Source organism: Mixophyes fleayi, chromosome 2, assembly GCF_038048845.1.
Source record: "Mixophyes fleayi isolate aMixFle1 chromosome 2, aMixFle1.hap1, whole genome shotgun sequence".
Classification (NCBI taxonomy): Eukaryota; Metazoa; Chordata; class Amphibia; order Anura; family Limnodynastidae; genus Mixophyes; species Mixophyes fleayi.
Window position 1 is genome coordinate 28271543 of NC_134403.1, and position 288358 is coordinate 28559900.

The 288358-nt window shown below is 41.7% G+C and overlaps 1 protein-coding gene across 1 annotated transcript; it reads left to right on the forward strand.

The window, feature by feature from the left end:
* The first annotated feature begins 36899 nt into the window (after window positions 1–36899).
* MTNR1B (melatonin receptor 1B) lies at window positions 36900–227678 on the forward strand. Its single transcript, XM_075198723.1, has 2 exons — window positions 36900–37366; window positions 225890–227678. The coding sequence occupies exons 1-2, from the start codon at window positions 37141–37143 to the stop codon at window positions 226756–226758; spliced, it is 1095 nt and encodes a 364-aa protein (XP_075054824.1). The 5' UTR covers window positions 36900–37140; the 3' UTR covers window positions 226759–227678.
* The last annotated feature ends 60680 nt before the right edge of the window (window positions 227679–288358 follow it).

The window sequence follows — 288358 nt, forward strand, 5'->3', positions numbered from 1 at the left end:
ATATGTTGTAAAGGTTCTTGGTCAATTATAGGATGTGGATGTTCTCAAATCCTTTGATCAGTTGTCTAGGGAATTCTCCGTACCCAGAACAATGTTCTTCTCTTACCTCCAACTGCGGCATGCTATAACAACACAACTTAAGGGGAAACCACTGGTAATTGTTATAGCTCCACTGAAAAAAGCAACTATAGACCTTTGGCCACAAGGGTTTGATTTCACATATGTATTCACACCTCCTTTATGAATCTACGTTGCGTGACTTAGATGGTCTGAGAAACCAGTGGGAAATAGATACAGGTAAGCACTGGGGGAAGGCTCTAGATAGCAGCAGAGTGGCTTAGTGGTTAACACTCCTGCCTTACAGCACTGGGGTCATGAGTTCGATTCCCGACCAAGGCTTTATATGTGTGGAGTATGTATGGTTTGCCTGGGTTTCCTCCGGGTTCTCTGGTTTCCTCCCACACTCCAAAAACATACTGGTAGGTTAACTGGCTGCTATCAAATTGACCCTAGTCTCTCTCTGTGTGTGTATGTTAGGGAATTTAGATTGTAAGCTCCTATGGGGCAGGGACTGATGTCAGTGAGTTCTCTGTACAGCACTGCGGAATTAGTAGCGCTATATAAATAGCCGATGATGACAGATAGTTCTGTGGATACGCAGCATCCTTAAAGATCCAACAAATACAAGTTTTTATTTTACATAGGGCTTATCTGACCACTATTAGATTGGCAAAATTTCGCCCTGATAATACTCTTAATTGCCCGAAATGCAACTCAGAAATTGGTAGTTTTAGGCATCTGCTTTGGGAGTGTCCCCATATACAAACTTTTTGGCGTAGGGTCACTCACTGTATCCAAAAAGCAGGAATTGAGGTTCCTCTTCGGCCACCGGCCACATGTATATTTAAATTGCGCTTGAAGGGAAAGGTAACAAGCTGACATAGCTTTATATTTCTCAATTGTATATGTTAGCTAAAGACAGCATAGTGAGACTCTGACTAGCTCCAGAGAACCCCACGTTACAAAATTAGAAAGCACTGGTCAACAGTACAATAGGGCATGAGAGGTTTGTGTATACCAGCAGGCAGGCCCTAAACATTTTTTATGCCATATGATATAAGTGGCTTGATTCTCCATACGCACTTGTTTCCCCAAGTCAGAGGGTTCAGAGTGCATAAGTCTACAGATCCCCAGGTCAAATGTCAAATGTTAAATTTCAAATGTCACACATTCTCTGTCTTGCTTGCAATATCTAGTTGTGCCACTATGACTCATGGGTAAATTATGCAGGCATTTGCATGGATATTTATTGATTCGTACTCCTCAGCGAGTTTAGCACATATGTGCAATGTACTTATATGGAAAATCTTCCTGGCTTTGATTGAGTCATACTTGCGATTGTTTGTCTGTGGATGTTTTCTTTTGTTTTATTCTTCTGTTCTGGGCCTTCTACTGGATGGATTTGTTTTTTTTTGTCTGTCTGGTTATGCATTCGGACTACCCTGCACTGATTAGGATTAAACCAACACGAGGTGGTCCAGTTGGATCCTAGGCAGGTTTTAGGGGGTTTATGGTACTGGTCGGACCTCCCATTGGTGTACATTGAGCAGAACTTTGACCCAGGGAGCCTGTTCTGAGCCTTCCACTGCATGGATTTGGATGACAACTTCACAGACTGGTAATATTGGATCCAATAAGACATATTAAGGGGTTGAAGTCCTGGTCGGACCTCCCATTGGTGTATTCGGGCCATAACTTTGACCTGGGGGGCCTGTTCTGGACCTTCCACTGGATGGATTTAGTTTGTTTGTCTGTTCGGTTATACATTCGGACACCCCTGCACCAATTGGGATGAAATCAATGCAAGGTGGTCCAGTTGGATCCTAAGCAGGTTTTAGTGGATTTAGTGTGCCGGTCGGATCTCCTGTTTGTGTATGTTGGGCAGAACTTTGACCCGAGGAGCCTGTTCTGAGCCTTCCACTTGATGGATTTGGACGAAAACTTCACAGACTGGTAACATTAGTTCCCAAAAGTCTTACTAGGGGGTTGAGGTCCTGGTCAGACCTCCCTTTGGTGCATGCTGGTCAGAACTTTGACCTGGGAGCCTGTTGTGGGTCTGCCACTGAACGGATTTGGATAACATTCAGTATAAAAACCAAAATGACACTGGGCAGCCACCTAATGGGTGTGTTGGAAGAGCTTCTAAGTTACTAATTATTTTTAAAATGTTGACAGCTACATCCAACTCATTGTTAACTTAATAACTTGAAGATTTAAACACAGGCAACGCCGAATTCTTCATAAAGTTATTTTATATAATTTGATATCCAAGAAAGATTCTTTAAGACATTTTATTCAGTAGTCTCCTATGAGGTTCCTTCCTGCATCTTGTTTAGGGAATTAAATTGAAAACCACAAAATGCTCCAAAACTGATGAATGATATATGCACTTCACTTAGAGTGCCTCTTATTTATTGGGAGTAAAATGCCTTGCACAAATATCTTGTTTTAGCTATATCACTACTTATCAATGTACAGATGTAATGAGTTCTATACATATTGCAGCAGGTTGGAATTCATGCATAATAACATGTTTCCTATCCTTTCAAACAATTCTGGAAAGAAAATGCATTTTGCAAATCACTTCTATGCACATGAGAATCGTATAGGTACACACAAATGCAAATATATTTTTTATATCATCTTAAATGGCACAACACGCTTTACTACATTATTGTCTGAACAATTTAAAAAAAATAGATTTAATAGCAATTGAGTTCTAATGCTCTCAGAAAAGTTACATTTAACTGACCTGTGTATTCGTTCTGAATTTTCCATATACAAATTGCAGATAGAGCAGTGGTTATACCAAATTTATTTTTTGAACTCTCTCTCATTCTCTCCTGTCCACTAGACCCCCTTCATTGTGAGGTCACTAAAAGAAAGTCTGTGTGTATCCTGATTATTTTTTGACCTTTGTTCAAAACACATTTCTATTCGGGACATTTATAAATATATTTTCTCTGGCATAGCCTATAAATATACACCCAATCAAAAGAGCAGGCTTGTCCACACAGGCACATATGAAACATCATTATGAAATTTAAATTCCCTAGGAAGATATGCAATTCTTCTATGTTCTCCCTTCGGGTGCTAGCTATGGTTGACATATTTTATGAGGTTCGGTTCCTGGATTATAAATATATAGGGTAGTCCTCTAAGATACATATTATAAAATGATCTGCTTTGATGTTCCTTACCTGCAAGAAATATTATAAAAACCTGGGAATGATCACATTGTCCTCTATAGGCATAACATCTGGAGGGTGCTAATCTTACCTGAAGTTCCTGTGGCTGGGGTCCTAGGTCTATATGTAATATACACAACTTTAGTTGATACCAAGCTGCTCCAAATATAAACATTCCACAGACTTTAAAGTAGATTCAGTATAGCTAATCCATTGACTGGAAGCTACCTCTTCCTAAAACCCAGAAACAAGTGTTTAATTTTTATTCTACAAACAGACAATTCTGATGTTATACTTATGGTAATTGTACAATATTAGGTGTATTCTAATGGATAGTACACAAATCACATGCTGGTTTTGTGACTAGTATATAAAGCAGACCTCCAATTTGGTGGCCAGCATACAAAGCAGTACCAATATTGATGCAATAGCCTTCCCTGCTGGCTACTGTCGATAGTAATGTACAAAACAACCCCTATTCTGCAGGCAAGTGAACAAAGAAGACCCTGAATTTGTGATTAGAATATAAGTAACACCTCCAATTTGCTGGCCAGTAAACAAAGTATACTGGAGTACTGGAGGCCATTTATGAAGCGAACTCAAAGCACACTGCAAAATACTTTGGTTTTGCTCCCATTTGCGTTGATGATCCACCCGGGTCACATCAATGTGCATACCTCTTTGCACTAGAGATCAGCTTCAGCAATCTAAAAGTATCTCTGATGTGTCACTTGTGCATGTGTGTATGTGTTTATGAAGCTCGTTTTATTAAATTGCTTGAAATCCACCTATGCACCTAGAAATGTACATCTTCTCTGGAGACTGATAGAGATTGTGTGATTGTATTACAATGAAAGCAGTAGGAGAAGTGGCGGTGTGGCATACCGCCGTATACACCCTCACTTCAACCACTGGTTTTGTCTTATAATTTTAATACCACTCACCAAATGCAATGCAATGCAATTCACACAAAATTGCTACCTGTAATAAAGTGGTTTGCATGCACAGTGCACTATTCAAAATAAACATAAATGTAATAAATATTAAAAAACTTTTATATGCCCAAATCCTCAACTAGCACTAGTACTAGTCAGCCTGGGCTGGTTAATCACTCTAACAGGAGACCACATTCATGGGATCCCTCAGCCACACTGAAAGCCAGCCCCAGATTGGTCAGCAAAGGACTGGTGCTCCTATGGGGAGGGGCTATATAAACAGGATCCCACCCCTGAGTCTACCAGCATTAAAAAGCTCTGTAGCTCTTTCTGATCCCACCCAGCCTTTATGGAGGTGATGCAATTAATAAGATTGTGACCAGCACTATCCGTTGAAAGAACCTTTCATGACAAATGGGGACTTGGGGCATGGCTGAGGCCTTTGTCATTGTAACAACATTGTGATCCTTATGTAGATTTCCAATGTGTCTGAGTTTCCCAGGACAGTCCTGAGTTTTCTCAGGGAAACTCTACAACATTGGAATTTAAACCAGCACCTGTTTAACATATGTAGTGGAAGTTTTTTTATGGAACCCAAAAGGAAATCATTAGCTTTAGTATAAATAGCCTGCATCCATGTTACCGGAGAAACAAAATTTCTCTGCACAACCCACACGTGTCCAGTTAATTGCACTCATACCCAAAATTAAACGGCAATGACCAAATGCCAAAGTGATGTATGATTTGAAAAGTGAATAAAACATGTATTGCACGCAAATTAAAAATTAAGCCGATCTTAGTTGTATCAATTATCATCATCATCATCATCACCATTCATTTATATAGTGCCACTAATTCCGCAGCGCTGTACAGTGAACTCACTTACATCAGTCCCTGTCCCATTGGAGCTTACAGTCTAAATTCCCTAATACATACACACACAGACTAGGGTCAATTTGACAGCAGCCAATTAACCTATCAAAGAAAAAAATGCCCGCGCTCGGTATATCCCACATTATATATGGTACCAGCTGCTTGGCAATAAGCCCGCGCTCGGTATATCCCATATTGCATGTGGTACCAGCTGCGTGACAATATAAATGCCCATATATATACAAAACAAAAACACAGTTGTCAGCGCTTATCCTGTAAACTGCATATCTGTGTGTGTCTAGCAAAATGAAAACATGAGATATTAGTCCATATTTTGATCAAAAGACTTAAGCCTGCATCCCAACGTCAAGGGTACCTCATTATATGCAGGTCCTACACTGACCTATATGCTTTAAACACTATTAAAATGCAGTTAAAATCAGATGCACTCACTTCCCAGGTATAGGGGTTTACATCTAGCAAGGGCTGGCTTGTCAGCCACACCCAAATGTGCCTTAAATAGGCTTGATGGACAGCTGCTATGACAAAAAGGCAATATTTTAAAACAAAACCAGAGAAAAATAAGCCCGCGCTCGGTATATCCCACATTATATATGGTACCAGCTGCTTGGCAATAAGCCCGCGCTCCGCTCGGTATATCCCATATTGTATGTGGTACCAGCTGCGTGGCAATATAAATGCCCATATATGTATACAAAACAAAAAGACAGTTGTCAGCACTTATCCTTCACACTGCATATCTGTGTGTGTCTAGCAAAATGAAAACATGAGGTATTAACCTATCAGTATGTTTTTTTGGAATATGGGAGGAAACCGGAGCACCTGGAGGAAACCCACGCAAACATGGGGAGAACATACAAACTCCACACAGATAAGGCCATGGTCAGGAATTGAACTCATGACCCCAGTGCTGTGAGGCAGAAGTGCTAACCACCTAGCCACCGTGCTGTATCAATCTAACTTATTAGAAGCAAGCATAATGACACATTATAATTCAGACAACAGTTAACATAGTAAAAATAATATATTTTCTAGGTTACCTAAACATTGATAGGTCCCTTCTAATTTGAACACCCGATGATGTTATTCTAAGTAACGTAGGCCCAACACATTTCTTGTTACCTTGTGGCTGGGGCTCTACTAGGTGAGTTTTAAAACTTCAATATGTATCCAGGTCTGCAGGTTCCTGGGACCAAACTGTTATCCTCTAGAGACCTAAGATTGTGATCCACCCAATCTAATTTTGCACTGCCCATAGCCCTTACTTTATTACTGTATATTGTATCCTATGTATTTTCTTTAATGGTGAGAATGAATTTACTCTATATAACATCATTCAGGAGCATGTGGAACTGCAAGCGCCAACCAGGTCTGCTGGAACATATAGTTCCACAAATGTTCCTAATGGTAAAAAAACACCTATTGTTGTATTATTAAATTTAAATAAAGGTTCTCCCAGATGCCTATTTTAACATTTTAATATTCTCCTAAATCCATATGGAATCCTCTCTGAGGTAATCCAGTAGGATAAAAATAAAAAATCATGACAGAACAATGAGTTCTAGCGATGTGATTGAATTAAACTGGGCCATGCGGGAACAGCTGCAGCTTGCATATGATTGGCTGGAGTGGGAGAAAGCCACTGCAATTGGCTATTTACTTATTGACACCTCGGGCCTGATACATTAAGGAAATTAAAGCATAAACAATGAGTAACTTTGCACCTTGGCAAAACCATGTTACATTGGAGGGGAAGCTAAATTTAAAATGTGGCGACAGATTTATAGTTGGGGTAGGGCATGTCCTATATTAACTTTAAATTTCAGTGTACAAATAAGCTATCAAGTATTTGTGTGCTACATGAAAAAACAGTCAGTATTTAACTTATTTGCAAAACAGAAAACTAGTTTGCACCCCTTGCATTGTAACATTGTTTTGTCCAGGAGGCTGAAATAAGAAGTTTCTCAAGTTAAGATCCTTAATGAATCAGGCCCATAATTCTTACAGAAACATGGCTGAGCTTTAAAATTTTGATGCAACTATTGACATGCAAAGCTATCCTGAGGAGGAGGAGTAGTAGTAGGAGTCTTATTTTATGTAGATTATTCCATGAATTTTGGAATGAGTAGCTCATGTGGCCTGTCTACATTTGATTCCTTAATTGGAAAAACGTGCTTTCCCTTCGCCGATCTGATCATTATTGCTGGTATCTATTGACCCCCCCAGAAGTTCTTTACAGTCCATAGACTTTATTATGACCTTTCTTGCCAGTGTTATTTCTCCATATTCAAAAAGTGAGTTGTTGGATTTTGAGTACTTTTTGCTGTGTAGGCTGGACCACAAAACAGCAAATACTGTGAGAAGTTCTAATTGGCTAATTTCCCAACCAACAAGAACCAGTCTCAGTTCCTCCAGTCATTCATTCACTACTGGATCCTTTCATCCCGTCCTAGCTTAATCCACTACTCTGGTATTCTGCTTGAAATTTTACTGTTCATGTAATCATGTGTTGTGTAAGTAAAAAGAAACATCTAAAATCAAATCCTAAAGTCCTATGTACAATAGAAAATCCTAAAAGTTGTACATTTCATGGATGACTGTCCCTGGTTTATAATCAATTGATGCCAGGCATTGATTCTACATTTCAGTATTTTCAAAGTCCCTAATGCAATACCCCATCCACCATTCCCCAGAGTCTGAGAAAACTGACACAATATTGACTGAAAACAAAGTTATTCAATAAACCCTTTTTGGGGACATTACTTCTTCTTTATTGGCAATGCATAACCGTTACCAAAATACAGATGTCCTGTTTGAGCACACTCATACCTACTTCAACAAAATCTCATTCCAAATTCACATATACTCCAGTGTCAGAAGAGGCGGTTGAGTGCATCCCATATATCAATCAAACTAAGCAACCAATTTGGACTGGTCTAGGAGAATAAACACCACAGTGCCCAGATTATTATTAAACCTACTTACTCATCTGGTCAAATTTATAAATATATACTTCTTATGTGACAGAACAAAATACAATATATCCAAGAATGTACAAATATTCTCTTATATTCTCTCTATGTCTAAAATTCAACATTACATTACCTTACATTACATTACATTACCCTCCCTTAGGATGTAAGCTCCCTCCTGTCTCAATACCTGTTCTTCCGCTCTGTCTCTACTGTATCTGCCTGCCTGGAGTTTCTGAAATTCTGGTACTTTGTGTTTATTGTTCTGTACTGTCTCACCCTGTATAGTCTACTGTTTGTACCATGTACGGCGCTGCGGAAACCTTGTGGCGCCTTACAAATAAACGATAATAATAATAATAATAATAAATACATTGGGGTTGCAAACATTCATTTATGTATATCTCATTAGTACCTTGGAATGACAAAGATCCCTTATTTCTTTCTTAACTTGCAAAATCTTACAGTCTTGCTGCATTTATGTTAACTATAAATATAATCTCGCTTTAATCACAAATTAAGTTATTAATTAAATCAACTCGTTCATCAGTCAGGAACTATTTTGAACTCAAGCAGGATTAGACCCCGGTTGCTGGTAACCTCGACCTCTGGCACCAAGTAGTACAATACCAAGAGGTCACAGGTTTAAAATGATAAAAGCTCATTCTTTCAATGGCAGGTCACCTCCGATACTCCTTTGAGAATAAAAACAGGACTGCAGCTAGGCCTGAAGTATAGTTGAATCACAATGCTTAGATAATAACTTGACACTTTCCAAGAAGTAGAAAAGTAGAGTTCATATTCTTGATAGGCAGCATATAATTAATAGTAAGCTTCAGTATTTTGATTTTATGTACCTAGTAGCACATAAGAAAGACAAGTTCATCCTGGTCAACACATAAGTTGATGTTAGTACTGAGTCAAACACAATGCACTCGCAGTCCCTGAATGGTAATCATAAATCCCAATGTAGATGTAACCTGAAATGCTGCTGGAGGGTGCAGCACCATTACTAACAATAGAATCTATCCATCATTGGAATAAGAAATCACTGGCTATGAAATGTACAAGATGCACCTCAGCGCCATGGCTCCCGATCGGATCAGTAATTATCGGCAACAGTGGTAGTAGTGGGGGTGTAAACGGTGATATGCCACCCTGTCACTTCTCCTACTGACTCCTCTGTAAAATTATCAAATTCCATTCACTTACATTTTTCATACTGACACTTTTAAGTTTCTACACCGCCCCTTCTAAATTACCACTTCAACCACTGACCGGCAATGAAGTGGACAAGCTGAAGGCAGTTCAGCATTGACAGCCATTATGAGCTAGACTGAAGGAACCAGAATGGCAAGAACAATCCAAGCAGCTGTAATTCAATACAGCAGGGACACTGTAGATGGGGGCACAGCGACAACCACGGAGTGAAGACAGGTAAGGCACTCACGTCTCCTTAATAACATTGATCCCCAAAGTTCAGCAGATGTAGACACAGCAGATACAGGAACGGAGTACACTTAGAAGTACAACGTTAGATAGTAGAAGTGGAAGTGGACACCACCATTGCAGGAACGGACCTTGGCAGTAGTACAGTGCTTTAAAGCATTAGGTGGAACTGGACACCACAATGAAGGAACGGAGCATGGTAAGAGCTCAGTGCTTCATCGCAGCAGGTGGAACTGGACACCAAAATGCAGGAACGGAACATGACTACAGTTCAGTGCTACATAGTAGCAGCTGGATACAGATACAGCCAGTGCAGAAACAGAAGACATTAATAGCTCAGTGCTTGATAGCAGCATTTGGAACTGTTCATCACCGACGCAGAAATGGAGCACAGATCAATAAATATAGGCTTCAGCCTTAGGTGTTATATAGAGGCACTACTGGCACAGCTGTGTGTAGTATCAAGATGTCCAATTGCACACAGACTTAAAATCATAGTCTAACAAAGCATGGTCAGAACAGCAGCTAGCAGCAGTAGTAGTCGGTACAGAGTAGTATCAGGATACAGGTAACAGGGTCACTGAACAATGGTCAGAGAGACTCAATAATCTGGCAAGGGATCCATGCACTGACTGGCTCTTATAAGCACAGGTATTCCCTCCAGCATCTGCACAGCATCAGTGTTCATCAAGACATCTGTCACGGTTCAGAAGGATTGGATCTTAGATCTGACTAATTTAGCTCTACTTCCAGCAAGGCGCAGGGGCGGGAGGTAATCATCATGGACTTCCGCAAGGTGGTTTGGCCTCAGCTGCGTCCGCACCGCAGGTCGCGGCCCTTACTGGAAGTGTCAGGCGAGACCTATAGGGGAATGTAGAGAGGAGAAACTCTGCAGATGAAAAGTTACAAAAGGAGTGATGAAGTGTCAGCTCTGCGGACCACAGGTTTACCACTGGGATAGTGGCGAAGTACACAATGAAGTGGCAGTTCTGCGGACAACAGGTTATAGCAGGAGAAATGAAGTGTCAGTTCTGCAGACAACAGGTTACAGTAGGAGAGATGAAGTGTCAGCTCTGCGGACAACTGGTTATCACTGGGATAGTGGCAAAGTACACAATGGAGCGTCAGCTCGGCAGACAACAGGTTTACACCAGAAGATATGAAGTGTCAACTCTGCGGACAACTGGTTACCACAGGGATAGTGGGGAAGTACACGATGGAGCGTGAGCTCTGCAAACAACAGGTTTACAGCAGGATATATGAAGTGTCAGCTCTGCAGACAACTGGTTACCACAGGGATAGTGGCGAATTACACAATGGAGCGTGAGCTTTGCAGACAACTGGTTTACAGCAGGAGAGATAGAGTCACGTCTAGTACGTCTATTACCTAGCAGGTAACTTGGTAAACAGGCACTGAGCTGCAGGGGGAAGTGCCTTTTAAACTTTGGAGCCAAAGCTGAGTAGCCAGTAGGAGAGAGGCAGAAGACATAAGAGGATTGAAGGATTGAGTCTGCGCATGCGCAGACCCGAGAAGAAGATGCTGTGTGGCCAGACGGAGCGCGGCGGTCAGCGAGGAGCAGGTAAGTGTGCCTTGCCTAAACAGGATCAGCAAGTAACCCTTGCTCTGTTTTTATAGGCCCAAACCCAGCTGCCAAACGAGAAAACGTCTGTGAGGTCTAGTTCCTGGCAAGTCTCTTGTATCGCACTTTATATATATCAAACACTACTACAGGACTTTTATAATCAGAGGACAGCAAGGCTGAAACCATACTTTAAAATAAATGAATAAACCTCACAAATTGAGGACTCACAAGTCTAGAATTTATATATAACATTAATTCCATGGCGCAAAGCAAGACCATGGGGCATACCGCAAGCCACAAGTAGGAATCATACAAGCGTCTATAGCCTTTGAAAGTTTAAAAGACCGTCCACGTGTAATAGATCTCCAGGCAAACTAATAGCTGGGACAAGGATCTATATTATCGGTTACAGCCTCTGAACTTCCAAGTGAGATTGTTGCAATTTAAATAAACTATCAGAGTCTTAGGGGGGAATTCAATTGGCAATTGTAATTACATTTTCCATACTGCCACTTCTAAATTTCCTTTCTAAAGTGAAAAGTAGGGGGGGGGGATTCAATTGGCCGTGTTACTCGTGAAAGTAATGAGGCCCGCTCATTATTACCGTTAGTATGGTCATTTCAACGCAGATTTTTGCTCGCAGTTCTGAGAAAATGTATATGGAAAATGTAATTGAATGGGATTTGAATTTTACAATGAAGACAGTAAGAGAAGTGGCGGTATGACGTACCCCTGTATACCAGCCCACTTCCCCCACTGTTTCCATCTCAATCACCCCTGACACTCAATGTCATAACAATATGAATCTAATCAGCATGCCCCTTAAATACTATCTTGTTGCTGACTGTACAAATGGTTATTTTTTTTTGTAAAACTTTATTACAAATTAACAAAATATTAATTAACAAAACATATAGGGTAATAATGATATATTTCTAAAGGCAGCAAGAAATAAATTGCATACAAGTCGACTTTCTTCCTATAAATCATTCTATTTATTTTCTCGTGTATTTGAAGTTTTGAGAGTTGTCTACTAGCCGGTTACTGGAAGTCTTTCATTCTCTGTATTAATTAACCTAATTTACTTTTTACATATATTCCCTGTGGTTACTAAAACAAGATTTTAATCTCTTCTAATTTAAACAATCTAACTGCCCTATTTTTTTCCTTATTTCAGTTCGAAAAATCCTTCCATCTGGTCAGGTGGATTTAGTTTTAGTCAAACTACTTACCATTAAGCCGCGTCTGTGCTCTGTCCAGGAGGCTACAGTGTCGTCACTGTGCCCCTGTCACGTTAATGACAGATGCCACTGACTGGCGCAGAGTCTAATGCACCCCCCCCGGTATTCACCAGGGACCCCCGCAAGGAGGTATGGACTTGGCTGAGTGAAGAGCGAAGGACGCGGTTCTCCAAGTTAGTCACCAGTGCAGTGGATAGTACGGGAATGGTTGTGCGGTCCGGGCCAGATACCAAACGATGGCGTGGTACACAGGGAGGATCCAGAAGAATGGTCAGAGACAAGCCAGAGGTCAGAGTCCAGACAAGCGAGCAGTACCAAAACGCAGGACAAGAGAATAGTCAGGAACAAGCCAGGAGTCAGGACCAACACAACAATAGCGGGAACAGGAGACAAGAACGCTGAAGCTGGTGAACCAATACTCTGGCCCCAGAATGGAATTAGGAAGAGCCTAAAATAGCGGAGGGCAGCCCCTGATTGGAGGCAGGAAATTTTGTCTGTCAGATGTACCTGATGAATGAAGAGGAGAGCGCTCCGTTGCCTGGCAACGGGAGGCGACTTCACTGCACAGGCGCGCGCAGCTTAGGGCCCAATTTCGAAAGTGCGTTCCATAGTCAGGCAACGGGGCACAGCCCATAATGGAGGACAGGCGTTCGTCCCCGGCACCTATGTACAGTGCGGGGACAGCGCCTGACAGCCCCTTTGCCTGGGGGCCTGGTGACTCACTGTGTTCCCCTTATTGTAGTCATGACTTCTTGCTTCCTTACATACCTCTTTCCCATAGTGTAGATAGAAATGTAATCCCTATATGGCTCATTTAATAACATGGGTTAATACCCTCAGTCCATCGAGTTTAATAAGAACGAATTTACAGTATTTCTGGAATGATTTGATGCATTTTTTAGTACTTTGATATATTTGAACTCCGGTATAGGTTTGTAATTGCTATTTTTTTGTGTGGTTATTATAGTTTGAGACACGGTTAGTGACGTAAGCTTGCGAACATTGATTTATACCATGACGTATATAATTTTAATGGAGTTTCGTTAGTCCTAGCTCGTTCTGCCATGTATGTATTGTATATGAAACAGCTGTAGGCAAAACCCTTCCATACCCTTTGTTGTTTTATTGGATATGGACAAACGAATAAATCAAGTCGTTCTACAAGCCACTGAGCACCCTCTTCTTTTTAATTGAACTTATTTTACAGCTGTCAGCTATGTCCTTGGAGAATGCATTCCTACTGGATGTATTTTTGGTGCTTTTGATGATAGAAAAGAATAAACTTCTGCAGTGAGAATTGTAGGTGAGGTTGAACACAGTATTTCAACTCCATTATTCATATACATTATAATAAAATTGCAACTCTAACTTAAAATCAGTCATTTAAAGACAGGAACCCTGAGCGTTTTGTCTGTAAGTATAGTTATATTACACTAACTACAATTCTCACCTTTAGCCAACAAAGTTGAATTCTTATATCACAAGTATCGATGTATTTTACAAGAGCTCCTCTCTTTCAAATGCCTTTCAGACAGAGGAAGATCAATCTTTATATGTGGAAAAACTAATACTTTGAGTCCCTTTTGGTTATAAATCGTCCATATTAGAAGTTGGCTGCCCTGTTTCAATTACTGTACAGATAAAACAGTCATGAAGGCAAATAGATCATAATGGACTGTTTTGTCTGTTGGTATTAGCCATTTTAAGCATCTACTTTAATTTAATGAGAATTTATCACAAAGCTCTATGTTGGCTTTTTACTTCTTTATTACATAATGCCCTGTGCACTATGCATTTAACTAAAAAAGAAAAGGGTTACTCTGTACCCTCATTCCTATAGGATTGAGCACATAATTGCAGTCTCAACCCCAAAATCAAGCTGTTAGTCTGTGCTATGCTCCCACCCATATCGAATTCCTCCTCACAGCTCTTCATCATCATTTATTTATATAGCACAACTAATTCCACAGCGCTGTACAGAGAACTCACTCACATCGATCCCTGCTCCATTGGGCTTACAGTCTAAATTCCCTAACATACACACACACACACAGACTAAGGTCAATTTGTTAGCAGCCAATTAACCTACTAGTATATTTTTGGAGTGTTGGAGGAAACCGGAGCACCTGGAGGAAACCCACACAAACGCGGAGAGAACATACATACAAACTCCACACAGATAAGGCCATGATTGGAAATTGAACTCATGACCCCAGTGCTGTGAGGCAGAGGTGCTAACCACATAGCCACCGTGCTGCTCTTGCGGATGAGTGACGGGCATCTTACCCTGTTGTCTCCTGTGCTCTGCCAAATGCTGTATATTTGGACTTACAGGTTCAGCTTGCACACCTGCCAGGATGCCTCATAAAGCGGACCTCCGCACATTTGACACTGAGATGCAGTGGCTGCATTCACATTAGCAATGTGTCAGGTCGCAGCGAGGGTGACGGAGGAGAAAGCCTCATGTAAAATATTAGTTACAAGTTAACCCGTGCATGATACTCATGCATTCTAGTCAAATCAAGCTACTTAAGGTGTTAAAAAGGTTCTTGTCATGCATTTGGGCCTAGCCCAGGCCTCCTCAGGGGAAGAGCGTTACTTCCCGACGCAAGCTCCCTTTTTTAACGTGGTTTTGTCCACATGTCACCACCTCATCATTTTTCTCCATCACCTCATCCTTCATCTTCATCGCCACATCCTTCATCAAGCTACTTAATGTGTTAAAAACTCCCCACTGTCACCCCCGGCAACCACCAACCACTCCCAACTGTCACTTCTCCTTCAAGAAAAATATAGGTCAGTGTATAACTCTGCCCAGCAGGTGGCGCTGCAGGTTGTTTTTTTTTTTTTTTCACACACGCCACTAGGCATTTATATAGTAGATATGGGGATTGAGACATTAAGAGCAGGAGTTGTCCAAAAAAATGGTCAATCCCTTGTGATAGAGGGCAATGTTATAGAGGTTGGTAACAATAATCTTAAAATGTACACACAGTGAGCCAGATTCATTAAGGGAAGAATACTGAACGTAATGTGTGTTTTTTAAACAACGTATGTAAATCGGGTGCGCATATGTCCGAATTCTACAAGGAGCGGATCTGAAGATACGTGTGGTGATGAATACGGGTCTAGGTGCGCTCTGCTCCACTACATGAGACTCTGCAGGATATGTCCAATATCTATGTGGAATATAAACTCACAAAAGAACACACAGAAAAAACCCAAAACAAAGCTATTCAATTAGTGCTACATGTTAATAATATAGAAATTAATGATTATTAATTAAAAAATATAAAAAAAATTTGTTTTTTGTTTACATTTTTTTTCCCCATGAAATACAATTATTGGGATGTTATTATAGATAGGCGGGCTCGGTTTCCTTGAAACCGAACCTGTCCGAACTTCAGGGATCCAAGTACCAAGAGTATTCTCTCCCGCTTATTCCCACCTACTCTCCCGCCTATTCGGATTCCAAAATGAGGCAAAACGTCATTGTGACATCGTCGGATCTCGGATCTCGTGATTTTTAGAATGAATAAATTCCCGCCTCCACAGCGATCCAGTGACATTTGAGAGAGGGAGAGAGAAGGGTTAGGTCACAGGAATAGAGCAGGAAGAGAGGAGTATAGAGGAGGCATTTTTCCTAATTTACACTACAAAGTGTCATATTCCCTCCTTCTAAAGAAACTATTTTCTGCCTGCTGAAATTTATAATATACCAGCACTATATATTTCTGAATTTGCACTACAAGTGTTTGGGGTGTAACATATTCTCCCCTTCTAAAAAAGCTATTTTCTGGTGCTGAAATTATAATATACCAGCACTATATATTTCTGAATTTGTACTACAAGTGTTTGGGGTGTGACATATTCCCCCCTTCTAAAAAAACTATTTTCTCCCTGCTGACATTCTAATATACCAGCACTATATATTTCTGAATTTGCACTACGAGTGTTCGGGGTCTCACAGCAGTCCACATATGAGCAGGAGCAGCAAGCAGCTGCTGCCACCAGTCCTGATGGTAGTCTTCCCTGTACGTCATATGGTAAAGCCTATGTAAAAGTACAAAGTCTTTTTAAGTCTGGGAAAAAACCACACAAAAAAAAACCTTTTACCGTGTTTATGAGAAAAAGAGGTGTAATAAAGAAAAAGTTAACTGCCGATAAAAAAAAAATTGCCAACATGTCATTATACACACGCAGTTGCAAAGAAAGAATGAGGCCTTCACCTATTTCTATTAGTGCGAGATCTAAAAATGTTACTGAGGCTTCTTCTTGTAAGGTCACTCGGGACCAAGCAAGACCAAGTAATTCGGAGTCCAAAAGTGGTGCACAACTACTGTTACGTGTGAAAGCCGAGCTGCAAGAAAACAGTAAGACATTAGAGGAAAATGTATGCTTAGAATCAGAAATGACACCAATCCCTGAGGAGAGTGCATCCACGAGTGGTATGTGTAATCGTGACCACTCTGATTGTTAGAAATGGGTGGGTCCGGTTCCCCGAAAACCGAACCCACCCGAACTTTGCCTATCCGAGTAGCGAGCTGAGTAGCTCAGTACTCTCCCGCCCGCTCCGAATCCAAATCGAGGCAGAATGTCATCGTGACGTCGTCGGATCTCGGGGCTCGGTTCTCACGATACTTCAAGATTATAGATACACGCCTCCACAGCAATCCATCGCCATTTGACAGAGGGAGAGAGCAGGGTGTAGTCACAGGCTGATTAGAGCAGGGACAGAGAATCCAATATTCTTCTTGCAATTGCTCTAACAAAAATAGCTAAAGAAGAGAGGAGAATAGAGGTTAATTTTTTTTTTAAAATATTTGGCACTCCCCAGTGCTTTTGGGGTGTCCCCCATAATTGTGCATAAATATTTCTGGCTGTCAAAAGTCATATCTGTCAGCAGTATCTACCAAATAATTTTTAGCACTCCTCAGTGCTTTTGGGGTGTCCCCCATAATTGTGCATAAATATTTCTGGCTGTCAAAAGTCATATCTGTCAGCAGTATATACCAACTAATTTTTAGCACTTCTCAGTGCTTTTGGGGTGTCCCCCATAATTGTGCATAAATATTTCTGACTGTCAAAAGTCATATCTGTCAGCAGTATCTACCAAATAATTTTTAGCACTCCTCAGTGCTTTTGGGGTGTCCCCCATAATTGTGCATAAATATTTCTGTCTGTCAAAAGTCATATCTGTCAGCAGTATCTACCAACTAATTTTTAGCACTCCCCAGTGCTTTTTGGGGTGTCCCCTAATTGTGCATAAATATTTCTGGTTGTCAAAAGTCATATCTGTCAGCAGTATCTACCAACTAATTTTTAGCACTCCCCAGTGCTTTTAGGGTGTCCTCCCCAATTGTGCATAAATATTTCTGGCTGTGAAAAGTCATATCTGTCAGCAGTATCTACCAACTAATTTTTAGCACTCCCCGGTGCTTTTGGGGTGTCCCTCCTAATTGTGCATAAATATTTCTGGCTGTCAAAAGTCATATCTGTCAGCAGCATCTTACCAAATAATTTTTACCATTACAAGTGCTTTGCGCTCAGAATGGATTGAAAGCAGTACACATATGATCAGAATGAGCAACCAGGTTCTGTCACCAGTCCTGATGTTAGTGTTCCCAGTACGTCATCTGGCCAAGGCGATGTCAAACAACAGAGTGTTTCCAAATCAGTGCAAAAAACAAAAACCCAAAAAATGTTTACTGTGTTGAAGCGAAAAAGAAGTGTTACTGAGCAAAAGTTAAGTGCCAATAAAAAAAAATTGCAAACATGCCATTCTACACACGCAGTGGCAAAGAGAGAATGAGGCCTTCACCTTTGGCTATTAGTGGCAGATCCCAAAAAGTTACCCAGCCTACAATTGGTGCACAACTACTGTTACGCGTCAAAGCCGAACTGCAAGATAACAGTAAGGCATTAGAGGAGAATGTTTGCTCTGATTCACAAATGACAACAATCCCTGTGGAGAGTCCATCCAACAGTGGGATGTCTAATCGTGAGCATTCTGTTTGTGTACCCATAAAGAAGGGCCCTTTCAGCAGTTCTGCTGATGTGTGCCTTAATAGCCCGAGTGTAGCCGGTGATACCCAAATTGAGGATGCCACTTTGGAATTAGAAGAGAATGAGGGGGAGATTTGTGCAGGCGACGAGGGCGCTAATGAGGATGTTGATAAGGATGAGGTTATTTGTGTAAGTCCTGCACCAGTGGCTGCAGTTCTGGCACGTGACAAGAAGACGGCCATTGTCATGCCTGGGCAGAGTTATTTCTACCCAAATCCTGACAACAATTGTATAGCCATTTGTAGTGTATGTCAAGCCATAGTCAGTCGAGGGAGGGACCTTAACCATCTTGGAACCTCATCCATGTTACACCATTTGACGAGAGTTCATGGCAAGGTGTTGATGACTCCTGCACTATAATTGATTCCTCTGAAGAATGTTTGAGCATTAGTCCCACTGCTGCTGCTGTTGATGCTGCTGGAGGTGAATCTTCCTCCCATAAGAAGCCGATGAAGAAGAGCACTAGTACTTTACAACAATTAACTGTGAATTAATCTTTTGCTAGAGGAATCAAATATCACAGCAGCCATCCAGTCGCAATGCGGATCACAGAGGCCATGGCGACTATGCTAGTGTTAGATCTGCGTCCAATATCCACTATAAATGCAGCAGGTTTTTCACAGTTAATTGATGTTTTGTGTCCCCGTTACAAAATTCCATCAACACAATTTTTCATGAAAAGCTGTTTTGCAACTGTACCAAAATGTACTAATTGGGCTCAAAAATGCCATTCTACCCACTGTACACTTAACCACAGATATGTGGACAAATGGATGTGGCCAAACCAAAGACTATATGACTGTGACAGCCCACTGGGTTGGTCATTCACATTCACCAGCAGGAACAGCAGCAGCATGTACACCACTACGTAACCTTTATCACAGGCAGGCCACTCTTTGTATCACCGGCTTCACTAACAAGCATACAGCTCATAATTTGTTACGAAAATTAAGGGATGTCATTGATTCATGGCTTATACCACTTGGCCTCTCCCCAGGATATGTTATTTCTGATAACGCCAACAATATTGTGCGAGCATTACAGCTGGGTGAATTCCATCACATTCTCTGTTTTTCTCACACAATAAACTTGGTGGTGCAGAGCTTCCTGAGAAATAACCGCAAGGTGCAGGAGATGCTTTCAGTGGCCCGTAAAAATTCGGGGCATTTCCGGCATTTAGCATGTAGGAGATTGCAGCAGCTCCAAGAACAATTTAATTTGCCCTGCCACCAGCTTAAGCAAGAGGTGTTAACAAGGTGGAATTCCACCCTGAACATGCTTCAGAGGATGGAGGAACAGCACAAAGCCATCCAAGTGTATTGCACAAGCCATGACACTGAGAAAGGAGGGGGGATTGTATTCATGTCTTGCACAATGGGGAATCCTTTCTGTGCTGTGCAAGGTGCTGAAACCATTTGAAGTTGTGACATGTGAAGTGAGTTCAGACTCTGCATGCTTGAGCCAAGTCATTCCCTTAATTCAAATTTTGGAAAAGCAGCTTGACAAACTAAAGGAGGAGATGAAAGAAAGCAATTCCGCAAAGTATATTGGCCTTGTAGATCAAGTACTTAATTAGCTTTGCAATGATCCAAGAGTTATTAAAATCTTGAAGTCGAATCACTATGTTTTGGCAACTGTGCTTGATCCGAGGTTTAAGACCTACATCGATTCTATGCTTCCAAATGACCGAGATCTGAACAGTTGCAAGGAGCTATTGGTCAGCAAGTTGTCTGCTGAAATGGGCCTTGGTTTGACGATGTCTCCTCCTTTAGTTTCTTAGGCAGCTGCTGCTGGAAAAAATTGTACTTTCCAAAGACAAGCAGGGAAGATGCAGGGGGCGGACCACAACAGTTTGACATCTGGGCTGGTTTGAAAGATTTTACCCAAAAAAGAGTGACCTCTGCCATAACTCCATCCAATCCTACTATTAACATGCAAAGGATTGTGGAGGATTATTTTCAAGAGTTAATTGAGATTGAAATGAATGACAGTCCCTTTTCATACTGGGAGGAAAAAAAAGCCGTTTGGAAATTGCTGTACAAACTTACTTTGCAATACCAAAGTTGCCCACCCTCCAGTGTGTATTTAGAATGAGTATTCAACCCAGCCGGGAACCTTGTCAGTGATTGACATAGGAGGTTACTTCCTAAAAATGTGGAAAAGATGATGTTCATCAAAATGAACTACATCTTCCACGAGGAAGGCCTTTACCGGAAAATACATCCAAGTACTGACACTTCTCTAATGGCGGATTCCAGCGGAGATAAATTAATAGTCTGTGATGATGATGTACACACTGATGAAGGTGAGGATGATGCTGAAGATGATGACGACAACATCTTTTTGAAACTTTCACTATAAGTGTAGGGTGTAATCTACCCCCAAACAGAAAAGGGGCTTGGGGCATTTCTATTTATCGTACATTCTTTGCAGGCTGCTTTTTTTCTATTTCACTATTAGTGTATGGAAATAATATACACCCAAACACAAAAGCTGCTTTGGGCATTTCTATTTATCGTACAGTCTTTGCAGGCTGCTTTTTTTTTTCAATTTCACTATTAGTGTATGGGAATAATATACACCCAAACACAAAAGCTGCTTTGGGCATTTCTATTTACTGTACAGTCTTTGCAGGCATTAAAGGTCCCGTCACCTTTAATGCACAGCATTAAAGGTCCCGTCAACTTACCCCACCTTAAATTAATAGATCCCACGATTAAGTTAAAAAGTCCCTTCAATAAATTAAATTGCCCCACCATCACACCACAAATAAAATAGCACCCATTAAATAATTAGCCCCCACCTAAATTCCACCATTAAATTAATAGCCTACCTCCCGCCCACGTACTAAGACACCCCCCTCCCTACCCTCATATCACACATTTTATTAATACCCTCCTCCTCCCATCACACCTAATATCAGCATATAACATACACCAACCCCACCCTCCTCCCCTTTCACATAACAGCATATTCCCCCCTCACACCCAGCAGTATGCAACACACACCCAACCCTCCCCCCTCCTCCATCATAGCAGCATGCAGCATACACCACCCCCTCCTCCCCTCACACATGGCAGCATATAACATACACCCCCCCCATCATAGCAGCACACATCCCCCCTACCTTCTATCTTCTATCTTCTGTTTCTAACTGTCCAGCCCTCGCTGAGCGCACCCAGCTCTTCTCTGCTGCTCTGCTCCCTAGCAGCGTCATGACATCAGAAGCTGCAGGGACAGAGGGCAGAGTTAGATCGTAGGAGGAGCCGGGTGCCAGGCACCATCTTGGATACACCGGGCAGCCGGCAGTCTGAATCTGAGATCGGTCCCTTGTAGTCACAGAGGCAGATAGCGGGCGGCTGCTGCACCCCCCTTGGGCTTGTGCCCTGGGCGATGGCACCGCATTCACCTGCTGAGCTACAGCTCTGTGTGTAGATTAATTCATTTGGAGCCTATAGAGAAACAAATCTATTTCAACTTGCCAAACCGTTCTCCTCCCTGAGGCAACAGACGACGTGGCCCCTTGACACCAGGCACATAAACACTATCAGACACACTAGTATTCATGTGGTGTACACTATTAAAAGAAAAATATTGTTACACCATGCTAGAGCTAGCAAAGAAGTAAGCACTAATTTATACTTTAACAGCATAATAATTTGCATTTATTATGAATTCCCTAGACAGCTGCCTTGGTCTGCCTCATTATAAGTACATCTCTGCTTTTACACACTGCCTAATTTAATTTATCTTATATATTCAGAGGAGACAGACGGCCCCGGACACGGTTATAGATTTTATTCCTGTGTCGAAAGCTCCTGGTTTGAGATGCTCATGCACTAATAATAACATTTATCAAGGGGATATTGGAAGAGTCTGTACAATAATATTCAGTCAATTGACTCGTTCATTTGTGATAAGCAATAGTCACGTAATAGATCACTTCTACCTATGGAGTAGAATATATTGCGGTGTAGCAATGCTCTGCTCTTTGTAAAACCCTAAGATATTCACAGCTCAATGAATCATTAATCTGCAACAAAATTAACTTTTACAAAAATAGATTTGAGCATTTTTCCCTATGTGGAACAAAGAATTTCTCATTTCATTAAAATGTAATATAAAGTACTTGGTCATTTTGTTCTCCACCCATGTCAATATATTTAAATATCTGTAGAGTTATATCTCATATTTTGCAAGTTTTTGGGCCTATTTTAGGAAACAGGCCCAGTGTCCTGTAATAGATTTTTGTGATGTCAAAAGAGCACTCTCGGACACTAAACTTCGCTAAATAAATGGTGCTTTATTTATAGAAATAAAGTATAATCCACAATTATGTTTAAAGATAACCTTTGGCTGACAATTAAGTTTATAACTGTGAGTAATTATGGAAAGGCGTCCTTAATCTCAAGATAATTGCTCGGGATTAAGTCCGTTTTCTGATTGCAGAACAGTAGCAATCACAAAATGAGTTTAAATTGAGCCGAGAGACCAAGAGCAAATCTGTAAAGCACAATAAAACAAATGTGACTGATGGATAGGACAATAGAATTGATAGGAATCTATAATCTAACCAGGGAAATATGTTTCTCTGCTTTTTTTAGCTATTGACTGAGATTCCATTATCCAACAATGCCTCCGATACATCATGTGAAGTACAATTCAACCTTCTGTCAATCCGTCCAGCACAATTTAGGCACTTTCAAACCTGTAACAATATAGGAAATGTTTCCTACTGGATGTTTGGGTAATGGCCGTAAAAATCTATGTCAATAGTTTAGCACTTAGTAGGCGATGTCCATTAGTTTTTATATTTGCAGATATGTGTCAACGCGTTTCAGGGCATGACATTGATTTTATTTATATGTATAATGATAGCAGATGAGATGTTGCAAGATGTTGGGACATAAATGTTCATTTTTCAGGCAGTATTAAAAGATTGAGGCGTTTGTCAATACCTACAAATATATGCATGTGCTAACCAGCTGCACAGGGGCCCGTGATGGACAGGGGGCCAACTAGCTGCAAACATGAATGCATAATGCCACATCAGGCTATGTAATTGTATGGGGACATAATTGAGGATTCGTGTGATGCGATGCAAATTCATGGAAAATTAGAGGTCTTGGGTAGTGTTCAGCAGACTCGGGGGTAATTTAGGATGGTATCAGTTGTGATAGGGAGGGTTGGAACTTATTATATAAAATTGTTCTTCTAACATACAAGGCCATCAACAAAATTACACCGACATACATCTCCTCACTTATCTCAAAATATCTCCCTACTCGACACCTCCGTTCTGCACAAGATCTACGTCTCTCCTCCACTCTCATCACATCCTTCCATTCTCGGTTACAGGATTTTTTCCGGGCTGCACCCAATTTGTGGAATTCCCTCCCACGCACAATAAGACTTTCCTCTAGTCTTCAAACCTTCAAGCGTTCACTGAAAACCCACCTCTTCGGACAAGGTTATGATATTCCTCAACCACAATCTTAATCTCCCTAGATTACCCTATTACCACCCTCTACACAGCTAACACAAGACAACAACCTTCTGACCAACATTGCAACACACACAGCCCACTCAATACTTTTACCTTTGCGTTCTAGCTGGTCCATTGTGCAATATGATGTAGCACATGCCATTGTGTTTCTAACTCCCATTGTCCAATAGATTGTAAGCTTGAGAGCAGTGTTCTCTTACCTCTCTGTCTGTATGTATTACCCAGTATTGTCTTATCAGTGTTTGTTCCCAATTGTAAAGCGCTTTGGAATTTGCTGGCGCTATATAAATAAATGTTGATGATGATGATGATGATTATATTGTTCAGATATATCTATCTATGCTGTTTTTTTAGCCAATCAGATTACCACAATGCTAACAGCAGCACAGTGTAGCTGGAAGCGATTTGGCTACTCCACTTTGGGGGTGCAGCTGTACATAACTGTAATACTGTTGTCCTGATTGCCATCTGCTATTGTAAGGGTAGCGCTGCACTTCTAGGCCTTTTGGCTATTTCAAGTGCAGTTGTGGCCAAGCTGTACTTGGTCCTCTGGCCAGAGGCCGTGTATGTTGCGTTGAAAGCCCGAGACTAATGTGCCTCCGGAGTGGCGACCCAGGGAGTGTTCACCTTAAACACGTGCTTTTGTTGGCCCTTAGCACATTATACCACTTTCATTTTAGGTATACACCTTCCTTTTGCCCCGGCCTTATGGCTGGGCAGGAAATATTTTATAATAGCCCAGCCATGAGGTTGGGGCCGTAACCACTTGGCACTTTTTTTATTTTTCTATTTATTACAGTTTTTGTTCGTCACTTTCACATGTTTTTGGGCTCTACTCCTTGAAGATCTAGGGGAGGCTGTGTTGTCTTTAGGTTCTGGCCCCCCTGAACCCCATTGTGGGCCAGTTGTCGAACCCTGGATGAAGCTAAAGTGGATCCCAGGAGCTAAAGGGGCCCACCTAGCCTTGTGACGAAGGGGGTCCTTTTTAAAGGAGGACCATGTACCGCACCCTTGTGCACGTTTTTAAGTTTTCACTTCTTTTTTTGAGCACTAGGGCATGAAAGCTCTGTTCCCAGGCTTTCAATAAAAAAAAAAATGGGTAGCGCTGGATTTTATGCTTTATGTTTAAAAAAGGTTATAATATTCTCATTTATGTTGTGACAAAAGGGGACATCGTTTAATACAGATTAAGCCTGCCAGGTACCCCTTTTGTTATACTTGGAACATACCATATGCATCTTAATACCCATATGGGAAATAACATTTGTGCCTGACAGTATTGGGCCTTAGCTTCTATTCTGACCAGGGCACTATTTGTGTGGGGCTTATATGTTCTCCTGTGTGTGTTGTTTTCTGCTTACAGTCCAAAACCATACTTGTAAGGTAATGGGCATCTGATGAAAATGGTCCTAGTCTGGGTGGGCTTGCGTGGTAATCAGTGGTGGAAGTGGGCCGGTATATCGGTATGACTCAATGCAGCCAGTGCCAGCGGCTTGCTAGAAAGCCCTGTCAATTTCTTCCAGGCCCCGGGGAGGGTAACACCCATAGCCAGAGGGCCCAAATGTGAGAAAACAGAGGAAATAAGAGTTCCACGGAAGAGGTAAAGGGTTGTTGGATTGGTTTTCTGGCTACAGCTTATGACACCACTTGCTCCAAGAGCACCCTGCAGATATCAGCAACACAGACAACTTCTTGTTGCAAATCAAAATGGTGGTTTATTGTTATATCACAATAAAACATCAAACATCAGGACGACACCATGCAACTTACGTCTGGCTATACGGCAGCTCCCTAACTACCAACCAGCCACTAACTGGCATCGGTTGCAAATCACACATGCTCAGTTCAGGTTTTTATACATGAGACTCCTCCCACAGGCTTGGTTTGACAGACAGGCAACACTGCCCTTTGCCTTTAAAAGAAGTTCCCAGTTGATGTTCTGTAACCTATCCTGATTGGATTGCAGACTCCTTGTCAGACTTCTGCTGTTGCTGTGGAAGACAACTCAAAGCATGTAAGTTAAATTATATTTTACACTTCAGCTTTTAGCATATGTCTCAGACCTGTATGTAACTGAACATATACCATTTATTTAGCATTTGTAGTGGTGTATTACATCATCAGCCATTTATATACCGTCACTAATTCCGCATCGCTGTACAGAAAACTCCCTCACATATGTCCCTACACTGATGGAGCTTACAGTCTACACTACCTAACACACAAACACTAGGGTCAATTTAATAGCAGCCAATTAACCTACTAGTTAGTAGTGTCCCAACGCTTCCTTAAACTCAATACTTCCAAGATCGAGCTTATAGTCTTCCCCCCTTCCAGGACTCTCCCACCTCCCCCCTCTCTATTTCTGTTAATAACATACGAAAACCCTTGTTCACTCGCTTGTTATCTCTCGCCTTGACAACTGTAACCTCCTTCTGAGAAAACAAATATATCGCACCAGGAAAATCCTACATTTTCTAGGAAATGGGATAAATTGAACGCATTTATAGTATTTAAATTATAGATCCATTAACCTAGAAATGGTGCACCCACACAAAGTACTAGATATAAAGATTTACAAAGAACAGACATGAGCTTATGGGGCACTCGAGGAATAGTAGAGTGATATAAAATATACTTGAAAGTTTATTGGTATACATTAAAAATAATGACACATAATATAATCATGTTTTAGAGTAGTGAAATATTAAAAAATGTAAATGAAATGAACAACCAAAATTGACAATAACTGATAAAAACAGCAGAAATACTGCCAGAACGCGCCATCCCTCCTATGATTAAACATATGTTTCTCTATAGGTGCTTAGTTTATACTAAATACAATTTTATCATATGTTTATTGTATACAGAAAGGGTTAATACCCTAAGTTAATAATACTAAATCAATTAGTCAATAAAATTGGTAAAGCGTGGGGACTAAGACAGCTAGAGGAAGCTGAGGTAGCCGACGCGCGTTTCACCAGTTTTGCCTTGAAAAAGCTTAGTCTAGTGAAACGCGCGTCGCCTTCACATGCGCCGTCTCTCTACCTACTATAAGGATTTTCTAAACTATAGCTGCTTAAGGGACTAAACAGAATAAGGGAAAGTTTTCTCTAACAGTTTGCACTTAGGGTAATTGTAGCTCCGAATTTGCATTCTATTTAGAGATAGAGGAAAATACTATATACAAGAGACCCACTGAAGCTATATAGCACCTCTATAAGTGAGGGAATACAGCAGACTCATTTATTCACAACAGTTGTATCCACTTATTATAGCTGATACTCATAACATTCCGCTCTGCTGCTTTGATATAGCAGTTAGCTACTTAGGGAGCTCCTCATCTTTAGCTATATTGTTAGCAATATTTTTGTCAATCCTTATAATACCTCAGCTTCCTCTAGCTATCATAGTCCCCACGATTTACCAATTTTATTGACTAATTGATTTAGTATTATTAACTTAGGGTATTAACCCTTTCTGTATACAATAAACATATGATAAAATTGTATTTAGTATAAACTCAGCACCTATAGAGAAACATATGTTTGATTATAGGAGGGACGGCGCGTTCTGGCAGCATTTCTGTTGGTTTTATCAGTTATTGTCCATTTTGGATGTTCATTTCATTTACATTTTTTAATATTTCGCTACTCTAAAACATGATTATATTATGTGTCATTATTTGTAATGTATACCAATAAACTTTCAAGTATATTTTATATCACTCTACTATTCCTCGAGTGCCCCATAAGCACATGTTTTTTTCTTTGTAAATCTTTGTAACCTCCTTCTCTCTGGCCTACCTGATTCTCGCCTTGACCCTCTTAATTCTATCCTCAATTCTGCTGCCCGCCTCATTTTTCTCTCCCGCCGCTCTATCTCTGCTGTCTCCCTCCAACAGTCACTACAATGGCTCCCCATGCCATACAGAATTAAATTTAAACTCCTCACCCTCACCTTTAAAGCTCTTAGTCAATCTTCCCCTCCCTACATCTCCAATCTCATCTCTTCCTACACTCCTACCCGCCCACTCCGCTCCGCCTGTGACCGCTGCCTCACTACTTCACTGATAACCTCCTCTCACTCTCGTGTTCAGGACTTTTCCCGGGCTGCTCCCCTGCTGTGGAACGATCTTCCACATTCCATCAGGTTAGCATCTACTCTCAAATGCTTCAAGCGTGCCCTTAAGACTCATTTCTTTATTCAAGTCTATCAGTCCTTCTCCTAACTTCCTTGTCCCGGGTCTCTCCCCCAGTTAGTACCACCCTTTTTTTGTCTCCCCCTTCCCTTTAGGTAGTTAGCTCTCATGAGCAGGGCCCTCTTTTCTTGTGTGCTCCTACTACTGTTCCTTCACCCTCTGTACCTCTTGGCCTGCTTCGCTAGCCCTGTTTTCCCTGTTTTTTAAGCTTCAGCCTTCTTATCGCTGATTTCTACCATCCCTTTCACTGTCCCAAATATAATCTGATTTGCTTTACTCTGTCACCTGGGCTTGTATGAATTTTGTTCTTTCTGTATCGTGTTGTGTCTTGGTTCTCTGTTTTCTGTATATGTAATGTATGGCGCTGCGGACCCTTTGTGGCGCCTTATAAGTCAAAGATAATAATAATAGTCTGTTTTTGGAGTGTGGGAGGAAACCAGAGCACCCGGAGGAAACCCACGCAAACACAGGGAGAGCACACAAACTCCACATAGATAAGGGCATGGCTCGGAATTGAACTCATGACCCCAGTGCAGTGAGGCAGAAGTGCTAACCACTAAGCCACCGCGCTGCCCGAATTGTATTAAATAATAAACAGGTGGTTCATATTTCACAGTTTTAAATGCCGAAGCCAAGGACACAGCTACCATATTCCTACACTAGGGTCCATGGTCTGAGTAGTCCTCAGTAATCACTGAGATCACTTATACCGAATGATTTATGAAACAGGAAGTATATTGCGAGAAAAATGCTAAAAGTTAAATGAATGATGGGTGTGCCCAAATGTAATAAGCATCAGAGTTTATTGGTGATTCTTTTTCTTTGGCAATACATGACTCATTGAGCGCCACCATCTAAACCTCAATGATGGCAGACACAAGATGGTACATGAATCTGCTGAATGTTGGCAAGCACTGGTGTATACATGAATCCATCATCATCATCAGCAACATTTATTTATATAGCGCCAGCAAATTCTGTAGCGCTTTACAATTGGGAACAAACATTAATAAGACAATACTGGGTAATACATACAGACAGAGAGGTAAGAGAACCCTGCTCGAAAGCTTACAATCTATGGGACAATGGGAGTTAGAAACACAAGGGCATGTGCTACATCATATTGCACAATGGACCAGATAGAATGCAAAGGTAAAAGTATTGACTGGGCTGTGTGTGTGGCAATGTTGGTGAGAGGGTTGTTGTCTTGCGTTAGCTGTGTAGAGGGTGGTAATAGGGTAATCTAGGGAGATTAAGATTGTGGTTGAGGAATATCATAAGTTTGTCTGAAGAGGTGGGTTTTCAGAGAATGCTTGAAGGTTTGAAGACTAGAGGAAAGTCTTACTGTGCGAGGGAGGGAATTCCACAAAGTGGGTGCAGCCCGGAAAAAGTCCTGTAACCGAGAATGGGAGGATGTGATGAGAGTGGAAGAGAGACGTAGATCTTGTGCAGAGCGGAGGTGTCAAGTAGGGAGATATTTTGAGACAAGTGAGGAAATGTATGTCGGTGCAATTTTCTTGATGGCCGTGTATGTTAGTAGAAGAATTTTATATTGGATTCGTTGAAATACAGGCAGCCAATGTAGAGACTGACAGAGTGGCTCAGCAGAGGAATAACGGTTTACAAGGGAAATCAATCTAGCCGCTGCGTGCAAAATAGATTGTAGGGGTTCGAGTCTGACTTTGGGAAGACCAGTAAGAAGGGAATTGCAATAGTCAATGCGGGAGATGATGAGTGCATGAATTACAGTTTTTGCGGTGTCTTGTGTGAGATATGTGCGTATTCTGGAAATGTTCTTTAGGTGTATGTAACATGATCCATATACATATGCACAACTGCACACTGTCATGTAAGTCGTGTTCTTTAAAAATGGTGCCCAAGAAATTTAGGATTAGCCAGGGTGCTTAGCTTTTGTCTCTAAGTTATGACTGATTCCACATAGCCACCCGTGGGCATGTGTACACTTACATATGCATCCGTGTTACATGTCCCTTCATCATTGTGCCCCACTGGTTCAGAGATTCATTCAACTGACAGGATCTGAATGGAAAACATAGTGAATTTTTAGACCTATAGCACATAGCTTTTTCTTACGCATGCCAGATGCAAATTCACTCATGTCTGGTTCCATTGATAATATAACATACCCCGACTTTTACTGCGTGTGCCGTCTATTACCTGACACATTGTAGTAACTGTGATACAGCAAATTTAACAACGTTCAGATTCAAGCTTGATATAAATATATTAGTCCATTGAACATCAGTTGTGTGCGACATTCCAGAGAATAGGAAAGAACGATACCTGTAAATTATATCAAAATGAATGTTGTTACCCTACGGCTAACTCTTAATGCATTTCTCTTGGTCAGTATGCAATATTTAAAGATGATGTAAGAGTGGTCATTAATCAATCATGACTGCATCACAACATAGCAATTTCTATACACCTGCAGCAAAGGGAGTTGACAGTAAAACACTCTGGTAATGAAGGCAGTAAAAATGATTTAAAGGTCCTGTCATATGACTGGATGAGGTGCCGTAGTGTCCTCATAGTGTATGAAACATTCTCTTTCACTTTGCTGTTAAAGGATTTACCGGTAATTCATTCTTGTTTCCAATCTGTATTAACCTTCTACTATAACTGTGCCACACCACAAAAGTAATACTTTCAGCGTGTAATTATAAAACACAAACTGTGAAGAAACCCAACATTCAATTCCATCCTCTTTATGACTGCCAACCGGAGCAAACTTCAGATTATTATTGTTTTATGTAACCATTAGATAGATAGATAGATAGATAGATAGATAGATTATTACAAATAGATAGATTTCAGATTACAAAGAGATATATAGATAGATAGATAGATAGATAGATAGGTAGATAGATACGAGATTACAAATATGTATAAAATAGATAGAAAGATAGATAGATAGATAGATCGATATGAGATAGAGCGATATGAGATAGATAGATAGATAAGAGATTACAAATAGATATGAGATAGATAGATAGATACGAGATTACAAATAGATATGAAATAGATAGATAGATAGATAGATTGATATGAGATAGATCGATATGAGATAGATAGATAGATAGATAGATAGATAGATAGATAGATAGATAGATAGATAGATAGATAGATAGATAGATAAGATATTACACATAGATATGAGATATACAGATAGATAGATAAATAGATAGATAGATAGATAAGAGATTACAAATAGATATGAGATAGATATATAGATATATAGATAGATAGATAGATAGATAGATAGATAGATAGATAGATAGATAGATAGATAGATAAGAGATTACAAATAGATAGATAGATAGATAAGAGATTACAAATAGATAGATAGATAGATAGATAGATAGATAGATAGATAAATGATTACAACTAGATAGATAGATATATTTGAGATTACAGATAGATAGATAGATAGATAGATAGATAGATAGATAGATAGATAGAAGATTACAAATAGATAGATAGATGGATAGATAGATAGATAGATAGATAGATAGATAGATAGATAGATAGATAGATAGATAGATAGATGTATAGATAGATAGATGTATAGATAGATAGATAGATAAGAGATTACAAATAGATATAATATAGATAGATATATAGATAGATAAGAGATTACAAATAGATAGATAGATAAGAGATTGCAAATAGATAGATAGATAGATGATTACAAATAGATATATAGATTTGAGATTACAAATAGATAGATAGATAGATAGAAAGATAGATAGATAGAAGATTACAAATAGATAGATAGACAGATAGCTAGATAAATAGGAGATTACAGATAGATAGATGATTACAAAAAAATAGATAGATAGATAGATACGAGATTACAAATAGATATGAAATAAATAGATAGATAGATAGATAGATATGAGATTACACATAGATATGAGATAGATAGATAGATAGATAGATAGATAGATAGATAGATAGAAGATTACAAATAGATAGATAGATAGACAGTTAGACAGATAGATAGATAGATAGATAGATAGATAGATAGATAGATAGATAGATAGATAGATAAGAGATTACAAATAGATATGAGATAGATAGATATATAGATAGATAGATAAGAGATTACACATAGATATGAGATATACAGATAGATAGATAGATAGATAAATAGATAGATAGATAAGAGTTTACAAATAGATATATAGATATATAGATAGATAGATAGATAGATAAGAGATTACAAATAGATAGATAGATAGATAGATAGATAAGAGATTACAAATAGATAGATAGATAGATAGATAAATGATTACAACTAGATAGATAGATAGATTTGAGATTACAGATAGATAGATAGATAGATAGATAGATAGATAGATAGATAGATAGATAGATAGAAGATTACAAATAGATAGATAGATGGATAGATAGATAGATAGATAGATAGATAGATAGATAGATAGATAGATAGATAGATAGATGTATAGATAGATAGATAGATAGATAAGAGATTACAAATAGATATAAGATAGATAGATATATATATATAGATAGATAGATAAGAGATTACAAATAGATAGATAGATAGATAAGAGATTGCAAATAAATAGATAGATAGATAGATAGATGATTACAAATAGATATATAGATTTGAGATTACAGATAGATAGATAGATAGATAGATAGATAGAAGATTACAAATAGATAGATAGATAGATAGCTAGATAAATAGGAGATTACAAATAGATAGATAGATGATTACAAAAAGATAGATAGATAGATACGAGATTACAAATAGATATGAAATAAATAGATAGATAGATAGATAGATAGATATGAGATAGATCGATATGAGATAGATAGATAGATAGATAGATAGATAGATTGATTGATATGAGATAGATAGATAGATAAGAGATTGCAATCAGATATGAGATAGATAGATAGATAGATAGATAGATAGATAGATAGAAGATTACAAATAGATAGATAGATAGATAGATAGATAGATAGATAGATAGATAAATAGACAGTTAGACAGATAGATAGATAGATAAGATTACATAAAAATATGAGATATACAGACAGACAGACAGACGGATAGACAGACAGACAGACAGACAGACAGACGGTTAGACAGACTGACAGATTGTTAACTAAATATTATTAAGATTAAATTATTACATTATCATTAAAATCAGGATTGTATAGTGGGATGTAGACGTGAACGAGCGCTACCTAGGGTGACTGCATGAAGGTGGAGAGTGAGGGGCTGTCGCACCTGTCACCGCCACTGTCTCTCAAGCGCCCGCCCAATGATGACTCATTGTCTTCAGGCTTTACCATGGGAATATGTCAAGATTAAAACATTACTGTATTTTTCTTTCATGTTTTCCTTTTACTTCGGAGAACAACTATTCTATTAAAATTAATTTCTGTTATCTGTCACAATTTTGCACCCTTAAAAATATTGCATCCTCACAAAAGCCTCATGCCCTAGATTGCAGCCTAGTTAGCCTATTGGACAAATCTGGCCCTAGGTAGATAGCTATATAGATTAGATATATGGATGGATGGATGGAGAGATAGATGGATGGATGGAGAGATAGATGGTAACTAGGCCATGTACAGCAGAACACTAAGGCTGTAGCTCCAGGAATATTCACTTAATTAAGAGAAGAATAAAATACATTTTTAAATAAACTTTATTTTTTTACTTTATCTCTGGTATTGGTATTTGATCCATTTCTTTGACGTACACTGTTATTGGTAATGTTTTTAAATGTTTTCAGTTTCTATTACTGTCGATATGGTTACCATAGTGATATCTTGTTTGTAAATTATTGTATCATTAAGTGTACTACGCTGTTCACCCCCCTTCTAGATCAATGCGTACCACTGGTATAGCAGCAATTATAGTTGCACTGAAATACCTCAATTAGCAAAACCGGGTCATTTCCGCCATCTTTAGAATTGCTCTTATGCTCTTATGTATCTTGGCTGATTGTGTTATGATATTGAGCATTGTTTTCACCCAGTGTCAGAGTGGATACGAAGGACCGGATGTAGAGTGGAAAATTGGGCAAAAGTTATTTAAAAAAAAAAAAAGCTGGATGTTAAAAAAACGCATTTATGCCCATAAGCGGAAATCTACGCACCACAAGCTATGTGCAGGTCACACCGGTTTATGCCAGGCACACGCCAATGAAACTTACGTTCCACTTGCGCCCATGTTTTTATCATTTTGCTTTATGTGCAACAAACGCATTCACTATTTGACATCTCTAACACAGCAGAAACAACTCCCCAAACAGCCAATCAGAAGCGGTTCACTAGTGCTCTAGAATGTCATCATCATCCTCTATCTTCACCTGCCCAGACCACCCTCAAATATTACGGCTTCCTCAGGCATATTTACTTCCATTCGCAACCACTCTAACTCAACCTTATTGTACTTGGAATATGTTAGCGCACCTCCATCCCACCTCTCCGGGCACAGGCTGGAGTAACTGGCAAAATCAACCAAATCTGCATGGGCACATATTCACGTGACCGCTTCCTGGGCAGGCGCAGTGCGATTTCACACAAGATACATTATGCACACTGGTGTAGCACTCACTCTGCAGACAGTGACATTCCATCATGTACCACATCTTGACATTCAGGGCCTGATGTTGAGTTGGACCATGTTGGGCGTAATGACTCCCAAATATGACGCCTGTAAAAATTACGCATTTACACCCATTTGTTGGGCCCAATCTTTTTTTAAAATACGCCCACAAAATCCTGTAATATATGCACAATCAATGAATGTGTAGCAAAATAATAAAAAAAATGTTTACTGCATCATCATCATCATCACCATTTATTTATATAGCTCCACTGATTCTGCAGCGCTGTACAGAGAACTCATTCACATCTGTCCCTGCCCCATTGGAGCTTACAGTCTAAATTCCCTAATATAGACACTCACACACACAGACAGACAGAGAGGGAGACAGGTAGACACTAGGGTCAATTTTGATAGCAGCCAATTAACCTACTAGTATGTTTTTGTACTGCAGTACTGTGTCAGCCAGAAAAGTCTATGTGATGTTGAATACTTTTGTGTCAAAAAAGACAAAAGTATTATAGAAGTGATACCTTTATTGGCTAACCAAAAGAAAGTTTTATATTTTCTAGCTTTCAGAGCACAGAGCCCCTTCATCAGGGAAGTTTACAAATGAATGACTGAGAAAAGGGCACAACATTTAAGAGATGTTACATCAAGCAATTTGTACAGGGGATGGAGAGGAATACATCATTAAGATAAGCTAAGTAATAAAACAGAGGTTTTCATTATGGATGGAAGAGTGAAAGTCCTATGAGTTCAGAGATCTGCAGTCACTCTGCTGTGGGGTGTGAAGTGTGTCCAAGTAGTGGGTCATAAATCCAAGTGTTAGGTTGAATCCTTGAGTCAATAGCTGGAATGTTCTTATCAGCTTGAATTCCCAGACTTGTCTCTCCCTGTCATTTTTATAAAACTTTTCAGACTTTTAAATCTGTCATACTGTGTCCTGGTCCAGAGAAGTGTTTACCAACGGGGGTGTCTAGAGTCTTCTTTATTGTGTACCTGTGTAGATTCATCCTGGGTTGCAGTTTCTGCTTGGTCTCCCCAAAGTAGATTCCCTCAGAGCACCTTAAGAAAGCCCCTATCTGCTCCATAGGCGAATTCACAATCAGCCAATCAGAAGCTACTCCCTAGATGCGACAATCTTCATCATCATTGTGTATTTGCACCAACCCGCAGGCACCAGCAATTGATGAGGCTCTGATGAGCATAATGTGTCTCTGTGCGGGTCCTTGTCTGTTTATAACTACATGAACACGCGCTTGCTGATCTCTGCCTATGCTGGACAGCCACCACCTCCCCCTTCCCTCTTCTCGCTGAGCAGGTGTGACTATCATACCCTTACATATCTCCATCCACTTTATATATATATATATATATATATATATATATATATATATACATATACACACACACTAAGAGGTGAATGAAGATGTGTTATAGTATGATGGAGAGAGAGAGAGAGAGGCTAGAGGGAAGATGTTGGTACGAGTTGGTCAGCCTAACATGTATTGTTCCCTGTTTAAATACAACGAGCCACATAGAGAGGGATATCTATCTATCTATCTATCTATCTATCTATCTATCTATCTATCTATCTATCTATATACAGCCCATGATATTTGCTTGCACTCAACAAATAAAACTCCTTTTCCAAGCACATTCCTACCTCTCAGTCAAAAGCTCTTTTAAATCAATCCACCAATTCCAGTTTAGAGCTGTGCTCCATGACACCCCTGTCCTCCTAAATGCTCTCTCTTGGCTTAGGAAACTCCTGTGCTGACTGTTAGTATAGAATGTAGGTGTCTGGCACACAGCTTAGGCAGGGAGCCTGTACCCTGCCCTCCTCTCATCTCACTCAGTTGCCGGTGGCTCTAGGAGATGGCCAGTGGTTTGTGTGGCAGAACAAACTTATTTCTTGCATTTTATCATTCAGATCAGAATTTCTCCAAAACCTGACAGTACTTTAAGAGACAGCAGTTGCTCTGTTGTCCAATGTCTTCGCCTTGTAAGCACAGTGCCAGTAATGCTGCTTAAATTCACTTCTGTTTAACCTGTGACTGTCCTCTTACACAGAGGCTGCTGCATCACATTCTCTATGTCACGTTTATATCTCCCTGGAGTCTGCGTTCCTGTCCTCCCTTCCCTGGCTGGCAGATGACTTTTGATGACTGTAGTTTTTACTCCTTATCCACCCAGTGCATTTACACTCTGACGCCCCGAATACTAAGCAAGAAGTCCCCCCCCCCCCCACCCCTAGTTCCCCTCCCCTTAACTTGTCATGTGGAGTCTGTTGATCATTTAAACATTTGCCACCCTACCTCTATCCCCGTTTACCTTCCACTGAGCACCAAGATATCAGTACCTGCTCCACACTTTGCAAGGTGAGAGGGACTTCACCTCCCAGCGCTAAATGTTAGGGACGTGAGATGCGAGGAAAGACCAGGACTGCGTTAGACATGTTACAGAATGCGTCTATACCCAGGAACTGCTGCGTTTTGGAGAGGGGAGAGTTGTTTGATTCTGCCGCCCCCAGGGCTGCGTGGCTGGTGACTGCGCTGTCCAGCGTCCTGATTTTCACCACGGTAGTGGATATTCTGGGCAGTCTGTTGGTTATCATCTCTGTCCTGAAGAACAGAAAGCTAAGAAATTCAGGTAAGGTTATTTTATCCATGGTCTCTGCAATACTGTTCTGCAATATTCTCACGGGCAGACAGCTAGTCAGGGTGCATCACTAAAGCCAACCATGGTATTCAGCAATGTACACATTAGTTAATGCATTTTAATCAGTGACTGACAGTTGGGTTGTGATGGTTGCAGTTATCTAGGATACATCGAAGAAATGTAATAGTTGTATTACAGGTAAGCAGGTGTGATGCCTCACTTTAGAAGTATATTAGTATTATTTTACAATACACAGTGTTTGATAGACAATTAGGATGTCTAAAACGTAGACACCCCCTTTCCATGCTGGTTTTTAAAATCTGAAGGTGTAATAGTCTTTTTTTATTATTAAAAGTCATCAGGTATTTCTCATAATTCACAGTCGTTTATTATTTAAATCTAAATTTGTCAGAATGCTGATAAGGCTCCAAATGTGCCTGCATGGCTTAGCTGAATTAAGCATGCAATATTTCACATAGAACAGGCATAGGCTACCTGTGGTTGTCCAGTTTTTGTAGAACTAAAAGTTCCAGCACAACCTACCACCCAGAAATGGAGCAGCAAAAAATCTTGCAGTCCCACAACAGATGGAGAGCCATATGCTGCCTACCTCTGATCTAAGCTAGGTAAACAAAAAAAACAAATATTATTCATTTAATGACAAAAAAGCTTGTATAAGCTTGTACTGACTATTTCCTCAGTAGCGCCTCTACTGTATGTTTGCTTACAGTTTGCATGGTCCTACTTTAGGCATGCAGTGCGGCTATTGGAACATGAGAGATTTAAGCTGTGATACTTTTTTTTGTATACATCTGTCCAATGAGAGCTTGGTGAGGTCATACAAATGCAGCAGTGTAAATAGTCACAGCCTCACATGGCTGTTAGCTAACAGGTTTCAATGCAGCGGTGTAACTTTTCTAAACATTGCTGCTGGTTAGAGGGTGTAACTAATGCTGATGTCTGTTGGAGTCTACTACCAATCCATGCATTAAGCTGAAATGTGGATATAGTGATGGGTATTTTTGACAAAAAGAAATGCAGAGAGATAACAATATACAATATATGTATAACTATATATGTATTACATTCTAGATCACTTTACTGTATATATATATATATATATATATATATATATATATATATATATATATATGTGTGTAAATATGATTATATGCAGTTATCTGTATGGAATTAAACATGAATGGCTATTGTGATTTAGTTGAACAGTTATGACAACACTTTTACATGATATGCTGTTTTTTATGTTGCATTTAGTCAGTGACTAACAAACAGCTCTATAGACAGCATGTGCAACAGGGACATCTGCAGGATATGAGAAGCAACTGCAGATGTAATATATTGTGTAAAGTTCATTGCTGTCTACTTAATGATTTTAATGGTTCATTGGCTATCAATGTGAGTAACAATATGTTAGCAGTAAGAGTAACACAAACTATAGTGGTTATTTCCTTTGAGAATATTATTATTGATATAGCTCCAAAATATTATATAGCGCTCTACTGAGTATATTTAATTATTCACAGCAGACTCTGCCCCATTGGGGCTTACAGTCTGAAGTCTCTACCATACTATGGTCCATCTACCGGTATGTTTTGAGACTGTTGGAGGAAACCCACGCAAACACGGGGAGAACATACAAACTTCGCACCGATGATGCTATGGTTGGAATTGAAACCATGACCCCCACGCTGTGAGGCAGTAATGCTTACCACTGTGCTACCCAAGAACATTAGATATAGTAATAATAATGTAATATCAGCTACTTACCATATGTCATTTTTACCAAGACCTCTAAAAATACATTTTCCATTTTCACATTTATAAACTTCCTTAAAGTTTTCATCCATACTATGGGGCTCTGTGTTGTATGATAAATATGGAATGCATAATACAAGTGGTGCATTTTTACTGTCTTCCATAGTTGCCTTCTCTTTTGAGTTGGTACGTTGACCCCTAAATTTTGTTTTAGCTGTCAGTGAGGGCTGGATAAATAGCAGATCTCACAGTGGCTGTATACTAATGACAGCATTATGCTAACAAAATTGTCAGAAGGCAGATTGAACTCATGATTACAGAGTCTATCAGCACGTGTGTGTGTGCGTGTGTGTGTGATTTATATATATAAATATATTTTGGTATATTTGTTATGGCTAACCACTTGTGGCATTTAGCAAACTTGCATGTACTCTATTTATAGAAAGTCAAGTGCCGTATCAGTGATCTTACAGTAATAGTGCTGATTAACTAAACAACCAGCCCTCAGTCCCACTTTGGAATTGGATGTAGCGGGAGAGAACATGAGTCATTGTACAAGCATTAATCTTACATTAAATTCAGCATATCTTAACATACTTACATATTCATTGGAAGGCAAGACAACAATGTAATAACACTATATCTATTGCCTGGTGACAAGGAACGATGGGATGTAACAGTCTGCTGGAAGATTTCTAATTTATCATCCACAAGTCAATGTCATTTTTCATTACTGAAATTGCATATTGTAGTATAAGAATCGCCCTTAAGTGGTGCAGATGCAAATGCTTTCATATATGTGTGCTCCTCACTTAATCCCAATTTACTATGTCATTTTCTACTACTGCAGTGTTTTAGTTATAATATATACCGCAGTGGAATAGTGATTATTTCTGCTCACTGCTACGACTTTTTTATTGAATTGCACTAAATTATGGAAAATCATCCCCCTCTCGGTATGTTTAACAAACCACGTGATTACTCACAAATAATCAATGTGCCATGCAAAGCCACACAAGAATTACTTTGGCACACTAGGACTTGGGGGTAAGTTTATCAAGCTGCGAGTTTCTGGAGGGTTTGAAAAGTGGAGATGTTGCCTATAGCAACCAATCAGATTCTAGGGGCTAGATTTACTAAGCTGCGGGTTTGAAAAAGTGGGGATGTTGCCTATAGCAACCAATCAGATTCTAGCTTTCATTTATTTAGTACCTTCTACAAAATGACAGCTAGAACCTGATTGGTTGCTATAGGCAACATCCCCACTTTTTCAAACCCGCAGCTTAGTAAATCTAGCCCCAGCTGTCATTTTGTAGAGTGCACTAAATAAATAATAACTAGAATCTGATTGGTTGCTATAGGCAACATCTCCACTTTCAAAACCCTCCGGAATGTCGCAGCTTGATAATTTACCGCTTGGTGTGCTGATTGGTTGCTGAGGTTCGGTGGAAGTTTTGCACATGTTGGTAAATACAATAAGTCAATGAACAAATACAAATTTGCGCACAGGCAGTGCAAAAATGTTTGTCCAAAATGCTGTCATTATTGTTCCCTACTAATAGGGGTATACATATGCACAGTATTTGTGGCTAGTCTGAAGTGGTATTATGACTCCTTGTGAGCTTAACACGTGTTTGTTTGTGCACGTGTCTGTATAATTCATTCAGTGCAAAGTTACTTTGTGTCTAATTTCCCCCTACCTGTGTCTCTTTGGACCGCTCTCCCCCTTAACCCATCATTATATCGGAACTGATGATTCACTGCTCATTTGCCCCTAACTTTCCTATTTAAATGCAGCTGTTGCCTAAGCATAGTGGATTTACAAAGCACACCCAATGAGCACCGCAAAACGCTTTGGTTTTGCACCAGTGCACGGGGTGATCCGAGCAGCGCACATTGAGGTGCCGTCTACTCTCTGACCTCAGGTTGAACAATCTTTAGGGGTTTTCTGTAAAAGTGGAAATGGCAAAGTCCAACCTTATGGCTACTATCACCCCTTTATATTAACTAAAGGATTTCTGTTCTTTTGCTAAAATACTTATCAGATTAGTCTCATTCATGGCTTAAATAGAACATAAGAATGAGGAGGCATTGGGACTGTACATGTATCACTTGTGTGTGTGAAGCTTTTTACAATGTTGCTCGTAGTACTGTGGGATACAAAGAAACATAGAATTTGACAGCAGATAAGAACCACTTTGATATATCCAGTCTGCTTATTTTTTTAATCTATGATAACCTCAAACCCTATTTGATCCTTAGTTCTTTGTAAGGATATCCTTAGGTCTATCCCAAACATGTTTAAAGTGCACTAATGTATTAGCCTCTACCACCTCTAATGGGAGGCTATACCACTTATGCACTACCCTTTCTGTGAAGTAGTTTTTCCTCACATTTCCTCTGAACCTACTTCCCCCCAGTGTCAGTGCATGTCCTCGTGTTCTAATACTTCTCCTTCTTTGTAGTATGTTTCCCTCCTGTACCTTGTTAAAACCCACAATATATTTGAAAGTTTCTATCATGTCCCCCGTTCCCTTCTCTGCTCCAAACTATACCTATTAAGATCTTTTAGTCTTAGATTAGGATATGAGCCTCTCTGCTGAAGGCTGGTGGAGATTTGGTTCTTGTCCTATTCTTTTGATGGGACCAGTTTTGCTTTCGTGTCTGTGAAGCTTTCTATTGCAGAAATATTTTTGTCTGCTAAAGTGCAGCGTGGAGGCACAAAGTGAGTCTTTAGCAGGTTCCTGACCCCTGCACTATCCTGATATCAGAGGGCTGGTACTATTTAAAGTGGAAATAATAAAAATATAATTGTTTTCTTTTTCTCTTGTTCTGATGTGTTCTGTCTTTTTTAAAGAAGTGGTGGACAAGGGTTTGGAGAGTATATTTTATCACTTGACGTTTATTTCAAAACTGTTTTTTATACTAAAAAAAAAGCTAATTTGGAATCATGGACCCCCACCCATTATGGTGGAACCACAGAAATTGCAAAGCTACCACTCCAGAGATCACGTTCTTGCTTATTACCCCGGCCCCCACAGTGGGGGTTGGGAATTGTCCAGCTCTTTTCAGCACAGGTCTGATAGTCTTTGGGAAGGTGGGCTCACACTGCTTTTTCTGCTCCATCCATAATGGCATCAGCCTCTTTGGAATTTAGACTGTAAGCTCCAATGGGGAAGAGACTGATGTGAGTGAGTTTTCTGTACAGCGCTGCAGAATTAGTGGCACTATATAAATAGTTGATGATGATGATGACAGTCACTTGACAACAATATAAGGTTGCAAATTATTAAGATACAACATACTTGCCAACTCTCCCTGAATGTCAGGGAGACTCCCTGAAATAGGGGTGATCTCCCTCACACCCTGAAGAGTCTGGCATTCTCCCTGATGCTGAGCCAGTACAAGACGTGGTAGACTTCGCATGTGTGGCATGATGACACAGTTCAGAAATTGTGTCCTATGTCCATGTATTGATGACTATGGAGGTGGCCATTTTCATGGAGACCAAGATTTAATCAAAGACTGACAGGTAAGACAACATGACTTCAGTAATGGAGACAGAAATGTAAAAGACGCTTCAGTCTCTAGAGATTCATTAGCTGCTTTTCTTTAACGCATAGTTGCCTACTCTCCTGGAATGTCCGGGAGACTCCCGCATTTCTGGGAGACCTCCCGGGAGAGCAGGGCAACCTCCTGGCTCCCACCCCCGTAGATAAGTTGGGGGGGCTTAATGACTCAAATATTGTGTCTTCGTAGCCCTGCTCCTGCTGTAAATGGCCAAAATTGTTTATGGGGAGGGGCAAAATGGTGCGATTCATCAAGCCCCGCCCCCATACGCCCACCTGCCCCCAGAATCTCCTGGAAGCCAACGAGGAAAAGTTGGAAAGTATGAGATATATCCAGCTAAGTCACCCACAATGTTATAGAGGAAGAGTAGACTGAAGGGAAGACCGCGGGGTGAGTTAGTGCTAATGCCTTTTGTTTAGTTCTCTTACAGTTTAACATATCTTAAAATTGTAATGATTTCAATTTTTACATTTTAATAAACAGATTTTTTTAAACTACCAGCTACATCCTATATTTATATAAAAAGGAATTTTGACAGCTACTCGATGGAGGTGAACATGCAAAGTAGAGGTAAACAAACGTGTCTGTCCCATAAAATCTACTCCCCCACTTTCCACTCACTTATGATAACAGCTGGTTTCTTATTTATGAAGATCTCCTGTCGGGTCATGCAAGGTTAACATAAATCTGTAGCATAAATTCTATTAACTTCCATGAATATAAAGCGAGCTTCTAGTACGCCAAATCCCATAAGTCCACTTGTGTATGTGCACAATTCTCAGTTAATGACATAGTTATTATAGATTATAATGATCAACATTTTACACTTGTATATTATTCCCAACAAGATGCAATATTTCTTCGAATAAGACCATAATTAAGAGGACAGTATATCCAGCATACATAATAAGAGAAATAGCACGTACATGCATTACAATAAGAATATATTTTAATATACAACAACTGTCTTATAAACCCTTAATTAGCATGACAAATGTACCAGGTCATTGTGAGGTACAGTGGATTAGTTGGGGCCATAGGACAGAACCCTAAAAAATGGAAATTGTCTCAGGAAAATGGGTACAACCTGTAACCTTATAGGCAGAACCAAAGTCAAGTGGCATAAAGGGCATCTACACCAAAATTACCAGTTCAAGGGTCCTGGAACTGTGGCCAATAAGTTGTGGTGCTCTGGAGCCCTCTGTGTGTAGTATTTATCCTCACAAGACTACTGTCCCTATACTCTACTAGGCCAGTGGTAGTATCACTTTGCAATGCAGCAAATAGACTGTTATTTTATTGAAGCGATTCCCCTGATATCCCCCTGCTCTTCCCGGCTCCCCTGTATCATGAGCTCCACCAATCAGAACACAGCACATTCTCCTCCTCTGGTGGTCAGGAGAGTCCAAACTCGCAAGTCGATCATTTATAATAAAATGCAGGGGGTGTGGATTGGGGGAGATATTTAGTGGCGCAGAAAAATGTCATGCAAACTGTCGCACCGCAGCTGTTGGGCTGGAGACAATTTTGATATCAGCCTCAAGTTTATATTAAATAAGTAAATAAGCAAAGAAATAATATTGTTTTTTTATTTATTTTACATATATTTGAGGTCTACCATCTATTAATAAAAACAATATATTGTACTGAATACACCCCATAAAAGGTTATAATAATTTACGGTGAAATCTGCGTTATCCAGGGTCTCTATGATTAACCCTTGCACTGCTAAATTAGCTTCTCTCGAGTCCACAATATTTCACACTACGTCTGTTTTTGCTGGGGTTTCTCTTTAAATGATTTTTTACTCTTCCCGGGGGCATTTTACTCCTAGGCTTCTATGCCACCCCAGTGGTTGGCATTGTAACAGGGTCTGTTTTACTTAACTGTTTGTGGGAAGGGGTAGTGGATTGCAGGAAGTCAGATTGTACACATTAGGTTCTTTAGGCAGATTATTCACTATATGATATTTAAAATTACTAAATTAATACACATGGTTCTAGATATCTAATAATGTTTGAATGTCCTGTAGATTGCAAGAGAACGTTGGGAGTTAATGGGACAATTGGAAAGACGGTCTATGAATCACACTCTACAGCGAGAACATTTTCGCTATGTTATGACTGAACTTTGAAGATGACTTTGCATTTCTATAATGCGTATTCTTTTGTTTTACCTGCATAGTAGAAAAACATCCACAACGCTTTTAAAATTGATTAGAATACATTGGATGTCAGAGGTTACAGTACAAATATTTATGTAGCTGAGCATTGTAGGTTAAACTAATTCTTCTAAAGGTCGCTACAACAGATAAGATTTCCCTTTGTCTGATAAAACTATTACTACTGAATTTTATATTTGTTTTGTAAGCTACAATAGCTAGAGCTCTGAAGTACATTGTTCTGTTACAGCTACTTATTGTTATATTGAGACCCTACCGTAAATTCTGGTTCTCACCAGTAAAGCATCTGAAGTTCTGCGCCTGCCTATCCCTCTTGCCTTATCTCCATACACTTCTTTAAATGCTCTTTGATACACCAGGTGCTTAAACCTTTATCATTCCTCTACACCACCCACCTTTACAGTCTGCAAACTTCTCCCGTGCTGCACCGATCCTCTGGAATGCTCTCCCTACTTCAGGCTGTCCACTAACCTTCAAAGTTATCCCTCTATCAGCGACAAGTGACCCCACTCGGCATAAAACCAATCTTAATGCATATCTTTTCACATGTCACCATCCCAACCTTACCTAACTGAAATCCCTAAACGTGGAAATTACATTAAAGTAAATAGCTAATGCTATTAAAATGCTCAAGCGATGCTCTGCCCCCTGGGCCTGACAGATTCCCCACCCTTTAGTACAAGAAATTCATGGGGTCCCTGGTCCCCATGCTTCTAGGCCTGTTTAATGCCATGCTTGCCAATGAGAAATTCAACCGAGCTACCACCAGACTGGGGATAGGAGTGATCCCTGAACCAGATCGGGACCCCACAGACCCTGGCAGTTATAGAGCGACCTCGCTCCTAAACACAGATTTAAAACTTTTCATGAAAATACTTGCCACTAGGCCCTCGTTGGTCCATCCGGACAAGGTGTGGTTTGTGCCCAATAGACAGGCCTCAGATAATATCAGAAGGCTTATTAACTTAATACATTTTGGTTCCCGTTCGGCTCTCCCTGCTCTGTTTTTGGCGCAGACGGAGAAAAGGCATTTGACAGAGTGGCCTGGCCATTCATGTAGCGCACCTTAGTGAACATGGGGATACAGGGAGCCTACTGCAGAGGTATTGTGGCCTGTACCACAATCCTGCAGCTGCTGTACTAGCAAACGGTTTCACCTCAGCCCCATTCACTATTTTAACACCTGCCAGGGTTGCCCACTATCACCCCTATTCTTTTCCTTAATTATGGAGGCTTTAGCAGCCCAGATATCACGGGACTAAACACAGACTTCCGTGACCATAAAATTGCACTATACACAGATGATGTCATCCGAACTGTCACGAATCCCCATATTGTCTTGCCAAACCTTTTCCAAGAAAGTGGTCCCTCAAGAGTATTACATTCTGAAAAGCTTATCACATTCTCTAGCTACTGTACCCTAGATATCTGCCCCGTCCCCCACATGGTGTATACACTACACTCTGATCTAGCATATTCTCTGGTGCCGTTCCCAATCATTTTGGGCTTGATGCAGAGTTGGCCCCAATTGTGCCGCAAATCACAGAGGCCCAAAGCAGAGGGTGAATTGTATACATACATGTGGAGCAGGACGTGTCAGGAATGACTGAGATTGTCATTGTGAGATTGACTGAGATTGACTGAGATTGTGAGATCCTTTTGGTACGTGTGGTCACACTCACCTGGGCTCCACATGCCCCACTACCCCACCCCTCACCCACCCCAAGAGGCCACAATTATACCAGCTCTCGGCAGCCCTGCTGGCAAAACAAACCTGTACTTTTTTGCTGTTACAAAGAGCATGGGCAAATAATCCCTTTAAAGTGAGGGATCTGGAAATGAAAAGGTTAAAAGCTTAATCTAAGTTTACGCAGCGATAGCTACATTGTGAATCTGTGATTGACAGCAGTCCTGTGCCGTGAATCATTCCTCGTGCATTGAACATTAGCATTATAATTTCCATTTACAGTGCACCTCTTAGTGTGAACAGTGGATTGCTTCATATAGACAGACGTATATGACCTTGTGTTCTTGTGAATATCACTAGATGTATTTCTATGATCATGCATTAATTGTTGTTGTTAATGTATAGACTAAAACAGTGACATTACACCAGATACAAATCTGACTCTTCCTACACAGCATCCCCTGGTGTAAAATGTCCAAATCCCTGTCCTGTGTCAACATGTGTAATCACTATGCAAATTTAGTGGTGGCTGTAATGAGCCGGAGATGTCTTGCCAAGATTTTTGAAATCCAATTAGTATTTTCACAATAAGAAAGAGGCATTTCCTGCACATAAATCTGAAATTAGTTGCTTATTGGAGCTGGACTGATAGAAAAACACCAGCGTAAGCAAATTCTAGCAAAAATGGAAGATGTAGGATTAGGAATACAGAATACATTCTGTTACAGATGGTTTCATATATGTATAGATATAGGATTTTATTAACACATGGTATACTGAGTTAGCTTGGCCTCTGTGTTTCCATATTAATACGGCCATTCCTTTCTCAGGTTATTCTAAGCAGGTAAATTATGTACTTAGAGAAGTGGGGGCAAAGCAGACCGGTATGCGATGGTATGCCATACCGCCACTTCTCCTACCGCTTTGATTGTAACACTATCAAATTCCCTTCACTTACATTTTACATAGCGCCACTTCTAAATTTTCCATTTCGACAGAAAGTTTAGAACTAAGCTGCTGTCCAATTAGGGGGTAAATGTATCAAGCTGAGAGTTTTTCAACGGGTTTGAAAAACCAATCAGATTCTAGCTATCATTTATTTATTACATTCTACAAAATGATAGCTAGAATCTGATTGGTTGCTATAGGCAACATCTCCACTTTTCAAACCCGCTAGAAAACTCTCAGCTTGATACATTTATCCCCAGGTGTCCTTAACTTCTAGAATGTGCTCTATAATGGATATGAAAATAATAAAGGTCCAACAGTAATCAAAGGCATCAAGATGATAACACTGGTCCCATGAACAACGCACCACCATCATAGAATCATATTCTGCAGGTTTCTTTTACCCAACACAGACTCCTCTATGCATTATTGGATTAGTGAAAAAGATTACCTAGCCCACCAACCTCTCCAGGGTATCCACGTTAACAAAAAGACACTAAGGGGGGTATTCAATTGTTGCTCCGGACCGCAAAAAAATGAGCGCGTTAAAACTATTACCGTTTATACGGTAAACTTGCGCGTAAAAGCCGTTAATACGGTAGTTTACTCGCTGAATTTCATCTCGCAGCATGAAATTCAGCGAGTAATTACCGTATAAACGGTAATAGTTTTAACGCGCTCGTTCTTCCGGCGGCCGGAGCAACAATTGAATACGCCCCTAAGGGGTAAATGTATCAAGCTGCGAGTTTCTGGCGGTTTGAATGTTGCCTATAGCAACCAATCAGATTCTAGTTATTTATTTAGTTCATTCAACAAAATGATAGCTATAATCTTATTGGTTGCTATAGGCAACATCTCCACTTTTTAAACCAGCCAGAATCTCGCAGCTTGATACATTTACCCCCAAGAGTTGCTACCACTACCCTCCTTAGTTTTCGTCTTTAGGTCCCCTCATTATTTTATCCCACCCCATGTAGCGAATAGAGGGGACTGTAACACAAAAACACCACTCCTCCCCCCTCACTGGAGGTCTTATAAAGTGTACCTCCACCTAAATGCCTTCCTCGCAATAATAGAAATCTGCTTAATAAACGGCATATCTATGCCTATACTTACCTATTGCGATTCTCCGATGCTGGCCGCAATGTCACCCAGCACAGGGCAAGATGCCAACTTTAATCTGGATCTGCCAACAAACATCTCCATTGTGTAAGAAAAAAAATGTCTTTATCAAAATTTCATTGGCCCACTTTTGGTTCTGATGTATAGAACTGAGTGGCATTTATAATACACTATGGGCTCTTGTATATTGAATATATGACATGTTTTAGTGCTTTGTGGTGTGTACAGTATATGTACTATAGATGTGTCCTTCTATGTCCAGGGGATTTCGTTAATCGACCACTTTCTGCCGCATCACGTCAATTATGTTTCCCAAAGTATAATACTGAAATGACCTTCAATATATTTATCTGCTACCAGATGAGAGAATATACTATGCATGTCAGATTAATGAAAAGTATGGAGCACAAGCATACTGTGTTTTGTGAATCAAATTACTATTTCTCCTCCCAGTTTAAATGAATGAATCAGCAGCATCTGTGTTTGGAGCAGAGGTAACTGTCAGTCAGCAAACAAACATGAATAGTGGAGAACTACAAGTGATTGACAGTTACCTCTGCTAACACCACATATATCAGGGACAAACACAGGATTTTTAGAGGTGGTTTCTGAATGCTTAATTTCAGAACAAATCAAAACGATGGGGAAAAAAATGCCACAATAACAGTAGAATTGGAAAAGTAAAATATATATAAATGTAATAATATATGTTAAAGAAATTAAGAATGAGGCATAAAATAATTGTACATTAATTTTAAAACCCTCCATTAATATTAACTTCCTTTACATAAATCCATATAGGATAACATAGAGTAAAAGGAAGCTTGTCACACAGTGTGGTAAAGACGAAGCTGGTGGCTGTAATTTGCAGATCAATAATGCAATAATTCACCTTGAATCATTGAAGACTACTGAAAGGGATAAAACACAATCTCTTCCCCATTGTATTCCTCAGAGATGTTTCTGAAGATATACATTTTACATCTGCTATACTTTGAGCTATAATCTTCCCATTTCTATTGCATATAACCCTGTTCTATACGGATGCAAATATATGGAAAAAATACAGTCCTTTCATCTCTTCTTTGTATAATGACCTTTCTTTTCTCCAGTCACATTTCCCTGCTGTGTTCTGTGCACAGTGGTTTTTTTGCAGTTTGAAGGACAGGTGAAGGTCATTTTCAAAGTCAATAATAAAGAAATAAGTAGTTTGTGTTTCTATAAACCAGGCTTAGACAACCTCTGGCTCTCCTGCAGGCACTGACAGTCACAGGTAGATCCTCTGTAGCTCTACAGGTTTAAACTACAAGTCCCAGCATGCACTGCCAACCAGAGTTATATAACCTGTGGTTCTCTATTTCTTGTGCTACCGTCTGGTTAGGCTTACTGGAACTTGTAGTTCCACAAGTCCCACAGCTGCCAGAGAGCCACGGGTTTCTTACCTCTGCTATAAGGTATCTTCCATTTATTAACAATTACAGTCTGCATGACAGAAGTATAACCGTATAGTGATGTTTAAAAAAAGCATTTTTGTATATACCATTTTTATTATGCATCTACATTTTTATTAGAGATGCTCACTGACCCCTGTGAAGTGGTTTTGATTTTGGTTTTGGATTAGTTTTGTGTTTTGGTTTTGGCAAAACCACCCTTGTGTGTTTTGGTTTTGGTTTTGGTTTTGTATATTTTTTTTAGAAAATTGCTAAAATATGCTAAAATCACATAATTTTGCTCTGTTTTTGATCCTACATTATTATTAACCTCAATAACACTAATTTCAAGTCATTTGCAGTCAATTTTGACCACCTCACAGGTCACAATATTATTTTCATACACTTTCAGACAAATACTGCAGCGACCTGGCTGGATGGTAAGCGACAGAGCAATGACACAAACACACGGCAGTTCCTAGCACATCTAGGACACATTGGCACACAGCAGTGGCAGAAAAGAAAAGTCAGAAGAAAAGCCTGCAATGCCTAGTATTTGTATTTCAGCAATTACAATTAGCAATGGAGCAATGGAGCTCTCCTCTTTAGGTGTATATAACACCATACACTTTCTTTGTGCAAATTTAGAAGAAAAGCCTGCAAGGACTAGTAGTTGTATTTTTTTAATGAGAATTACCAATGGAGCTCTCCTTTTTGTGTGTTACCTATATAACACTGTAGAATTGGACTGCAGAATTACATCAACCCTGTAAGCACTATAATTTGTATAAATCTCATTTCTGCAATGAGATTTAACACTGGAGCTATGGAGCTCTCCTGAATGTCACTGATTACTTTCTTTAACACTGCTACCCCCTCCTCTTTCAATTCTATATCTTTGCCTGCCCAACTACTCTACACTCTATGCTACCCCTTCTGTGTCCCTCTCTCAAATGGCGCTTGATCGCCGTGGAGGACGGTATTTATAGATTCCAAAATGTGCGAGATCCGACGACGTCACAATGAAGTTTTGCCTTGTTTTCGATTCCGAAAAAGTGGGATAGATCCCCTAAGTTCGGGTGTGTTTGGTTTCGGAGGAACCGAGCCTGAGAATCTCTAATTTTTATGCATATTGTTAGCCTAATACAAATGTTTATTCAAAATATAATATTTTTTTTAATTATATATATTTTCCATAGTATCAGGTTGTTGTTTTTTATTACTGTTCAGTCTACAAGGCTGTGAAGATTATCTGACGTTAATTATATTGTAATATGCCTTGTAATACATTGTGGCAGAATTTACTAAAGAGCAATGTGTCACAGATTGAAAAACTCATCCAATTAGCAGCTTATATTGCAAAGGCTGCATTTTACCGCTTACATACAATGATTCTGTGTATTATTATTATTATTATTATTATCTTTTATTTGTTAGGCGCCACAAGGTTTCCGCAGCGCCGTACATGGTACAAACAGTAGACTATACAGGGTATAACAGTACAGAACAATAAACAAAAAGTACCAATACTTCAGAAACTCCAGGCAGGCAGATGCAATAGACACGGAGCAGAAGAACGGGTAAGGAGACAGGAGGGAAGAGGGCCCTGCTCATACGAGCTTCCATCCTAAGGGAGGGTTAAACAGACCAGGCACAAGAGGAGCCAGTTGAGGGAATGGGAGAGAGGGGAGAATGAGTGGAGGAGATGGGGGTTAAGTAGATGGTTGGTAGGCTTTGAGAAAGAGGTGAGTTTTGAGTGCACGTTTGAAGGAGCACAGAGTAGGAGAGAGGCGGATGGAGCGAGGGAGGTCATTCCAGTGAAGGGGGGCTGCACGGGAAAAGTCCTGGATTCTGGAATGGGAAGAGGTGATCAGAGTGGAGGAGAGGCGGCGGTCATTGGCCGAGCGCAGGGAGCGGGCGGGAGTGTGAATGGAGAGGAGGTTAGAGATATAAGGGGCAGTAGAGTTGGAGAGAGCCTTGTAAGTGGTGGTGAGGAGTTTGAAAAAAATTCTGTAGGGAAAGGGGAGCCAGTGTAGGGCAAGGCAGAGAGGGGAGGAAGAGGAGGAGCGGCGTGAGAGGTAGATGAGTCTTGCGGCCGCGTTGAGTATAGAGCGGAGGGGGAACAAACAATGCCGGGACGTTCAATCTCCTGGCGTATTTACAAATTGCTGTTTTCTTTAAATTGGTACAATGTACATTTTTCACAGCAATATTTTTAAGTTGAGATATCTTTATTTTTACATTTTAAGTAAAATGTCCTCTCACTGTTTTGAATTCATGTTGGCCATTTGATGATGCTATGATTTGGTCATCATTCTGGTAATTATGCATCCATATGGTTAAGAATAGTTAACAAAATACAATGTTAAACATATCGGGTCATTAAGGCACACATACTGAGCGCATTGTGCGTTTGTTATAAACCACACGTATATAGTCTCTCCGTACTCCCGAAGTTAACAAGGGACGGATCTAAACTCCAAAAACATACTGGTAGGTTAATTGGCTGCTATCAAATTGACCCTAGTCTCCATCTGTCTGTGTGTGTGTTAGGAAATTTAGACATACTTGCCAACATTTAATTTTTTTTTCCAGGAGCTGCTAGTAGGAGGTAGGCGTGTAGGGGGAGGGGGCCCCGAAAATCGCGTCATTTTAGCCCCGCCCCATTACATAATGACGCTAATCGTGTCATTTTACAGTGGGGGCGGGGCCAAACGCTGCGATTCCCGGTGAATCGCGGCGTTTGAACCGTATTCTGCCCACTTCTGGGCAGATCAGGGAGATTGCCACACTCTCTCGGGAGTCCGGGAGACTCACGCAAAATGCGGGAGTCTCCCGGACGTTCCGGGAGAGTTGGCAAGTATGAATTTAGATTGTAAGCGCCAATGGGGCAGGGACAGATGTGAATGAGTTCTCTGTACAGCGCTGCGGAATTAGTGGCGCTATATAAATAAATGGTGATGATGATGATGATGATCTAACGATACATGTGGTGATGACTACGGGTGTAGGTTCACTCTGCTGTACTAGACCAGATACTGCAGGATATGTACAATACCTATGTGGAACATAAAATCTCAAAAGAATGCACAGAAAAATGTATTGAGCAATTTTGTTAACTTTCAATAATATAGTAATTTATGATTATTAATGGAAATTTTAGAAAAATTATTTTTTTTTTTAGATTTTTTTAAACTGCAAAAACATTTATTAGGCTGTACTTAATATCTACTGTACATAACAGACATTTTTACACTTGCTCCTGACTGCAGATGCATGTTATAGCATGCATACGATACTGACATCACTGGGACTCAGGACTTAGACTAGTCCTGTAGCTGGTGCAAAAGATACGACAGACAAGCAAGAGATGGTCAGCGCTCGATACGGACATGGCTGCATCTGCAATTGTAAAGCGCTACGGAATATGTTGGCGCTATATAAATAAATGATGATGATGATGTTGATCTGCTCGAGCTTGGCGCGCCCTCACTGTAAATTGACTACTGCCAAATGCCCCTTATCCGCATACCAAGCTGACTTTGCTTCGTTGACGGACGTATGTCCTAGTTCTGCACGAGTGAACGATACGCCCATAATCAGAAAGTACGTTCATTAATGACTCAGGCCCATCAACTCTTCGGCAGAAAGGGCAAACTGTTTTCCAGAGGGTAACACTATAATTTGAGCAGAGTAGAAATACTTCCTGTAATTTTTGAAATGATTAAGTGAAATGTGTTTTCTTTTTTTTTCTTGCGGTAAAATGGTACATAATATGCTCCACATGATTACAAGGTGCAAAATAGTGGGCTTGTCTTTATTGGTCATCACTAGGACTCGGGAGTCCGGGAGAGCTCCCAAAAATTCAGGAGTCTACTGGAGAGTAGGCAGCTATGATCTTACCTTGCAAAGACAAGCATGTTATGTCCAAAGATGAAATAACTAGCAATGAACAACACAGCATATCCCGAAATGACTGGTACCCAACAAATACAATTACGAGTGTATCATATTCACACCAATTTTCCCATCATTGTTTTTAATGGTAAAGAATAAGTTATACGCTGTTAGTAGGATAAAATTGATCTATTTCTAATTGACCGGTATTCCACAAATATCTCTGGGATGATTTTTAAAGTGTGTCTTTTTTTTAAGTTAATATTCGTCTCTACATGTTCCCAGTTTTGAGAGATAGAAGATATTGAATTGTTATTATTACCATTTATTGATAAAGCTGCAGTGCTGCGCAAGAAATCTATAGTAGTATTCAATGTACAGACAGCAATGATTGATAATACATTACAGAACAAAATACATGATGAAACTAATCAATGGAAGGTGAAGACACAGATAGGGGGGTGCTGAGTGGGCCAGTAGAGGTGTTAGCAGATTGAATCCAATCGCATCATTAGCTTGTTCACAGCAGCACAGAGAGTGGAAACCAATGATCTGTTCACGTTTGTGAGTGTGTAGGTGATGGACAGTGCTGCATATAACAGGGGTGGCGGCTGGCTTACCGCAGATTAGTGGGCTGAACAGTGCTCATGGCTAGCTGCCACGTGATGCTGTATCATCATCATCACCATTTACTTCTATAGCGCCACTGATTCCGCAGTGCTGTACAGAGAACTCATTCACATCAGTCCCTGCTTCATTGGAGCTTACAGTCTAAATTCAGAGAGAGAGAGACTAGGGTCAATTTAATAGCAGCCAATTAACCTACTAGTATGTTTTTGGAGTGTGGGAGGAAACCAGAGCAACCGGAGGAAAACCACGCAAACACGGAGAGAACATAAAAACTCCACACAGATAAGGGCATGGCTGGGAATCGAACTCATGACCCCAGTGCTGTGAGGCAGAAGTGCTAACCACTAAGCCGCCATGCTGCCCGTATTGTATTAAATAATAAACAGATGGTTCATATTTCACAGTTTTAACTGCGGAAGCCAAGGACACAGCTACAATATCTCTACACTAGGGTCCATGGTCTGAGTAGTCCTCAGTAATCACTGAGATCACTTATACCGAATGATTTATGAAACAGTAAGTATATTGGGAGGAAAATGCTAAAAGTTAAATGAATGATGATGGTGCCCAAATGTAATAAGCATCAGAGTTTATTGGTGATTATTTTGGTCGGGAATTGAACTCATGACCCCAGCGCTGTGAGGTAGAAGTGCTAACCACTGAGCCACTGTATTTTAATTAATAAGCCTAAGGGCTGTAAAAGAGATAACTCAGCCGACACAGGTTGGAAGAATTCTCCAGCACACTTTATAAATGTGAAAAAGAAAATTGTACGATATACTCTATATTCATAAAAAAAGCTGTAGAAATATGGTTAACAATTTGCAAGCGACTTTATTATTAATTGAACTATATAAATTCCCTTTTAAGCTTTATTTTTAAAGAAGGATTACGAATACTCTACTTACGTTACTCTCCCAAGTAATAGAAGTATTCATTCCCCATGCACTGTCTGCATAATTTTGCAGAAGATGGATTAGTTTATCAATTTCAGTGTGTTTGTCTAGTAGAGTGAAGACATGGAATACATTTCATTCCTGTGTTTTGCATTACAAATGGGAGATAGGAAGCCAACCTCACAGTGGAAGGCACAAGGCGCTGTAGAGATGTAAAGAAATTTGAAAACCCCTCAAGTGCTTATATCCCATATATAGAGTGCTAAATCTACAAAGTGCCACCACTCTCTAAAATTCAATACAAGCTTAAAAATTTAGGACTATGGCACTTAGAAATGCGTACACCAATATTGGGGAAAAAAAATAAAATAATATAAACAACTGTAACCAGTGGTAAACAAAGTCGATGATGTATCAGAAGAAAGGCAAATGCAAAAATATTGTTAAGGGGGCATTCAATTGTCAGCAAGTTTTTTATTATCTCCCACGGGTTTTTAACTGCTATAGCGACCATTTTTAGTTAGCACAGCGCGAAACTCATACAATGCAATTGAAAAAGAGGGAGCGCTGCCCCCGTGCGTTAAAAATTGTGTTTGCGAGTTTTTAGGGGAGTGAAGGGGAGTTTTAACGCGGTCATGTATAACACAAAAAAGAGGTTTTGCTTTACATTTCCATACATTAGATTGCATTACACATTGATAATATCTACATTACAGTACTTTCTTTAGCATATTTTTCAATTGAACTAATTTTTACCATAGAATCATCTACAACATGTCAAAATACATTACTACATTCATATTTGCATACGAAAAACATACATAAATATAATTAATTAGTGATTTTCTTTTTTTTTTATGTTTATTTTATTTTAGTATTTTTTCACAAGAAAATCAACTGTTATGTGTTAGGCATTAGTGATAAACATAAGTTTAACTTTTTTTCAACATTTTTACATGATTTCAAATACTTTTCAGATGTTTTTAATTTTTAACACACCCCAAAGAGGTGCGAGATAAAACAGTATATTTGCCTGTTTAACGCGCCGCGTTAAAAAAACAATTGAATAGCTTTTAACGTGGCTGCCTCTCGCACATCCTATACTTTCAATAGACCTTCTACTGGAGCGCGAGAGGATCGTTTCATGGAAAAAAACTGAGCGTTAAAAATGGAATTGAATCGCGGGTAAAGTTAACCTGCTGGAAAATGATAAAAAACAGCGTTAAAATGACTTAAGGTGGTCAAAAAAAAAAACTCGCTGACAATTGAATACCCTCTTAGAGTTACTTTAGTGTTCATAATCTTAAAATGGATAACACATTATAATCCCGTCATACAATTCAACATTTTATTATGGCTCGTGAGAATTGTCAGTGACAGTTTTTCTAATACAACTATACCTGGGAGGCCAAATAGATGTATAATCCAATAGTTTTCATTGGAAACTTTTCATATGAAAGTGATCTGATTTGAAGTGTGTGCATTGTAATTGTATGAATAAAGTGGAATAATCCTACAATCGGGGTGGAACACTGCACCTCTGTGCCCCATAGCAAAATTTGGGGGAAAACCCGGCAATGCAACTCCAGTTTCTATCAGATCTATTAAAATGATGATTATTATTATTATTATTATTATTATTATTATTATTATTATTAATTATAATTATTATAAAAATTGAAATGCGCAAGAAATAAATATTTAATTTCACTTACTTAATGAAAATTATTAAATTGGAAGCATAATAACTGTTTTGTGTGTGCTTTAATTGTAAATAAATCATACTTGCCTACTTTTGAAGGCAGCTGTCTGGGATGGGGGTCCGTCGAGGGGGCGTGGCCATACATGTTGCGCTGTTAGGCCCCGCCCCCTGTTATTCTTAGACAATTTTGGCCAATCGCAGCAGGCGGGGCCACGATGATGCGTTTAGCAAATGAAATGTTTGCCTGCTCTCTCGGGAGTTCGAAAATTCAGGAGTCTCCCGGACATTCCGGGAGAGTAGGCAACTATGAAATACATTTGATTGTAGAGAAATGAAATAATTTGTTCATAAATAAGTACTTAGTAAAGGTCATATACTATAGTGTTAACCGTGCAGATTTTTCTGTTCGTGCAAGTACAGCTAATTGTCCAATTTAGTGCAAGCCTGGTCAGCCTGTGGCTCTCCAGTTGTTGTGAAACTACAATTCCCAGCATGCCCTGACAGCTATCGACTGGCTATCTGCTTGCAGAGCATGATGGGTCTTGTAGTCTCACAGAAGCTGGAGAGTCACAGGGCCAGGCCTGATCCAGGACATACAAAGCTGCAGCCCAAATGCTAGATTTTGGAACCACCCCTTGAAAATGAATCTGTCCTCACTTTTCTGATCTGACAACCTTAGTGAAAGACATATTGACCTATCAAGATTTAATCTGGAACTTTTCCAGTAATTGCTCTATAACATCCACAACCAGACTATACCACATACTACACATGGATTTTTTCAACTCTTGAAATTGTTTAGACAGAATACACGTCGCTTTTTAGACGTTATTCAAATCAGGCCTAAAATGTCAATATAATGTATAAGTCAAGAATACATGTTTTATACATCCGGGGATAGTAAAAAGCTTTTCCATTCCTCTTTCCTTTTCTCCAGAAACACTTTTCAAAGACTTCAGTCAACAGAGGAGTAATTGTTATGACAGAGCTCCCATTATAACTATATTGTTGTTGTCTTTGTTAGTTACACAACAAATCCTAAACCTACCTGGCTGGTGACTATTATTCCATAACACCGAACATTGCATACTTACTGTATTTCAGAATATATTCATAATTAGGTGACGGGTCTGCTCCAATATAGAATGCATTACAACTGAGTAAGAATGTCTGGTAGGTATATATAGCGCACAACATCCACAAGAAACACCATAGTGCTCTACCCAATCAGCACAAAAACAGTGCATTACAACTGAGTAAGACTGTCTGGCAGGCATATACAGCGCTTGTACATCCACAAGAAAAACCATAGTACTCTACTCACACAGCACAAAAACAGTCCATTAATACTGAGTAAGACTGTCTAGCAGGCATATACAGCGCTTGTACATCCACAAGAAAAACAATAGTACTCTACTCACACAGCGCAAAAACAGTCCATTAATACTGAGTAAGACTGTCTGGCAGGCATATACAGTGCTTGTACATCCACAAGAAACACCATAGTACTCTACTCACACAGCACAAAAACAGTGCTTTACAAGTGAGTAAGACTGGCAGGCATATACAGCGCTTGTACAAACACAAGAAACACCATAGTACTTTACCCACACAGCACAAAAACCTTGGTTTATTCTGCATTACCGCACAGGTATGTGATTAACTGATGCATTAATAAAGGAATAATCACAATTTAATTACATGTTATATGAGTATAATGAAAATGTCAGTTGTAATAAACATAAAGAAGGGGAAGGGTAAAAGGCCGCACAGAGTGTGAGCATGGGATTTAGATCGGACAATGTGCTATCTGTGATAATATGTATATAAGGCATGCACTGTACTGCCTGACTGGGGAAGTGATAGCTGTCTCTACATTACTTCTGTTGATATCTATGTGGCGTTTGTATACTCCCTCCACATTCATGTTCTTTCCACTAGGTGCCTTCCTTCGATCCCATGGATCAAAAATATGCTAGTAGGTTAACTGGCTTCTGAAGCATAATATTAGACAAGTGCTACAAAATGTACCCAAATAACTGAATACGAACAGCAAGACTTACCCTTTATAAGGCATATGGTACGCAGCCGGAGGTGGGAGCCTCTGGAGTCTCAAATAAAACGAATACCTTAAAAATGAACAACCCACCAGCCCTGACCATATACTGCTGCCTCTTGCTTGCTGCACACAAGGTATGAGGTGGGAGTAGCAGGGGGCTAGGTGCTCAGGGGGTTTCCGCCAGTCCTCAAGGAAATTTAGATTCTAAACTAAACTGCGGTGAATAAAAAAACATTCTGTGTAATAAGTTGGCCCTATGTAAATAAAGTACAATAATAACAAAATTATACAAATCGTAACGCTGTACCAGCGTAGATTCACATTCTCCTGCTCTAGTCTTCTATAGCATCTTATTCACACCAACCTCAGACATTCAGACTCAACTGCAAATATTCCCCTTATAAAGGTATTTAATCTTGGAGACACAGTTCATAAGTGAGGCTTATCCTCTATGTAATTTAATGTTTCTCAACATCACTACACTATCTTTATATTATAACCCCCATGGGCCATTGTTGTACACCACAGCTAATATAGAAAATGAAAACATAAGTTTATTCAGATCAGTATTTGTGTTGTCTATATACACTCAGGTGCCACTTTATTAAGTACACCTCGTTAATGCAACTATCTAATCTGCCAATGTGGCTGCAAGTTACTGCATAAATGTGTGCAGACATGGCCAAGAGGTTCAGATCAAACACCAGGGGGTAAATGTATGAACATGCGGGTTCTTCAACACCCGCGTGTTCAGCGTGTTCGGCGATTAAATTCCAAGCGGCGCTGTATTGTAAAGGGAAACTTTCCTTTACAATGCAGCGCCGCTTGAAATTTAATCGCCGAACACGCTGAACACGCGGGTGTTGAAGAACCCGCATGTTCATACATTTACCCCCAGAAAGGGGAAGAAATGTGATCTAGGGGACTTTGACTGTGGAATGTTTGTTAGTGCCAGATGAAGTTGTTTGAGTCTCACAAAAACTGCTGAACTTTTCATGCACGACCGTCTCTAGAGTTTACAGAGAATCAGGGGCAAACGCAGGATTTGTAGAGGGGGGTTTCCACACCACGCCACCAGTGGGCGTGACCAGCATGCATGGGGGCGTGACTATAATTTTAGACAGTGCTTGGCTGCTCTCTCCAACTCTTCCTATCCCCATAATATACATATGTAGTGCTGCGTGCACTACTGTTAGGTGCACACAGCTCTCCCTTTTCAAGCAGAGCCATGTGAAGCGGGGGCAGGGTCCAGCCACCTCAATTATACAGTGCGCCAGGCTTGGAGGGGGTTTCCAGGCACTAGGAACCCCCCCCCCCCCCCTTCCCCCTCGGTTTGCCTATGAGAATGGTGCACAAAATAAAAAACATCAAGTGAGCGGCAGTTCTTTGAGCGCATAGCTTGTCAAATCTTTAAGTGATTAGGCTTCAGCAGCAGAAGACTACACTGGATTGATGAAAGTAAAGATAAAGAATGTTTGGCATCCCCTCTTGCCAATGCTAATTACCAGAGTTATGCAAATATACATATTGCTTTATATGTTTTAATGTTACACATTTGTTAAAGGGGTGGGTTCTCTAAGTACTGTTAGACTCTGTAATATGTCCCCCAAAAAAACTAATGTCACTTAAAGTCACCAGGGTACCAAGCCAAACAGAGTCACACAGACTCTTGTCTGGTAAAGTGGGTACCCATTATGGAATAATAGAGGGTTTCACTCAGCTGATAGGGGTCTTCTGGTTTTGACAGTTCTGACTACTGCTCCTGTTGGACTAGTCATGGATTGGTGGATAGATGATTTGAATGTGTAAACTGCCGTGTGATTATGTCACTTGTCGGCCTTTGGTCATTGGCGTGAACATAGAGAGCTTACAGTTATTTATAAGGGATAAAATCATAACTGCAGTGTAAATATGTTATATCAAATAAATCCATTGATAAGTTTAGTAAAAGTGTAAAATGTGAAGACAGAGAGTCTGATGGAAATATATTTGATGGCTTTGCACATCCCAGTGTGAGAAGATAGAAGTGTCACCTGGGGCAGCTTCACAGAGCTCCCGGCGGAGATATAGCCTGGTTGTGACATCTGAATAGACGTTTAGGTACCGCTCAGCATGTGGTCTGGCTCAAAGAGGCCATGTGCTGACATAGGCTATATGTAATATAGACAAAAAGAATTCAGTTTAAAATATGCCACTTAAAATCAATAAAAGTAGTGATCAACCACATATCCCGCAATAGCATGATGAAGGGCAGCTCATATGTTGAATTAAGAATTCTGCCCGACAGAGAAATGAAGGAAATGAGTGTAAGCTCTGCGAATACACTGTATTTAGGTGTGTTTGATATCAAAAGATGGACATAGGGGATTTATTAAGGATAAAATTGGATCGATGTGACGCTCTGCAAAAAGGTTATATCACATAGTAGAATTGATTAGTAAATCAGGCAACATGTAAATGGTCATTGAAAACGTGACACGGGCCACAAACTCCTATTAGCATTAAACACTGCCCCTGTGAAGACCATCCCATTTCATTTTGCTTAAAAACCTGTGTATTGAAGGGACAACCTATCAGCTTGGGGATCAATCTAATTGAAGGACTGTCCATCTTTTCTGCCTGCCCCAGGTATACATATTATTATATGTAAGTGATGCTCTGTACTTCCATCCCATTTGGTTTCATAACTGTTTGCAATTTTTTACTTGTATGTCAAATCTTTATCTAACTGTTTTTTTATTCTCTGTAAGCGTTGTACTTTTTGTATATTAAATCTAAAATTTAATAGTTCTGTCCTTATTGCTCTAAGCCAATTCATTGCCTGTTTAGAAGAGACAGATTGCTTGGCTGGATTACCTCTTTAAAAACCAGTGTGTGAAGGGTTAACTGTTTAGCTACCAGGGCACAGAGTGTGCACAATTGGATGATTAAGTCATAGATTTGCTACGAGCCTTATACGTAGCTGGTAGCAGTTGCGGAGAGGTGTTAAGCCTGCATCTGTGCTGGAAAAAGGAAACAGCGAAATCTGTAGCCTTAGAGGAAGAGGTGAGTGTGAGATTTGGGTTGGAATCTTGTGTGTTCCCTTACAGTAAGCTTCCAAGTCACAAGTACGCAGAGGGTGGTTTGTGACAGATAAAGGGGCTCAGGAGCGGTTTCCTGACAAAATAGAGGTGATATATTGTATGACTGTTGTAATATATGATAAGATATCTAATCAGGGAGTAGCTAGAGGTGCTTACCCCTGACAGTCATCTACACCCACTGTGTCACTCACCGGACCGTGAGTGCCTCTTCCCGGACATTTAGGAACCGTGGCCGTCCACCATCCTGAGGGTCTGCGCATGCGCAGCCCTTTTCTATACTTCGGTGTATACCCCTTTAACTTAATTGGCAGATCAGGCAACCTCCCTATATTAAGCACCTGTGGTCACTACCACGTTGCCTGATCTTGGAGTCTCATTCCTCATGAGTCTCTGAAGGTGTTCCTGTATTACTTGTGTATTCAGTGCTGCTGATTCCTGTGGTTTCCAAACCACTTCTACTACTGTGGTTCCATACCACTTCTACCATCAACTTTATCATCATGACTGTTTGCTGATTCCTATCCGCTGCCTCCGTGCACTACAGTCTTCTACACCACTTCAACGTTATTTTATATCAATGTGACTGTTTGCTCATTGCTATCCGCTGCCTCCGTGCACTCCAGCTTTTACCTCACTCACCTGCTTCTCATCAAGTCTGTTTGCTGATTTCTATCCGCTGCCTCTGTGCACTACAGTCTCCTGCTTGCAACTCGCCTGTGTTCAACATCGTGACTGCCAGCTGATTACTATCCGCTGCCTCCGTGCACTACGCGCTCATCTCATCTTTGCTGTGACTTCCTCGAGACTGCCGCTTTTCATTACCATCTGCTACACTTCGTGATCTACAGCTCCTGCCCTGCGCTGCACTCCTGTTTCCCATCGCTGTTGGTTCCTGTGGTTGCTACTGGTTACCTCCGTGTGCCGCTGAGTCCTGCCGCTGTGGTCAGCGCTATCGTCCATCTCCTGCTGATCCACTCTCCACGCCTTCTCGTGTTCCACTGGCCTCTACCCTCCTGTCAGCATTGGATTTGTATCTCTTCTACTACCCTCTGCTGGATCATCTCCATTCTCCTGGGTTTCCTATGAGTCCAGTTCCACGTGTTGCTGACTCCTGTGGATTCGTGTCCCTGTCGGTCTACTCACCTGTGCGCTGCACCTGCTAGACCGCTGCTTCTCCTATCCAGGGACTTCCTATCCAGTCGGCCTCCAGCCGCTCAGGTACCGCTGCAATCCCATCTGACTGCTACTGCTGAACCACGGTATGCATACTTCTCATTGACTGTGCTGTGTATTGCATATCTTGCTGGACTGTGTTTGGTTCTCTCTGGAGTCTGCTATCCGCTGAGTCTATTGCCATCATTGACTGTGTTATCATTGTGCTGGACTTCTTCAAGAGACTTTCTAGATTGCAGACCTGATCAGTCATTTACATATATATATACCTATATTGTGCATATTACTGTGGATCGTGTATAAGGTGCCTGTGTATATCCTGTGTTGCAGTCTTCCCCCGTGCACCTCCTCACATATATATGCAGTGGTACAACTTGCTGATGTCAGACCACTGATCCCTGTTTCTGGTATCACCTGTTCCATTATCCTCTCACATAGCAGTGGTACAACTTGCTACCGCAGACCACTGACTACCTGGATACCTCCACTTGGATTCCATTCCTTCACTCAGACAGCGGTACAACTTGCTACCCGCAGACCGCTGACTCTCATCACCTCCTTGTTTCTGTTGGACATTCCTCCTCACTATAGCAGTGGTACAACTTGCTATCGCAGACCACTGACTACCTTCACGTGTCCTTGTCCATACAGTTCCTTGTGTATCATTACCTCATTATTACCAGTGTTGCTAGTCATAGACTTTCCTGAGCATCTCATCGGCCATCATTTCATGTTCCGTGATCACCCAGCTACCAGAGTACCCTATTACCATCTACATTGCTCTGGTAAGCCTACCATCTGGTGATCCCTGGGTAAAGACTCCTAGTGCCCGTGACACACTGACTACAACCAATGTTCAATTTGGCGAGCCAGGATTTAATTTGCTGCCTGTTATTTCTGGTCAAAACTGAATAACATGAAGGGGCATCAGGGATTTAAAAGTGTGAAAGTTAATAGTGATGTTGATGACAATAATGATGACGTTGAAGAACTCTAGAATGACCCAGTGACCTGTGAACGATGTACATTGTCCCTTGTCGTTGTCATTCAACCACATAGCCGTTGTGGCATGAATCAGTGAACAAAGAGATATAGAGAGTCGCCTCCTTATGAAGTAACAATATTAGTTTATAAAGCTTTAGATGAAAAATAGTAAATACTCGTCAATCTCGTTTCTGCAGAAGTCCTTGATTCCTGAAATGATGTAGAATCAACAAACTTGAAATGTTTTTCTCTAAAGCTGTCATTTAGGCATTTAAGTGAGCATTTAGGGAACGTGCTCTTAGGTGCATCCTGTTCTACTTTTTTCCTCTGTCTAATACTTATTGGTAATAACTATGACTGTGACATGAAAAAACTGACAGCATTTAACTTATGTGCAAAATGGAAAACTAGTTTGCACCCCTTTTTTTCACTTAACTTTTCTTAATGAATCAGGCCCTGAGTCATTAAGGAGAGCAAAGCATAAAAAAGGAGTAACTTTGCACCTGGGCAAAACCATGTTGCACTGGAGGGAGAGGTAAATTTAAAATGTGGGGACAGATTTATAGTTGGGGTAGGACATGTCCTAGACCAACTTTACATTTCAGTGTAAAAATAAAGCTATCAAGTATTTGTGTGCTAGATGAAAAAACAGGCAATATTTAACTTATGTGCAAAATAATAAACTCATTTGCACCCCTTGCATTGTAACATGGTTTGTCCCGGAGAACATTTACTCCTTTTTTTGCCTTACTAACCTTAATTACTCAGGCCCTTAGAGTTTGTAGTGTAGACTTGTCATTGGGTGCAACTTCCGCCCCGTAACAATCAACCTGTACATCCTAACTCTCATCACCATTAGCCATGACCGCAATGCTAGATGTACAATTGACATATTTGAACTGCCATCTAGAAGTCTTGAATTTTTCTTCTATAGTAGACCATGATTCCTTTCTATACCGAGCTTTGTTCTCTGTTGACCTCAACTGACCCTTTATGCACATACTATGTATGTAGCAATTGCAATATTATCCATATCACTTTTACAAAAATTCCAAACTGATCATTTTTAATGACTGGCCTTGCAGGGCCATCTTAACAACATTATGGGCCCCCGGGCAAAGCAGTGCACCGGGGCCCTTACATATATATATATATATATATATATATATATATATAAATATATATATATATATATATATAGATATAGATATAGATATAGATATAGATATAGATAGATATAGAAGTATAGAGATACAGATATAGATATAGATATATAGAGATAGAGATAGATAGATGTACTTGCTCAGTGACCCTTGAAAGTTGTTTTTTTGCAGGTTTTTTTTTTTTTTTGCCAGGATTATTTATTCTAATTAAGAGCCCTGCCTATGGGGCCCCCTTGTCCGTGGGGCCCCCGGGCACCTGCCCATTGTGCCCAATGGAAAAGGTGGCCCTGTGGCCTTGTAGATGATGTATGGCTTATATTACTTTAATTGGAAGCTTTCGTAATTGAATGATGTACTTGCTGAATGATCCAACAGTATTCCCAGAACAAAAATCAGAGTTTGTGTGTCAAGATCTTCCTACTATGTGCAGGAAAACAGCATATAAATGCAGAATTATGAAGGCAGTTCAAGCATCTGTATGACATTAGCCTACTCACAAGTCTGCACTTTGGCTCACAGCTCAAAACATGCCTACGGTGTCTTTTTTTTTTATTTTACCCCTCTAGGCTGACTAGTGATTAGTACAGTAAAAACTTTGCTTTGCACCAGTCAGTTAGTTGTAAAAAACACATTGGTTGTTGTCACAATTGTCTGATTGGACAAGTACATATGTAATGGAGCTAATGACATGTACCGAACCAAACAAAATATTTAGCTCTAATGAGTTTGTTATCACAATAAATTGCCTGTGTATTTCTACACCTAAATCCTCATCCCCCTGGATCCTAAATCCTCAGCTAACAAGAGTTTCCAATTTGCCCTAATCTAATTTTATTGAGTTAAATCTGTATGAATATACCTAAGTCCCTTGTAACTAGAGATGGTCACTGACCCCCGTGTTTTGGTTTTGGATCCGGTTTTGGATCTGGATTACCGTCGTGTTTTGGTTTTGGTTTTGCAAAACCGCCATTGGGTGTTTTGGTTTTGGTTTTGGTTTTGTTTGGTTTTGTTATCCTATTTTGTTGGAAAATCAATGTTTTTGGGCCTAAAATAACCCAATTTAGTGCTCCAACTGTTTTAGAGATAAGTAATCTAATTGTAGAGGTAATAAATCATCCAAAAAACAGTTTAATTCTTCGTTGGTAGGCCTTCATTTATTCTACACACAAAACAGATTGTCTTCCTCTCCATCTATGCATATTGGCAATGCAGCCATCGTCTTTGGATGTATATTACACCCTACACTTATAGTTAAATATGTAAAGAAAGGGAAAAAGGCAGTTTGCTTTCTGTCTCTATAGGCCCCCCTCCACTTTTTAAAAAAAACAAAATTTTAGCCGTTATAGACTGTACAATATTAATTGAAATGGACAAAGCCAGTTTGGTTTCTGGCTCTCTAGGCCCCCCTCCACTTGTCGAAAATACAAAAAATTTCAGCCGTTATAGACGGTACAATATTAATTTAAATGGAGAAAGCCAGTTTGGTTTCTGTCTCTATAGGCCCCCCTCCACTTGTTTAAAAAACCAAAAAATTCAGCCATTATAGACTGTACAATATTAATTGAAATGGACAAAGCCAGTTTGGTTTCTGGCTCTCTAGGCCCCCCTCCACTTGTCGAAAATACAAAAAATTTCAGCCGTTATAGACGGTACAATATTAATTTAAATGGAGAAAGCCAGTTTGGTTTCTGTCTCTATAGGCCCCCCTCCACTTGTTTAAAAAACCAAAAAATTCAGCCATTATAGACTGTACAATATTAATTGAAATGGACAAAGCCAGTTTGGTTTCTGGCTCTATAGGACCCCCTCCACTTGTCCAAAATACAAAAAAATTCAGCCGTTTTAGACTGTACAATATAAATTTAAATGGAGAAAGCCAGATTGGTTTCTGTCTCTCTAGGCTCCCCTCCACTTGTATAAAATACAAAAAAATTCAGCCGTTATAGACTGTACAATATTAATTGACATGGAGAAAGCCAGTTTGATTTCTGTCTCTCTAGGCCCCCTTCCACTTGTATAAAATACCAAAAAATTCAGCCATTATAGACTGTACAATATTAATTGAAATGGACAAAGCCAGTTTGGTGTCTGGTTCTATAGGACCCCCTCCACTTGTCGAAAATACAAAAAAATTCAGCCGTTTTAGACTGTACAATATAAATTTAAATGGAGAAAGCCAGTTTGATTTCTGTCTCTCTAGGCCCCCCTCCACTTGTATAAAATACCAAAAAATTCAGCCGTTATAGACTGTACAATATTAAGAGAAATGGACAAAGGCAGTTTGGGGTCACTCTGTCTATGACACCCTACCCTTAAGGAGAAATTGCCCAAACAGCAGCCTTTCAAGACGGTACGTGATATGGAAATGCCACAAGTCCCTTTCCTCTTTGGGGGTAGATTGCACCCTACACTTACATAGAAAGTTTTAAAAAGATGTTATCGTCATCATCTTCAGCTTCATCCTCACCCTCATCAGTGTGTACGTCATCAATTCATTGCCGCTTGAATCCGCCATTAGAGAACAGTCAGTGCTTTGATGTCTTGGATGGTGAAGGCCTTCCTCGTCGAAGATGTAGTTCATTTTTATAAACATCATTTTCTCCACATTTTTGGGAAGTAACCTTCTGCGGTGATCACTGACTAAGTTCCCTGCTGTGCTGAACACTCGTTCAGAGTACACACTGGAGGGTGGGCAGCTTATATATTGCAAAGCAAGTTTGTACATGGGTTTCCAAATGGCCTGCTTTTCTTCCTAGTAAGGAAAGGGACTGCAGCGTCGGACTGGCCTGCCGGCGAGCCGGACAATCCACCGGTAGGCCCCGACGCTGGTTAGCCACGCCCCCCGCTGGTCCCTTTAAGCCACGCCCCCGCTGGTCCCGTTAAGCCACGCCCCCGCTGGTTCCAAATAGGTGACAGCCTGGTGATTGAAGTGCAAAGAGCCCAGACGTGACTGTGGCTCTCTGCACATGAGCTGTACAGCAGTCGTTGGTAGATGAGTCATGTCACATGACTCATCTGGAAAGAAGAAGTTTTTTTTATAGGTATATGCAACTCTGGACACACACGATCTCCTTGCCATGGTTTTATTATTTATCAATTATTTTATACATCTCTCGGCTGAAGACTACATCACTTTCCTTAGGAGTGTTTTTGGACTTTATATACTATTTTTTACAGTGATTGATATCTGTACTGGAACAGAGATATCAGTGTGTTTCTATATGGTCGATTGTGTATGTTTCCATTTTATATGGTGATTTTAATTTCATTTCTCATGTCAATGTTGTTTTATTGTAATAAGACTTAGATATGTAGTGTTTTACTCATTGTGTTTATTATTGTAATAAACCTCTAGATCCTTTTTATTTATCCCATGTCAATCAATATATTCTTACAACTAGAGTTTATTTGCATTATTAATTTTAGCAGATCAAAACAGAAGTCAATGAGCGCCCAGCATTTTTTCTTTTGGAAAGAAGAACCGCCCACAGTTGGAGAGGTCCCCGCCCAGAGGAGCTACATGAACAATGCAGGAGCAGCAGAAGCCATTCCTGATAAGGTCAGTAAAGTGCGCAGCCTGTCATTTTGGGGAAGAGGGGAGAGAAACAAAGTGGCAATAAAGATGAGGGGCAATAAGGGCATGTGAACTGCCATGGCAGCATGACAGAGTGTGAAGGGGGGAGGGGGGGGGGCAGAGCACATCATGGCAGAGTGTGAATGAGGGGGACAGAGCAGCATGGCAGAGTGTGAAGGGGGGGCAGAGCAGCATGGCAGAGTGTGAAGGGGGCAGAGCACAGCATGGCAGAGTGTGAAGGGGGACAGAGCACAGCATGTCAGAGTGTGAAGGGGGGGCCAAAGCAGCATGACACAGGGTGATGATGGGGGGCCAGGAGAAGGGGGGAGCAAAAGCAGCATGGAGGGTGCAGTTTGATCATAAGGAGGCACAGCATGGTGATTAAGGGGCACAGTAATGTGTGTATGATGGCACAGCGGGCTTGTGGCAATGTAATGTGTGTGTGGTAGCTGGTGCCTAACTAATGGGTGCTATTTTGTTTGTGAAGTGATGCGGCAATTTAATTTTATAGTGGGGACTATTGATTTAAGATGGTGTGGTTTGGGGACTATTAATTGAATGTGGGGCTGAGTTTGAGGAGCATGAGGTCTATTTATTAAATGTCAATATGAATTATTTAATGGCAGTGACGGTTGCGGGAAATAGGTATTTTTATTTATACATAAATGCTATTAATTTATTGCTGGGGTTATCTGAAGGGAGGGAAATAGGTTAATTTATTAAATGGGAATGCTATTACTTTAATGTTGGGGCTTTAGGAAGGCTTAAGTATTAATTGTGGGTCCTATTGATTTAAGATCGGGACTGGTTGGAATTTTCTAAATGTACTCATTTTTTTCCAGATAGGGCCCCCAAAATTCCAGGATCCAGACAAGCCGAACTAAAGAAACCAGCAGCCACAGGTGGTGACAAGAACAGGTAGGACAGTCTGTCAAATGTTCTGAGTCTAGTGGGAAAATCCTGATTTTTTTTTTCTTTTTTTGGTGACTGTTCTGCCCAATCTATGGAGCAGGTCAAGACTGTGTACTCTTTATGTACACACTGCATTCTTTTTATACTATACTAGGGTGCTAGCTGTCCTTTGTGGGCTGATCACTCCCCCTCTAGTTTCTGGTCCCGCCTCTTTGATGGCTGGCCACACCCCTTCTGGTAGACCCATGGTGTTGCAGCCCCCGGTGGGCCCTTCATGCCCCAGTCCAACACTGAGGGACTGTCTGACATTTCCATATCAACTACCTCTTGAAAGTAATCCTCCACCATCCTTTGCATGTTTATACTCGTATTGGATGGAGTTATGGGCAAAGTGACAATTTTTTTTGAAAAATCCTTCAAACCAGCCCAGATGTTAAATTGTTCTGGTCTGCCCCCTGCGTCTTTCCTGCTTCTTTTTTGGGAAATTTTATTTTTTACGAGCAGCAGCAGCTTGAGAAAGTGAAGGAGGACACGTTGTCAAGCCGAGGCCCAGTTCAGCGGCCAACTTGCTGAGCAATAGCTCCTTGCAAAAGTTCACATCTCGCTCATTTACAAGTAAAGACTCAAAGTAGGTTTTAAACCTTGGATCAAGCACAGTGGCCAAAACGTACTGATCCGAGTTCAAGATCTTAATAACTCGAGGATCATTGTGAAGCGAATTAAGTACTTGATCGACAAGGCCAACATACTTTGCTGAATTGCTTGCTTTCAGCTCCTCCTTCATTTTCTCAAGCTGCTTTTCCAATAGTCTAATGAAAGGAATGACTTGGCTCAAACTAGCAGAGTCTGCACTCACCTCACACGTCACAACTTCAAATGGTTTCAGCACCTTGCACAGGACTGAAAGGATTCCCCACTGTGCAAGAGTGAAATACACCCCCCCTCCTTTTCCAATGTCATGGCTTGTGCAATATGCTTGGATGGCTTTGCGCTGTTCCTCCATCCTCTGAAGCATGTTCAGGGTGGAATTCCACCTAGTTACCACCTCTTGCTTAAGTTGGTGGCCGGGCAAGTTAAACTGCTCTTGGAGCTGCTGTAATCTCCTACATGCCGTGGCTGAATGCCTGAAATGGCCTGAAATTTTACGGGCCACCAAAAGCATCTCCTGCACCTCACGGTTATTTCGTAGGAAGCTCTGCACCACCAAGTTGATGGTGTGAACAAAACAAGGAATATGTTGGAAATCACCCAGCTGTAATGCTCGCACTATATTGTTGGCGTTTTCAGAAATGACATACCCTAGGGAGAGTCCGAGTTGTATAAGCCATGCATCAATCACATCTCTCAGTTTGCAACAAATTGTCAGCCGTATGCCTGTTAGTGAAGCCAGTGATACAAAGAGTGGCCTGCCTGTGACAAATGTTACGTAGTGGTGTACATGCTGCTGCTGTTCCTGCTGGTGAAGGTTAATGACCAACCTATTGGGCTGTCACAGTCATATAGTCTTTGGTTTGGCCACTTCCACTTGTCCACATATCTGTGGTTAAGTGGACAGTGGGCAGAATGGCATTTTTCAGCGCAATCTCTACATTTTTACTTTTTGGTATAGTTGTGGAATTGCTTTACGGGAGAAATGGTGTCGCGATGGAATTCTGTAACGTGGACACAAAACCTCAATTAACTGTGAAAAACCAGCTGCGTTTATTGTGGAGATTGGACGCAGATGTAACACTAACATTGCAGCCATGGCGTCTGTGATTCGCTTGGCGACTGGGTGACTGCTGTCATATTTGCTTCTACTCGCAAATGATTGTTTCACAGTTAATTGCTGAAATGTAGGACTGATCATTTTCTTGACCTGCCTCTGGGATGACGATTCACCCCCAGCAGCAGCAACAGCAGCAGCAATGGGACTAACGCTTTCTTCAGAGGAATCAATAATAGTGCCGGAGTCATCCAGCCTTAAGTGGGATGCCAGGCTAACTCCGAGCGCTACTGAGGATATTGATGAGGATGGTGTGGTGGGTGTATTTTGTAGCCGTCTGTATGTCGGTGAGCGGAGGGTCTTAGCTGATGATGGAGTGCTTGTATTTTTTTGGGAAGCAATTTCAGCTTTTCCCAACACTTTGCCATGAACTCTCGTTAAATGGCGTAACATAGACGAGGTTCCAAGATGGTTAAGGTCCCTCCCTCGACTGACTGTGGCTTGACATACACTACAAATGGCTATACAATTGTTGTCTGGATTTGGGTAGAAATAATTCCACACATAAGAAGTGGATTTTTTTGTTTTATGCCCAGGCATGACAATGGCCTTTTTCTTGTCACGTGCCAGAACTGCTGCCACTGGTGCAGGACTTACACAAACAACCTAATCCTCATCAACATCCTCATCAGGGCCGCCTTCAGAAAAAATCGGGCCCAGTGCGGGCCCCCCGTGCTACCTGGGCCCCCCCCATGAGCGCCTCCCCCCCCCCTCCATGAGCAACACATACTTACCTGGGGCCCGCCGCTGGTCTCCGCTATTCTGTCTTCAGCCTGGCTGTCACCGTGACAGCCAGGCACCAGGATCCGATCGCAGGGGTGGAGGAATCATTGCCCCTGCGATCATGTGATCTGTCACAGGCAGAGCACATGATCGCAGGGGGAATGATTCCTCCACCCCTGCGATCGGATCCTGGTGCCTGGCTGTCACGGTGACAGCCAGGCTGAAGACAGAATAGCGGAGACCAGCGGCGGGCCCCAGGTAAGTCTGTGCTGAGCTTTTGTACCGGGCCCCCTGGTGAGCTCGGGCCCGGTACAAAAGTACCCCCCATACCCCCCTGATGGGGGCCCTGATCCTCATTAGTGCCCTCGTCGCCTACACAAATCTCCCCCTCATCCTCTTCTAATTCCAAAGTGGCATCCTCAATTTGGGTATCACCGGCTACACTCGGGCTATTAAGGCACACATCAGCAGAATGCTCACGATTAGACATCCCACTGTTGGATGGACTCTCCACAGGGATTATTGTCATTTGTGAATCAGAGCAAATATTCTCCTCTAATGCCTTACTGTTATCTTGCAGCTCGGCTTTGACGCGTAACAGTAGTTGTGCACCAATTGTAAGCTGGGTAATTTTTTGGGATCTGCCACTAATAGCCAAAGGTGAAGGCCTCATTCTCTCTTTGCCACTGCGTGTGTAGAATGGCATGCTTGCAAAATATTTTTTATCGGCACTTAACTTTTGCTCAGTAACACTTATTTTTCGCTTCAACACAGTAAATTTTTTGGGGCTTTTTGTTTTTTGCACTGATTTGGAAACACTCTGTTGTTTGACATCGCCTTGGCCAGATGACGTACTGGGAACACTAACATCAGGACTGGTGACAGAACCTGGTTGCTTATTATGATCATATGTGGACTGCTTTCAATCCATTCTGAGCGCAAAGCACTTGTAGTGGTAAAAATTATTTGGTAAGATGCTGCTGACAGATATGACTTTTGACAGCGAGAAATATCAATGCACAATTAGGGAGGACACCCCAAAAGCACTGGGGAGTGCTAAAAATTAGTTGGTAGATACTGCTGACAGATATGACTTTTGACAGCCAGAAATATTTATGCACAATTATGGGGGACACCCCAAAAGCACTGGGGAGTGCTAAAAATTAGTTGGTAGATACTGCTGACAGATATGACTTTTGACAGCCAGAAATATTTATGCACAATTAGGGAGGACACCCCAAAAGCACTGGGGAGTGCTAAAAATTAGTTGGTAGATACTGCTGACAGATATGACTTTTGACAGCCAGAAATTTTTATGCACAGTTATGGGGGACACCCCAAAAGCACTGAGGAGTGCTAACAATTAGTTGGTAGATACTGCTGACAGATATGACTTTTGACAGCCAGAAATATTTATGCACAATTAGGGAGGACACCCCAAAAGCACTGGGGAGTGCTAAAAATTAGTTGGTAGATACTGTTGACAGATATGACTTTTGACAGCCAGAAATATTTATGCACAATTAGGGAGGACACCCCAAAAGCACTGGGGAGTGCTAAAAATTAGTTGGTAGATACTGCTGACAGATATGACTTTTGACAGCCAGAAATATTTATGCACAATTATGGGGGACACCCCAAAAGCACTGGAGAGTGCTAAAAATTAGTTGGTAGATACTGCTGACAGATATGACTTTTGACAGCCAGAAATATTTATGCACAATTATGGGGACACCCCAAAAGCACTGGGGAGTGCTAAAAATTAGTTGGTAGATACTGCTGACAGATATGACTTTTGACAGCCAGAAATATTTATGCACAATTAGGGAGGACACCCCAAAAGCACTGGGGAGTGCTAAAAAATTAGTTGGTAGATACTGCTGACAGATATGACTTTTGACAGCCAGAAATATTTATGCACAATTAGGGAGGACACCCCAAAAGCACTGGGGAGTGCTAAAAATTAGTTGGTAGATACTGTTGACAGATATGACTTTTGACAGCCAGAATTATTTATGCACAATTAGGGAGGACACCCCAAAAGCACTGGGGAGTGCTAAAAATTAGTTGGTAGATACTGCTGACAGATATGACTTTTGACAGCCAGAAATTTTTATGCACAGTTATGGGGGACACCCCAAAAGCACTGAGGAGTGCTAACAATTAGTTGGTAGATACTGCTGACAGATATGACTTTTGACAGCCAGAAATATTTATGCACAATTAGGGAGGACACCCCAAAAGCACTGGGGAGTGCTAAAAATTAGTTGGTAGATACTGTTGACAGATATGACTTTTGACAGCCAGAAATATTTATGCACAATTAGGGAGGACACCCCAAAAAGCACTGGGGAGTGCTAAAAATTAGTTGGTAGATACTGCTGACAGATATGACTTTTGACAGCCAGAAATATTTATGCACAATTATGGGGGACACCCCAAAAGCACTGGAGAGTGCTAAAAATTAGTTGGCAGATACTGCTGACAGATATGACTTTTGACAGCCAGAAATATTTATGCACAATTATGGGGGACACCCCAAAAGCACTGGGGAGTGCTAAAAATTAGTTGGTAGATACTGCTGACAGATATGACTTTTGACAGCCAGAAATATTTATGCACAATTAGGGAGGACACCCCAAAAGCACTGGGGAGTGCTAAAAATTAGTTGGTAGATACTGCTGACAGATATGACTTTTGACAGCCAGAAATATTATGCACAATTAGGGAGGTCACCCCAAAAGCACTGGGGAGTGCTAAAAATTAGTTGGTAGATACTGTTGACAGATATGACTTTTGACAGCCAGAATTATTTATGCACAATTAGGGAGGACACCCCAAAAGCACTGGGGAGTGCTAAAAATTAGTTGGTAGATACTGCTGACAGATATGACTTTTGACAGCCAGAAATTTTTATGCACAGTTATGGGGGGACACCCCAAAAGCACTGAGGAGTGCTAACAATTAGTTGGTAGATACTGCTGACAGATATGACTTTTGACAGCCAGAAATATTTATGCACAATTAGGGAGGACACCCCAAAAGCACTGGGGAGTGCTAAAAAATTAGTTGGTAGATACTGTTGACAGATATGACTTTTGACAGCCAGAATATTTATGCACAATTAGGGAGGACACCCCAAAAGCACTGGGAGTGCTAAAAATTAGTAGGTAGATACTGTTGACAGATATGACTTTTGACAGCCAGAATTATTTATGCACAATTAGGGAGGACACCCCAAAAGCACTGGGGAGTGCTAAAAATTAGTTGGTAGATACTGCTGACAGATATGACTTTTGACAGCCAGAAATTTTTATGCACAGTTATGGGGGACACCCCAAAAGCACTGAGGAGTGCTAACAATTAGTTGGTAGATACTGCTGACAGATATGACTTTTGACAGCCAGAAATATTTATGCACAATTAGGGAGGACACCCCAAAAGCACTGGGGAGTGCTAAAAATTAGTTGGTAGATACTGTTGACAGATATGACTTTTGACAGCCAGAAATATTTATGCACAATTAGGGAGGGACACCCCAAAAGCACTGGGGAGTGCTAAAAATTAGTTGGTAGATACTGCTGACAGATATGACTTTTGACAGCCAGAAATATTTATGCACAATTATGGGGGACACCCCAAAAGCACTGGGGAGTGCTAAAAATTAGTTGGTAGATACTGCTGACAGATATGACTTTTGACAGCCAGAAATATTTATGCACAATTAGGGAGGACACCCCAAAAGCACTGGGGAGTGCTAAAAATTAGTTGGTAGATACTGCTGACAGATATGACTTTTGACAGCCAGAAATATTTATGCACAATTAGGGAGGACACCCCAAAAGCACTGGGGAGTGCTAAAAATTAGTTTGTAGATACTGTTGACAGATATGACTTTTGACAGACAGAAATATTTATGCACAATTAGGGAGGACACCCCAAAAGCACTGGGGAGTGCTAAAAATTAGTTGGTAGATACTGCTGACAGATATGACTTTTGACAGCCAGAAATATTTTTGCACAATTATGGGGGACACCCCAAAAGCACTGGAGAGTGCTAAAAATTAGTTGGTAGATACTGCTGACAGATATGACTTTTGACAGCCAGAAATATTTATGCACAATTAGGGAGGACACCCCAAAAGCACTGGGGAGTGCTAAAAATTAGTTGGTAGATACTGCTGACAGATATGACTTTTGACAGCCAGAAATATTTATGCACAATTAATGGGGACACCCCAAAAGCACTGGGGAGTGCTAAAAATTAGTTGGTAGATACTGCTGACAGATATGACTTTTGACAGCCAGAAATATTTATGCACATTTAGGGAGGACACCCCAAAAGCACTGGGGAGGGCCAAATATTAAAAAAAAATAATAAACTACTATTTTTCTCTCTTCTCTAGCGATTTTTGTTAGAGCAATTGCAAGAAGAATATTGGATTCTCTGTCCCTGCTCTAATCAGCCTGTGACTACACCCTGCTCTCTCCCTCTGTCAAATGGCGATGGATTGCTGTGGAGGCGGGTATTTATAAAGTTGAAGTATCGCGAGAACCAAGCCCCGAGATCCGACGACGTCACGATGACGTTCGGCCTCGATTTGGATTCGGAGCGGGCGGGAGAGTACCGAGCTGCTCAGCTCGGTACTCGGATAGGCAAAGTTCGGGTGGGTTCGGTTCTCGGGGAACCGGACCCGCCCATCTCTACTTGTAACTATGCATTGGGTTTATGTGAGAGGTAAAACAGAGTAGCAGCGCTGAATTAATTTATTGCGAATATGTATCTTTAAATACTTTAAATACTCTTGGAGGAATACCATCTAGACTAGGATGCTTGATATCAATCTTGACAAAAATTTCTCCTGCCTCTACTTGTAGGACTAAAAGTATAATGTAGAAATATAATCTATTCAGGTAAACCAAGGACTTTTGGAATGAGATAAAATTCCTCTCTACTAGAGATCCTACAGTTGTTCTAGTGAATCTTGAAAATGAAGTGAAACTCTTCTTAAGTTTTTTTGACTGGCTAAATATTCCATCATATTCCATCAGAGTTCCCAATACTTGTTGCGGTTGAAAATCACCAAATTTTCCCTCCTGTGTAACTATCTTTCTGTAGTTTCAGGATTGGTGTTTTCAATGGTGATTCCTGTTGGGGCAATAGTTTCAGACATTTTTGCTGTAATAGCTCAACTGTTTCCAATTGGTGTAAATCAGTGTTTCCCTATTTGATACTTTTAGAGGGTGGCATGTGTGTTCCTCTAATCTACAAAATGGCCACTGTAACTGGATCACTTATAAATAGCTTATGGTATAAATTAATTTAAAGGAAATAGCGCAGGTTGCTTATTTATATAATTGCCCATGCACTTATTTTTGATATTGTGTATATTTTGATATAGGAAATCTTTATTTCTGAGACCAGGGGAGAAAGTTTATTTTTTCTGTTTTAACCTTCCCAGAGGAAATGCATTATTTCTGATGTATATATCTGATACAATAAGTCTTTGTTTAGAAAGTCTTTTGTATATCTTGGTGTAAGAAAATGCCTTGTTTGGGGTTTGCAACTTTTTTTGGGGAATTCTTTTCTTTGCAGAAAATGTGTATTCTGCAACTGTTGGAAGAAAGCACCCATGCTAATCTCGTGTTGATTAAACCTTTTGATGTGAGTGTCCAATACCCCTTAAGGGAAAGGAAGTGGTAATTAGACTTGCTGTCAGGTGTCCACTGTGTCCAAATTAAAATCCAGGAAATCACAGCAAGGTTTTAGGATATCACAGATAAGCGTAAATATTGTTAGCTTTGCATTGCATTACATGTAAATCCATGTTTGGGTAAACAAAATGCATCCTGATTCTAAAAATAGCATGTGAGGCTGTGTTTAAAACTGTATAAAAAGAGAGCCCTTATAAACTGAAATGTATAATTCTGATGTTTCATCTGACCTCACCACTGTTACCTTTAATCAGTGGAACTGTCCTTGTCAGGACACTTGAGCGAAATAAACATCACTCTTTGCTTCAAGACCCTGCTTGACAACTTCTTCAATATTGCTATAATCCTGTGACCTACAGATTAGACCCTAAATCTAATCTGTCCTCCGGCTGTTTCTGAGGTTTGGACCCAGTTCTCCAGTACCACCACTCTGCCGCTACCCAGCAGCTCTGGCCAGTGTGATAGGCCAGGGGGGATCCATCCACAGCACCCTGATCCATAGTAAGCGGTCAGGGTTACCGGCCCAAGTGTACCAGCACGGGAGTAAACTAGCAGCAACAGTTAACCAGAAGGAACGTGGTTCTGGATGCCATAAAGGAGTCGAATGGTGGCAGGAGGCTCCTCCTACTGTGGCAGGAGAGGCATATTTGGAATAACGAATAACGTAAGCCCAGCAACAACAGACAGGGTGGCATATATGGTCCATCCTGTCACAGCCACCAACTACTATTAATCTCAGTAATAAGGTAAAACTATACATTTAATCAAGGAGAGAATACTACAAACCTTGCACTCACTCTAAAACATCCCTCAAAACTCAATGCCGACTTGCCCTCAACACCTCACAGACTTTCCCTAAAAAACCCTCAGTGTTCCCATCCATTTATGTAATAAGAGCTGGGCCCGCTGGGGAAGTTCAGTGTGGCAATCAGAGAATAATGGCTGGGAATCACGGGTCATAAAGCAGGTGGGACCTGTGGGCAGCATTTGAAGGATCAACAATCCCTACATGGCCCTTGGGCCACCTGTTGCTCACCGCTGATGTAAAGCTTTTTATTCATCCACTGTTTGAATGGCTTCTGTGAGGCATTTAGCTTTAGCAAGAGGTAACATAAATCCCCCTGTGTCGCATTTTCTTTAGCCAAAGTAATTTGTTCTGGGAGGTCAGGCAATAGGAAGGTCTTTGCAGCAAAGCTTCTGAGATAATACCCAAATGCCACCAAGGTCTCCCGAGCCACTATTCTTCTGCTATTGAATTGCAAGCAGTGCAGCTCATCGCATATTTTGTTCAATGCTTGCTTGACGGCTGTCTTAAGTGACTGGCACTTCTTCTTAATCTCATCATTCAAAACTCTGGACACATCTTTGGCCTTCCTTTGTAACACCAGCGATACCACTTTTAACTGTGCTGCTTCACTTCAGCCATTCATATCAGAAGCATGCTCAAATTGTTAAAGCCACTAAGTCCAGGGGGTATATTTATTAAACTGCGGGTTTGAAAAAGTGGAGATGTTGCCTATAGCAACCAATCAGATTCTAGATGTCATTTTGTAGATTGCAATAAATAAATGTTAACTAGAATCTGATTGGTTGCTATAGGCAACACCTCCACTTTTTCAAATCTGCAGTTTAGCAAATAGACCCCCAGGATTGGTTTTTACAATCAAAGAATCAGGCTCAAAAATAGAACTTTGAATCTCCTCTGTTGCTGACCGGATTGCCAGAACCTCATCACTGCTGGATGTGTTTCAGCAACTCATGGTAATGCGTGCAGATCATTGTCCTGTCTTTCTGCTGCTGACCTATCAGCTCCCATCGTATACATTCTGCTTTGTGATCACACAACAATAACGGGCCCCTGAGTTCTCTTAAAGATTCCCCAAAGATGACATCAAATTGTAACAAATTCTGCTTGATTAATGGATAAGTGCAATGTGATATAAAACAAACTAGTGGCTCAAAAAGAGAGGACACAATACAGGCAGTAATTATGCATTTTATTATGCAATTATAACTACTAATGGTAAAAGGTGTAGATGCAAAATATCTGCCAGATGTTAAACAGCAAAAATTCAGTTAAACATTTCTTTTTAATATCAGTTTGCCTGTATATACTTTCTTTTTTTTTGTTGTTGTTAAGTAGTGACAGTTATTTAAAAATTGTGTAAACCCTGTGTTTGTAAAGCAGCTCTTCAGTTAGAAATCCTTGGAGCTTTTGTTGCAGTCTCAGAAATCCTTGCAGCGGCAGAAGCTCTCCATACTCTTGTATCTGATCTGTTCTCCCAGCTACTTCCTTTCTGAAAGTATAGCCTTTGTCTTTGTTGGGTTACTGAATAAAAAACATCTATGGTATAAGTTCCAAAACAGGTCCATTAGAGTGTTATTAAAATACTTACTTGCTATCAGGCATGTATGACCAATGCATAAGGAAAACGTTTTTATTTAAAAAAAAAAGGTATTCAAATACAACATACTTGCCAACTGTCCTGGAATGTCTGGGAAGCTAGCGAATTTCAGGGGAGCAGGTACTCCCCTACTTCCGGCCCTGTTGCGCAATGCCGCAAATCTCAACATATATTATATCATTGCCATGACAACTTTTCTTTTATTTATTTCTGTGATTGGACACAATTGAGTAAAACTCAACCTTTTTGGTGAACTGAAACAAGATGATTAAAAGCGAAATATTAAAATAATAATGTTGTGTTGTGTATTATTTAAAATAATACTCAGGACTTCTGAGTTGATCCATACATATGATATCGTTTTGAAATTGAATTCATGCTTCCTGGGGTCTGTCGGGGTTTCCAAAACATATATGGCATTTTGAGAGTTAATTGAAACCCACTATAAATTTGGTATATTGTTGCTTTTATAGTCAAATAGGTGGGACATTTGAGAATAGATAGTCCAAGATGATTAATTGAACAGTCTATTTTTGTATGATTTGTTATGATCTCTGTTAATTCAAGCTGTTTGCTCACTGTATAACTATGTTTTCTGTAATTAAGTACTTATTGTTTCATTTTGCAACTGTGCATCTGTCCATCCCTTAATGTATGGCACCACAGACTCTTTCAGGCACCTGATAAATAAAAGATAATATTAATAAAATATTAAAAATATAACATTTATCCACGAGTGGTACATAGCCCATCTGTTGTTTCATATAAATATATATATATATATATATATATATATATATATATATATATATATATATATATATATATATATATATATATACATAGGGCCTGAGTCATTAAGGAAAGTAAGGCAGGAAAAAGGAGTAAATGTTCTCCGGGACAAACCATGTTACAATGGAAGGGATGCAAATTACTTTATTATTTTGCACATAAGATAAATACTGGCTGTTTTTTCATGTAGCACACAAATACTTGATAGATTTATTTTTACACTGAAAATTAAAGTTGATCTAGTACATTCCCTACCCCAAATATAAATCTGTCCCCACATTTTAAATTTACCTCCCCCTCCAATGCAAAATGGTTTTGCCCAGATTCAAAGTTACTCCTTTTTTATGCTTTGCTCTCCTTAATGACTCAGGCCCATAGAGTATATATATTAAGACGTTGGGGCACAAATCGCTTGCCTCTTGCTGACTACATATCCGTCTGTCTTATGTGCAGTTTTCTTGTTCAGCTCTATATTTCTATAGAAGTAGATGATAACTTAAAGTGATTCTTATTTGAACTCCCACACAAGTATCCCTAACAAGAGTAGTTGGCTATTGTGAACTCATAGAGGCCTATTCATAAGCCTTAACATCTGTGAAAACAGCACTTTTTGCAGTAGAAAGTCCATTGTAAGTTCCAGACAATTTATCAAGATCTTGGATATCTCCAACATTGACTATCGTCCCCTTAGATCTCTATGGGGACAGGTATTTACCAAGCTGACTTTCGGACGACCATGCTCAGTAGATACTTGCCCGGCTAAGCAAAGAAGTGAAGTTTTTCACCTCTGTGCCTAAAGCCATCGCTGGGGGAAAAGTACTTTGCCTTTGACAGTTTGTTTTTTTAAATACTGTCCCAGCAGGCAAACCATAGTTAGTATCTCAGAGCGATCAGCTGCGGAAATTATTGTAAAATGTCGGGATTTACAGTCAGTTCACTTTGCACCCAGTGCTAGGGTTTTTGTGTGCATGTTAGTATATTACTGATTAAATATCGTGGATATTGATAGCTCCTCAATCCCAGAGGTGGGATTTTTACAGTATAATGTTTATAAATAATGCATTACCACACTGTAGTATACACTCATAGAAACTGAGTCATTGAATACAGCTAATATCATACTTCCAGTGGAACATACAATTTTTATTTGCTGAATGTATAACTGTTTTCTCAGTAAGTGTAACATTTTATGTGCCCTGGTTAACACAATACGAAATCTAAAGCATCAATTGTAATTGATGCTGTTCTATTGATTAAACCCATAGCACAATCATTAAATATACTTTAGAAGACACTAATGGAGAGGCTGATTTGTGTAGAATGTACATCTGCTATGACTCACATTATCTGTCTCTTATACACTAAATACATCTGACGTGTATTTTCCTCAGAGTCCGTATATTTATTTCTATGTTGGTAAATTTAGTACCGTTTTGTTAGATTATATTTTTAAATTTACCATATAAAACTCTCTCTGAAGGACCCCTGGCAGGAACACACGGCAGTGGTGAGCTAATTATCTGCTTATTACAAATTTAATTGTTAGCAGTGTGCTCTGTATTCAGAGCTATATATTTACCTGTCTGTTCATATATTGATTGATGTGATGAATGGCTATTATTAGTCCCCCTAATCACAGACTCAGGATTCATGTACAATATTGTCTTGTATGATACGTTCTCATTATTAGGTGGCAATTATGGTTGATGTAAGATTGTCGCTTCTTAAGTTAACTTGACGCCATACAGTTATAGCTGTTACGTGGCATTGCTCGCTATTCACTAGGTATTATGTTTTGCTGCTAACCTAAATTAGGTCAGCGTAAAAACTGCTGCCAGGTGGGATTGCTAACTATCTGCTAAGACTTTCAATAGTGACGGGCGTATCGCAAAGAGCTTGGTCACAGGTAAATCTGATGTGTGAACAGTGATCCTATTTAAAAAATCCTTGTCCAATCAGATTCATTTCTATTTGATGGCCACTCTGGTTTATTAAAGACCAATTTGAAGTTAGGACTGTATCGTACATTCATTATAGTTTCAAAGTAATTAGTCTGTTGGTTATATGAACATCTTATAGGATGCCCATGATTGTGTGGACATAATAATACCTAGTCTGTGTGTCTATGTCCGTCTGTGTGTGTGTGTTAGGGAATTTAGATTGTAAGCCCCAATGGGGCAGGGATTGATGTGAGTGAGTTCTTTGTACAGCGCTGCGGAATTAGTGGCGCTATATAAATAAATGATGATGATGATGATGATGATAATAGAATATTAAATTAGATAATTTAGGAACAGAGGGAAAGATAGTGAATCACATTATAGAGTTATTTTTTTATCTACTTTTTAAAAAATGTAAATTAAAAAAAAAAACAACCCTGTCAGGCCTTAGATTCTGTTTGAGGCTCCCCCTTCTATTAAGGGTTGGTCTCCCGGACTCTCAGTGCTCAACAGTCCCTATTTACTCTTGTGCCTCTGGCGGTGTCCTCTCTTTGCGCCTCCCTGTTATACTTGCCTTTTGGGCCACATGGTCAATTGGCATCCTTTCTATTTTATTCCGGATGCCCCTGGGGAGGTGTGATAGGAGAGCGCCAGAGGCTACAATGTTGTTTAGTTCATTACGAGTTAATGTAATATAAGTCCATTCTGTATAGCTTAAATAACTGGTTGTATTACTGTGTTATGCTACATACATTCCTTTGTTCCTCACCATCTCTCCCCCTCTTATCTCCCATTACTCCCCCTTTCTCCTGCCCCCCTACCATAAGCCCCCCCCCTTCTATCTTCCCTCTCCATACTACCCGGCTGCTCCGCACATCACTTCATTATTCTATCATTTCCAGCGCCCCATCTCAAAACCCTAGGAGGGTGCACACCTCGCCCCCACTATTTGGACCCTCCTGATGCATCCTTCGGATGTTCTGCCACTCCCCCCGGGAGCTTTAGGCTCCCTTGCTGACCTATGTGCCTTATTGGCTCATAGCCTCCCTTCCCAATGTCGGCACCACAGGTCCCGGGCCTATTCCGCCGTGTGACCACCTCCCTCCACCCTCCCTCTGTCCCCTTCTCCCCGCCCCCTTCCTTACTCAAATAGACCACAATAAGCTAAGGATCTTTTTAGCTCCATTCTCCACTATATGTGCCCCAAGAACCACTCAGATACCATGTCAGGTTTACTCAGATCTCCCACCTCACCCTTTCATCTCTTGCTCTCATTTTATCTTCCTCTCTCTCATCGCACATGTGTCTTAGGGTCCTTTCCCTTAATGTAAAAAGGTTAAATAGTCCCCAGAAACTAAGTAAACTTCACGTGACCCTTAAATATCATAGGGGAGACCTAATTTTCATACAGGAGACTCACTTTCTACATGACTCTCACCCCGAACTCCGCTCTAAATTATATCCCGACTCATACCATACCTGTGATCACTCAGCTAATAAACGAGGGGTCTCGATCTTACTGGCACGTCACCTCACGTTTGAGCTTAACAATTCTCTCGCTGACAAAGACGGACGTTATCTCATTCTGATAGGTAAGCTAAACAACAAGCTCTGTACACTAGTAAACGTTTATGCCCCTAACCAACACCAACACCGCTTCTTCACCAAACTAGATTCCCTACTGACTCGTTTTAGACAGGGGGATCTTATTGTAGCAGGCAACTTTAACACTGTTCTGAACACCACCATCGACCGTTCTGCCCCGGTCATCGCTGTTCTGCTCTCAGCAGACCCACAATCCACTAAATCCCTTCTCGGCCTCATGAAATCCCAGCTTCTATATGACTTCTGGAGAGTGAAGGAGCCGACTACACGCGATTACACATTTTATTCTTTACCCCATGGCTCATACTCCCGTATAGATATGACCCTGCTCAGCCATGATTTGGCCCTAAACCTCCAGGCGGTCCAGATCCACCCATTGACATGGTCTGACCATGCCCCTTTTGCAATTGACATCTCTGACCTCCTACCCCGACCTCCCCCAATGACCTGGCGTCTTAATGACTCCCTTCTTCACAATAAGATTATAGTATCTCAGATTAGGACTAGACTGGAGGACTACTTTGAGCTAAATGATATTCCAGAAGTCTCCAAAGCCACCTTATGGACTGCGCACAAAGCGGTCTTGAGGGGACACTTGATCAGCATGGCCTCCAGACACAAAAAAGAATACTTCACCCGAACCAATGAGCTCCCCATCCAACTTCAAACCCTAGAAGCCCAGCACAAAGCAACCCCTGTTCCCGCAAACCTGACAGCCCTCCGGGAAACCAAAGCCAAACTAAACCTCCTTCTCTCTAAACAAGCGGCCACACGCCTTAAATGAGTCCGCCAGACTTTTTGTGAAAAAAGAGACAAAGCTGACAAAATTCTTGCATCACGGCTGCGTACAGCTAGAACACATAGAAATATTATTGCTATCCGTGATTCACATAACCAGTTATCTCACGATCCAGCAGATATCAGGTCAGCATTTCAACACTTTTACACTGCTCTTTATAACCTCCCAGCTCCCGCTTCCTCCCTAACACTTAAAACCCCCTCCGCCCTGATCACTGACTTTCTTGCCAAAGCCAGGCTACCTAAATTATCCCACCAAGCCCTTTCACTTCTCAATGAAGAGATCTCGACAGACGAGATCCATCAAGCCATCAAGGGACAAAAAACTGGTAAATCCCCAGGCCCTGACGGCTTTACGGCCGCATACTACAAGACATTTTCTGATTTGTTGGCCCCTCATCTCAAATCCCTTTATAACAACACTCTCCAAGGTGACCCTCTCCCATCAGAGATGCTGGAGGCCAAAATTGTAGTTATCCCTAAAGACGGTAAAGACCCGCTCCACTGTGCTAGCTACAGGCCAATCTCTCTCCTCAATCTCGATTTGAAAATTTATGCCAAAATCCTAGCAAACCGTCTGAATGCCTTCCTCCCTTCTCTGATCTAGTATGACCAAGTAGGGTTTATCCCGGGACGCCAGGCGAGGGACAATACCAGACGTGCCATTGACATCATCCATATTACAAATTCCAGGAGATCCCCAACTATTATGCTCTCTTTGGATGCTGAAAAAGCATTTGACAGGATCTCTTGGGACTTTATGAAAGCGGCTCTTGAGTCGTTCGGCTTCGCTGGCGACTTCCTCACTGGCGTCCTAGCATTATACACCACCCCTACTGCTAAAGTCCTGATTAAAAGCACTCCCTCAGGATAATTCTCCATTCGAAATGGAACACAACAGGGTTGCCCCCTTTCCCCTCTGATATTTGCTCTGATAATTGAACCTCTGGCTTCCCAAAATAGGTCTAATCCTAGCATACAGGGGGTCAAGGTGGGTAATACGAACTCCAAGATCTCACTCTTCGCAGACGATATCCCCCTATCGCTTACCCAACCGGGGATCTCCTTGCCCAACCTATATGCCATCCTTCAGAACTACAGCGATGTTTCGGGCTATAAGATAAACTACACCAAGTCAGAGGCCATGCTGCTTCACGTTTCCCCTCGGGATACCGAGCTCCTCCGGGCTAACTTTAATTTCAAATGGCAGAACAGGAAGATCAAATACCTGGGGGTTTTCCTCACTTCTCTCTATGACCTCCTCTTTTGTGAGAATTTCCTACCCCTTTTCTCCAAGACGCAACCAGACCTGACCTCCTGGAACTGCCTTATTATTTCGTGGCTGGGCAGGATCATAGCTGTCCAAATGAACATACTCCCCAAATGGCTGTACCTCTTCCAAACCCTTAAGGTAGCTGTCCCTGCCTCTTTCCTTGCCAACATCCAGAAGGCACTCACCCGCTTTATTTGGAACCATAGACCTCCTAGAGTCTCATCCAATATCTTAAAACGACCAATCCCTGGAGGAGGAAGAGGCCTTCCCGACATCAAATTATACTATTTGGCATCCCACCTTTCGCAAATTGTTGCCTCCTACGCTCCCTCTGGCTCCACTGCATGGTTTGATATAGAATCGGCCCATCTAACCCTGCCCGATCTCTCTCCTCTCTCTGGGGCGTATCACCCGCTCGTCGCCCCCCTGCTGTTAGAGCACTGCCTTCTATCAAATTTGATGCTATGCTCTGGGACTCCAATTCCTTCAAACTAAAACTTTCAACTGCAATATCTTTTTTAACCCCCATCTGGCATAACCCGGTGTTCCCTCCCGGATCTGCCTGTTCGATCCACCGTAACTGGTCTCGTGCAGGGCTTAAATTTCCAGTAGATTTTTCCAAACAGGGCCGCTGGCTTTCGCTAGCGGATCTCCAAACCCAATCCCCGTCCCAAATCCTCAGCCCCTTTGAATTCTTCCAAATTAATCATTTCTTGCGATCCCTGCCACCAACCTATGTTCTTAGGGACCTTACTCCATTTGAATCTCTTTGTAGAAAACATCCCTTGGACAAGGGCATGATTTCTCAAATATATAGCATTCTTCTCAGTTCTGCCCTTTCCTTTTCAAACCCTCATGAAGACGAGTGGGAAAAGGACCTTGGTCCTCCCCCGGATGAAGAGGCTTGGAAGGACATAAGACTGGGGATAGCTAAATGCTCTATATCAACTAAACTCAAGGAAACCTCTTACAAAATTTATTACCATTGGTATTACACTCCCACAAGACTCCATACAATGTTTCCCTCTTCCTCGCCCTGCTGTTGGCGGGACTGTGGCCAAAGGGGTACAATGTTTCATATTTGGTGGTCTTGCCCGATTATCACCACCTTCTGGGATTCAGTCCATAGTTTCCTAAATACCCTTTTTGAAGCCCCCATCCCGAAAGATCCCTGGATATTTCTTTTATGTTACCCTCCCCAAGACCTGGATAAATTCTCCAAGAAATTAACTGCCCACATCCTGACAGCAGCCAAATCACTCATAGCCCTTAATTGGAAAAAGACCTCACCTCCATCCCTTTTGGCTCTCAAGAGGCAGATTTGGCACGTGGCCGCTATGGATGAGATTACGTACTACCTCCACGATAGAGGCCACGTCTTCAGCCAAGTCTGGGCTCCATGGCTAGCCGTGGAACACACCTTCCCCCCTTTAACGCTCCGCGTCCTCCAAACTGACCCATATGCGATGACCCTAACTCTTTCCGTCACATATCTCCCCCTCTGCTATAGGCTCAACACACCCTAGTTATCCTCTAAATACTTACAGTGCTTATCTTTGTGGTCCTACCCCCCTCACCCCTCCCCCGCAATCCCTTTTGTTCCTACACCCATTTTATATTACTCTTTAAAAATGTAAAAACCGGTCATTTTTGTCTAAAGGTTTCCTAATATGCGATACACCACAATAACTGTTGTGATTTTACTGTGCATGCTACACAGTGTTATCGTTTGTCTGTATTTTCTTGATTGACCACTGAAAATAAAAAATTATAAAAAAAAATAAAAAAAATTATTATTTTTCTTTTTGGAATCTGGAACTGGTAGCTCTCAACCCCCCTCCACTGACCTGGTCAGTGGCATTGGTGAAATTTTTTTAGATAGATTTCCTAATAATAGATTTTCTATGCTGCGACCCTTTATTTGTGCTGCAAATTTGGAGAAACAGCAAACTAGTGACAGTCGAGAAATAATATGTATATTTCAAGACAAAGGCACTTTAGGCATTTAGTAAGTGTAGGTGCCTGCGTGAGAAGGTTTCACTTCTAGGAACACAAAGACAGCATCTCGTGATTTCTTCTTGACCTAAATAGTTGACCCTTTAGGGATTTGAGACGGATTCTAGGCTAACGTGCATTGTCAAAAAAATGAGGGGAAAGTAGGAGAGAAATAGATAAAAAAAAGAGGGTCCCTATGTGAATACAGCAAAGGGAACACTATGCTTGTCTGAGCAATATTTCTACAGACATTGCAAAGTTGTTTATTTTTTATGACAACGGCTGCAAAAACTTTCTCCTATCTCCTTATCAGTCTTCGTAGAAGTAACAGTCTAATGAACTCTACCACACTAAGTACAACGTCCGAAGATGTGTCACAAGACGTTGGTGGAAGATCAGTTTCGGTTTAATATAAACATGTATAAAGGTTATCTAAGGAACCTTTGATATGATTACAGTGATGACAGAGACGTACTGAGGAATCAAATTGCACCAAGTGGTGTGGAGCGGGTGATAACCTTTCCTGTATAGGCTACCATATTCATAATGCCATGGCTAACGTCTGTGTAGATTTGCAAGCTATTAAATTGCTGTTGCAGATTTTAAGAACAGTGGACTAAAACAGCTGAGATAAAACTAAGTTAAAGAGCAAGTGAGCACATGGATCTTTGTTTAGAATATCTATTACTTTATTTTAACTGATTTGTTTTTTGTTTATTTTTCATTTTACATGTAGGTGTTACATGTATATTATTTACCAACAAAATGTAAATGTGCCTAGCAGCCCACAGCAACCAATAAGACGTTTGCTTTCATTTTATGACTTGTGCTAGAGCTATCAAAGCTAATGTCTGATTGGTTGCCATGAACTACTGGATATTTTTTGCTAAGTAACCCTCAATATTTTATTAGGATTTCTTTATAAAGAGTTAGACTCATTATGTAGTGCTGTAATGTATTTACAGATTTTATTTGGATTATAATTTAGAAGGGTAGGAAGGCAACTAGGACAGATAAAACGGGTAAATTGAGACAAAATTGGTCCCAATCCAGAGGTGTGAAATAAACTAAGAGGAAAGTCTAAGACAACAAAAGGGCTTTAATATGTGTTTGTTACAGTGAGCCTGTAACATACCCCTCCCACAAATAATCCAGATTGTTATGGTATAGTCCCTATTTTCAGCAGAAAAGGGGTGCATTCTTGTGGGACTGACACACGTAGCTCAGCACATGGGGCCTGATTCAAATTAGTATTCTGTTTTGCCCATAAGTTAAATACTGCCTGTTTTTTCATGTATCACTAGGCAACATTATATTATGAATAGTCATCTTATAAATCACAGAAGTCATTGGCCGGGGTTTGTCGTCATTGTTAATTCATATTATTCTACCCTCTCTAAGTCCGAACGCAACTTGTGATTGAGAATAAGAGTATTATTATTATTATTATTATCATTCATTTGTTAGGCGCCACAAGATTTCTGCAGCGCCTCACACAGTACAAACAGTAGACTATACAGGGTGAAACAGTACAGAACAATAAACAAAAAGTACCAATACTTCAGAAACTCCAGGCAGGCTAATGCAATAATGACGGAGCAGAAGAACAGGTAAGGACAGGAGGGAAGAGGGCCCTACTCAAGTGAGCTTACATCCTAAGGGACGGTAAACAGAACAGGCACAAGGGGAGCCAGATGAGGCAAGGGGGGGAGAAGGGAGAACAAGCGGAGGAGATGAGCGGGTTAAGTTGATGGTTGGTAGGCTTTGAGGAAGAGGTGAGTTTTGAGTGCACGTTTGAAGGAGCACAGAGTAGGAGAGAGACGGATGGAACGAGGGAGGTCATTCCAGTGAAGGGGGGCTGCACGGGAAAAGTTTTGGATTCTGGAGTGGGAAGAGGTGATCAGAGTGAAGAAAAGGCATTGGCTGAGTGCAGGGAGCAGCAGGAGTGTGAATGGAGAGGAGGTTAGAGATATAAGGGGCAGTAGACTGGGAGAGAGCCTTGTAAGTGATGGTCAGGAGTTTGAAAAGAATTCTGTAGGGTAAGGAGAGCCAGTGTAAGGCAAAGCAGAGAGAGGAGGCAGAAGAGGAGCGGCGTGAGAGGAAGATGAGTCTTGCGGCCGCATTGAGTATAGAGCGGAGGGGGGAGAGACGGGAGTGGGGGAGGCCAGTGAGGAGGAGGTTACAATAGTCAAGGCAGGAGATGATGAGTGCGTGGATGATAGTTTTGGTGGCATCCTGAAAGAGAAAGGGGCGGATGCGGGCGATGTTGCGTATTTGGACTCTGAACACAATTCTGCCCAAATCTGAGCAGTTTCGATATGATGCAGGGTGTCTTACTTGCATACATATGTTCTTTGCTATCTAATGGCACACATACGTGTAGATTTTAATGCAAAGATGATGCCGTGACAGTCATCGCTATCAGTCGATACTTACACCTGCCCTATAGCTGGTGCAAATGATACAGCTAAAACAAGCGTAATTACGAGAAAACCAGGACTTGAGTCTGCCACATCTGCATGGGCGCACCCTCAGCATGCCCTTACTGTACATTACCTGCATTCTTCCTCCCCTTCCCACCCCTCAAGTTTTAGGCAGTTGTACGTGTGACTTGCGTTCGAATATACATTACATGCAATTGTATTCATTGGCGCAAGGTCCGCTTCGGAGCATGCACAGAGCGACTTCATGCAAGATACAGCACGCAATGGGACTTATGTCTCTGAACATGAAATAGGTCCAAATTCTTTAAATATAATACAAAAAGAGTGCTTCATTACCTGTATTGTAGGCACAAATTGTTAGGAGTCACTTTGAACAGGTACAGTCTTTTTAGTAATTCAATTCATGTCTAAATAGTCTTTTGTCTAAAATTCTCTTTTATCTGAGCTTCATTACAGTACGTAGTGAAGTATTTTACCCTCTGACCCCAGTTTATTATATTGTTTGTAATTACCCATCATCTCCTACATTTCACCCTTTGTCCGTTTTTCTCCCAGTCTACACCTGGATGTACATTGTAGTTCTGTCTCAGGGCATTGCCTGGTGAACATCGTGATAACCTCATGTTCTGGGAGCTTCACGCGTTTTTCTGTTCTTTGTTAGCACTCAATAACTTTATTTAAATGTATTCAGTCATCTAGTCTTTTGTATCAGACTTTTTAGAAGTGTGGAGGACAAAATCCTCAATGGTGTTTACCAAGGAGACAGCTTCTCCTAAATGTTGTAAATAGCACTTGGATATTGCTTTATTTCAGTACCAATCTTATCTGGTTTATTCACTCAACCAATGAGTTTATCCATAAGGTTTCTATCATGTTTGGAACTTGGAAATCCTTTTGACCTAGGTAGGCATCATCTCCTTCCATTCATATATGTTACATTGGTCATTGGAATCTCTAAAAATTGGGGGCTTTTTAATTATAGATCTAGACATAAAATTCAGTCCTAAACTTGCGCTTCACTCTTGGATGTACCTTCATAATTAGTATGCCTGGTGTTTTTGAGCTGACTAGCCTGTAATACTTGAGTGACTACTCTGCTGATTAACCTAATAAGATCAGTTCTGTGCAGTGGGTTTTTAAATCTATCTTGTGTATGGCACTTTTTGCGACAGTATGATATATCGCAATTTCCAGGACAGTTGTCTGCTGCCTTCACATTTCAGACACACTTTAACCTGTTTTATATTGTTAAAGTAGATTTTGGAAGTGCTTTTCAATCAAAAAACATGGCACAACATTCACATATAGAAAAAAAAATTCTCCAACACAGTTGGAACCCCATGGAGAGAGGAAAGCAAATATTGTGTGTACTGCTAATTGTCAGTTCTCTCACAAGGCCTGAGTCATTAAGGCATGCATACTGAGTGCAGTGTGCGCTGGCTTTAAACTGCACGTAACTGGGCTCTGCATACTCCCGAAGTCAACAAGGAGCGGATCTAAAGATACGTGTGGTGTTGGCTATGGGTGTACATTTACTCTGCTCTACTAGACTGGACACTGCAGGACACCTACAATATGTGGAATATAACATCTCAAAAGAACACGCAGAAAAAAAAATATATATTCAATTAATGGTGCATGTCAATATTTTAGTTATTTATGATTATACGTGGACATTTTTTTTAAAAAATTGTTTTTTTTTCTGGACAAACATTTATTAGGGTGTTCTTAATGTCTACTGTACATAATAGACATTTTTACAGTGCTGCTGATTGCAAACACATGTTTTAGCATGTATACTCATAACTAGTATTCGGGGCTTAGACTAGACCTCTGGCTGAAGCAAGAGCTACATCAGAAAATCAGCGTACTGCTGTGTGCGTCTGAGTTCGACTTGGACGTGGTTGCATGGGAACGCCCTTACTGTATATTGCCTACATAACGCAGTCCATGTCCCACTCCCCCGGAAGCTGTAGTAAGTGTCGTCATTCCTTAAAGGATCCTGTTCAATATATTTGGCACACAAACCTGCCTGTTGGTTGCTATACAAGATGTGATATTAAATTTGCAAATATGTTTATTTTAGTGTTCAGGTGGCAGTGGCCACATTACTATGACTGCGGGAAGTCTTCACCAAAGTGTTACAATTTTTTAAGTATTCAGCTTCATATAAATAGTAGACTGATACAGTACTCTTCAGCATTGATGACCATTAACATCACAATGGAAAGGGCTATTACTGAAACAGCTACTAGTCCCACAACTGGGGGTTCTGCATTCCATGTCAAAAGCTCATAAGTATATGTGTTTAAATAACGGGGCACCCTGCAGCCGGTGGAAATCGTTTTCACGATTACAACCAATCCAACATCGACAAGCCCTGCAATTAAAATCCGAATTTCTGAAAATCCGATTGGAAAATAAACAGACTTACCTTGAACCCGACGCTGGAGATCTCCGATTGGATCACCATGCTGACAGCAAGTTATTCCTATTTGACAAATGTTCGGCACTGCAGCTTCATGTCATCGCGACGTCTGTCAGTAGAAATTTAAAGCGGCAATGTCACTTCACCTTAGGGGTCCCCACATTGCCGCTTTAAATTTCTATTGACAGATGCCGCGATAACGTCAGCCTGCAGTGCCAAACACTTGTCCAATCGGAATAACTTGCTGTCAGCATGGTGATTCAATCGGAGATCTCCAGCGTCGGGTTCAAGGTAAGTCTGTTTATTTTCCAATCGGTTTTGCAGAAATTCGGATTTTATTTGTAGGGCTTGTCGATGTCGGATTTTTCCTCATCGGTCAAGCGTACCCAACCTTTCCCCCGCAGCCTGCCTTTGCTGACTTTTTTCTTTTGGCATGGGTGACATGCCACCTTAAGCCCAAGTCCCTGCTCTGCAGAGAACAGAACAAGAGGGTATCAGGGAGTGGCCTGTGCATAGAGAAGCCACTTCTACGCATGTGTTGTAGAGTGCCAAAGAGACAACACCGGGCAGGGGAGTACAGGAGATCCCAGCACCGGCTCTGATGGGAAGCCCTTGTCAAGTTACACCCCTATTAAATGTCAAACTATACCCCTGCTGAGGGCATCTTGCAAACACATATTACTTAATACTCAGGCCAATAGTCAAAATCTATGAATAACAAATTCTATAGTACCTGCTACTTCATATTTTTACTCACTTTATACTGTCTTTTATTCTTTAATTTAAATAGATTGGCAGCTGTTAGTTCCTGCATGTGGGTGGTTTTCATTCTTATATAACTCACTTGTAATTCACCTGTGTGACATGTGTTCTACTTGCAATTCAATAATGCAATAATTTCAGATTTCAACTTGAAGACAATAATTACCTTCCCCGAAAGATAGATTTTATATTGCTACTGAATGATTCATTATAGAAAGTATGCCAGGGTCAGCTTGCTTACAGTGTTTCCAGAAAAAGATGGATATTATATAGATAAATATTATATTATTAAAGTAATTTTATCATTTTCCAATAAGCATTGTCTGGGCGATTTGTGTTTCCAAAGCACAAAGTAATTTATTTTAGCAGATGCAAAATTTAGCAGTTCTATACATAATTATAATACAGTACAGCCGATATCACAAGATACATACATACCGCGCCCGAATGCGCTTTCTAAGCTGCGCTCCACTGGTACCATCTTACAGTACTTCACTCCAGAATACTGTGGTCAGAGAAGACTGAAGCCAGTGCCAGCACAGCTATATTACATACACTTAGTGTTATAGAGAAGACAATGCAGATGACATGGCTTGCTTCTATAGGTCCAGGCTTCAGGAGGGTCCAGTGTAAACAGGTCATAGGCTAGTTCAAACAACCCCCTCCAAGGGTGAGGGTCAACATTCCAGATGATTCTCCCGCCCAGAAACCAGTTTATTCTAGTCTATTAAAAATTCACAGTCAGTAACAGTTTAAACATTTATTCCCTAACATCGCTAACTAGAGTATGCAATATGCAATCTCTTCGGCGAATGAACTGGACAGCTGCAGATGAATAGGGGATTAAAATGATACTAAACATGACATAGCAACCTGAACTTCAAATATCACTAAAGTGTACATATAATCATAATATATAAACTAAATAATAAACTAAATACTATCTGCTCATAAATCACAGTAGAATGGAACCAATATAAATATGAAATATATATAAATAACTAAATATGAGAGTGCGAGTGTGTGCGTGTGTATTTCACCACGTGATATGCTGCATACTGATCGCAATCACACGGAAAAACAATATAACACTAAAACGTAATTGATCTGATGTGGCGCTCCACTCAGTGTGCAGCCTAATGTATGTAAAGGAGTGTCCACTATTCTCCACAAGTTGAGTACAAACATAAAATACAGTTAACATACACTAAGCGCGCACCTTCTCACATACCCCAGGAAAAAGGGGATTTCTGTATTCCCTTCACTGGATAGATGCCCCTTATTTCTCTCCTCAAATGGAGTTCCTATAGTCTGAGAATCAGACTCATGGGAATAAAAAACAAATGGAGAAATAATAGTGCAGATTGTCTAAAATATAAATATATAAAGTCCACAAAGTTCCCGGTCAGAAAATGTGTTCTTCAACCTCGTGATGAAAACGAAGAAATACCACCGCAATTCATGTGACTTTCTACACCATCTCCCCCAAAGATGTATGCTTACAAGATGTTAGCTTTAATAGGCCTTGAAAAAGACTCTAACTTAGAGTCGAAACGCGTTGGAAGGATAAGTGTAAGTGGGATTTCGTTACATTGGTGAACTGACATCATGGAGGAGTTTTTATTGTGAATATCCTGAATTCATCTGGTATGAGTTTACACATTACCATTTTTGGATAACCTTGATGTCATGTTTCATGTGTATAGATCTCTATGTTTTATGGAGATAATATATTTTTATTAAATGGTGTTTTATGATATTGCACCAGATGGTTCTTATTTTTTCTTTCTGACATATCATGTTCATACTTTATGGAGGAATTTGTAAGCGATATACAGGAAGGATTACTAGAGATGCCCTATTAAAGCTAACATCTTGTAAGAATACATCTTTGGGGGAGATGGTGTAGAAAGTCACATGAATTGCGGTGGTATTTCTTCGTTTTCATCACGAGGTTGAAGAACACATTTTCTGACCGGGAACTTTGTGGACTTTATATATTTATATTTTAGACAATCTGCACTATTATTTCTCCATTTGTTTTTTATTCCCATGAGTCTGATTCTCAGACTATAGGAACTCCATTTGAGGAGAGAAATAAGGGGCATCTATCCAGTGAAGGGAATACAGAAATCCCCTTTTTCCTGGGGTATGTGAGAAGGTGCGCGCTTAGTGTATGTTAACTGTATTTTATGTTTGTACACGGAAAAACAATATTAACCAATATACTTTCGTTCAACCAATTATACGACTTCGACAATATAAATACAGTGGTCGAAGTGGGCCAGTATTGTCACTATATTCCTCTTGTCCCTCTGTCTGTCATGTCACTGCTGTCCTCCCCTCCTTTCCATCCTAGCACTGTTCCTATTGGAGGAGCCAAAAGACACAGTAAATATAACAAGGATTAAACACAGGTTGGATATAGCACAGCTGACGTTAACCATCCTGGTGCTCGGACTGCTGGTCACAGGTAAAGCCGCTAAGCAGGTCGCTACCTGTGGTGACATGTCGGCTCAGCTGGGCGCGGAGAACACAACACATGGACTTCTACTGGGTGTCGACTTCTCCCCGTCCCGCGTCTGCAGACATTCAACCTGTTGTTGATGGTGACCCACACTTCTGCTTTGTCTTCTTGCACCTGCATTCTCCTGGGCTGAAGTTTGTGAAGTTTCCTAAACCCAAAGTTTTGCTTGGTGGGGACAAGGAAGATGTTAGCAATGAGGTTCTGGATGGTGATGGACTTTCAGATGTTGGCTGTACTGAGCTGCGCTGATCAGGTTTGCAGAGTGTTACTTTGACAGAATAGATTGAGAAAAGTAAAGCATCATCAGATTTATGATTGTATGACATGTTAAAGTTTAATCTAAGAGTAACATGGCAAATCAGAATTCATAACAGAGGCAAATGTATGAAGAGAGATCCCTATTGGTAGACATTGAAACTACTGGGTTCAAGCAAGCAAATTATAAAGCTTGTATAGTTTGTAGCAACATTTTAACCTTGGTCAAATAACTTTCAATTGCTACTAATAGTAGCCAGCGTAAATCTGGCACCTGGTTTGGTTTTTTGATGACCAGGGACAGTGGTTTCTCTGTACTTTTTGGTTTTACGTGTTGTGGTTTTTGGCCTTGTGTATTTTATTTATTTAATTATGAATACAGGATCTATATTAATTAACTGGAGCTGTAGCTAATTTTTTTTTGGCAAACAAAGTGGAGACTGAAATGACATTTCAAGATGTAAATTGCATTTGTAGTACTAATAGTAAAAACAAAATCACTGGCGGGGGTATAATCTGTTACATAGTGGAAAAAATGTGAAGTTCAAATTTATTTTATCAATCTAGACTAAAATCTCTTAAACATACATTTGTCCTTAGTAATAAGATTATTCTGTTTACTATTTTGTCTGAGTATATAGGTTCTATAACTTATGTAATACAAAAATGACACTTAGGGGCATATTCGATTGTCCGTGTTACTTGCAAAAGTAACACGGTGTGAAAACTAATACCGTTATTATGGTAATTCTATGCCGAATTTCAGCTCACAGCTCCCTGAGCTGCGAGCTGAAAGCTGGCGTTAAAGGTACCGTAATAGCGGTAATTACGCGCAATATTACAGCGCACAAGCTGCGTTACTTTTGCGAGCAACGCGGACAATTGAATATGCCCCTTAATCTTAACAGAATAACATCTAAACAGTCATGTAACTTAGATCTGCTTTCAGTAATCACACGTATTTACTGACTGGGTGGGCAAACTTATTTTCCATACCACAATTTCTAAATTTCCACTTGGACCAATACATGTATATATATATATATATATATATATATATATATATATATATATATATATATATATATATATATACATATATATATAGTGAGATACTCAGACCGGGATTACAGTCCCCTTCGTTAGATGGCTGCACAGACAGACCAGTCAAGGATATCACTCCAGTTACTTGTTTTGGTTTGGCTAGTTTTATTTTCCAGTCATAAAAATAGACAGGCAAAACCAAAATCCTTGCCTGTCTGGCACTAACTAAACACACAAGAACACCCTCAATCAGGTGAGGGACCTTGTGTCCCACACACATACAAAGTGCAAGACTTACTAAGCACCGTTTGCAGTGTCTCTCAGGAGGCATCCAACCTCCTCCTCAGACTGTGAGAGACAGAGGAAACTGCCTAGCAGATTTTTGTCAGCACCTTGCAGGTGCAACTCCTGATTAATCTTCTGTGAGATTGGGCGATCAGAAGACCCGAATTGGGCCTTATGTATTGAACCCACCCGTCTCTCTCCATACATAACCCCAGGGACCCTTACTAGCTTTTCCAACAGCTGACAAACAAACTTTGGGAAGACTTACCCACACACATAAACAATCTCACTGGGGTTTAATGTACACAAGGCAGAAAACCTGGGACATATTGTGCTTCTGTAACAATACACATATATATGTACACACAAAAGGATATTTTTTACAATATTACAACAAATATCAAATACATTACTTTTCATCCTCTTTCAAAATACATAAAAACGTAAAGTAAAGCTGCAATTTGTCAATGTGACCCTGTTATGGGACAGGTCATAACATATCCAAATACAATTTTTAATAAAGTTGTGTTGATTTATACCTAAATTGATCATTGGTCTTTGACTACATTATATCACTGCTTTGATGGATTCTATTAAACCTAGGGATGATAAAAGCACCAGAGGACATTAATTAAACCCCTCTGCACATGTCAGCTACTCTTAACCATAGTATTTCACTTCTTGGTCTCTGTTACAAATTCTTCTCCTCTGGACATGCTATTCCTATTTTATACATAGGACATATACATTTGCAGTTTGAATAGTATATGTGGTTCTCAATGTTTGCTTCAATAGCTTGTTATATGCATTTAGTTTTACACCGTGCATTAGGTACTATGCGTGGGCTTATGCGTTCTTTTGTGTGTTATTATACTAGAATAACTGTACATTTGTTATAATATTTATCTTTATTGAAGTTTTTAAGGCAGTTTCAACAGAGATTCACGAGAACAGATAAGTGGGTAACAAAACCACATCATTAATACAAAATGCCATAATAACACATTCAAATAAATGTTATAATAGAAGAAGAAGGAAAAGAGAAAAAGGAAAAGGCAGAGACGGGGATAAAGGAAGGGAAGGGAAGGGGGGGGCAATGTTTCCTAGTACAGATTGTGTAAATAAACAATTCAAGTCCTAGCAAGGAGAGTAGGTGAGAAAACTGGTTTGTTTAAATGATTACATTTATCGGAGTCCTGGAATTCGAGCCATGGGCTCCAAATGGAGTAATATTCAGTAAATTTAACAGCAGATGAGAGTAAAAGCTCATCCATAACTCTATAAAACTCCAATCTCTGGAATTACTCCCGGTTGGGGGGTTAGAAGATCTCCAATGGGTTGGAATAACTATACATTTAGCATAGTCACCGACACCCTGGCACACTTGGGGTGAGACGCCTTTATATAAAGTATGTCTTTAGGCTACTGCTAAATCCATAATTTATGGTTTGGTCATGAATTTGAACCCTAATTTGAATATTTACGAGGGGTCTAAATGACAAATCTTCTGTTTATATTTAGCACAGTAAATAGATAACTCTGTTTTGGAGAAATAAAATCGCAGTCCTAAGGATTTGTCCAAACGAATACCAAAGCAAATCCTAGAATCAGCACATTTCGACACTAGTCACAAGACATGCACCGTACCAGAAATCCAGCCCTTTACCTACTGTAAACATGGTTTATGAACCTCCTCTCCTTCATTAGATACTTATATGATAGAGAATCTTTTCTGTCTGTCATCCTGAACTCTACCATATTTCTTATAGAATGGGTTATAATGGGTTGCTCCAGTCACTGAAGCATCATGAATGTAAACTTTAGTCTTGGGTGGAGATCACAAATTTAAGATGCAATGCTGAGTATTACTTACATGAGGCGTGACACAATCCCAATCGGACAGGCTCCCAAAAATGACCAATGGTCCATGCTCCATGCTTGTGGAGTGGCAATGTGCAAGTTTAAAACAGACCAGGGGGTAAATGTATCAAGCTGAGAGTTTTCTGGCGGGTTTGAAAAGTGGAGATGTTGCCTATAGCAACCAATCCGATTCTAGCTGTCATTTTGTAGAATGTTCTAAATAAATGATAGCTAGAATCTGATTGGCTTTTCAAACTCGCCGGAAAACTCCCAGCTTGATACATTTACCCCCCAGAGGTAAGGAGCAAAGCAATGCCAGACTGTTGATTGCTTTAGGGAACTTATCGCATTGGGGAAACAGTGTTTCTCACATTATAATTTAGCATTTCAGCTTTGTGGGATCCACCTCATACTACATTGTAAGCTTTGGGTACAGTTACTCTTTAACTTCAGCTAGACTGACTTACGTACTGAGTAATGTCCAGAACAAATCAATATTTGTCAGAGCCAGGCGGAACGACTACCCTTTAACCAAGATTAATTATGCATGTTTGGTTGTATTATAACTTATTTAGCTTATTTACCATAAATGAAATAACATACATTGTAATATTTTCCTACAATTGTCCTGAGAACATTTTATTCATTTTGGGCTTCGGTGAAAAGTTGTCTGGTCAGTATTGATAATATATGTTATATGTCATATGCATTTATGGCTTTGGCCGCAGCATATATACTGAACGCATCTTACCGCTAACAGTAACTGACACTGAGCTTCTCTCTCTCTGCTGCTACTCGGCTCACATGCTGTGTTTGCTGTGTAATCGGCTACCACTCTGTTCTATGTCATCACAGAGCAGAGTCTCTGCCGGTTAAACAGAAGACACTAAACGCCCTGAGATGCAGTCACTTCCTATCCCAAACAAAGCTCAACCAGCAATCAGACCCCGCATGGATCTAATGGAGAGAGGAAGAAGAACCCTGTCTATTCTATTTCAGGTGGTGGAACCAAGACTATTTCCTCTGTCACAAATAGGTAACAAGCTGGACTTGAACCGAGATCAATAATATACTCTGGAATGTTAAAAGAAGAGCAGAGATTGATTGGCACTTAAGTTTTGTGAAGGAGCTATAGTTAATAGTGTGATGCATTGTTTAGGGATGAGCTATGAACTTCACTTCTGATTAGAGGATGGGGAATAATCTACATCACCACCTATCTAATTTTCATGTTTCTGAGACCTGAAAATGTATCTGTTATGTAATTGCCTGTTATGAACTTGCCCTTAGAATTGCCCTCATTCAAGATGGCCGGGATTGTCTCATGAAGATGCCATCTTGGATCTCTGTTATGAACTTGCCCTTACAATAGCCCTTATCCAAGATGGCCGGGACTGTCTCATGAAGATTCCACCTTGGATCTCATTTCATTTCCTGTTTTCTGTTTTCCTAGAAAAGGCACTTCCTGTTTTGAAGCCTTTGCTTGAGTATTGTGTTTGTATCTGAACTAGATGCTTCCACAGAACCTTGTTCCCTCTTGTAATTTGGAATACAAATGCTTGATATTTCTACAGACTTTATCTGTCTTGAGACTTTGGATTTCACTTGTTGGATACTTGAGATTTATATATATATATATATATATATATATATATATATATAAAAATAAATCCTGTTTACTACAGAACTACCTGGCTATTGGGTTCCGTTTGAGATACCAGAAGTGTGACTGTATCCTTTAGTTTCAAAGACTGTGAACCAAACAGGAAGCCAGTCGGTGCACCATCCAACTTAACTCCACTGTACAGATAATTGATTATATGCATCTCATTGATTTACTTGGTCCTTGATGTATACATCTAGACCATTAGCTATCCCAAGATAGACCAAATAATTTTGTACATTCGGAGATGTCTTAATTTAATTTAAACTTGGATTATAGTTTAAGATATGGTTCAGGAGACAACTTGACTGACTGAGAAATCAGTTTGGGATAACTAGCACTCTGTATGATTGTTTGATTTTGGGATGCCTTTCAATAATGCTGTACCTGTACTTCTGTTTGAGGAGAGGTGAAAAGATAATGTAGTAAAAGATCTTCACCCCATGCATGAAAGCAAATATATCTTTTAGTACCTCTTCAGGTGATATTCACAAAAAAAGTACATTGCTAAAATTCTTGGATCTACAAGAATATCAAATTGTGGTAAAGAGATTAATAATAACATGAAACAATGTGACTAATGTTAAATGATATATACCCCTAGAGTGTTTAACATTGAATTTGTTTTCTGAAAAAAAAAATGAAATTAACAGGAAGAATGTAGAGCAAATATGTTATGGTCGCAATTAAATAAAGATAATACCAAACTTGTACGCAGGATGTAGTGAGATTTGCACATGTTCTTGATGTTTTCCCTGAAATTGGGACAGTCTTCTCTTTCACAGTCCTGACCAGAACTCATCTATCTGTTTTTTTCAGTGAGCTGCCATAGTATTTAGAAATGAGTGACCTTGAGATGTGTTTTGCATAAATCTAATTTCACGCTGGAACAGTCCATATTGCAGGGGTACAAAGTTCCAGCCATACAATCTTTGAGTTCTGTTTTGTTTTGCCCCTCCACACTGTATTGGCAAATTCTGCTTCTAGCAGAATTTATCATCTAGAAAATGAGCTTGGTCGATGCAGTGGCGGATCCAGGGGGGGGGGGGGCAATCGCCCCCCCTAGCAGGGGCTTGCTGCTGGCGGCTGCACACTGTGCAGGTCCGTTCGGCAGTGACAGTGTGCTGCCCGGCTGCTCTGATTGTGTTTTAAACACAATCAGAGCAGTGGGACAGCACATCATCACTGCCGAACGGACCTGCACATAGTGTGCAGCCGCCGGCAGCCTTAGAAGTTAGAAAGGGGGCGGGGCCTAAATCCCCCCCCCCCCCACCCCCTATATCGCCCGGGGTAGAAAAAATTTCTAGGTCCGCCCCTGGGTCGATGATGGCTACTCAGTCGTGTGGTTGGGGTATAAAATGTGAGAAGTCCAGGTGCAACAAAAATGATAGGGGACTTCATCATCATCATCATCATCATCATCATTTATTTATATAGTGCCACTGATTCCTCAGCGCTGTACAGAGAACTCACTCACATCAGTCCCTGCCTCATTGGAGCTTACAGTCTAAATTTCCTAATATACACACACAGACAGACAGAGAAGGAGAGAGAGAGACAAGGGTCAATTTTGATAGCAGCCAATTAACCTACTAGTATGTTTTTGGAGTGTGGGAGGAAACCGGAGCACCCGGAGGAAACCCACGCAAACACGGGGAGAACATACAAAGTCCTCACAGATAAGGCCATGGTCGGTAATTGAAAAATACGTTGTAAATCTATGTACAGTGCCTTGTTAGGAGTTTTAAACATTATCTAAAATACTGTCTCTACCATCAAAAAACAAGTTGGTCCTGATCGTGTCCAGGGCTGTACCCATAGCCGGATTAAGGGGGGGCACAGGGGGCACGTGCCCCGGGCCCCCCTCTCTCCAAGGGCCCCCCGCCGCTGCATGAACTTTCCTGCTGTCAGTTTCTAACTGACAGCAACCGCTCCGGGCCCCCCCTCTCTCCGCGGCTTCCCCCCCCCCCGTCGCCCATATGACCTAACCTGCTCCTGCTGTCAGTTGCTGTCTGACAGCTCTGCCCATAATTTTTTTTGTGACTTTCGCGGCGGCGGCGGGGGGGGGGGGGGTGTTTGCTGGCGGTTCTGGGCTATTCCTCTTTGTTGGTGGGGGAGCAAAAAAAAAAAAATAGAGATCTACTCACCTGATCGCGGCCGCGCAGGCGTCCCTCCTCCATCCTCTCTACTCTGTTAATGCTGAATGACAGGCGTGACGTCATCAAGTCACGCCTGTCATTCAGTGAGGAGCAGCGCGGAGAGGAAGCAAGAAGACAGAAGACAGAAGAGAGGAGAAGAGAAGAAAAGCTAATAGAAAGGTAAGTGAAAAAAGGGAATTAAGCAGAAAGGCAAACTATGAGGAAAAAGGAGATGAGAAAGGTAGAGTAAGGAATAAGGGGAGAGAGGCAGAGTAAGGAATAAGGGGAGAGAGGCAGAGTAAGGAATAAGGGGAGAGAGGCACAGTAAGGAATAAGGGGAGAGAGGCACAGTAACGAATAAGGGGAGGAGAGAGGCACAGTAAGGAATAAGGGGAGGAGAGAGGCACAGTAAGGAATAAGGGGAGAGAGGCACAGTAAGGAATAAGGGGAGAGAGGCACAGTAAGGAATAAGGGGAGGAGAGAGGCAGAGTAAGGAATAAGGGGAGAGAGGCACAGTAAGGAATAAGGGGAGAGAGGCACAGTAAGGAATAAGGGGAGAGAGGCACAGTAAGGAATAAGGGAAGAGAGGCACAGTAAGGAATAGGGGGAGAGAGGCACAGTAAGGAATAAGGGGAGGGATGCACAGTAAGGAATAAGGGGAGAGAGGCACAGTAAGGAATAATTGGAGAGAGGCACAGTAAGGAATAAGGGGAGGAGAGAGGCACAGTAAGGAATAAGGGGAGGAGAGAGGCACAGTAAGGAATAAGGGGAGGAGAGAGGCACAGTAAGGAATAAGGGGAGGGAGAGAGGCACAGTAAGGAATAAGGGGAGGAGAGAGGCACAGTAAGGAATAAGGGGAGGAGAGAGGCACAGTAAGGAATAAGGGGAGGAGAGAGGCACAGTAAGGAATAAGGGGAGGAGAGAGGCACAGTAAGGAAAAAGGGGAGAGAGGCACAGTAAGGAAAAAGGGGAGAGAGACACAGTAAGGAAAAAGGGGGGGCACAGCATGAGAAAAAAGGGGAGAGATGCACAGATTGAGGAAAAATGGGGAGACAGGCACAGTATGAGGAAAAAGTGCGGGAGAGAGGCACAATAGTGGGGACTATTAATTTAAGATGGGGTGGTTTGGGGGTGAGTTTGAGGAGAATGAGGTCTCTATTAAATGTGCCTATGAATTATTTAATGGCAGTGACAGGTTCGGGAAATACGTATATTTCTGAAATGCAAATACTATTAATTTATTGCTGGACCTGTTTGTAGGGAGGGAAATATGTTTATTTATTAAATATGAATACTATTATTTTAATGTTGGGGCTGGAGGAAGGCCTAATTATTATTCGTGGATGGTACAGATTTAACACCGGGGCTGGCTATAATTTTCTAAATGTATCCATTTTTTTTCCAAATAGGTCCTCCAACATTCCAGGATCCAGGCAAGCCGCAACTAAAGAAACCTGCAGCACAGGTGGTGAAAGTGAGAAAAACAGGTAGGAGAGAGCAGCAGAGTCTGTGAAATGTTGTGATTCTAGTGGGACAATCCTAATTTTTGGTGTCCGTTCAACAATGCAGGTGCATCAACACACCCATTAGCAATTTTGAATAAATATTGAATAAAATTGTAGTACTATATATATATATATATATATATATATATATTATATATATATATTATATATATATATATGTGTGTGTCAAAATTGGTGTTATGTTATCAATGTTTATTTTTTTTTGTTAATTTTAGTGTGCTGTATCATTGCTAGTTTTAGTGTGTGGTATAGTTGTATTTTTAATGTGTGGTGTCAATGCCCATTTTAATGTTGGGGTTTTGATGATTGTTTTAATGTGAATTATTTTAGTTTGTGGAAGTAATGACTTTTCTTGTGCAGACAAGCTAGGCGAGCCCTCTGGGAGAGCTGTAAATGTCGTACTGCGGGCTATAGGTGTCGTAATGCAGGATGTGTCAATGCTTACAGCCTTATACCCAATGAAGACACTATGCTCTTAATTTTAGATTTTAGGGGCCCCCCTGTCTTAAGTGCCCCGGGCCCCCCAAAGCCTTAATCCAGCTCTGGCTGTACCGTAAACATGCAGATTTCTATGTACTCTCAACCAGTGCCGTAACTAGACATTTTAGTGCCCTGGGCGAGACAGGGCACCGGCGCCCCCCATCTAAGTGGGAGTGGCATTTGCCACGTGGGTGTGGCCAACTTAAAGTGGGGGGTGTGGCTAGCACTTTACTGAAATAATTCTGTTACACATATTTGCAAATGCATGATGTGTGTGTATATATATATATATATATATATATATATATATATATATATACACACACACACACACACATACATACAGTGGTGAGATTCAAATAACTTAACAACCGTTTGTCTTCCTTGCCCCTCAAAACACTGAGATATGTAAAAAGGTGCTTTGGGCAATAGAGAACAATAAAATCTAATTTAAATAACTAGCATTTAATAAATATTCCTAAAGAAGGTGTTTGTTCCATTAAGTGTCATTAATTTACGAGAGAGAGAGAAACACCTCCCCTCAGACTATAACTATCATTTATTTAGTACGTGTTAGAAAATAGCTATAATCTTGTTGCTATGGGTAACGCATCCACTTTTTTTTTTTATGTGTTCACTCTTTGTAATGCCCGGCATTTATGTAGTACAACAAAAGTACTTTGTAACTGTTGTTGCCTGAGTGACTTAATAGACAGTTTCTTTTAGGGGTTGCAGCATGTGGCATTTAAAGTACCTTAAAGAAAAAAGAGAGAGAGAGAGAGAGAGAGATAAAGAGAGAGAGAGAAAGAGAGAGATCTTTCATTCACTTACCCGCAGTGGAACGCATGTGCGTTTCACCAACAGGAAGTTCGGCATTTGGAACGCAAGTTTGCGTTCCAAATGCCGAACTTCCTGTCAGTGGAAGATACATTCCACTGCGGGTAAGTAAAAGCCTGTAGAAGGGGTGGGGAAGGGGTGTAAAACTCAAGTGCACCCATCCACGTCTAAATCAAGCTCTGTGCATCTCAAAATTACTTGTTTTTCTGCCGTATCTCTTGCTCCAACTACAGGCAGTGGTTATGACAGTCTCGTATGTATTTGCAATCAGGCATTATTAAAGAAAATTAAGTATATGTGCTGTAATCCATATAAATCAGATTATATAACTGTCTAGGAAAGTTCACAAAGTGAAAGGAAAACACTGGTTGCTATGGGTTATAGAATATTTGGACACATATATAGAGGTCTGGAGAAGTTGTATACAAGGTTTGACAACTCTTGCGTTCAACCTTACATGTGTATATTTGTCAGTACTTGTTATTGCTATTCTCACCTTGGTACTGGAAATTTGCTAATGTGTGTGATAGAGGAATTAACCCCCAAGTTAGAGGCATGTATTCATACATGTAAAAACACTGATTGTGCAGAAATGTATAAGATAATGGAAATGCTAGCCTGGACTATTTGTAAAAGACAAACTAAAATATAAACAAAAGTAAGGCAATAAGGCAAACATAATACATTTTACTGGCAGTTTAAACTGCTATTCTGAGATACAAAGAATGCAAGACAATACAATTGGCAATTATTCTAACAAATCAATATTATATTTTAGACTTTGTTCCACTTCAAAACTATAATGTGTCAAATGATATAATGCATTAAAAAGAGACTAGGACGCAATGCAGAAAGATACCAGCGTCTGGACATGGGAAGTAAGCTCTGAGGTGAAAGGTTCCTACCTTTAGGAGGTCAGACACTCCGCTGCCTTCCTCGTTACGTGCTCCCGAGCTCCCCCTTGCTCTCAGCTACTGTCTGATAGATAAGAGCTGTGCCGGAGGAATCTGAGGTATGCAGCACTCGGCACAGATAACTTATAAGTAGGGATGTGCACCGGCGACTTTTGAGGTCTCGTGTTTTGTGTTTTGGATCCGGATTTTCGTTATTTTTGAGGTTCGGATTTGTCTCGCAAAACACTTGACGAAAGGTCTCGGTTCGGATTTAAGGTATTGGATTCGGATTTTTTTTGAAAAAAACATAAAAAGTTTAAAAATCAAGTTTTTGGGCTTATTTTCACTCCTAGGCTATTATTAACCTCAATAACATTCAATAACAAGCATTTCCACTAATTTACAGTGTATTGTGAACACCTCACAATATAGTTATTAGTCCAAAACGTTGCAACAAGGTATCTTTCTGGACTGCGTAGAGGAGTGGGTCACCACAATATATATTAAAAACCCTGAACTTTTATGATTCGCACCAATAATTGTACCTGGACGGCGTAGAGGAGTGGGTCACCACAATATATTAAAAACCCTGAACTTTTATGAATCGCACCAATAAATGTACCTGGACTGCGTAGAGGAGTGGGTCACCACAATATATTAAAAACCCTGAACTTTTATGAATCGCACCAATAAATGTACCTGGACTGCGTAGAGGAGTGGGTCACCACAATATATTAAAAACCCTGAACTTTTATGAATCGCACCAATAAATGTACCTGGACTGCGTAGAGGAGTGGGTCACCACAATATATATAATAAGAAAACCATCAACTTGTTTGATTCGCACCAATAAATGTACCTGGACTGCGTAGAGGAGTGGGCACTGGGCACCACAATAAAATATATAAAAAACCTTCAACAGGTCTGCATTACACTACACATACGGCTGCTCCTCCATCCTCTCCATCATATACATGTTGGAGTTTTAGCGTGTGACAACCTCTTGTTTTTGATAATGTCAGTGCATTTTGAATATTTTTCAATTTGCCCCACACCACTGAATGTACTTTATCTATGATACGCATCTATCTATCTTGACTGCGTAGTGGGGTGGCCCCGGTACCCAACTTGATACCGGGGCCACAATAAAATAAATACACCCTCCACGTGTCAGAATTCCACCAAACAAGTATCTGGACTGCGTAGTGGGGTGGCCCCGGTACCCAACTTGATACCGGGGCCACAATAAAATAAATACACCCTCCACGTGTCAGAATTCCACCAAACAAGTATCTGGACTGCGTAGTGGGGTGGCCCCGGTACCCAACTTGATACCGGGGCCACAATAAAATAAATACACCCTCCACGTGTCAGAATTCCACCAAACAAGTATCTGGACTGCGTAGTGGGGTGGCCCCGGTACCCAACTTGATACCGGGGCCACAATAAAATAAATACACCCTCCACGTGTCAGAATTCCACCAAACAAGTATCTGGACTGCGTAGTGGGGTGGCCCCGGTACCCAACTTGATACCGGGGCCACAATAAAATAAATACACCCTCCACGTGTCAGAATTCCACCAAACAAGTATCTGGACTGCGTAGTGGGGTGGCCCCGGTACCCAACTTGATACCGGGGCCACAATAAAATAAATACACCCTCCACGTGTCAGAATTCCACCAAACAAGTATCTGGACTGCGTAGTGGGGTGGCCCCGGTACCCAACTTGATACCGGGGCCACAATAAAATAAATACACCCTCCACGTGTCAGAATTCCACCAAACAAGTATCTGGACTGCGTAGTGGGGTGGCCCCGGTACCCAACTTGATACCGGGGCCACAATAAAATAAATACACCCTCCACGTGTCAGAATTCCACCAAACAAGTATCTGGACTGCGTAGTGGGGTGGCCCCGGTACCCAACTTGATACCGGGGCCACAATACCTCCTCCAAACATGCTACAGACAATTCGTCATTGAGATCCCATTAAGTATGTTAAAGACAGACAGGGTCCAAGTGTTATTAGTTGACTTTGTAAAGAAAAAAACTGTCCCTGTTGCACATAGTCGTGCAATGAAGACTTACTTTTTCATTTAAAGGCACGATCTTTCAAGTGTAGTGTTTGTAAGTCTAAGTCATATTATACTTTTGGTAAAATTGGTTTTTTTTGTTCCTCTTTATGTTAATTAATTAGTAATAGAATTAAAGTAGGAAATAGAATTAAATAGAATTAAAGTAGGAAATAGAGTGGTATAGAGTTGTAGTGTGGTATAGATAGAGTGGTCCACACAATATAATAATAAAACCCTCAACTGGTCTGAATTCCACCAAACAAGTATCTTGACTGCGTAGTGTGGTGGCCCCGGTACACAATTTGGTACCGAGGCCACAATATAATTTAAAAACCCTCCACGTGTCGGAATTCCACCAAACAAGTATCTGGACTGCATAGTGGGGTGGCCCCGGTACCCAATTTGATACCGGGGCCACAATACCTCCTCAAAACATGCTCCAGACAATTCGTCATTGACAGACCCCAGACAGACAGGGTCGTAGTGTTATTGTTTGACTTTGTAAACCCAAAAAAATGTCCCTGTTGCACTTGCACATAGTCGTGCAATGAAGACTGACTTTTTCATTTAAAGGCACGATCTTTCAAGTGTAGTGTTTGTAAGTCTAAGTCATATTATACTTTTGGTAAAATTGGTTTTTTTTGTTCCTCTTTATGGTAATTAATTAGTAATAGAATTAAAGTAGGAAATAGAATTAAATAGAATTAAAGTAGGAAATAGAGTGGTATAGAGTTGTAGTGTGGTATAGATAGAGTGGTCCACACAATATAATAATAAAACCCTCAACTGGTCTGAATTCCACCAAACAAGTATCTTGACTGCGTAGTGTGGTGGCCCCGGTACACAATTTGGTACCGAGGCCACAATATAATTTAAAAACCCTCCACGTGTCGGAATTCCACCAAACAAGTATCTGGACTGCATAGTGGGGTGGCCCCGGTACCCAATTTGATACCGGGGCCACATTACCTCCTCCAATTTCCAAGTGTAGTGTTTATAACATCTTAACACTACACTAATTCTAGCACGTCAAAACCTCTTGTTTTAAATAATGACAGGGCATTTAACTTTTGATTTAATTTATTGAATTTGTTGGCATTTTCTTTTACTTTTTGAACATGGCAAACGACTGTTGAATGGTCACATAATGCCAAAAAAAAAGGTGCAAGATGGAATTGTCCTTGGGCCCTCCCACCCACCCTTATGTTGTTGAAATAGGACATGCACACTTTAACAAACCAATCATTTCAGCGACAGGGCCTACCAAACAACTGTGGCTGAAATGATTGGTTTGTTTGGGCCCCCACACCAATAAAACAATTCATCTCTCCCTGTACAAACTAAACAGGCTCTACTGAGGAAAGATGTCGTCCTTATCCTCAACCTCTGATTCCTCTCCCCCTACAGTGTGTACTTCCTCCTCCTCACACATTATCAATTCGTCCCCGCTGGACTCCACAACCACAGTCCCTCTGTACTGTCTGGAGGGCAGTGCTGTACTTCATTGAGGAATTGATTATTCATTTTTATAAACATCATTTTTTCAACGTTGTGAGGAAGCAACCTCCTTCGCCGCTCACTGACCAGGTTCCCCGCTGCACTAAAAACTCTTTCCGAGTACACACTGGAGGGGGGACAACTCAGTTAAAAAATAGAGCCAGTTTGTACAGGGGCTTCCAAACTGCCTTTTGGAGTTCTACCACGTCACTACCTCTAGTTAATTTAGATTGCAAGGCTTGTAAATATAAATACTTTGAAGATAAAAAAAAGCAGGCTGCACAGACTGTGGAGCTAGAAAGTGAAATTAAATGGACCACGTTACTTTGGTGGCTATCTATGCCCCCCCCCCCGCCCTACACTTGTAGTTGAATATAAATAAAGCAGCCTGCATAGACTGTAGAACTAGCAATTCAAATATACAAAGAAATGGACAAAGGCAGTTTGGTATCTGTCTGCATCAGATCCCCTCTCCACTAGGAGTAAAACAGAAAACTTTTCAGCCGTTATATAATCTAGAATATAAATAGAAATTGAGAAATGCAATTTGGTATCTGTCTGCATCATAATCATCAACATCCTCCTCAGCGCCAGCTACATCAATATCCTCCTCCCAGTGCACAACATTCACACCTTCATTAGCCAAATCTGTAACTGGACTGTGGGTGATCCTTCCAGCATATGCAGAGGGCGTGCTGCAAATGCTGGATGGAGTCACCTCTTCCCGTACAGTGATGGGAAGGTCAGGGTTCACAACCAACAACACCCTTGGACTCGCCTTGGGGATTTGTGATGTCATCTGTTTAGAAGGCAGAGTTCTTTGCTGTTTTGTTGTTGTTGCTGACAGCATAACTCTCTTAAATTTTTTGTAGGGGGGGGGAGGAGGGCTTTGATCCTTGGGTGAAGTTGGACCACTAGTCATGAACACGGGACAGGGCCTAAGCCGTTCCTTGCCACTACTTGTCGTAATTGGCATATTGCCAACTTTACGTTTCTCCTCAGATGATTTTAAGTTTCTTTTTTTGCTGTTTTTTGAGAACTTGGGCTTTTTGGATTTTACATGCCCTGTACTAGGAGATTGGGCATCGTGCTTGCCAGACGACGTTGATGGCATTTCATCGTCTATGTCATGACTAGTGGCAGCAGCTTCAGCATTAGGAGGAAGTGGGTCTTGATCTTTCCCTACTTTATCCTCCAAATTTTTGCTCTCCATTATATGTAGCACAAGATACTGCAGAATGTGTGAACTTGGTAATATTGCAGTACCAATGGACTTATAATGCTGGATTGGTTTTGCAAATTTGGTTATAATTATTATATATATTTTTTTTTTTTTAATTTTTTTTTTTTTTTTACTTTTTTTTTATTTTTTACAAACTTGGGAATAATGGGGAAATAACTATGCCCTTAGAAGCACAGAGCACAGGACACAGCACCACTGGACTGAACAGGACACGGCACAGGACCCAGCAGCACTACGGAACTCAGCAGGACAGAGCACAGGACACAGCACCACTGGACTGATACTGCAGAATGTGTAAACTTTGTAATATTGCAGTACCACTGGACTTTTACTGCTGAATGTGTGAACTTGGTAATATTGCAGTACCAATGGACTTATAATGCTGGATTGGTTTTGCAAATTTGGTTATAATTATTATATTTTTTTTTTTTTTTTTAATTTTTTATTTTTTTTTACTTTTTTTTTATTTTTTACAAACTTGGGAATAATGGGGAAATAACTATGCCCTTAGAAGCACAGAGCACAGGACACAGCACCACTGGACTGAACAGGACACGGCACAGGACCCAGCAGCACTACGGAACTCAGCAGGACAGAGCACAGGACACAGCACCACTGGACTGATACTGCAGAATGTGTAAACTTTGTAATATTGCAGTACCACTGGACTTTTACTGCTGAATGTGTGAACTTGGTAATATTGCAGTACCAATGGGCTTATACTGCAGGATTGGTTGTGAAAATTTTGTGGTAATTAAAAAATATTAAAGTAGTTTTTGGTATTTTATAAAAAAAAATTTTTTTTATTTTTTTAAACACAGGGGAATATTGGGGAAATAACTATGCCCTTAGAAGCACAGAGCACAGGACACAGCACCACTGGACTGAACAGGACACAGCACAGGACCCAGCAGCACCACTGACCTCAGAAGGACAGAGCACAGCACACAGCACCACTGGACTGATACTGCAGAACACAGCACAGCACAGCACAGCACAGCACAGCACAGCACAGCACAGAACTAAACAGCACAGAACTAAACAGCACAGAGGACCACCTAACACACCCTCCCTCTACCCTGATCAATGCCCGAGTGAAGATGGCGGCGACTAGCGGGGAATTTATAGGATCCGAGTATCGCGAGATCCGACAACGGGATTATGAGTCAGAGCCTCAGTTTCACTTTTGAATTTGGGGCCAATACCCGGATCTGTCTCGGATCCGACTCGGATCCGCAACGTTCGGGTGGGCTCGGATTTCAGAAATCCGAGCGCGCTCATCCCTACTTATAAGTCCTGTTGTGAGGAGGAATTAAATCAGCTGTTCTGATGCCACACCAATATTTTATTATCATTTCTTCTGACAAAGTACTGTGTCAGATGATGGCCGTTAAGGCAGACGGGTGACTGTTAATAGTGTATGTGTCTGCCAAGTCATGCCACTGGGTAAGGGACATCATGGGGATTACAGATTTTAAAGTACTAAAGAAAGGGAGCCGCCGCGAGATCAGGTGACCCTTTTTTTTTTCTTTTTTTTTTTTTTTCTTTATTAACACTGCCGCAAATTTTTTTTTTTTACTATGCCGGCGGGGAGGGGAAGGTAGCGGGCGGCTGCTGCGCCCTCTTGGGCTTGCGCCCGGGGCGACGGCACTGCCCGCACCACCCTAGTTACGGCTCTGCTCTCAACCTTCATGATATTAGCCATCCCTTTTCCTTATTGAAGCTGAAAATGAAAAGAGACGAATGTTAGTGCTGGAAAGCAGACATCTGGCTTATCGTACTGTACCAGCGCAGCAGAGGTTTTAGTTACCTTTCAACTCTCGACACTCAGGATAAACAGAAAAAATGTGCAAAGCAAATCGAGAACAGAGTGATTTCTATATGCACGGGAATGTTCCGAAGAATTTGAAAGGGCACGTTGCCAAAAAACATTTTGAATGTAATTTAAACAATTTGTATTTTCCAAACGTTCCAAGTAGACTGTAAAATTCAGAGCACAAACCTGCTTCCTAAACAATATACTCTAATTGGATGAGCATATTTTATTTTTTAAAACTCCTAAACGTAATTTATTTTTATTTATCATTTCATTCATTACAGCATTATGGTTTATGTTCCATATTTCAAGCCTTATTTAGAGTTTAACGCCTTTTGCGCACTTAACGAATGCCTAACAATTCTGTCGCAAAAAATGCCCACTTGTGTATGTTGAGTTGCATGTATCTCAAGACACGTCCAGCTCAAAACACAAATTAAGGGCTAGATTTACTAAACTGCGGGTTTGGAAAAGTGGAGATGTTGTCCATAGCAACCAATAGGATTCTAATTATCATTTATTTAGTACATTCTACAAATGACAGCTAGAATCCGATTGGTTGCTATAGGTAACATCTCCACTTTTTCAAAACCGCAGTTTAGTAAATATACCCCTAAGTGTGAATTCTTGCACACACATCCATGGAAATGTGACTAGATAGTGTTAGTTACAAAGTCACAATAGCCTATTAGCTCAAAATATAATGTAATGATGTGTGATATACATAATAGACAATAGTGTTTTCACAGTGTTAGTTCCAGAGCCGTAACTAGAAATGTTGGAGCCTGGGGCAAGAGGGAAATGTGACGCCCCCTAAACCCTCAATTTTTACCAAATTATTGTAAAATATTAATTCCCTGCGCCCCCTTCATGGGTGCGCCCTGGGCGGCCAGCCCCTCTCACACGGCCTTAGTTCCAAATGAAAATTGCATCTTCCATATATAGTTAAATAAAAACACCCCCACATTAATAGTTTACCATTTATTTTATCTAATTGATACCTTCTTTCCTGCGGTAGTCCAACTGGCCAATAAGAAAGGGGTTTAATGTGCAAACAGCGAATCAGATAATTATCATGATCATGTATCTTAGCACCAAGCCACTGTTACCCACGAAAGATACTAAAAAGTGTATCTGGGGAATGCATCTAAGTCTCATTAGGTCACTTACATGTACAAACACTTACTGTACTCAACTAACGCTTGCCATCTCCCATTCCGCTTATGAAGGCGTAAGGAGCCACAAGTTTAAGATACGCTCAAATCTATATAACAGATGCATTTTGGTGTGCATGCCTAATACTGAGAAGCGTACATTGACACTACAAAAATGGATGTACGTTCAACTCCTCACCAAGAGGACTAAGATGTCTTACTAGACCCCCTGTACACCAATTTACATTTTTCTGTTTTTATACCAATATACTGAGCGTTAGATCCTCATTTATGTTTCATGTAACTCCTGACATTAAGTGGACATTGTGGCAGCCTTTAGCTCAAATGATGACTATTTTAAAAAAAAAATTCAATATATTGGTTTACAAGCACAAATATTTCTGCATTGTGTTATTTGACTGAATAACTTAATTAACAATTATTAAAATTAATGTTCTCGTCCTCCACTGATGTAGCGTAAGTTTCATTTCATTTTCCACGTCTTAAAATTGCCTTGTAAAATCAGGAATGTCTTTATACATGTAGTCCTGCTCAAAATTTAGTTGATTCATATTTTGCTATATTTATACATATGAAGTTACATAGACACAGGAACAAAGTCTGCAAACAGACTTTCACAGTGCTCCTGCTACACTTGAGGGATGCTTGCTCTGTGGCTATGGTGCGTAAATGTTCGTATTGTTTACCGGATAGCCTATCTACCTGTAAACAACGTTGGTGGTCAACTTTGTACAAGCAGCCTGGATTAAAGTTAATTAGATAGGAACATTTCCTTCATGCAGTGGAACTACTTCACTATATTTTCATATTACTTTGGACTCACAAAGTTTTTTCCAAGCACAGTTGCACAGATATATCCTTTGGATTTCTAAAGGAAGTCTAAGTGGATATCTATTGATTCTATAACTAGCAGTGAGCTAGAATATTTGACAGTTAGTCTGTTCTCTTACAATTTTATGCACCCCTGAATATTGTATAAGGATATGTAGTTTTCTGATATATTGCATTGTTTGATGTAGTGGTTTACCAGCCAATTGAAGTTTTTTCATTATATTATATATGCTGTGTTTTTAATGAATCTATACAATAAATTGGTTTGAATTATCCGCAGTCTTTATCTGTTGGCGGTTACAAATTCACTGTTGCAAATTTCTTTTACGTATCTGTATCTGTCAGTGTTGATCAATTTAAGAGGAGTCTTGAATGGTTGACAACCCAGAAACAAGTAACCAAAATGATTAAAAGAGCATTAGTAAAATCCGATTTTATAGGTGATTATTAAGAATAAGTTCCAACTCTTTTAAGGGAAATTTACCTCTTTCTAAAAGCCTCTTGTAGGCTATTGTAGAATCTCTAAAACCATTAGAGTAAGACATCACAAGATACACTGTATTCCCTTTGGGATAACAATTGCTCCATCTGTAAGCTCTTGGAGAGCCAGCCAAGGGAAAGTGCTTACAAGTCCTGCTGCTTTGTTGCATTGACGCTAAACTTCCTTGTTTCTTTCCTTGGAAGAGTTTGGTGCATCCATAGATGAATATAGTTGACCATCATTTTCTACTGTAAATTATGAAATCATAAATAAAGGGCTGGCGTTGTACTAAGATATCTGAGGATATATTATTTTTAAACATTTTTGTAAATAAGAAGAAGTAATTTATATTGGCTGCACAGTCTAATTGAATTAAAATGTAACCTTTTTTTTTTTTTTTAAGAACTATTATCATTGTCACCAAAGTTGCTAATAACAGATTTTAAGCGAAATCTAAAATCAATCTAAGTAGATAGAAAAAAAATCAGATCATAGCTGATAGGAAAAGTTTATAATTGTGTTTTAAAATATGCCTTGGCTGATGTGATGTGTGGGTTTCATTGTATCTGATATATAACAGCAATGAAAGGATTAGTGTGATTCCTTACTTCATTATTCTTCATTTTCAGCATATGAAACTCATTAGCTAATTTATAATGTCTATTACTCAAATCTGTATAATCTGTCCCTCCTGTATAAAATTAATAAGTTTGCCTCAGTAAGTTCCAATAGTCATTAAAGCAATTCAAAAGGAAAATATCTTTTAGTTTTTGAATTTATATTCACCTTAGCTATGTTCTGTTATTTGAACCTTATATACATAGAAAGAAGCAAACTTTTAATGATGGAACATGGCTGAAACGTTGTCTAATTCTTAACGTTATAGTAGATATTAGAGATGCTCGGACTCGGTTTTCTAAAAACCGAGCCCACCCGAACCTAGGGGATCCAGGTAGGCTTGTGAACCGGCCTGGTACTTTCACGCGTCCTCCGATCTGAATCAAGGAAAAACGCCATAGTTGAGTTGTCGGGTCTTGCGGGTTTTGGATTCCATATGTACCTCCCTCCCCAGGAGATCCGGCACCATTGCTCACGCAGAAACAGAGGTAGCAATGTTCTTGTCACTCTCCAGTCTCCAGTGACATTGCTCAGTGCCATTACTCACACAGAAACAGGGGTAGCAGTGTTCTTGTCAGTCTCCAGTTTCCAGTGCCTTTGATCAGTGCCATTGCTCTTACAGAAACAGAAGGGGTAGTAGTGTTCTTGTCACTCCCCAGTCTCCAGTGCCATTGGTCAATGCCATTGCTCACACAGAAACAGGGGTAGCAGTGTTCTTTTGTTACTCTCCAGTCTCCAGTGACATTGCTCAGTGCCATTGCTCACACAGAAACAGGGGTAGCAGTGTTCTTGTCACTCTCCAGTCTCCAGTGCCATTGTTCACACAGAAACAGTTGGGGTAGCAGTGTTTTTGTCACTTGAAAACAATTGACTGGAAATTAATGTTATTGAGGTTAATAATAATGTAGGAACAAAAATAGAGCCAAATTATGTGATTTTGGCAAAAAAAAAGGGATTTTAGAAAAAAATAGGAAACCAAAACACGCGAGGGCGATTTTGCCAAAACCAAAACACGAATTTAATCCAGATCCAAAACCAAAACACGGGGGTCAGTAAACATCTCTAGTAGATATTATAAGAGGAGTAAACACGAGTAGAAGAAAATCAGACGAGGAGGGAAGACATTTATGGAAAAGAGACAAAAAGTATTGGGTAGAACCATTCCAATCCTACAGTAAGAATCACAAATGTGGGAAGATATAGATTGCAAATCTGAGAATCATCAATCTATCAACCAAAATACTGACTGACGTCCATATCAGAGTATTGAGCTAAGGCTTATCATTTTCACTTTCAGTAAACTTTGATAGGTTCGAATTAGAAAACGATATATTTATTACTTGCAGGAAAAATATTATTGAAGAAGTTCTATAAAAGGCAAAATACACAGATGCAAGATAACATATCATTCAAACAAATTTTAATGCAATAGAGCAATTAACCTTAGAAGCATTAGAAGAACTGCATGTGGCACAATCATTTAATGAAACAACAAGACCTTTCTAAATAACAAAATCTTCCTTCTTTCCAGACTTCTCAATTTGTCCACAAGTACACGTTTCTATAGATTTGGTATCTAGAGATTGTGAAGATCTAAGAAAAAATCAATACAAACTGGTAATACACAATTTAAATACAAATGAGGAAAAAGCGGTGAAGTAGATCCTAATTTGGGATAATGTTGAAATAAAACCATCTGACAAATGAGAGAACGTGATAATTTGGCCTAAGCAACAATATGTTAATGAAGTATATAAGCAGCTAAATGACGAATCATGCTATAAAGGATTGACCTTTAATCCAACCTCAAATTTTCAGAAGCAGTATGAAAAACTGATATCTAAAGCCAAAGAGGAAAGGGATATTATGGGCACAGGGTGTCAATATCTAAAGGTGGCTAATCCCAGAATAGCCACTTTTTAAATGCTCCCCAAAATATGTAAAAATAATAAATAGCCATCAGGAAGACTTATAGTCTCTGGAATTGGCAAGCAATTATGTTAGTCAAAACTTTCAGTACTCACTAAATTACAAGACATCATTGTGGGTCCAGATGTTTGGTCAGTTACAAAACACTGTGTCACGGGCACTAGGAGTCTTTGCCCAGGAAATCACCAGATGGTAACTTACCAGAGTAATATAGGTGGTAATAGATACTCTGGTAGCAGGGTGACAACGGAACCGGAGGAACAGCAGATGGTGAGAGAATGCTCAGGAAAAGTCTATGACTAGCAGCATTGGTAATGAGTATAACTGTACACGAGGAACTAGATGGACAAGGAAACGTGAGGGTAGTCAGTGGTCTGCGAGTAGCAAGTTGTACCACTGCTATAGTGAGGAGGAATGTCCAGAGGTAACGAGGAGGCAGTGAAAGTCAGTGGTCTGCGTATAGCAAGTTGTACCGCTGTCTAGGTGAAGGAATGGAATCCAGGTGGAGGTAGATAACGGGGTAGTCAGTGGTCTGCGGATAGCAAGTTGTACCACTGCTATGTGAAAGGATACTGGAAACTGGTGACACAGGGAACAGGAATCAGTGGCCTGCATATAGCAAGTTGTACCACTGAAATATATATGTGAGGAGAGCACAAGGAGATGAATGCTATGCAGAGTATACACGGGCACACAGGACTTGATCCCACGATGATATCACAATACAATGATGACAGAGCAGCACTGCTAAAGTATACAAAGTCACAATAACAATCCAGGCAAATAGGAAACACAGTCAATGGTAGCGACAGTCTCAGTGGATAAAGGACTCCGGAGGAGAACACAACTCAGTCCAGCAAGATATGCAATACAGGAGCAAAGTCAATGAGAAGTATGCATACCGCGGTTCAGGAGAGCAGGCTGTCAGCGAGATGTGCAGGGAAACCTAAACGGCTGAAGGCCGGCAGGAGGAGAGACCACTGGAAGGTGGAAGCGGTAATCAAGTTGGTGCAGCGCACGGCAGGTAAATCAGCATGAACGAGGCAATACTCTGGAAGCAGTAGTAAAGGAGCTGGAACATGAAGAACACGGGAGAGTTGAGGCGGTCTGAACTCCAGTAGCAGAGATGGTAGCAGCGGAGCGCTGACCCGATGAACACAGGAGAGTTGAGATGAGCTGGAACTCTGTAGAAGCAATGGAGGCAGCGGATAGGAATCAGCTGGCTGCAGACACGATGAACACCGGGAGTAGAGGTGAGCAGGAACTCTGTAGACACCACGGAGGCAGCGGATAGGAATCAGCTGTTGCAGACACGATGAACACAGGAGAGTTGAAGTGAGTAGGAACTCTGTAGAAACAACGGAGGCAGCGGATAGGAATCAGCTGTTGTAGACACGATGAACACAGGAGAGTTGAAGTGAGTAGGAACTCTGTAGAAACAACGGAGGCAGCAGATAGGAATCAGCTGTTGTAGACACGATGAACACGGGAGAGTTAAAGTGAGTAGGAACTCTGTAGAAACAACGGAGGCAGCGGATAGGAACCAGCTGTTGTAGACACGATGAACACAGGAGAGTTGAAGTGGTCTGGAAACCACAATGAAATAACAGGAATCAGCAGGAGCTGAATACACGAGGAAACACAGGAACACCTTCAGAGGCTCATGGGAATGAGACTCCAAGATCAGGCAACGAGGTATTGACCTCAGGTGCTTTAAATAGGGAGTGTTGCCTGATCAGCCAATTAATGAAAAGCAACAGATACTGAAGGTTTGAAAGGGCTGCACATGCGCAGACCCTCAGGATGGCGGACGGCCACGGTTCCTAAACACACGAGGAGTAGCACTCACAGTCCGGTGAGTGACAGTACCCCCCCTTTTAAAGGTGGGCACAGAACACCTGGAACCGGGTTTGTCCGGAAACTTGGAATATAACTTCTTAAGAAGAGTTGGAGCGTTGAGATCTTCTGCTTTGATCCATGAATGCTCCTCAGGACCAAAGCCCTTCCAATGAACGAGGAAACGAAGAACTCCTAGCGAAATTTTTGCATTCAATACATGAGTAATCTCAAAGTCCTCCTCTTGATGAATCTGAACTGGCCGAGGTGCTCAAGGAGGGACCGAGAAACGGTTGATGATAAGAGGTTTGAGCAAAGACACATGGAAGGCATTGGAAATACGAAGGTTCTTAGGAAGTAGAAGTTTGAAACACACTGGATTTATCACTTGAATGATCCTATATGGACCAATAAAACGAGGAGCGAACTTCATAGATGGGACCTTCAAACGAATATTCTTGGTTGATAACCAAACACGATCTCCGATTTTCAGTGGTGGAATAGCCCGCCTCTTTTTATCTGCAAAAGACTTATATCTGGCAGAAGTCTTCTTTAAACAGGTTTTGACCTGCGACCAAATATTTTTGAAGGTTTGGCAAATAGTCTCTACAGCAGGAACTTGGGTGGGAGGGAGGGCAGGAAATTCTGGAAAAGACGGATGGTGACCGTAAACCACAAAGAATGGAGTTTTAGAAGATGACTCATGGTACATGTTGTTATGAGCGAATTCAGCCCATGGAAGCAATTCTACCCAGTTGTCTTGGTTGGCTGAAGAGAACATCCTTATAAAAGTCTCAAGATCTTGATTGACTCTTTCAGTGTGACCGTTTGATTGAGGATGGTAGGAGGATGAGAGTGATAATCGTATGCCCAAGGTCTTACAGAGGGCCCGCCAGAATCTGGAAACAAATTGTACACCTCTATCTGAAACAATCTCGGACGGACATCCATGAATACGGAAGATTTCTCTGATGAAATACTCAGCCAGAGTAGAAGAAGAAGGCAAACCAGTCAAGGGAACGAAATGCGCCATCTTCGAAAATCTGTCCACCGCTACCCAAATAGTATTGCAGTTTTTACTAGGAGGAAGATCAGTAACAAAGTCCATACTAATATGGGTCCACGGCTTGGACGGAATCGGTAGTGGTTGAAGCAAACCCGCTGGAGTTTTGCGGGGAGTCTTGAACTGGGAACACAATTCACATGCAGCTACAAAATCTTTGACATCTCTCCTCATAGAAGGCCACCAATAACTTCGGGAAAGAATTTCAAAGGTCTTGCGTTCACCAGAGTGTCCAGAAAAACGAGAAGAGTGAAACCACGAAAGGATTTTCTTCCTAAGAGCAGGAGGCACGAGGGTTTTCCCAAATGGTAGCACTTTAGTAGAAGAAGCAGCCAGAGAAACACATTTGGGGTCTAATATAGAGTGGTTGGGACCATCTTCAACGTCTGAGGACGTCACAAAAGCTCAAGATAGAGCATCTGCTTTTTTATTCTTTGCAGCAGGTTTGAAGGTTATGATTAATTCAAAACAAGAAAAGAAAAGAGACCATCTTGCTTGACGAGGATTCAAACATTGAGCAGACTGTAAATATGACAAATACTTATGATCAGTAAAAATTGTCACAGGATGACGAGCTCCCTCTAACAAGTATCTCCATTCCTCTAATGCTACTTTAATAGCCAGCAACTCCTTGTACCCAATGGTGTAATTCTTCTCCGCAGGTAGAAGACCCCGAGAGTAAAAGGCACAAGGATGGAATTTTTGTTGCTCCGATCTTTGGGAGAGAATGGCTCCTAAACCAACATTAGAGGCATCTACCTCTAGGAAGAAAGGAAGCGTCACATCAGGCTGTCGAAGAATAGGAGCAGAGGAGAAGGACTCTTTAAGGAACTGGAAAGCTTGAAGGGCCTCAGAGGACCATTGCTTAGTATTGGCCCCTTTACGAGTTAGGGCCACAATAGGAGATGCAATCGAGGAGAAATCTTGAATGAAGCGTCTATAGTAATTGGCAAAACCTAAAAAACGCTGAATTGCACGAAGAGTAGTTGGCTGAGGCCAATGTAACACAGCATTCACCTTTTCTGGATCCATTTGTAGGCCAACTCCGGAGACAGTATATCCCAGAAATGGAATCTGGGGCAACTCGAATGAACACTTTTCTAATTTGCAGAATAGTGAATTTTTCCGGAGTCTGGAAAGGACCTCTGCCACATGTTGATAATGAGAAGGCAGGTCCTGCGAAAAGATCAATATGTCGTCCAGATAGACGACGACACAAACATATAACAAGTCCCGAAAGATCTCATTAACGAAACCCTGGAAAACAGCGGGGGCATTACATAAGCCGAAGGGCATTACTAAATATTCATAATGCCCATCTCTGGTGTTAAAAGCTATTTTCCATTCGTCACCGGACCTGATTCTAATTAAATTGTAGGCACCACGAAGATCCAACTTGGTAAAGATCCGAGCTCCCTTAATACGATCAAATAACTCAGTAATAAGTGGAATGGGATACCGATTTTTGATAGTTATGGCATTAAGTCCACGGAAATCAATGCAAGGGCGTAATGATCCATCCTTCTTTTTTACAAAGAAAAACCCGGCTCCAGCGGGAGAGGTAGAAGATCGAATAAATCCTCGCTGGAGATTCTCTTGAATGTATTCAGATGTAGCTTGAGTTTCAGGTAAAGAAAGTGGATACACACGACCCCTGGGAGGAGTCTTGCCAGGTTGAAGGTCAATCGGACAGTCCCACGAACGATGAGGAGGAAGACGTTTAGACTGAGTTTTATCAAATACATCGGAAAATGAAGCATACTGAGGAGGAAGTCCCGGTGAGGAAGGTGAAATGGAGGATTGCTGTATTTTAAGAGGAACGACTTGAGAGAGACAACGATGATGACATTCAACTCCCCAAGACGTAACTTGAGGAGTGTGCCAGTCAATCTGGGGAGAGTGACGTTGAAGCCATGGAAGGCCTAATACAATCGGACTTGTAGTAACAGGAAAAATTAAAAATGAAATCTCTTCTTTATGTAATACACCAATTTGAAGGGTTACTGGAGACGTACTCTGAGTGATGAGACCATTAATAATGCGTGATCCATCAATAGCAGTCACAGTAATAGTTGTCTTCAAGGTAATCACTGGTAGAGACCATTGATTCACGAGGGATTCAGAAATAAAGTTTCCCGCAGCTCCAGAGTCGATAAGTGCTTGGGACTTAAAGGATTTGGTAGCAAAGGAAACTATAACATCAAAAGCACAAACTTTTAATTTCGTGGAACATGGAGAGGACTCCAGGGACCCTAACTTCACCTCTCCAGAACTAGTTAGGGCCTGGCATTTCCCGATTTTTTAGGGCATGAATTGAGCAGATGTGTGGAGTCAGCACAATAGATACAAAGTCTATTTTTTACTCTTCGGTCCCTCTCCTCTGAAGTTAATTTGGAGCAACCTATCTTCATAGGTATCACCGGAGATGAAGCTGAGCGAAGTTGAGGACTAGAGCGAAGAGGTGCTTTAACTGAAGTTGTTTTTTCAGACTCTCTTTCACGAAATCTCATGTCTACACGATGGCAAAGAGAAATCAAATCTTCTAAGGAAGTAGGTAATTCTTGAGTAGTCAGTGCATCTTTAATTTTATCAGAAAGCCCCTGCCAGAAGGCGGCAATTAACGCTTCAGTGTTCCACTGAAGTTCAGAGGCTAATATCCTAAATTGAATGACGTACTGGCCTACTGTACGAGAACCCTGACGTAGACGGAGGATGCTGGATGCAGCGGAAATAACACGACCTGGTTCATCAAAAACACTTCGGAACGTTGAAATAAATTTGGCACTATCCTGTAATAATGGATCATTTCTTTCCCACAGAGGGGAAGCCCATGCGAGAGCTTGTCCAGAAAACAAGGAAATGAGATAGGCCACTCTGGAACGATGAGTAGAGAAATTTTGAGGTTGAAGCTCAAAATGAACTGAGCATTGATTTAGAAACCCCCTGCATGTTTTGGGGTCTCCATCATATTTTGACGGAGTAGGCAGGTGAAGCATGGAAGCCGTAGACACCTGGGATGGCACTGGGGAAACGGAGGAAAGCACAGGAGCATCAATAGTAGCTGTGATATTCTGCACAGACATTCCTTGGGAGGCTAATGCCTGGCAACATTGCAGCAACAGTTGTTGGCGAGCATCCTGTTGTTCCACTCGGGTAACCAGATGCTGCAGCATCTCTTTAGCTGTAGGTTCCGCATCTGGGTCTGTCATGGCCTGATCTTACTGTTACGGGCACTAGGAGTCTTTGCCCAGGAAATCACCAGATGGTAACTTACCAGAGTAATATAGGTGGTAATAGATACTCTGGTAGGGTGACAACGGAACCGGAGGAACAGCAGATGGTGAGAGAATGCTCAGGAAAAGTCTATGACTAGCAGCATTGGTAATGAGTATAACTGTACATGAGGAACTAGATGGACAAGGAAACGTGAGGGTAGTCAGTGGTCTGCGAGTAGCAAGTTGTACCACTGCTATAGTGAGGAGGAATGTCCAGAGGTAACGAGGAGGCAGTGAAAGTCAGCGGTCTGCGTATAGCAAGTTGTACCGCTGTCTAGGTGAAGGAATGGAATCCAGGTGGAGGTAGATAACGGGGTAGTCAGTGGTCTGCGGATAGCAAGTTGTACCATTGCTATGTGAGAGGATACTGTAAACTGGTGTCACAGGGAACAGGAATCAATGGTCTGCATCTAGCAAGTTGTACCACTGAAATATATATGTGAGGAGAGCACGAGGAGATGAATGCTATGCAGAGTATACACGGGCACACAGGACTTGATCCCACGATGATATCACAATACAATGATAACAGAGCAGCACTGCTAAAGTATGCAAAGTCACAATAACAATCCAGGCAAATAGGAAACACAGTCAATGGTAGCGACAATCTCAGTGGATAAAGGAGTCCGTAGGAGAACACAACTCAGTCCAGCAAGATATGCAATACAGGAGCAAAGTCAATGAGAAGTATGCATACCGCGGTTCAGGAGAGCAGGCTGTCAGCGAGATGTGCAGGGATACCTGAATGGCTGAAGGCCGGCAGGAGGAGAGACCACTGGAAGGTGGAAGCAGTAATCAAGTTGGTGCAGTGCACGGCAGGTAAATCATCATGAACGAGGCAATACTCTGGAAGCAGTAGTAAAGGAGCTGGAACATGAAGAACACGGGAGAGTTGAGGCGGTCTGAACTCCAGTAGCAGAGATGGTAGCAGCGGAGCGCTGACCCGATGAACACAGGAGAGTTGAGATGAGCTGGAACTCTGTAGAAGCAGTGGAGGCAGCGGATAGGAATCAGCTGGCTGCAGACACGATGAACACAGGAGAGTTGAAGTGAGTAGGAACTCTGTAGAAACAACGGAGGCAGCGGATAGGAATCAGCTGTTGTAGACACGATGAACACAGGAGAGTTGAAGTGAGTAGGAACTCTGTAGAAACAACGGAGGCAGTGGATAGGAATCAGCTGTTGTAGACACGATGAACACAGGAGAGTTGAAGTGAGTAGGAACTCTGTAGAAACAACGGAGGCAGCGGATAGGAATCAGCTGTTGTAGACACGATGAACACGGGAGAGTTGAAGTGAGTAGGAACTCTGTAGAAACAACGGAGGCAGCGGATAGGAATCAGCTGTTGTAGACACGATGAACACCGGAGAGTTGAAGTGAGTAGGAACTCTGTAGAAACAACGGAGGCAGCGGATAGGAATCAGCTGTTGTAGACACGATGAACACAGGAGAGTTGAAGTGAGTAGGAACTCTGTAGAAACAACGGAGGCAGCGGATAGGAATCAGCTGTTGTAGACACGATGAACACAGGAGAGTTGAAGTGAGTAGGAACTCTGTAGAAACAACGGAGGCAGCGGATAGGAATCAGCTGTTGTAGACACGATGAACACAGGAGAGTTGAAGTGGTCTGGAAACCACAATGAAATAACAGGAATCAGCAGGAGCTGAATACACGAGGAAACACAGGAACACCTTCAGAGGCTCATGGGAATGAGACTCCAAGATCAGGCAACGAGGTATTGACCTCAGGTGCTTTAAATAGGGAGTGTTGCCTGATCAGCCAATTAATGAAAAGCAACAGATACTGAAGGCTTGAAAGGGCTGCACATGCGCAGACCCTCAGGATGGCGGACGGCCAAGGTTCCTAAACACACGAGGAGTAGCACTCACAGTCCGGTGAGTGACACACTGGAATGATCCATGGGAGAAACCAGCAAGAGAGTTAGGTCAGACCAGCCATGGTCAGAAGTCAGGAGATTCACAAACAATACCAAGGAGTATACAGGAGCAAAGTGAAACAAAGCCAGTGTCTAGTTTATAAACAAAGGTGCAAAATGGTGGAACAGGCAGAAGTCAGAAAATCAGGAGAACAACAGGCACAATTCACAGGAGTCCTGACAGGGACCAGAAGCAGCAAAAAATTGATGAACTGCAAGGAGCAATGCTTGGGGCGAGTATATTATGCAGTGGAACAGGTGCAGGTGATGATCAGGGAAGATGTTAACTCTTGAAGATGAGGTGGAAATGTCTGATGACAAAACAGCAGCACCTCTTAGAGGTACTGCAGGCCAGATGCAAATTAGAATCAGAGTCCTAACACCTATAGGAAGAAAGAACAACCAATTCATTTCATAAGTACATTCTTCAACAAATAGAAAGAAATCTACAACTTACTACAAAATCATTGGCACATCTTAAAAACAGATAAAGACCTGGTCGAAACCATAGGAACCTGAGTAAGCGTAACGTGGAAAAGGTAAAAAAATGTCAAAGACACACTATAAGGACAAATGTATTTGGCCACACCTGTTAATTAATGAATTGAGGTGTTTCAATCAGACCCGTTGCCAGAGGTGTAAGAAATAAAGCACATAGCCACGCAGTCCCCATTTGCAAACATTTGTGATACAAAATGGGTCGTTCTGAAGAGCTCAGTGACTTCAAGCGTGGTACTGTACCTTTGCAAAAAGATGGTTCGTGCAGTTTCATCCCTGCTGGATATTCCATGATATTCCATTCCACTGTAAGTGATATTATTAGAAAGTGGAAGCATTTAGGAACAACAGCAACTCAGCCACAAAGCGGTAGACCACTTAAAATGACAGAGTGGGGTCAACCACTGCTAAGGTGCATGATGCGTAAAAGTCGCTAATGCTCTGCTGATTCCATAGCTGAAGAGTTCCAAACTTTCATTGGCATTAATGTAAGCACAAAAACTGTGCAGCAGGAGCTTAATGGAATTGTAAGCTTGCGAGCAGGGCCTTCTCACCTCTTTGTCTGTTTTACCCAGTTTGTTTATTAGTTTATTACGTTTGTCCCCAATTGTAAAGCGCTACGGAATATGTTGGCGCTATATAAATAAATGATGATGATGATGATGATGATTGGTTTCCATGGCCGAGCAACTGCATGCAAGCCTTGCATCACAAGACCAATGCCAAGCGTCGGATGGAGTGGTGTAAAGCACACCAACACTGGACTGTTGAGCAATGGAAACATATTATGTAGAGTGATGAATCACGCTTCTCTGTTTGGCAGTCAGATGCATGAGTGGGTTTGGCGAATGCCGGGAAAACATTACCTGTCTGACTGCATTATGCCAACTGTGAAGTTTGGTGTGAAGGGATAATGGTATGAGGATGTTTTTCAGGGTTTGGGCTAGACCCTTTATCTCCAGTGAAGGGCAATCTTAATGCTTCAGCTTACCAAGTCATTTTTGATAATGCTATGCTTCCAACTTTGTGGCAACAGTTTGGAAAACGCCCATTTCTATTTCAACATGACTGTGTCCCAGTGCACAAAGCAAGGACTACAAAGACATGGTTTGATGAGTCCGGTGTGGAAGAACTTGACTGGCCCACATAAAGCCCTGACCTAAACCCCATCAAACACATTTAGGATGAACTGAAATGGAAATTCCAAGCCAGGCCTTCTTTTCCAACATCAGTGCCTAACCTCATAAATGCTCTGCACAATGAATTGGCACAAAGTGCCACAGAAACACTCCAACATCCTGTGGAAAGCCTTCCAAGAAGAGTGGAAGCTATAATCACTGCAAAAGGGGGACCAACTCCATATTAAAGTATATGTATTTGATTACAATGTCATTACAGTCTCTGTTGGTGTAATGGTCAAGTGTCCGATTACTTTAGTCCATATAGTGTCATACATAGCCTTTTTACAAGAAAAAATTAAAACTCAGGAATCCTAAAAGTTTCTGTTAATGCGATCATTGCATTGTTTACCAATATATTGTTGCTGAAAAAGAATTTGAAAATAGATACAAGAAATGGAAAATAAGAGATTACATCAATTGTCAAGCCCAAGAACTTATCTATTGTCTACAGTGTACCTACAATAAACTTTATATTGTTAAAACAAGCAAATAAAATACAAAGAATACGCCAGCATGCAGGCAATATACGAAATGTAATAAAGGATGGAGCTAGACTTAAATCTTTAACCAGTGTAGCACAACATTCTTTTTAGAAGGACAATGGAAATATAAATCATCTAAAAGCCTTTGGTTTGGAGAAAGTACATTTTGGAATCAGAGGAGGGGATATTAACAAAGAACTTTTAAAACGTGAAACATGGATGATTTTCTTCATGAACAGCATGAAACCATCTGGTTTGAATGAAAAAAAAAAAATGATTAAACGCCATTCATTTAAGAAATTGTTGTTTGCAAAAGGAGAAACAATATATCATCTGAGAGAAGTAATCAATGCCCAACCTTCTGACCACAATACATATCCTATAATTAAAATCATGCCAACTGGGTAAATAAGTTAGAGATTATCATAAGTTAATATCTATAATATAAATGTCTAGTGGCGTGTGTTAGTCTGTGTGTCTGTGTAAAAATAAAACCAAGCTGCAGCGCCACCTGCTGGGCGGAATTATACACTGACCTACTAAATTCTTATTGTGTGTGGAAAAAAAAAGTTCAGAAAGGGCTGAAATTTGGTATACTAAGATGTTTTTAATTTGTTAATTTAATTTGTTAATTGTTAAAAGTGTTTATAAAGATTTAAAAAATATATATATATATATTTCTTGAAGGAGAAGTGACAGTTGGGAGTGGTTGGTGGTTGCCGGGGGTGACAGTGGGGAGTGGTTGGTGGTTGCCGGGGGTGACAGAGTGAGAGGAGTGTGATACTCAGGACCGCTGAGAGAGATCCCTGTGTCTGGATAGACATTTGGATAGATGTGGCGATGAAAATGAAGGATGAGGTGATGGAGAAGAATGATGAGGTGGTGACATGTGGACAAAACCACGTTAAAAAAGGTCGCGTACGTCAGGAAGTAACGCTCTTCCCCTGAGGAGGCCTGGGCTATGGCCCAAATGCATGACAAGAACCTTTTTAACACCTTAAGTAGCTTGATTTGACTAGAATGCATGAGTATCATGCACAGGTTAACTTGTATATATATATATATATATACTTTTTATTGATCAACTACCACCACTAAACCACTAAAACCCTTCAATATATATTATGGAAGACATCACAGCTACACATGAAGGATAATATACTTTAAGTGGTAGATTAGTATCTAGCTGATATGAGAAATTGCACTATATAAGATCATATTACATAAGAGATATGAATTTTAACACCATTCAAAATCACATTTCAGTACAGTGCATATCATAATTATAGTTAAGTCATTATCGCACTACACTAATATATCTTATTTTAGAAAACTATCTGATCGCTCTAATTTTATAATTCACATTTGTTTGATCCCAATCACTAATTATAACGTTACATTTTGAAGTGATTCACTTGTAGATTGTTAAATCACATTCACAACGCATGTAGAACCTGCAGTATAAATAGATTAGATCAATAAACAGCCACAAGAATATAATGATTACCTGACACTAATGATTCACATATTGATTAACTTTTATAATACAAAATTGTAAAAATGAAGAATGTATTATTTAATTTTAATTTATGTACTGAAATAATTTATATAAGAACTTTCACATTACATGGATTATATTGAGTATGTAGAATATATTAATACAAGCCACTAACACTGTACAATCACCTTCCATTGACGTGTCATATATTATTCTGATACCATAAGTAGACTACTTTATTCACAATGAAACTTGAGTAACTACAATAAAGAATAATAGCTTTGGTGGTTTAGTGGTTAGCGCTTCTTCCTCACAGCACCGGGGTCATGAATTCCTGACCATGGCCTTATCTGTGTGGAGCTTGTATGCTCTCCCCGTGTTTGCGTGGGATTCCTCTGGGTACTCCGGTTTCCTCCCACACTCAAAAAACATACTGGTAGGTTAATTGGCTGCTATTAAATTGACCCTAGTCTCTGTGTGTGTGTGTGTGTGTGTGTGTGTGTGTGTGTGTGTGTGTGTGTGTGTTTGTGTGTGTATGTTAGGGAATTTGGACTGTAAGCTCCAATGGGGCAGGGACTGATGTGAGTGAGTTCTCTGTACAGCGCTGCAGAATTAGTGGCACTATATAAATAGCTGATAATGATGATAATGTTGATATGGTCATTCTCTCTGTCTTTAGTTTTATTAATTTCAGATGATGGATGTTGAAGACGCGTCCAATCATGGGGTGGTCAAACTACATATTCATCGGTCACATTGTCCTTTTTTTGTTTCAAGTGTAATAAACACTTTTACAAGTATCTTTATAAATAAATGTGCCCATTATGCCAATACTTATCACATTTGAGCCGGGGGATGATTGCTGGAACGCTCCTAGGGTTAGATTTACTAAGCTGCGGGTTTGAAAAAGTGGGGATGTTGCCTATAGCAACCAATCGGATTCTAGCTTTCATTTATTTGGTACCTTCTACAAAATGATAGGTAGAATCTGATTGGTTGCTATAGGCAACATCCCCACTTTTTCAAACCCGCAGCTTAGTAAATCTAGCCCCTAGTCTAGGATAACAACAATAACAATTTAATATTAGCATTGAAAATATAAATACGTTATGAAGGTAAACACTGAAATTAATACATTATTTAACAGCCACAGTACAATGTCATAAGAATATGAATCATTAATTTTCTAGCAATTGAAAATACAAACATTTACGAAGTCATATTTTTATATGAGTAATGAGTACTAACAATACATGATTAGCTAGTAATACGAATTGAATATTTAAAAAATACCATCCATAGCACATGATGTTGAATAAAAGATCAAACTAATAATGTCAATGTTTCTGATATCCCAGTATAATGTATCATCTCACTGCAACTGTAACAAACAGGACTAAGGAAAAATAATTATCTCTATCATTGGTCATTGTTACCCCAGGGGATAGATGTTGGAGTTGCGTCTGGTACACGGAGTGGTCAAAATGTACCATCATTAGCCATACTCTTCTTAAATATAATAGATAAGTTCTTAATCACATTTTTCAATAAAAATACATACTACCCACGTTATAATAATACTTACCACGGAATGTTGCCGCATTCCCAACCTACAATAAGAACAACAAGAATCGGACACCAGTATTGAGAATATATTGATATCATTCAATAACCTATCATAATACATTTTCAGTAGATGTTACCGATAGATATTGGCAACAATAAATATGATTATTATAATAGAGGAATAATAAAAAGTGGTGCTATGGATCGTGTGCTGGAAGGATGGTCACATAACGATAGAACCTCCTCAAATGGACTCTAATAAACTAATAACCCCTTATTAAATTGAATAGTCAAATGTTAGATGTCTAACAAATATTAATAATCTAAAAATAACATAATAATGACAACATGATATTAATGAACATGATATTCGGCTTTACATATACAAACTAATAAATAAAATCAATCTGTATGTTTTAAAGGAGAGACAATAAACATGTAGTATACAATAAACACTATTAAATATATAAGTCTAAAAATGATCTAATAATTTATTTACACATGTGTCCTCATTCACCTTGCCAAACACGTCACTAGAGACCCGGACTTGTCACACCACAGAGCTGATACACTCTCGCGCCATGCTGCAATTCACAGCACAACCACTGGGTGGCCACTGTGCTACTTTGGATGGGCCACTGTAGAGACTTGCTTTCAATATAATGACAGTGAGATGGAAAAACAGGCTAGATTACAGATCATTACCGTGGCAGAACTACCATTGGTGTTGCAGGTGCAGTGCATTGGGGCCCATGGAGATAATTGGGCCCGCTGCATGGTACATGCAGAGGGTTGGGGGCCCTTGTTCCCTCCTCCACCTCTGGATCTCTACAATACAAGAACTAACAGAATATTATACTTAAATCTATATTGGGACAGTTTATCATGTAGTATGTCTACTGGAATCTCTCTAAGATCGCTAAATCATCTAACTGTTACAATACATGTTTATCATGTAACAGTTCTGTCCTATTCTGTTTGCACTGTGTGGGATTTTCGTGAGCTGGAAGCAGTGAGGATCTTAAACAGTGGCAAGGACAATGACAAGACAACAGGAAAAAATTAAGGATAAGGAAATTCTAATTAAAAATACGTTTCTCTGGGAGAAGATAAGCCCCACCCACTTTTTTGCAAAACTCCTTCTCCTTGCACAGAAGTTCCGATTTTTTTAAGATTCAAAAGGGACTGTCCTTTATGTCTGTGACAGCTTGCCCCCCCCCCCATCCACAGTGAGTGTGGCATCCTCTGTCTTTCTCCTCCCCTCTGTGTGTAACAGTCTTTCCATTTCTCACCCTCCCCCCATGAGTACTCTCCCTCCTTCCCATTTTGATTGACAAAAGATTCTAATTAAAAATATGTTTCTATGGGGATAAGATAAGCCCCAACCATTTTCAGGTAATCCAATGTGCCTGACAGCTTTTACTTCGTCCTTTTGTAACTGCTGACAGGAGACTAGTACAGAAGATTCTAATGTTGAGTCAGCTTGCTTAATTAAAAATGAACTACATAGAGAAAGCAACTGTCAAGGGAATCAGTAATATCAATGGGTACATGTTTGCACAGTTTAAGAACAGCACCACCTGCTGCCTGCAAACTTATATTGCACTTAATTCTGTCCTGACAGCTTAACGAGAGACGGTTTTCTTCATCTCTTGCCACGCACCTCGCCATATGGCGGAATTTTTGGCAACGTAAGTGAGGACCCATCAGGATCTCACAAACATATAAAAAATAATGCAAAGTCACAAACAGTTCATTAATATTAGTTTGATTGTGAAATTGGCAGGACTATGAAAGCATAGCAGTCAAGCAGGCACAAATGTTTCAGATTGCATCCAAACCTAACAGTGACGTTGAATATTTGAGTTTGATGTAATGGACTTAAATAGAATGAGGCCCACGCTTTTCAAACTTTTGCCTTGAAAAAGCTTAACAGCGAAACGCGTGTCGCCACTACCGTGGTCGTGTCAATGTCTGAAGTAATTATGTGTATCAAGCAAGGGACAAATCTATTTACATGTTGTGTTATAGGGGCATTGTGGATTTATTGAGATAATAAACTAACTAGCCCTGCTTGATGCAAAAGATGTTGTGCAAATGATTGACATGGAACCAGCATCCGCTTCATAGTCCAACACTAAACGGACTTGTGAAAGCACGGTGAATACGGTACCTGGAAACTGAGACACATACAACATTATTATTATTATTATTATTATTAATATTTATTTATAAGGCGCCACAAGGCATCCGCAGCGCCGTACAGAGACAAACAAAATCACAATACAATGGGAGACAGCACAGTACAGTAAACACAGCAACTCAGTACGCTCAATGCACAGCTAGAGAGGGCGGGGAAGGGGGAGGGAAGATCCGCAAACGATGGGGCCCAAGAAGGAGGGCGCGGAAGACAGGGAGACCCCCAGGGGGGAGGAGGGAGCGAGAGTAACATCAACAATGATGTTAATAATCAGACAACATTTTAGCCATGTTCCATCTTTAAAAGTTTACATATATTATTATATAAATAATGTTCAAATAAAAGAACATAACTATAAGATGTTTTGCTTTTGAATTGCTTTAATGATTATTAGAATCTTATTCCTTTTATACAGGAGGTACAGATGAACTAATGAATTTCATGTGCTGAAAACGCATCTAAGAGCAGAATAACAATGAAGGATTGAATCACACTAATCCTTTCATTGCCGTTATATATCAGACACAGTGAAACCCACACATCACATCAACAACATCATATTTTAAAACACTTTTCCTACCACTTATAATTTTATTTTTTTCCATTCTATCTAGAATGATTTTATATTTCGCTGCAAAATTAGTTTTTATCAATTTTGGTAACAATGATAATAGTATTTTAAAAAAAATGTAAATAAAGGTTAGATTTTAATTTAATTAGACTGCACATCCATTATAAATGACTTCTTCGTCGTTACAAAAATGTTTCATTTAAACAAGTCATGTGGATAACACTTTCCCAATAATATTTATAATACAAAATTCAATATACATAACATGGGAGGCAAGATCTAAAAACATAACACAGGTAGTGTTAATATATGTATAAACTCCTGTGAATAAAATCTTTATAAACAGTTAAAATGTCATTGATTATAATGGGTGAGCTCTGATGTCAGCATTTTCCTGTTCATTAGAAAAATCTCTATTATAAGGAATAAATTCTCCCCCTACTATACATTACTACAGATATTAGAGGTCATCTTGGATTTCTGTGACCTATATAAATGGTAACCTAACTCCTCATTAACACATATATCAATGAAATATTAAAAATGTAAGGCATCCAAATATAAGAAACATTTATATGCAGTAAACTTGGCAAACAATAGCATTCTGCAAATAATTATTATTTCATAATAGTAAAAATTTGTTTAATAGTTGTTTTATTAATATCCCAGAAATTGGCATTAAAGATATTTGCAAATCATTGTATGTAATTTGTCTCCTGTCTGCAAGTGTGTTTGAAAGATATCGGTCTAGCACTTCAGTGCTCAGGAGCTGTGACATAAGTCAATGATCAGGAGCTGTGACATAAGGCAGTGCTCGAGAGCTGGGATATAAGGCAGCGCTCAGGAGCTGAGATATAAGGCAGCACTCAGGAGCTGGGATATAAGGCAGCGCTCGGTGGCTGGGATATAAGGCAGCGCTCGGTAGCTGGGATATAAGGCAGCGCTCGGTAGCTGGGATATAGGGCAGCGCTCGGTAGCTGGGATAGAAGTCAGCACTCGGGAGTTGGGATATAAGGCAGCGCTCGGTAGCTGGGATATAAGTCAGTGCTCAGGATCTGGGGATACAAGACAGCACTCAGGAGCTGAGAGATATAAGGCAGCGCGGAGAAGCTGGTATATAAGGCAGCACTCAGAAGCTGAGATATAAGGTGGCGCTCGGAAGCTGGGGTATAAGGCAGCGCTCGGTAGCTGGGATATAAGGCAGTGCTCGGGAGCTGGGATATAAGACAGCGCTCAGGAGCTGGGATATAAGTTAGCACTCGGTAGCTAGGATTTAAGGCAGGGCTCGGTAGCTAGGATATAAGGCAGCGCTCAGGAGCTGGGATATAAGGCAGCGCTCAGGAGCTGGGATATAAGGCAGCGCTCAGGAGCTGGGATATAAGGCAGCGCTCAGAAGCTGGGATGTAAGGCAGTGCTCGGAAGCTGGGATGTAAGGCAGCGCTCAGGAGCTGGGATATAAGGCAGCGCTCAGGAGCTGGGATATAAGGCAGCGCTCGGAAGCTGGGATATAAGGCAGCGCCCAGCAGCAGGGATATAAGGCAGCACTCGGTAGCTAGTATTTAAGGCAGGGCTTGATACTTAGGATATAAGGCAGCGCTCAGTAGCTGGGACATAAGACAGCGTTCGGAAGCTGGGATTTAAGGCAGGGCTCGGTACCTAGGATAAAAGGCAGCGCCCGGAAGCTGGGATATAAGGCAGCGCTCAGGAGCTGGGATATAAGGCAACGCTCGGGAGCTGGGATATAAGGCAGCGCTCAGGAGCTGGGGTATATGGCAGCGCTCAGGAGCTGGGATATAAGGCAGCGCTCAGGAGTTGGGATATAAGGCAGCGCTCAGGAGCTGGGATATAAGGCAGCGCTCAGGAGCTGGGATATAAGGCAGCGCTCGGAAGCTGGGATGTAAGGCAGCGCTCGGAAGCTGGGATATAAGGCAACGATTGGAAGCTCGTTTATAAGCAGTGCTCGGGAGCTGGGATATAAGGCAGGGGTCAGGAGCTGGATATAAGGCAGCACTCGGGAGCTGAGATATAAGGTAGCGCTCGGAAGCTGGGATATAAGGCAGCACTCGGGAGCTGTGACGTAAAGCAGTGCAGAATGAGGGATGACTCTCGAGCATTGTCCTTACATTTGAATACAGGATGCACTTTTTGCTGTGCACTCTCCCCAGTAGAACAGGACAGGCTCTCTTTAAATATTCATTTTAAAGCATGATTTAATTTTTTTTGCCCATTAAAGAAAAATATTGTTCTTTGCAAACCCTAAAATTTGATAAACTCTTCCAGTTCTTTTATCGCATCTAAACAAGTACCAAAGTGATTATTTGCAAGATGAATATGTACCACTCAAATGCATGTCACTCTGCGAGGTATAATTGTATGCTTCAATCAGATTCAGAACATTGGCCTACCTAGCAAGCTGCCTGTGTTTAAAGCGGATACTACAGCGCTAGCAGCTAGTTCAGTAAATTACATTTCTGTACCCAAGGCTATCATTTCAATATAGGTGAAATAACCTCTTACAGATAGGCAGCATATTCATTACTTTGCAAAATAGTAAAACATTTCTTCTTTTACTATAAAAAAGATCTTTTGATAACACTTTTCCACCCCTCTCATTTTACACTGACACGTATGGTATTTACAGTCATTTTGCAAACCATAAAATGAAATTGCTGCTTATTCAATCAGAATCCTATTATAATGAGATATGAAATGACTGTGATGTCATCACTTCCTTGCTCCTTAGAAGAATCTCTGTGTTATAAGGAATATTAAGAGGTCACCTTGGATTTCTATGACCTGTATAAATGGTCCCCTAACTTCTCATTACCACATATATCGATGAAATATTTAAAGTTTAAGGCATGAAAATATAAGAAACTTTTATATACAGTAAACTCTTCAAACAATAGCAATTTGCCAATAATTATTATAATCTTAATGGTAAAAATCCATTTACAAGTTGTTATTGTTAATGTCCTGGAATTGACAATAAAGGGATTTGCAAATCATTGTATATAATTTGTCTGCTGCCTGCAAGTGTGTTTGAAAGACATTGGTTCGAGATTTTCAAATCCATCTCTCAATTCACTAATTACAGTGGACCTTGAACGGTGGTCTCGGGATGGGGTTTAACACATAAAGGCTGATAAACAAAAAAATTATCACTGCAAGAAAATATTTTCCAAGGAGGATTTTAAAATGAATAACACATAATCAACTCATATATTTTATGTCTTATTTTTTACTTATAAGGATTTGTTTGTTTTTTTACAGAAAAGCCTTTATTCTTTTTAATTTAGTTTACATAGTGGAACTGAAAGCTCAAACTTAGTTCAAGGCCGCGAGCTGATCTTACCGCGAGTGTCCAGTTCCATTATTTAGCCTAAACTAGTAAATCTCAGCAATAAGCAGGGGCGGATTGGTCATAGGCCTTACTGGGAAATTTCCCGGTAGGCCGGTGACCTAATGAGGTCGCCTGATCTTGTTTTTTTGGGTTTTTTCATTGAATTTTTTTTTCTCAGCGAGAAAGGTGGCTGGTTCCCTTCGCCGGGACCAGCCAACTTCCTGCAAGTGGCTGCGGATCTGCGGTCTCTCCTCCATATGTGTGGCCTATCGCAGAAAGATTAGATATCACATGGGACGCGCACTATGTGACAGGTGCCGTCCCATGTGAGCAGAGAAGCGACGCTGAAAGCTGCTGAAAGGTAAGTGTAGGCTATGTGTGTTTGTGTGCGTGTTCACAGCGGTGGGGACCTGTTGTCTATGTGTGTGTGTGTGTGAGTGAGAGAGAGCAGCTGGGGGGCCTGTTGGCTATGTGTGTGTGTGTGTGAGCAGCCGGGGGGGCTGTTGGCTATGTATGTGTGTGTGTGTGTGTGTGTGTGTAAGCAGCTGGGGGGGTAGCTGTTTGCTATGTGTGTGTGTGTGTGTGAGCAGCTGGGGGGGTTGTTTGCTAAGTGTGTGTGTGAGAGAAGCTGGGGGGGCCTGTTGGCTATGTGTGTGTGTGTGTGTGAGAGTGTGTGAGCAGCTGGGGGGGGCTGTTGGTTGTGTGTGTGAGAGAGCAGCTGGGGGGGCCTGTTAGCTATGTGTGTGTGTGTGTGTGTGTGAGTGTGTGAGCAGCTGGGGGAGGCTGTTGGTTGTGTGTGTGAGAGAGCAGCTGGGGGGGGCCTGTTAGCTATGTGTGTGTGTGTGTGTGTGTGTGTGTGAGTGTGTGAGCAGCTGGGGGGGCCTGTTGGCTGTGTGTGTGAGAGAAGCTGGGGGGGCCTGTTGGCTGTGTGTGGGAGAGCAGCTGGGGGGGTCTGTTGGGTATGTGAGTGTGTGAGGGCAGTGTGAAGGGGGAGGCTGATGACAATGTTGTGTGTGTGAGGGCAGCAGGGGGGGAGTGATGGCAATGTTGTATGTGTGAGGGCAGCAGGGAGGAGGGACTAATGGCAATGTTGTGTGTGTGAGGGCAGCAGGGGGGGGACTGATGGCAATGTTGTGTGTGTGAGGGCAGCAGGGGGGGACTGATGGCAATGTTGTGTTTGTGAGGGCAGCAGGGGGGACTGATGGCAATGTTGTGTTTGTGAGGGCAGCAGGGGGGGACTGATGGCAATGTTGTGTGTGTGAATGCAGCAGGGGGGGACTAATGGCAATGTTGTGTGTGTGAATGCAGCAGGGGGGGGACTGATGGCAATGTTGTGTTTGTGAGGGCAAAGGGGGCTTGGGGCAATGTAATGTGTGTGATGGCAAAGGGGGCTCTTGGCAATGTAATATGGGTGTGAGGTAGGTGTTTAATAGCGGGGCCTATTACTTTAAGATGGGGTGGTTTGGGGCTATTAATTGAATGTGGGGCTGGCTGAGTTTGAGAAACAAGGCTATTTATTAAATGTGAATATGAATTATTTAATGCCGGCATGGTTGTGAGAAATGGCTATATTTTTTAAACGTAAATGCTATTTATTTATTGCTGGGGCTCATTAGAGTGAGGGAAATTGTTTTTTTTTTATTAAATGTGGGTGCTATTGATTTAACACTGGAGCTCGTTGGAGTTTTCTAAATTTCATGTACAAATTTTTTTTCAAAATAGTGCCCCCAGCATTCCAGGATCCAGACAAGCAGCAACCGATCAAGAGACACCAGCAGCCACAGGTAGGGAAAGTACAGGTAGGAGAGAGCAGGACAGTCTGCCAAATGTATTTTTCTATATTGGCAGTTCCTCTGCACCATGTTATTAAGTAAACACGAATATGTATATTGTGATGGCGTTTTCTGTTACTGGGTTGCTACTGCTGCATTTATTTGCTCATTTTGTCCTACTTTCTATGTATTAATGTACCCATCACTTGTACACAGAGGAGGCAGCCATTATATGGGTAAACCAATAATCATACGTTCCAATTTCAGCGGGACAGTCCTGATTTAGAGCTCTGTCCCATGAGAGGGAATGTTGGGGGAAGGGTGGTATGTAATGGGCAGTCTAGCACTTTACAGCCCTCTGGTGGCATAGTCAACTAATCCCGCCTACTTTTGTGTTTGCCCTGCCTACAGTTGATCTGGTCCCACCCATATGAGGCCACTTCCAGATTTTTTTCCAGGGCCACTTTATGTTCCCAATCCGCCCCTGGCAATAAGCCATGTTTTATCACCATGATAGACAACAATAAAAAAACTATACTTGTCACCATGAAAGGTATTATGATGATAGAGCCCCTAGTATGGAATGTGATTGTCATCGCTCACAAGGGTTCTATTTCTTATGTCTCATGTCTGCACCTTCTGCGTCAACCTCGGCATGTCCCTATTCTGTTTGTAAGATTTGTTGTTTTCCTGACTGTCCGGCAGATCCACAGATAATACAGATATTCAGAGGGAATCCCATTCTTCGTAATACATCAGCTGCTATGCCTCACTCCTCAGGAGGATTGCAGTGGATTGTGGGGGATGTAGTCCAGCAGTACTTTGCCTACAAAATCTGGTGACATCAGCTGCTGGACTTACCCCATAATAGGCAGCAGATTAAAATGATAATAGGAGTCAAGAAAAGCTGTGATATAAGGCAGCGCTCGGGAGCAGTGATATATGTCAGTGAGCGGGAGCTGTGACATACAGTAGTGCTCAGGATCTGTGACATAAGGCAGCGCTCGGGAGCTGTGACATACAGCAGTGCTTGGGAGCTGTGACATATAGCAGTGCTCGGGAGCTATGACATAAGGCAGCGCTTGGGAGCTGTGACATAAGTCAGTGATCGGGAGCTCTGACCTAAGGCAGCTTTCAGAAGCTGTGACATATGACTGCGCTCGGGAGCTGTGACATATGACTGCGCTCGGGAGCTGTGACATAAGGCAGCGCTCAGGAGCTGTGACATAAGGCAGCGCTCAGGAGCAGTGACATAAGTCAGTGATCGGGAGATCTGACCTAAGGCAGCTCTCAGAAGCTGTGACATATGACTGCGCTCAGGAGCTGTGACATAAGTCAGTGATTGGGAGCTCTGACCTAAGGCAGCTCTCAGGAGCTGTGACATAAGGCAGAGCTCAGGAGATGTCACATACGGCAGTGCTTGGTAGCTGTGAGCAGGGCCGGATTTACCACTATGCAACCTAGGCAGTGAGACCACCCAGGGCCGGCAGTGAGACCACCCTTTAAAAATGGGCCACTACTTATGGGCTAGTTCTATATGCTTGCCCCCCCCCCGAGCTAAAGTCTGCCAGCCAGCCTCTGAATAGGGATTATGTTATGCTAAAAAACTATAGTGCTATGGATTTTTTCAGGGAGGGGGCCCCAAACCAGTATCTTGCCTAGGGCCCCATGAGGTCTAAATTCGGCTCTGGCTGTGAGATAAGACAGCGCTCGGGAGCTGTGACATAAGGTAGTGATTGGGAGCTCTGACCTAAGGCAGCTCTCAGGAGCTGTGACATTAGGCAGCGCTCGGGAACTGTGATATTAGGCAGCAATCAGTAGCCGTGACTTTAGGCAGCAATCGAGAGTTGTGAAATAAGGCAGCACTCGGGGGCTGGGACATAAGGCAGCGCTCGGGAACTGTGACATAAGGCAGCGCTCGGGAACTGTGACATAAGGCAGCGCTCGGGAACTGTGACATAAGGCAGCACTCCGAAGCTGTGACATAAGGCAGCACTCGGGAACTGTGACATAAGGCAGCGCTCGGGAGCTGTGACATAAGGCAGCACTCGGGAGCTGTGACGTAAGGCAGTGCTCGAGAACTGTGACATAAGGCAGCGATCGGGAGATGTGATGTAAGGCAGCGCTCAAGAACTGTGGCATTAGGCAGCAATCAGGAACTGTGACATTAGGCAGTGATCGGGAATTCAGACTTAAGACAGCGCTCGGGAGCTGTGGCATAAGCCAGAGCTCAGGAGCTGTTACATAAGGCAGTGCTCGCTAGCTTGGATATAAGGCAGTGCTCGGAAGCTGTGAGATAAGGCAGCGATCAGGAGCTGTTAACGTATGGCAGTGCTCGGGAGCTGAGACGTAAGGCAACGCTCAGGAGCTATGTTGTAAGGCAGTGCACGGGAGAGTATAGAGCAGAATGAGGGATGACTCTGGAGCATTGTCCTTACATTTGCATACAGGATGCATTTTTTTCTGTGCACTCTCCCAAGTAGAACAGGACAGGCTCTCTTCAAATATTCATTTTAAGGCTTGATTTGATTTTTTTTGCCCATTAAAGAAATATATTGTTGCTTGTAAACCCTCTAATTTCATAAACTCTTCCAGTTCTTTTGTCGCATCTAAACAAGTGCCAAAGTGATTATTTGCAAAATGAACATCTGCCACTCAAATACATGCCAATCTACGAGGTATAATTGTATGCTTCAATCAGATTCACAATATTGGTCTTTCTAACACGCTGCCTGTGTTTAAAGAGGATATTGCAGTGTTAGCAGCTAGTTCAGTAAATTACATTCCTAACCCAAGGCTATCATTTCAATATACGTGAAATCACCACTTACAGAGAGGCAGCATATTCATTACTTTACAAAAGAGTAAAACATTTTTTGCTTTTACTATCAAAAAGATCTTTTGATAATACTTTTTCACCACTCTTACTTTACACTGACGCATATGGTATTTACAGTCATTTAGTTTTACAAACCATAAAATAAAATTGCTGTTTATTTAATCAGAATCCGATTATACTGAGATTTCAAATGACTTTTACTAGTGAGTGGCATGTAATAATAAGAGCTTTTTGTAGCCCGCCCAGGGCAATAAGGTGTTGGGGGGAGGGGGGGGGGCAAGATTTACCTGCTTAAACTTGGTTCTGAAAGTATAATATTGAAAAAAGATAAAGTGAGCTTGAGGTTAGGGATTACTGTATTCCAATTAACTCGCAAATGCTTAGGTTGTGTAGTTTGCAGAATATATTAATTAGTGATCCAGAGAGCATTAAAAAATTAAAAAGTGTTTCAGGCACATAAAAAAGCATATGGAATAATGAGCTTCGGCTGGTTGTTGTTATAATTCTCCACTGACTCTTCTCAATTATCTACTAAATTAACTACCGTATATACTCAAGTATAAGCTGACCCGAATATAAGCCCAGGCACCTAATTTTACCACAAAAAACTGGGAAAACTTATTGACTCGAGTATAAGCCTAGGGTGGGAAATGTAGCAGCTACTGGTAAATTTTTTAGATTTATTCATTATTATGTTTTTTATTTACATCTGTATATGCATTTTTAATTTACACATTTTTATATCATGTGTGTTTTTGATTGATTAGCTACTAAATGATTCATGTATTTTTAATCTGACTGGTTCTTTGGACATATGCACCTTTCTTTATTAAAAATGAATTAGTGTTATATTGCTATCTGCACAGATATACTGTTTGGCTTAAGTCTCATCTGCGCAGTTCAGTGTTTGATTGATTTTTATGTGTTGTACTTATATTGGAGGATTGATGATGTGATGATATGATGAGAGAGAGAGAGACAGAGAGAGAGAGAAAGAGATTTCAGCCTTTTACTTACCTCCGCAGTGGAACTCATGTGCGTTCCACTGACAGGAAGTTAAGAGCTGAGGGACCGGAGAACAGGTAAGTTCACTCGTGTATAAGCCGAGGGTGGCTTTTTCAGCATAAAAAATGTGCTGAAAAAGTCAGCTTATACACGAGTATATACGGTGCTTGCTATTCTTTTAGACAAGCTGTACATTTGGTTGTCTGTTAACAGAGTTCCCTGATTGTGCCTAGCGGTTTTGTACTTTTATTAATGAAATGAATGGGTAGATTTATCAAACCTTCTAAAAATGAAAAGTGGAGGTGTTGCTCATAGTGACCAATCAGATTCTAGCTATCATTTTCTAGGACGTACTAGATAAATGATAGTGTGAAGCTGATTGGTTGCTATGGTCAAGACCTCCACTTTTTCTTTTCGGAAGGATTGATAAATCTACCCTTAAGAGTTATTTAAAAATATGCAAAACTACTGACAAGCTGGGAGGACCAGGGGCATGGGGTTTGGCAGAAAGCAATATTACAATGAAATTCAAGGGTATATTCATGAGGAAATTTTTTGTTTCATAGACAGCTGCAGGGTCATTTTTGTTGCAAAAAGGACTTATTTTTTTACATGTCCCCATAGGTTGTGGAAACCAGACATTGGCCTATACTCTAAACAGGGTGTCTTTCTCACATTAAAGGTGTACCTTATATGGGGAACATAAATGTAGGAGTATGATATATTTAATAGACAGCCCCCATGTCTATGCCTAACAGTATATTAGAAGAAATGTGGAAAAGTTCAAGTAAATGTAGGGAGATCCTGAACTCATAGAAGGCTGGATTTTGAGGTGACATTTTGACTCTTAGGGGATATATTTACTAAACTACAGGAGTGGAGATGTTGCCTATAGCAACCAATCAGATTCTAGCTGTCATTTTGTAGAATGTACTAAATAAATATGCCCACTTTTTCAAACCGGCAGTTTAGTTTTCTATACCCCTTAGGCTTTTCCAGTCAGACCCACAAATTTGCAAAAGGTCACACAGAATGTTCTTCTGTGGGCAGTTCAATAAACCATTATGCGGGTGTATGTTTTCTTGTGTAACACTGAAAGGCACATTTACAAAAAATGGAATGTTCTACGGACCTCATTCTCATATTAACTGCCCGGGAATGAAGTATTTGAGGATACAGGCTGGGGCACAGAATACTTCCTAGTAGCTAATCTCTCCCTAGGAACCAGCCACCTTAGAGCCTGCAGCTGTGGATTGCCTTTTTTCCGTTCCTCAACTCTCCACCGTAGTGTGTGCCCATCCTTCTATCCCCCCTTTCCAGCATTTCACATGTGTGCAGGCAGCAAGAAAATATATGGCTATGTGCCCCTTGGTACAGCATAGAACAACCCTAAAAATGCATCCTATCCATTCCATTATTTCATTCAAATTATCTCTACTCTGCAAAATAAAGTGTACTAGCGCGCCTACTCCATTCTTCTCTAGGAATAGCTTCCATCCACCAACGCCTCCCCCTTGCTTATGGTCTCAATGTTAAGTCTAACCTGTCCAGACGGGAGCTGGCTTAGAATTTGAGGAAGGGATCACACTGCCCATTTTATAACTATTTATTTTATTAATTTTAAACCGTGCACTGCACATCCAGACAGTATTTATAGGTGGCAATTTTGTGCATGATGTGATATTACGTTCCTTGGAGTACACCTGCAAATGTTCTCCTCTGCCGAATGAGTCCCATCAAGAATATAGGACAGGACTCGATATCTGCCAGCCTTTGATGGAGAAGAGCATGTCAATGAGCTCTTCAAATAATGTAATAAAAATCTTCACACATACACACAAAAGAGACGCGTAGTAAAACCAGTCCCGATGTCCTCTCACTCTCATGATGTATTTAAGCCATAAATGAGGCTCAACTGAGAAGAATTATAGCAGGAAAACTGAAAAGATTATTTAATTGACAGGGGTGGCGCTAAAGGGTAGGAGGTTGGACTTTAATGTGACATTTATATTTTTGCAAAGGGTACCTCCAAAAATTTTTCCCTGCTCTGCACACATTGAGGCGCACTGATACTGTGCAAAGTTTGCTCCTCCGATGAAGGATGCGTGTAACGGACTATTGAGGCACAATAGTGATCTCCATATTGGCTTACGCATATGTCCGTATGTACATTTTTTTTGTGATGTTGACTTGTGTCTCTTTACACCCAGAGAGGCAGAATGTGAGCTGGCAGGGGTGGTGAAACTGATAACAATTAGCGTTGTGGTTATATCAGTGGTTGAAGTGGGGGAATTTACGGTGGTACGCCATACCGCCACTTCTCCTACGGCCTTCATTGTAAAACTATCAAATTCCACTCACTCACATTCCCATTACATTTTTCACAACTTCACTAAATTTTCATACCACCACTTCTAAATGTCCACTTAGACCACTGGGTTATATTATATGAAACTGCGACTGTCGATTTGTAATACTTGACAATTCCATTTGTAATAATGCGGGAAAGAAGACTCCCATCAGATTCTTAAAGGGGAAACAACGGATGTTTGTATTTCATTTAATTTTATTTCCTATGTATTTTGTATTTGTGTTTATATTAAATTACATTTTGTTTGGAACATGAAACTTTGACATTTAAGAGTAACTGTCAATACAATTTTCTCTCTTGTGTAAACGATACTTCATTACATTACTATATTGTACACAAAAAATATAATGCAACTTTCATAGCATTTAATGCTAACACTTTCAAACCACGTCTATATACTATCATGGGGCGCAAGAATAAACACTTGTCTGGCAAAAATGCTATTGTTTTTGAGCTAACTCCATCATAAGATGCGTCTGGCTCAACGTATACATTGAAGTCCGTCATTACTGGAATGCATCTTTTCCTCCATAGTTCGGGACATTATGCGTCTAACTCTAAACCATTCATGTCTCCAGGATGTAATATAATAGTTCTCCAATTAGTTCATTGACTCAACCAAAAAGATATTGTGTGAAAATCAAAAATTTTTTTGCAAGTTTAAAATATTCGACTACCATGCTTTGCGAAATAAATCCCCCAGTCTTAATCCTAAATTTTACAAATAAATCCAGATTCTATGTTTTCTAAGAACAATCCCAGTACTTGAGTCTCTTATCGCCATGTCTCAGTTTGAAGCTCTCTGTCTGTGCTCCTCCTTACAGAGTGGCATGACCTCTTTTCTCTATGGTATCCTACTAGACACAACCTTAAAATCCCAATCCAGGAATGAACTTGAATGGAAGCAATATTTTGTCCCGGCCCTGGAAGAGAACTATTGGGAAACAATAAGGGAAAACATTTCTTCTGGGTCCATCTAAACCCTTATTAAGAAGATTGCCTACAAGAATTACTTTAGATGGTACTATACTCCCGACAAACTAGCTCTAATATATAGCTCCACAAGCCCTGCGACCTGGAGGGAATGGGGTCAGATTGGAACCTTTTTCCATATGTGGTGGACATGCCCCAAGATGTAACCCTTTTGACAGGTCCTTTAAAAACCCTCATCAGTCTTCTTATGCTATCCTTTTGATGAAGATGACAAACACTCACCTAAACTAAATGCCATATCTTTGCCACAGCAAAATGCAATAGCTAAATATTGGAGGTGCTAAGATCTGTCCCATGCATCTTTTTTTATTTCTTATGTTTGGTTCATGAAGCCCACTGAGAAAATCACCTATCTTCTCCAGGGCATGGACAACACCATTACTCAGGTTTGGGTCCCTTGTTTTTTTTTATCAAAGCCAACGTACACAGCTACCTGTTCTACCTTAACTTATAATATCCTCTTGGAGACCTCTCCTCTTAACCGGATATCCATTTATTTTTAATCCAAAAACTCAGTCCGATCTGATTTGGTACCCCCTTACTCTTAGTTCCTACCTTTATACATTTTAAAGCTTATGTAGCCTAGTTGTTTCATGAAAATCTTAGGCCCCTTCCGCTCCTACCCCTTCCAGAACCTTCCTATTTACCTATATTTAATTTAATTTATGTGGTTAGCACTTCTGCCTTACAGCACTGGGGTCATGAGTTCAATTCCCGACCATGGTCTTATCTGTGAGGAGTTTGTATGTTCTCCCCGTGTTTGTGTGGGTTTCCTCCGGGTGCTCTGGTTTCCTCCCACACTCCAAAAACATACTAATAGGTTAATTGGCCGCTATCAAAATTGACCCTAGGCTCTATCTCTCTCGCTCTCAGTCTTCTGTGTGTATATGTTAGGGAATTTAGACTGTAAGCTCCAATGGGGCAGGGAATGATGTAGATGAGTTATCTGTACAGCGCTGCGGAATCAGTGGCGCTATATAAATAAATGGTGATGATGATGATATATTCTATCGGTTGTACATACTTTAGCTATTTCTATCAGTTTTTTTGTATAGATATACAACTTCAGAATCACAATTTTATTTTTATACCTGTCTCTTACCGATGATATATGACTAATGTTAAATAAAAGAAAATTAAAATTTGATGACTATTTCTCAAACGTCAAGCATGTCGCTCGAGTGGATTTGCAATGTAAGCGTATTTGCCGTACATCTAGCAATTCAATCAAATACATTGGACTTCTGCCATTTTAAATTTAAGTCAATCAAAGAATAAACCGCTCTGGAATCACGAGCAAACCATAAACAAGTTTGAATCTGTCAGACTGGCCCAAATTGATCAAATTTCATACCTGCTCAAAGAATTCAGGCAACTCTACTGCAGAGAGCTTATCAGCTATATTACATGCTGATTCACTTATCTAGCTGTTATTAAATATTTGCTTTAATTATGGAAGAAAATGGCAAATGCATAATTTATATTCCCTTACTGTATACTTTATCCGTGTAACTCCCCATTTGGTGTTGTTATTCACGAGTCCTGGTGACTGAATGTGTGGAAGGAGAGCGACAGCCGGAGAACCAAAACATTGGCAGATGTGCCCGCTGCCATGAGGGTCAAAGTCCATTATGACATAGAGAATTTGAGAGAAATGTTCTGAGGTGAAAATAATAAAGCATAAAATAAAGAATAAGAGGTGTGAGAAACAGGTAAATGGGAGAGAGAGAGGCAAAGTTCTGATAAAGAGGTAACAGATTTAAAAGTACAATAATACAGGAGTGACGGAGAACAAGGGAAAGCTGTCAGGGAGATGGAATGGACAGTGGGCATCAGTTAGAGACTGATAGAGGAGAGAAATGAGAGAAATTACACTCAGAATATAATTGTATGATAGGAAGGTGAGGTCAGTCCGGGGAAAATATACTGAATTACCTCAGAATATAACTGTGTGATAGAGAGGAGAGATTAGTCATGGGGAAATAGACTGAATTACCTCAGAATATAACTGTGTGATAGAGAAGTGAACTCAGTCAGGGGGAAAATACTGAATTACCTCAGAATATCACTGTGTGATAGAGAAGTGAGCTCAGTCAGGGGGGAAATACTGAATTACCTCAGAATATCACTGTGTGATAGAGAGGAGAGACCAGTCAGGGGGTAATATACTGATTGAGAATGTGACTGGGAGAAGTGAAGAACGGTAATTGTGATGAGGGTAATAAGAGAAATGAGAGGAAGAAAATAAAGTGATTTATACGTTTTTAAGGAGTCCCCCTTTACAGAATGAGGGAAGTGCTGACAGGGGCAGCGTGAAGCACCAGAACCTGTGGGGAGAGTCCTTAATACAGTAAACCAGGGGAAGAGCCTCAATCCAAGCAGCCTATATAAAGAGAGTGGTGACTGCTGCTGGGAGCAGAGAGGCAGCATTGTGTATATTAATAGGACTGAGAGCTCCACTGAAGGAAGTGTCAGAGCCTGAGTAAATGGAGGAAAGTCCCGCAGGGGAGGGGTCAGTTGTCGCTGAGTGTGCACCAGAGATAGTGCCAGAGCCAATTAAATGGGGTATTACCTCTGCAGGGGAGGGGTCAGTTGTGGCTTAGTGTGGACCAGAGATAGTGCCAGAGCCAAATAAATGGGGATAGTACCCCAGCAGAGGAGGAATAAGTTGCCTCAGAGAGAACCTGCTGTAGGGGGCATAGAAAGGTTTGTTTGTAACCATATATGGAACCACTAAGACCAGCTAGAAGCTGTGAGCCATCTGGGATGCTCAGTGAGTTCACCATGATTGTAATGTGAACTTTTTTGATCTCTATCTGCAATTTAAAGTCATGATGCAGGAGGAGATAATGATATTTACATATTTGTTTTACTGTTTCCAATCCAAGTATTGTGCTGTAGTGGAGAAGTAGTGTAAATTAAGAGTTTCTAATTTATAGATATTGTCTGGCACTAAACTCACTTTTACTTCTATTAGACTGTATGACCACCCTACAAAACCTGTGTCTACACTTAAAAGGGCACGTGCCGGCAAATACAGGAGAGAGCAACATACAGGGATTCCACCCGCAGGGAACTGCTTGGTGTAAGTGGTAAGAGGTTGGAGGAAGATAATGCTCATTCAGAGAGGGCTCCATTAAGTTTTTCCCTAGAGGATGAAGACTGAGGATGGGAAGGACCTGGCCCTATAACCTTAAAGCGCTTTGCACTCTTGTGATCTAATTTGTTTTGTGAGTGCATCCAGTGTATTCTTCTTATTAAATTTTTATATAAATCGTTATTATACTACATTGCCTTTATGTATGATATTTCAGGTAATCCCAAGTTACATAAAGCTAAGAGAAGTGCCTGCAACTTTAAATTTACTTTGTAACAAATTAGGGTTTTTTATAAAGTTGCTAATTTTTGAATGTTTTTGTTATTATTGGTATATTGGTAGATTTAGGCTTTGATACTTTGACTAGTTCTAAAATGCTGTTGTACTTTGTTTGTTTATTACATTTAAGCTCATCCGATTCTGCTGGAATGTCTGCTGACTTTTAATCCTGATTGCATAACATTGGTACACAGGGGTGTTCTTCTTTACCACTGTGGGAAGCTGGCATGCCCACAGCATGATGTGAACATGGCCCCTTTGTGTATGGCCTCGTCATTGCCTCAGAACCCCATAACATAGATTGTGCAGAAGTAATCAGCCCTATTTCACACATTGCACGCATCTCCTCATGATGTGTGCTCTGGTTGTGCTCAAGTTGCTGTTTCTGCACACAGAAACACATAGTACAATAACCGTTAATCAGGCTCAACACTCCCTGAACTTTATCAAAATTAAGTATTGTGTTACAGGAAAAGGTCTATGCATTTATTTGCTGTGATGTAGGTTTTCCTATGGGATAGGTACAACGCTCAGGGGTCTATTTGCCAAGGGGTCTATTTTCCAACAGTTTTCGGGGGTTTACCGTGAAATCACTATGTACCATTGAAGCATCGCAGCAGATATCTCAGATATCTGCTGCTTTGCATTTCCTATCGGTTTTCTGAGCACTCCCCATAACAGTGTATGGGAAGTGCTCAGAACCGCTATGTATGAAAGTTCAACTAGAGAAACTTTTCTCTTTTTTTACATGTTAATGTGCGCCATCTGAAGCTGGCGCCATCTGAAGCTGGCGTACATTAACATATCTGAAAACTTTTGCGCTGTCCAGCTCTGCTCTGAAGAGACAGCGCATGTGTGGAGGGATCATGTGATCCCTCCCTGTCAATCATCCTGCAGTTTGCCGGCCAGGATGTTACTGCGCATGCACCAACTATTCGGTCGGTGCATACGCACTAAAAAAAAGAGAAAAAAAAAAAGAGAAGATCACCGCAGCCTTGAAAAATGAGAAAAGTCTGCGATGATCAGGTGAGTCACTTCTCAGGGACAGCAGGTTATCGGCACTGCTGTCCCTGAGAAGTTTTTTTAATACATAGCCGTTACTTTTCAATCCTTATCAAGGAGATAAGGATTGAAAAGTATCAAGTCAAAAAAACAAATGGTCATAAATAGACCCCTCAGTGAGGTCCAAGTGCACTCAGCTTATATATACGTATGCCAGAGAGAGTCAGTTACACAATACATATATAATTTTCCACTTTGTTTGATATACAAATCTGGTTGAAGTAGTAAGTGAGAAAAGCAGGTAATTGTTAATACTATAAATAAATATGTTCCACAAATAAAAACATTTTTATGTGTTTATGAGGCTGGCTCAGTGGACAGCAATCAGCCACCTTAATGTCTGTGGCATAAACACGAAACAGCCTAATCATTTATATTGAAGTAGTGGGCACTATAAAATGAACAATGTTATCACTTTAATCATAATGAAATCATCATTATTAGATCTACCAACATGGTAGTTACCAGTAATAACCTTTACTGAAAGAACAGTTTAATTATAAGTGTGAATGTGTGCACTAGAAAACAATGAATGAATTAATGAATGAGTGAATGAATAGAAAGATTCAAATGTGCTAAAAGGGCATTTGGGGCTAAAAGCCTCAGCATAGACAAAAGATTGGAAGTATGTTTGTTTAGCAGTGTCCAGAGAATTTCGATAGGAGTGGTAGATAGCAGTATATGCGCTGAAATTATTAGAGGTACAAGGTTTAGGCCAGTGATGATCTGCTTTACGAGAAAGTTTTTGTAGAGTTCATGTTACTTTAGTGTGCCACGGTTGACAACGAAGTGTATGCAGCGTATGAAGAGCCACTTGATCAAGGGCAGTTGCTAGGTTATTGTGACAATGAGGAACTGCGGGAGGGGAGGAGAATGTAGAAATTGGGGAGAGAAGGTGTTGGAGAGAGGTGGAAAACTGTTGAAAATCAGTAGAGTTAATATTCGAGTGGGTATGAGGAGGCTTGGTAGAGTTTGACAGCAGGGAGGTCAAAGAGCTGGGAGTGAGAGTGAGTGAGTAGCTAATCAGGTGATGATCCAAGAGGGGGAAAGGAGTGTTAAGGAAATTAGATACTGAGCATAGTCTAGAGAAAACAAGATCAAGACAGTGGCCATCCTGATGAGTAGCGGATTCAATCCACTGGGAGAGGTCAAGTGAGGAGGTTAGAGAGAGTAGTTTTGAAGCAGCATTGGAACGTGGATTAGCAATAGGGATGTTTATATGAATGAATGCAGAAATCAATGATACACAGATTCTTTGTCCATTTACTTTCCTGAGTTGTTCAATAGTAACGAGAACCATCCAAACAGTTAAGTTATATTGTACTTTGGTAAAGTTGATTAAAAGGAAGATGAAAGGGAAACATTTTACAAAAATAGCACACTTGAAGATACTTACCGGAGGTCCTTAAGCCAGCTGGCGAACAGCATAAAATTCTCTTTGGTGCTGTGTGCTTTGATTTCTTCCAAAGCACATCGGTTTGCGTAGCAAGCTGGCAGCATTAGAAGGTGAGAAGAAGTTGGCATTGACCAATGAGAGGAATTGGGTGGAGCCAGGGTTCTCTTTGCTAAGCTTGTGGTTGGTGGAGATCGGGTCTCATTCTATACATTATATAGAACGCATTTAGCACTTACCAGTTGCAATTCAGTGGGCAAATACTTTCTAACTACACTTTGCCCATGTATAAAAAACTTCACACACACAAAATAGCACGAATTCAAATTTTTATATTAAGCCATAAAACGTGCTACACCAAGCAGTAATTTAGGGGAAAAATGTAAGTCTGACTTAATGAAAGATGTGATTCTAAAGTTTTTTGGGAACTGTTTAGTCTGTATCAAAGTTTTCTTAATGACCAAGACACAATGGTTCTTGTATGCCTGTTTACTATAGAACTGCAGGAAAACACATTACACAGAAGATAGATTCATACATCAACTATATACAGCACAACATGAGATTCAGTGTAACCTTCCAACGAATACATACACAGCAAAAGGAACTATATACACCACATTCCTCCAAAAATAGATAAATACAGACATAAGAAAATGCTATCACAATACAATGTATATGTTACCCCAGAAGGCTCAGCCGGAATGAGTCTAGGAGGTTCAGGAGATTCAGGATCAGATGTTGCCACTAAGGGAGCCTCAGGCTCTGTAATAGACTCGGGAACAGTCTCTGCAGTAAACTCAAATTTGTATACAGTCTCCATAATGTTCTCAAGAGGCTGTTCAGAAACCACCACATCAGTTACTTGGCTATGTCCAGATGCCAAATTACAGTCCGTTTGGGCCCTAGCCTCTATTATTTGGTCAATGTGGCATCACCACAACTCTCCTCTCACTTTAAGCACTTACATCAGAGGACCAATTTTGGAAGAGATTATTTCCTGTTGCCATTTGTCTCCTCTGTAATCATGTACAAGCATTTCATGACCAATGTAGAAGTTCCGAGTAGGCGTCTGATCAACAGTTTGAAGTTGTTTAATATGTAGCTTTCGACTCATATCTGGTTTCATGAAGTCCCATTTAGACTACAAATTAAGTTAAATAAAGAACACAGCAAGTGGCTGACCGGTACTGGAGTGCTCAGTTCTACGGTATATAAACGGATAGTTGTCAATGGCACATGTACAAGGTGCATATACTTTATAGCTTTTTTGCAAGTTTGTACGAATCTCTCAGCCAAACCCTTGGTGGCTGGATGGTGCCATTTTCCTCCATGAACTTTTGGAATTCTGCAGACATGAATTGTGGCCCATTCTCACTACACACTTGCTCAGACAGACCATTTTTGCAAAGATGGTTCTCAGAACAGCAATTGTTTTCTCCGATGTAGTGGATTTCATCTTTATTACCCCTGGCCATTTTGAATGAGCTTCTACTGCAATAAGAAACATACAATTTATGAATGGACCAGCAAAGTCAATATGCATGCGTTGCCATAGGAATGATGGCCAATCCCAGGGGTGTAACAGGACTATTGGCGGTGAATTTTGAATTCTCTGACATCCTTCGCGTTCTTTTGTCAATGTTCAATTTGGCGCTTCTAGCAAGACTCTTCATTTTCATTGTGACCAAGTGACCCTTGTGCAAATTTTCCAGAACTCTGCTCTGCAGTTTGGTGGAATTACCACTCTGGACCCACACATTAAAAGTCTTTGACAGACTGATATTTGATCTCTCTTGGCCGAGAATCCATGATATTGAGCATTTCCATGTTTAGGCCAACCTTTGCAAGTCAAATCCATTAATTTAGACAGTACAGAGTCCTTCCTCATTTCATGATTAATCATGTCATTGGTAATAGGTAGCTGTTCTACCAACATGTTGTGATACACTTCCAGAGCATCTTTAACATTGTCCTCTTCACATTGGGGAACGGGGGAACATGATAGACAATTAGAATTGCTATGCAGTTTTATTCCTTTAAACTCAATGCCATATATGTGTGTACCCAGTAACAATGGCCAACATTGAAGACAAGCAGTCATTTCTGGAACTCCCTTTTCATGGTTGAAAATTGATACCAATGCTTGATGATCAGTTACTAATGTAAACTTTTGTCCATCAAAATATTGATGAAATTTCATTACTTTCCATACTAGACTTAAGGTCTCTCGATCAATTTGAGCATAATTTCTCTCTGATACTGTCAAGGACCTTGAAGCAAATGGTTTCTCGCTTATTTGATGTGACAACACTGCTCCAGCGCCTTATGGTCAGGCATGACATGCCAGTCTGATGGGCAGTTTGGTATCAAAATGGGTTAAATACTCTTATCAGATATAATAAATCTTTTTGTTTCTGAAAAGTCTTTTTCACAGTCTTTTGTCCATTTCCATTGTGCGCTTTTCTGTATTAGGACATTTAGTGGGATTTGTACTAAATGTCCGGCAACAATTTGTGGTAATAATTCACTAGGCCCAAATAAGATCTCAGCTGTGACACAGCCTGGGCAGGGGTGCTTGAAGTACTGCCTCAATTTTATCAGTCGACTTGTGCAGGCCCTCTCTATCGAATACATGCTCACAAAAGGAAATTCTTTCTTTTCTTTATTAACCTTGAGTCCGTATTCCTGTAGTCGCACTAATACTCTTTCCAAATTGTTTAGATTATTATTATTAATTATTAATTTTTATTTATAGGGCGCCACTAGGTGTCCGTGGCGCCGTACAGGGACAAACAAAATTACAATACGAGGTGAGACAGCACAGTACAGTAAACAATAATCACAATAACTCAGTGAGCTCAGGGCACAGCTAGAGGGGGGAAGAGGAGAGGGGATGGTCTGCCAACAACGGCACCTAGGAGGGAGGGCACGGATGAGAGGGAGACCCCCGGGGGGAAGAGGAGGGAGCGAGAGGGGGCGGGGGAAGAGGGTCCTCGAGTAGGAAGTAGGGAAGCTGGCGAGCAGAGTTGAAAGTGGAGAAGACAGGAGGAGAGAAGACCCTGCTCAAAGGAGCGTACAATCTAAGGGATGTCCTCATCATCTTTGTTTGTCTCTATTATGTCACACAGGTAGCACTGTGTTCATGGTATCCTTGTAGGACTCAACCCATTGCCATATCGCTGGGGCGGAAGCTATTCCAAACACAAGGCGGTTGTACTGGAGTAATCCTTTGTGTGTATTCATAGTCAGGTATTTATTGGATGCTTCCTCTATTTCCATCTGTAAATATGCTTGAGCTATGTTAATTTTGGGGATAGAGCAAAAATATCCTGTATTTTAGGCAAAGGATGCTGTACTGTGTGTGGCACTGGATTTATTGTCATTTTGAAATCTTGGCAGATGAGGATACTTCCAGCTTTGTCCTTCTTTACCATGGGGACTACAGGCGTAGCTCATTTCCACCATTCTACCGGGGAGAGTATACAAAAGTCTTCCAGTTTCAGTACTTCCTCCTCCACCCCTGGACAGATAGCATATGGTATCGTGTGGGATTCATGAGATTTTGGAACGGCATTTGGATCCAACTCTATACTAGCTTTAATGCCCTTTGATGTGCCTATCCCTATTTCGAAAATGGTTTGTGTGGCAGCTAGCAATTTCGAATGTCCTTTAGTAGTGTCACGCCTTTCACTAGGAATATCACTGACTGGTATTAGCGCAACTAAACTGAGAGGCGCGGAGTCTAACGCACCACCGGTGTTCACCAGGGACCCCCGCAAGGAGGTTTGGGCTTTGCTGCGTGTGATGCGCAGGTCGCGGTTCTCCCAGATAGTTACCAGCGCAGTGAATGGAGAGTAGTCAAACAGGCCGAGTCGAAGTAAGAGGAGCGCAGTACAACGGAGAGAAGGCAAATCGTAGTCAGGAACAGTCCAAGGGTCAAAACCAGTGCGGGCAGTGAAGAACAAGGGATGATCCGGAAGAGAAGTCAAACTATAGCCAAGGAGTCAATACACAGGCGTAACACAGGAACAACAATGCTGGAGCTGGAAGAACCAATACTCTGGCACTAGACATGTGTCAGAGGCTGCCTTATATACCCTAAGGTGCCTCCTGATTGGATTAGGGAGATTTAAGTGGTTTAGACATGCTGACTGCAGACAGGTGAGCAGAGATAGAGTTCTGCTGCTAGGCAACAGGACGTGGATTACAGAGAGAAGGTGTCCGTCTACGGCGCCTGTGGAGAGCGCGGAGACGGCACCTGACAAGTAGCTGCATCATTATTGGACACAATAAATCAAGCTGAATTTTCCTTATCAATTTACAGCCCAATAGTGCTAGTCCACCATGTGGAGCTATGTATAAATACAGTTTATGTGTATTGCCTTTGTATTTCACCAGAACTTTTATTTTTCCCTGCAGGGACACCGGTTCACCAATATATATGTGGAGGGTTACCGATGTTTTCTTTTATGGAATCTTTGCAAACAGGCATTTGTAATCACTTGCTCGACTCCATTTGCAATTTAATTCCTGCCACTTCCATACTGACCCAGGTCACTTGGCGCTCTTTTGCCGTTATGGCGTGCACCTCTAGGCAGCTTAGACCGTTCTTTTTCCCATTACAATCAGTAAAGCCTGACTCATTGTCGGCTACCTGATGCACCTGGGGTGTTGTGTATTTTCTCCCATGGTATTTTGACACTTGTGGACAGTCGGGTGTTTCCTCCGATCAGCACACCCTTGCAATATGCCTTCTTTTGTGACATTTTCTACAAACTTTGGGCCTGATTCATTAAGGATCTTAACTTGAGAAACTTCTTATTTCAGTCTCCTGGACAAAACCATGTTACAATGTAAGGGGTGCAAATTAGCATTCTGTTTTGCACATAAGTTAAATACTGACTGTTTTTTCATGTAGCACACAAATACTTGATAGCTTATTTGTAGACTGAAATTTAAAGTTCATATTTGGTGTGCTACATGAAAAACAGTCAGTATTTAACTTATGTGCAAAACAGAATGCTAATTTGCACCCCTTGCATTGTAACATGGTTTTGTCCAGGAGACTGAAATAAGAAGTTTAATGAATCAGGCCCTTTATTCTTTCTCTGAGAAAGGGAGGGAAAAGGACATACAGGCAAAATGTCAGGATACATCGGCACAATAGCTGCTTTTGATAGTGCCATAGAGGACTGGGTCACATATATTGAAAGTGTGGAACTATACTGTGATGCTAATGATGTACAGGGAGGCAAGAAAATAACGGTTTTACTCAGGAAATGAGTGCTAATTTAGTGAGAAGTGTATTAGCACATGAAAAGCCACCCAGCAAATCATTTAAGACATAGGGCCTGATTCATTAAGTCAAGCAAAAATTTTAGAAAGTCTTCTTACTCAAATTTTCTGGACAAAACCATTTTGTAATGTAAGGGGTGCAAATGAGCTTATTATTTTGCACATAAGGAAAATACTGGTTGTTTTTCATGTAGCACATAAATAAATACTTGATAGCTTATTTGTACATTGAAATTTAAAGTTGATCTAGGACATGCCCTACCCCAACTATAAATCTGCCATTACATTTTAAATTTACCTCCCCCTCCAATGCAACATGGTTTTGCCTTACTTGCTCACTTTTGCTATGCTTTCCTTAATGAATCAGGCCCAAAAAAACTCACGTGCCCCTTTATTCAGCCTGGGTGATTCTGGCAGTCTGCATGTGTTACTCCTTTGCACTCCACGATCGCGCTGTGTCAGTAAGTCTGTGACTTACAATTCAATAAAAGCTTTTATTTTTAACCAAGACACAGTGGTCATCGCATGATTCTTTACTATAGAACCGCAGGAAACACATTACACCGAAGATAGATTCATACACCAACTATATGCAGCACAAAATAAGATCTGGTGTAACCTTCCACCGAATACACACACAGCAAGAGGAACTACTTACACAACATGAACAATCACACAGTGCACCTCTGGAGGTTTTTCTCCCACCTCCGCCCCTCATTTTCAAAAACCTAGATGTACTTCTAGTTTGTCGAGCTGTCTCCCTAAAGCGGAGAATAGGTAATGAGCTTGGCAGACCATGTGGGCACACAAGCGCAAATTTAAGGTGTTTTTCAGTGCATATTTGCACTTTGTAAATTAGGTCCACTTACTTTGTCCTGTGGATCATACTTCTTGCATTAGGGAATTAAATGATCCTGATTAGTATCACTTTGCTCCATTGTAAAACTTAATTTTATGAATAAAGGCCTACTCCTGGATTGCACTGGTGACTTAAGTGGACAGTGTGCGTCTAAAGGAGGAAATAGTAGCCAATCCCTAGATTTCTCTGTGTTTCCTTGAACAGTATACTACAGATTAGCACTCAGTGTTATGTGGGCACAAAGGGTCTGATACTGTCGCCTGACCAAAGACTCAAGAAACATGGCCATTCTTTATATAGCCAAATTGGGTGAGATCCAGCCGCTCATCTCTCAAGATATATAGCTGTATAATTTCCAGCTTTATAACGGCAGTATGTTTGGCCAGCTAAAGAGAGGCTCCTGAGTAGCCCCCTTGGGTTGAAGCAGCTCCGTAGCTTCTTCTTCACTATAAACACCTAGGGGCTAATTTAGAGTTGGATGCATTTGCACACCCAATATACATAGAAAAAGACACACGCAAAATAAGAATACTTTCATATGTTGATTTGGTGCATCTCAAGATGCATCCAGGTCCAAAAGAGTCGTATTTACAACAGACATACGTCATGCAGACAAATGAGTAAACTTACCCCCCCCCCCTCCCTTCAGCCCCCTCACCCCTGGAAGTGCAGAGATGCGGTTTGACAGTGTTAATAATAAATGCTAATGTCACATTACTCTTATTGTAAACAATAATGCAAAAATGTAATGAGGTGTCATATATACAAGATAGAATATGTTCTTGTCTGTTAATAATAAATGAAAGTAGCATATAAATTGCAATTAAATACAAACACCTTCATAGCTGTTGTTTAGCTCTTTAGCTCTCTTCTTGCCTTCAGTAATCCAAATGGAAATGTCACTTAAGTAATAAGACTGCTGCAATATAATATACTAATGGTAATGAATTAAGTACTATCAGCTAGTAGGATCAATATGCAATCAGCCAATCAGAAGTGGCTAGTTAGCGCTGCTAATAGTCTTCATCACTGTGTATCACTGCATCAGCCCTCCAGGACCCGCCTCCTAAAAGGCGTATCTGTGCACACGTCTAAATGTGTTGTCATTGCGTGAACCTGCCCTTTCTGTACCCAGCCTATGCTTGCCGACTCCTCCAGGCATCAGGGCATGCAAGCCAACCATATGGAAAGAGCTAGATACAGGCGTATTCATTTGCATATTTTGCGTGCATGCGCAGTACAGAAGCCCATATCTTACGCAAAAAAAAGCTGTATGTCCAACGACAGACACAGTACGGAGCTGTACAGAGGAAAAGACAGAGAACCATCAGGAGAATGTTTCTCTCTAATGCAAGAGATATGAGTGACGAGGCACATTCAGTCACCCTTCCAAGCCCATTCATTCATATATGTTCTTTTACTTTTTGTCTTAAGTCTTCCTTTAAGAATGACTATAGGCAAGGTTGCCATCCAATGAAAATATTCTTCTCTAATGATTTTATTTACTGCCAGCATTCTTTTTTACTGAAACAATATTTATGTGATTCTAAAATATATCAAGAAGTGTAAACACTAGGATCTAGAAAACTGGCAAGAAGCGGCCTTCCGAGCCTCCACCTGTGGCCCGGCTACTTCCTGCTTTATTCCCAGATTTGTTTCTTGTAACAATTGTTTAAAATACCTGCTGATGTATTATTACAGATAGGTTTCTCTTTGATTAAATATCTTGGTTTAACTTATTACTGAGATTAGGATTCAAGATTAGAGGGCCATTCACGTGGTCCCTGACATAGGCAAACCGAGGGGGGGGGGTTCCATGGTGCCTGGAAATCCCCCTCCAAGCCTGGGGCACTGTATAATTGAGGTGGCTGGACACTGCCCCCGCTTCACATGGCACTGTTCGAAAAGAGTAGTGCATGCAGCATTGCCCATGTATATTATAGGGATAGGGAGAGCAGCCAAGTACTCTCTAAAATTATAGCCACACCCCCATGCATCGCTGATTACACCCAGTGGCGGTGTGGTGTAGAAACCCCCCTATGCAAATCCTGCATTTGCCCCTGTCTGAAATGTATTGGGTTGCCTATCATTGATCTAGTTGGAAAGGGGTCCCATAGACTCAAAACAGGGAGCTGATATTCAGACCCCCTCATAGTTGGGGTGGTGATTACTGTGAAAATGAATCAACTTTACTAATATCTGTCAATCACGGGTGTGAGCCATAAGAACACAAGCGAGCAGTGAGTAAACATAATTAGCACTTGGCAGATAGAGCACACAGGCTGTGCACAGGTACGGCTGATTAGTCAAAATCTCAGGCAGTTGCAGTTAACTTTAAGTACTTTGTAGGAAATTCTTGTCCATCGTAAGTGATTCCATATGTGTCACTAGCTAAATTACAAGGAAAGACTGTGGCATAGGGCAGATATTAGCAAGTATTGGAATATATAAAAATGCAGACTACAGAGTGCTGTAGGGGGAAAAAAGAATAATGTAAGCTATTTTACATCAGCCTTGAGAAAAGATTAAAGAAAAATAATTGCCAGGGCTTGACGGCAAACGTGCCGAATCAAGACGGCATAAGGTCACACACTGAGATAAAGTATATCAAAAGAGAGCTTCAGCATTGCTAGCCTGGTAGAATAACCTAATACATTTGGATTATTAAGCTGACAAAACAGAAACTCATAGTCACAGATTCTTTCCCATAATATATTCAGAATTTTCCTGTTCTAACTTTCAGAATCTTTGCAGGCAAGAAAAAAAAAATCAGCTTAGTGAAATGTAAGATTTGTCTCAAATAAAATATTCCTTGTAGAAATTTACATACTGAATTTTATTAATATTAAATAAAAATTATATAGTAAATTGTGGCTGATAAGGTTTGTCCACAGATGTGTTAAAAGCCTGCTAACCGCCCTTTAGGTTAATTGCCCAAACACTAATGTACGAGAATGGACATTTGCATCAACGTCAATGTTGCATGCTGCGTTCATGAGCGTTAATGCACTGGTAATGTAATAAACATGCCTTGGCACTTTTGAAATGATGTGCTCCACACACTGTTCACAGACAACAACTATATGAATTTTATCATTATTTTATTATGAATATGTTGGTGGCCCAATTAAGATATGTGGCCAGAACATCCATCTCAGGTGTGTTTCATTGGGGGCTATACTCTAAAATACAGTTATAAATGCAATCCAAAACTATATCCTTTCTGCAAACTGGACTTCAGCTAATCCTCCTTCCACTCCCCTGAGCAAGAAAGTGTTTTTAACTGGGACAAAAATATTTGCAAAAATTGGTTTATTTTCTAATTTAGCAGTAACAAGAAAATAGACTTTATTCTTCAATCTTCCAGTAAGCCTAATGGTACGTTTCTCAGCAGGGTCCCATAGCAGAAGGGTAGAGTGGGGAATTTGGGTGCTAATTAACCAGCATCTCCAGGTCCTGCTATACAACACCGGCACTGTTTCTTAGTATTTTACTGATTTAACAACATTTTATTTTATGTCTACCTTGTACTTTTTTGTATTAGTACTGTGACTATGTTATCTTAAAATCACACTTCTTCACTTTAGAATTTCAGGAATTCTGTGTCACACTTGGGGGAGTGGCAATGCTCTTTGGGGGTGTGCCTAGTACTTCTGGAGCAATAGACACCCTTCAACATCCTACCCTGCTATTGGCGCAAAAAATAGGATTTTTTGATCGCTGCATATGGCAAGAGTAAGCTTACAGATTCACCAGCCCAGTTTCCGTACTTCAACAGCTCACACATGCGAGTTTAGTAAAACAAAGGGCCTGATTCATTAAGGAAAGTTAAGCAAAAATAATTGAGTAAGTAGTCTCCTGGACAAAACTATGTTACAATGCAAGGGGTGCAAATTGGTTTTCTATTTTGCACATAAGTTAAATACTGACTGTTTTTTCATGTAGCACACAAATACTTGATAGCTTATTTGTACACTGAAATTTAGGGGGGTATTCAATTGATGGCGGGATCGCCGAAAACCCTGCGCTCGAAAAATATTACAGTTAATACGGTAATCCTGCGCGTAAATACCGTTAATGCGGTAATTTACTCGCTGGATTTCAGCTCACAGCTCACGTGCATTTTGGAGGCCCGCCCCCATCACGCCCACCTCCCCTGCAGGCTCCCGGATACCAACATTTCAAAGTTGGTAAGTATGTGATACGCACTTGAATGTAAGTTTTGCGCTACGTTTCCGCGCCTCAGGCGCACCGACGTGGAACAAGAAGCTTTCAACAAACCACACATGGTGCAAGGCAAAGTAAATGCACATGTACACACAAATATGTGCTCTGTGTACAGTGATTTTATTATTACGCATCCCTGTGGGTGCATGCTAACTGCATCATTTTATTTCCAGGAGGTACATGGCCTCAGTCTTCCAAAAAGTATTATACACTGCACAGTAATCCGCTAGAAAATCAGCTGTAAAATAAATGTCGGGCTCTTTAATATGAATAAATAAAGGAGGTGGGGAACTTTCAGGACTTATTGTCAGACTGAGGCAGGAGATTTCTCTTACATTAATTGTAACTGGCTTCTCCTCTTTTCCAGCCCTGCTGGGGGTATTTTAGTAAGACAAACAAAGCCTATATCCTCCACCCGACTTGAGTTGCAAGCTCAGCAACTCGCTCATTTCACCAGACGGACTTGGTGACCCTGAACAGTGAGAAACTCCAGAAAATGAAAAAGATGGATTAGAGGAGAGGGAACAAGACTTCACCACACAATTGTCGTGTTTATGAGGAATGGGTGCCTGGAGGACTCAAAAAAAAATCAAAAAAAAATCAGTGTGTAAAACTTTACCCTGTATCGAAACAAAGAGAAGAAACATCTCCACTTGGTGCATTGAGCCCAGTTGTATTTATAGCCTGGGGATTTTTTTTTTTTTACTGCATCATAAAAACAGATAAACAAGTTACATTAAGCAATAGTCAATTATTACAAGGGAAAGAACTGAGTTGCTTTCACAACTAATAACAATTAAGTTCTGCATGACCGACTCCCCTTAATCATGTTAACCAGCATACCAGCCAGTCACCTGATGTTTCTTATTATAAATATGAGTATCCCAAAAACAGTGAGGGTCCCCTGCTAAACATAGTTAAAAAGTGCTAGAGAGTTTGAAAGCTTTTCCAGGTCATTAGGGAAAAATAGTCACACTTGGTTTGCTTACCCCATTTATCCTGAACACCAGTATCTATTCCATGGGAATGTTCCTAGAGCAGAGTGATTAGATTTGGGCATCCTGCATTTTATAGTGACCTGCAGAACAGGGTTGGTATTGAATTATTAGTTACTAGTATACATTGTGTTTTGTGTAGTGGTCTCGAGAATGCTCTCTATTGTGTAGAGTTCACTATAATACTCGGATCACCGGGGGGGAGGGGCGGCTCGGATCACGGGGGGGGGCCCTCAGGGGGAATGGAGGCCCCCTTAGCCCAGGGGCCTCCATTCCCTTAATCCGGCCCTGACTTTGATACAAATGTGACACCAATCTCCCTCCATTTCTATCATCTGCACCTGGTGTTTCTCAGGCACTTATATATACTTTTACTGCTATTATAGACAGCTTCTGTGTTCCTGTCCTCTACGGCATTGGTAGAATCACTGTTTCCTCCATTCACAATCAGTTGGAAATATAATACAATTGAAGCAAATTGATCAGTGTTTGTACTGGCCTGCCTGACAGGTAGCCTCATTCCCTCCGTTCTGAACAATAATTTTACCTTGGTTTATTTGTATTTCCAACATTCCAGAGAGGCTGACTTGAAACAATGAAACTGAAACACAAGGTTCTGTTAATGTTTAGCAACGGATTCCACTGCAGAGACAGAATGGGATACATTACTTTCCAATATCGGAACAATAATATAGATCTTCGATATATTAGGTATAAGTTATCAGTATATACTTTTCCCTCCACATACCCATTCAAGTGCAGTAAATAAAGAAATTAATTTTGATGTAAATGACTACTTACTGTAAAGTGCTGCGTAATATGATTTGTACAGTAAATAATAATTCAGATACATCAGAATTCTTATTTTTTAGAACACTCCAAATGATAACATTCTAAACTGACGATGCAGTGTTCCACAGGTGATCTCAGTTATCCCAGGACATACCTCAGTTGGACTCAGTAATGCTATTATTACGTCCTGGGCTCATATATCTTATCTTATCAGAGCAGAGCAAGGGCCTCGGAAGGGGCGTCAAACCGCCTGCACCCCCTATTGTTGGTCCTCTAACTGAGACATGGAAGCCATACTGATAAAAAGTATGAAATAGCCTTAGTGGGTTAAATAGATGAAGCAGAATATCTCAATTTAATATGTAAACTATTTTAGCAAATAAGCATCAAAATATTAATATTATTTAAGGCAGCACTACCACATAGTAAATTAGTTTACTAACATACTCCCCATCCCCTGGCTCCTCCACCATAGCCTTGTTTCTAATGGTAAGAGGAACTAAGGAGGTTCAGGGAAAACTGTTACATATTCTGTGATGGGGGATGATACATTATTGTATAACCTATCCCTGTCTGCATGCATTGACCTAGGAATGACTAGGTGTGCTCTCTGACTGCTTTATTAGCCCCAGATTTGAGCTACTAATGTATTTTCTGTAGATTAAGTTGCATTAAGTTGCATCTGTGATATGCTATAAATCAGTCTATAACATACTTGCCTACTTTCCTGGAATGTCAAGGAGTCTTCCAAATTTTGAGGAGTCCTGCTAGACTCCAGGAAGAGCAAGCACTCTCCCAGATCTCGGGCCCCACCCTTGTCAGCTGGCCCCACCTCCTGGAGATCCGAAAGGAATAGTTGTCAAGTGTGGTCTATAGTGCAATCCTTATATAACCCATCAAGAATTTTTTTTTACTCAAGAACATTAATGATTTCAGTATATTTTAGACAGAATCAAATGCCCTGTGTCTTACCTTAATCCTGCTGAAAAGACTTGAAACAGTGTGATTTACATTATACTTCGTCTTGCTGAAATTTATGTGACTGGTGCCTATTGTAAGATACTACTCACAGGACTGGTGAAGTATAAACAGTTTCTGCATATTAATTAGACTGAATTTATATCCGAGTTGAGATAAGAATATTTAATACACTTCTGGGTGCTGACCGCAATCTGATACAGTTTTTCATTTCAGTTACATCTGACCCCACAGGAAGTTGTTTATGTGTTGCTCCAACCAATGGTAGAGTTTATGAGATCTAGTGAATACTATCTAGGTTATGGAATATCATTTTACAGATGTGTATATTTTATGGTTTATTGTTAAATTTAGTCATTTTACTGCATTTATCTGCATTGGTGATCATTTGATTTTTAGACTGCTTTTAGCACATTTTTCTTTGTTTTTTTTTGCTTTTCTAATTAGGGTGGTGACTCCCCCCTTGAGCAGCTGACAAATTGGAATATTTGTTTTACTATACTGGTTTTTATGAAATATTATTTTTTTCGCAGTTTTCGCAGTCTCAATTTTGAAGATCAAAATTGAAAGATTTTGTTTGGGCATATAGAGCGCCATCAGGGAGGTGTGTGTGTTTTGTATATTTGTTTTTGTAATAAATTCTATTGCAGCTGACAATGATACTGTTATGGAGTTGATGTAGAGTCTGACATATGTTATTGAGTTGATGTAGAGTCTGACGTATGTTGTGGAGTCGACGTAGAGGCTGACATATGTTATGGAGTTGATGTAGAGTCTGACATATGTTATTGAGTTGATGTAGAGTCTGACATATGTTATTGAGTTGATGTAGAGTCTGACGTATGTTGTGGAGTCGACGTAGAGGCTGAGATATGTTATGGAGTTGATGTAGAGTCTAAGATATGTTATGGAGTTGATGTAGAGGCTGAGATATGTTATGGAGTTGATGTAGAGGCTGAGATATGTTATGAAGTTAATTTAGAGACTGACATATGTTATGGAGATGATGTAGAAGCAGACATATGTTAAGGGCTTGATGTAGAGGCTGAGATATGTTATGAAGTTAATTTAGAGGCTGAGATATGTTATGGAGTTGATGTAGAGGCTGAGATATGTTATGGAGTTGATGTAGAGGCTGAGATATGTTATAGAGTTGATGTAGAGGCTGAGATATGTTATGAAGTTAATTTAGAGGCTGGCATATGTTATAGAGTTGATGTAGAGGCAGACATATGTTATGGAGTTGATGTAGAGGCTGAGATATGTTATGGAGTTGATGTAGAGGCTGAGATATGTTATGGAGTTGATGTAGAGGCTGAGATATGTTATGGAGTTGATGTAGAGGCAGACATATGTTATGGAGTTGATGTAGAGGCTGAGATATGTTATGGAGTTGATGTAGAGGCTGAGATATGTTATGGAGTTAATTTAGAGGCTGAGATATGTTCTGGAGAGAATATAGAGGCGGAGATATGTTATGGAATTAATATAGAGGCTGAGATATGTTATGGAGTTAACATAGAGTCTGAGATATGTTATGGAGTTGATGTAGAGGCTGAGATATGTTATGGAGTTAATATAGAGGCTGAGATATGTTATGGAGTTAATATAGAGTCTGAGATATGTTATGGAGTTGATGTAGAGGCTGAGATATGTTATGGAGTTAATATAGAGGCTGAGATATATTATGGAGTTGATGTAGAGGCTGAGATATGTTATTGAGTTAATATAGAGGCTGAGATATGTTATGGAGTTAATATAGAGTCTGAGATATGTTATGGAGTTGATGTAGAGGCTGAGATATGTTATGGAGTTAATATAGAGGCTGAGATATGTTATGGAGTTAATTTAGAGGCTGACATATGTTACGGAGTTGATGTAGAGGCTGACATAGGTTATGGAATTGATGGTTGTTAATATGATGATGTTAATGTTCAGCTTGGTCCTGGATCATCGTGATCATTAGACTTATACAAGAGGTTTGATGCAGTGTGCATACATAGGATTATTATTTATAGAAAAGTATTAATGTATAGAGGAAAACACTATTCTGCTCAATTAATATGGATGACTACAGAATGAAAGACCATGGATTAGGCAAATACCAGACCCCAGATCTCTGGTGGCTTTATAATGCAAACCCACACTCAGTCAGAGGGACTGGGGAGCATCCTCTGCCTGTCTCTCATCTTCCAGACGCAGACAGAGCCTTAAGTGTGCAAATTATACTGCATGGAGGGCAGGTGCCTCCCTGAATCCTGGCCCAGTCTGCCTGAAAAATATGACCTAAAGCAGGCAGAGATGACATAATATGCATAGCATAAACATGTCCCATGCTAAGTACAACCAAGGTAATAAAAGATTACTGTGATCGATGCAAAACTGAACTCCCTCCCACCCCACCCCGCTATTCTTTTTCATTCCACTGTAACGGAAGAATATCTGCTCTCAGTTCTCTTGGTTTCATCTCCTATAATGCTTAAAACATGTAAATATGGATTCCAATTTTGTGTAATCTTACAAAAGTTGTATCTCCATAAATTATTCACTTTGCATCATATCTCTTGACTGTTATTATACTGTTACCCGTCCCGTCCCTCTCCAGGCTTTTCCTTGGGCGTGCAAACTTTTTATTCCCCTTCTACCCCTTTTTCATAACCTTGTTTTTTATGCTCAAACACATCAAATAAAAGTTAGTTTTAATAATTAAGGACATAAAACAACAACCATGTACAGAAGTGGAAAACCATCTGCAGATCTATTTCTTTACTCTTTGATTCTCATGACAAATGTCATGGTATAAGATTACCACTGTAAATTAACACAGTCATTTATTCCTTTATCTTTATGTCCGCTGCCTGACATGTAACTTGTCAAACACAGACACAGTTTTATATCATAGGTCAGTGCTGAGAAGAACTAAAAGTGTCTAAAATTGCCTTCTGTACATATTAGTATTTAAATAAAAATGATTTCTTGATCATTTTGAACACTTACGAATCCCTTGCATCGTCTCCTATCTCCTATGCAGGGCTGTTTGATTTGTAAACCCCCTTGACCCCTTGCATTAGATATTCACAATAATATACCAGTATTACACCAGCGGCAGATATGGATAGTAATATGAATGCCGTTGATATATCCAGTAATAATTCAGGAGTACATATATTCTGTTATATGTACACAGCCACGGGTGGAACTCTGCAACATTGGACACCATAGCAAAGTTTGGGCAGAGTACCGGCAATGCAGCTGTTAAGTCCGTGGCTCCCACGGTCTGCTCTGAAAAGAGGGTCCTACTCTAAACATGCATGCTCCATTCACAAGAGGACTCTTCTCTGCTTTTTTCAGAGCAGAGCCATAACCTCAAGGGGTGATATGGGGTCTCCGGGGTTGTGCGGGGTCTCCTGCTGGGTCTCTGCCAGGTGACCCTTACCTCTGGGCCCTATAGTGGCCACACACCCACTGTAGTTCCATCACTAACAGCAGCATATTTGGCAGTATCACACAAATAGCTATGCCAGCAGTATATATCTGTACGGAATTTCAGAGATGGCCACTAACCGGTATTAGCACAACTGAATTCACCAGGGTATTACACAACGGTATTCACCAGGGACCCCCGCAAGGGAGTTTGGGCTTAGCTGCAGAGAGTACACAGGTCGCAGTTCTCCAAGACGGTTACCGGTGTAGCGACAGTAGTAGACAGGCGTAGTCAGGCAGTCCAGGTCAGAGCCAAACGAGCGGTGCGGTACACTGGGATTTTTCAGAGAGAAGTCAGGTCAAGCCAAAAAGTCAAACCGGCCGGGCAGCGAGGTACGAAACACAGAAGAATAGTAGCAGGAAGCCGTGTCAGAACCGAAGATCATTGGAACAGAAGTTCAGGAAGCGCTGGAGCAAGAGTGAACCAATACTCTGGCACCCAACATGTGTCAGAGGGCACTCTGTATACCATAAGGTGCATCCTGATTGGGCTAGGGAGATTTGGCGGTCAGACCCGTTGACCTCTGACAGGTGAGCAGAGATAGCATCCCGCTACTAGGCAACAGGACGCGGCTGACAAGAAGGTGCAGGCGTCCGTCTCTTGCACCAAGTGTCAGTGTGGAGACGGCGCCTGACAATATCCCACTAATATACAGTACTATGCCAACAGCGGACATTTCCAATAACATGCTAGCAGTAGATGTTCACATGGCAGCTTTCCATCCCTACCCCAGCAGCATTCAGTGACAAGAATCTGATGACGTGCTGTGCGCATTCCCTTCTACTTAGCTGCTGACATGTGGCCAGTTAGAAGCTAACTCTGTAAAACCTGTCATATAGTTAGCTGACGAGTAGAGAAATGAATGACGTTAGATATTAGATTCTGAAAACCCTTCAATGTTGAGCCTCATTATCTGGGAGCTTTCTGAGTGTGCACCTGGCAGCCCCTTCATTGTCATCATCAACTTCCTCAGCACCAATCATCTTACGTGGCATACATGAATATAATAAGCATGGCGACAGATACATGAATACAATTAAGCCTAATAACACATATATGGCTTGTTATGAGCTAGCAATTGCAGTTAGCATGGATTCAAATTCTAAGCATGCGAGAGAGCAAACATCACAAGATTCAACTTAAGACATGACATTAGGGGCATAAAAGATGGTCCCTGCCCTTAGGAACGTAGAACTGTCCGGACCATTCCCTCACACCCCACACTTCATAATCCAGGCAGGATTCAAATGGGAACTGGTCCAACTAAGCTACTGACATCTTAAACTGAGCAGACACTTATGCGTTCATGCTTCAGATGCAATGTCTGTAACAGTTAACCAACGAGTGAAAATCCCATTCAGCCGATTCATGCGTACACACCTGCATAATTTACCTTCAGATCTGTGATCGTCATCTGTCATAACCATCTGCTGATTGTGACCCTGTACACTCTACAGATATCTGCCTACACTGCTGGTCGTGAGTGTGTACACATTTCCACATTTTCCTGACATCATTCCATCGTTGATAGTGATTTTTAGGAAGTTTAGGAAATCAAATCAACAGATGCGATGTGTTTTGGTACGATAAAACATAATCGTGAGCATACACATTGCAATATCTGAACGTGATATTATATAACGTAGTCGTTAATCATGTGATCTGCATGATAATTGCATAGGTGTGTGCTTTTGATTAAACACAAATTAAATCTTAAAGTAGGATTACGTTTATTAGGTTTTGGCAAGAATCCACTAAAGAAATAGACTTTATAATTAGTCTCTTTCAAACGAGAGATGATACCTGGGGCCGAAAGAGAAACTCTTTTATTCTGTAGCCAAACAGGCTTCATTCATAGTAAGTGTAATATTCATTCCCCTGTCCCGATGACCCCTGGGCACTTCTATAGTAAATTTAAGACATGACATTAGATTAGTATGAAATTTTCGCGCCTATAGTGTTAATGACAATATGGAAAAACAGCAGCAGGCCAGGTGGCTGTACTGTCAGAGCAGCAGGAGCCGTCATTCCTATAATAATAATAATAGTATAGAGCATGATTTAACTTACAGATTTTGAAGTAGTTTAGAGGCATCTTTTTCCACAGCTAAAAGCAGCTGACAGGGTGACGTGTCTGCAGGGAGAGTACTCAAGCAGAGCATCTGCAGAGAAATCCAGGTGGAAGTGTCACCTGTCCATCAATTTATAGCTTTGAGAAGAGTGTAAAGTATTAACGCCTGATTTGTTCATTATTCAGTGTGACCGATGCCGAACAAGTTGGCTGGTATCTAGGGAGCTGGTCTCTGTCAGCTTAGCATTAGTCTGACAAGAAAGTGTATGAAACTTTATGTTATGTATTACTTTGCATCCTCACAACCAAAGCAAAGTACAAAGCAAGAAATTGTGTGTGCATCACCAGAAGGGTCCCCCTGTCACAGTATTACTATTTAATAGAGCAAGTTGCACTCCAGCATTGTAAGACCTCTTCATCATCATCATCACTTATTTATATAGCGCCACTAATTCCGCAGCGCTGTACAGAGAACTCACTCATATCAGTCCCTGCCCCATTGGAGCTTACAGTCTAAATTTCCTAACACCCACAAACACACATAGACAGACTTGGGTCAATTTTGAGAGCAACCAATTAACCTACTTGTATGTTTTTTGGATTGTGGGAGGAAACCGGAGCACCCGGAGGAAACCCACGCAAACACAGGGAGAACATACAAACTTCACACAGATAAGGCCATGGTCAGGAGTCGAACTCATGACCCCAGTGCTGGAGGTAGAAGTGCTAACCACTTAGCCACCGTGCTGCCCTCATCATCATCATCATCATTTAATAACGCAATTACACAGGAAAACAACACACACACTTACATTTACACTTACATTTGTAAATAGTACACATTTAATAAAGTTCCAACTCATATTCGTATCTTAGTAAAACTTAAAGGTCATTTATGCAAAGATAAATTTACATTACAGGTATTTACGGTTCAGGTCCTAAGAAATGTAAGGTGGTCTTATATGGTTCCTCATTTCTCCAGTTGAAATTCGGTATCAACAGAGTAGCGATCGCACCTAGTGATCGCTAGTTACGAATAAAATAAAATTGATACTCTGTAATACTGTAGGCAGCACATGTTTATAGATTGGTTTAAACTGGATTTAGTTGGTTCCCTCAGGCACAACATGTGCTCGGCTGTTGGAGTGAGCTGCCCCCACCTTTGGAGAGGAATCCTTTGAACTGACCTATGATCTGCATTGCACTAATGTATTCGGTTATACTTTCCTGTATAAAGTTGTACTTTCTTATGAATCATCCTTGGTTGCTGTTATCCTGCTATCTTTTGCTATTAAATCTTTTTGTGCGTTGGAACCACATTAATGGCATTGGACAATATTTATTGGTAGCGACAATACGGACAAAACAATAGCGCCAGCAAATTCCGTAGCACTTTACAACTGGGTACAAGTACAGTAATAAACAAACTGGGTAAAACAGACAAAGAGGGGAGAAGGCCTTGCTCACAAGCTTTACAGAAGTGGAAGTTGCTCAATCAATTATATAGGTTCATAGCAGGTGCTTGAAAGGATGGGGTTATCCAAATAGGAACTTTTATAGAGAAAAATCTCCGAGGACACTGCTATAACCAGCAGAGCAGCTGGTATTTCTACTTGCACATAAAAATGCAGAAATCTCAGTTGCACACATTTGCAAATGTATGGAATGTCACCCGCCACTTCACGGCGCTTCTGCTAATAGGGTGGTCATAGCCCTAAACAATGAGAGCTCCTATTTCTGGGCCATACATATATGTGTTGCAATCTATGGGTTTCAATAAAAAAAATAGTTAATAGTAATGCTTACAACCCCACTACACTTCAGGATTTTTGTATGAAAAATTAAATATAATATTACAATTTATTTAAGTAAGTTGCCTCCCAACACTGCATGGCTGCAATAAGGACAGCTATGTTTAATAATAATAATATTTATTTAAGTAAGCTGCCCCCACTCCAGTATTGTAGGACTGCTGTAAGTGAAATTATATTTCGCATTAAGAATTATTTGATATTTCAAATGTTTAATACAAAATAGTGAGGGAGCATTACAAGTAATTAGAGATTGACAAAGATCGGTGGCAACTAAAAGCCCCTAGTATGCTGAGGTTTGTATTTGCACAGCAACTGCCGGGAGATTGTATGTTCTCCCTGTGTTTGCATGAGTTTCCTCCGGGTGCTCCAGTTTTCTCCCACACTCCAAAAAACATACTGGTAGGTTAATTGGCTGCTATTAAATTGCCCTTAGTCTCTCTTGGTCTGTGTGTGTGTGTGTTAGGGGATTTAGATTGTAAGCTCCAGTTGGACAGGGACTGATGTGAGTGAGTTCTCTGTACAGCGCTGCGGAATTCGTGGCGCTATATAAATAAACAGATGATGCTGATGATGATGATGATGACAACAGTTTACATATTATGGGTATATGCAAAGTGATATATAGGTATATGGGTGTGCTTAAGCTTTAGATCTGAGGGTTTGTTTGTAAATGGTACCTTTTAATTTTGATAATTGGCTAGATAATACCCTGGGGCGCACTATGTACAAAGTTGGGAAACTAGGCAACAGCGGGCCACACATCCCTGGCCAGAGAGGACGCCCCAGGGTAGGCTGTAAGCTTAATATTTTTGCAAAAAACACTGGCCAAATTGACTGTTTTACTCATCTATATAATATCGTCAATTTGGGCATTATTATTATTGCAATATTATCTGAGATATACAAGTTAATAAGAAAGGAAAAGTTAGTTCTTGGGGCAATGTATAGTGTAAGTAAATAGTGATATAGTTGGATCGGAGGAGGGCCCCAAACTGATATCTTGCTTAGGGCCCCGTGGGTTCTTAATCCTGCTCTGGTCGTTTCCCAAGGAACTGTGAGAAAAACAACTCTAATGATAGAAACAAATGAAGTTTGAAGATGAAGACATTTATTAAAAGTCGCAGAAGAATATGTAGAAGCAATATATCATCATTTGAAAGTGAAAACCTCTATAAATGGAAGTGTTGGCCGGGGCACGGCAGGCCAAATCTAATCTATTGTGTGAAATTGTCTGTTATTTCAGTTCCTGCAGATATACGATGTCGTTTAAACCTTTCAAGCTGCTGGGTGTCACAAATATTTGCAGCTTAATCACAAAGTGTCTTTGTGTCTGTTGCTTTCATCCGCTCAGAAATATGTTTCTGTCAGTATTGACCTCTTAGAAAGTGAAAATTGTACAACAACAATGAAGTCTATTCAGAAGTATTCAGATTGCACGGGTTTCAAACACATGCAAACTGGATGGATACAAAACACTAATACTTTTGTACATATAAATGCCATTTGTACATAGTACATTGCTTTTCTATCAACCGCGGTATGTTCTTTGTGCAACTACATTTTTTCATTAATTTATATATTGTTGGCAGTTTTATTGCTTTTGATAAAATTCTATGCTGCAAAGTTGCAAGAAGGAATAGAATCTGTATGTAATGGTAATATCTGACTCTGCACACAATTCTCAAATGCAAATTATATTAGAATTCCATTTCCATTACATATAGTAGAAGCCATCATGTTCATTAGCTCTCACCACACCTGTGTATTGTTCTTGAGAGTGATACGATTAGTCTCTGTATCTAACGCTAGCTTATCCTTTCCAATCCCACTTAAAGGATATTGAATCCTAAAATACAAGTTGCATTATTAAATAGAGCAACTAGCTGCTCTGTGAGAAAGACTGGATTCAGGCACTTCAGAGCCTTCGGGACGCCACCTCCTGCATCCGATTCCAACAGATTCACTTATCTGTATTTCACAGGGTATAATTTACACCAGTTTCTCTGTTTAAAATGGGCTGTAGACAAGACACTATGGGCTAGATTTACAAAACTGCGGATTTGAAAAAGTGGAGATGTTTCCTATAGCAACCAATCAGATTCTAGCTGTCATTTTGTAGAATGTACTAAACAAATGACAGCTAGAATCTGATCGGTTGCTATAGGCAACATCTCCACCTTTTCAAACCCGCAGTTTAGTAAATATACCCCTAACTGTCCGAAATGTGGTTCCCATGATGGTGACTTCTGGCACCTGTTGTGGGACTGTCCGTCAGTTCAGCAGTTTGGGGCGGATGTGTGTAGATGTATTTGTGACAGTGTACCAGGTGCTTCCCTCTTAACCCTCTGATCTGTCTGTTTGGTGTCTCATTAGAAGATATCCCAAATAAAACGATTTACATATATATTTTTATTCTCCTAACACTAGCAAAAGTCAAAATAGCCCATACAGGGCAGCATGGTGGCTTAGTGGTTAGCGCTTCTGCCTCACATCACTGGGGTCATGAGTTCAATTCCCGACCATGAGAGACTGTAGTGGAGTTAGTGTGGAGTTTGTATGTTCTCCCTATGTTTGCGTGGGTTTCCTTCAGGTGCTCCGATTTTCTCCCACACACCAAAAACATGCTAGTAGGTTGATTCACTGCTATCAAATTGACCCTAGTCTGTCTGTGTGTGTTAGGGAATTCAGACTGTAAGCTCTATTGGGGCAGGGACTGATGTGAGTGCGTTCTCTGTACAGTGCTGCGGAATTAGTGGCGCTATATAAATAGATGACGATGATGGCTTGCTGCTGATTCTTCTGACTTCCAAAAATGGCAAGCTCTCATAAATGATGTTATGGGCCATGAATGCAACATGTAAAAGGTTAGAAATTCCAGTTATAAGTAGGGATGTGCACCGGCGACTTTTGAGGTCTCGTGTTTTGTGTTTTGGATCCGGATTTTCGTTATTTTTGGGGTTCGGATTTGTCTCGCAAAACACTTGACGAAAGGTCTCGGTTCGGATTTAAGGTATTGGATTCGGATTTTTTTTGAAAAAAACATAAAAAGTTTAAAAATCAAGTTTTTGGGCTTATTTTCACTCCTAGGCTATTATTAACCTCAATAACATTCAATAACAAGCATTTCCACTAATTTACAGTGTATTCTGAACACCTCACAATATAGTTATTAGTCCAAAACGTTGCAACAAGGTATCTTTCTGGACTGCGTAGAGGAGTGGGTCACCACAATATATATTAAAAACCCTGAACTTTTATGATTCGCACCAATAAATGTACCTGGACTGCGTAGAGGAGTGGGTCACCACAATATATATTAAAAACCCTGAACTTTTATGAATCGCACCAATAAATGTACCTGGACTGCGTAGAGGAGTGGGTCACCACAATATATATTAAAAACCCTGAACTTTTATGAATCGCACCAATAAATGTACCTGGACTGCGTAGAGGAGTGGGTCACCACAATATATATAATAAGAAAACCATCAACTTGTTTGATTCGCACCAATAAATGTACCTGGACTGCGTAGAGGAGTGGGTCACCACAATATATTAAAAACCCTGAACTTTTATGAATCGCACCAATAATTGTACCTGGACTGCGTAGAGGAGTGGGTCACCACAATATATTAAAAACCCTGAACTTTTATGATTCGCACCAATAATTGTACCTGGACTGCGTAGAGGAGTGGGTCACCACAATATATTAAAAACCCTGAACTTTTATAATTCGCACCAATAATTGTACCTGGACTGCGTAGAGGAGTGGGTCACCACAATATCTTAAAAACCCTGAACTTTTATGATTCGCACCAATAATTGTACCTGGACTGCGTAGAGGAGTGGGTCACCACAATATATTAAAAACCCTGAACTTTTATGATTCGCACCAATAATTGTACCTGGACTGCGTAGAGGAGTGGGTCACCACAATATCTTAAAAACCCTGAACTTTTATGATTCGCACCAATAATTGTACCTGGACTGCGTAGAGGAGTAGGTCACCACAATATATTAAAAACCCTGAACTTTTATGATTTCCACCAATAATTGTACCTGGACTGCGTAGAGGAGTGGGTCACCACAATATATTAAAAACCCTGAACTTTTATGATTCGCACCAATAATTGTACCTGGACTGCGTAGAGGAGTGGGTCACCACAATATATTAAAAACCCTGAACTTTTATGATTCACACCAATAATTGTACCTGGACTGCGTAGAGGAGTGGGTCACCACAATATCTTAAAAACCCTGAACTTTTATGATTCGCACCAATAATTGTACCTGGACTGCGTAGAGGAGTGGGTCACCACAATATATTAAAAACCCTGAACTTTTATGATTCGCACCAATAATTGTACCTGGACTGCGTAGAGGAGTGGGTCACCACAATATATTAAAAACCCTGAACTTTTATGATTCGCACCAATAATTGTACCTGGACTGCGTAGAGGAGTGGGTCACCACAATATATTAAAAACCCTGAACTTTTATGATTCGCACCAATAATTGTACCTGGACTGCGTAGAGGAGTGGGTCACCACAATATCTTAAAAACCCTGAACTTTTATGATTCGCACCAATAATTGTACCTGGACTGCGTAGAGGAGTGGGTCACCACAATATATTAAAAACCCTGAACTTTTATGATTCGCACCAATAATTGTACCTGGACTGCGTAGAGGAGTGGGTCACCACAATATATTAAAAACCCTGAACTTTTATGATTCGCACCAATAATTGTACCTGGACTGCGTAGAGGAGTGGGTCACCACAATATCTTAAAAACCCTGAACTTTTATGATTCGCACCAATAATTGTACCTGGACTGCGTAGAGGAGTGGGTCACCACAATATATTAAAAACCCTGAACTTTTATGATTCGCACCAATAATTGTACCTGGACTGCGTAGAGGAGTGGGTCACCACAATATATTAAAAACCCTGAACTTTTATGATTCGCACCAATAATTGTACCTGGACTGCGTAGAGGAGTGGGTCACCACAATATATTAAAAACCCTGAACTTTTATGATTCGCACCAATAATTGTACCTGGACTGCGTAGAGGAGTGGGTCACCACAATATCTTAAAAACCCTGAACTTTTATGATTCGCACCAATAATTGTACCTGGACTGCGTAGAGGAGTGGGTCACCACAATATATTAAAAACCCTGAACTTTTATGATTCGCACCAATAATTGTACCTGGACTGCGTAGAGGAGTGGGTCACCACAATATATTAAAAACCCTGAACTTTTATGATTCGCACCAATAATTGTACCTGGACTGCGTAGAGGAGTGGGTCACCACAATATATTAAAAACCCTGAACTTTTATGATTCGCACCAATAATTGTACCTGGACTGCGTAGAGGAGTGGGTCACCACAATATCTTAAAAACCCTGAACTTTTATGATTCGCACCAATAATTGTACCTGGACTGCGTAGAGGAGTGGGTCACCACAATATATTAAAAACCCTGAACTTTTATGATTCGCACCAATAATTGTACCTGGACTGCGTAGAGGAGTGGGTCACCACAATATATTAAAAACCCTGAACTTTTATGATTCGCACCAATAATTGTACCTGGACTGCGTAGAGGAGTGGGTCACCACAATATATTAAAAACCCTGAACTTTTATGATTCGCACCAATAATTGTACCTGGACTGCGTAGAGGAGTGGGTCACCACAATATATTAAAAACCCTGAACTTTTATGATTCGCACCAATAATTGTACCTGGACTGCGTAGAGGAGTGGGTCACCACAATATATTAAAAACCCTGAACTTTTATGATTCGCACCAATAATTGTACCTGGACTGCGTAGAGGAGTGGGCACTGGGCACCACAATAAAATATATAAAAAACCTTCAACAGATCTGCATTACACTACACATACGGCTGCTCCTCCATCCTCTCCATCATATACATGTTGGAGTTTTAGCGTGTGACAACCTCTTGTTTTTGATAATGTCAGTGCATTTTGAATATTTTTCAATTTGCCCCACACCACTGAATGTACTTTATCTATGATACGCAATACGCATCTATCTATCTTGACTGCGTAGTGTGGTGGCCCCGGTACACAATTTGGTACCGAGGCCACAATATAATTAAAAAACCCTCCACGTGTCTGAATTCCACCAAACAAGTATCTGGACTGCATAGTGGGGTGGCCCCGGTACCCAATTTGATACCGGGGCCACAATACCTCCTCCAAACATGGTACAGACAATTCGTCATTGAGATCCCAGACAGACAGGGTCAAAGTGTTATTGTTTGACTTTGTAAACCCAAAAAACTGTCCCTGTTGCACATAGTCGTGCAATGAAGACTGACTTTTTAATTTAAAGGCACGATCTTTCAAGTGTAGTGTTTGTAAGTCTAAGTCATATTATACTTTTGGTAAAATTGGTTTATTTTGTTCCTCTTTATGGTAATTAATTAGTAATAGAATTAAAGTATGAAATAGAATTAAAGTATGAAATAGAATTAAAGTATGAAATAGAGTGGTATAGAGTTGTAGTGTGGTATAGATAGAGTGGTCCACACAATATAATAATAAAACCCTCAACTGGTCTGAATTCCACCAAACAAGTATCTGGACTGCGTAGTGTGGTGGCCCCGGTACACAATTTGGTACAGAGGCCACAATATAATTAAAAAATTGGGCATCAACTGTCACCGTTGTTTAATATCTGATACACCTAAATATGGACTGCACAGTGGAGTGGCCCCGGTAGTAAATTTGGTGCCGGGGCCACAATACCTCCTCCAACTTCCAAGTGTAGTGTTTATAAAGACAGACAGCGTCGAAGTGTTATTAGTTGACTTTCTTAACCCTAAAATTGTCCCTGTTGCAAATATTCGTGCAATGGACAGTTACTTTTCTATTGAAAGACTCAAGCTTTCAAGTGTAGTGTTTATAAAATATAAACAACAATACAGTAGTTTTAGAGCACGTCAATACCTCTTGTTTTAAATTATGACACGGCATTTTACTTTTGGTTTAATTTCTTGAATTTTTTTACATTTGGTTTTACTTTTTGAACATGGCAAACGACTGTTGCTTGGTCATATAATGCAAAAAAAAAAGTTCCAAGATGGAATTGTCCTTGGGCCCTCACACCCACCCTTATGTTGTTGAAATAGGACATGCACACTTTAACTAACCAATCATTTCAGCGACAGGGCCTACCAAACAACTTTGGCTGAAATGATTGGTTTGTTCGGGCCCCCACACCAAAAAAGCTATTCATCTCTCCCTGTACAGACTAAACAGGCTCTACTGAGGCAAGATGTCGTCCTCATCCTCAACCTCTGATTCCTCTCCCCCTACAGTGTGTACTTCCTCCTCATCACACATTATCAATTCGTCCCCGCTGGACTCCACAACCACAGGTCCCTCTGTAGTTTCTGGAGGGCAGTGCTGTACTTCATTGAGGAATTGATTATTCATTTTTATAAACATCATTTTTTCAACATTGTGAGGAAGCAACCTCCTTCGCCGCTCACTGACCAGGTTCCCCGCTGCACTAAAAACTCTTTCCGAGTACACACTGGAGGGGGGACAACACAGGTAAAATAGAGCCAGTTTGTACAGGGGCTTCCAAACTGCCTTTTTTTCCTGCCAGTAACAATATTGACTGTCTGACATGTCTACTTGGATGGTGTCAGCAAAGTAATCATCCACAATTTTTTCTATTGTCACAGCATCCAATGCAGCGAGAGTAGACATGTCTGCAATGGTTGGCAGGTCCTTCAGTCCGGACCAGATGTTATCAGCATCCCCGCCAGTGCCTCTTTTGGGAAAACTGAGCTTTTTCCTCGCAGCCATAGATGTGGAAGAAAATGAGGGTGGAGCTGTTGGCATGTCACGGTCCTCTTCAGAGGACAATCTCCTGACCAGCAGGTCTTTGCACCGCTGTAGACTTGTGTCCGCCGGAAACAGAGACACAACATACGCTTTAAACCGAGGATCGAGCACGGTGGCCAGAATGTATTCCTCTGACTTTAAAAGAGTGACCACCCTCGGATCCTGGCAAAGCGTACGAAGGGCTACATCCACAAGAGCTACATGCTTGGTGTAATCGCAATGGCTTACCAGCTCCTCCCTCACTTTCTCCAGCTGCTTCTGCAACAGCCTGATCAGGGGAATGACCTGACTCAAGCTGGCAGTGTCGGAACTGACTTCTCGTGTGGCAAGTTCAAATGGCTGCAGAACCTTGCACAACACGGAAATCAGTCTCCACTGCGCTTGACTGAGGCGCATCCCCACTCCTTTGCCTATGTCGTAGGTGGCTGTGTAGGCCTGAATGGCCTTTTGCTGCTCCTCCATCCTCTGCAGCATATAGAGGGTGGAGTTCCAGCGCGTCACAACCTCTTGTTTGAGGTGATGGCAGGGCAGGTTCATGCTTTTTTGATGTGCCTCTAGTCTGCGGTAGGCACTGGCTGAATGCCGAAAGTGTCCAGCAATTTTGCGCGCCACCGCAAGCATCTCCTGCACACCCCTGTCACTCTTGAGGTAATGCTGCACCACCAAATTAATGGTGTGGGCAAAACATGGGACGTGCTGGAAATTGCCCATATTTAATGCCCGCACAATGTTACTGGCATTGTCTGACACCACAAATCCCCATGAGAGTCTAAGTGGGGTAAGCCACTGGGAGATAATTTCCCTCATTTTCTCTAATATGTTGTCAGCGTTGTGCCTCTTATTAAAGCCTGTAATGCACAATGTTGCCTGCCTTTGCATGAGCAGCCATTTTGTAGATGCTGCTACTGATGCAGCTGTTGCTGTTGCTGCGGAAGGGGATGCATCTACCCAGTGGGCTGTCACAGTCATATAGTCCTTCGTTTGCCCAGAACCACTTGTCCACATGTCCGTGGTTAAGTGGACAGTGGGTACAACCGCATTTTTAAGAGCACTGAGGACACTTGATCGTACTTCTCTGTACATTTTTGGTATCGCCTGCCTAGTGAAGTGGAATCTCGAGGGGATTTGGTACCGGGGACACAATACCTCCATCAACCCTCTAAATCCCACTCCACTGATGGCGGACACCGGGCGCACGTCTAACACCAACATTGCAGTTACAGCCGCAGTTATACGCTTTGCAATAGGGTGACTACTATCGTATTTGGTGGTCATGGCAAACGACTGTTGGACGGTCAATTGTTTTGTGAAAGACTTAGCGGTCTTACGACTTCCCCTCTGGGAAGATGACCGACTAACAGCAGCAACAGCAGCAGTGGCAGTAGTAGGCGTACCGCTGCAGGATTCCTCGGATGAATCCCGTATTGAGGAGGACTCAGTCTGGCTGCTGACTTGGGCTGCAGGACTGAATCTGATGGAGATTGTGAAGGAAGTTGACGAGGAGGGTGTTGCTGGTGTGTATCCAACTGGACCACGGGATTTAGGTGTCCCTGTACCGATGAGGGTCCTAGCCCCAGTTCCTGAACTAACCACTGAACTATGAAGGTTATTCAGGTGACGTATAAGGGAGGATGTTCCTAGGTGGGCAAGATCCTTACCCCTGCTTATTTGAGCTTTACATAAGCTACATATGGCCATACATTGGTTGTCTGGATTTGGATAAAAATAACTCCAGACCGAAGAGGTGCATTTTTTGGTCTTCTGACCAGGCATGACGATGGGCTTTTTCATCCCATGGACATCAGCTGTTTCCCCCCCTGGTGCCTCATTTACAATAACCACATCACCATCCTCATCATCAAGTTCCTCCACAGCGCCAGCTACATCATCAATAGCCTCCTCCCGAGCCACCTCTTCCCGTACAGTGATGGGAAGGTCAGGCTTGACAACCACCAACACCCTTGGACTCGCCTTGGGGATTTGTGATAATTTCTCTTTAGAAGGCAGAGTTGTTTGCTGTTTTGTTGCTGACAGCATAACTCTCTTCAATTTTTTGTAGGGGGGGGGAGGAGGAGGAGGGCTAAGATCCGTGGGTGAAGCTGAACCACTAGTCATGAACACGGGCCAGGGCCTAAGCCGTTCCTTGCCACTCCGTGTCGTAAATGGCATATTGGCAACTTTACGTTTCTCCTCAGATGATTTAAAGTTTCTCTTTTTGCTACTTTTTCTTAACTTGGGCTTTTTGGATTTTACATGCCCGGTACTACGAGATTGGGCATCGGGCTTGGAAGACGACGTTGATGGCATTTCATCGTCTATGTCATGACTAGTGGCAGCAGCTTCAGCATTAGGAGGAAGTGGGTCTTGATCTTTCCCTACTTTATCCTCCAAATTTTTGGTCTCCATTATATGTAGCACAAGATACTGCAGAATGTGTGAACTTGGTAATATTGCAGTACCAATGGACTTATACTGCTGGATTGGTTTTGCAAATTTGGTTATAATTATTATATATTTATTTTTTTTAAAAATTTTTATTTTTTTTTACTTTTTTTTTATTTTTAAAAAACTTGGGAATAGTGGGGAAATAACTATGCCCTTAGAAGCACAGAGCACAGGACACAGCACCACTGGACTGAACAGGACACGGCACAGGACCCAGCAGCACTACGGAACTCAGCAGGACAGAGCACAGGACACAGCACCACTGGACTGATACTGCAGAATGTGTGAACTTGGTAATATTGCAGTACCAATGGACTTATACTGCTGGATTGGTTTTGCAAATTTGGTTATAATTATTATATATTTTTTTTTTTTTTTAAATTTTTTATTTTTTTTTGCTTTTTTTTTATTTTTTAAAAACTTGGGAATAATGGGGAAATAACTATGCCCTTAGAAGCACAGAGCACAGGACACAGCACCACTGGACTGAACAGGACACGGCACAGGACCCAGCAGCACTACGGAACTCAGCAGGACAGAGCACAGGACACAGCACCACTGGACTGATACTGCAGAATGTGTAAACTTTGTAATATTGCAGTACCACTGGACTTTTACTGCTGAATGTGTGAACTTGGTAATATTGCAGTACCAATGGGCTTATACTGCAGGATTGGTTGTGCAAATTTTGTGGTAATTAAAAAAAATTAAAGTAGTTTTTGGTATTTTTTAAAAAAAACTTTTTTTTATTTTTTTAAACACAGGGGAATATTGGGGAAATAACTATGCCCTTAGAAGCACAGAGCACAGGACACAGCACCACTGGACTGAACAGGACACAGCACAGGACCCAGCAGCACCACTGACCTCAGAAGGACAGAGCACAGCACACAGCACCACTGGACTGATACTGCAGAACACAGCACAGCACAGCACAGCACAGCACAGCACAGCACAGCACAGCACAGCACAGCACTAAACAGCACAGCACTAAACAGCACAGAACTAAACAGCACAGAACTAAACAGCACAGAACTAAACAGCACAGAACTAAACAGCACAGAACTAAACAGCACAGAGGACCACCTAACACACCCTCCCTCTACCCTGATCAATGCCCGAGTGAAGATGGCGGCGACTAGCGGGGAATTTATAGGATCCGAGTATCGCGAGATCCGACAACGGGATTATGAGTCAGAGCCTCAGTTTCACTTTTGAATTTGGCGCCAATACCCGGATCTGTCTCGGATCCGACTCGGATCCGCAACGTTCGGGTGGGCTCGGATTTCATAAATCCGAGTGCGCTCATCCCTAGTTATAAGTATTATCAGATATGGTTTCGCTGGTACAATTCTAAGTATAGAATACATTCTGGAGATGGGGAAGTATCTGTGCCTCCTGACTAGTATATCCACAGGCTTCTTTTTCTAGGTCCCTGGTTGGCATTGACCTGTGTATCCACCTATTTATGTGTTATCCTGAGCTATATTGTTATATTGTTATATGTACAGGAATTCTGTTTTATACGCTTTGTTAGTTTATCTGCTGACACAGCTATTTATGTCACAACTGCTATCATGTCAGCCCTGGTGAACCTGGATAACTAATATGTCAATTCATTGATTAGATTAGCAACTGTTTGTTAGTATAACAGATGTCAATTTTGTTTTGTTTTGTATTGGGGGTTTTTATTTGTGTTATAAAATCTTCCAATGCAAAACACATGATTAAAAATAAATTATACAGCAATTACCGGTACCAGTGCTGAAATGTTTGTTGCCCCCTCCTGAGCATGCCCAGTGGCTGAGCATGTGACATGTAGCTCCCATTTGGTCCTCAGTGTACCCATGCCAGCTCCAGAGAAGACGCCTTGGAAGGGTAGAAAGGCAACCAACCCACACCTGAAAAAAAAAAATTGGCACAGGTGGGCTGGCCCTCATGCCACACTTACCGTGATAAGTCATTGTGGAAACTAGTAACATTAAACCCTGGTATACTGAGAAATGCCTGGGCAGGGAGTGAACTGTACAACGGGAATAAAATATATTCCCTCGCCCATGAGCACAACTTTACCTCAAACAAGTTCTGATAAGCTCTTATACAGGTCTCATACTGAAATACGTCTGCATTTTTTGCACAAGGTCACCCGTATTTTTTTTAGGAGTCGTATATCTTTGGGGTGATAGAAAGCTGGTGCAACAATACGCAATGAATGATCAGGAGAACTATCTAGCCACTTCTGATTGGCTGATTGCGTCTTCACCCCTACAGCTGACTTCATTAGCGTCACGGCAATATTTTGTGAAGTCGCATCCATTTATTTGCATTACTAAATTGAGGTTTCCATTTGAACTACCGCAGGAAAGTAGAGTCTCATTTGATTTTTAAGAGGGTATGTTTGTATGGAAAATGCGACATTAACATTTTATTAATAACTGTCAGGACACTATTCTCCCTTGTGTATGACAATTCATTATGTACTTATAGGCTAATTTGACTTTAGCATTTACCACTAACACCATCCAGCCACACCTCCGCGCTATCTATAGGCAGTATATACACTTATGTACCTGATGGAAATACAACTGCTTTTGAATTAGATTCGTCTAGAAATACGAGTTAGCATACACACGTACGTACGATTTTTCCAACTGAAGATTTATGCCTGTGCTCAGAGTACAAATACCGCCAACCCTAAATACTGCCCTTATATGTACATGTATGTAGTTCATGATCTACTTAACAGGAATAATAAACAAACACGTTTTTGCATCCTTTCTATAGTTTTTCTTAATTTGCCAACATCTTGTACTGAAAAATATGTTTGTCTAAGGAATAAATTACAGGAAAATCTTTACAGGTTACCCAGTTACAACAACCTACAGTACAAGCGTGAGCTGTGATTGGCTGTCCCTTCAGAGATTGTAAAATCGGCTGAAGGGATGTGGGTGTCCGGGGTGGGGGGCTTATTTTTATTGTAAAAGGGGTGAGGGAATTTAGGAGTTATCCATTCTTGATTCATTTTTATGAGTATGAGCATTTCTGCATTTTCTGTGACTGACCACCACCAGTACACATTCAGATAGTATACTAGAAGTTGGGTACGAAAGAGATTCTATGGCAAATTTGGATAATTCTGGCCACTGGTGAAGCTTATTCTGCCAGTATTTTTGAGGGTCATATTCAGGTAAAAATACTATAGTGTAGTTTATGCCACAATTTGCTCTCCATAAGTTGCGGCATTGGGGGACTCTTGATCCTGCTTCTCGAAACACCTGTGCATCATTTCCAATATTTTTTTACTGTGTTGATAAATTTTATTTTTTCCCTGGGAGGCAGTTTTGGTGATAGTTTGGTGAATTTCATTGATACAATATTACCATGAGGGTTAGTTGTGCAGAGATTGATTTTCCTCTTACACATTTCCTAGATCTGATTGACTGAAGACATTGGGAATGTGCGTCAGTTTGCGTAGCATATCTTGCGTGAAATCGCTCTGTGGATGCCTGGAAAGTGAGTGCACACATATGCTTCTATGCAGACTTCTGTGTTTTCTGGCTTTTACCTGTACCTGCACCTGGAGAGATAGGATGGGGGAGGGAAGGGGTCAGTGCCGTAACTAGACATTTTAGTGCCCTGGGCACGACAGGGCACCGGTGCCCCCCATCTAAGTGGGCGTGGCATTTGACAAGTGGGTGTGACCAACCTAATGTGGGGGTGTGGCTAGCACTTTACTGAAATAATTTTGTTACACATATTTGCAAATGCATGAATATCTATAATATAAATGTCTAGTGGCGTGTGTTAGTCTGTCTGTGTGTGTGTGGAAAAAATAAAACCAAGCTGCAGCGCCACCTGCTGGGTGGAGTTATACACTGACCTACTAAATTCTTAGTGTGTATGGAAAAAAAAAATCAGAAAGGGCTGAAATTTGGTATACTAAGATGTTTTTAATTTCTTAATTTAATTTGTTAATTGTTAAAAGTGTTTATAAAGATTTAAAAAATATATATATATATTTCTTGAAGGAGAAGTGACAGTTGGGAGTGGTTGGTGGTTGCCGGGGGTCACAGTGGGGAGTGGTTGGTGGTTGAGGCCTGGGCTATGGCCCAAATGCATGACAAGAACCTTTTTAACACCTTAAGTAGCTTGATTTGACTAGAATGCATGAGTATCATGCACGGGTTAACTTGTATATATATATATATATATATATATATATATATATATATATATATATAAAATCTCTCTCATATATATATATATATATATATATATATATATATATATATACAGTGGTGGGATTCAAATAAATTAACTGTATTTATGACTGTATGGAAGGGCAAACTGACCTTCATCAACAATCATTTTGTACCTTGTAAGAATGCTTGAAGAAAAATGTTCTTATATATTCCATGTGCAACAGTGAAGATTAACAAATGCTTCTTATGGAAAAGATGAAGTAATCTCAGGCTCTAGCTTTGAAAAGTGTAAAAATGTTTACTATTTGATTTGCAAAGTATCTCAACAACTTACTTACGTGGTACACCTTCCCCTCATTGCCTTAAAGTCTCTATTAAACCTAACATTGAGTGCTCGAAAAATGGCTTCTATTCAGTGAGGGCAAGAAGCATTTCAATGTGCACACTTGCTGAGCTATTAAAATATCTTCTGACTGTTTCCATGCTGATACCAAATATTTTATCATATGTTAAAGAATAACGAGAGAGAGAGAGAGATATTAAGGGGTGAGGGTACAGAGGCATGTAGCGGCCGGCTGCTGCGCCCCCTTGGCCTTGCACCCTGGGCGACGGCACCGCCCGCACATGCGTCGTTACGGCTCTGGAAACGGTGATTTTAACGTTGGCTGAGCACAGTAAAGGCGTGTTTGTGCAAATGCAGCTCATGCTGACCTGCAGAAGCACGCTTATAATCTGTTAGGAAGGGTATCTTTTACACCTAGGGCAGGTGAAAATAGACACCGCTGCTGATTTGTCATAAACCAAGCACATCTACTTATGAGGCAGAGGTGGATACATCTCGCAACACATTGCAAAGTTGAATAATATTTAAATATATAGAATTAAAATTAAATATGCCATGTCCTGCATTGACAGCATATCTGCTTCAGCAGCAGGCAACGGCCAGTAATCTCTTATTGTCAGGTGTTGCTAAACAGAATTACAGAATTACAGTTATTAAATTATGCCCGCGGTGCAAAATGATGTTTACTGTTAGCAGGAAGTTTTGTATTAATACGCACAGAATGCAATACCTGCAAGGGGGCAATAAATGTTACCGTATCTGCAATATGACATTGGAGTATGTGAAGGGGAAGTGCCAGTTATCCTTAGCAGCCATAGGGCGTCAATTCAATTGGGCGCGTTACTGTAAAAAAGCAACGCGGTCTGCGCACTATTACCGATATTATGGTAATAGCGCAAATTTTTACCATTAATACGGTAATTTCAACGCTGGCTTTTTGCTCGATGCTCCCTGAGCTGCAAGCAGAAATCTGTGTTAAAATTACTGTATTAACGGTAATAGGTTTACCACGGCAGTGTAGAGTTGAATTAATATTTATGGTAAAATAAAATTGAAAATAAATAATAGGTTCAGAATTAAAGAAATTATCCTTACGTCGCTGAATATATCCCCATAATATATTTATATATACAAACTTCTCACTCATGGGACTAAAAAATATCAAAACATGTGAGAACTGGTCAGATCATACCAAGCATCGGAGATGCTTTGGAGTCCATCATAGCTCTTTTATCAAGCTGATGGGCATGGTGGTAGGCCTTGCAGTTTCCAACTGGTACAACCGGGCAGCTGACTATCACCTAGTTACCCCGGCAAAATTTTATTTAATAAATTATGGCTGGGAGTTTTTCTAGACGCGTATTGCACAAATGTGCTGAAATCCTGCACCAGCATACATAAGGTAGATATATATATGTACCGTAGGTATTATAAAAAAGTGTGCACTTAATTTAAGTAGATATATTCTGCAGTGGGGGGCTCGGTGGTTCATAACTAAGCCACTGAGTCCCCTAACTCCAATATAACAAGCTCCGGATCCCATACCTATTACACATTTCCTTATGCTCTTTGCATAACATTCAAATTTAGGGCCTCAGTCATTAAGGAGAGTAAAGCATACAAATGGAGTAACTTTGTACTTGGGCAAAACCATGTTGCATTGGAGGGAGAGGTAAATTTAAAATGTTGTCGACAGATTTGTAGTTAGGATAGGGCATGTCCTATCAAGTATCTGTGTGCTACATGAATAAATAGCCAGTATTTAACTTATGTGCAAAATAATAAACTAATTTGCACCCCTTGCATTGTAACATGGTTTGCCCAGGAGCAAACTTACATCTTTCTTTTTTTCTTTGCTGTCCTTAATGATTCAGGCCCTTAATACCTTATTCTAATCAGTAACCAATGTGTTTCAAAATATACATTATATATAAAAAAAAAACTAAATAAAACCATTTTAACAATAAATATACTTTAAAAATAACAATACCAGAGAAAAAAAAAAGGAAAAATAAGCCCGCGCTCAGTATATCCCACATTATATATGGTACCAGCTGCTTGGCAGTAAGCCTGCGCTCGGTATATCCCATATTATATGTGGTACCAGCTTCGTGGCAATATAAATGCCCATATATGTATGCAAAACAAAAAGACAGTTGTCAGCACTTATCCTTTAAACTACATATCTGTGTGTGTCTAGCAAAATGAAAACATGAGGTATTAGTTCATATTGTGATCAAAACGTTTAAGCCTGCATCCCAACGTCAAAGGAACCTCATTATATGCAGGTCCTACACTGACCTATATGTTTTAAACACCATTAAAATGCAGTTAAAATCATATGCACTCCCCTCCCAGGTATAGGGGTTTACATTTAGCAAGGACTGGCTTGTGAGCCACACCCAAATGTGCCTTAAATAGGCTTGATGGACGGCTGCTATGACAATAAGGCAATATTTTGAAACAAAACCAGAGAAAAATATGATTTATTTTTTGTATGTTATATTGAAATGAGGTATTTTTACTCAACTAATTAACTTGTCTTGAAGTATTTTCCTGCTGAAAATCCCAGATTCAGTACAGTCATTCTGCAAGGTTAGGAATAGGTGATGAATATTTGGAAAATGTATTCATAAAGGTTTATCTGCTTGAAATGCCTAAAGCTGTGTTTACTATGCCTGGCTTTCAACCATGATTACTATTCTTTAATTTCCTTCAGTATCTCCCTTCCAGGCTCATTATATAGACTTCTAAATGGCAGAGGAGAGAATTAGTTCCTATTGTCATTGTTTAGCATGAATGAGTTGCAAATTGCTGTATTGCATTTCAAAGAGGACAGTGAGCAGACTTTGAGGTAGAAGCAGAGAAATAAGGGGCGCAGAAAGAAAGAGGCAATCGCTCTGTTTCAGCAATGTTATATTGCTTCCTATATTGTATAATGATATCGTTGGTAACACATTCAGTTATCTATGCTTCTTCAAGGACTATTTGTAAATACAAAACTGCTCTAACTGAAAGTGCGCAATCCCATGGAGCCAACACAAGATTGGCTAATTAACAATTCAGCCATTTATCAGTTACAGAGCACTAATTAATTTAAAAAATGGGAATATTGTCCAATTTTCATTAGAGAATAGTTAACGAATCACTCACAGACAAACGATGAAAGGGCATCAGGACATTTAAAGGCTTATTCCACTTTCAAAAAAGTTGTTTGAAACATTAATTTTCCTCCCCACTTATGTGAATTGGTCTCCTAGGACCCCATTCTCAGCGCCATGGGGCAGCCCAGATGACATCAGGGAGTAGTTTATTAAGTGGAGACTGTTGCCCGTAGCAACCAATCAGATTCTAGTTATTGTTTATCTTGTACATTCTAGATAATGCTAGCTAGAATCTGATTGGTTGCTATGGGCAACACCTCCAATATTCATTTTTAGAAGGTTTGATAAATCTACCCCCGCGTCTCTATAATGGAGGCTTCACCTCTCACCACTTCAATTTATCAAAGTAATTAAAGTTCTAATTCCCAACACCAATAAATATTTTTGAATGTGACTTAGTAATGTAGGGCCTGATTCATTAAGGTTCTTAAATGAAGAGGATTCTCATTTCAGTCTCCTGGACAAAACCATGTTACAATGGAAGGGGTGCAAATAAGTGTTCTGTTTTACACATAAGTTAACTACTGCCTGTTTTTTCATGTAACACACAAATATCAACTTTAAATTTCAGTGTACAAATAAGCTATCAAATATTTGTGTGTTACATGAAAAAACAGGCAGTATTTAACTTATGTGCAAAACAGAACACTTATTTGCACCCCTTCCATTGTAACATGGTTTTGTCCAGGAGACTGAAATGAGAATCCTCTTCATTTAAGAACCTTAATGAATCAGGCCCGTAGTTCCTTCAGAGGACTGAAGCTGGGAAAGAACATTCTGCATGGCTGCTGTTTGCTCTGCGTCCTCTTGCGTCCTCCGTTGTGGATGCCAGATCTTATCAGGGTTAACCCCAGTACAGATGAAGCAAGTTTTAGGGATAGCATCATCACCGTTCATGAAGGTGATGGGGAATAGAGATGAGTGATATTTTTTAAACTGTTCCACACAATATTTGCCTCATTCTGCAATAGGGCTTTTGCGTACTTCTGCGGTGGAATTTAGGTCTCTAGTGTTCCATACAAAACTACCCTGTGGCTGGATCACGTAGAAATAACTTATTGTAGATATTTATTTCAATTAAGAGTGCAGTGCGCCACTGTATTTTATAGCAAATGTACTCATTTTTGCTATTGTGTTGTATTTCTGTATTGGAAATGTATTGATTTCTGAGGCTGTATGCCATGTACGAGGAATTTTTTTTATTGTAACTTCTTAAGGAAGGCTAATCATACTACTTGAGTGTTTTCATCTCAAAGGTGAGCAACATATCTTTTTAGTCTGAATGCACATCAGGGGGTCATTTCCTTTATCCTGTCTTGTTAAAGAGATAGACAAACTACATGAATAAAGCAACGGGCAAGTATTTTAGGAAATCACACATTGATGTGAATTTTGTTAAATCAGATTAGAGAATAAGATTAGATTAGAGAATATATTACATCCTGAGTGTAAGAATGTACGGTAGTATCTTAGACTTTGTGGTGCCAGCGAGGATCAGGGGGCTGGGTTACCACCTGCCAACAGGTGTGTCAGAATCTGTATAAAAGGAGCCCTGTTTGACCATGCTATGTTAGTATTCCATCTGTACTGGATGATCACTAGCACCTCAAGCTAGTGTGTAAAAGTCCTTGTCAGGACTCTTGAGCAGTGAAACATCACTGTTTGAGGATTCTGCCTGAGACCTATAACTTGCTGTAACCTGTAACCAACAGATAAGAGCTTACACTCTAATCCGTTCCCCGGCTGTCCGGTGTTGAACCCAGTGTCTCTGTGTCAATGATCTGCCTGCTAGCCATCATTCCTGATCCATAGTAAGTGGTCAGGAGGTACCAGTCAGCCCACAGCAAAGAGGCACAGTAACAGCTATACCAGCTACTAGTAAGCGGTTCTAGACACCCTTGAAAGAGCCTAGTGGTGGCAACCGAATTCTCCTACAACTATTGCGCAGTTGGCATTTGCAGTCAGCGAGTGTCTGGTGGCAAAGGGACACCAGTAGGAGTGGTCAGCAACATAGATAAACTATGCAGGAAGAAAATCCCCTTCATCCTTCTTCCTCCCTGGTGAAGTAAGCCCAACCGGTCACATCCCCATATCATTTTTGTTCTGCTCAAACTTCTGCAATATTATACCCTAACCAACATCACAGGGCAGAATGAACGGACACGCTGTTGTCCCGGCAGAATGTATAATACAGAGCGAAATGGCGTTCCGCAGAATGGTGAAGCTAAACCGGAACTCAAAGGTTTAGAACGTATAATTATCCTTTTAAGTAGTGAATATATTTTATACATGGACAGAACCATATGTTTTATGTCACAGGTCAGAGGTATGTTACTCCAGAATAGACTGCAAGGTTTACCTTGAATTGCAAATGCAATCAAGCTAATTTAGAATGCCAGTAAGGTACTTGAATGAATAAAAAAAAACTTTAACGAGAAAGTCAAAAGGTCTATAACCCCCACCCCCAACAAAAGCCAAGTATAATTTACTGCTTCTTATGTCCTACCTACTTTAGCCTCACAGCTCCGTAATATGGCTTCAATCTGTAATCACTGTAAGCTTATTTATATAAAATATATTCACCTTTCTGATTATTAAAAATGTTTGAAGTCCTGTAATTTTTTACGTTATTGGTCAGATTTTTATTTTGTGGACAGAGTTTATTAATAAAGAGACGGTGAGAGTGGATATTGTTTTAAATAACATTTTATTAACAGCATCTGAAAGGTTACTCACATACTGTATGTGGTGCAAAACTACATTTGTATGTCCATCTCAGAGGACATAAAAAAAACCTAAAGTTATCATTACTCTAAACAATAAAACTAGACAATAAAGAATAATTGTGCATGAAACAGTAAGGCAATGAGATTCAGATGCTTTATTTTTGGTTTAAACAAGGAGCTGGAAATAAAAGGAAGGGAATACCAAGTATAGGGGAGGAAGAAGACAGGGGGAGGGGGGAGTGGAATCCTCTCAATTAGTGAAGTAACAATGGTGGGTAGGGAAAACAAAATCCACAACCGGTTGGAATGAGAGTGGTGTGAGAGCAATGGGAAATGGATATTGTTGAGTTGAGTTTCAAGGTTCCAAGTTCTCTAATATGAAGTTGACAAATTCTTCAGGACACTGATACATTTCCATCTCATATATGTACCAAATTTTTCCCCTGCATGTCGACATGCTTGGTGGGTTTGGACTTTTTCCAGGATCTGACTATAAGACAGATGGCAGCGCTTAGAATGTGCCTAACAAATTTCTTACAGTGTTTTGGAACATCTGGAGGGGGAGTATGAAATATTTAGGCTCCATAGGGATACCAACATCATCTAAAGAGATAATTAGAGTGCAAATGTCAGATCAAAATCTCTGAGGGCCCGAAAAGTTACACCAAATATGCAAACAAGAGCCTACATCTTGGTCTCGTCTCCAAAAGAGGGGGGAGGAGTCAGGGACGATCTTCAGCGCCTTAGTTGGAGCTAAGTACCAACGATATAACATTTTAGCAGCATTTTCCTTGATGCGAACATTGATAGAGAATTTGACTACTGTGACAGGATGGACCTCCTATGCCACCCTCTTGTGTTGCTGGGGGCTGGCTGGGCTCGCCTTGCCACCGACCCCTTTTCTTTATTCCAAATGTGCCCTCTAATTGCAGTAGGAGGGGCTTTTGCTGCTGCCACAACAGGATTCCTTTGGGGCATCCAGAACCACTTCCTTCTGGGCAATTCTTGCTGCTACTGTACTCCTTTGCTGGTACACCTGGGCTGGTACTCCTAAATTCTTGCCTTCAGATCAGGGTTGCTGTGAATGTTACCCCCTGGCCTATCACACTGGGCAGAGCGCAGGTAGCGGGCAAAGCATTAGTACTGGATGCTGGGTCCCAACCTCAGAACAGCGGGATAATGGATTGGATTGAGTCTAATCTGTAGTCATGTGAATTACAGCAGGTAAGTAGGTTCAAAGCAGGTTCCTTGAGCAGTTGATGTTTATTAGCTCAGGAAGTTCTAAAAAGGACAGTTACATCCAATAGTTTGAGGTACTAGTGATATCCAGAAAGGTACAGATGGAATAATACATTTCAGTGTAAAACAGGTATCTTTTCATACAGTTTTAGGACACTAGCTTGGCAGGAGTTAATCCAGGCTTCGGCCCCTTTAACCAATCTTGATAGGTGGGTTAAAGGGGCAGGACGTCCATTCTGAATGTGAATCAGCCCAGAGGGGTTAACACCTTTTAACATTAAAGCTAGTGGCAGGGGGAGTGTACTTGCTCAGCCCACTCTCCTCTCCTGGTACCAGACTGTCTGAGGCGAGAGATTTATCTTTTAAATCTCCCGTTTAAAACCACTTCCAGGGACCCTGTACCGAGGTCTGGCCAGGGACTCTGGCCAGACCTGCCAGGGGAAAGCAGCCAGATCCTGGGGCAGCAGTCCCTGCCCGGCTGCTACCTGAAGCTCTTTAAACTCCAGTATACGGCTTAGCCTCTTTGAATCCAGGAGACTGCAGTACAATACTCTCCAACAGCCACTGAAGCTGGGTGCCCGGTGGACCAACGCTGGACCTGGGCTGCTCCTGCAGCCCCCACTGGACAACCATGGAAGTAAGTGCCCTGATTTCTTTGTACACATATTTCATTTATTTTACATACATTTTACACATAACACTTTACACATTTGTACATTAGGCTGCATAGTTACACTCCTGGTACCTAGCGCCGGGAATTAACCCTTTCTGTGCTGCGTGCCGGTTCTCTACTAGCGCTGCTGCGCTCTCACACATACATTTTCCATTACTTTATTTAAATCCATACTTTTATGCTCCCCAGCGCCTAGAGCTGGGGTTTAACCCATTCACTGCTGTGACACTGGGCATTTCTTCCCCAGCGCTGCAGCACACGTCAAAAAACACATTTTTATTTAATTAAAAACATTTAAAACATTTGCTTGTCCACGTGACGCCTAGCACCGGTGCTTTAACCCCTCTGGTGCTGGATATTCTCCCTTCCGGCACCGGAGCCCCATTCCAAGATGGCCACCGCCACAGGTGCTGCGGCCAGGGCTGGGATCCAGCCACGACTACTCATGATTTCGGGGACAGTGGCAGGTGGGGAGTTTGACTGGGCCGGTACACCTGTCAAATCGTAATGCAGGTGTCCTAAGGTGAGCTCAGGGAGGACAGAATCCTCCCGTGGAGCATATGACCAGTCTTCTTCATCCAACTCCCTACCAAGATCCCTCTCACAATTCTTCTCATTAAAAAGAATGTTTTGCTGTTGAGCTTTTATTATGGTACAGGAATAAGATGAGGCCACTTGTCGAGAGACAGCCTTGGAAGAGTTGTTCAAATGTGGTTAGTGGTCGCAGAGTGATCCTGGTCAGGGAGGAATGGTAAAAATGTCTGATTTGTAGGTATTAATGGAAAGTGTATGTAGGGGGGTGGAGTGCCTCTTGAAGATGTTTAAATATAAAGAATATACCTTTTTTTGGTAACTCAAGGGAAAGCATCATGGTTAAGGCCTGGGGGGAAGTTGAGTTTGTGCCAACGTGGAATGAGAGGAGATGGTGAAGGGGCTTTGTTATAGATTGTGTTGGGAAATGGTGGATTTTTAGGGACATTCCTTGTTTTATGAAAGGGCACAACGGCCATTTTTAAATTCGTAAAAACACTTGAATTTTGCACTTGTTCTAAACTGGCGGAAATGGGTTCTTGTCTGATAGTTTTAATGAGATGCATTTTGAACCCAGTTGCACGATGGCTGGAATGTACATTTCTGGTGACAAAGAGATTCAAATACACAAAAGTACCACATGCAATAAAGAAAGTTCCGATGTTTGATGTTTAATTTAATGATGGGGGTGGTTCTACAGTGGCAGGATGTTTTACTTTGTTGTGATGTTTACTTTTTACAATAATATACTCTTCAGACTTTTCCCCCCCTCCATGCAAACTTTTTTAAAGCTTTTTACTTCTAGTTTGTAGAGACATCTGCCTAGATTGGAAACTATGGGTCTGAGTCATTAAGGACGTAAGGCAAAACAAAAAGGAGTAAATGCTTTTCGAGACAAACCATGTTACAATGCAAGGGGTGAAAATTAGTTTATTATTTTGTTTATAAGTTAAATACTGGCTGTTTTTTCATGCAGCACACAAATACTTGATAGCTTTATTTTTACACTGAAATTTAAAGTTGATCTAGGACATGTCCTACCCCAACTATAAATCTGTCACCACATTTTAAATTTACCTCCCCCTGCACTGCAACATGGTTTTGTCCAGGTTCAGAGTTACTCCCTTTTTATGCTTTTCTGTCCTTAATGACTCAGGCCCTATATGTGCACTTTGAAATTGCTTATTGATCTATCTAGATAAAATGAAGCAAAAACTAAACCGCACTTCATAAATGAAGCCCATAGCAACCAAACTGACTCTTTCATTATGTAACTTGCACTAGACAGATAAGAGCTAACTGGTGATTAGTTGCTCTGGTTTAGTGCAAATGTTGCACCTAAATCATACTTGCCAACTTCTTGTGGTTGGCTTTCGGGAGCTGCTGGGGGGAGGTGATCGTGAGGGGGACGGGGACCCGAAAATCTCGTCATTTCGGACCCTCCCCGTGACGTAATGACGCAAACGCGTCATTTTACTGCGGGGGCGATGCCAAATACTGCGATTCCCTGAGAATCACGGCATTTTGGGCATAATTCTGCCCACTTCACTAGGAAGTGCGGGAGATTGCCATACACTCCCGGGAGTCCGGGAGACCCACCCCGAATCTGGGAGTCTTCCAGACATTCTGGGAGAGTTGGCAAGTATGACCTAAATCCAATGTTAAGCTGGGTACACACTACAGGTTTTTCATCCGATTATCGTGCCAATCACACGATAAACATCCAATATCGCATTAGTGCGTACGCTCCAACTATCAGGTTTTAACTTACCAAAGCATATCGCATTGTTTAAATTTATTTTATAAACTGACTAAAAATCGCTATCAACGATGGAATAATGTAATACTGATTCTGCAGTGTGTATGCACTCACGGCTAGCAGTGTAGGCAGATCTCCATAGAGTTTACAGAGTCACGATCTCATCAGCAGATGGTTATGACAGATGAAGAGCACAGATCTGAAGGTTAATCTTGTAATATGTGTTTAGTGTTTACACATAAATCAGCATGCTCATCAGGACTTTTAGTAGTTGGTAAAATCATTAAAGAAATCTCATCTGCGGTAATTTTCTGTACTGTGTACCCAGCTTTAGTAAATGAGCACCGAGTAAGTTACCAGAGATCTCTGTGATGGGAAACTAAAGTTTTTTGAATAGCACAATGATATCCTGCAATGTGCAATACGTTTGAGCAACAACACAAATACCTTATATCTAATGTATCATTTGTATATCCATTTACATGCTACCGACGCTCACGTCACATCTTGTGTGGCATCGGGGCACCTTTGCAGTCAGCAAACACTAGAAGAGATAGACTCTTCGGTAGATTCAAGGAAGTGGGTACTGAAGACAAGAATTATAATGATTTCATTGTGTGCCACGCATTGGGGAGGGAACTGGCACCTAGACTCTAAGGGGTACCCTCAATGTGACCTCTTAGAAGTTAGGGTCTGGTGATCATGCAGACTACAGAAAATATTAAACAGCCTAGGGAGGGTTGTAAGGGTGCTATCATGTCAAGATCTCCCCCATCCTGGCTTAGAGAATCTATGAATATGGGGTGTTCCCGAGTAATCACCAAATAATAACACCCAACAAACAATAACACCAATTACAGAAAGCATAAAGAAGTCCAGAGATAGGGGGTTTTAATGCCCAGAACTCCCCCTTTTGTCTTCAATAAACTCAAGACTACCCTCATTTGATTATATTGTCTAGTTTTCAAATTAGTATGCCTTGTTTGGCTATCCATATTATTTCTATACATTTTATGGCTTTCATTCAAGACTGTGCAAACTAGCAAAAAAAACAACACATCATTTTAGAGTGCAGAATTTCTTATGAAAACCTAGGTATATAACCATGCTTTTTGCTATTTTGGAAAGGTGGATGATTATGCCAAATTAAGAGCCAAAAAAGTATTTCTTGGTGGTGTTTAGGGAAAAAAACACATTTGCTTTTAGTTCACTTTATTGGAATTTCAATTAAAAAAAAATGTATTTTCGGGTAGATTTTCTTTTACTGTGTCAGGAGGTAGAAGGAAGCTAATGATATTGTCTAAAAATTCAAATCTTCTTAAAAAAAACAAGGTATCTTTTCCGTGGATACCGCATAAACAAATTACTGATACTGAGCCCAGAAAGTGACAAAATAGGCTCAGCACTGGGGTGAGAAGCCTGATAGGTAAGGCTGTTAAGAATACTATAAAATTATTTGTCATTGTACAAAATAGGCAAGCTCCTTCTCACAATATCACCTGACACATTAACGTTCCCTACTACATTTGATGGATGCCATTCATTTCAAATAACCCCATAAAATATTTTGAATTCAGAAGAGCTTTCAAATATTTGACTTTCTGTTTCATACCCTTCCTCATCAGAACAATTTTGTCTTGGCCAACATAATGAACCCATACATGCCAACGTTCAAAACTTCTCCCGGGATAGAAGTCATGTGATAGGGGGTACAAGGGGGCGTGGTGACATCGTTGCATTACCATAGCCCTGGCCCCACTATAAGATGCCGAAATTCACTGCATTGAATAGCGAGGGTGGGGCTTAATGACGCAATTAAGCCTTGCACCCGCCATTCAATGCCGTGAATTTTGGCAAAACCAGTAGGTTTGCCAACTCTTCCAGGAGTCCGGATTCCCCAAAATTCAGGAGCCTTACGGGAACTCTGGGAGAGTAGGCACGTATGAATTAATCAACTAGCTACAGGTGTGAAGATTCGGGAATAAATTGTGACTTTTTTTTCCCGAAACATTGGAAAATTGACAATGTATGGAAAATATAAAACAAAGTTTTATGAAATATTTTCTTTAGAATGATGAATAGCATATTTAAGATATTTAAATATTGCTGCCCTTTATTTCCCCAAAATGTTTTCTAACTAACAGCTACGGAATAGAAATAATTTTATTAAAGTCTATAGAAAATACTCAAACAGTGAATACAATTCCTGTACACTAAGGACAGACAGTACAGTATACCTCTCAAATACAAGAGCAATAATAATTCTGTCCGCAGGGGGCTCTGTCTTCTTCACTGGAAGAGAAACAAGGATTTTGTGGCTTCCTTATTCATGGAATTTCTTAATGTTGTCATTTGGTCTGGAAGTTATTTTGTTACTGTGGAGAATACAAACAAGGGGCTTATTGCAATACTTGTTCAACAGCCTCAGGAGGGAGGCGGCAGAATAAATCTAAAGGCTTTGGCGTTGGAGCCTGTACTCTGATTCTATTTATAAGTTATTTGTAAGTCATTTTTATAGTTGTAAGGTTTTTCATGCCTCGCTCACCCCACTCGCCCATGTGTTTAATAATTTCATGAATTTATCTGGGGGTGTAGAAAGACATGTTTATTCTGCTCTGATAAAACAATTTTAATATGAATTATACTTCATAGGGGTCTATTTATTAAGCTATAAACCATGCAAAAAAAATAATCTGAATGGTATAGGCATTTTAAAGTAACACATTTATTTAATAAAAGCCTAACGCAGGAGATGTCACAGATATACCTTCTTCCAATAGTGCATCCTGGCACTATCTCTTCCCCAGGAAAATGAAACACACGCACCCAGCCGTCCTCATGATATAAAAGAAACAGTGATTGATCAGACCAGGCCCCCTTCTTCCAATGATCCATGGTTCAGTTCTGGTGCTCTCTTGCTCATTGTAGGCGCTTTTGGCGGTGGACAGGGTTCAGCATGGGCACTCTGATTGGTCTGTGGCTATGCATTCCCATACGCAGTGTGTTCTGACACCTTTCTATCATAGCCAGCATTACATTTTTCAGCAATTTGTACTACAGTAGCACTCCCCACGTGCATCAGTGTGCCTTGAAAACCCATGGTCGGCTCACTGGTTGTCCTTCCTTAGACCACCTTTAGTAGGCACTAACCACTGCATAGTGGAACACCCCACAAGACTGAATGATCATCTCAGTGTTCGCAAAGTTAGCAAAATGAGTCAGTAGCTGAAAAGAATGTAATAATATATTGCAGGACAAACACTAGAAGCAAAACAAAATAGAATTTGAGGATGAAGGAAGTAAACAACAATCAGTAGAGCATTGAAAACACAATCCGGGTATAGCTGGGTAAAAGGAAATGGTCTAAACTAAAACTGGTTATGCAGGAACCAAGGACACTCACAATGTGGATGATAATACACTGGCAGGTAGCAGATAACTGATGCTGGGAAAATGCAGGAATGGTGATAGTTGTAAGAGGCAGGGAAGCACAGGAACAGATACTGGAAACAGCCAACATACAGGATCAAGATAACAACAATTAACGACCAGCAATGTGCAATGTTTTGGGACGGTATAAAAAGCTGCGTGGCAGGTGATGATCAGTAAATGTTCACTCCTGCAGGTGGGGTGCGAAGTCTCAAAAGTCCACAAGAGCAGCACCTCTGGTAAGATAAAGGTACTGCAAAGGGTGCACATCTATCTATATATATATATATATATATATATATATATATATATATATATATATATATATATCTATATCTATATCTATCTATCTATACACATATATATCTATATATATTTCTATACATATATGTATCTATATCTATCTATCTATCTATACTGAATATCTATATTGCACATTTATCCTGCTTTCAACACATCAACTTCAAATACTGGCTGTTCACTTGCTGCCTAATATATCCCGCCCCTTGACAGGTGACCTTGCAATGATATAATCAATGTTATTCACTTCACTTGTCAGTGGTTTTAATGTTGTGACTGATTAGTGTATAGTCTCTTCACAGTAGCTCACGCTGTGTTAGGAACCCCTCCAGCCGGCACAACACAACCCGGAATCTACTCTGCCAGTCAGGTGTTCACTGGAGCCCCTGATGGTGGGGACAGACTGGGCCGCAGACTGACAGAGGGTCGTGAAGTGCGTACCAGCTGGGGAGAACCCAGGCAAGAGGAGTCAGGTCCACGCAGAGGTCAAGGGCCGGCAGCAGACAAGAGTATTGATGAACAAGCTGAGGTCAGGGGTCACAGGCAAATAGCAGAACGGGTAAACAGGCCAGAGATCAGGGTCACAGGAAACACGAGCAAGGTCCAAATCAAAGCCAAGGGTCATACACGGGGAGTCAAATAGCGATATCAGGATACAGGACAGGAACTAGCAGGTTAGCAGACTGAAACACAGGAGCTATAACCGGCAATGAGGCAGCAGACCTCATTGCCTTAAATACCCAGCTGAACCAATCACAGGTTGAACACACTCCTGCAGGTTAATAAAGCAGTCACTAACAGAGCCAATCAGTGCTTGCCCCTGGCCTGCACAGTTGCAGGCTAATGCCTGTAATTGCCTCCTATAATCTGCCCATATTAATTAGCCCACAGGCTGTAGAACGCTGCGCCCGGCCTCCTCCTATTGCCGGGACGCAGCTCTGAAGCGTCTACTGGTTGCCCCGGCAACGGCCGGGTTATGGCCGGAAATGACGTCCCGGTCGTCATGGCGACGGCCAGGACGCGGGTGAGTGAGTCGCGGCGGCTGGGCACCGCCGTGGCTCGTAACAGTACCCCCCCCTTGAGGAGGGGTCGAGGGACCCCGACATCCTGGTTTTCTAGGGAATTTTTTGAAGAACTCCTTCAGTTTCTTTGGGGCATGGAGTTGTCTCCGCGGAACCCAAGATCTCTCTTCCAATCCGCGATTCCTCCATTGTATGAGGAAATGCACCTGTCCTTGAACTTTTTTAGAATCAAGGACCTTTTGAATCACAAATTTTTGTGGTCCACTGAAACCTCTCCCAGGCACACTTGAAGACTGGGTTTGACCAGGAAATAGTACCGGTTTCAACAGAGAACAATGAAATGTGTTGGGAATTCTCAATGAGGCCGGAATTTTTAACCTAAATGCGACGGGGTTCACCTGTTTGATGATAGGAAACGGCCCGATGAACTTAGGGCCCAACTTCTTGCAAGGCTGTCTGAGCCTGATATTTTTTGTAGACAGCCACACCTTCTGGCCAACCTTAAGGGAGCAGGTGGTACGATGTCGGTCCGAATTTTTTTTTGCCACAAGTGAGGCTTGTCTCAATGATGAGTGAACTTTCTTCCAGATAACTCTGAGATCTCTTGCAGTGGAGCAGATCTCCTGGATACCAACGGACTGGAGTGAATACAGGGAGTTAGATCTGGGGTGAAAACCATAATTGCAGAAGAACGGAGAGATTTTTGTAGCTGAGTGACAGGAATTATTACAGGCGAATTCCGCCCAGGGTAACAGGGAAGACCAATTATCGTGGAACTCCGATGTGTAACATCGCAAAAATTTTTCTAGGGACTGGTTAACCCTTTCAGTTTGCCCATTTGACTGAGGGTGGTAGGCGGATGATAAACTGACCTTGATTCCGAGAAGGGTACAGAAGGACCTCCAGAATTGTGCTATAAACTGACAACCCCGATCAGAGACAATGTCAGTAGGGAGTCCATGGAGCCTGAAAATATGTTGAATGAATAAGAGAGCCAAATCCCGAGCAGAAGGTAGTTTGGTTAACGGAATGAAGTGTGACATTTTGCTGAACCGGTCTACCACGACCCAAATCGTGTTGTGTCCTGCAGAAGGTGGTAGATCTACTACAAAGTCCATAGACAGATGAGTCCATGGTTTCGCAGGAGGAGCCAAAGGAACTAATTGGCCTACTGGACGGATCCTAGGCACTTTATTTCTAGCACAAATCTCACATGAGAGGACATGCCTCTTGACGTCGGCAGACATGGATGGCCACCAGACCGTGCGGGAAAGGATTTCTAGCGTCTTGTAAATTCCAGGGTGCCCAGCAGCCCTACTGCAATGTGCTTCCACAAGAACCGCCTTTCTTAAGTGGACTGGAACAAAAAGTCGTTGCTCCGGAGTAGCATCTGGGGCTAATTTCTGGAATCTCTGCAGTGTGACATTCAGCTCTTGGGTTAACCCAGCATGGATTATGGAAGGAGGAATAATAGACTCTGGGTTAGTAACTGGAACATGGTGTGCCATGAAACTCCTGGACAGGGCATCTGCCCGGACATTCTTGGAACCTGGTCTGTAGGTGATCAGGAAATTGAACCGGGTAAAAAATAATGCCCAGCGGGCCTGTCTAGGGTTTAAGCGCTTGGCTGACTGTATATATTGCAAGTTCTTGTGGTCGGTAATGACAGAGATCTGATGCGAAGCACCCTCCAACCAATGCCGCCACTCCTCGAAGGCCCACTTGATTGCCAATAGTTCTCTATTACCGACGTCGTAGTTGGCTTCTGCTGAAGAGAACTGACGGGAGAAATAGGCACATGGGTGTAGACGATTAGTATGAGGATCCTTCTGTGATAGAATGGCGCCGGCCCCGATGTCCGAGGCATCGACCTCTAGAACAAATGCTTTAGCTGGATCTGGATGTTTAAGGACCTCAGCTGAGATAAAGGCCTTTTTCAGACTTTTGAATGAGGCTACTGCTTGAGACGACCAATTAGTTGGGTTCATTCCTTTACGGGTCAAAGCCACAATGGGAGCCACAATGTCAGCGAAGTTGTGAATGAACCTTCGATAATAATTGGAGAAGCCCAGAAACCTCTGTACCGCCTTTAGATTGTTGGGTTGTACCCAATCCACAATAGCCTGGACCTTTGTTGAATCCATAGAAAATCCCTCAGAAGAGATTACGTAACCTAAAAAGGATACCTTCTGCACCTCAAACTCACACTTTTCCAGCTTGGCGTAGAGATGGTTTTCCCGCAATTTTTGTAAGACTTGTTTGACGTGAGTCTGATGTGCGAGTAAAGATTTGGAATAGATGAGGATATCATCTAAATAGACGACCACAAAACCACCCAGGAAGTCTCGGAGGACCTCGTTGATCAAGTCCTGGAACACTGCAGGCGCATTGCTGAGGCCAAACGGCATGACCAGATACTCGTAGTGGCCAGAGTGCGTATTGAACGCCGTCTTCCACTCATCTCCTTCTTTGATACGGATGAGATTATATGCTCCGCGAAGGTCGATTTTAGTGAAGACAGTAGCCCCTCTTAGCTGATCAAACAATACCGAGATGAGCGGAAGGGGATAGGTGTTCTTGACTGTGATATGATTCAATCCCCGGTAGTCAATACAAGGTCTTAACCCTCCGTCTTTTTTTGATACAAAGAAGCATCCTGTTCCTATGGGAGACTTAGATGGCCTGATGAAGCCTCTCTCCAGGTTTTCGTCGATATACTCCTGCATGGATTTTGTTTCTGGAGCAGAAAGGGAATACAAACGCCCCTTAGGTAACTTGGAACCAGGAATAAGTTCGATGGCACAGTCAAAGTCACGATGTGGCGGTAAGGTATCAGCAGCGTTCTTGGAGAACACGTCCCAGAATTCATGATACTGTGAGGGAAGCCGCTCAGGAATAGGCTGAATCATACGCAGAGATAGTGACAAACAAGACTGTGTACAATAAGTACTCCACTTGACAATCTCTCCTTTTACCCAGTCTATGACAGGGTTATGACAGGAAAGCCATGGGTGGCCCAAGATCATAGGAACCGACGAACAATCGATCAGGAAGAAGGTGATTGACTCAGAATGGAGAGCTCCGATCTTCAACTGTAGTGGCGGGGTCTCCCAGGAAATCTTGCCACCAGGCAACGGACCTCCATCTAAGCCACAGACAGTAATGTCAGAGTTGAGTTTTACCATCGGAATTCCGGCAAACCCAATATCAAGGAAGTTGCCTGCAGCTCCGCTATCAATGAAGGCCGACAGGTCCACAGAGCGAGCCCGGAAGGTGAGCTGTGCAGGGATTAATACAGCATTTTTCGGGGAGATAATTTGCAGACCTAGGTGAACTTTCCCCTCATTCCCTAGGCATGGTCTTTTCCCGACTTATTTGGGCAAGAACGGGAGAAGTGGCCTTTTATGCCACAGTATAGACATAGACCTTGCGAACGTCTCCTGTCTCTCTCTTCAGAAGAGAGACGATATGCTCCTAATTGCATAGGCTCCTCACCATCCTGGGAAACAGGAACGAAGGCGGATGGAGGTGATGATGTTTCCTTTTCAGTTTTCCGCTCCTTATATCTCCTGTCAATTTTAATGGAGTGTCACGGGCACTAGGAGTCTTTACCCAGGGATCACCAGATGGTAGGCTTACCAGAGCAATGTAGATGGTAATCGAATACTCTGGTAGCTAGGTGATCACGGAACATGAAATGATGGCCGATGAGATGCTCAGGAAAGTCTATGACTAGCAACACTGGTAATAATGAGGTAATAATACACAAGGAACTGTATGGACAAGGACACGTGAAGATAGTCAGTGGTCTGCGATAGCAAGTTGTACCACTGCTATAGGGAGGAGGAATGTCCAACAGAAACAAGGAGGTGATGAGAGTCAGCGGTCTGCGGGTAGCAAGTTGTACCGCTGTCTGGGTGAAGGAATGGAATCCAAGTGGAGGTATCCGGGTAGTCAGTGGTCTGCGGCAGCAAGTTGTACCACTGCTATGTGAGAGGATGATGGAACAGGTGATACCGGAAACAGGGATCAGTGGTCTGACATCAGCAAGTTGTACCACTGAATATATATGTGAGGAGGTGCACAGGGGAAGACTGCAACACAGGATATACACAGGCACCTTATACACGATCCACAGTAATATGCACAATATAGATATACATATAGATATAAATGACTGAGCAGGTCTGCAATCTAGAAAGTCTCTTGAAGTAGTCCAGCACAATTATAACACAGTCAATGATGGCAATAGACTCAGCGGATAGCAGACTCCAGAGAGAACCAAACACAGTCCAGCAAGATATGCAATACACAGCACAGTCAATGAGAAGTATGCATACCGTGGTTCAGCAGTAGCAGTCAGATGGGATAGCAGCGGTACCTGAGCGGCGGGAGGCCGCCTGGATAGGAAGTCCCTGGATAGGTGAGGCAGCGGTCTAGCAGGTGCAGCGCACAGGTGAGTAGACCAACAGGGACCCGAATTCACAGGAGTCAGCAACACGTGAAACTGGACTCATAGGAGACCCAGGAGAATGGAGATGATCCAGCAGAGGGTAGTAGATGAGATACAAATCAAATGCTGACAGGAGGGTAGAGACCAGTGGAACACGTGAAGGCGTGGAGAGTGGATCAGCAGGAGATGGAGGATAGCGCTGACCACAGCAGCAGGACTCAGCGGCACACGGAGGTAACCAGTAGCAACCACAGGAACCAACAGCGATGGGAAACAGGAGTGCAGCGCAGGGCAGGAGCTGTTGATCACGAAGTGTAGCAGATGGTAATGAAAGCGGCAGGCTCGAGGAAGTCACAGCAAAGATGAGATGAGACTGTAGTGCACGGAGGCAGCGGATAGTAATCAGCTGGCAGTCACGATGTTGAACACCGGCGAGTTGAAAGCAGGAGGCTGTAGTGCACGGAGGCAGCGGATAGTATTCAGCTGGCAGTCACGATGATGAACACAGGCGAGCTGCAAGCAGGAGACTGTAGTGCACGGAGGCAGCGGATAGTAATCAGCTGGCAGTCACGATGTTGAACACAGGCGAGTTGCCAGCAGGAGACTGTAGTGCACGGAGGCAGCGGATAGGAATCAGCAAACAGACTTGATGAGAAGCAGGTGAGTGAAGTAAAAGCTGGAGTGCACGGAGGCAGCGGATAGCAATGGGCAAACAGTCACATAGATGTAAAATAACGTAGAAGTGGTTTAGAAGACTGTAGTGCACGGAGGCAGCGGATAGGAATCAGCAAACAGTCATGATGATACAGTTGATGGTAGAAGTGGTATGGAACCACAGTAGTAGAAGTGGTTTGGAAACCACAGGAATCAGCAGCGCTGAATACACGAGTAATACAGGAACACCTTCAGAGACTCATGAGGAATGAGACTCCAAGATCAGGCAACGTGGTGTTGACCACAGGTGCTTAATATAGGGAGGTTGCCTGATCTGCCAATTGAGTTAAAGGGGTATACACTGAAGTATAGAAAAGGGCTGCGCATGCGCAGACCCTCATGATGGTGGACGACCACGGTTCCTAAATGTCCGGGAAGAGGCACTCACGGTCCGGTGAGTGACATGGAGAGGTGCATCAGATCCTCCAGAGAACTAGGAGACGGGTATTGCACCAAAGAATCTTTAATCTGTTCAGATAGGCCGAGACGGAACTGACTTCGTAAGGCAGGGTCGTTCCATCCACTATCAGGTGACCATCTACGGAATTCAGCGCAGTATTCTTCTGCCGACCGTCGGCCTTGTTTCAAGGAACGTAGATGAGCTTCCGCGGAGGCCACTCGATCCGGGTCATCATACAGTAGACCCAGTGCCTCGAAGGAGGAGTCTACGGACTGCATGGCCGGACTGGTCTGCGGCAAAGAAAACGCCCAGGACTGGGGGTCACCCTGTAGAAGGGAAATAATAATCCCAACTCTTTGCTGCTCTGAACCGGAGGAGCGGGGTCTCAACCGAAAATAGAGCTTGCAGCTCTCCCTGAAGTTCCGAAACAGGGTTCTATTTCCGGAGAACTGATCTGGTAAGTTCATTTTGGGTTCACAGATGGGACCTGGAGTCGGTTGTGAAGCTTTTGTGGCTTCTTCTTGAACAGACATACGCTCAGCCAATCCCTGCATCATCTGATACAAGGACTCAACGTGGCCTGCTAGGGTTTGTGCCGGAGACAGTGTGGATCCACTTGTATCCATTCTAACCTTGTCTCCGTGAGTGGGCCGGTTATAATGTTAGGAACCCCTCCAGCCGGCACAACACAACCCGGAATCTACTCTGCCAGTCAGGTGTTCACTGGAGCCCCTGATGGTGGGGACAGACTGGGCCGCAGACTGACAGAGGGTCGTGAAGTGCGTACCAGCTGGGGAGAACCCAGGCAAGAGGAGTCAGGTCCACGCAGAGGTCAAGGGCCGGCAGCAGACAAGAGTATTGATGAACAAGCTGAGGTCAGGGGTCACAGGCAAATAGCAGAACGGGTAAACAGGCCAGAGATCAGGGTCACAGGAAACACGAGCAAGGTCCAAATCAAAGCCAAGGGTCATACACGGGGAGTCAAATAGCGATATCAGGATACAGGACATGAACTAGCAGGTTAGCAGACTGGAACACAGGAGCTATAACCGGCAATGAGGCAGCAGACCTCATTGCCTTAAATACCCAGCTGAACCAATCACAGGTTGAACACACTCCTGCAGGTTAATAAAGCAGTCACTAACAGAGCCAATCAGGGCTTGCCCCTGGCCTGCACAGTTGCAGGCTAATGCCTGTAATTGCCTCCTATAATCTGCCCATATTAATTAGCCCACAGGCTGTAGAACGCTGCGCCCGGCCTCCTCCTATTGCCGGGACGCAGCTCTGAAGCGTCTACTGGTTGCCCCGGCAACGGCCGGGTTATGGCCGGAAATGACGTCCCGGTCGTCATGGCGACGGCCGGGACGCGGGTGAGTGAGTCGCGGCGGCTGAGCACCGCCGTGGCTCGTAACACGCTGCTACTGCATTCACAATGGCTATGGAGGAAACTTTTCAAGTGGGGAATAAAAAATGGCCCAACATGCCCATCAGATCTATCCACATACAACCAGATCTCCCCACATGCCATCAAACTTCACCAAATGCCCCTTGCAGGCCCTTCAGACCATTTCACATGCCCCTCTGACCTCTTTGCATGCCCCTTACATCAGATCTCCCCTTATTCCATCACACCTAACCAAATGCTCCTTGCATGCCAATCAGACCTCCCCACATGCCATTCTAACCTCTTTACATGCCCCTTACATGCCCATCAGACCTTCCCACATGCCATCAAATCTCTCCACATCCCACTTACACGCCTATCAGCCTCCCCACATGCCCCTTACATGCCCATCAGACCTCTCCCCATACAATCAGATGTCACAACATGCCCATCAGCATCCCCACATCATCATCATCATCATTTATTTATATAGCGCCACTAATTCCGCAGCGCTGTACAGAGAACTCATTCACATCAGTCCCTGCCCCATTGGAGCTTACAGTCTAAATTCCCTAATATAGACACACATGCCACAACATCACCCCACATACCCCTATATGCCATCAGACCTCCCCATGTGCCACAACAGACCACCTCACATGCTCCTTATATGATATTAGACCTTGCCACATACCCCTTATTTCCCATCAGACCCTCGCACATGCCACAAGATCACCCCACATGCCGCTTATATGCCATCAGACTTTCTCACATGCCCCATCAGACCACCTTACATGCACCTTATATGCTATCAGACCTTCTCACGTGCCACATCAAATCACCCCACATGCCCTTATATGCCATCAGACCATCCCACATGCCCCTTATATGCCATCAGACTTTCTCACATGCCCCTTATATGCTATCAGACCTTCCCACGTGCCACATCAGACCACCCCACATGTCCTTATATGCCATCAGACCACTCCACATGCCCCTTATATGCATTCAGACCTCCCAACATGTCCATCAGCTTCCCCACATGCCCAATTTTGAGTGGCGTTATCCCTTAAAACACAATCAATAAGACCTACGTACTGTATGCAAAAATAACATTTGTACAGGATAAAATATCAGCTATGACATGTACAGTGTATGAAAGGGTCTTTATATTACATTGTCTCTTACGATGTTTCTATTGCATATATGGAATTGAATTGAATTACAATAAAACATATTAATGACACAGTCTACAAATCATTGTGTAAAAATACCACTAGATGTTTGAGTCAATAGATTTTTTGCACATTTTTCCCAACAGAATCAATATTCTCTCTACTTCATTTTGCTGATTTATTTCTGTGAGATTAGTTTGAGGAGTGTGACTGGATACAAGTGGTGACTGAATTATTGCCATCTACTGGCCTATAATGACAGTTCTTGCAATGTAATCTCAAAATGAATAAAAATTGCAAGTGCATCATAAACTAACACTGACCGAGCCCATCATGCAGAAAGTACAATGTATTTTCTTTAAAGAGTAAGTTAATGCAAAGTTACATTTCTGCCTCACTTCTTTAGATACTATTTCCTTCAAATTTAGAAACCTAAATTACATCGGGCACTGTCGTTAGTTTTCAAATTAACAAAGCACAAAGTGGCACAGTTTAAGGTTTTGTAAAGTTCAGCTGGTGGATTCCACGCTCAGGAGGAATTACACAATCTCTTAGCGACGAGATGTTTTATCTGTATCAGAGAGTGGAGCTTAGTCCGTAGAGGCGTACAGAGGTTTACCTGGAGAGAAGAGCCAGAAGGATAGTCTACCAGAGCCAAAAGGGTTAGGAACCAGAAGGGTAGATGTCCACAGCCAAAATTCAAAACACAGAAAACAACCCAATAGAGGAGTTTAGCTGCTAGGAGACTGCAGGTCACAGCCCTTGGTTCGATCCCTAGACGTGAGAGAAATAGGAGAAACGGTAACAAAGCGAATAAACAAAGGAAGTAACTTAGGAGATGCTGGAGTGGAGAGATGAATGGTACAGCTGACACACTGCAGAAAGGAGATCCAGAAGGGATGGTCAGAAAACTAGCTGGGTCCGGTACATGATTCAGATGGCCGACTTCACACAGGGATGGAACAAGAGAATAGTCAGAAGAATAGCCGGGTTCGGTACACAGGTCAGATAACTGGACGGCCAAAGGGAGATACAAGTTTAACAGCAGACAACCAGGGTCTGGTACACAGGATGGAATCAGCAGACTGTAGAATCACAAGTACATTCAGAACTCACTGGAGACAGAAGATAAGTAACCTGTTGCTCTGACACAGGTTTAGCATCAGAGCCTCTCTTTTATACAGGAAGTCATTTTAAACTCCCTGCCATGGGATCATGTGACCATCTCCGCCGAGGAGTCATGTGACCCGCCCCGCCGCAAACCCGGAAGTGCTGTGCAGCTGACAGAACAGGAGCGCGGAGAAGGTAAGAATCCTCACACTCTGTGTTGTATAATAGTCACCAGACTGTGCTCTGTGTTGTATAATAGTCACCAAAATGGGTTCTGTGTTTCATAATAGTCACTAGAATGGGCTCTGTATTGCATAATAGTCACCAGACTGTGCTCTATGTTGTATAATTGTCCCCCAGACTGTGCTCTGTGTTGTGTAATAGTCACCAGAATGGGCTCTGTGTTGTAGTATATTCACCAGAATAGACTCTATCGCAGTTCCAAAGCTAGGATATGGAAGCGAATGGCATACTGACCCAAAGGGAGTGTCCCTTGGCGTAAATGAAGAAGATCAGAATCTGCACTGGAGACTCTGCCAGGTTCATCAAATACCTTTTTGAAGGATTCTAAGAATGTATTGTACACCTGTAGAAGTCACCAGAATGGACTCTGTATTGTATAATAGTCACCAGAATGGGTTCTATTGTATAATACTCATCAGAATGGACTCTATTGTATAATTCTTGCCGAGTCTTACATTGTATTTTGGATATCAAATGTGCTCCGCATTGTATACCAGTGATCAAATTTAAGGACATATATTTCTGTAACAAAAGGAGGCATTTAGCTGGCAATATGCAGAGAAAGCAGGGAAGTAGAGTAAAACATTTGTGCAGTAATGCACCTAGAGTGAAGACTTATGTATGAAAAGCAATAGTTTAAATTTGGTTAAACTTACATGATCTGAAATCCTTCCTCTCAGCAAACAGACAGGGCGTGTCTGGTTGTGCAAACAGAGGCAGTGATGGGTGTTTTCTTTTAAAGAGAAGGTGGGCGTGTCACCTGTCCATCAAGCTAAGGCTGGGGGAGGATCATGTATAAAAGCTTGTTTGTTTCATTTGTTCAGGGAGACCATTGCTGGGTGAGCTGGCTGGTCCTGAGAGAGAGCTGGACTATGTATAGCTAGTGTTTAGGGTCTCCATGATTGCTGTACAAGTATACGGTGTCAAACATTTACCATCCTGACAATAAAGCACCATAAAAATGAAGTTGTTGTTCGCGTGTGCTTCTGCAGTAGCGGGCTCTTGCCACATTTCCTTTTAATGGAAAAGCTCTCTTCCCCAACAAAACATTTCCAAGCCTGATTACTAACACATGGCGTTAGGGCTGTTTTTCTATCGCCACTTTTCGCAACAATAAATAAAAACACCTATTGCAATAATTTTTCATAAAAATCTGGCATTCTGGCTAGGAGTGATACTGGCCACCAGCGATGAGCAATCACGAGCCGTCTAACTAATTTACACATGTGCAGTAGAACTGAAAGCCCAGACTTGAGCTTTCAGTACCTTTAGCAAAAAAATAATAATAATAATGAAAAAATGCCTTATTGCAACATATTGCTCAACAGTGCTGGATAGTGGAGACAACAGGACATCCATAAAACAGAGACATACAAGGTGGACAAAATAAAGAAATGGGTTTAAAGATTTGAAGTTGGTTGGAGAGTCTGATCATATCCTCATGAACTATTGTTCTTGTCTAGGTCTCATAATTTCATTATTTCATCTTGAAAACCTTCTGTCCATATTATTCATTGATCCATCTTATTTATTGATAATCCCTTACAATACAATAGCTTGGGGGGTATGATTAACAGATAGGGACAGTGCCTGATGATATTAGGATCATTATCAGAGCTAGAGATCTGAAAATCAGGTAGCAGGCAAAGTATTCAGAACTCCTTCGTACTCATTATCACATCTATGCATTTAAAGTCTGGTCCATTCAATCGAATAATGAGAAAGTGTGAACTGCGTCACTGCAGTTAATCAGCTTTATTTTTAATGTGCTTTTCACGTGTTAAGTAATATACAAAAAGGCATTAAGAGACCATGTTGGGAAGCAGTAATGTGGTGTCAAAAACATGTTATGTCAAGCATGAGTCAAAGGAAGTTAAATATTGGTTATCAGCATCGTGTCAAGATAATGTTAGTCTCGGCACACTATGCTTGTTGGCTTGACAAGGAGCAAGAACATCAAGAGAGCTAAAATTTAGGAGGATTTTTCACTTGTGTTAAGAAAATGTCATTCACACCATGTCAAATGTGATTGTGTTTGACAAGCGGCCCGTAACCATTCCATTAACCACCCCATTGACCAATCTCGAACGTAGGCGGAGACAATAAATGCTATTGAAAGCCAAGAGTGGATGGTTTGAAAGTAGCCAAGTATAGGTTCTATCTAGCCCAGAATAAATAGTTGTCCCAGGCTACTGCCGTTTCACTTAGGCACAGGAATTGGTTCATATTGTGCTACAAAAACTATTTTCTGCACCAAGCTGCAGAACCTTGGTAAACATGTGTGCTGAGAACTATATTACAATGTAGTGATGGACAACATGTCACCTATATCTCCAAAAGTGAAACGTGCAACAGCATCAAGGGAAGGAGGACCAGGGAAGGATCATTTAGACTGATACTTCTGGAGGCAATGTCCAGGACAGAATGAAAAGTCACAATATGCAAGAAACAGGTCAGCACTGATTAAATGAGTCCAATCACCATCATCAATTATTTATATAGCGCCACCAATTCTGCAGCACTATACAGAGAATATTTGTCATCAGCCCCTGCCCCATTGGAACCTAAATGCCCTAATACACATACTAGGTAGGGTTAATTTTGACAGCAGACAAAATTTAATTTTTGGAGTGTTGCAGGAAACCCACACAAACACAGGGAGAACATGCAAACTCCACACAGATAAGGCCATGGTTGGGAATTTAACTCATGACCCCAGTGCTGTGAGGCAGAAGTGCTAACCACTGAGCCACCATGCTGCAAATAATAAAGGTAATATAAAGTCTGTCAGTAAATTTATAGTTGGCAACCATGGTCTGCACTAATGTGAAAACAGCTGTTGGCCTGGGTTGCTATACCAACTCCATGCCCAATGAAGACATTTTTAACTGTTTTGGAATTATTTATATAGTAGCATAGTAATATAGTTGATGAGGTTGAAAAAAGACACCAGTCCATCAAGTTCAACCTATTTTGGATCTCCTGCGATTCCTCACTTATATTTGAAATTGATCCAGAGTAAGCAACCGCCAATCTGTTTCAATTGTGAAAATGTCCACAGATCCAATATTGCAGTCCTATTTTTACCCTATATCCACTACTATCCTTCATTTTAATTAACGGTCGTATCCCTGGATACACTTTTCTGCAAAAAAATTGTCAAACCCTTTCTTAAACATATCTATTGAATCTGCCATCACAACCATCCCTGACAGTGAATTCCATATCTTGACTGCCCTTACTGTAAAGAACCCCTTCATCTGCTGGTTGTGAAATTTCCTCTCCTCTAACCTTAGGGGGTGACCGCGTGTACTGTGTATAGTCCTTGGAGTAAAAAGTTCTCATGAAAAGTTCTCTGTATTGATCCTTAATGTATTTGTACATAGTAATCATATCACCTCTTAGACGCCTCTTTTCTAAAGTAAACATGCCTAAACTGGCTAACCTTTCCTCATAACTTAATGACTCCATTCCCTTTATCAATTTTGTCGCCCTTTTCTGAACCCTTTCTAGTTCCAAATTATCTTTTTTTATAGAGTGGTGCCCAAAACTGTACTGCATATTCAAGATGAAGTCTTACCAACGTTTTATACAGTGGCAAAATTACACTGTCTTCCCTTGCATCTATGCACCTTTTAATGCATGCCAATACTTTATTTGCCCATTGCAGCTGCTGCTTGACATTGAGTACTATTGCTAAATCTACTGTCTACGAGCACTCCCAAATCCTTTTCCATTATAGATTCTCCTAAATTAATTACATTTAATTTATAGATTGCATTCTTGCTTTTGATCCCTACATGCATAACCTTACATTTATCTATTTTAAACCTTCCATTTGCCTGCCCAATCCTCCAGTTTATTTAAGTCCCTCTTTAGAGAAGCTACATCTTGCTCTGATTTTATTACCTTACAGAGTTTAGTGTAATCTGCAAAAATAGAAACTTTACTCTCTAAACCATCACCAAGGTCATTAATAAATATATTAAAAAGGAGTGGTCCCAGCACAGAACCTTGAGGTACTCCACTTAAAACTTTTGGTCAATTAGAAAATGTTCCATTTATCACAACTCTCTGTTCCCTATTCTCTAACCAGTTTTTGATAAAAGTACAAATGTTGTTTCCTAGACCCAGTTCCCTTATTTTGTGAACCAACTTCTTGTGTAGCACTGTATCAAAGGTCTTTGCAAAATCTAAGTAGACCACATCTACAGTGCTAACCTGGTCTAAATTCCCACTAACTTCCTTGTAGAAACTAATTAGATTAGTTTGACATGACCTATCCCTCACAAATCCATGCTAATAATCTTATTGCGCACCAAGTAATCCTGAATACTATCCCTTAATATATCTTCCTGTAGTTTCCTCACTATTGGTGTCAGGCTTACAGGTCTATAATTCCCTGGTTGTGATCTCATCCCCTTTTTAAACAACGGCACCATATCTGCTATTCGCCAATCCCTTGGTACTAAGCCTGATGAGATTGAATCTATAAAAATTAAGAATAGCGGTCTAGCTATTTCTAAATTTAGCTCCATAAAAACCTTTGGGCGTATGCCATCTAGACCTGGAGCTTTATTTATCTTAATATTTCTTTGGACTTCTTCCTCTGTCAACCAAATATTAATTAATGGTACGGTTTCATTTCCATTTTTATGTATTACTCCTACAATTTGTTCCTCTCTAGTAAATATTGAAGAAAAGAAAGTGTTTAATAACTCTGCTTTTTCCTTAGTATCATTTATCAATTCATCCATCTCACTTCTTAGGGGGTCCTATATTATATTTTTTTTTAATCCTTTTAATCCTTTTGCCATTTATATACTTTATAAACTTTTTGGGGTTTGTCTTACTTTCTTTTGCAACTTGTTTTTCATTTTCTAATTTAGCCAATCTAATTTCCTTTTTGCATGTTTTATTACATTCCTTGTACCTACGGAAGGACTCCTCAGACCCTTCAGACTTAAACAATTTAAATGCACACTTCTTACTATGCGTTTCTTCCCTTACCTTTTTATTTAGCCACATTGGTTTAGACTTAATTTTTTTACATTTATTTCCCATAGGAATGAACTTAAACATGTATGTTTCCAACAACATTTTAAAGACAGACCACTTTTCTTCCGTATTTTTTCCTTCAAAAACTTTGTCCCAGTCAATGCATTTTATAGACTCCTTTAGCATATTAAAATTTGCCTTTCTAAAGTTTAAAATCCTAGTTGATCCCTTATACCGTTGCTTCTGATAACGAATTTCAAATGAGACAATATTATGATCACTGTTTCCCAAGTGCTCTCTTACTTGAATATTTGATATTACGTCTACATTGTTTGTTATTACTAGGTCCAGTATAGTCTGGTTCTTAGTTGGTTCCTCTACTAATTGGGACACATAATGATCTTTTAGCGTGCTCAGAAATCAATTTCCCCAAGCTGTACCACAGGTCTCAGTAGTCCAATCAATGTCTGGAAAATTAAAATCCCCCATAATTAAAACTTGACCTAGTTGTTTAGACTTTTTAATTTGCTGTAGAAGTTGGTCTTCCTCACTCATACTAATATCTGGTGGTTTATAGCATATCCCTATGAGCAACTTCTCTGAACTTTTTCCTCCGCTGGACATTTCCACCCACAATGCCTCTATATTATCACCAATATTCTCGCAAATAACTTCCTGAATACTTGGTTTTAACTCTGGCTTAATATAAAGATATACTCATCCTCCCCTTTTTTTTTTAACTCTATCCTTCCTGAAGAGAGTATAGCCTTCCAAGTTGACTGCCCAGTCATGTATATCATCCCACCAGGTCTCCGTTATACCTATAATATCATACTGCTCATTCATTACTACTAGTTCTAACTCCCTCACATCTTGGAACAATTGCTCCAAGTGTGCATACATATGACAAGATATGCATTGAGTGAGATCATCAAGCCTGCTACCACTCATCTTATTATGGCTAACCTAACTTCTTATAGGCTACAGTGAACTTGAGAGTACTAACCTTTGCTAGCTACTTACCAAATTAAACCTCTTCCTGGATTCAACTCCTTACTGGATCTAACTCCACACTTTAAACAAACAGCACTTGAAAACAAAATGTAGTGGAAATCACAAGCTCAATGACATCGCTTACCTCCACCTGTTAAATATAGCTTGCACTAACCAGCTGCATCAACTAATGCAATTAAACTACACCCATTAGCTCTAACAAAACAAAAAAAAAACAGACACTTAATAAACACACAGATAAACAAATCCCCTTCAGTAAACACTCTGAATAATTCCCCAATGTACATCACTCTCTCAACACAGCACAGCAATCCTTACTGGATCTAACTCCACTTTTAACAAAAAGCACTTGAAATCAAACAGCAGTGGAAATCACAAGCTCAATGAAATCGCTTACCAGCACCTGTTACATAGAGCTTGCACTAACCAGCTGTATCAACTAATGCAATTAAACTACACCCACTAGCTCTAACAAAACAAAAAAAACAGACACTTAATAAACACACAGAAAAACAAATCCCCTTCAATCCCCTTTCAATTTTAGTTTTGACTAGTGAGTGCCTGAGTAGTAGAACGAAAACAGGGTTTTCATCCAGAATAAAATGTGCAAGATACAGTTAAAGAGCATAATACTGGGCTGATAGTGACTTTAAAAGCCAGCAACAGAGATTGATGGATGGCAGCATGTACTATATGTGTAAACAATAATTCCTATAGGGGTGCTTAAGGCATAGAGATTGCTGGCAGGTGGTAGTTGTGATTGCCATGTTCAACAAAGAACTCATGCTGAGAATTCATATTTCCACTCTGTGCTGAGTATTGCGTTAGCACAGGGTCATCCTCTACAAGCCAGGGCGGGCTGCTGATTGATTGCTGATTGACTGTAAACACACAAACAAGTCCTCAAACATCAGTTTTTTCCCATGACTGAGATCCAATAAAACACAATGACAATATGACAAGAATGACACAGTGTTACATTGCTTTAAAGACAGCAAGGTGAAAAATGACAGTTCTGGTATTAGTAGACGAGTTTCAAAGCAAAACAGGAGAATGTTGGTGATACAGAAGGCAGCAGTTTGTGTATACATGTGTGAGGTGTACAGATATAAACTGGATAATCTCAACTTTATCCAGACACCTTTGGGTACTTGGAATTCCTTAAAAATTCAAATAAATATGTTCACAAGCTGTGATAATTGCAGCTCGGATGAAGGCCTCCGAATCTAAAGGAAAACAAACAAATGTGCGTTATGTATCTTGAAATGTAGTTTAAATAGGGGATAACAGTGTTTCAAATAGATTAAGAACTACCGCAGGTGTACTGATCTCTATAAGAGTCTTGCACAATAGTCAGGTCACTCAGTGATGCCTCAGGCTATACTACGGGGGCCTGCAGCAGACTGCAGCCAACATACGGTATCTGCTAATTATTTATATTACGTGCGTTGCAGCTACACAATGGAAATTGACAAGTTATCGAGACTGAGAAAAAAGTGCAGTTCAACCATGTATGGACAATAATTATATCCATAAGACAACGGAAAAAATTTATTACGTTTTATAATATTTTTTGCTCAATTTTACCATAGACAAACAGGCTCTCCGCAAAACTATGCTTTAATTTAAATAAAATGCATATGATGATATTGTCCCTTTAATATGTTTACCACTATTCAATATATCATACCGATCTAGGTAATCATAATACATTGACATTATAGAATAAAATGGCTGGGGAAAGAAAAGACAAATATAGGGTATTTTATGAAAGATTAATCAAATAAATCATTGCGTTTTGTTTGCTTTTTGTTCTTTTTGAGACAGAAAACAATTTTGTGCTCTCCCCGGGTCATGTACAGCAACTGAGAGTTCAATTGTCTTCTTTCTGTGTTACTGGAATACAACCAGCAGGGGGCCCCATTCATTCAGAGGTGAATAAGGTGAGGGTGACTCCTTCAGTCAGGAAGCTCTGCTTTTCTGAATAGATAAGAGATAAAGGGAGTGGGGTCTAGTCTGTGAAGTGAAAGGACATTTAAAGGTAAACTGCCCATAGATAGGCCGATCTGGTCACTTAGTGACCTGTGTCCACTTTGTAAGCCACGGGGCTCAGCAACTGGACCAAGGGTCCAAGTGCGGGCTGTTATCTATGCCCCCTTCCCTTGGTCCTGCCCTCGTCCTCTGAAGAACCATGGATGGGGTAAGTGCCCATTCTAAATTATTATGATTAGCTGTGAGGTGATGTCATTGTTATGTAATGTGAATCCCCCCATCTTCTTATATCCAGAAATGACTTCCATCTGTATTGTGTGATGAACCACAACCGTGCTCAAGGTGAGCGTGCAGTAAGCAGGGCTTACACAGTTGTACTATGCTGCGTAAGCCCTGCTGCTCATGAAGAACCCACAAAGTCTTGGTGGTCCCTACCCCAAAATATAAATACATATCGGCAGCACAGTGGGCTAGTGGTTAGCACTTCTGCCTCACAGCACTGGGGTCATGAGTTTGATTCCTGACCATGGCCTTATCTGTGTGGAGTTTGTATGTTCTCCCTGTGTTTGCGTGGGTTTCCTCCGGGTGCTCCGGTTTGCTCCCACACTCCAAAAACATACTAGTAGGTTAATTGGTTGCTATCAAAATTGACACTAGTCTCTCTGTCTGTGTGTCTATGTTAGGGAATTTAGACTGTAAGCTCCAATGGGGCAGGGACTGATGTGAATGAGTTATCTGTACAGCACTGCGTAATTAGTGGTGCTATATAAATAACTGGTGAGGATAATGATAATATTAATTGAATTCCCCCAAATACACAACATGGACCGGTGGATTATGTGTGGCTGGATGTCTGGGGAAGTAAAGTGAGCAGATCAGGTGAATAGCCAAAACTGCCCAGGGTTTAAACTCAGACATGTTTGGATGTAGCTAGTCACTCTCCAGTCATGGTATCTAAAGTCCACGACTGTAATATTATGACAACCTCTGAGCTTTGGCAAAAAAAAAGGGGGGTGGACAATTTTAGAGTGTGCCCCTTCCTTCAGTATAAGCTGTTTTCTTAATGCAAAGGCCTCATTTTGCTACAGTGACTTATCTTTGTAATTCATTTGGTTTCTGTAAACAGTTTCTTTATCAGCTATATATAATAGAAAAATAAAATTTCACTGTACTAAAATATTCTGGTAATAGAGGCAAGAAATAGACTATCTATGACACTGTATTACAGGTGTAATTATACAGCGGACGTAGTGGTGTCTTTATTTTCTTGTGTATTATTATTATTATTATTATTATTAATTTTTACTTATAGGGCGCCACAAAGTATCCGTAGCGCCGTACAGGGACAAACAATGGCACAGTACAAGGTGAAACAGCACAGTACAAGTAACAGTAAGCACTATAACTCTGGGGGCTCAGGCACAGCATGAAAGAGAGGGAGGGAGGGGAAAAGTGAGTATAGGCAGGTAACTATGGCCCAAGAGGGTGGGCACAGATGACAGGTTGAGAGTCACTGAGGGGAGTGGAGAGAAGCGAGAGGAGACAGAGGGCAGAGGGACTGAGAGGAGGTGAGCTGAGTAGCTGGAGAGCGCAGTTAAAAGTGATGGAAACAGGAGGTAGGAGAGCCCTGCTCAAATGCTATTAACTTGTTCCAGAGTAGAGTGGTTTTTAATCTGTATTGGAAAACAGTAATTTAAGAACATATTTCTACATTTTCTATCAGTAATAGGAGCAAATAAAGATTTTTCATGCTTGGGATTCCACCATACTAGTTTCTAATCCGCTCTGTTACTTGTATCTACCAAGATCCGATACAGAAGCAGGCAACACGTTGCACTCCAGCTGCTGCACAACTGCTTGCCTCTGTCTCAGGGCATGTTGGGACTTGTAGTTCGTAGACGGAAAGCCACAGGCTGCCTAAGCCTGGTTTAGTAAATAAGCACTTGAAGAATGCGTTGGCTCTGTATCCCCATCTGTTGGTCACTTATGGTACTACAACAGCTGTACATTTATTTAGCTAGTTGAGTGGTTCCTAGCCGTTGTTGTGATGTGACACATATGCAATATGATTACTTTGTACATGACGTACCAGTGTTAAAATATTGTAATAAAATTAACCAAAATCATGAATAAATATATGTATGCTTGAAAATAAAGTGAATACAGCTATTATATAGCATTTAGATAAAATATGGTTTATATATTATTATTATTATTATTATCCTTTATTTGTAGGGCGCCACAAAGGGTCCACAGCACCATACAGATAGCATAGAATAAAACATGACTAAACAGAACATAGCATTACCGGACAATACAATATACACACTGCAGTTCACACTGTAGATAAAATCACAACACAGCTATAAACAGACACACAGTGCAATACGGTGTAAGTGAATCCCAAAACACTTAGAATCTAGAACAGGGAAGGAGGATTGGTGGTGGAATGGACCAGATCAAGCTGAACCTGTGCCCAGGAGTGTGGGCGCCACTAACAGGATCAGAGTCAGTGATTGAGTTGCGAATGTAGGGGAGATGGGGAGACCAAGGGCAGGAGCCCAGGGAGGGGGCGTAAAGTGAAGTTGGCATGCAGAAGGCAAAGGTAACAAGAGGAGGAGGATATGAAGCAAGAGGGACTGCTCGCGTGAGCTTACAATCTAAAGGGAAGAGGCAGACAAGCGGAAGACACAGAGTGATAAGTCAGTGTAAGGCAACTAGAAATCTGATGGGAGGGATATAAACAAGAGTGGGTGTCACAAAGAGAGGAGGGTGAATGAAGGTGAGGAATACTTTGAGTTAGTGAAGAAGGCGCATGAAGAAGTGGGATAAGGGGGGAGGGGAGAGGTTATACAACTTTTCTGTACAGGTGGGTTTTAAGGGAGCGTTTGAATCTTTGCAGGCTAGGGAATAGTGTGATACAAAAAAGGAGAATGTTCCAGAGAAGGGGGGCAGCACGGAAGAAATCTCAAATGTGGTAGTGAGATGGGGTCACAAGAGCGAAGGTGAAGTGGCGGTCTCTGGAGTAGAGGAGTTTGAAGAGGATTCTGTAGCAGAAAGGGAGCGAGTGCAATCTGTATTCTGTAGTGTATATAGTCAGTATATTTTAAGAGGTTTCCTTGTTACCCATAAATGGTCAAATAATCATGAAAATTCTGGAGCACTGGTTTAATAATACCTCTGCAGCCAAACAATCTAAATATTTTTACAGCACATTTCTCCCTTAGTATAGTACTTAGTACATTTCTTTTTTACTTAGTACGCTGTATAGTATGATATAGGTTTGTTGCAATCTGGAGAATCTAAAGACGTTGCAGTTTATGTAAATGATCATATTATGTTAGAGAAATGGAATATTAAAAGTATACAAAATATATTTATAGCAAATAGTTCAAATTTCCATTACAGTACATATAGAACACACAATTTAACCTATGACATGTTTGGTAACAAAATGCAGGTCATTTACTAACAAAATACAATAGTGAAAATGTACAGTTATGGATTAGAACTTAGTTTCATTGTCTATTTTGCCTTAGACTAATTGCTATTTGATTGCTATGTTACTGCACATCTTCCATATTGCTCTTTGTTAGTAAATATCTTCCATTAGAACATGTTAGCTCATTTCTTACTTCGTTGTCAACTGGTCATACAAATGGATGAACAATAAAGTAACGGACCGTTTTTGGTTCAACATTTAGGTTACAATCAGCAGTATAAAAGGGGTGAACACTTCAATACATTGTCCATGCCGATTTCATTTCTGTTTCATCACTTGTTCATCCAAGAGAACGACTTTGACATGTGACCTCCAAAGTGATCTATGTTTAGAATCTTAGTGCTTTTTAGGCTTTTCTCTGCTTCTTTAGAAGATAAATGTACAACTGGACACTAATCTAATGTCCTCTCTTGCAGGTAATGCCTTTGTAGTAAGTCTGGCCTTCGCAGACCTCGTGGTGGCTTTGTATCCCTACCCATTGGTGCTGGTGGCTATTTTTAAAAACGGATGGGCCCTTGGAGAAATGCATTGTAAAGTGAGTGGATTTGTCATGGGATTGAGCGTCATCGGATCCATCTTCAACATTACAGGGATTGCCATCAACCGGTACTGCTACATCTGCCACAGCTTTGTGTACGACAAGCTCTTCGGGGCTTGGAATACAATGATGTACGTGTGTCTTATATGGACTCTTACTTTTCTGGCCACTGTCCCGAATTTTTTCCTTGGGTCGTTGGAATACGATCCTCGGATCTATTCCTGCACTTTCGTTCAGACCGTAAGTTCCTCCTACACCATCACGGTGGTGGTAATCCATTTCATTGTGCCGATCACTGTGGTGAGCTTCTGCTATCTCCGTATATGGATTTTGGTGATTCAAGTAAGAAGGAAAGTCAAATCCGAAACAAAGCCAAGGATGAAACAGAGCGACTTCAGGAACTTTCTTACCATGTTTGTCGTCTTTGTAATTTTTGCTTTCTGTTGGGCTCCTCTGAACCTCATCGGGTTAGCCGTGGCCATCAACCCTACAGAAGTGGCCCCCAAAATTCCAGAGTGGTTATTTGTACTAAGCTACTTCATGGCTTATTTCAACAGTTGCCTTAACGCTGTTATCTACGGACTTCTAAACCAAAACTTTCGGAGAGAATACAAAAGGATTTTAATGTCGCTGTGGATGCCAAGACTGTTCTTTCAGGAAATTTCTAGAGGAGGGACGGAATGCCCAAAGAGCAAACCTTCCCCTGCTCTCAATAACAATGACCAGATGAAAACGGATACTGTTTAAATCCACTGTGAAAGGACGAGTGACACAGAGCCATTGAACACTATGACTTTATATCAAGCTCTTTTCACACAACTGCATATTTTTTTTATGTTTGAAAGGAAAATGCACCAAAAAATAATATTTTTTTATATGTCACATAAATGCATAAACTATAAATTAGTTCAGTTACTTTTTCTTACTAGGGTAACAAATGAAGTAGTCATTGTTTTTATAAGGCTGGAGCTAATTTATTGCTGCTCAAAATTGATCCCTGAGCCCTGTCCATAGAATTGTTTTCCTCTTAAAGATATTGTGCGTCTTTTTACACCACCTGCCAAGTACATATTCCCCCCATGTGTGCCTGGAATGGGGGTCCCTCTGTTGGTTAACCCCATCTTTACCAGCTAGCTCCCACCCAGTATTGACAGTCCACAGAGGAGAGTCCCTGGAAGTAAAATTAAATTCTTTATAAAGAGGAAAATATCCTAAATATACATATAAAGAAGCCACATTTACGACCTGACCTAGAGTTGAAATTAAAGTCCTATATGAGCCAAGATGTTTCTGCATCCTTGTGTTTTCATGTCTTTACCTTGAGTTCCACATATTTTAAATTAAGATACGTACAACCTTAAATCTAGTGGATACATTTGTACAGAACAAAGATGCAACCATTATCACCTTCAACTCCAAGACTTGCACATGGTTTGATGTAGCTCAGAGGGGTGTGCTTAACCTGCGCCTTCGTGCCCTCGTTGTAATGCATTTGCACGTGAATGCCTCTGATACACCTCTGCAGAGCACAGGGCTACAATAGCAAGATATGTGCAACTCTAAATACGGATGAAACTTGTTGACATGTACAGTGTCACGATTGTGCACAGCATGACACATCTTTACCAAAATGTACTAGCACGCAACTTTAAATCAGACCTATAATTGGGATGAATACAAAAGTGGAAGCTGCTCAAATCAATTTATAGGCCATAACAGGTGCTTGAAAGGGTGGGGTTATCCTGCAAGGAACATACACACAACATTTTTTCCCTACAATTGGGATGGTTTATTGCAGGCCTGGCCAAACTGTGCTGTGAAACTACAAAACCCAGTATGCTTTGCCAATAGATAGTCAGTTGATTACTGAAAGGGCATGCTGGGACTTGTAGTTTTACAACACCTGGAGAGCCACTGGTTGGCCAGGACTGGTTTAGGGATTGCTGTAGAGGGTCCTGCAGTGCTCTGCTGGTCTAGCGGTGCCGACAGTGTGCCAAGAGAGTCCTGTCGGCACCGCTAGACCAGCTGCCACATAAAAGTCATGGGATAGTTATGCCCAACTTGCAGGGTTTGTGTCCAGGAGCCTGATTCATTAAGGATCTTAACTTAAGAAACTACTTATTTAAGTCTTCTGGACAAAACCATGTTACAATGCAAGGGGTGCAAATTAGTATTCTGTTTTGCACATAACTTAAATACTGACTGTTTTTTCATGTAGCACACAAATATCAACTTTAAATTTCAATGAACAAATAAGCTATCAAGTATTTGTGTGCTACATGAAAAAACAGTCAGTATTTAACTTATGTGCAAAACAGAAAACTAATTTGCACCCCTTGTATTGTAACATGGTTTTGTCCAGGAAACTGAAAAAAGAAGTTTCTTAAGTTAAGATTCTTAATGTACAACCCCTAAATATATTGATTATTCTGTTTTTATATCCAGCAGTTATTTAGCATTTGAGTACAACTTCACTGCCTAGGGGTAAATTTATCAAACCTTCTAAATAGGAAAAGTGTAGGTGTTGCCTATAGCAACCAATCAGAATCTAGCCACCATTTATCAAGTACATTCTAGAGAAGGATAGCTAAAATCTGATTGGTTGCTATGGGCAACACCTTTTCTTTTCCTTTTTTACTGTAAAACATTGCAAACACTCAATTATGCTTAATTTAAAAAAAAAATGATATCCTAATAATATTTCTTCACTAAATCAAAGTTAATTTTATGTGGTGCTTATTAAAAAAAAACAATGATATGTTGGGGACAACTGTAAAATAAATGTATTTTATAGTTCTGCAGAAGAAAAATAAATGTACCATAGTTTCTTATAACTATTTTTGTATGCGGCAGTGTTACATACAGATAAAACAAGAACTGAATGACTTGCCATTAAATAACGGAATGTTCCCGCTGCTGTGTATTTGTTGCATTTTCTTTAGCTATAATATACATACAAATACATGGATAGATAGATATTTTACCTTTTGAAGGACATGTATTTGTTATTGCAACAATTAATAATATCATAGGATTTTCAATTGCAACCTTCAGGCAAGGTCAATTATTTACTAAAAGTTATTAAGGTAATAAACAGAGACCAGTGAAAGTACCTTTATGAGCAAACAGTACAATTGTGCATGGTTAACATATTTGCACCTGCGTGCACCTGTTTAAAATCTAAGGTACACACTGGAGGTTTATCAGTCAATCATCGGCCAATCAGTCAATATCAGATATCGTGTTAGACGTGTATACTTACACGATGAATGACAGTCGCCCCAAAGTACCGGTTGTCGTCTTATTTGGTTGGTCGGCATGTTTGATAATCTCGTTCCAATCACCTTCCGATCCTACAGTGTGTATGTACTCACCAATCACGATCTTCATAGAGTTTACAGAGTCATGATCTTTTCAGCCAATGCCAGCAACGAACATGTCTCATTGACTAAATGTAGAGAGTGCTGTCGATGGAATCATTTATTTGTTCGTTCTGAGACTGAATATTTCGTTTCAGAGTCACAGAAGCTAATGAAATTCGTAAGGACATGTGCAAAAGCTATAACAAGGTGGTTTTAATCAGTGTGACAGGAATGAATAAATGAATGCATATTGTTCTGTCATTCTCTAAACCACCACAGGACCAGATGAAGAGCACAGGTCTGAAGGTAAATCGTGTGTACTTTGTATGCATGAATCACCCGACCGGTCGGTGATTCAGTTGTAGGTACAATCGTTGTAGATAACAGATTGGTCTGAAAATTCTCCAATATGTACCTAGCCTGAGAAGGAACTTCTTGCGCTCATAATGGTATCTGCTGGGACATCGATATATCTATTTCCGATGTAGTGGCACATATTCTCTAGGGGTTGCAGTGTACATTGGGAACATTTATGAAAGTGAGAAAAGAAAAAAATCAAAGTAGCGTTTTCTGGGAATTCTCTACTTTTTAGACTCATTTTACATTACTACACTTTTTGTTATTATTTATTTATATAGCACCACCTTATTACGCAGCACTGTACAGGGAAAATATAAATATTCACATCAGTCCATCCCCATTGGAGTTTATAATTATTATTATTTTATTCATAATGTGCTAACATATTAAACAGTGTTGTGTATTAAGGGGATCATGACATGACACAAATAAATTATATACAAATGAGATTACAACCTGAGAGGTGTGGGGAACACATAATGTAATCTAAATTCCTTACCGCTCATGCACACATACACAATAGGGTCCATTTTGTCAGAGCCACAGTGCCAGCCCCAGGTCTAGCAGCATCCTGTACAAGAATGTTTGGTGCAGACCCCCCCCTTCCCCCAACTAAGTTTAGAAATGATACTTTTTAACATCACTTTATTTATGGGGTTTTTCAAAATGTTATCAGAGAAATAATACAGTGTACAAGGCATAGAGGTATAACGTATCAAATACATAAACACATTAGCAAAGAACATAGGTAAAACCAAGCAATAAAGAAAAAGATCAAAGCGACCAAGTGTTATGTGGGGTATAAAATAGAGGCATGCATTTAGCATAAGTATCAGTATAGTACCGATATGGAATGGGTGGGTGTGTGGTTCAGGGATGTGTTTCGGGGGGTTTTGTGGGGTCAGCGAGAGTAAGACGTGTTCAGGAGGTGCCGGGGAGTGAGGCTTCATGGTACGCATACCACGGGTCCCACCTTTGTTGAAAGGAGGCCACTTTATTATTCTGGATACTGGTAATATACTCTATTCCATACTTACCAACTTTCTGTTGGTCAAATCCAGGAGCCTGCGGAGGAGGTGGGCGTAACGGGAGTCGGGGCTCCAAAATGGCGTCATTTTGGACCCGCCCCCATGACGCGATGACGCAAAACGCGTTATTTGACAGCGGGGGGTGGGGCCAAATGCAGCGATTCACCGGGAATCGCGGCGTTTGGGACTTAATTCTGCCCACTTCACTAGGAAGTGGGCAGAATTATCCAGATGCGCGAGATTGCCACACTCGAAAAATGCAGGAGTCTCCCGGACATTCCGGGAGAGTTGGCATGTATGCTCTATTCTAAACAAATGTGGTTTGTAACCTCTTGATGGGAAGGGGGGATTATGGGTTTTCCAGTTCCGAGCAATTTGAAACTTGGCAGCACAGGAGATGTGCAAGATTTGGTTGTTAATTGATTTTTCTGTGCAGGGGATGGGTGCTCAGAAAAGCAAGTTGGTGACGGTCAAACGGAGGGTGAGACCAGTAACATCCGCAATAAGAGTCAAAAGGTCGATCCGAAGTGTTTGGGAAAATTAAACGTAAGTGGGTAGGAACTAGGTTCCATCTGGCGAGGACTTTGTAGGAATTTTCCTTTATGGCGATGCTAATGGATTATTTGGAGACCCGCATGTGAATGGTTTCCCACATATTTTCCCCAAGGGGAGTTCCCAGATCAGCCTCCCAATCCACTGCATAACAGGTGATGGGTGTTGCAGAGCAACAGTGTGATAGAGAATGAAAATGGCCCCTTGTAGCTGGAGATAAAATTGCAAATGCATTCAAACTGAGAGAGGCACCGGGGAGGTGTGTGCTTGAGGGTTGGCTGTACAAAGTGGTGTACTTGGAGATATTGATAACATTTTGAGTGAGGAGTGTGGTGCTTGTCGTGGATGTTGGAGAGTGGTCTGGGGCTAAAGTCACCCACAGTGTGGTGGAAATGTGTGATCCCTGCAGTCCTCCACTCCAGAGCCAACCTCCTGTTCAGAAGGAAAGAGAGGATGGTCCCAGATTGGAGTGAGCGAGGAGGGGTGGTCTGGCAGTCAAAGACTCCTGTTCACAGAGTCCCAGATGGACAGCATGAAGCGCACTAGTGGGATGGAACAGGTGATTTAAAGAGCCAGGGTAAAAACTCAAGGGAGCTGGTGTCGATTAGCTAATTTTCGAAAAGTCTGCGCATCAGAAGAGGAAAGTTGGCCTTGTAACTGTGGTTTTACGGTTTAGTAATTTTGACCCACAGATATGTGAATAAGTCCGTCTGCCTCTAGAAGTCAAAGTTACGTTTAAGAAGCTTTTTCAAGGAGACAAGTAAGTGCAAAGGAAACGCCTTAGATTTGCTGCTGTTGATGTTGTAGCCTGAAACTGCCCCAAAATCAGACAATTCCTTCAACAAGTTGGGAATCGAAATAAGGAGCTTAGTGGGAGTTAGCAAAAGGTCATCCGCAAATTGGGAGATTTTGTTTTTGGAAGAAGCGGTAGATATGCCGGTGACGTTGAGGTTGGTCTGGATCCTGCTGGTAAGGGGCTTGATAACTAGGGCAAAAGGTAAGGGAGAAAGGGGCCAGCCCTGCCTAGTTTCATTGTAAAGGAGTTAGAGGTTAAGCCATTTGTAAGGACCGAGGGTGATGGGTTTCGATGGAGTTTGAAAAATGAGAGTCATATATAGCCATGAGGCTCGGTCAAAGGCTTTCTCTGTGGAGAAGGTGCAATTTATTTGTGAGAATCACATTTGTGCCCCAAATGTAAGCAGGAAAAACTGCAGAAAAAGGTACTTACGTGCATTTAATGCATCCATTACTATACCATAGAGGAAGGGTAAATATGTGGCTTGACACTCTTAGTAGTAAATGTGAAAGTCGCACTGTTCAGTCTCTCCAGTCATAAGGAGCCATGGATAAGGACATAGGTATAAACATTTTTGGGGTGCATGTGCAGTACAGAAATGTGTATTTTGAGCAAATAAAACAGATGTTCATGCAACCCTACATGAGGTCACTTATTCTTTGTTTTGTCCCTGCAATAAGAGCCTCATTGGCCAAACTAAAAGATCATGCAAGGAAAGAGTTTCATTTATAAATCACATAAGTACGAAACCACAGCGACAATGCTCCTTTGTGACATCATGTTCCCACTTGTGCTGGTACACTCAGTTTCGGGGGGGGGGGAGAGCAAGTTGGTGCAATCGTAAGGGCTGAAAAAACTTAGTGCCAACATTGTGTTTTAGTTTTGATCGCTGAAGACAAATAGCTGCAGAGGGTGCAATAACAGGGGTGTTCCTTGCATCATAGTAGGGTGAACGGCTCTTATATCCTCGCACATGGAATTGATCTCCCAGGGACCTTGAAAGTCCTAGAGATCAAATCTTGTCCTATACTTACTGGTATGCATTTCGCACCTTCACTTCTGTGGGAAGGCGCATTTCTAGGAGCACTTCAACAAATGAAATAAAAACCTTCAAACAAATGGGCACATGGAATAAATATAGCCCGATGTCCCAGAACTCTCATGCTTCATTTAATCTGTAAATGAAGCTACACCACGCATTTCATTGGAAAAGTTTATAGAAATCAAGGGGTCATTCTAAAGTAGCTTGGCCTTTGAAGAGGCGTTTCTCTCTTTTTACTATGCACAGTTTCAGGTGTATCGTCATGTCCTCAAAGCTAGGCGGAGATTGAATTTGCGGAGGTGGCTCCAAGAACCGTGACGTGGACGTGTACCTTGAAATGCGCTTGGCACACAGGTAGGCACCACTTGCACAGATAAGGAAACACTGCAGAATTGCGCGTTTTACAACTCTAGTTCCAACTATACCAAAAACCTCTAGATCAGAATCCTTGTATAAACCCGTTTACAATATCAATAGTTTAATATCACATTATTTATTTCATATACCATCTACAATCAGTTAGTTGAAGAAAATAAAAAAACCTGAAGGACAAATTGGTACAAAGTTAACTCTCCTTAGAAAAAATGATTACCAGTAGAAGTCAATGTGGCAAATACCATGCATGCCAGTACATGATACAAACTAAAGATAATTGGGCTAAATATAATGAAATATGGTTATAAAATATTCACTAACTGTGATACACCTGGAGTCACTTATTCTTTGTTTTGTCCCTGCAATAAGAGCTTCATTGGCCAAATAAAAGATCATGCAAGGAAAGTGTTATGTGCGTATTGTCGCTAACCAATAACGATTGTCGAACCTCGATTTGTGTTTCCAAAGCACAAAGATTTATTCGCAATAAGTGGAATAATATGCTCAAGCGAAGTAATAGTAAATACAGCCGTTACTTATCGCAGGCGCTCTGGATCCAGTGCAGTCATTCAATCCTGAAGTCTGGGGACAAGATGTCTGCACTCTGGATCACAAGCTGCTGCTTATATACACAATCAAATACAGTGATACAATGAAGATGGTATGGCTTGCATCTATTGGTCCGGGTCTCAGGAATGTTCAAGGGGTCGTCAATCATTGGCTGGTTCATCCTAAGGAATCCAAAGGAGGGGGTCATCTCTGCAGGGGGTATGCTCTGCTCTTCCCGCCCGGATTCCTTAGTCTTAAGTAGTTCATAATTCCCTATCATTCATAACTTGCGTATGCACTCTGCGATTCCCTCGCAGAGTGAACCAAACAGTAGGATATGTAATAAGGTTCATTATGATACCACTCATGATGTTATTCCTTTAACCCATTCCGTGTATTTCACTAATATGCATGTAACTCTGATATAACATATAAATACTACTATATTTCGACATAACTGACTATGTGTTGCAATTACCATTAATGTGTACTATTTTATAGGTATGCGTGTTTGTGCGAATGTATGGTAAAAGACCGATTACTGTTGCTGCCACGTGTAGTGGATGCGTACGCCCTTTCACGCCGTAGCGTGCCCTCGTACGTCATAGCGTACCGTACGCATCTTTTCAGACAAAGACAACCAAGTTTGCTAGACTTTAATTGAAATGACTTTATCCAATTTGCTGACTTCGACAGTTCCACCCTTTGATAGTGTAATAAACTATCACCCAATCACCGTTTCAAGTTCAGGATTATACAATACTTCTTCACAGACCATGATCTCAGTATCTGGTACCACCCTTTCAGTCTCTTTCTCAGTGTTACTCCCATGAGACCGTTTTCCACACTTCAACACAGTAGGAACACATTTGACAACTAAACCAATTGCTAAGATGACACCCAGTATAAGGAGAAGGAGCTTACCTACACTCGCAATCATTTCCTGTACCCACTCCCCCAGACCGGAGAACCATTTTGCTGGGTTCAACCATGAAAACCAACCCGCCACCTTTTCCCCGACCTCATATAACGAAGAATTATGGCTCTTTCGAAATTCCCATTTCAGCTGCAAAATTTCATCCATCTTCCGGTCTATAACCTCTTTAGGGTCTTCAGTATTATTAGTAATGTACGTGCAACATTTGACACCGAACTGGGTGGCCAGTGTCACACCGTACCCACCAGTAATAGAGGTGAGATAATTTAGTACCAGTCTATGTTGCACCAACTCCTTTTTGTACGCTTGTAGCTCCCTTCCAGTATACCTGAAAGTGTCATCATACATCTCGGTGATATTATCTATTAAGTTAGCTAGGTCTTGGATATATTTAAAGTTTAATGTTCCCCGAGTGGTCCTGGTGAGATCTAGAGCAACCATAACTTGGAAACCAGCAGTTTCACTAATCAATTTTGTAGCTATGGGTTCCTCACCAGGAATCATATTTCTCTTGCCACGGTGTTCATACTGTGTGTGTATGTATGGTGGTGATGTAGTCTTGTGAATATCTACCATTTCTTCATGAGTAATAGTCATGATTTCAGGAACCAGTTTAGCTAGGAAACACAAGCCCTTGGAACTCGAAGTCACCCAGGAATAAGCTTTCCTTCCACAAACGAAATACACATCATCAGGGAGAACATAAGGAACAGTATGCCCATGAATTATATCACACAGAGTTTTGATAAAACTACCCATGCCTAGTGTCTCCGTCTGCTCTAGACACGTGTCGGCATTAATGATATTTTCACATTTATCTGAAGAGACTTTTCCAATAGATACCTTCTTATGTTTGGTTATACGCCCTAACTTGTGACTTCCATCAACATTCCTGCCTAGTAGTGACCTTGTGAGTCTCTCTCTAAAATGTGGCGAGCCATTGTCTGATCTGATAGGTCAGCCTCCCAATTCTCCAGGCGCTTTGCATGGGATATGTTTAGGCACAGCAAAGATCTGCCTATGGAGTATTGTCGAAGCGTCAGACTAGGGGACCTAGTGTTATTGTACCTCCCTTCTATGGGCCTCCCACCCCTTAATTCGAGTACTTCGGATATGTTTAAAGGGAATGGCACTAGTCCTATGTTATGCTGCCCTTGAGGCACGTGAGAGCACACCCAACATTCAGTTTGGTTTAGCACCTTACCCACCAGGGAGTGATAATCCTCCAAAGGATGCCCGCCTATATTCAGAGTACTGGGGGACTGGCATCGTTGGATGCATCTCTCTTCAACCAGGGAGTTGCAGAACTTGCAGATACAATACTCATCAGACAATAGCCCCTCACACTGCCTCCGAGTTCCTGAGCTAGCAGACCTTTTCATAACCCCTGGACCAAGTTTGATAATGGGCTGCTCAGGATATTCTATTAACTTTTCTTCGGCCTCTATTTCATCCGTATCACTCCCAGAACTCTCCTCCGTCCTCCATTTTCCTTCACAAAAATAGAATGTCCTAGAAAAAGTAAAAACAAGGAAAATCCTGGAACAAAAGAAAAACAAAAACCGCCACTCCATCGCTGGAAAGATAGTTCTGAGGCAACGTCTCTGGTTCAGGTGTCTCAACTGCAGGCTTTAGGTCTCCCGGAACAGGTTCACAAGTGACGTCGGTCTGAGTCTTGTCTTGCACTTTCTCCGGATTATGGACTCTCCTGCAGTGGGTGGAATGGACCCAAGTGTCTCTCTCTGCAACCTTCAGTGATGTAGTACTGGTCAGCAGCACTTGGTACGGGCCTTCCCAATGGTCTGTTAAACAACCTGAACGTAAGAAATTGCGGATCATAACATAGTCTCCAGGTTCAACATCATGACAGTTCGTTTCTGGCATACCAGGTGACAGCATTTTTAGTTTTTGTTGTTGTTGTTTCAGCTGTCTACTCATTCTTATAAGATATTGTACAGTCACTTCATTATTACACTTTAAGTCGTCTTGTGGACTCACGATCAAATGAGGTTGTCGTCCGAACAGTATCTCAAAGGGGGACAGATTAAGAGGAGGTCTAGGAGTGGTTGGAATGCTGTGGAGGACCAACGGCAAAGCCTCAGGCCATGCCAACCCAGTTTCAGCCATTATCTTACCTAGTTTGTTCTTGATAGTACCGTTTACTCTCTCCACCTTACCACTGGCTTGTGGTCGGTAAGGGGTGTGAAGTCTGCTACTGATTCCCATGAGTTTACACATATTTTGGAAGACATCACCAGTAAAATGGGTACCCCTATCACTTTCAATGATTCTAGGGATACCGAATCTACACACAAAGTCTTGTACGATTTTCTTTGCAGTGAACACAGCAGTATTAGTGGCTGCCGGATATGCTTCTACCCAACCGGAAAACACATCAATACACACTAACACATACTTTAGATTCCTGCACGGTGGTAATTGGATATAGTCAATTTGTATTACCTGGAAAGGTCCGTCTGTAGGAGGGATGTGGGATGGCTCAGTTGGAATAGTTTTCCCAACATTTTTCCTCAAACAAGTAAGACATGACATTGCTTTCTTACCAGCTTGAGAGGAAAATCCGGGAGCACACCAGTATGCTCTCACCAGTTTGCACATACCTTCTTTACCCAGGTGAGTCAGGCCGTGTGCTGCTTCAGCCAGGCTTGGATAGTATGTTCGGGGAGCTACAGGCTTACCTTGTCCATCCCTCCAGAGTCCTGAGGACTCTTGACCACATCCCTTCGCCTTCCAGACCGCCTTCTCCTGCAGGGAACACAAATCTTGCATTTCAATTAATTTCTGCGTGTCTAATGTCTGAAAAACCATCATAGTCTCGGTCGATACAGTCATAGGTTGCCCTGCTGCCCATTTAGCAGCTTCGTCTGCCCTGTTGTTGCCCAATGACACTGGGTCTTCTTCAAAGGTATGGGCTTTGCACTTTATGATGGCTACTGTTCTGGGTAACTGTATTGCTGTCAGAAGTCCTTTTATGTGTTGTGAGTGTGCCACTGGTGTACCTGCTGCTGTCGTAAAGTTTCTAAGACGCCAAAGGGCCCCAAAATCGTGCACTACCCCGAAGGCGTACCTAGAGTCAGTATATATATTGGCTGATTTACCCTCTGCCAGTTCACACGCTCTCTTTAGTGCTACTAGTTCCGCCACCTAGGCTGAGTGAGGTGGACCAAGGGGTTCAGCTGTCCTAATACTACATCCTCGCTCTTACTTACTAGAAGGGCCGTTGCTGCTACACTTCTGAGACATGTTGGGAGTGACCTTGCCACATTGTCTAATTGTGCACTGTAGTATGCTACCGGTCTACTAGCATCACCATGTTTCTGTGCGAGAACACCTGCTGCACAGCCATCAGCTTCTGTACAAAATAGCTCAAAAGGCTTTTCATAATCAGGTATTCCCAATGCAGGTGCTCTTGTCAGACTATCTTTAAGATTAAAGAACGCTTGCTCTGACTCTTCTGTGTGTACGACACGTTCTGGTTTTGAGGAGGAGACTAGCTCCTGCAATGGTAATGCCAGAATAGAAAAACCTGGGATCTAGGACCTACAGTATCCACACATCCCCAAGAAAGTACGAATCTGCTTCTGGCTCTGCGGCAGGGTCATGTGTTGTATGGCCTCAATTCTGTCGGTTGTCAGGTGTCTTAGCCCCTTAGTGAGGCAGTGTCCTAAGTATTTGACCTTAGTCTGACATGGCTGTAATTTATCCTTTGCCACCTTGTGCCCTGTTTGTGAAAGATGAAGCAACAACAATTTAGTATCATGTAAACATGACATAAAAGAATCAGAGCACAACAACAAATCGTCCACATATTGAATTAGAACAGACCCATTGTGGGGTTGAAAGGATTGCAAACAGTCATGTAAGGCTTGGGAGAAAATACTGGGGCTGTCAATGAACCCCTGGGGTAGTCTGGTCCATGTGTATTGCACTCCCCTGTAGGAGAATGCAAAAAGGTATTGGCAGTCAGGGTGAAGAGGGACTGAGAAGAAAGCAGAACATAGATCAATGACAGTAAAATGACTGGCAGACGGTGGAATCTGCATGAGGATGACAGCTGGATTCGGCACTACGGGGAATTGGCTCTCAACAACTTTGTTAATTCCCCTTAAGTCCTGGACTAATCTATAGCCCCTCCCCCCACTCTTCTTCACAGGGAAAATGGGACTATTTGCTGTACTGGCTGTACGAATTAAAATCCCTTGTTGTAACAGCCTCTCAATAACAGGATATACCCCTAGTTCCACCTCCGGTTTTAATGGATACTGTGGGATTTTTGGAGCTATCCTACCACTTTTTAGATTGACCATGACAGGGGCTACGTTTGCCATCAGTCCAGTGTCCTGTCCATCTCTGGTCCATAGGGAACCTGGTATTTCCAGCAACATCCCCTTTACTTGAGATGGACTTTGTTCTATAACAGGAGAGTGTAACATTAACCTTTGAGGGGTGTCCAATATGTCCTGTACCTCATGTGCAACCTTCTCGGGTATATCTAGGAACACACCATCTGAAGTACAGTATATGACACATCCCATTTTACATAACAAGTCTCTCCCTAGCAAGTTAGTAGGAGCCGCTGCAGCCAAGAGAAACGAATGCTTAGTATGCAGAGGCCCGATAGTAACTTCGGCGGGTTTAGTTAGAGGAGAATGTAACACTTTTCCCGTCATCCCCATAGCTGGAATAGTTTTGCTGGTCACCTGTAGATTGAAAGGAGAGGTTATCACAGATCGGGCCGCCCCTGTATCTACAAGAAAAGTTTGTTTCCTGCCAGCTATGTCAACTATCATTGTTGGTTCTTCACTCTGACTCTCAGTTAACCTTACTGGCTGTAGACTACAGGTATGACCTGACCCCTAGCGCTGACTATTGATTTCCCGCGCAGCATTTGCTGCCGTAATATGCGCGGGTAGATGTGAGTCTTCTAGTCTATGTGAATCCTTTCTTGGAGGATATCTATGTGACCCACCCCTATGTGTATTGAGTCTTTCTTTATTACAATCTCTCCTGTAATGTCCTTCCTCGTTACATTTGAAACACCTGACCACTTTAGGTTTCCTGTTATATGGGTTGTATGCTGGTGGTCGTGTGTGCACCCCTTCTAGAGCCTATATACTTACCGTCATTAACTTATCACTTTTCTCTTCCCTTTTTCTAAAAAGGTTCTTGTCATGCTCCACAGCAGACTCCCTAAGGAAGTCTACCGTGACGCCTCTCCAATTAGGTAATGTGGTTTGTACTCTAGTCTTTAAGTTTTCCCTAAGGCCATCCATCAGTACCCCTACAGCTACCTCTCTGTGATGTGGGTCCTCACTTATGTTGGATATCCCAGTAAATCGTGCGATCGCTGTTATAGCTCTAGCAAAGTAATCTGAGGCAGTTTCACTATCCTTTTGTTTAATGGTGAAAATCTTACTCCAATTTACCACTACTGGAAAACAGATGGCTAAGTGTTTGACAATTTGTTCTATATTCCGTTGGTTAATCTCATCAGTCAAGGTGTCATCTTCCTCCAACAAACAATCTCCAATAAATTTTTGTATGTTAGTATTGGGAGGAAGACACGCCCTCAACACTACCCGCCAATCCTTACTGGTTGGTTCGTGAGCATTCCCTAAGTCTTTAACAAATTTCTGACATTTAGCTAACTCCTTTCTAGGGTCCGGGAATTCAGTCATAATGGAACGTAATTCTGATCTAGTCCAGGGACAATGCATTGTAACATTTCTTAAAGGAACTACACCATCCTTATCTGGTTTCCCATTGGGAACCGATATTGTGCGGACCGGGAACACACCCTCTGGTACACTAACTTCAGGGGACGCTACAGGATTTACAGGCCCTAGATTTAGAACACTTTCACTCCTAGTGATCACGCTACTCTCACCTATCTCAGCCATTTTCCCATACTTGCGCTGAGCCTCTAGTACATTAACAGCATGGGCAATGGCCGAAATCACAGTGGGTTCATCTTCATTTTCAGATACACTTGATTGAAACTGATTTAAAACAGGGTACAACTTAGTAATTTTTCTATTTTCAGTTTTAACAACGGCTGTACTTACCCCTCCCGCCACATAAGGTGGCGGGGGGCGCGCTTGCGCTGGGTTCGCCACGCTTCACAACGGTTACATCCGCCTTGTGCGCGCTTTTCGTCACGCCTACTTCCGGTTTGCATTCGCTGCTCTGCCATGTGTTACTTTCCATTTGCCACAATTTTAAACAATCATTATGTCTATTTCTCTTTTTCGTTGACTTGATCAACCATATTTTATCTTTTACAGTATTTAGTACCTCTGCATTAAAACTCCCTATTGTTGGGAAAGGCCTATCACAAGCTTTGGTCATCCCGACCCACGTGTCACAATACACAGTTGCATATGCACCATATTTCTTAAGCATGAGAAACCTCGCTGAACCAATAGGGCCTTCCTTAGGCAGTACACTGACCATCTCTAGCGTATGCTTAGCACCCATGTTGAACAATATACCTTCTACCCGGAACACAGACACACCGCAATGCTCTGTTCCTTCCGGCCAAATGTGAAATACAGACACACCGCAATGCTTTGTTCTTTCCACCTAATAATTTCAACTCTGTTGCTATACTCACCGCTAGAGATCTATAATGCTCAGTGAACGTATTTCCTTTAGCCGCGCTCACTCGCTTTTCTCGCCCCTGGCGAGGGTCCCTAATACAGAAATATCACTGTGGGCCCCAAGGGCTATCAGCTCCTCGATACCCTGGCTCAACCACAAAAATCTGCTGAGTTTATTATCGCTGGGAGCGCAAAGTCGATATAATCAACCTGCCTTTCCAGTATAATTCCTCCTAGCTGCTTCACCAATTCGCACTAATGGTGCGACCGGATCGCACTGCCTACTAATACTAATTATTAGCAAACCTTGCGATCTATTGGTAGCGCTTTGCGAAAACCCAGTTTTCGCATTCGGTATACCTGCCCTGTATACCGTCCTTCAGTTGGGCAATCCGCCTCGTCAGACAGCAACTGAGCACAATCCACAATAAAACAGTGTATCTACGTTACAACATCACACACTATACACCTTTTCTGCGCAGAAAATCAAAAGTTCCCAACAATAGTAATAATGTCTCAGAGGCTTTCACAAGTAATTATACTATGCATGTATAATAACTATCAAAACGATTGTTTAACCACGTGGCAAGTTTACCGGAAGTTCGCGTACGCACAGCAGGAAGTACACATACGCTAAGCAATGCAATACAGTTAAAACGCACAATGACAGAAAAAAGAAACAGTTTTCTCTTTTGTCCCTAGGTTCTAGTTAGCGTGCCCTAGATAATGCAAAACGGACATTCGGTTTCACAACACAGAGTAAAATTCAGGTTTTGAACACCATGCGTTCTTACCCGTTTATGACACGTCTCCACCCTTTGTTGAGGAACCGAAATCCGTTGGTCTTGCGTATCATCGGCAACGAAACCTCCAAAGCTCACGAGCCCCCAATTGTTATGTGCGTATTGTCGCTAACCAATAACGATTGTCGAACCTCGATTTGTGTTTCCAAAGCACAAAGATTTATTCGCAATAAGTGGAATAATATGCTCAAGCGAAGTAATAGTAAATACAGCCGTTACTTATCGCAGGCGCTCTGGATCCAGTGCAGTCATTCAATCCTGAAGTCTGGGGACAAGATGTCTGCACTCTGGATCACAAGCTGCTGCTCATATACACAATCAAATACAGTGATACAATGAAGATGGTATGGCTTGCATCTATTGGTCCGGGTCTCAGGAATGTTCAAGGGGTCGTCAATCATTGGCTGGTTCATCCTAAGGAATCCAAAGGAGGGGGTCATCTCTGCAGGGGGTATGCTCTGCTCTTCCCGCCCGGATTCCTTAGTCTTAAGTAGTTCATAATTCCCTATCATTCATAACTTGCGTATGCACTCTGCGATTCCCTCGCAGAGTGAACCAAACAGTAGGATATGTAATAAAGTTCATTATGATACCACTCATGATGTTATTCCTTTAACCCATTCCGTGTATTTCACTAATATGCATGTAACTCTGATATAACATATAAATACTACTATATTTCGACATAACTGACTATGTGTTGCAATTAATATTAATGTGTACTATTTTATAGGTATGCGCGTTTGTGTGAATGTATGGTAAAAGACCGATTACTGTTGCTGCCACGTGTAGTGGATGCGTACGCCCTTTCACGCCGTAGCGTGCCCTCGTACGTCATAGCGTACCGTACGCATCTTTTCAGACAAAGACAACCAAGTTTGCTAGACTTTAATTGAAATGACTTTATCCAATTTGCTGACTTCGACAAAAGAGTTTTAGAGCACATAATAACAATGCGGAATGCAAAATCGGATCATAGTCGTCATAATTTACGTACTACAGCGGCAAAACACTTTTTGAAGTATAATGAAACCAAAATATTCACAAGCATTGGTCATGGGGAACCATTTGATTGGGAATTAGGGAGGCTATAGAACAGGAACTTTTATTCTAATTAAGAAGCCCAATTGCTGGAATACAGAATAATATAATATACCTAATGATCTATTTTATTGGCTGGAAGAAGTTATCACAATAATTTTATTATAATCGGAAAGCCAGGTTATAAAATAATGATAAGGGACAAAGCGGAATAATATCATCATCATCATCATCATCATCATTTATTTATATAGCGCCAGTAATTCCACAGCACTGTACAGAGAACTCACTCACATCAGTCCCTGCCCCATTGGGGCTTACAGTCTAAATTCCTTAATACATACACACAGACTATGGTCAATTTGTTAGCAGCCAATAAACCTACCAGTATGTTTTTGGATTGTGGGAGGAAACCGGAGCACCTGGAGGAAACCCACGCAAACACAGGGAGAACATACAAACTCCACACAGATAAGGCCATGGTTAGGAATTGAACTCATGACCCCAGTGCTGTGAGGCAGAAGTGCTAACCACAGACAAACCGTGCTGCCCAAAATTAATTAGTAAGATCAATAACCTCAGGGGCTAACGCAGGATTTAGAAGGGGGGGTTTCCGCCCCCCCCCGGAAAAAAAAAAATATTGCGAGAGGGAGCTGCTGCGCATGCGCAGCTCCATTTCGGTGAGTCTGAATTCTACAGCAGCCGCGGCGCTGTCAATCAGCATCCGCGGCAGTGCTGTATTATACTACAATACAGCACTGCCGCGGACACTTCTTTGACAGCGCCGCGGCTGCTGTACAGTACCGTTGGTTCACGGAGGGGAGGGGTTTCTGGAGAACCAGAAACCCCCCCTGCGTGCGCCACTGAACCTCTCTATGTAGGATGATTACGTGTTAAGCATCCACTCATTATTCAGAACAAATAGTGTGATGGAATAAAACGTAAGATGAAGGACAATAGGGCTGTAACACGTAACTGGTTATCTTAAATAGTATGTTGAATAAGAGAAGTATGATTATCACGAGAACCATAAGACCCATGTATTTATTGAAGTATTTAACACATATAGATACTTTTAGCAGTATCGATAGACAAGGTGAGAACAACACTCAAAGGACATCATTGTGTTTCAATAAAAAAAGGAATAGGTGAGTAATCATTGCTCACTAGTCTGTTACAACAATATACTAGGGCCATCATGGTTGCTCAGTGACTAGCACGTCTGCCTCACAGCACTGGGATCATGAGTTGCGTGGGTTTCCTCCGGGTGCTCCGGTTTCCTGCCACACTCTAAAAACATTCTAGTAGGTTAATTAGCTGCTGTCAAATTGACCCTAGTCTGTCTGTGTGTGTGTGTGTGTGTGTGTGTGTGTGTGTTAGAGAATTTAAAATGTAAGCTCCAATGGGGCAGGGACTGATGTCAGTGAGTTCTCTGTGCAGCGCTGCGGAATTAGTGGCGCTATATAAATAGCTGATGATGATACTACACTGAGCATCACTTATTAGTTAGCTTCATTTTTGACAAATTTATAAATATAATGGAAAACACAAAAGAGTTATCACTTACCTTTATTAACACAAGAGATGAACTTCAATTAACACGAATACTCATAACATTTGTGATATAATAGGATTTATTTCATGACCAAGGGGTAAAGCAATTTTTAATATTTTCATAATCATTTTTGTTGTTGTTATTTCATCTATTGCATTTTTATTTTTACTTTAATTTCATTTTTATTTTTAAGGCTCAGAAAACGTAATTATGTTTAGGGAGAACTTAATAATTATCACTCATAGTGATACACAGATTGTTTTTTAAAAGGTATAATCATATTTAATTATGAATGTAGCTGGGTGGATATCATAAATATTTGAAATGGTGACTTTGAATTACTAATCAAACACTCAGAAAACCGTAGTATTGAAGAAATGATGTGTTGACACAGTGTCTCCTCATTTGAAGAGGGGGAACACAGATCAAATAATTAATGTTATAGTTACCCAGTTATGGACTTTGTATGAAAACATTGCTGGGTTATGGAATTTTGTGGGCCATGAACGTTCGGTCGGTCGAACCATAGTGCTTCAATTGGCTGCTGAGAGAGTACCAGTGAGGTAAGAGAAATGTACTGCCTAATTGGATAAAGGCAGGAGGCATCAGACTGAATGCTTTAATGTAATAAGAGGATGGTGAGATACACTATGCACACTGTAAAGCAACGGGCATGGTGTATGGTGTTACAACCCCTTAATCTAATCCATTCCTGAACTACACCTTTTAGCCATGTTGTTATCAGGAAGTATCAGTGATGCAACTATAACATCTCCTTTGAAAAGTACTACAGCGGTTAAATTCCATTTCCACAGGGAACACTCAGGAGTTGAGAGAATTAAGCTATCATTGTTATTTCTGTTTGCTCTCTATTGTCCACTAGTGAGCTCTACAGACAGCCAGGAGCCGGACCCAGCAGGGGTCATTTGAGGAAAGACACCTGGGGAGGTAGGGGAGGGGGCTGGATAGTGTAAGCAGCCCACCAATTGAGACCTTTTGCATCTCCCCTGGACAGGGAGATCCCAAGGTGGAATTAGGAGGTGATAAAAGAGGCTACCCTGGAAGCTGGACGTGTGTGACTAACTTTTGGCCAAGAGGTGATGCTCTGTCAGAGATGTGCTGTGGAACATATCTCACTGGATTTATTTGAAATGATTTCCACACTTGTTGGACCTGCTATCGCTACGGGGCCGCACTGTATTTAATCCTGTTCTGCAGAATAAATTATCCTTCTATTTTTCCCTAATACTGTGTCCGAGTGATTTGGGAACCACGTATCTTCACACACACCTTGTCTTACGACACTAAATAATATAAATTAGTTAATGTGCTATGTGACATAGTAATCATTGATATGCTGTTCTTCCTTTAATATCGTCTTTCCAAAAGCTCACCAAGCCAAACAGTTGATGGCTACTGTTTTAATGTGGATAACTCTTCTAAAAGGCTGTTAGGGTCTAATGTATCCTTATTGGAATCTTGGTGATATATTTACTAATTGCTAAAGCAAGTCTGTTGCAGATAAGCGATAAGAGTTTAGAGGAGTACAGAGTGGGACAGTTAATTCCATCGAAGTTACAACTGTAGTAGTAAATAAGGAATGTAGAAAGGTGCGCCACATAATATATAATACAGCAGTAGTGGCAGGATACTAGTATAATTTCTGACATAACTTATTATCACATAAAAATATTCAGATAAAATGGCAAAACGGATTAAATATAAGTAATAGAATGAATGTCAACAAGACATGTATAAATATACACTATGGGGCATATTCAATTAGCTTTCCGGTTCGCGGGATCGCGCCTGAACGATCCGCGAAGTCAATCCAAGGTACCGCAATAACGTGGAAAATCTGCGTTAATGCGGTAACATATTAACCTCAATACTGCGCAGGATTCGCGGTAACACGAACCGGAAAGCTAATTGAATATGCCCCTATATGTCACAATGGACCACTAAGGAATAATGTAGTAAAAAAAACAATAAATAACATATATAACAAAGCTATTTTCACAACAGGGCCGTCTTTCCCATTGGGCACAATGGGCAGGTGCCCGGGGGCCCTGCAGCCCAGGGGGGCCCGTCGGAGGCAGCAAAAAAAAAAAAACCTGAAAAAAAAAAAAAAAGACAATACTTACCTTGCTGTCAGCTGGCGATCCGGCTCCCTCCATGGTCTACTCCTCCGTGCGGTGCTGGCAGTGCATGTTGGGCGTGACGTCATCACGCCCGCCCGACATCCATTGCGGAGCGCGACAGTGGAGGGAACCATGGAGGGAGCCGGATCGCCAGCTGACCGCAAGGTAAGTATTGTGTTTTTTGGGGGTTTTTTTCAGGTTTTTTTTTTTTTTTGCTGCCTCCGACGGGCCCCCCTGGGCTGCAGGGCCCAAATATATAATCATTATTTTTTTTATTTATATATATATATATGTAGATATAGGGGCCCCGGTGCACTGCTTTGCCCGGGGGCCCAAAATGTTGTTAAGAGGGCCCTGTTTCACAACACAAATTATGGTAATAAATGAAACTCAAAGTGGGTAGTCAGTCCACTAGAGATATAATATAAAGTCTGCAAATGCTGTGCGCCTGTTTGGTTGGCAAAAGGATAGAAAAATATGCTTCTTATATATAACTGCCTTGTTCTATAATCGAAAATATAGTTCAATCTCACCAAAATTGAGTGGTGGCTGTCAAGAAGAAAAAGTACTTCTCTTCCTGATGTCTGCATAGCCGGAAGTGAGACCCACAATCATAATCATAAAAATTTGATCTCACCCGATATACTGTGGTGGCTGTTAGGTAGGATCGCTCCTTGCTGAAAACTACGCAGCCGAAGATGGTATTCACAATCCGGGTCGCTGTCCCATATGTTGCATAAAAGATAAATGCATCCAGAAAGGAATAATGAGTGAAGTGAGAAGCTAAAACAAATCCAATCCTTCAGTAGATCCACTAGTACGTTGTGCCAATGGTGGATGTAGAAAGGACTGACGCGTTTCGTCAGTAATGCATCTGACGTTTTCAAAGAAGTTGCAACTGTGCTCTGTAGCTACAGCAACCAGTCACTCATTTGCTTTCATTGTCTAATATGTGCTAGACAAATGCAAACTGATTATTGATAGGTCGCTATAGTTTATTGTCCGTTTGCACCTTGAGCAATAGTAAATGACACTCAGGGGTATATTTACTAAACTGTGGGTTTGAAAAAGTGGAGATGTTGCCTATAGCAACCAATCAGATTCTAGCTGTCATGTATTTCGGATTTTCTACAAAATGACAGCTGGAATCAGTCGTTGGTGAAAGAACATAGGAAATAATCTCTAATAATAGCAATCTCATGGTGGTGGAGGGGATAGTAAGAAATCATATTATTATAAGCATTCAGGTTCAGAAATGCTATCAATTACTAGAGGGAAAGTACAGGCAATTTCATGAAAGATAATATCTGAGGATAGCAGGATAATAATATAATTATTAGGATTACAGCTGCAAAACCAATCCAGTTAACAGACGGAGGAGAAAGGACTGGTGTCTAATGACCGGGGAACGCCAGGGAGTCAAAACTTATTGATGAACACAAAGCATCCGGGAAATAGAACACATTACAACTCGGCCCTCAATAGAGAATGATGAGAGAGATTGTTTATTCCCAAGAAGAAAGCATAATATAAATGTTAGACCTGTAGGAAGGATTAGCAATAAGCATTGTACAAGTGATAAATAATTCTGCATAATGGAGATGGAAATATAGTTGCTTCCTGAATATAAGATGAGTAAAGACTGGTGAATGAATCTCTACACGTTAAAGGCATCCCTAAGAATACAGTGAAGTCTACACATTATACATTTGTTTAGAATTGCAAATATCAAAACTGACATATTGAAGGTATTGAATCATATGCATTAGGTAAAAGCAGTAAAGAGAGTAATATAGTAAACAACAGCTGCCGTTCACTACAATTTTAATCACAGTAGTCCGGCGGTTCCCAAAGTGTGCGCCGCGGCTTCCAGGGGTGCCGTGGGCCAGTCCTAGAAAAAAGAAAGCAAACAGAAACTTACCAATCCGCGCGGCGCTAGGACCCTGCAGCCTCCTCTCTCCTGCAGCTGTCACTGAATATCGATATCAGTGACAGCTGCGCGAGAGAGGAGGCTGCAGGGTCCTAGCGCCGCGCGGATTGGTAAGTTTCTGTTTGCTTTCTTTTTTTCTATAGCTGGCGCTTGGCGCGGGGCAGAGGAGGAGGAGGGCAGATGGCAGAGGAGGGGGACAGATGGCAGAGGAGGGGGACAGAGAGCAGAGGAGGGTGACAGAGCAGAGGAGGAGGGCAGATGGCAGAGGAGGAGGGCAGATGGCAGAGGAGGGGACAGATGGCAGAGGAGGGGGAAAGATGGCAGAGGAGGGTGACAGATGGCAGAGGAGGGTGACAGAGCAGAAGAGGAGGGCAGATGGCAGAGGAGGGGGACAGATGGCAGAGGAGGGGGACAGAGAGCAGAGGAGGGTGACAGAGCAGAGGAGGGGGGCAGATGGCAGAGGAGGAGGGCAGATGGCAGAGGAGGGGACAGATGGCAGAGGAGGAGGACAGATGGCAGAGGAGGAGGGCAGATGACAGAGGAGGGGAACAGATGGCAGAGGAGGGGGACAGAGAGCAGAGGAGAAGGGTAGATGGCAGAGGAAAAGGGCAGATGGCAGAGGAGGGGGACAGAGAGCAGAGGAGGAGGGCAGATGGCAGAGGAGGGGGACAGATGGCAGAGGAGGGGGACAGAGAGCAGAGGAGGGTGACAGAGCAGAAGAGGAGGGCAGATGGCAGAGGAGGGGGACAGATGGCAGAGGAGGGGGACAGAGAGCAGAGGAGGGTGACAGAGCAGAGGAGGAGGGCAGATGGCAGAGGAGGAGGGCAGATGGCAGAGGAGGGGCGCAGATGGCAGAGGAGGAGGGCAGATGGCAGAGGAGGGGAACAGATGGCAGAGGAGGGGGACAGAGAGCAGAGGAGAAGGGCAGATGGCAGAGGAGGAGGGCAGATGGCAGAGGAGGAAGACAGAGAGCAGAGGAGAAGGGCAGATGGCAGAGGAAGAGGGCAGATGGCAGAGGAGGAGGACAGAGAGCAGAGGAGGAGGGCAGATGGCAGAGGAGGGGGACAGATGGCAGAGGAGGGGGACAGAGAGCAGAGGAGGGTGACAGAGAGCAGAGGAGGGTGACAGAGAGCAGAGGAGGAGGGCAGATGGCAGAGGAGGGGGACAGAGAGCAGAGGAGGAGGGCAGATGGCAGAGGAGGGTGACAGAGAGCAGAGGAGGAGGGCAGATGGCAGAGGAGGGGGACAGATGGCAGAGGAGGGGGACAGATGGCAGAGGAGGGATCACAGATGGCAGAGGAGGGGGACAGAGAGCAGAGGAGGGGGACAGAGAGCAGAAGAGGGGGACAGATGGCAGAGGAGGGGGACAGAGAGCAGAGGAGGGGGGCAGAGGGCAGAGGAGGGGGACAGAGAGCAGAAGAGGGGGACAGATGGCAGAGGAGGGGGACAGAGAGCAGAGGAGGGGGGCAGAGGAGGGGGCAGAGGAGGGGGACAGAGGGCAGAGGAGGGGACAAAGGGCAGAAGAGGGGGACAGAGGGCAGAGGAGTGGGACAGAGGGCAGCGGAAGAGGGCAAAGGAGGGGACAGAGGGCAGAGGAGGAGGACAGAGAGCAGAGGAGGAGGACAGATGGCAGAGGAGGGGGACAGATGGCAGAGGAGGAGGGCAGATGGCAGAGGAGGAGGGCAGATGGCAGAGGAGGAGGGCAGCGTGAGAGAGGGCAGAGGAGGGTGACAGCGTGAGAGAGGGCAGAGGAGGGTGACAGCATGAGAGAGGGCAGAGGGGGGTGACAGCGTGAGAGAGGGCAGAGGAGGGTGACAGAGGGCAGAGGAGGGGGACAGTGTGACAGAGGGCAGAGGAGGGGACAGAGGGCAGAGGAGGGGGACAGAGGGCAGCGGAGGAGAGCAGAGGAAGGGCACTGAGGGCAGAGGAGGGGGACAGAGGCCAGAGGAGGGGGACAGAGGGCAGAGGAGGAGGACAGAGAGCAGAGGAGGGGGACAGAGAGCAGAGGAGGGGGATAGAGGGCAGAGGAGGGGGGCAGAGGGCAGCGGAGGAGGGCAGAGGAGGGGGACAGAGGGCAGAGGAGGAGGACAGAGAGCAGAGGAGGGGGACAGAGAGCAGAGGAGGGGGACAGATGGCAGAGGAGGGGGACAGATGGCAGAGGAGGAGGGCAGATGGCAGAGGAGGGTGACAGCGTGAGAAAGGGCATAGGTGGGTGGAAAGCGTGAGAGAGGGCAGAGGAGGGTGACAGCATGAGAGAGGGCAGAGGAGGGTGACAGCGTGAGAGAGGGCAGAGGAGGGGGACAGCGTGACAGAGGGCAGAGGAGGGGACAGAGGGCAGAGGAGGGGGACAGATGGCAGAGGAGGGGGACAGATGGCAGAGGAGGGGGACAGAGGGCAGCGGAGGAGGGCAGAGGAGGGGGACAGAGAGCAGAGGAGGGGGACAGAGAGCAGAGGAGGGGGACAGATGGCAGAGGAGGGGGACAGATGGCAGAGGAGGAGGGCAGATGGCAGAGGAGGGTGATAGCATGAGAGAGGGCAGAGGAGGGTGACAGCGTGAGAGAGGGCAGAGGAGGGTGACAGCGTGAGAGAGGGCAGAGGAGGGTGACAGCGTGACAGAGGGCAGAGGAGGGGACAGAGGGCAGAGGGGGCAACGTAAAAGAGGGCAGTGTGGCTGGATGCAGAGGGGGCAGTGTGCCTGGTTGCAGAGGGGGCAGTGTGCCTGGATGCAGAGGGGGCAGAGTGTCTGGATGCAGAGGGGCATTTTTGCATACAACTAAATAAGTATTTCTGTCGTGACCTAAATACTTATTACAATTTTTTTACCCAACTACTTCTAAAACAGGACTGCTCAGTAATTATTTTGGAGGGGTGCCTTGAAAAAATTTGGAGACTCTAAGGGTGCCGCGAACTGCAAAAGTTTGGGAACCACTGCAGTAGTCTATAAATATTTCACATGTTTATAATCCTTTTTTTTATTTCGTTGAGATTTAATTTAGATCTAGAATGTCTACAACCCATTCATATAAATGGGAAATTTGGCAGAATATTCTTCTTGCATTAGTTTGATTGGAGCCTCACTTTACTGCTCTGTGCTGATGGAGGACCCCACTTCTTCTGCTATCTATCTCTCTGTCTGTGTCTCCTTTCCCCTCCTCACATCATTACACCGCCACTGCACAGGTAGCCCCACAGGCAGCCCGGCCTTCACTAACATAAACGCACAAGTGGACAGTATTTCAAAACCACAAAATGCTCAGACCCACAAGGCTTCTTTAGAGGCACAAATTCTTGTGGGCAGGCGGATACTTTGGAAAAATGAGCAGGATGGAAATAGTAAAAACCTAACAACAAACTCCAATATTTTTCTCATTTATGCGTTAAATGAATCATTGGTTTGACCGGACTTGTCATTATAACATGTCACTATTCTGTGTTTTGAATTTCTTACTACATTAGTCCAAGTTTGCACTCCCACAGAGCTGCAAATGTAAGGTGTCAAATGCATCGCATTATAAATATGATCTCTGCACTGTCAAGGCCTTTTGTGCGGAGAGAATGAGAGAATGCTGTTTCCTGCCACACAGCTGGAAATGGTCCCTGTGAATTAACACCAGCAGTTTACACAGCAGCCTTCACTTTGACACACTCACATGCTCTCCTCTTCCAACTCTCTTAACTCATCCTCAACTGCACTTATAATTCAGTTAAATGCAACTTATCAGGGGCCTCTCAGACCCAGCACCTATGTTCACAACACTCAACTAACAAGCAGGTCACCCTGCTCCGACCGCATACTCCGTCTAACGCTCTCGGGATCTCTCTCTCTGTCATTTCACCATTTTCTAGCTTTTTATCAGGGGATCTCTCTCTGAGTTCAGACACACTTGAGCATCATCAGACTTTGAGCTACTGGCTCACCCTGTCAGACTCTACTCGGGAGAGATGTCTCTGTAACACGCGGCACATATTTGAAACATCTGGGTCCCGCCACAGGTCCCCCTCCACCCATATGGGTATCACATCCTCAGCCTCATAGGGCGTTACATATATAATGTTTCATTGCCATATTTTCATGCCACTTTTGCCTCTGCTGAGTGTAATGAGTAAGAAGTGGATATGGTTTAGTTAAAACTTTAATAAAATGTCCCTTTTATTAAATACATACTTGTGTTTTATAGATTTTTCTTCCTACTGAATGAGCCCTGCAGTCTGAAGAGGATACAGACTCTTTTATTCTATTGTATTAAGCAAGCTGTGGTACAATAAAAAGATGTTTTACATCCTAAGTGACTAATTATATACATCAAATTCCTCAACTTTTTATGGAATAAATGGTTTTTATAGGAGCTGAATTCTTACAAAACACTGATGGAAACGAAACGTATCATGGTATTATTGTAAAGGAATATATGTGTCCTTTAAATAAAAATTATATTCCCAAATTTACATCTAAGAACAGGTAGCTACGGATCACATTATGTATTGATGTTGCATCTTTACATTCTTACATCATGCACTGTTCTCCTTACTTTTGCCTCCTCCCCAATAATGTTAAAAATGAGTTTCCTAAACTTGAATTCAGATTATTTTGCCAAGCAGCAAACACTATAATTGTTCTCACATCAGGGTACAGAAACAACAGTGGATCTGTATGTATAAACCAGGAGCTCCTAAGAGGAATCTTAACTCTATTATTTGTTATATCATTAAACTATAATGCATTAACATGGATTTAATGTCATATGCTTTGACAGCAGATTTTTGGATCATTTTAATCCCTGGTGTCAAAACCTAACCCTGAGGAATATTTCACTAAATACACAAACACATATTTTATTATTTATTTATTATATTTTATTCCAGCTCCAGCTTTAATGGGTCAGGTTCTGCCTCCTGTTGTTTGGCTTATGAGTTAGCACTACTTTGCAAGACATTGAAGCCATGAAATGTTGTGAGTGCAGCTCACCCAAGTGTTCTGAGAAGCTCCATGCTATGTCAAGATCTAAGTAATATAAAAGGCTGAGAATTAAATTAGCTAAATTGACCCAAGGATCGATTTTGTGGGTATAAACTCTATCCTATTTATAATCATTTTCTTTATATATTCTGTAGTAGAGTGTTCATAGCAGCATTTACTTGTCCTTGAGCTCCTGCTATCCACTCCCATCCCATCATCTCGCTAAAGACAACGGACCTGATTCATCAACAGATATAAACGGCACCCAACCACAAAATCGTTCTGCGCATGCCCCAGCCACGTTCATTCATCTTCGAATGCAAAGGACACTTACTACAGCCTACGATTTCAGGGCGGAAACGTGGCGGGTAGGGACGTTTGCCCGTAGCCAATGTACAGCAAAGGCGTGCCAATCACGAGCGCACGCAGCAGCATCTGATTCAAGCTCTGGGCATCTCTCAGGCACTTATTTTATAGACATATCTCTTGCTCCAGCTACAGGTCTAGTCTAGTGCCAGTTACTAGTGATGACGGCTGAGTATGTCTGCTAGGACATGTGTTTGCAATCAGGAGCAATTGTGAAAAAGTATTTTATGTTCAGTAGACATCCTAATAAATGTATCTCACTGAAAAAAAAACCCAACCTTTTCTTTATTTAATGTTTTGTCATTAATGACAAAACATCTTATTTACAGGTGGCATTAATTGATTAGTATTTCTTTCTGTGCGTTCTTTTGTGATTTTATATTCCATATAGGTATTGGACTTAACCTGCAATGTAGTAGAACAGTGCATTTACCCCCACACATATCTTCAGACACGCTTCTTGTTGAATTCGGGCGTGCGTATACCCGATTTACGTGTGTTTTAAAACAAACGCACATTGCACTCAGTATGAGTGCCTTAGTGAATCAGGCCCAGTAAGTTTAAACTGAATATTGAGGACAGATTTTTGTGCTACTCTGTCACAAATGCTTTGATGTGGGGAGAGGATGTGATGGAGGGGGCGAGTCAAAGACAGAGGACTCACTACAATGTGCCCCTGGGCGATGGCATGAGTTTTAGGACCAGAAAGTGCTATATTCTGTACATCTACTAAAGAGCGCATATAGAAAACAGTTATAGATTGAATAGGGGTTACATTTGCAAATTAGACCTTAAGGTGTATTTCAAAATTAACCCCTTAAATGCAAAGTTTCACATTATCCTATGGGCAGCACGGTGGCTCGGTGGTTAGCACTTCTGCCTTACAGCGCTGGGGTCATGAGTTCAATTCCCGACCATGGCCTTATCTGTGTGGAGTTTGCATGTTCTCCCTGTGTTTGTGTGGGTTTATTCTGGGTGCTCCGGTTTCCTCCCACATTCCAAAGACATACTGGTAGGTTAATTGGCTGCTATCAAAATTGACCCTAGTGTCTCTCTCTCTGTCTGGGTGTATGTTAGGGAATTTAGACTGTAAGCCCCAATGGGGCAGGGACTAATGTGAATGAGTTCTCAGTACAGCGCTGTGGAATCAGTGGCACTATATAAATAAATGGTGATGATGATTATTATCCTTTAAGATTTATTCCTTTAAGAAATAATATAGTTTTCTTTCAAGAATATTCATGTCACAGACGACCTTTCTTTTCAGGTAGAATGTTGCTTTACTCAATGTTTCTAACAAGCAACTGTGATCACTTTTCAATATAAATGTTTATGGTTCTATACAAATCATTTGTGTCTGTCACTAACTTGCATTATATCAGCAAAAATGTATCAGTCATTTACTGTTACACCTTTCCAGTTTAGTTTTTAAAAAATATGATTGAGAAATGATTATGTAAGCACAATATGTCAACACAATTGCAACTTACAAAAGGTTGTACTGACTTCAAGCCACCAAAGAATGATATGTTAGTCCACTATCCACCAAAGAATAGCCCCTGTATAGTCTATTAGCCTCCAGAGAACGAGATCTGTATAATCTACTAGTCACTATAGAGTAGGGCATGTATAATCCATTACTCACCAGACAATAGGGTTGGTTTTCCAAACAATATATCGATACAGCGCTCGATCTTAGGAGATGTAGAATGTACAAAAATAAAAACTATCTATAAACATGTCATCCCTAAGTTATGGATATTAATGTTGCTTAGGTAACTATATTAGTAATAGTGTAATTCTTAACTGCTGTGGTTGAAGTGACTTCAAAGATTTAACCCTTAGTGGTATGCAGCAGATCCATTTTTCCAATAACCGTTCACGGTACAGGTTGTCTTTATATGGGATGTTAGTGATGTCTTCTCTCCATTTGTCATTAGTTTGAACATAAGAAGGAGACATAATAAAGGAATATTGTTGAAGCTGTCTTCCAATGCAGTAAATAAAAATAGCAAACACTTACATTAAAGTAGCGTTAGTTGAGCTTGAATCTACTGTAGTCATCAGCTTGATTGCAATCGAAATATTAGAACAACAGAAGACTTCAAATATCTGCATAGTAGGGAGTGTATTATCCTATACTGCAAATGTGGTTTCTAGAGAGATTTTAGCTGACCGGTATCAATAAATGGTCATTTGAGAAAGTACAAATGTTATCATGTATGGTTGTTTGCTCCATCTAATGGGGGGAGTAGGGCAGATCGTGGACTTTACTCGCTAAGTAGGAATTAGGTGTACAAGTTCATCTAGTTTTACACTACTTTACACTACTTTTACATTTTATTTTATGGTTTGGGATCATTTGAGCTGGAAGGGGTAAAGAAGGTGCATTTAGGGCATTTAGCACAGTGTTCCGTTACTTCCAGGTACATGCACTGCACAGCCTATTCCTCTCTGCTAAAATACCGGAATTCTACAGCATTTCAGAAACACTAAGCTCTTTACTTTATTCTTTATGAGATGCATGCCTCTCTCATTGCACTGTCCCATGATCCATATAAGATTAACATAGTGGACAACAGAAAAACATAAGAACCTTGAAAAAGAACTGTCTGTGGTAGAGCAAGCAGAAGGTTGTTATATATGGAACAATATTTTGGCTACAGTTATTAGTACAGGATAACAAAGATTACTATTGACCCCTGAGGTTTATGACCTTTTGACCCGGCCTGTAAAGTAAGACATCCAAATTTGCAGATGACACTAAACTAGGTGATATTACTAACTCAGAACAAGGCATTCACTCACTAAGGAAAGATTTTGACACGGTCATTGGTGTAGGTGGGTCAGTATACGGTGGCATGTCATACCGCCGATTCTCCTACTGCTTTCATTGGAAGCCTATCAAATACCATTCCCTTACATTTTCCACACCGCCACTTCTAAATTTCCACTGGACAAAACGGCAAGTTGTGCCAGGAAACTGCAGGTGATATTCAGTATAGATAAATGTAAGGTAATGCACCTAGGCTGTAGGGCTGCAAACAATTACAGCAACTAATCACTGAGACAGGCAGTGTGTTAGGCTAATGTGCCATCATTTGTCAGCCTGTCATAATATCAGCTTACTGTATTAGTAAATAATAGATAAGAATATGGGGCATTTAAATACTTGCACAAATTAGAGGATCCTGGGTAAACTTACATAAGCTTGAGCGTTACTTGGGAAATATTAAAAGGCATTATGGGGTACATGGTAAGTAAATTTGGGGGGACTTGGGTAAATGTTACAGACAAACAAGATAAATATTTATTGATTCCCTATATTTTTACTAGAGGTGCTCAGGCTCAGTTCCTCGGGAACCGAACACACCCGAACTTAGGGGATTGAGCTGTCGGGCGCCCTCGGAATTGAAAACGAGGCAAAACATCATTGTGACGTCGTCGGATCTCGCGAGTTTTGGATTCCTTTTAAAGATCCAACATCACGGAGGGTGGGAGGGAGGGCGGACCCCCATTTATCTTTTCTGCCACTCAGGGCCATCTTTTCCATTGGGCACGATGGGCAGGTGCCCGGGGGGCCCACGGGCAAGGGGGCCCCAGAGGCAGGGCTCTTAATTAGAATAAATAATCCTGCAAAAGAAAAAATCTGCAAAAAAACCTTCAAGGGTCACTGAGCAAGTACATCTATCTCTATCTCTATATATCTATATCTGTATCTCTATACATCTATATCTATATATATATATATATATATATATGTAGGGGCCCCGGTGCACTGCTTTGCCCGGGGGCTCATAATGTTGTTACGATGGCCCTGCTGCCACTGCTGTGTGCCAATGTGTCCTAGATGTGCTAGGAACTGCCGTGTGTTTGTGTGATTGCTCTGGCGCTTACCATCCAGCCAGGTCGCTGCAGTATTTGTCCGAAAGTGTATGAAAATAATGTTGTGACCTGTGAGGTGGTCTAAATTGACTGCAAAAGACTTGACATTAGTGTTATTGAGGTTAATAATAATGTAGGAACAAAAAAAGAGCAAAATTATGTGATTTTAATATATTTTAGGATTTTTTCTAAAAAATACAAAACCAAAACACAAGAGGGTGGTTTTGCCAAAACCAAAACACGAAGCTAATTATTATTATTACTATTATTATTATTATTATTATCGTTTATTTGTAAGGCGCCACAAGGTTTCCGCAGCGCCGTACATGGTGCAAACAGTAGACTATACAGGGTAAGACAGTACAGAACAATAAACACAAAGTACCAATACTTCAGAAACTCCAGGCAGGCAGATACAGTAGAGACGGAGCGGAAGAACAGGTATGGAGACAGGAGGGAAGATGGGCTAATCCAGATCCAAAAACCAAAACCAGTTCACGAGCATCTAAATTTTACTCGATAGTCCCCTTTTTGTAATACCCCATTATCCCATCCCATTCACCACCACAAAAAGTCATCTCCACATGCTTAAATGTTTATGTTTAATATAAATAAATTACTAAAATGAGCGGAGTGTTGTCCCTACACCTCTGCTCCCCTAGACAAAGGAAAACCTCCCCTTTCCACAAATCCAACCATAATGGGGTGCTTCTCTACAGCTGACTGTATTCCACACTCCCATGTGATGCGAGATAGAGAAGAAGCCTTAATCATTACTGAGCTTTCTTAAAATTTCACTTTTTAGCAAAAAGATGGTGCACGTAGCAAGATGGATATATTTATGCAAGTATAAACATGTCAGTTATTTCAGGCATGTTATTTAGCTCATTAATACTTAGGCTTAGTCACATATCGATGTCCAACAATGAGTTTATTTGCTCTTTAAAAGGAAACCTCACTCGTACACTTGTAGTAAGCTCTAATTACTTATGGGGTTACTTTGGGGCAAGACACTTCACCGCGTTCAAGTGATTCTGCAAACGATGCGCATTAAAGGCATTTCCAGCAGAAGAGATTTTTTTTGTATTATTATTTCATTGAAGCGAACAAGTGCAGTGTGTTCTCACCAAGCCGGCACAGGAAATTACACAGTCGCAAAATCATATAAACTGTTTATTTCTGCACGGTACAGAGGAAAAAGATTTTAAAGTGTACAAGTCAGACAAGCTGAACAGTGCACGAGAATATCTCTTTACGGACAGACAGCTCTTGCTTTTTGACTCGTGTGTTTCATATTAAAAATATCATAAATATCTTTGTAGACCAAGAAATGAACACAAAGGTGTAACATCTGTCCGCAAAAAGATGTCGGCCCAGATTTTTATTTTATAGATGAATTCCCCAATTTGTAAAGTCATGAGGGTTCCATGTCTTGGACCTCCACAGTTAAAAGAAAACGCCACTTGCCGGAATTCATCATCATCATCATTTATTTATATAGCGCCAACATATTCCGTAGCACATTACAATTGGGTACAAACATAGTAAACTAATAAACAAACTGGGTAAAACAGATAAAGAGGTGAGAAGGCCCTGCTCGCAAGCTTACAATCTATGGGACAATGGGAGTTTGACACATGAGGCTAAGTCTACATTTTGCATTTTGGCCCAGCCAGAATGCAAAGGTAAAAGTGACTCATAAGCTAAATGATCCTGTCACACAACAATGTTGGTCAAGGGGTAGTTGTATAACGGGTGGTAATAGGGTAATGTAGTGAGGTTAAGAGGGTGGTTGAGGAATATTATAAGCTTGTCTGAAGAGGGGGGTTTTGCATTAAATAAATACGCCATTCAATGCCGTGACTTGTCCGATCGTCCTTATCAACACATTGTGCAAAGCCAAGTTCATTCAAACTTTTCCAGGATGATTCCCAATAGGAGCAGAAGTTTTTCCAGGAAATGATACTCCCCTGGTTATGCCAGTTAAAGGTTTGCTTGCTAAATATAGTCGGTGAACATCTACCTAGTACTTCCTGGGCTTTCCAGTCTGACACTACTTTCTACTGTATGAACTGAGGCAAATTCATCTTAAGAAATAAATTATATTTATGGATGATCTGCTATTTAAGGGACCATTCAGGTCTACTGGGGTTCACAATGGTCAACAGCCCATGTCATCATCTCACTGGTCAGCACGTAGTGTGCTTTTGAAGTCTGGAGCTCAGAAAATAATAAATATATGTTTGGTAACTATCCTTGCAATTGAGGTAAAGTCCTGCAAAATCAGAATCGGGATAGTTGACGACAGTGCTGCTCTCTACTACCTGTTCTGTCAACTTTGACTGCTTGCTGCTGTTCTTGTCTTAACCTCAGTTATTGGAAAAGGGATAGGTTCTTATCACCTTCTGGAAAGCAGATCAACAAGTAAATACCCCCAAGCAGCCACAGCATTAAATAAATAGAACCCATGTTCAATTACTAGGCCAATAAATTAACAGCATTTATGTTTAATAAATAGGCCCAATTAGCTTGACATTAATAAATATGTTAATATCCCCCAACCAGTCCCATCATCAAATCAGTAGCATTCATATTAAATAAATAGGCCTATTCCCCCTACCGGTCTAGACATCAAATTAAAATCATTCACATTTAATACATTTCCATATTTCCCCTAATAAGCACCAAAATTAAATTATTAGTCCCGACAGTAAATACAGAGACATAACATTAATAATACCCCACCAATCCCACATCAAATTAAAACACTACATGATATCACATAGCTTTAATTTCCCCTACCAGTCCCCACATAACATCAATACATTCTGCAAGCCCCCCACAAAACATCAGCAAACCCCAACAGCCCCCACGTAACATTAGTATACCCCACCAGTCCCCACATAACATTAATACACTATGCCAGCCCCCACATAACATCAGCAAACCCCAACAGCCCCCACATAACATTAGTACATCCCAACAGCCCCCGCATAACATTAGTATATCCCAACAGCCCCCGCATAACATTAATACATTCTGCCAGCCCCCACTAACATCAGCAAACCCCAACAGCCCCCACATAACATTAGTACATCCCAACAGCCCCCACATAACATTAGTATACCCCACCAGTCCCCACATAACATTAATACACTATGCCAGCCCCCACATAACATCAGCAAACCCCACCAGCCCCTGCATAACATTAATACATTCTCCCAGCCTCCACATAATATTAGCAAACCCCAACAGCCCCCACATAACATTAGTACACCCCACCAGCCCCCACATAACATTAATACATTCTGCCAGCCCCAACATAACATCAGCAAACCCCAACAGCCCCCACATAACATTGGTACATCCCAACAGCCCCCGCATAACATTAATACATTCTGCCAGCCCCAACATAACATCAGCAAACCCCAACAGCCCCCACATAACATTAGTACATCCCAACAGCCCCTACATAACATTAGTACACCCCACCAGTCCCCACATAACATTAATACATTCTGCCAGCCCCAACATAACATCAGCAAACCCCAACAGCCCCCACATAACATTAGTACATCCCAACAGCCCCTACATAACATTAGTATATCCCAACAGCCCCTACATAACATTAGTACACCCCACCAGTTCCCACATAACATTAATACATTCTGCCAGCCCCAGCATAACATCAGCAAACCCCAACAGCCCCCACGTAACATTAGTACACCCCACCAGCCCCCACATAACATTAATACACTATACCAGCCCCCACATAACATCAGCAAACCCCAACAGCCCCCACATAACATTAGTACATCCCAACAGCCCCCGCATAACATTAATACATTCTCCCAGCCTCCACATAACATCAGCAAACCCCAACAGCCCCCACGTAACATTAGTACACCCCACCAGCCCCCACATAACATTAGTACATCCCAACAGCCCCTACATAACATTAATACATTCTGCCAGCCTCCACATAACATTAGCAAACCCCAACAGCCCCCACCTAACATTAGTACACCCCACCAGCCCCCACATAACATTAATACACTATGCCAGCCCCCACATAACATCAGCAAACCCCAACAGCCCCCACATAACATTAGTACACCCCACCAGCCCCCACATAACATTAATACACTATACCAGCCCCCACATAACATCAGCAAACCCCAACAGCCCCCACATAACATTAGTACATCCCAACAGCCCCCGCATAACATTAATACATTCTCCCAGCCTCCACATAACATCAGCAAACCCCAACAGCCCCCACGTAACATTAGTACACCCCACCAGTCCCCACATAACATTAATACACTATGCTAGCCCCCACATAACATCAGCAAACCCCAACAGCCCCCACATAACATTAGTACACCCCACCAGTTCCCACATAACATTAATACATTCTGACAGACCCCACATAACATCAGCAAACCCCAACAGCCCCCAGGTAACATTAGTACACCCCACCAGTCCCCACATAACATTAGTACACCCCACCAGAGAAGATCTATCACTAGGATGAGGTATAAGCCATGTGGGTGGAGTGAGTTCCCCACCTTCCAAGATAAATAAATATATATATATATATATATATATATATATATATATATATATATATATATATATGTCCCATTTTAGTTGATATCAGCATTTTAACCACTTCTCTAGAATACCAAGAAAGAACTACCTTTCCTAAATGCTGTTCCACCTTCAGATGACTCTAATTAGTTGTCTTCTACATGCCCACTTTCAACTTTTACTAAGCGCATTGCATTTTTTTTTGCCAATACGTAAAGCAATGTATTTAGCAAAATGTCAAATGTCCTGGAAGAAATTTACAAGTTAATGAATTCAAGTCATCAAACCCTGTGTTATCCTCCACATTGTAACAAGGTTGCAATTGATGGAACTGTTAATTAAAGATATACAGTACTTTTTCCCCAAAGACAGCCGTGTAAGTCATTCACGAACACTGACACTGAACATAATCCCCCTTTTCCGAGAACATATCTAGACACGCATGGATGACAAGCCGCTAACTTAAGAGTAAATTTACATTTCGCCTTAGTAACTGTACATTAAAAAGAAGTCACACAGTTATCCATACATTTCCTTTGATCTTAAAAAAATGGCTAGCTAATATATTCGGACAGAAGTCTCTTTTACGCTGTAAATCAAACATGGCATATATTGATTAAATTTGAAGGTAAACGAATTACAGTTAATTAAATGCTTCCACCCTTAGCAGCTTTCAGCTGATCACATTCCTGCTCTCATTTTGTATTTTCACTAAGCAACGGAAGAACACGCTCACTTCAAAGACCTGCACTGATCTCTAGAATGTTAATTGTTAATGAGTGATGTGTGGTTATGTTAATAAGCCCCTGTTTCCATCTGATACCTTATGATAATAATAATAGTTCATACTGCACTTTACTGCCAATAGGACTCTAAGCGTTTTACATTTGCTGATTAAAAAACACCTGATGCAAAATAAACATATAAAGGATTAACAGAGAACAGAAGAGAGAGCTAAAGATTTTGTTTTTTTTAGAAAATGATGGTGCATTCGTGAAATGCTTCAGTAATCAGGTAAGTCTGCAGTCTGTTTTTGAAGATTTCTAGAACAGGTCTCTTGGACCATACAAGACAATGAGATCCAGAGAGTTGGAGCCAGAAAGGTGAAAGATTCAGTCCCAATTCCAGGAACTGTTAATAGTCTTTAATCTGTAGATTGAAGCGAGTGGGTGGGCGTGTAGGCTTTGGATGTCTATATGCCAATTTTGAAACAGGCAGCCAGTGAAGGGAATGGAGAACAAGCGTTATATGTCAGGAAGAGGACTGGCTACTGCATTTTATACCAGCGGAAAGCAGTGCAGTTCTAAAAACAGAGAAGACAAATCATTCTATGATTAATGCACATAAATACAACATATTTATGGCACGCAGACCCTTCATCACGGTAAACATGAACAAAAAGATAACAAATTTAAATGCCCAATACTCTCCTTAAGATGAAAAAGCTTTAAATGTGAGGCTTACATATCTATTCATTGCAAACATGCCATTTTTATTATTATCACCATTTATTTATATAGCACCACTAATTCTGCAGCGCACATTAGTCCCTGCCCCATTGGGGCTTACAGTCTAAATTTCCTAACACACACAGACTAGGATCAATTTGTTAGCAGCTAATTAACCTATTAATACGTTTTTGGAGTGTGGGAGGAAACCGGAGCACCAGGAGGAAACTCACGCAAACACAGAGAGAACATACAAACTCCACACAGATAATGACATGGTCGGGAATTGAACTCATGACCCCAGTGCTGTAAGGCAGAAGCGCTAACCACTGAGCCATTTATTAACTTCCATAAATCAATGACAAATGTTACAAAATCTATCCAGTGATTTCAATATACAAAATATAGGTACAATATGACTAGTAAAGTACTACAAAGAAGCTAATAATAACATAACTCACCATGTAACAAAGAACCAATAGTAAAATAAGAGGAGTATTGTTGATGCAAAATTGTAATAGGGAGTGGTATAAACTAAGATTCATTTTAAAATATAAGAAAATTGTTGTTTTCCAAAGTAAAAAGATAACCTAAAAGGAAAATGTAGTAAGGTTTTAATCTTGACGTATTCCCGTGGTAAAGGCTGAAGAATAAGCAAGTAGGAAAGACAAGGATGGCTATAGGGGCGGACATGACAGACCCCTCGCACTCCACCTTCACATCCTCACCCTCAGTAACACTCGTTAATGCCTCCTTTCTGGTGTACACGTGTGATTTTAATAAAATGGGTGATTAAGGTATTAAGATTGCCGTGATCCTTTTAAAAATCCAAGTAGAGCTTAGAAAACACAAGAACATAAACATTGGTGAGGGAGGGGGGATCCGATTGATGGAAGCCGGATTTTAAATTAAGGACAAATTAGCTTTTACCTCCAGGTATTAGCCTGGCGTGATAGGTGAAGGGATGCTACAAGCAAATTAGCCTACGGGGGCATAGGCAAACTGAGGGGGGGGGGGGGTTACCTAGTGCCTGGAAACCCCCCTCCAAGCCTGGGGCACTGTATAATTGAGGTGGCTGGACCCTGCCCCCGCTTCACACGGCTCTGATTGAAAAGGGAGAGCTGTGTGCACCTAACAGTAGTGCACGCAGCATTGCCCATCTATATTATAGGGATAGGAAGAGTTTGAGAGCAGCCAAGCACTGTCCAATATTATAGCCACACCCCCATGCATGCTGGTCACGCCCACTGGTGGCATGGTGTGGAAACCCCCCTCTACAAATCCTGCCTTTGCCCCTGGGGGGCCTGAACCCTTAATCATAACCAGGGCTGCCAAGAGGAATTCAGGTACAACAAATTCATGGGGCCCCCCTTATAGTCGAGTATGTTAAAAAAAAAATCAAAAGTGTGGTCATGGATTTAGGGGCGTGGCAAATGCGCCATTGGGGCGTGGCTAACACATCAAAATCACTAGGCTCTCAATTCGCCGGAGCGTCACATATGTCCAAGCACTCCTGACTTTCAGGACATCTAGCACCACAGTGTAGTATACAAAGAATGCAGTGTGTACACAAAGAGTTCAGTCTTGGCCTGCTCCTTACATTGGGCACAACACTCGCCAAAAATTGGCATTGTCCCTACTACAATCACAACATTTCACACACTGTGCTGCTCTCTCCTACCTGTTCTTCTCACTTTCTCCACCTGTGGCTGCTGGTTTCTTTAGTTGCGGCTTGTCTGGATCCTGGAATGTTGAAGGACCTATTTGAAAAAAAACATGGCTACATTTAGAAAATTACAGCCAGACCCGGCGTTAAATCAATAGCACCCACGATTAATAATTAGGCCTTCTTCCAGCCCTAACATTAAAATAATAGTATTCACATTTAATAAATAAAGCTATTCCCTTCCTGCAAACAGCAATACCTATTTCCTGCAATCATCACTGCCATTAAATAATTCATAGTCACATTTAATAAATAGACCTCATTCTCCCCAAACCCACCCCCATATTCAATAGCCCCCAAACCACCCAATCTTAAATTAATAGTCCCCACTATTAAATTGCCTCACCATCACCCTACAAACAAAATAGCGCCCATTAATTAGCCACCACCTACCTCACACACACTACATTGCAACAAGCCCCCTGTGCCATCACACACATTACTGTGCCCTTCATCACAACTACACTGCGCCACTTTATGCTCACACTGCGCCCTCCATGCTGCTTTTCCCCTTCTTTTTCACTCTGTGCCTCTCTCCCCCATTTTTTTTTACTCTCAGACTGTCTGCCCCTTCTTTTTCACTCTGTGCCTCTCCCCTTTTTTTTTTAATCTGTGCTTCTCTCCCCCTTTTTTTTTTATCTCAGCCTCTCTCCCCTTTTTCTTTTACTCTGTGCCTCTCTCCCCTGTTTTTTTACTCCCCCTTCTTTATCATCATCATCATCATCATCAACATTTATTTATATAGCGCCAGCAAATTCCGTAGCGCTTTACAATTGGGAACAAACACTAGACAGAGAGGTAAGAGAATCCTGCTCGCAAGCTTACAATCTATAGGACAATGGGAGTTAGAAACACAAGGGCATGTGCTACATCATATTGCACAATGGACCAGCTAGAACGCAAAGGTAAAAGTGTGTGTGCCAATGTTGGTCAGAGGGTTGTTGTCTTGTGTTAGCAGTGTAGAGGATGGTAATAGGGTAATCTATGGAAATTAAGATGGTGATTGAGGAATATCATAACCTTGTCTGAAGAGGTGGGTTTTCAGAGAACGCTTGAAGGTTTGAAGACTAGAGGAAAGTCTTATTGTGCGTGGGAGGGAATTCCACAAATTGGGTGCAGCCCGGAAAAAATCCTGTAACCGAGAATGGGAGGATGTGATGAGAGTGGAGGAGAGACGTAGATCTTGTGCAGAACGGAGGTGTCGAGTAGGGAGATATTTTGAGATAAGTGAGGAGATGTATGTCGGTGCAGTTTTGTTGATGGCCTTGTATGTTAGTAGAAGAATTTAATATTGGATTTGTTGATATACAGGCAGCCAATGTAGAGACTGACAGAGTGGCTCAGCAGAGGAATAATGGTTTGTAAGGAAAATCAATCTAGCCGCTGCGTGCAAAATAGATTCTTTATAGCACTGTCCCTCTCTGTTTTCCTCCCCTTCCTCTCCGTTTCTTTGCTTACCTTTTGTTAGCTTCTTTCTTTTCTTCTCTTCTGTCTTCTCTTCTTTCTTCTGGCTTTGTCCTGTCTGCGGCGCTCCTCACTGACTGTCGGGCGTGACTTGATGACGTCACGCCCGACAGTCAGTGTGAACGGAGAAGAGAGCAGAGAAGGGACGCGGCGCCATGGTCACGTGAGTATGATTTCTTTTTTTTTCTTGTTCCAGCTCCTCCCACCAACGAGCTTGACGGGGAAAAAAAAAGAAAAAATTAGCAGCGAGGTTCCGGCTCGGGCCCCCTGGCAAGCGAGGGCCCGGCCCGGACCCGGGTAAAATTTACCCCCCCCCCCCCCCCCCTCTCGGAGGCCCTGATCATAACTAAAGCAGATAGTGGGGGTGGGATTGTGGTAATGAATTAATGAATCATAGAGATTACACTGCTGAGGCAGAATGTCAACTGTCTATACCTGATCACTATAGATAATTATCTACTCATCCCATTTGGAGCACTTACCTGACTTATTGATATCATGGTGCCTTAATACAAGGTATTATTGACATACACTGTAGATTGTCTTAATATTGAACATCCATGTGTACCTGATTTGTACATATAACATGAATGTTTTTATAGACCACCAGTTAGACCTTTATTTTTGGACTTTGGTTCAGTTTCCAACCATTGCACAATTTGTAGATTATAATTTACAGAAAACAAAAGTAGATATTCTTATATGTCTTACTTGACACTCTTAGACGTGATAATTATGTGAGGTTACTATGGGCCTAATACTGAGTTAGACGCATGTTCTGCATAGTTTACAATAAAAAAAAGCCGCCTGTAAAAATAGTGAATTTGCGCCAATATCGCAGGATGTCTGTCACTCACAGGACTGTGAGTGCTTCTTCCCGGACATTTAGGAACCGTGGCCGTCCTCCATCCTGAGGGACTGCGCATGCGCAGCCCTTTCCATACCTCCAGTGTATGTTCCTTTAACTAAATTGGCAGATCAGGCAACCTCCCTATATTAAGCACCTGTGGTCAACACCACGTTGCCTGATCTTGGAGTCTCATTCCCCATGAGTCTCTGAAGGTGTTCCTGTGTTTCCTCGTTTATTCAGCCCAGCTGATTCCTGTGGTTTCCAAGCCACTTCTACCTCTGTGGTTTCCAAACCACTTCTACTACTGTGGTTCCCATACCACTTCTACCATCTACTGTTTCATCGTGACTGTGAGCTGATCCCTATCCGCTGCCTCCGTGCACTACAGTCTTCTAATCACTTCAACTCTACCATGCATCATTGGGACTGTTAGCTGATGCCTATCCGCTGCCTCCGTGCACTACAGTCTTTCATTCACATCCACTCACCTGTTCATGATTGTGACTGCCAGCTGATTCCTATCCGCTGCCTCCGTGCACTACAGGCTTCAACCTGCAACTCGTCTGTGTTTCATCATCGTGACTGTTTGGCTGATTCCTATCCGCTGCCTCCGTGCACTCCAGTCTTCAACCTGCAACTCGTCTGTGTTTCACCATCGTGACTGCTAGCTGATTCCTATCCGCTGCCTCCGTGCACTACAGTCTTCAACCTGCAACTCGTCTGTGTTTCATCATCGTGACTGCTAGCTGATTCCTATCCGCTGCCTCCGTGCACTACAGTCTTCAACCCGCAACCCGTCTGTGTTTCATCGCGACTGTTTGGCTGATTCCTATCCGCTGCCCCTGTGCGCTTCAGTCTTCAGTCCTTGTCAACTCTCCCGTGTTTCCTTGAGTCTGCTGCCACTATTGCTACCCGCTACTCTCCGTGACCAACTGTTCCAGTTCAACTCTGCTCCGGTGTCCCATCGTTACTGCACCTGCTGGTTGCTATTGGCTACCTCCGTGTTCCCGCAGAGACCCGCTGCTGTTACATCTCAGCGCTACTCATCCATCTACTGCTGATCCGCTCTCCACGCCTTCCTGTGTTCCCTGCTGGTCTACCTACCTGTGCTCCGCACCGGCTAGACCACCGCTTCACCCATCCAGGGACTTTGGATCCTGCCGGCCTCCTGCCCTTCAGGTATCTCTGCACTCCTGTCTGACTGCCTTCTCCTGAACCACGGTATGCATACTTCCCATTGACTGTGCTGTGTATTGCATACCTTGCTGGACTGTGTTGGTTCTCCTCTGGAGTGTACTATCCGCTGACTCTATTGCCATCATTGACTGTGTTATCTCATGCTGGATTACTTCAAGAGACTTTCTATATTGGCAGTGTTGTTCAGTCATTTATACATTTATATTGTGCATATTACTGTGGATCAAAGTCAAGGTGCCCGTGTATATATTGTGTTACAGTCTCTCCCCGTGCACCTCCTCACATATATATTCAGTGGTACAACTTGCTAGTGGCAGACCACTGACTCCTGTTTACAGTTTCACCCGTTCCAGTATCCTCTCACATAGCAGTGGTACAACTTGCTAACGCAGACCACTGACTCCCCGGATACCTCCACTTGGATTCCATTCCTTCACTCAGACAGCGGTACAACTTGCTATCCGCAGACCGCTGACTCTCATCACCTCCTCGTTTCTGTTGGACATTCCTCCTCACTATAGCAGTGGTACAACTTGCTACCGCAGACCACTGACTACCTTCACGTGTCCTTTGTCCATACAGTTCCTCGTGTATTACTACTTCCATATTGCCAGTGCTGCTAGTCATAGACTTTCCTGAGCATCTCATCATCTGCTATTTCCTGTTCCGTGATCACCCTGCTACCAGAGTACCATATTACCACCTATACTGCTCTGGTAAGCCTATCACCTGGTGATCCCTGGGTAAAGACTCCTAGTGCCCGTGACAGTAAGATCAGGCCATGACAGACCCAGATACGGAACCTACCGCTAAAGAGATGCTGCAGCATCTGGTCAACCGTGTGGAGCAACAGGATGCTCGCCAACAGCTGTTACTTCAATGTTACCAATCTTTAACCTCCCAAGGAACATCTGGACAGACTGTTACAGCTAATGTTGAAGCTCCTGTGCTTTCCTCCGTTTCCCCAGTGCCATCCCAGGTGTCTACAGTTCCTACGCTTCACCTGCCTACTCCGTCAAAATATGACGGGGACCCCAAAACTTGTAGAGGTTTCCTTAACCAATGTTCAGTCCATTTTGAACTTCAACCTCAAAATTTTTCTACCCATCGTTCCAGAGTGGCCTATCTTATCTCATTGTTTTCTGGACAAGCCCTGGCTTGGGCCTCCCCTCTGTGGGAGAGAAACGATCCAATTCTACAAGATAGTGCCAAATTCATTTCCACGTTCCGAAGTGTGTTCGATGAACCAGGTCGTGTGACCTCCGCTGCTTCCAGCATTCTTCGTTTGCGACAAGGCTCCCATCCAGTAGGACAGTATGTCATTCAATTTAGGATCTTAGCCTCTGAACTTCAGTGGAACTCTGAAGCATTAGTTGCCGCCTTCTGGCAGGGGCTTTCCGATAAAATTAAGGATGTACTGACTACCCAAGAACTTCCTTCGTCACTAGAAGATTTGATCTCTCTTTGCCATCGTGTAGATATGAGATTTCGTGAGAGAGAGTCTGAGAAAACAACGGCTGTCAAAGCACCTCTTCGTTCTAACCCTCAATTTCGTCCAGCTCCATCCTCTGCGATTCCCATGGAGATAGGACGTTCCAAATTATCTTCAGAGGAGAGGAAACGAAGAGTAAAGAATAGACTCTGTATCTATTGTGCTGATTCCACGCATATGCTCAGCTCTTGCCCTAAGAGATCGGGAAATGCCAGGCCCTAACTAGTTCTGGAGAGGTGAAGTTAGGGTCCCTGGAGTCCTCTCCATTGTCTATGAAATCTAAAGTCTGCGCTTTCGATGTTACGATTTCCTTTGCTACCAAATCCTTTGAGTCACAGGCATTGATTGATTCCGGAGCAGCAGGAAATTTCATTTCTAAATCACTAGTGAATCAATGGTCCCTACCAGTGATCACTTTAAAAACACCCATTACTGTGACGGCTATAGATGGATCACGCCTCATCAATGGTCTCATCACCCAGAGTACGTCTCCAGTAACCCTTCAGGTTGGTGTACTACACCATGAAGAAATTTCGTTTTTAATTCTTCCAGTTACGACAAGTCCGATTGTCTTAGGCCTTCCATGGCTTCAGTGTCACTCTCCCCAGATTGACTGGCGCACCCCTCAAGTTACGTCTTGGGGGTCTGAATGTCACCATCGTTGCCTCTCTCAAGTTATTCCTCTTAAAGTACAGCAATCTTCCATCTCATCTTCCTCCCCGGGACTCCCTCCTCAGTATGCTTCATATGCCGATGTGTTTGATAAAGCTCAGTCTGAACGTCTTCCTCCTCATCGTTCTTGGGATTGTCCGATCGACCTTCTACCTGGCAAGACTCCTCCCAGGGGTCGGGTCTATCCTCTCTCATTACCTGAAACTCAAGCCACATCTGAGTACATACAGGAGAATCTCCAGCGTGGGTTCATTCGACCTTCCACCTCTCCCGCTGGAGCTGGGTTCTTCTTCGTCAAAAAGAAGGATGGATCATTACGCCCTTGTATAGATTTTCGTGGACTCAACGCCATTACTATCAAGAATCGGTATCCCATTCCGCTGATCACTGAGCTATTTGATCGCATCAAGGGAGCTCGGATATTTACTAAGTTGGATCTTCGTGGTGCCTACAATTTAATTAGAATCCGTTCCGGTGACGAATGGAAGACCGCGTTTAACACCAGAGATGGGCATTACGAATATTTAGTAATGCCCTTCGGGCTGTGTAATGCCCCCGCGGTTTTCCAGGGTTTCATCAATGAGATCTTTCGGGACTTATTATATGTATGTGTCGTTGTCTACCTGGACGACATATTGATCTTCTCACAGGACCTGCCTTCTCATCACCAACATGTGGCAGAGGTCCTCTCCAGACTACGGAAAAACTCGTTGTTCTGTAAATTGGAGAAATGTTCGTTCGAGTTACCCCAGATTCCATTCTTGGGGTATATAGTTTCCGGAGTTGGCCTGAAGATGGATCCAGACAAAGTAAATGCTGTACTACATTGGCCTCAGCCAACTACTCTTCGTGCCATCCAGCGTTTTTTAGGTTTTGCCAATTACTATAGACGCTTCATTCAAGACTTTTCATCCATTGCATCTCCCATTGTGGCCCTAACTCGGAAAGGGGCTAATACTAAGCAATGGTCATCTGAGGCTCTCCAAGCCTTTCAAATCCTCAAAGAGTCCTTCTCGTCTGCTCCCATTCTGCGACAGCCTGATGTGACACTCCCCTTCTTCCTAGAAGTAGATGCCTCTAATGTGGGCTTAGGAGCTATTCTCTCCCAACGCTCGGAGCAACAAAAATTACACCCTTGTGCCTTCTACTCTCGGGGTCTTCTGCCCGCAGAGAAAAATTATACTATCGGGGACAAGGAGTTGCTGGCCATCAAAGCTGCATTAGAGGAATGGAGATACTTGTTGGAAGGAGCTCGCCATCCGGTGACGATCTTCACGGATCATAAGAACTTGTCATATTTGCAATCTGCTCAATGCTTGAACCCTCGTCAAGCAAGATGGTCTCTTTTCTTTTCCCGTTTTGAATTAATTATAACCTTCAAACCAGCCGCTAAGAACAAGAAAGCTGACGCTCTATCTCGAGCTTTTGTGACGTCCTCTGATGTAGAAGAGGTTCCCAACCATGCTATTCTAGACCCCAAATGTATTTCTCTGGCTGCTTCATCCACCAAAATGCTACCATTTGGGAAGACCCTTGTGCCTCCTACTCTGAGGAGGAAAATCCTTTCGTGGTTCCATGCCTCTCGTTTTTCTGGACACGCCGGTGAACACAAGACCTTTGAGATTCTCTCTCGTAGTTACTGGTGGCCTTCAATGAGGAGAGACGTCAAAGAGTTTGTTGCTTCCTGTGATTTATGTTCTCAGTTCAAATCCTCCCGCAGAACTCCAGCAGGGTTGCTGCGACCACTACCCATTCCGTCCAAGCCTTGGACCCATATTAGTATGGATTTCGTTACTGATTTGCCACCAAGTAAGAATCACAATACTATTTGGGTAGTGGTAGACAGATTTTCGAAGATGGCCCATTTCGTCCCTCTGTCCGGTTTACCTTCCTCGTCTACTCTGGCTGAACATTTCATTAAAGAAATCTTCCGCATCCATGGATGTCCGTCTGAGATTGTGTCGGATAGAGGAGTACAATTCGTTTCCAGATTCTGGCGGGCCCTTTGTAAAACCTTGGGCATACGATTAGCACTCTCATCTTCTTACCATCCGCAATCTAACGGACAAACGGAACGAGTCAATCAAGATCTTGAGACCTTTATTAGGATGTTCTCTTCAGCCAACCAAGACAACTGGGTAGAATTGCTCCCTTGGGCTGAATTCGCCCATAACAACATGTACCATGAGTCATCATCCAAAACTCCATTCTTTGTGGTCTACGGTCACCATCCGTCTTTTCCGGAATTTCCTGCCCTCCCGCCCACCCAAGTTCCTGCTGTGGAGACTGCTTGTCAGACCTTCAAAAATATCTGGTCTCAGGTCAAAACCTGTTTAAAGAAGACATCTAACAAATATAAGTCTTTCGCAGATAAGAAGAGGCGGGCTATTCCACCACTAAAAATTGGAGATCGTGTCTGGTTATCTACCAAAAATATTCGTTTTAAGGTTCCATCTATGAAATTCGCCCCTCGTTTTATTGGTCCATATAGGATCATTCAAGTTGTCAATCCAGTATGTGTTAAACTTCTTCTTCCTAAGAATCTTCGGATCTCCAATGCCTTCCATGTGTCCTTGCTCAAACCTCTCATCATCAACCGTTTCTCGACTCCTCCCTCAGCACCGCAGCCAGTTCAAGTTCATCAGGAGGAGGATTTCGAGATTACTGAGGTATTGGATGCAAAAATTTCGCGAGGAGTCCTCCGTTTCCTCGTTCATTGGAAGGGCTTTGGTCCTGAAGAGCGTTCATGGATCAAAGCTGAAGATCTTAATGCTCCTGCCCTTCTGAAGAAGTTTTATTCCAAAAATCCGGACAAGCCCGGTTCCAGGCGTTCTGTGCCCACCTTTAAAAGGGGGGGTACTGTCACTCACCGGACTGTGAGTGCTTCTTCCCGGACATTTAGGAACCGTGGCCGTCCTCCATCCTGAGGGACTGCGCATGCGCAGCCCTTTCCATACCTCCAGTGTATGTTCCTTTAACTAAATTGGCAGATCAGGCAACCTCCCTATATTAAGCACCTGTGGTCAACACCACGTTGCCTGATCTTGGAGTCTCATTCCCCATGAGTCTCTGAAGGTGTTCCTGTGTTTCCTCGTTTATTCAGCCCAGCTGATTCCTGTGGTTTCCAAGCCACTTCTACCTCTGTGGTTTCCAAACCACTTCTACTACTGTGGTTCCCATACCACTTCTACCATCTACTGTTTCATCGTGACTGTGAGCTGATCCCTATCCGCTGCCTCCGTGCACTACAGTCTTCTAATCACTTCAACTCTACCATGCATCATTGGGACTGTTAGCTGATGCCTATCCGCTGCCTCCGTGCACTACAGTCTTTCATTCACATCCACTCACCTGTTCATGATTGTGACTGCCAGCTGATTCCTATCCGCTGCCTCCGTGCACTACAGGCTTCAACCTGCAACTCGTCTGTGTTTCATCATCGTGACTGTTTGGCTGATTCCTATCCGCTGCCTCCGTGCACTCCAGTCTTCAACCTGCAACTCGTCTGTGTTTCACCATCGTGACTGCTAGCTGATTCCTATCCGCTGCCTCCGTGCACTACAGTCTTCAACCTGCAACTCGTCTGTGTTTCATCATCGTGACTGCTAGCTGATTCCTATCCGCTGCCTCCGTGCACTACAGTCTTCAACCCGCAACCCGTCTGTGTTTCATCGCGACTGTTTGGCTGATTCCTATCCGCTGCCCCTGTGCGCTTCAGTCTTCAGTCCTTGTCAACTCTCCCGTGTTTCCTTGAGTCTGCTGCCACTATTGCTACCCGCTACTCTCCGTGACCAACTGTTCCAGTTCAACTCTGCTCCGGTGTCCCATCGTTACTGCACCTGCTGGTTGCTATTGGCTACCTCCGTGTTCCCGCAGAGACCCGCTGCTGTTACATCTCAGCGCTACTCATCCATCTACTGCTGATCCGCTCTCCACGCCTTCCTGTGTTCCCTGCTGGTCTACCTACCTGTGCTCCGCACCGGCTAGACCACCGCTTCACCCATCCAGGGACTTTGGATCCTGCCGGCCTCCTGCCCTTCAGGTATCTCTGCACTCCTGTCTGACTGCCTTCTCCTGAACCACGGTATGCATACTTCCCATTGACTGTGCTGTGTATTGCATACCTTGCTGGACTGTGTTGGTTCTCCTCTGGAGTGTACTATCCGCTGACTCTATTGCCATCATTGACTGTGTTATCTCATGCTGGATTACTTCAAGAGACTTTCTATATTGGCAGTGTTGTTCAGTCATTTATACATTTATATTGTGCATATTACTGTGGATCAAAGTCAAGGTGCCCGTGTATATATTGTGTTACAGTCTCTCCCCGTGCACCTCCTCACATATATATTCAGTGGTACAACTTGCTAGTGGCAGACCACTGACTCCTGTTTACAGTTTCACCCGTTCCAGTATCCTCTCACATAGCAGTGGTACAACTTGCTAACGCAGACCACTGACTCCCCGGATACCTCCACTTGGATTCCATTCCTTCACTCAGACAGCGGTACAACTTGCTATCCGCAGACCGCTGACTCTCATCACCTCCTCGTTTCTGTTGGACATTCCTCCTCACTATAGCAGTGGTACAACTTGCTACCGCAGACCACTGACTACCTTCACGTGTCCTTTGTCCATACAGTTCCTCGTGTATTACTACTTCCATATTGCCAGTGCTGCTAGTCATAGACTTTCCTGAGCATCTCATCATCTGCTATTTCCTGTTCCGTGATCACCCTGCTACCAGAGTACCATATTACCACCTATACTGCTCTGGTAAGCCTATCACCTGGTGATCCCTGGGTAAAGACTCCTAGTGCCCGTGACAATGTGCCAAGCTCTGCTCCTGCAGCATATGATCCAGGTTTATGTCAGGCATACACAATGTCCGACTAGGGTATAAAGAGCCCATCTGGGGAATACAACGATAGGTGTCCAAGAAATAATGCGTGTGCTGCCACATTGCTTAAGAGGTGTGAGCAGCTACCAGACAGAGGCGGGGTCAGTTCACAAAGTAGATTGCTAGCACTATAGTGTAGTATATAAAGAAAAATATTAAAATCAGAAGATTGTGCTTACCTGCCATCCTCAGGGTCAGTTATGTGGTGTTGGACACGGTTGTGCCTCCATTTGCCAACGTCACTTCTGATTGGCAGTCACCAGGACTCCATTGTAAACTTCAGCAGAAGAGGAAAAGGAAGATAAGAGGTGAAGAGGGAGAAGTGGATACTGAAGGGGGAGGCAAGAGAAGGTGCAGGGCAAAGTGGGCTGCGAGGGGCATTTGTGAAGAGTGGATGGTGGAGGCAAATGTTAGAATACGGTGGGGGATAAGAGAGGTAAAGGGAGACTGGCAAAGAGGAAGGGAGAGAGACTGGCACAGGCAAGGAGGGAAGGAGAGTGACTGGTGCAGGCAGGAGAATGGTAGAGAGGCTGGCATAGACAGGGTAGGGAAGAGAGGCTGGTGCAGACAGTGGACAGATATAGACTGGCACACATGGGGTAAGGGAGGAGAGGCTGGCACAGACAGCGGAATGGAAGAGAAGTAGGAGTAGACAGGGCAAGGGCAGTGTGGCTGGCACACACAAGGAATGAGCAAAGAGACTGGCACATGCTGGGAATGGGCAGAGAGCTGGCACAGACAGGGCAAGGGCAGAGAGACCGGCACACACAGGAAATGAGCAGACGCTGACTGCGATCAAGTAAACTGTGATCAAGTAAACACTGGCACACATGCTGGGAAAGGGCAGAGGGAATGGCACAGACAGTAGAGAAGGTAATAAAGACTGACACACACAGGAGCGGGAAGCAGCTCATAGAAAAGTGACTACAAAATGTGTCTATGTAAAGTTACCCTATTTGCCTTAAGTCACAGCTTCGTGTGAAGGGGAGAGATGGAGAGGATCTCAGACACCGTCCAGTGGAGGAACAGAGAAGGCCTCAGGGGATGGTGGCACTGGCTGACCCCCATCCAAACGAAGGGTGCCGGCTCCTTAGTACCTTCATTATGTTTTATATTTTTAAACTGTACCTCGCGCCAACATTGGGTGGGGTGGGCAGCAATTGGGCAGTTGGGCCTACTGGTGGCTTCCCCGTTACTCTGGAAGGCCAGGCCGACACTGGGCATACATACACCCACATACACATATACACAGCCAGATCATAAGCACTATAAAAGTTTGTTAAAATTTATTTTGATAGAGAGAGAAAGAATCGCTATTAAGCATAATATAATACATCAGATATAATGATTCCTTCTCACAATCAGCCAATCAGAAGCAGCTTAGCTAGTGCTGGCGACCGCCTTCATCACCAGCATGTATTTGCACCAGCCCTCAGGTATCCGCAATTTATGCGGCTTTGACGACTGTTTCGGCCTCTCCGTGCGGGTCTGCATCTGTTCGCAATGACACGGACACGCCCTTACTGAACTGTTAGACCACCCCATCCCACCTCTTCAGTCACATGCGCAGTAAACATTATGAGCATTCTACCCTACACAAACGGGCAAACATCCCACTCATCAGGCCCTAGATAAATGAAGCCTGTTTAGATATATTGTCAGTATGGAAGAAATGCACTGTAAAGAGGGAGCCCTATATGATTGTAATCAATGTAACCACCTGGTTTTCCTTATGTCTGTTTGTTTATATGTTGTGTTGGGTAATATTTACTTCATATTAGTTATCTTTTATCTCAAACACAAGAGCCAAATATGGAACCAGCAGTAGCCACGTTTTTCACAATTATTTTTTTTTTAACTGATTGACGGTTGAATTGTTTATGTGTAACGAGAATTATTCCAAACAAATTTACATTTTGTAGATGACATACTTATTATGGCCGTATCACTCTTTTTGCGGTTCAGGAGCCCACGTGAGACACCCTTCTATTGATTTTACGTGTGAGCATTTTGACTGCTAACGATATTTATGTTAAAGTTAATCTATCTAATGGTAGAATGTCCACTGATTTATATCAGAAAACAGAATAAATCAACAAGAGCACCTATTTTCCATCAGACCTTGTCATATATGATGAATAGGCAGATTTGTTGATCAATAAGTTTGACTTTGGATATATTAGACTTTAGAGGCTTTTGTTGGCTCAAAGAGCACGCTAGTTGTAGCACGCTAGTTGTAGCACGCTAGTTGTAGCACGCTAGTGCTAGCAGCTAGTGTTGCGACAGACTTGACCCTCTTATCAGTGTTGTTAGAGAATCAGACTTTTTGCATGAGCTGAAAGAGTAACGTTCAATGAGAACAATTATTATCATATACTGTGTCACAAATGAGTTAAGAACAGAAGAACTTGTGGTGAATAAATGGGCTATTAAAATTAATGGGGTATGCCAATTGCCACTTGCATCTGGATGCACTTGTAAATATTTTCAAATGCGTCTAGTGCATATTAAACATGTGCATACTGCATAATAGAGGCATGGAGGGCCGCCATCAGGGGGGTACGGCTGGTACAGCTGTGAGGGATCCAGACAAACTAGTGGGCCTGGACAGTCCTTTCTGTCTCTCCGGGCCCCCTGGACTGTCCCGGCCCCCTAGTCTGACGGACAGTGCCCTTTCTCCTCCTCAATACTGCAGCTCCCAGGCTCTGATAGGCTGGGAGGGAGTGGTGCGGTGACATCATCACTGCGTGCCGCACTACCAGTCTATCAGTGACCGGGAGCCGCCACATCGTGGTGGAGAAGGTAAGTTAACTGGGCATTAATTTGATAGGGGAGGGGGAAATAGGAGAGGGGAACATTTACTGTGATTGCAGGGAGAGGAGAGGGGAACATTTACTGTGATTGGAGGGAGGGGAGGGGAGTGGAGAGGGGAACATTTACTGTGATTGGGGGGAGGGGAGGGTAGGGGAGAGGGGAACATTTACTGTGATTGGAGGGAGGGGAGGGGAGGGGAGAGGGGAACATTTACTGTTATTGGAGTGAAGGGAGTTGAGGGGAGAGGGGAACATTTACTATGATTGCAGAGATGGGAGAGGGAAACATTACTGTGATTGCGTGGAGAGTAGAACATTACTGTGTTACGATGACGTTTTGACTCGTTTTCGATTCCAAAAAAGTGTGAAAGTACCGAGCCAACTCGACTTGGCACTTGGATCTCTTAAGTTCGGGTGTGTTCGGTTTCCGACGAACCGAGCCTGAGCATCTCTAGTACATAGAGGGTCACTAAATATAAGTTCATTTAGGAAGAATACTTACTGTCAACACTCATTAAAAAAATGTGACACCATATGGAGACAGTAGTAGATGGCAGCCCTGAGTTCTCATTGCATGCCATATATTTGTCGTATTGATATTTGCATGTAATATAATTCCTATTTGTGCATAAATAATCCTCTGCAACCAAAGCCTTTTTAATCTGCCAACTGCCTAAATCCACAGAGTGAAACGCACGTACGGTTTTAATGATGCATTGCTGTATACATGGTTTGCATTGGCATTTTAAGCTGGTTGTTTTGAAGACAGATGCTCAAATTTGAACCAATTTGTAAGCAACCTATTTTTTTTTGCTATTACACAGAGCTTTGCTAACAAGGGGCTGACATATGTTGCACATTATTCTGGATTCGATGGGAAGACCTGAGTAGACTGACTAATCATACTACACCTTTCAGGGCACCCTGGACCAACTGCGATGCCTGTTTGATATCCGTGTAAGATAATGAATATATTAAGCAAATAAGAACGGCAACGACTGAGTTATTTCAAGCCTTGAAGGCAGTAATTGAAAGACATAGGATTGTTTTATGCAGGTTACTTGCTCCAGGTGGTCGTTCAAAGTTGGGCTCCTGGGACCTCATTATCCATCACAAAATCTGTACCTCACTGTTGTAGGCATTCTACATATGGCGATACAATGATTATGCTACTGCACCCCTCTGTCTGATAATTGTTTTTACTTCTTTTGTACTTTTGCTATTACTATTGCCTGGTTACTGTCGGGAGGGTGGCAAGATCTGATCTGTTATCAGTCAAACTCTTGTTTCGAACCTGACAATTTATTGATTTATTGCATGTTGACTTTTATTATAAAACAACATAATGGATCACAGGTTTTTAACTATCTTCTCTATTAATTTTTCCTTCTTGTTTTGTTTGTGGCTGTTATTATGGGGGCAAGTTTACAGGTGTCTGATATGGCTTCGCAAGTTTCTAGGCTTTAAAGGGTTTTTCATGTTTGCGATGGGAGTTTTTACAACCTCTCTATTTCCTCAAACAACATCAGTACATCGGAGGGGAGGTCCTCTCTTAATAATCAGTGATGCTAAGGAAATCTTCTGTAGAGTGTCAGGAGCACTGTAGTAGACATGTAGGTGAGGAGAGATCCATCTCACTTCCAACTTAAAGGGCAGCGAGCCCTTGATTGGTTTAGTGTTACTCAGTCAGGATCGGGTGTTTTGATTCCTGGTGAATTCAGGACACAGCAATAGCAGTGTAAAAACCAAGTGTTTTTATTTAGGCAAAATAGCCCACAGAAGCAACAGGTTCCAAGCAATGATTCAAATGGCAAATACAGTTTAAAATGCAGGAACAAGTATATTAAGTTACCCAATTGCAAGGAAGCACAACGCATCAGATTAGGGAGGCCAGGATCAGGATTCCAGTTAGCTAGAGGCACAAGGCAGTCCAGGGAAGCAGGACTAGCTGAGTCCAGTGTCCAGGCAGAGTTCAGGGCAACAAGCGTACAAACAGAATCCAGTATCCAGGCAGAGGTCAGGGTCACAAGTGAACAAGCATAATCAGGTAGACAGGCAGAGGTCAGGGCACAGGGCAAACAAACAGAGTCCGGTAATCAGGCAGAAGGTCACAACCAGAGATCAGACAGCAATGAAGCAAACTGGAACAGGGTATAAACAGGCCACAAGCAGCCAGGTATAAACAATGAACTGCACAGAGCACAGATTGAGACAGGTATATGAAGCCGTGAGACAGGTGCTGGTACTAATCAGGTAAGGAGATTAACTCCTACAGGCAAGGTATAAAGCCCCAGGATCCAGGGGCAGAACAGCGGCACCTCTGGTGGAATTGAGGTACTGCAGCCACATACAAAACACAGGCATAACACCAGACTGTCATTTCTAAAAGTGCAGTGGATCCTGGGGCTTTCAAACTCCCAGTAGAGGTCCTCACTGCAAGTGGGTGTAGAGTAAACTGCATTACATAAATGTCAGGGGTCTTTTTCAATGAATAAGTCTGGAGAAAAGAGGATTTTAACCCCATACATTACCTCAAAGCTGAACAAAAATGACAGATAACAAATAGAAAGAAGAACTCATTAACAGAAGAGGCCTTCCACAAGTGTTCTCCATACACCAGCAGTTCAGTACTATTGAAAAAGGAGCAAAGTTTTAAAACTAATGTAGCTCTACGGTAAACAGTTCTTTTCTTTATTTTATCTTTCTTTTTTATATGCTTTTTTCTTACTATATCTCTGGCAGACTTGGCAGCCTTGGCTGTGTTCCAACCCCAGAAGTACCATAATGATTTACATGGGCAAGATTCAAATGTCAGTTAGCATTGGTATTTGTGTATACTAGGCATGAGCGGGCTCGGATTGCGCTAACCACTGTTCGGGTATTTCCGGCAGGGAAAAAAAATTAAACAGAGGCTCAGACGTCCAAGTCTCGCGTCAGATCTCGCGAGTCTTGGATTGCATAAATTCGCCGCTTGCACCCGCCATCTTCATTCGGGCTCAGATCAGGGAAGAGGGAGGTTGGAGTTTTTAGTGGTGCTCTGTCCTGCTGATCAGTCCAGCGGTGCTTTTGTCCTGTGCTCTGTCCTGCTGAGTCCAATGGTGCTTTTGTCCTGTATTCTGTCCTGCTGAGTCCAGTGGTGCTTTGGCCAGTGCTCTGTCCTGCTGAGTCCAGTGGTGCTTTTGTCCAGTGCTCTGTCCTGCTGAGTCCAGTGGTGCTTTGGCCAGTGCTCTGTCCTGCTGAGTCCAGTGGTGCTTTTGTCCAGTGCTCTGTCCTGCTGAGTCCAGTGGTGCTGTGTCCTGTGCTTTGTTCTGCTAAGTCCATAATTATTTTAAAAATTTTAAACAATCATAAAAAAAAATAAAAAAAATAACTAAAAAATTATACAAAAATATTTTAAAAAAAATATAAAAAATTATACAAAATTCTTTTAAAAAAAATATTAAAAAAAATATAAAAAAAACTATTTAAATTATTTAATTATTTATGTATAAAATAATTTCTAGTGTAATATATTCTTGCAGTCCAGAAATATTAGTACTGCAATATTTACCAACGTTCACTGTTCTTGCAGGTCAGAAATATTACTACTGCAATATTTACCTACGTTCACTGTTCTTGCAGTCCAGAAATATTACTACTGCAATATTTATCTACGTTCACTGTTCCTGCAGTCCAGAAAAATTAGTACTGCAATATTAAAATACGTTCACTGTTCTTGCAGTCCAGAAATATTAGTACTGCAATATTTACCTACGTTCACTGTTCTTGCAGTCCAGAAATATTAGTACTGCAATATTTACCTACGTTCACTGTTCTTGCAGTCCAGAAATATTAGTACTGCAATATTAAAATACGTTCACTATTCTTGCAGTCCAGAAATATTAGTACTGCAATATTTACCAACGTTCACTGTTCTTGCAGGCCAGAAATATTAGTACTGCAAAATAAAAATACGTTCACTGTTCTTGCAGTCCAGAAATATTAGTACTGCAATATTTACCTACGTTCACTGTTCTTGCAGTCCAGAAATATTAGTACTGCAATATTTACCTACGTTCACTGTTCCTGCAGTCCAGAAATATTAGTACCAGAGATTTAACTATAATGGAGTACAAAAATTTGGAGGATAAAGTAGGGAAAGATCAAGACCCACTTCCTCCTCCTAATGCTGAAGCTGCTGCCACTAGTCATGACATAGATGATGAAATGCCATCAACGTCGTCTGCCAAGGCCAATGCCCAATCTCCTTGTAGAGGGCATGTAAAATCCAAAAACCCAAAGTTCACTAAAATTAGCAAAAAAAGGAAATTAAAAACATCTGAGGAGAAACGTAAACTTGCCAATATGCCATTTACGACACGGAGTGGCAAGGAACGGCTTAGGCCCTGGCCCATGTTCAGTACTAGTGGTTCAGCTTCACCCAAGGATCTAAGCCCTCCTCCCCCCCCTCCAAAAAAATTAAGAGAGTTAAGCTGTCATCAACAACACAGCAAACAACTCTGCCTTCTTAACAGATGAGATCATAAATCCCCAAGGCGAGGCCAAGGATGTTGGTGGTTGCGAAGCCTGACCTTCCCATCACTGTACGGGAAGAGGTGGCTCCTTCCACCATTTGCAGCACGCCCTCTGCATATGCTGGAAGGATCACCCACAGTCCAGTTACAGATTTGGCTAATGAAGGTGTCAATGTTGTACACCGGGAGGAGGATATTGATGTAGCTGGCGCTGAGGAGGAACTTGACGAGGAGGATGCTGATGTGGTTTTCTTAAATGAGGCACCAGGGGGGGAAACAGTTGTTGTCCATGGGATGAAAAAGCCCATCGTCATGCCTGGTCAGAAGACCAAAAAATGCACCTCTTCGGTCTGGAGTTATTTTTATCCAAATCCGGACAACCAATGTATGGCCATATGTAGCTTATGTAAAGCTCAAATAAGCAGGGGTAAGGATCTTGCCCACCTAGGGACATCCTCCCTTATACGTCACCTGAAGAACCTTCATAATTCAGTGTTTAGTTCAGGACCTGTGGCTAGGACCGTCAGCAGTCCAGGGACACCTAAATCCCTTGGTCCTGTTGTATACACACCAGCAACACCCTCCTCGTCAACTTCCTCCACGATCTCCATCAGAGATAGTCCTGCAGGCCATGTCACTGGCATGACTGAGTCCTCTTCAATCCGGTATTCTTCCGGAGGATCCTGCAGCGGTATGCCTACTACTGCCGCTGCTGCTGTTGCTGCTGGTAGTCGGTCATCTTCCCAGAGGGGAAGTCGTAAAAACGCTACGTCTTTCACCAAACAGTTGACCGTACAACAGTCGTTTGCCATGAGCACGAAGTAAGACAGTAGTCACCCTATTGCAAAGCGGATAACTGTGGCCGTAACAGCTATGTTGGTGTTAGACGTGCGTCCAGTGTCCGCCATCAGTGGAGTGGGATTTAGACGGTTGATGGAGGTATTGTGTCCCCGGTACCAAATCCCGTCGAGATTCCACTTCACTAGGCAGGCGATACCCGGGATGTACAGAGAAGTACGAAAAAGTGTCCTCAGTGCTCTGAAAAATGCGGTTGTACCCACTGTCCACTTAACCACAGACATGTGGACAAGTGGTTCAGGGCAAACTAAGGACTATATGACTGTGACAGCCCACTGGGTAGATGCATCGCCTTCCGCAGCAGCAACAGCAGCAGCTGCATCAGTAGCAGCATCTCCACAACGGCTGCTCGTTCCAAGGCAGGCAACGTTGTGTATCACCGGTTTTAATAAGAGGCACAACGCTGACAACCTCTTAGAGAAACTGAGGGAAATAATCTCGCTGTGGCTTACCCCACTTAGACTCTCCTGGGGATTTGTGGTGTCAGACAACGCCAGTAACATTGTGCGGGCATTACATATGGGCAATTTCCAGCACGTCCCATGTTTTGCCCACACAATAAATTTGGTGGTGCAGCATTACCTGAAGAGTGACAGTGGTGTGCAGGATATGCTTGCGGTGGGCCGCAAAAATGCTGGACACTTTCGGCATTCTGCCAGTGCCTACCGCAGACTCGAGCAACATCAAAAAAGACTGAACCTGCCCTGCCATCACCTCAAACAAGAGGTTGTGACGCGCTGGAACTCCACCCTCTATATGCTGCAGAGGATGGAGGAGCAGCAAAGGGAAATTCAAGCCTACACATTCACCTATGACATAGGCAAAGGAGTAGGGATGCGCCTGAGTCAAGCGCAGTGGAGACTGATTTCCGTGTTGTGCAAGGTTCTCCAGCCATTTGAACTTGCCACACGAGAAGTCAGTTCCGACACTGCCAGCTTGAGTCAGATGATTCCCCTGATCAGGCTGTTGCAGAAGCAGCTGGAGAAAGTGAGTGAGGAGCTGTTAAAGCATTGCGATTACACCAAGCATGTAGCTCTTGTGGATGTAGCCCTTCGTACGCTTTGTCAGGATCCGAGGGTGGTCAGTCTTTTAAAGTCAGAGGAATACATTCTGGCCACCGTGCTCGATCCTCAGTTTAAAGCGTATGTTGTGTCTCTGTTTCCGGCGGACACAAGTCTACAGCGGTGCAAAGACCTGCTGGTCAGGAGATTGTCCTCTGAAGAGGACCGTGACATGCCAACAGCTCCACCCTCATTTTCTTCCACATCTATGGCTGCGAGGAAAAAGCTCAGTTTTCCCAAAAGAGGCACTGGCGGGGATGCTGATAACATCTGGTCCGGACTGAAGGACCTGCCAACCATTGCAGACATGTCTACTCTCGCTGCATTGGATGCTGTCACAATAGAAAAAATTGTGGATGATTACTTTGCTGACACCATCCAAGTAGACATGTCAGACAGTCCATATTGTTACTGGCAGGAAAAAAAGGCAGTTTGGAAGCCCCTGTACAAACTGGCTCTATTTTACCTGAGTTGTCCCCCCTCCAGTGTGTACTCGGAAAGAGTTTTTAGTGCAGCGGGGAACCTGGTCAGTGAGCGGCGAAGGAGGTTGCTTCCTCACAACGTTGAAAAAATGATGTTTATAAAAATGAATAATCAATTCCTCAATGAAGTACAGCACTGCCCTCCAGATACTACAGAGGGACCTGTGGTTGTGGAGTCCAGTGGGGACGAATTGATAATGTGTGATGAGGAGGAAGTACACACTGAAGGGGGCGAGGAATCAGAGGATGAGGATGAGGACGACATCTTGCCTCAGTAGAGCCAGTTTTGTTTGTACAGGGAGAGATGAATTGCTTTTTGGGGGTGGGGGCCAAAACAAACCAATCATTTCAGCCACAGTTGTTTGGTAGGCCCTGTCGCTGAAATGATTGGTTTGTTAAAGTGTGCATGTCCTATTTCAACAACATAAGGGTGGGTGGGAGGGTCCAAGGACAATTCCATCTTGCACATCTTTTTTTTCTTTGCCAGCTCGTTTTGTGGGGGTCCAAACAAACCAATCATTTCAGCCACAGTTTTGTAGGCCCTGTCGCTGAAATAATTGGTTTGTTAAAGTGTGCATGTCCTATTTCAACAACATCAGGGTGGGTGGGAGGGCCCAAGGACAATTCCAGCTTGCACCTGTTTTTTGGCCATTATGTGCTCTTTGGGGCCTAGTTTTTCAAACTGCCATCCTGTCTGCCACTGCAGTGCCATTCCTAGATGGGCCACGTGTTTGTGCCGCCCACTTGTGTCGCTTAGCTTAGACATCCAGCTACCTCGGTGCAACCTTTTGGACTAAAAACAATATTGTAAGGTGTGAGGTGTTCAGAATAGACTGGAAATTAGTGGAAATGAATGTTATTGAGGTTTATAATAGTGTAGGAGTGGGGAAAAAAAAAATATGGATTTTAGCACTTTTTATGCTTTTATAAACAAAAATCAGAACCCAAAACCCAAAATCAGAACCAAAACCTTTCGTGGGGTGTTTTGGCAAAACAAATCAGAACCCAAAACCTCATGCTAATCAGAACCCAAAACCCAAAACCCCCAAAGTGGCCGGTGCACACCCTTAGTGTATACCCCTGCCCATTCATAACAGCATGGCATGGCTCCTCACTGCGTCTGGGCAGTTTCCAAAGGGGGAGACAAATTCACCTATACAATGAGAGAAAACTATAGTCAAACAATATCTGTAAATGTCAGGCAGAATACATTTGATTTTATTATACATACAGCTGTGACAGGTCCTCTATAACATCAGCTGCTTTACCTGTGAAAAGTCTAAACGTCACGCAGAAGGCACAGGGTTTGCCCAGGTGATATCACAAATCTCAGCCCAGATTGATGACGTCCATCTACAAAATGCTGCTGTTCTATAAGTCTCATATCCCGATTGCAAAGTATACCCCAAGCAGGCGCGGGCTGGGAGAGGCGTGGCCGGGGGCGCACACAGGCGGCCACATCATATTACAGGGGATGCGGCCGCGTCATTGATGACGCGGCCGCATCCGATGACATCGGATGCGGCCGCTGGGGGAGAAACTATTTTTTTGCATCTGGGGGGGCAGCCGGCCGGCCTACCCCCCCGGCCCTAATAGGCGTCTAACCCAGCGGCCCGGGGGGCCGCTGCCCCCCTGCCCCCCGGGCCAGCCCGCCACTGACCCCAAGGCAACTCATACATGTATCAAAATTATAGGAGAATATGGCATGTTTTTTTCTTATAAATACAGTATACTATCATGTGATGAGAATGAAAACATATTGTTTCCTATAAAATAATTTAAAACACAAGACAATTTCAGGAGTCTGTCACCCACAGAACTCACCTGCAGAGTAGACTAGCAGGTAGGTGGGTGTCATTAATCTAATTTGGGGGCTATTAATGTGTTGTAGTGGGGTTTTATACAGCTATGTACTGGGGATATTTGTGTAATGTGGGTGGTATTTTTGTAATGTGGGAGTTGGTGAGGGACATTAATGT

Excerpts from the sequence above, each read along its gene's own strand:
- MTNR1B (XM_075198723.1), top strand. The coding sequence starts at position 37,141 with ATGCGAGGAAAGACCAGGACTGCGTTAGACATGTTACAGAATGCGTCT. Across the intron at positions 37,367-225,889 it reads CAGAAAGCTAAGAAATTCAG|GTAATGCCTTTGTAGTAAGT; the intron begins GTAAGGTTATTT and ends CCTCTCTTGCAG.